The 283,112-nt window shown below is 39.4% G+C and overlaps 4 protein-coding genes and 1 long non-coding RNA gene across 9 annotated transcripts; 1 reads left to right on the forward strand and 4 right to left on the reverse strand.

Annotated features, from left to right (window-relative positions):
* Window positions 1-3,734: 3,734 nt before the first annotated feature.
* brinp1 (bone morphogenetic protein/retinoic acid inducible neural-specific 1) lies at window positions 3,735-140,944 on the reverse strand. Its single transcript, XM_040157712.1, has 8 exons — window positions 140,681-140,944; window positions 83,494-83,761; window positions 59,363-59,553; window positions 50,902-51,071; window positions 36,345-36,450; window positions 20,400-20,636; window positions 15,602-15,824; window positions 3,735-5,596 (listed from the first exon to the last, which is right to left on the reverse strand). The coding sequence occupies exons 2-8, from the start codon at window positions 83,709-83,711 to the stop codon at window positions 4,456-4,458; spliced, it is 2,286 nt and encodes a 761-aa protein (XP_040013646.1). The 5' UTR covers window positions 83,712-83,761; window positions 140,681-140,944; the 3' UTR covers window positions 3,735-4,455.
* Window positions 140,945-177,836: 36,892 nt separating this feature from the next.
* On the reverse strand, window positions 177,837-220,708 carry eng (endoglin). 3 transcript variants are annotated; one of them, XM_040157361.1, is made up of 14 exons: window positions 220,249-220,707; window positions 218,879-219,049; window positions 203,652-203,788; window positions 197,087-197,200; window positions 193,126-193,303; window positions 190,362-190,542; window positions 190,161-190,263; window positions 189,760-189,952; window positions 189,323-189,474; window positions 188,856-189,086; window positions 187,420-187,486; window positions 182,078-182,188; window positions 181,934-181,981; window positions 177,837-181,830 (listed from the first exon to the last, which is right to left on the reverse strand). In XM_040157361.1, the coding sequence occupies exons 2-14, from the start codon at window positions 218,934-218,936 to the stop codon at window positions 181,709-181,711; spliced, it is 1,695 nt and encodes a 564-aa protein (XP_040013295.1). In that variant the 5' UTR covers window positions 218,937-219,049; window positions 220,249-220,707; the 3' UTR covers window positions 177,837-181,708. The 3 variants fall into 3 exon arrangements, with proteins under 3 accessions (XP_040013295.1, XP_040013294.1, XP_040013296.1); XM_040157360.1 differs by having other exon boundaries at window positions 218,879-219,080; XM_040157362.1 differs by lacking the exon at window positions 218,879-219,049 and having other exon boundaries at window positions 220,249-220,708.
* LOC120806324 lies at window positions 220,303-223,704 on the forward strand. Its single transcript, XR_005709679.1, has 3 exons — window positions 220,303-220,414; window positions 222,616-222,707; window positions 223,494-223,704. It is a non-coding gene; the product is annotated as an uncharacterized LOC120806324 (long non-coding RNA).
* A 3,461-nt stretch (window positions 223,705-227,165) lies between these two features.
* On the reverse strand, window positions 227,166-233,584 carry ak1 (adenylate kinase 1). The gene is made up of 7 exons (XM_040156648.1): window positions 233,471-233,584; window positions 229,648-229,684; window positions 228,903-228,938; window positions 228,639-228,802; window positions 228,315-228,431; window positions 228,035-228,226; window positions 227,166-227,940 (listed from the first exon to the last, which is right to left on the reverse strand). The coding sequence occupies exons 2-7, from the start codon at window positions 229,652-229,654 to the stop codon at window positions 227,872-227,874; spliced, it is 585 nt and encodes a 194-aa protein (XP_040012582.1). The 5' UTR covers window positions 229,655-229,684; window positions 233,471-233,584; the 3' UTR covers window positions 227,166-227,871.
* An 883-nt stretch (window positions 233,585-234,467) lies between these two features.
* Window positions 234,468-263,807, reverse strand: gpsm1b (G protein signaling modulator 1b). 3 transcript variants are annotated; one of them, XM_040157369.1, is made up of 14 exons: window positions 263,746-263,807; window positions 251,254-251,475; window positions 250,050-250,185; window positions 249,532-249,674; window positions 247,593-247,716; window positions 246,026-246,141; window positions 245,561-245,716; window positions 245,355-245,463; window positions 245,132-245,246; window positions 243,002-243,072; window positions 242,714-242,884; window positions 236,940-237,102; window positions 236,626-236,831; window positions 234,468-236,478 (listed from the first exon to the last, which is right to left on the reverse strand). In XM_040157369.1, the coding sequence occupies exons 1-14, from the start codon at window positions 263,781-263,783 to the stop codon at window positions 236,278-236,280; spliced, it is 1,971 nt and encodes a 656-aa protein (XP_040013303.1). In that variant the 5' UTR covers window positions 263,784-263,807; the 3' UTR covers window positions 234,468-236,277. The 3 variants fall into 3 exon arrangements, with proteins under 3 accessions (XP_040013303.1, XP_040013301.1, XP_040013300.1); XM_040157367.1 differs by lacking the exon at window positions 263,746-263,807 and adding an exon at window positions 261,615-261,759; XM_040157366.1 differs by lacking the exon at window positions 263,746-263,807 and adding an exon at window positions 261,030-261,172.
* Between the last annotated feature and the right edge of the window lie 19,305 nt (window positions 263,808-283,112).

The raw sequence follows: 283,112 nt of genomic DNA on the forward strand, positions 1-283,112 counted from the left end.
ATAATAATAATAATAATAATAATAATAATAATAATAATAAGATGGTAACAATTCATTTGGATACTCCAGTGTTGATGCTGAACAACCAATTCCCCTATTTTCAGCATCTCTATTGATCACAGGATTGTGGCCAACTCGGGCTTGTTAGGCTTGGCATCAATATGTCAAAATTAGCTCGATATCGGCTTAAACAAATCTATTATGAGATACTGTTGGCACACAAATGTTACAGTGGTAATGTAATGGAATTTAACATATCTGCAAAATTGTAGAGCGCTACCATGTTACCAATAGCAAACCAATAAGCTCAAAATTCATAAATGAGCCTGATAAACTCCAACAAGACCACGGATCTTTGAAACAGCTAGCAGTTACAACTGTGTCTACCCCCCAGAGAAGCTGGTGTTTCCCAGGACAGCAACAAGAAGCAACTCTACACCCAAGCTACCATCTACACCCGGGCAGATACAGTAATCACGATACAGTACATTTTACTGCTATCCACCGGTCCAGACGCCCTCTTTTTTTACTGCTGCTGCTGCTTACTTCAGTGCATTGATGTCATACTTTGCACATTTGAAACAATAGCACTGCAGTGGTGACTGCTCGTTCTCTGAAAGCAACTTTAGGGATATTGAGCTATTTATCTGACAAAGACAACGACTAATGAAAGCACTGTTTACTTTGAGATTAATTTTAACTTAGAGTTGAGCCTGCCAAACTGAGCCTGAGTTGTCCTAAACTGGCCACCACATATGCGCTAACATATACACTGGAAATCAGTAAACTTTTTTTTTTGTAGACTACTGATTCAACTAAAGCTCATGAGATTTTGTAGTGATACATTATACTTTAGTTACTTAATAATTAAGTGACTAAGTTCTTATTTATAAAGCACCTCTCAAGCATTAAAAAAGCTTCACAAAAAGACTGACAACAGTAAAATAAACCATAAGGATAATCATCATCGAAAAAAGCCAGACATGATTCTGTTTGCCTACATCATGACAAGAATGTACATCTTGCGACAACTACTAAAGTTGTGATTGTGGATGCAGTGAATTTTGCAGCTGACAAAGTTACAGTGGCTTTCCTTTAAGTGTTTCCACACTTTGTTCTGTTGTACATTTATTAATTGTATTATTTAATTAGTAATTGTATATTTAATTGTAAATTGATAAAAATTGCAATTTTTCCCAACAATATAGAGTAATTAACCAATAATGACACAGTGTAAAAACATGTTTTTATAATCTTTTTGCAAAATTATTAAAAATCAAAAACCGAAATCTGTTTTTTACAAAAGTATTTAGACCCTCACTTCAGTGCCTTGTAGAACCCTCTTTAGCAGCAATTACAGCTTTGAGTGTTCTTGGGCAAGTCTCTACAAGCTTTGCACACGTGGATTTCAGTTTATCCCATCCCCCTGGCATGTCTTTTCAAACTCTGTCAGATTGGATGGGAAGCATCTCAACTGCCATATTCAGGTCTCTCCAGCACCCCTATAGCATGATGCTGCCACCACCATAATTCACCATTGAGGCAGTATTAGCCAGGTGATGAGCATTGCCTGGTGTTCTCCAGACACAGTGCTTGTAGTTCTGCCCAGAGGGTTAAATTTTTGTCTCATCAGTAGGGCTGTCATTTGCCTTATAATCAAATTGGCTTCCATTGAGCCACTCTACATTAAAGGCCTGATTGATGGAGTGCTGAGATGGCTTTCCTTCTGGCAGGTTTTCCCATCTCTGCAGAGGACTGCGGAAGCTGTGTTAGAGTTACCATTGGGTTCTTGGTCACCTCCCTGACCAAGCCCCTTCTTGCCTGGTTACTCATTTTGGCAAACTCTAGAAAGAGTCCCGGTGGTTTCAAACTTCTTCCATTTCACACTTCTTGAGGCCACTGTGCTCCTGGAAACACTCAAAGCTTAGAAATGGTTTTATTGTGGAGTTCTAAAGACAGCTCCTTGGAATTCATGGCTTGGGTTTTGTCCTGACATGCAGTGTGAATTGTCCAATCAATTCAATTTACCACAGGTAGACAACAATGAAGTTCATCTCAGGGGTAAGTAAAGCAAAAAGGATGCACCTGACCACATTTTGGACTGCCACAGCAAAAGGTCTGCATACTTTTGTTAATGAGAGGTTTCAGTTTTTGATTTTTAATACATTTACAAACAATTCTAAAAACATATTTGGTCTTTGCCATCATGGGTTATTGGATATAGATTGATGGGCAAAATGGAAATTTTATACATTTAAAATTAAATTACAACAAAATAAACATAAAAGTTAATGGGTCTGAATACTTTATTAAGCCACTGTACATCCCTAAGTTTTTGTTCCAAGGCCACTGCAATTTGTTGCGTCAATCATTGCCCTGACTTTGAACACTGTATTCAAGAGTTGTTGAATTGTTTCCAGTTTCATTGTTGTTCCCACCCACATTTACCTCACAACCCACCATGGTTGTCCCCAGATGTATTACATACTTCTGCTTACATTTAACCCCACAAGTAATCTTATCACAATGTAAAAGAACAACAATTACTTGAAAGTACACAAAATTAGTCAAAGACTACCAGGCAACCAAACGATAGCTACATCAAGAGACTAAGAGACATAAAAAAAAAGATGAAAAACTGGAAAGGTTTGCGTTTTTAGATGTTATTCTAAAAGCTTGCAACTGGGGTGGCAGCTTTTACACTGGGGTGAAGGTTTTTCGAGAGTTTGGGTGACACGATATATAATGTCGCCTCTTTTTTAAGTTCGACCCACGTATGGCCAGAACAGCTAGGCTGTACATCATGGGGGACCTTGCCTTTCTTGTTGTTAACAAACATGCAAATAATGGACTGGCCTACAAAAAGTCACTAGTAATAACAATGTTTCAGCATTGGATTACCCAAATAAAGTGTGACCAAAAATACATAGGTAGTGTTTCATATTTAAGTTTGATGGTTGAGAGCGTTAAACAATGTTGCACGTCCGATGATGTTTCCAGCAACATGCAAAAAATTGTTAAATTTCATATCTGGAAAGAAAAACAGACATTTTTACATGTGGGCATAAAAGCTTACAGATTAATCACTGCCAAAAATGTATTTTAAGCCTTAATATAACAATTTCTTCTTCTTTTTTTTCCCTGTGACACAATATCAAAGTTCAATGGCTTTCAACACAATTCTTATACAACATAATATGCCGCCTCTTGTCATTAGCCTTTTTGCTGTGCTCTTGTCTGAAATCAACTGAGAGAATTAAAAAAAAACTGACAAATGGAACATTTTTTTTCGGTGTTATGAAGTACTAAGTGAAACACGGATGAACTTTATGTCTTACTTATATCTACCTCAGGGAAGTGTATGGCTTTAAGTTGTCTTGCAAATGTGCCTGAACGATGAATGGTTACATTTTGCTCTTGGTGCTGAAAAGCTCCACAAATCAGCAGTCACAACATGTACATTTTGCAAAGCTGTACAAAATAGCATTGATTGTTAAATCTTCAGACCACAATATTGCACTCACGCACCAGGAGGTACTGCCTTGTGAAAAACACCGCTTGAATTTCAAACACGGGAAGAAGCGCTCCAAATGCAAGATTCAGCTTAGACTGGAGTCAATCTCAAATGACACATTCAATTAACGAACAGCAATAAGCATCAAGCCAAAAAAAGGTATGCACAGACTTGCACACGCGCACACTCAAGTACACACACATTCACCCACATATATATGTATATATAAACAGCTGGCTTTTGTTATTTGACATGACTATCCATTACTGCCCTGCTGTGTGCCTTATGTGTCAGAACAATGACAGAGTGCCTCATAACTCACAAAGAGCAATGCAGATTCACTGTGGGTTTGAAATGTAATAAAGAGTCTATAAGTAATGTGTTGACTACTTACTCACTAGGGCTATTTAATCCTTACAATGTATAAACATCTTTAATATTAAACTGTCCATTATGTCTGAAATATTTTGCACATTAGCTGAAATAAAAGGATATCTGTCTGCCCTTGTGTTATGTCATTATTCCTTTAAAAATGTTTTTTTTTTTTTTATCTCAGTAAAGAATGGCAGTTTCAGATATAACCTTTGATCCCTCAGAGTAAAATCAAGGCCTCTTTTTCACCAGTACATAGATTTAATATTTCTTTTTTTTCCTCTCTCTCTTTTAAATTCTTTTAGGGAATGACAGACATGCTGGGACAAATATGATACAGTCTTTATAATGGGTCCATTAATCTTCTTTATCTGCCTGAAATGCTTTTCATCACTGCCTTTTTCCTTTTTCTCTTTAAGAATTATGCTTACAAAGTTAATATTACATCAAAAGGCAGAAAAGGTCCAAAAATGAAAAAGAGAAAACAAAATTAAGATTAATATCCCCTTATAGTTCATTTGTTGGGTGTTTGTGTTTAGTTTGCTGTCCTTACGTTAACGTTATTATGTTCAACAGAGTTTAGCAGTCAGGTGATCTGATTGTTTTAGGATCTCTGTGCTGTACATGTCCAAGGCATGATTTACTCGAATCATCTCGCTGTTGTTGAGCTTGAGCCTATGCTTTAGCATACAAGAGAAGAGGTCCAGCTGGGGTTTGCCAGGTGCAGATGGAGGGGCTAGGCGGTTAATCCGATCCCTAATGTCAAGTAGCAGGAGCATAACAGATGAGGATGAGTAGAACTGAGTTCCTTGTGTGTACGACTGGTTAACCTGCTGCACAGCACTACGGAGCAGGTCGGCATTAAAGCGCAGGCTGTAGCCGAACACTTGGATATCAGATATTTTTATGTAGATCTGGCGCTTGTTAGGGTCTGCAAGATCCACTGGACCCTGTCCTGTGTCATTGCGTAGGCCAGTTGGGATCTTAGCACGGCTACGCAGGTAGATGTGCACAGTCTCAAAGAAGGTCTTCCACCGGTTGCCCAGCAGAAGAGTCCAGTTGAAGCACTGGGAGTTCTGCAGTCGTACTTTTTCCCAGCGTGGGTAACCATGTTCACCAAAGGGCATGCTCCAGCCTTCTGAGTGACTACCACTGAATGGGTTGACGTAAACAAAGAACATAGGGTCAATACTGCTGTTTCGCATCTGGCAGATCTTCATTGATAGACCAATTATCATGTGGAGATAGTCCATCCGGTTTTTGTTACTTTTGAGAGTTAAGGACATGCGCTTACGCCATCGAGGGTCAAAGAATGTCTCTAGGCGGATCTCATTACTGATGAAAGTAGTGTGAATGTATAGTCGTGAATCCATTTTCTGTAACAGGTATTTGAGTTCCAGGTCCTGAAAGTCCAGATCGGTTTCAAAGCTGATGAACTGCTCACTACGTTCTGAGTCCACATTCTGTGGCTCACAGCGACCACGGTACAACTTGTAGCCTTTGTTGCAGGAGCCACATTGTGAGATGTTGGCCAGGCTGCACATGGCACAGCTGTTGTTGCCACCTATGACACAAGGGATGGGTCGCTGGCACAGGGTGACACCTGTGTGGCACACGCATGTCCTTTGGCTCTCCAGGAAGGTCCCCCAGAACCCGTTCTCATTGCAGTAGAGGAAGGACTGAACCCTGTTGAGCCATTGCATCACAGACCTAAAAAGAAAAATATGGGATAGAAGCATTAACAGCAGTCTGATGGAAAGTTAAACACCTAATTTTACAATTACTTCTCGAAGTTGAAATTACCATGAGAACCATTTTTAGCCAATTTGCTACAAATTGTGTATGGAATACATTACTGATGAAAAAATTTTCCATAGCATACTGCGGTGTTTTTCTGCATTTTTTTTCCCAGAAGACCTTTGGTTTTCATTCATCCCTATGACAATGTGACGATCAACCTGCTGTGACAAATCTATCACTGTGGACATCATTTTTGGTTTTAATTGTGTTGAATTGTCTTTTAATTTTGAGTAAATGCACTGCCATACCACTCACAGGTGCAGTAGCATACAGTAACTGACAAAAATAAAAACCACCATGAAGTTATGTGGGGTGAATTACTGCAATGTACCTATGAAAAATAAGCTGAAAGTGTTAGCAGGTGGACTAAACCATATAAATGAATGGACACCTATGGCGGAAAGGCATAAAAAGATATTAAAAATGTGAAAAATCAATGAAATACTTTGGTAAATGGTGGTAGGGATGTATATATGAAAAACATCTAGTCAGGATACGGAATAGGATAATGTCTTCCCCTCAAGAGGGAGGAGTTGTGTTATTTCACTCAAGTGGAGAGCATTACTTGCTATTCTCATCTTGTCTCTTTATTTCCCCTAAGGCATCTTTTCTTGTCATCTTGACAGTACTGGAACTTCTTTTCTGACTATAGGAGGTGAATTATCAATTCTGATTGTTCAGAGAAGAGGGCTAGTCAAGGTTAGCTTGACATGTTAATGAACCTAAGCATTAACTATGATGGATGACATTATAATCTCAGCAGGGAGCCCCCAAGATATACCCAAAATGAGCCCAGAACAGATCATCTATAGAGGACAATGGAAGCACATTGTTTGATCCTGATAACTTTGGCTTCATACAAAGGATGGGATAAAGTGAGGTAGTGCTATAATTTCCATGATCCCATACTATCAAATCGTCTTCCAAATATTTAGGCTTTCAAGGTCTACATTTTCAATATTTTCAACACTGAAATATTGTGGCATCACAAGGGGATATCTAGTAAAGGGGTGCGACATTCCCATACAGAATTGGTTGCCACATCACAAAATGGCTGCCGGTGCACACGCTTCATCTCCCAAAATGCGTCACCACTCCGACAGGTGTGGGTGCTTAAGCCAACCAATTGAAGCATGACTTGGGAACTTGAGGGAAGAGAGAGCAAAGGAAGGAGCTAGGAGAACGGACTTTGACGAGACCACAGACATTCAGGAAAGTTAATATCTAAGAACTGCTGAACTGTAAGAAGACCCAGTTAAACAAGGGAAAACTATCATTTTATGTTGAGGAACATTTGCAACTCTGTTGAATGTTTAAAGAAGCCTCTTCTCCTCTGGGATGTTTTGACTTGGATGTTTGACTTTCAGTTTGATTGAAGAAAGTACCTTAGTTACCTGTTAATAACCAGTGAATAACCAGTTTACTAGAGAATCAAACTTTAACTTCTTTTGAACCTTCTATTTTGTGCGTGTTTTTTCAGTTATATTGCACTGCCCCACACTAGCCTGCCCTGGTGACCTCTTGTGACATTACATGATCAACTTGAAATTTTCCTTTATTCCCCCACACAAATCCCATTTACAATTCATAATGTCAAGACATTCAGTGGTCACTTAATGGCTGTAATCCAGGGCAGTCTGTTATTGTCAACTCTGATATTTCTTGATTCCTGTATTTTTTCATCCATAGTCCTCAAACTTTCTTCTTCTTACCTTTTTTCTCAAGTGTTTTGTTTGAAATTGTTTATACTGCCTATGTTACAGCAGTAGTTGCAGGGAGTCCAAATAAGTGCACAGAAAAAATAACAACAATAGCTTCTCTACTCTGAATAGTATCTCTTCTTTGGCAGGCCAGAAGGGTTCTTTGATTACTATTTTAAATCTTTGAAGATTTAGCTTTCTGGACAAACAATTCAGTTGTTTTAATAAATATTCAACTTTCTACAGACAAAGTAACCAAATGTAGATCTAGTGTTTCACCTACCTTTCGCAATTTAGCGCTGTATAAATCAGAGATTTTTGATAATAGTTAATCTGAAATTTAACAATCTGAAATGGTTTAAAATCACTAAAGTGAATCAATGCTCTAAAGCTGCAGAATTTAAATTATGCACTCTTTGAGAGGTTAAGTCTTTAAATACTTATATTTCCCTACAGGATAAAAAGCTTTGGAAGGGTTTGGAATATATAACAATAAGTATCAGCATAAGCTGAGACTCCGTAGTTTTTTCTGGAGGGATATTGCACAAACTAAGATTGCACGTAGCTCAACGGTAAGCACTGATAGGAGAGGGGAAAGGGGACAATCCTATCTGTTAAAGCAGCAGGGCAAAGTGACTAGAACTGATCCTATTAAACTATACTGAAGAATGATGGTGGGCATAGAGTAATTCCATTAAGACAATATATGTAGGAGAAAATCAAATACTTTGACAAGGACACAAGAAGACCTCCAAAATGACTGACCACACAGGTTGTTTGTCCCTACCATACAACCCATAGGAATGTCTCCCGAAATAACACCGCTATGGCGGGAGGCGTACCAGACCCTCGTTGCCATGGTTGCAATAATAAACACCTGTTTAAGCTTATCGAATGGTCATGGCTTGGTTATGCTTTGGCACAACTACTTGGTTAGGTTTAGACAAAAAAAACAAAACAAAACGGCTTTGTTCAGTTTAGGAAAAGATCAGGGTTTGGGTTAAAATAAGTATGTACTTCAAGTTAGAGGACCTTCGTTGTCATAGTCACTACAATAAACATGCAGTTAAGGTTGTGGAATGATCATGGTTAAAACAAACAATGATGACTATTGTTTTCAAATGGGAAGCAAACAATGGTCTCCTGTGTCAAAGTCCTGTGTTTTGTCAACTCATTCACCCCAACCTCCTCCTAATGTAGACTTTGTCACTCTATACCATGTCACATGAATTCCTCTGCTTTGTTTTTTACAGGAGGAAAGTCTCAGACAAAGATAAGTGCACAGTGAGTATACATATTATGTGTGTGTGTGTGTGTGTGTGTGTGTGTGTGTGTGTGTGTGTGTGTGTGTGTGTGTATATACACACAGACACACACAAACACCAATGAGCCACAACATTAAAACCAACCAGTTACCAGTTTTAATGTTTTGGCCGAATGGTGTATACATAGAGTATATACATAGAGTATATATATATATATATATATATGATAAATATATAATATCCTCCACGGGTAAACCAATATCAGCATCCAGTAAGCTCATTTGTCTGTACAATTCTGGGTCTAAACACATTTACTGTATCAGGGAGATACTTGCATGATTAATAGTTGGTGTAACACCACAATATCAAGTGCCACATTAATTACAGCAAGTAGAATAAAAGAGATTTAATCACCGAAGTTTGAGAATGATACTTAGTGCTGCATATTATGTGCAGCCTGGATAATTTAATGTACAGTGATAGGTTTTTCCAGGAACTCCTTTTGATGTATTGAACATCAGAAAAGGAAAAAAATCAATTCTTGATAGATTCTGAGGAACATATCTTTATATAAGAGGATTTAAATGTGTTATTCCTCTCCTATAGATGAAGTGTAATTTCTCTGATCTGGCTGCAGCCATCTCTTCAATTTAGTATGCTTGACTTTTGCCAACTCTCTCAATGGCAGAATTGATGTTTTGCATGAGTCACAAGGTTAGTTGTGTCCATGGACAAGAGAGAGATTGCATTTGGTCTAGAGAGGAAAATTTCACTTTACATTAAATCTTGCGTTGGGGAAACCGAATAGTGCTGACCTAATTTTAATATTTTGTGTGCAGTTTCTTGATTAAAAGTGTTGTGTAAGATATTATGTCTATGAGCGCATGCTTTGAGTGTCCTTTGAGTGAATTTTTTGTCTGTACATTTGTATTGTCAATATGGCATTTAACCTGCTCTGCAGTGGTTTTATCTGATAGAAAGTCCCTTGTCTTGGCTGTATACTTTGGTTTTTGTTGGACATGATATTTGTTTGCAACATGACATTGCAGACTGAGACAGAGCTTGTAAGCCTCTGTCTCATGCCAAAAGCATGATCATTGGAAACCCTTAAATATAAACTATCCTCAGACTTTCTCTTTGCCTAAAGTTTTCCTGATGTGCATTATTTTGTATTGTATTTTCTTGTACTCTTGCAGTAGGTCCATGTGATCTTTTCAACGCTGTTATCTAGTTCACTATCGCAGACTTGGTATATACCTTGTGTGGAGCTGCTATTTCTTGAGCTTGTTTACTTATGTGCACTACTGTGCTGATATCTGCTTTTGGCTCTTCCTGAGAGAGGAAATCTCCTGGTGCAAGCATCGTAGTTGTGATTTTATATCACTTTCCGTTGCAATGTTGCAGTTTGGTCCACAGTGTCTTCAGAGAGTTGGACGTATCATGTTGGCTTCCTCCAGCCTGTGTTTCCTGTCTATTCCAGCGTGAATATAAAAGGAGCAACCAAGTAGAGATGTGCCAGTATACTGGGTTTGCTACAGGATATACTGTGGTGAAACATTCGAGTAGTGACACAGCCAACAATATCTGTTAACGTTATTACTGTGATTATTGCTATTTTCAGGGGGCATTGTGAACACACCACAGCGCTCCTGCGTTCTTTTGCAGTTTTATTTCGATTGGCCACAACAGAGGCAGAGCAGCTACAGCAGGGCAAGCGAACCATCCTCCATGTATGTCTAGCTCTGAGCTCTGAGCTCTAGCTACTCTTGTGATTACTTGATATGCTTACATTAGCTAGTTGACCTGCCAAGTTAGCTTATGGGTGCTGAGTCGTAATATTCAGTGAGAGAGCGAGCATCCATTTTACATAACTGGCAAAAAGGAAACTCACTGTTTTGAGGTTGCGCACATTATATTCTTCCTCACAGGTGAGCTTCAGCAGCCTATGTTGGCAAAATATATGCATTTGACTTTTTGATTCTTTTACAGCTATTGACAACCAAAGGAAATCAGAATGCATATTGTGCTGGCCCATGCCCATGTGTGTGTTCATGCATGCATTGCTGTGTGTGTGTGTGTGTGTGTGTGTGTGTGTGTGTGTGTGTGTGTGTGTGTGTGTGTGTGTGTGTGTGTGTGTGTGTGTGTGTGTGTGTGTGTTCCTTTCGTAGGTGTCAGAGGAGCTTGATTGCGAGGCCCAGTCAGATCTGGAGCACCTGGGCCCAGTGTTATAAAAGGCGTAACCTTCAGCGTGGCTCTGGCCTCAGCCCTGCCTGCAACCTCTTTCTGTTTTGTTTGGCCCTTTGGTTTTTTTTCTACACCTTACAACACCTCTCACTACATTGTTCAGACTGATTCACATTTACACCACTGATGTAACTGACTCATACACCTCACATTCCAAACTATTTATTTCATTTTCTTTTCTAAATAATTTAATTTGCTGACATTTGCATGTCCATTCGGTTTTGTCATGGCCCACGGGCCAGGTTATGACAGTATGAAAACATGAACGGGTTCATTGTAAATAAAATCTAATAGACACAGACAATATTGTGCATTTGAAGTAATTTATAGTCAACTGTCAACCAGTATGGTTTTGTTTGATCCAATTGATAGTGTCCAATGAATTTGTTAGGTTTTATAAAAATGTAAGGCAGTCATTGTCGTTAGTATTTTTTCTATACCTCTAATTGTTGTACTTCAGGAAAGTTTATGATTATAATAATGATACCATTATACTGTGATTACTTGATTACGCCATTACATAATAATCATACCATGAAAATTTGATACCAGTACATCCCTACTTCTGAGTAACAAACCTTTGAAGGAACTTAACCATGTGTTTGTGAGTGTTTATTGAAAACTGTGAGCTGCACAGATTTGAAAACTAACGCATTGTGTATCTTTATATATAAGTGGATTTTAATATAAGAGATCAAACTTGCATATTAATTTTACACTATGTAACTTGCAAATATTACAAATGATCTGGTCAACCATAACACATCCAGTGTGTCACATGCACATGACACACTGGATGTCTAATTATTAAGGATATTTTAGAATACACACTTGTCAAATGTTTTTTTTTTTTTAAATAACCTTTTCCTCACTGAAAATAGCATGGGAAAAAGATTGGTTTCACAGGTGCCTTAAATATAAAACTGTTCCCGTTAGTTTTTTTATTGGCTATTCATTATTGCATTCGACACGGGGCCAGTCATAATGATCCTTCCTTTGAATTTATTTGCAATAACTGTTGAAATACCAGTCTGAAAACCTGAATATATTCTATCAAATAACTACCTCCTTTGGTAAGCTATTTGAGTGCACCAGGCAGCTAGTTTTATTTTTGCGTTATTTGTTTCCATATAAAGCAATGGCTTGTCTTAGATTTGCCATAGTAAATTAAATGAAAATACACTGGAATGGACGCTGTTTGTTTTCATAAATTCGAGCACACTCTGTGTTTGTAATGGGGTATCAAACAGCTCTCATAGCTCATTCCTATTTAGGAGCAAGGACAAGAAAAGAGGGAAAGAGAACATCAGAGAGGAGAATAGAGGCTGCCGCTGGAAGAAAACAGAAAAAGAAAGACCGACGGATTGGGCACGCAAATTTAAAAATGGTATTAACAATAATGTGAGATAGACCCATACCCTAGATGATTCCATGTGATATGATATTTATTGTACAAGACTAAATAGAAATATTTGGTCAGGATATATATAAGTAAAAGCTGTAAAAAAAAAAAAAAAAAGTAAAAATAATTATAGACATAAGTGTCCTGTCAAAATCAGTGTAAATTAGGGCAAAGTAATTCATCATGCGGAGGGTACATTCATATTTGTAAATATCCCTGACTTTGAACATGAATAATTGAAGCCAATGCATAGCCTGGATGCAAATGATTTGGCTGGGAGTGATGCTACTTCATATCTGTCATTATTAATCATCTAAACCAAAGACAAACTGCTATGTTCATTCTACTTGAAGCAAGCTGCAATAGCAAATCCAGTATAATTCAGCTATAAAGTTTCCACGCAGTTATTGCCGTGAATTTACGATGCTCGTAATGAATGGATGCCTTGTGGTGAAGTAAACCTAGAAAAACTGTAAGGTGATATGCAATTGTAATTATGGAAAGCCAACAATGCATCTGGCGCCTGTCTTTCATTAGCTGATGTAAATATGTTTGTTGACTGACCTTATTTAATATGCAATGGTGAAATGGCAACGTGATTTAAAACTTAAAATCTTTTTTGGATAAGATTAACTTGATAACACGAGTTTACATCACAATACTTGCACTCAGTAATAAGCAACTTCCCGTTGTTAAATTTTGCATCCATAATTTAATTAAATTAAAATGTAATAGTAGGATTTCCATAATATGGATGCCCTGTTATGGCTGCATCTAAAAAATAAAATGAAACTACACTCAAACTCTATTGAGAATGCATTATCCCTGAATGCATATTGCAGTACCTCAGTTGGTAACTATTTTTAAATTAGTTATACATATAATGCACATTTACTCACATTCATAATTATACCTGTGTGCAAGATAAACATGGTTTATTAGGTAGCTAGTAGTTGACTCAAATGAAATAACTCACAAACAAACATTTACTTGTGAGTCCAACCTCACCTCCATGACTGAAGTAGTTTTCTTAACTAGATTGCCTAGGCAACAAAGCTTAAGCAAAAGCTTTTCTTTTTCTCTTTCTTCGTATTGCCTTTCCAGAACATTGCAAAGGACTCCGTTAGCCACCTGCAGCATCATGGCACAGCCACAGCCCTCTTAGAAAGTTTCCGCCTTCTTAGAAAGTATCAAGTTCTAGTGTCCCCTCCTTGTATCTCATATAGGTATTTGCAGTCCAAAAACTGATACTACAGTTTTCTTATTGGCATTAATAAATCTGGAGGATGATTTAATCACCATCAGTACTCCATGATCTCTCTTATCTTGGTTACCTTTGCCCCCCTTGTCACACCAGTGTATTTCTCCCTCCACCCCTTAACAGATGTACTGCACTATCACAGAGTTTTCAGGGAACCTCTGAAGACAGCATGATTCTGAACGCTACCTAAAGTCTAAAATGTCAAGGTTAAAGCAAGCAAGACAGTACAGACTCTTAGGAACCATTTTGTTTCCCACTTGATGATCGGACACAGAGGTGTGTAATGTTAAAAACTGTGTGATGTCAGTGATGTAAGCCGTGATCCATGTGACCACTGGGGCTTTCACATACATAGTTTAGAGGATTTCCCCCAGTAGCGGAGCCTGGATGGTGTTAAAACCACTGGAGAAGTCAATGAACATGATTCTCACAGTGAATCTCCAAGCGGGAGTATGCACAGAGTAGCAGGTGGATGACAACGTCATCCTTCCCATTGTGGGCCTGATGTATGAACTGGAGGGGATCCAAATGGTCTCTCACAAGGGATCTGGTCTGCTGTCATTTAGAACCCTGGTGTGCCCATTTTTGGCCACTGGGGCCAGGCAAGATGTTTTTCACATCATCATCAGTACACTCGGCAGTCTCAGTGACAGGCTCAAGATGTGCTGGAAGGCCTCCCTGAGGTGGTTGGCACACACCTTGAAAACACTTGGGCTGATGCTTTATGGGCCTTCAGCTTTGCTTCAGTTCCCTCATCCTTTGATCAGCTGTTATAGGTTGAGGAGGAGAGGAGAAGTGAGGGTTGGCGTCCTGTGTTGATGAGTGATGTATGCATAACTGACTGATGACACGCATTGGGCAGACTCACAAATGAGTGACAAACACAACATTTAACATTGTAACTCTAAGAATACTGTTAAATATTGAACAAATTATCATTGGTTTTCACGACAAATTAACATAAGACATAACCGGGGGTTGATGAGTCTTGGGATGGTATTAAACAAAATTATATTCTGTACAATTTATACTCCTATGAAAAAATAACAGTTTATAAAGTAGTAGAAACATTTTTTTAGAACCCCTGTGTGAGCTATAGACCACTTATGCCTTTCTCATGCATGTATACAGAACGTACTTACATGCAGACAGAGGTGATGAAAACAAATAAGTCCTCCATCTGATGCAAAGCTGCCTCACACAAGCAAGCAAATAAACATGCTGCTCTTATTTCCAGTGCCATCAGGCGCCCTTGATGTGTACTCCATGGAAGAGGAAGCGCATACTGCGGCTCTTTGATAACACTTCAGAACCAACCTCTACCAGCTCTCACGCACAAATGTGGGTGTGCTCCTCCTTTTCTGTCAGTGACAATTGTCAACTGCTCATTCTCAGACCACTTAAATGAATATTTTACGGGTTCTGATTCCATTTATATGGTGGCATCCCCTTACATGGTATGGTTTTAGGGGTGTTTCATGTGGCAGCTGGGAACTTTACATATTTTGCATAGTGTTTTCTGATATTTGCTAGAGTGGATGGGGAAATTTGTGGCATTTCAGGCAGTGCTGACACCATGGTACATCTGCAGCAAGGCTCTTAAGCTGCAGCTGCAGTCGGTGGTGACAGATGTGTGCAATGACCTATCAAGAAAACTCCCAAAGCTACATTTTCTTTTCAGACTGCAATGTGAAATACAAGAGTGAGCAAGAGTGCTTTGGGCATGTGCAAGCCTCGGCACTAAGTTGATTTGATGGACAGACACAACAGAACCATAAGTTGAAATATATAATGGATGACATCCTTACTGTGCAAGCTTCAAGAAGTAACAATCAATATAAAGCCCCTACATCATCTCAGAGAAGACATTTCCCTGAAAGATATCACTCCTCTGTGTGATGCATTTTCACATTTGCTTTTCCAGCACTTGGAAAAGCAAATATCCAAAAATATATCCACCAAAAAAAAGCACCTTTGGTTTGTATTGCTCAGTAAATCCCCATCTAATTTCCGTCAGGGTGTGGAGGTCATATTTCTACCTACCTCTCCCTAGGCATCTGGTGGTTGGGGTTGTGGTGACAGCGGATGCTGAGGCCAAAGAGCTTGCGGGCGGTGCGGTGGATCTTGAGCCGCTGAATCTCCAGGGAACTCTGGAGGAGCCTGTAGCGGGCCTGCAGGTCCCAGTCACTGCCCCACAGGAGATGCACACTGCTGATGGGAAGGAAGTGAGTGGAAGGCAGCCTCTTCAGGAAGGACTTGAACTCATCTATATAACATAGAGAGATACAGTGAGAGAGCAGTTGCAAAACAGAAATACAAGGAGTGGGAGGAAAATGTGGTCGTGTGACGGAAAGAAATGAAAGATGAGTACAAGTGTGGAATTATTTTACTTGAATGCTTGGAAGCTGCTGAGTTAGGGAGAAGGGGTGATCAAGGAGCCTTCTTCCATTTGAGAATGTAACAGCACATGAATATTTTTGTATTGTACTTCTCAGTAAATATAATCAGAATAATAAAATCAGTTTTTAAGCAAGACTTGACCAGGGAGGTAAGTTACACTGGTTGGAAGTTGTTTAACTGAGATAGGGAAATAAAAAATGATATTACATGTAAAAAATATCTTACATGTGTACCCATGGGTGTGTTTAAAACAAATGCTAAGTGAGTAAAACGTGAGTGGGTTTATTCATTTACTTTTTCAACAATAATCTAGCTAAGCATCCTGTGTGGAATTACAAACAAGCAACAAGCAGCAGACTGTTTGCAGGACTCAGACTGGTGAGTGACAAAACTCTCTTGAATCTGTTGTATTTCTCAGAAGACTGAATACTGTCATCTAAAATTACTGTTTACTGTAATAAAAAGCAATGCAATTATACTAATCTGTTTTAAATTTGGTAGACACTAACAATACTGTAGTTGAGGCATTTTAACAGAGCAGAATAAACCTTCATTAACTGATATGTTTGGAAACATTTGAGTACTTTTTATTGTAACTTTCATGTGTGTTATTACTGTATAATCTAGCTGACTACTGTTTTGATCTGATCAATCACTAAATAAACTGTTACTGTAAAATTAATTAAAACTTGGTAGTCTTATATAGAAGTGTCTAAACATTTGGGCATACAGACGAGACACCGTTATAAGACAATTATTGCAAAGGAAGGTGCTTTCATGTGCGTTAATGTTTTCAGTTTATATAGTAGGCACTTAAAATTGTTGTCATGAGCAAATGCGATAATCCCTCAAAATTCAGCAATTCATCCCAAATTAAAAGTTTTACCTGTGGTTTACTGCAAATGGATCGTTTCAGAGGTACTCTATGCCCCTTCTCTAGAAACTAGAGAACCAAGCCTATATTTGTATATATTTTCAAATGTGGCTATGGTCAGTGAGCTCCCAGACTTCTGACTCATCTTCATCAAAGGTTGCTGTTGTATAATATGTTGTTGAGTGTCTGTGGTTTACTTTTTTGGGTTGCTTCTGCTGTAAGGATTTTTGAAGAGAAATGAGACCCTCAGTGCAGTAAACACCCTGTTAGTCTGTGCTCCCACACACTTATGGAAGAGCAACAAATTTGTTCTCTGCAGTGGTGATGATTTTCCTTGTGTTCATCTCGCTGCCTCTGATAATACTTGCTTGTCTCATCCCGAGACAACCCGTGGGCCCCGCTCCCTGACCCTTTTTTTTTTTTTCGCCATCAGCTCCAATTTTTAGTAACAATGCGGATGTAGATGCTACTAAAACTCCAATGGCAAATACACAAGGACAAGAAATCTTTTATTATGTGCGCTAATTAAATGAGTCATGACTTAGAGTAGCTCTTTATTATCTCTGAAGATAAATTTAAGCACATCATTAGAAATAATAGAATAAGCATTTCAATGTCTAAAATGTCTCCGTAGCAATGTCAGCGGTCAAATTTAAGACAACTCAAATGAGCCTGATATCAACATAACGGTCTCTACTCTGGGTCCAAATTTTGTCTCTATACGCTCATAGCTTAGGTGATGCACAGCTATACACTTATGACTAATAGTAATACACCTACTGTATAAACCCCCAGGGCTAAACAGTATTTGTTGTGGAGGAAACGATAACACAAATATTCTTGGAGAGAATGCGAAGCGTCTTCACACCCAGATCCACATATTCAAGACATCCAAAGACCTGTACAGTATGCCAGAACCCTCCCACAGACCTCTCCAAGACAGTTTAACAGCATTAACCACAGAGCTGAGAGCTCTTTTTCAGCCGCAGCCGAGAAATGTCAGAATTTCCCTCCACTCTCCTTCCAGGCATGTCAGCGCTCCCTTCCTTCTTTTCTTCAAAGAAGTCAGATTCCTTCTCCTCCCCTGTTTTGAACCTGCCATATTCCTCCACCCAGTTTTCAGAGGTGTCAGTTACCGCCCTCGCCTTTTCCCTAGAAAAGCTGGGTGTCTTCAGCACCCAATATTCAGAATTATTCCTGATGATTCCCTTACCAAAGAAATCCATTATAAAATCACTCCTCCATGCCAAGGTCAATAGTTGCCAAGTGCTTTCACACAAGCATCAAAGCAATCAAGGATCCCTTCCTTGACATAGATTCCACAGATTCCACATAGTGTCCTTGAATGACTCTTATCACAAATAACCCAGCACACCTTATCTAAAGAGTACAGGTCTCATAGGGTAAAGCAACTTTACCCCTTGTGCCATTAGATTTCAATTTGTTGGCTCTCAGACATATAATCACCAATGTTTCATCGTACCTAATTTTCCCAGGTCTTATAAATACCCCATATATTCGCCATTGAGATTTATGCCATAATTGTGCCAAACAAAGTGCCACATTTTAAAAAATGCGTGCAACATCCACAGAATCAGAAAAAAATGATATGCAACCAAATCAACTGAACTATCTAGTACTCTTTTATTAGCTGGTAGATTTTCCAAAGGATCATCAGAACATCCACCCATGGGACTCCCATTTGAAAGGAAGGAAAACAGGTGATTTGATTTATCCCGACTGATATTACCATCTCTCACTCCCAGATGGGAGTGAAAGATGGTAATATCAGTCGGGATAAATCAAATCACCTGTTTTCCTTCCTTTTAAAAGGCAACTGACTAGGCCAAAAGTTTCTCCCAAGAGGAAACAGGAGTCTTTGTGGGGGAGGTGCTGTACATAATTACCATGAGCAGAGGAAGTGTCTTGACAGGATGTGTCTCATTTGCTTAGCATTTTACTTCACTAATAGCAGTTACTTGCCCCAATCAGAACTGGTGTCAGATGATTTTTTTTTTTTTTTTCTCTGCATCAAGGGTTCATTTCAATGCTTATTTTGTCAACATTCTGTATGCTGCTTTGACATTACTGACATACCCCCAATTTTGGTGTAATCCTAGTGAGGCTGAGGGATACTAAGTAGGTTAAGGTGAGAAAAAAAAATGAAACTCCTGATAAAAATTTCCCTCTGCAGACATGCATAACACACGCACCATAAACAAAAAAGCAGTTAATGCCTGTTTGGTTAATCTACAGCATATCTCTCTGTAGTGATTAAGTACATGTTAAATCTATTATTATTGGACATTGCCCGTGTTTTAAGTTTTTGTGGTCACGTACAATGAATTAAACAGTACAGTATATTATATTCTGGGGTCTTTGAATCTGCTGTCCGGTACAGAAATCGAGGCAACTGTGCTGCCCTTTATTTAAACCAGAGACAAAGTATTCCAAGTTTGGCTAAATGTTCCACACAGGCCCTCTGACTCAGAGAGAGTTATCAATTTCTTTATTTCTTCTTTTGGTGGGTGTGTAAATTGCATTTTAGGCTGCAAAACAGTTATACATTGATATAAATCCTTTTTTGGCCTCTTTAAGCGTACTTCATTTTCAAGCACCTCTTCACAGATGTTCTGCACTCAGTGACCTCGATGACTCACATTAACTTTCTTCTACGGGACATAAATATATTTATCTGTTTCTGGCAGGTTTTTATTGGGGAACTTGTACATCGCATCAATAATACAAAAGAACATGGTGCCGTGCCATGTAAAAGGCAGGCACAGTTGTGCTCTTCACTGTTCCCAATATTCTACCTTCTCCTGTTGTTTTTGCATTTGCACTCAATGAACACAAAGAAATTTGTGTAGGAGAGAATACTACTTGCCATGACATTCAAGCATATGACATATGAAAGTTTTCTTATTATATGTCTTCTATAAATTCATTATGTACAACAAATCCCCAAATCTAAATAACAAAACAGGTTATTTTTGTCAGTGCATCCCAAAGATGGCCCAAATGAGTGCTTACTGATCTATTTCCCCCATGTAAAGCACTCACCATGATGGTTAAAGGAAATCAATGCTTCCCATTGGTCTGAGACAGGATGTGAACCCCCTTGTCTTTGGCGTTGGAATTACAAAGTTGCATTGTCTGCACATCCATGCAACTTGACACTCACATCTTGACTTTTTGCAGCACTATGAAATTTGCACACTGCTTTCTGCAGTGAACATAAGAAAGCTTTAGTTTATATTAATTATGTAGATCTGGCAGTGAGAAAGAAAGGTCTAAGCTGTCAAATTATGAAACATGCTTTTTTTATGGATCTTCATGAACAACTAAATTGTGAGACTATGAGATTAATTTAACTGCCTGAGCTCTCCATCTGTGCCTTTTAATAATATACTCTTCAGAATTAAGATTGCTACATATATCAGAATTTTTTTTTTTTTTTTTTAAAAACCTATTCATCTTGAATTTAAGCACAATATTGCTCCTCATATCACAGACTTTTTACATAACTATCATGGCAAATAAAAACTGGAGGGATTTCTGTCTTACCAGAGCTCTCAAAGTCTTTATAAGAGGCAGCCCATGACTCAGACATCCCCAGCAGGGTGCTCTCCATGATCTGGATGTCAGTGATGGGACAGTTGCATTGCGGATACTCCTCGGCGCACTGACAGATGCACTGGTTGTTACGGCACACGTACTCTCCCTCCCCATTGCACATAATGTAGCTCAGAGCTGACTGGACAAATTTCTCCTGCAGGTATTCTGGAAAAATGACCTGAAGACCTAAAACAGAGATAAATGGAAGGTTTTAGTCAAGCATAATACGTTTAAAAATTCTTCATAGAATATGATATGAAGAACAATTTTAGAAAAAATGCATTCCAGTCCTTCTTCAATTATTTTCATGTCAGGTATCAATGAAGCAATTGGACACAGAAGAAATCTGAAATTCGTAGCCTTCACGCTTTTAACGCTATTTCATGAAAGTGCACCAAACAATAAACTCTGCCTTTTTTTCTTTACTTTTACAAAAGCTCAAAACAAGATCCGATAAAAATGTATCTGAAAAATGTGCAGTATACCAAAAAGTACTCAGTGTGGTGAATAATTTTCCAATCATTTTGTAATTAAATGTACTGTATACTTGTGTTTAGAGTAAGAACACATACACAAACAGTATCTCTTTACAGATATATTAAAAACATACATGAGAAAAAGTTACCAGAATGGGAAAAGTGGCTGTGAAATTGGTGACTGCCCTTCCGAGATCGCTTTGTGTTATAAGCTCTCATTTGTTTTTCCTAAAAGATGTGCTTCAAAGCACAACTCCAGCTGTCTGTTCTGTGGCGCCTCACTCATGATGTGGCAACACATAGGCTAACAGTGATTGATGCCTGCTCTCTTGTGCTGTGTTGGTTTATTCAGCACAGAACTTGTTTCCCTTTTTGAGCATTTTCTTGCATGCGTGGATGTGTTTTACTGTGTTACAATTTGTATTCGCTTGTGGTTCGCTTACTCCACTTTGCAGCATTCTGCTAAATATACACTAATGGCAATAGCTGTATTTGTAATCTAGAGGCCAATTTGGGGCTGAAGCTGAAGGTACCTCTTCACTCTCACCCATGACAAGGTATTTATAATTTTTAGACTCAGAGACCCTCCCGTATCTCACCCAGGGGATCTCATGGAATTGAAGCTTGAAGAGCTAACAGTACAGGCTTTCTCTTTAGTCTCGGCCCGGGAAAATAAATCCCTAGCTCTACAAGCCACTGGATTGGAAAAGAACTAAATAGATTTTTTCCTTGTATGAAACAGCATCATGGCGAGGCAATATTTTTTAATAGGTTTACCTGAGCACAAACAGTGTTCCAGCAGAAAATATGCAACCAGGAACCAGAACATAACATGTTATTGAATGATGAATGATTGCATTATTTTTTCCACTCATGTATTATTTTCACCCAAAGGTGAAAATAGGAATCCATTTATGCAAAATCAACATAATGGTGCTGAAATGAAAGGAAAAGCAAGCACACATGGCACACATGAATCATTTTCAGGGTGTTGTCATGGAATCAAATGGTATTTCTTATTATGCGTGTGACAATTAATGCCTTCCCACAGCATACGCTAAATCGATAACTGTGGGTAAATTAAAAGCAAATGAAGGTTTTAATACAATATGTGCCAAGACTTAGCTCTGAAGCCAGAAGGTCAACTTCAAAGCCCACTGCCATGGTGACAGCCTTTGAGGAAAACTCAGACATACTGTGTTTGTGTAATTATCTGTGTATAATCATGATCTAAATTCAATTTATTGTAAAAGATGTTACTTCAGTTCACGTATGAGGCTACCACAAAGGAAAATTTTCACCTATGCATTTATGCTGCACAATAACACTCTCAACTGTGCAAATACTCCCGTGCTCTTTATAATAAACAGCCTTTCCTTGTAATGTCTACCTTTATTTGAATATCAGTCAGTTCCCTTCTCCTCTGCACCTCATCAGAACCACTGCCCATCAGTGATGAAGGGAACAGAAGGAGGGAGGGATGGAGGGATGGAGGGAGTAAAGGGGATGGCTGCATCATGTCTGACCACAAAAGAGTTGGGTTGCACAGGGCTTTTTCTCCATCAGGCCTGTCTGCGGCCCCCTGGATCCAATATTCATTTAGCTTGATGTATTCCTGGGCTTGAAACTTTAATGTGATTTGTGGGAGAATCCAGATGGCAAGTTCACGGATCAACGCTGCTCACTGACAGAGCTGGTGCCAGCGGCCGGATGCACAATAACACCGCGTGCCTTAGCCCTCCCTCTTTCCCTCTCCTGTCTAACCATACCTCATAACCCCAACCCTACCTTCAACACACACACATTTTCTTTTCTTGATATCAATGTGTTGGGGCTGGGAAATCTTCAGACAATGTTTCTGTCCCTTCTCATCCCGTGCATCTCTCTCTCTACCTCTTACTCTGTCTAGGTTCTCCGTACACATCTCGTCTGTCTTACTTCATTACACTCACTCCTACTCCTGCCACACTCATGCCCATGCCCCTTGACTCATCCTTTGACTCTCAGTCACTCCATCAATCACTCTCCTCATTCCTGTTTCTTCACCTCTTCTGCTCCCCTCTAAATTCTCCCACTGAGCACGTACTCAACTATTGGAAATGTGATGTCTTGTCCACCCACTCCAGTGTAGAAGTGATGTCATGCAATAAAAGTAAATCCGTCAACATTTGTTAGTGCGTTGGGGTATGAGTAAGAGAATTGGAGCCCTCGGGCCAAAAATGAAATGAGAAACTAATCAGAGTACAAACATTTATCTTTGTGACTTTCCCAGCTTTGCTGTGTTAGCGCGGTAACGTGAAAACACTGAGAATGATTGGACTATAAAGCTACAGTTCATATGGCTCTGATGCAGGTATTTGTTGAGGAAAACACTAGATATTGGAGGAGGGAGTTACACTTACCATCATTAGAGAGCTGCTGATGAAATGAAAGGTGCATATTGGAATTCCCGTGCAGCCATTTGATAACCGCCAACTTCATGCTCTGTCAGTGCACATAATTCCCTGCAACCCCTATGCCTGGCTTGCTCTAAATAAATAGCGCCTCAAAATGGCAGTTAATCTCACTGCATACATGAGAGGCTGATATATTTTCTTCACGTACGTTGGAGGATATAGGCCCTCAAACATTCCATGAATGCTAAAAACGGAGACTCTGCAACTGTGACTTTGCCTTTACATTATGTGTCTTTCTAGAGTGCTCTATTTTTACATGGTGATAGATGGAGAGTGTAGGCCACAACTGAGGCTTGTAACTGCCTTGGCAAGCAGTTGCCTGCTTATTGCAATGCCACGCTCCGCCTCATAAGTTACAGTTTCATTAAAGATTAATTGACCATTGTGTGGCCGCAATTTCGCAAAATAATCATTACTTAATCCACCGGTGCAATAAAGTGCATTACTTCAATGGGGGCATTAAATTACCATTGGAGGTTATCGTTGCAGCCATGGTACAAAACCAAAGACCTCTGAACTGGAAGATTGCCTGTTTCTCCCCAGTCCAGACCTGCCCAGTCTGCCCTGCTGATCCCTAGATACTTAATACAGCAGGGGCATATACTTTTAAGATTTGCTGCGTTGGCCCATTTCACATGAGCGCTCCTCTTCCACAACTATGAGGTAAAGGTGCAGCTAAAGTAGCTATTTATCCACTTTTCATTTTTTTGCATAAATCGCTTTAGGTCTCTGACAGTGTGTGTGTTGGGCCTGACAGAGAATAACGTGTTCCACTGGAGATATTCTCGGCTCTCAGAATATGTTAGCATTTTTTAAAGTTCTGAATGAGGTGTACTTAGCATTCAAATGGATAATATGTTGCTGTGTCTGTGCAGAGTAGATTATTGTAGATTATCATAAGTGTTATAAGCACTCTAGAAGGCAGCAGCTTGTGCTGTCAAACAGGACTGTCGACTAAAAATTTTGTATTGCAATCTTATTCAAGCATTTGTGTGTGGGATAATTATTTTCAAGTATTTAATCAATATTTTCATCTCAACTATCCTTTTGTTCCCTTACTGCAGCCCAATGAATGTTTATTTTTGTTTCTTCCTTGTTTTGGATTTTTACGGTACCTGAATATTTAGGCATGCATATATTTGAAAAAGCAAAACAACAGGGAAATAGAAAATCCCATTTCCTAGAACATATTAACGTACAAGTGCCTTCATATGCATATGTGATACACCCCGCTGTATCTGTGTGCAACAGAAAGACTTGCAGAACACAATGTGTTTCGCACAATATCTCTATATAGTCTTAGCTTTGAAGAAACCCCCTTATTCATATTGTTAACACAAAAAGCAAGCAAGGATGCAGGTGCAGTAATCATGGTAAAAGCATAAATTACATATGAAAATGGTCTTGACATTCAGGGCTTGCTGCTCCTGACTCTTGAAAAAAGGGAAGTGCTGATATTGCATGTTGAAGCAACTGCTGTATTGAGGAGGCCGGGCCGTCTGGAGAGGTAGATGAGCTCTCCATGGTGCTGAAATATTGCCAGTTGTGCTGCACACTGGACACAGACACACAAGTTGGGACAGAGTAAAACTAAGTCAGTGATTACTTTTCTTCCCCTTTCCCTGTGTGTAAGGTCACAGTAGAGTGAATACAATGTTGTATTTTATTTGTGGAATGATGCCTTCAAAAGGTTAGTCCAGGCACCTGGAATATATAAACTTTCTCTTGAATTCACAAGATACCCTCAAACACACTGGATAATAGGTGTGGTACAAAATATTGCTTCAGCATGTAATTAGAGTTGTGGTTGCTGTTGGCTACTCGCGCTCTTCAGTTGCACTGTTCAAGCTGTTCCGTCACGTGCCGCCATTGGTCCCTGCACAGCAGCAGCAGTAGGGCCCGGGCTGGTGAGATATCGTACTAGCGTTACACCTTCGTGGGTACGCGCACACACAGAAACACACTCGCTCATGTACGCGCACGCGTACACACCCTTTGCGCGCTCTTGCAGAAATCACATGTTTTACAAGAACCCTGGAGAGGAGGAGGAGAGATGTATGACAAGCTCTGACATTTCCATTTCAGCTATAAAAGACACAACTGCCCTCAAAGTGTCAAGATGTGCTGTACACACGTCTCAGATCAAAAGCCCAGATTTATCACAGCAATTACATCAAAAATCCCTAAATACAGAAATAAAGTTAATCTACTTGTATTGTAAAGCATATATTTGCTTTACGCTTTGTTAAAAAGAGACAATCTACTGATTCGCAAACAAACTGTTGTAGAGTAACCCAAAACTGAGAGCCAAACATTATTCAAGCTAGATCTTGTGGGGTTTCCTATTTAGTTATTTAAACATTCAAACTTATAAGAGGTTTTTGTGGTAACATGATACTCAAATTGTCAAATATAAGACACTGTATATCATCTTACTGGCACCATAGACACATAATAATTTTAACTGCCTCCCAGAATAAATACATTATAATGCATATGTATTACAGGTTTTGTGTCTGCTGTAAATGGTGTGTTTAGTGGTATATAGATTACACATTTTTAATATTGGCCTCATGGTACATTCAAGTATTATTAGTTATTATGACCATTTAATTGTGCTGTAACAGTCTTATGCATACGTCACAATACCCAAATGATGCATATACATTGACTTACTATAATCAATTATTTAAGTAATGCGTTACACAAGGTATGTGTTAAAACAGTTCATGCTGCTGAGATTTCAATACTGCAAGGGCCCTTCTACATACAAAGGAAGAATAAAGTAAAGAAACGCCCAATCAATTGATGAAACAGAGTCTGTCAGAGAGAGAAAAAAGACTAAGTGGAAAACGATAGCACTTGCAGAAACGGCAGCCTGCAGCTGGCAAGGGTGAGTGGGGGAAAAAGGAGATTTATGGTCATGCTGGCCCAAATGGAAACTCAGTCTTGATTGACCGCTTCCAATTGAAAGCTGACCTCCAGGTCAACATGGAAAGATTTCATCAGGTACTAGGGTTTCAGCATGTTGGAGAGAAGTGAAAAAAATGTGTGCAGCCATCCATCTTGAAAATGATCCAGCGTTATCAGCTCTCTGAGCAAAAAGGACGCATGTTTTCAAAAAGGCCCCTGTCCAACACAAGAGCCTGTCCGAGAGGTGGTTCAATACCTCAGACAACCAACGCGAGAAGTCATGGGGTATAGCCCAAGTTAGCCCAGGATTTCTAATTATCATCAAATAAATACAGGTTTTGTAGTGTGTCCAGGTTTGTATTTTTTTTTTTTTAAAAGAGAAACAGCCAAAAGGCCAGACTATGTTCCCTGTGTGTGTATAGAGAAAGATACAGAGCAAGAGAGAGAGCTGGGCCGGAGCGAAAGATGATAAAAAATACCTTTGTATGTTTATTGTTGATCGTCCAACATTTGCTCTCCATGTTTCGCATCAAAGATTTTTCTTCTGTAAACAATTTTCTCGTACCCAAAGACACTGTGTTTACTTCTATACTTTAGTCTTCAAATCAATTTTTCAACAAGTCTGTCATCTAAAACAACTTAATTGATTTGTATGTTTGTTTGTCTTCCCCATAATGTTTGCAGCTTTTTCCCTTGAAAAGAGGGACAGGCATCGAGCGACAGAGCAATGAGTATCTAATTCATCACTCTCCGCACGACTTGCCTACAGGGCCAGTTTAATTTATTTTCACTTCACCACTTTGAAAACTGTTGGCTCAGGCTATTCTAACATATTCATAAATCTTCCAAGATAGGCTCATGGCTCTTCCAAGATTTTCTCTTGAGGAAACTGGAGAAGGAGAAAAGAGAGAAAGCATGTGGAGGGGACTGAAAGAAGCAAATTAGTTTGCTTTTGTTTTGGTGCTAATTTACGACAGCCATATCGGAGGTGGTTGGGTCCTTGCAAGGTAATGGCTTGTGGATGTTCCAGGGCCTTTCATGTTTCTTTGGCCCAGTTAATATATGTAACCAATTTGCTATTTTCAATATACAAATTATGCAAACAATCTTCCAATCCTTTGCCTAATATACCACAAGCCTCTACTTTTTGCTATTTAAAAAAAATACCACCAATTTAAATAAAGTAATAAATGATAAATACTAACAGATGGCAGCAAATTAGGCTATGACAAAGAATATAAAAATAAAAATGAACTATACTCTATAATAAGAGTCTAAGCAAACGATTAAAATCCTGACAATTTAACTACCACATTCTAATTCCCTCTTTTATTTAGTTCTCACTCCTTAATAAGCTATTTTTACTTCTTGGTCCCAGTGGAGGTATAATGTGAGAATCCACCCAAAACCAATATCATTGGGTTTGTAAGTTTTTGCCTGGAGAGACGACAAACAAACAAAGAACGAATGAATGCAGGAGAACAAAAGTGTATTTAAATCCCAATTGTAGTAAAGCTAAATAGTACGGATCTTTCGTTCAGTTTGAACTTCAGAGAATAAACAAACCAGATTTCTTAAAAAAAATAGCTATGTTCCAATGGTTCACAGGATCCGTTGAAAATGTAAGAGTTGGTTCACATTTATGGCTTTTGCTACTGATGCAGGATTTGTCTTTGGTCTAGCTGATAATTTGGGACACAAAATAGGTCAACTATATCATGTTCACAGTCATGAGTGTGTGCAAGGTTATACTGTAATTTTTTGTTGGTCGACAGACAGGGTCATGATCAATAGGTTCCTCTTGCTTGTCCACAAATAGTCTGCTAATGGCACATTCTGATGCCCACTTATGCTGCAGTGGGCTGCCAGTAAAATGGTGCATATACAGTAGCAAGCGCTCAAATGCTAAACATGCCGAAATGTAAAACTGAAACCTCCACATTCATATTAAGTTGAAGCAATGGAAAGTTTCATGTCTGATAGATCAAAGCTTTGCTAAGTCATGCGTGAAATCTAATGTGAAAAAAATTGTTCCAGTGCCATCTTTAATTCTGATGATTGTTGGGGGGGGGGGGAGGAAAACGTAAAAAGCACAAGACGTTGGTTAATTTGCCAAACATTTTACAAAGCAAAACTGTGGGAGAGAAGAGGACTGAGTTTGGGCTTTGATAGGTAGCTCCCTTGATGTCATATTCCACTACAGCATTCTAATCTAAATCTAAGTGAAAGCAGAGGGAATATCCAGGGAGTGTCATATCCGCATTGTGTTATCTGTAGCTCACAGCCCCGCCAGCTCACAAAGAGCGGACCACAGGGGTGAGAAAGAGAGAAGAATAAAAACATTCCCTTTTTGAAAATTCGGTTATTTTGGAAAGACATCCAAAAGTGACTCGAGGAGAAATTTGACCACAACTAAATTTACTAGCTCGCCTATTTTCTTGCCTGTTAATTTAAACCAGAAGTCTGTCTCGGACCATTTGAAAGCTAATCTCACCAAACCAAATCATTCAAAAAGCAGAAAGAATATTTAGTTACAGGCTTGTGGTCAATTTCGTGTATATATTTTCCATCAAAGTTTCGCAGTTACATGTATGCCTCAAGGTAGATAAATTGCTGAGGTTGGGTGTGAAAAAAATAAAAGTGAGAAAGAAAAAGTCGTGATTAAAAGTTTAATTAGAAGAATGAAATAGAGTGGGTTTTCTATTACAGCATCCTTGTTGTAACTCACATGGTGCTGCATACTAATGTGATCCCCTTATTTAATTCATAAGCAATTAAAATAGCTGGTCTAGATTAAGATTTTTATAAGTTTATTCATTTCCAAGATGGATGGGGTGCAGTAGTATTATTACATATAGTAATACATACAAAGGGCTTTTGTTCAGTATTTGAAACTGGTCAAAGACAATCAGAAATCACATGTTTAGAGTGTAGACTTAGTGACATCATACTTTAGGGAGGGAAAATGCCAAGGCGCTATAAGAAAAAGACACACAAAATGTTTTGATTGATGGAGAGCAGAGTTAAAAACAGAGAAAGAAGAAAAATAGTGGTAGAAAATGAAAGAAAAAATGAAAATTAGAGGCAAATAATAGTCAAATGGGCTGAGTAAGGAATAGATAAAGCGATGTAGTAAAAAGCTTCCTGAAGAACAATTAAAGAAACACAAAACTGAGACAGAGCAATAATTTTGAAAATCCTGACAAAAAGGTCTCTACATGGCTCATTTTGGCTCGACAGAAATGACTCCAGTAGGGTGGGAGATCTCTAGAGCTCTTGCTCAAACACACACACACAAACACATACACACAGTATTCTGACATACCACCTGGTTCACACAAACAGAAAATATAGAAAAGGAGATGTGCATAAAACTGTATGTGATTCTGCATTTGCACCTGCTAAAATTCAAAACTTCTTCACAATCATTTCATTTCCTTACAGGTGGTGATTTAGACAGCTTGTCTCAAAAACACTTTCCCACCCAATCTCAGTTCAGACAGCAGAGGAAAATACATGTAGACAGAGGAGGCTACATTCAACTACCATAACAACCTGAATAATGGAAGTGAAATAAAATATCTTTATTTTTTAGTAGCCAGCGAATACTTTAGTTAGGATTAACTTCACAAAGAGGCCAGAGGCCTCCTTCAGTTCGAGAGCACACTGAAAAAGCCTCGGGCTGAAAGTTAAAACCTTTTTTGCTTCTTTATTTTCCTACGCTGATAAATGAGAAAATGAATTTTGAGACTTCAGGCCAATTTTGTGAGCACAGACCTTTTCTACATTATGTCAAAACTGGTTTGTTTAAACACACAGAAACAGAGGACAGAGATGCACCTTTATACTTTAGATGCAATCTTGTTATTTCAAGTTTTATGAATCAACATTTTCCTTCTCAGAAGCAAAAGCATAAATCATCTGGGTGCCATAGTGTCATAGTCCTGTGAAAACCATGTATCTCCAAAATGACAACTTTTCATGAGCTGAACTAAAACAGCCTTGTTTTTACACAATACAATATGCTTTAGTCAGTGGGAGAATTTCCACAAACCATAAAGGAATCCTTTTTATATGATAATGTTAAAAATGCCAGTTGTGGAGATACATGGTTTTCAAAATACAGTGAAGATATGTAGTGTGTAGCAAAGGTGATTCAAATCAGTGAGCTCACAGGGCAATCCAAGTGATCACGGAAATAGAGTTCAAAGAGAAGTTATTCATTTAAGACAGACCTCCAACTACCATATGCCCACGCTGTAGGAAGAAACAAATCCAAATTAAAAACAAACTAAGAGAGACTAAAAAGTAGAAAAACATTCAAATCAAGTCGTAATTCTGTTAAAGAATAGAGAGGAATGCATTAATGCATCTCACTCACAATAGCATACATAAAAGCAAGTGAAAAATCCAGTAAGTAGATGTATAGAAACAATTTAAAAGAAATCTTTGATCTTTTTTTAAAAATGTATCTTTAAATAATATATGTGCTGCTGGAACATATTTGTTTTGATTTTGTATTAATTTGCTTAGTTATTGCTCAATTTCAATTAATAGCTCCAGTTGTTTTTTTCTACATTGAGTTTTTTTACTGTGAAATCCACTGGATTTGAATTAGCTGGTTTCTAGCATGTGAACATTGGAAGCCTGTCTTGGCTATGAATAACCTCTCCATGGACTCGGTTTATGCATTCATGTTGACTGCCCTTTGAGGTCATTCATTTGAGGGACCTGTCCTATACACCACAGGTCCCTCAGAGGACATTTACGATTTTTTATCGTAAAAAAAAAAAACAAAAAAAACAAAAACATTTGTGCAGAAGAGTGAATAAATAAAGTGACTGCATCAGAGTTAAAACTAAGTAGCTCTCTCCTCTTATTACTTCTCAACCAAACCTATCAAGGCAGATGGCTGCCTATCCTGAGTCCAGTTCTATCAGAGGTTTCTTCCCGTTAGAATGGAGTTTTTCCTCTCCACTGTCACCAAGTGCTTGCTCATGTTGGGAACTGCTGAATTTCTCTCTATGATATTGTATGGTCTCAAGCTGACCTTACTCTGTGAAGTGCCTTGAGATAATGTATGAAATTATTTGGCACTATGTAAGTAAAATTGGACTGAATTGAATTGAATTTTGAAATAAATCATACTAGTGTGGACAGAGTAAACAGGTACATATAACCAGCGAGAAACATCTTCAGTGGCTTTGTTAAGACATGTCAAGGGTGTTCAATCTTTCTTTAGAGGTGCATCGACATTGGATTGAATCATTTTCTTTTTAGGCTTAACAAGATTTGTCTCAAAACATGTTGCATTCAGTAATAACTGTAAAATCTTAATTTCTAAACTAAAAAGTTGCATGGTGTGCATAATTTATAATAGATAGCGCTGCCAGTGATCTTCCGCATTATCCCCACTGTTTAAATGCCAAAACCTTGCATTTTAGCTAATTGTCTGGTAAAAGGTCAACAGGTGTTTAAAATGAGACACATGGTAGGTGTTCATTAGATGTTCTGAGAGCTGCTAGAGCTTATTAGAGCCGTCCTGGTCTCAGCCAGTGTCTTCTTCCCCCAGGGATAGTGCATCGTCATAAGACAATGCTGTCAAAGCTGTTATTTTTTTGGTACTGAATGTAAAGTCCAGTCAATGGATACACTAAATCTGTCAGGAAATGTAACTGTGCTTTGTTTCAATACAAAGTGATCAAGCTGCTTTAGGAAACCACAATGAGGTTCACAAGTTGTTCCAAATTTGCAATTTTCTATTTATGCAAATTTTGCACTCAGATAAAGTCTGTGAAGATTCTCACTCATCCAAGTCATGGTATTCTGTAACTGCCATGCAAAGGCAACTGGACTTGAAGTTCTTGAAGACGTTTCGCCTCTCATCCGAAAGGCTTCACATCACATGAAGAACTCCCAGGACTTTGCCAAGGTTGGAAAAGTAAAACTGGACTCAGATGAAACCATGGTATCCTATGATGTCACTTAACTTTTCACATGTATTCCTACCACAGAAGCAGTCAAAACAGTTAGGAAACAACTGCTACAGGACAGCACTTTACCCAACTAGCATTTCCAATTCAGTGAGGGTTTCTACAGACAGAAGCACAGCTTTGCCATGGGCTCACCGGTGTCACCAATAGTGGCTAATCTCTACATGGAAGAAGTAAAGAGCAGAGCCCTGACCTCTTTTCCAGGAGCTGCCCCCAGCCACTTGTTTAGGTATGTGGATGACACCTGGGTCAAAATCGAAACCCATGAAGTTGAATCCGTCACTGAACACATCAAAGCAGTGGAAAGCAAAATCAAGTTCAATCGTGAGGATATCAGTGGAAATAGTCTAGCTTTCTTGGATTGCGCGGTGCAAGCCTCAACGTCGAAGTATACTGGAAACCTACACACACAGATCAATACCTACTGTTTGACTCTCACCAGCCACTGGAGCACAAACTGGGGATCATCAGAAACCTACACCATCGGCCTCAGAATGTTCCCACAAGGTAAGAGGGGAAAGAGAAGGAACATAAACGCATCATGCACGTAGAACTTGTGGTTACCCCAACTAGGCCTTTGTCAAAACCACAAAAAGAGGCAGAGCAGACAGAGAAGAAAACTGCAATAAACGAAACAACATTGTCATTCCCTACATTGCTGGATTATCTGAAAAACTCAGGAAGATCTTCTACAAACATTAACATCTCTGTGTATTTCAAACCCAGTAACACTCGGCGGGCAAATACTTGTCCACCCTAAGGACAAAATACCCAGGCACAAGCAGAATAACGTAGTTTACGCAATCCAATGCAGTGAGGAATGCACAGACCTGTACATTGGAGAAACTAAACAACAGGAAAGATCAGGAGAATCTATTATCATACATACATTATCACTGGGTTATAGGGGGTTAGTTGGGGGCTGGCATCAGTCATGGCCAGTCACATCAGCTCTTCTCATTCTTTTAAAAGCAGTTTTCTTCCCAAAATGAGGACCTGGTGGGATCTCATTTTGGTGGTCCTCTGGTTATGGAGTGACTTGTCCTCTGGTTATGGAGTGACTTGTCCATCTCCACTTGCCCTTACATGAAAGCACACATGCTGGGGACTAAGGTGAAAAAAAAAGTTCTATCTGGCTACCTCACCAAATATTGCTTTTGTCAGTCATGTGCATTTTGTTTCTTACTATTTTCTTAAACTGATTTTTTGGATTTACACAAGATTGGTTAAATAAAATTGAAGAGGGAAAACATCACCAAGGGGTACACTTCCTTGTCCCCAATATCTTATAAAATACAGTAAACACAAGTTCTGGATATGCATACTCCAGTTAAGAAATTTATAATTTTTAGCATGGCAATTATTTGAGGATATTTCAAATTTACAGGGAAAGAGCACATAGGCTACCGTATAGCCAAATAAGCAAAGCACTGCATACTGCTCATGGTTGAGTGAGTTCCACAATTTATCTGCGTTCTTTAGTGTAGATTGCCATTAACAACTTGAATGTGACTTCATATGGACTGACACTTACTAAAAGGGTAGTGAGGAGGCATCAGTTTGGGGTAGGGCGCCGTAGCCCCTTTTTGTATCATTCTCTCTGATACTGAATCATTCAAACTCAATGTTCTGCTTCCTCTACTAATGTAATTGCTCCACCTTAGCCTCTGATACATTCTAGCCCCTTAGTATTTCCTTGTAACCACCCGAGATCTCATTAACAACCACCTCATATACCATAGCAATCACACAGAGCACCACAGCAACCACCCACCAACAAACTTATGACACCCCAACAACCAGCCTGAACAACAAGAAATTATACGTCAACTCCCTAGCAGCCACTTAGCACTCACCTAGCAATGCTATACCAGCCAACTATCAGTGCTCATACATTATGCTTATAAAGCAACCAGACTCAAAATTATTCAGCAAATGTATCAAACACTAGTCATAGAAAAATCTGTTTCTTTTGTTAAAAATAATTATATGCTTTACTTCTTTTATAAAATAATTTGCACAAACACCACACATACACCCTCCAATGTTTTATGACTGAACACTTTCAACAGCATGTCATTTTTGAGATTTCAAATGTTGTTAGATGCTGGGAGTACTGATAAACATATCAAAGCATAGAGCATCTCTGTGCTTCTCTGTCATCTGCTTGTGTTTGTTGGCACAGAGGAAAAATGGCCTATGGACATACCCTCATGCATTTTAATGTAAGTGCATATTTTTCAAAAAGAGAGGACCCTAATGATCAAGAATGAAAACCAATTGCTCTATAATGCACTTCCCAGTTGTTTCAGAAAAATAACACTATTCTGAAGGTGATTGAATTTCCTGGGAACAATATAAAAAATCCTAAGCATTAATCCTACCAATGTAGGACTCAATGCAAACCAGAGCTTGTGACCCAAGTGATTGAAAAGTTTAACTAACCTATGTCAATTTTATACAAACAGGACAATAAATTCTTTAAAAATGCTCAAGGCTGGCTTGATGTGAGAGGAGTATATGGTTCACTAAAAGGTAAAAGAATTCTAAATGTTGTGCTTGCATTTGTGTTAATGACAGAACGAAAACTGTAGGCTGAATTAAATGATTGGATCTCATTATAAATATACTACATTCTAGTAGCACTGCTTAAAAGCTCTCCATTGACTCCATGCCACTTCATGGGCTGTGTGAAGTGCCATCCCTTTGAAGTGCACTATGACTGTTGAAAAAGTTACAACATCAGCTGTCTTTCAAATTAAATGCAGAAACGATAATTACTCTTAAAAGAACGCATTAGCAGGAGAACTCTCAACAACTCTCCTTGCCCTTTGCCTGCACAATAACACATAAACACACAGAACCAATATAATTTGGCCTATAATACAAATCTCTAAGCCACAAACCAATCAGAAAAGCTTTTCCATTCTTTCGGGGTTATTATCAAGCCAAAAGAAAGAATCTCTCTCAGGCCTGTCATCTATCAATTGGGTGACAAAACAGTCTTCAAAGCACAAGGCTAATACATTGGGAGCATGACAATAAAGGTTTTCTAAAATCCTATAGAGTCCTTTGAGTTAGTAGCAGTGGAGAACTTAAAAGTGTTTCTTTGACAAACCACTTAATTCACTGATTTTGGAGGACGAGTAATGATCCCTTCAATGAGGAAAGGAAGAGGGTTAGTAGGGATTGGATTAAAAATATGCCTCCGTGATTCTCAAATAGGTTTTAATAACCTGCGTAAATTCAAATAAATCAAAGAACCAATCACTCTGTTCAAACGCTTGACCACAGTTACACAGTCTTTCATCATTCTTTTTCCCCTGGGTGACTGTCACTGCTAGCATTTCCTTCTCTAAGGCTAATTATTACATGTGTCAATGTGTAAGACAGAACTATTTTTGCTAAAAAAAGAACTTAACCACTAATGGGTAAAAGCTGCTATTTGAATCCACTGATGTATGATCCGTAAGTGAAATGCTAGTGGATTCATTTTGGAGTACGTGTACTAAAAGTGACTCGTCTATGTGTTGAACACATTCTTAAGATACATCCTGATGAACTACAAATAAATCAGACTTCGCCCCTTATATTGATAAGTGTAACAATGCCTTTGTATGCTGTTTGTAAGTGTCTTATTATACATTGTACTTGCATGGAGATTGCTAGTTTCTGCTTTCATGTCTGAATACTTTGCACACTTCATGCAACTGGTTTGAATTTAGGCCTGTCTTTGATCAGAGCTTTAAGAGGGACTTAAGTACACAATCACATTAGAACATGAGCAGACATCTATAACCACAGAGAATTGTATCACAATCCCCAGAGGGGACTACGAAGCAGATCCATCCCAGTCCCAGCCCCAATTAAAAAATGCATTGACATTTAATTTCTGAGAAGGCACAAACTGTTTCCCCGAGTCCACCTATGAGCATTTCATGTATGACTAAAGATGTCCTTTAATTTTAGAGGCCAAAATGGGGTTTGACCTTGCTGCCGTGTTATGTACATCACGGGGCAGCATATGGAAAATATTGATAGGCTGGGTTTGTTTACCTTGCAGATGAAGCTTGCTCTCAGGGCTCTGCAAAAGGATTGAGCTAACCGAGTCCAGATTGTCATAGCTGCTGCATCCCAGTGGCCCCGTCCGTGTCTCTGTCACCTGCAAGAGAATTAGGATTCAAATGAAAGACACATTTGAGAAGTGAGCAAATGCACTCATGGCATGTGTGTAGATGTGCGTGTGTGTGTGTGTGTGTGTGTGCGTTTCTGTGTGCATGTTGATGCAAATGTCTGCATGCACATTATGTGTGAAAAATTGCATATTTGTGTGTCAGTCTTCAGAGTATGTAGTATTTCTCTCTGTACTCTGTTTTGATGTATTCCTCTTACATTGCTTCACACAAGAAAACAAGCAAAGTTAGGGATCACAAGACCAACCAGCCATTAACAATGTCAGTTTTTTAACATCTGTTACTTATTGCTGTCTGTGGATAACATAACAGTTGTTGGGCAAGTCTCCAGTTTTGATTGACGTGGACCTTCACATGTACTAACTTCATGAGTTCATACTAGTATATTTAACACCCTGTGGCCCACAGACATTCTGCAGTGACAGAATGCATTGAGACAGGCTTTCACACATGAAATATGTTCTACCAGCCGTAATGGTTGATGCAATGCTCAAAAGAAGGCTTAATTGCATTTGAAGTAACACATTTACATATTACTTCTTTAAAGTAGCAGCTGGTGACATGCCTAACTTATTAAAAGGATGAATTCTTTTCTTTCCCCTTTCTTTTAAGGCTCTTTTGAAGGAAAAACCTTCATGGCCATTTTTCCTAAACCATGTCCTTGTTCTGTTCCAAAAAAAAGTACTGAGACTACAGCAGCGGTTCCTGTTGCCTACTCCAAAACTACTGTCAAAAGAAATAATGAAGCTATTCAGATGTGTAGAGGTTGCTTTAAAATACAGAGACTTGAAGAGGTTGCTCTTGAAAACAAAATGAGTAACATCTCTCCTCTTTTTTGTTGCTTTTGGTCATTAAATTGTTCCAGTTGTTTCTAATAGTACTTTTACAAGATTCCAAGGAGCCAAATGAGGTAGTGCTCAGCAAAGAACATCGAAGGAGATAAAAGATACATCTCATCAGAAACCTCAAGTGTCTTTTTTTTTTCTTGCAAGTCTTTGTTGAGCACAAATGCCTATACCAAGTAGCAGAGCTATAATTTAAACACGGCAGAAAATTGAGACAGTAATCAAATGTTACAATTGTTTGACAGATATTTTATTTATTTTTACGTTCAGAAATGAATATTGTGTTTATAATAGTAGAGAGATGTTCTAGGGATTTTCTGTCCCTAATGTGCCGACATAAAGCTCAGTCTGTATGAGCTACAGAATGTGACAAACACATCTCTGTCGCAGGGGATGGATGGAGTCTTTTCAGATAAACCCGCACTCCCTAATTAGTGACTTTTTTTGGCCACTTGGGGGCAGCAGTAACAAGCCGTGAACACAACGCTGACCTTTTTTGTTGATATGGTGAATTTGTTGGCAAACAGTTGCCTGTTGTCACCCTGTCGTTCACTTGGAATCACGTTTCTGGCCACCTGGTGAATGTGAGGCAATGTAACGTTTTTAGTCTCTACTAATGCCTAAGCAAAATGCCTGGCGCTTAAAACTGTTAAATGCTCCATTATGTTCATCAGCTTGTTGCTAACTTTGTCCGTGTGCCGTGCTGAGCAGACAGTCTATGGTGGTTTTGTCATAGCTTTTTCACAACAAAAACAGCTACTTGCTGCGGCTGATGTCTTGATCTCAACTGAACTGAGGTCTTGAGGAAGGGCTTCACATCTGTAGTCAGCCGACAAAACATCACATTGATGGATAAACAAAAAATACTAATTTGTCTGTGAGATGTCCATCACCTATGGTCTTAGTAACTTGTGCATTCCTCACTAGTGTGTATGTGCGCGTGTGTCTGTGATTGACAGTATGATATCATTTTTCCTGTCTTTAATGTTGATATTGCACCAGATGGTGGGCTGACAAGCAAGAAATGAGACAGATGTATATCTTACCCTTGGCATCAGGCTGTTGAGTGAAAAAAAAAAATAAAAAATAAGGGGAGATAGAAAGGGGCAGACTCTGTAGGTGAACTCTACAATCTTAGTATTCAGTGAATTCGCTCGAATAAATCTTGCCACATTAAGTGTAATCATGTTAGGACACATGAGAGTCACCTGACAGTGTTGTAAAATTATAGCTATATGTGTTCTTTAATTGACACAATATAGGATATTAAGGCTTCTAAGTTACTAATGTTTAATGAAATTGCATTCTTTTTAAGCAGTTCTTTGTACACGCAACTATCACTTTATGCATAATGAAACTGAATTTGAATCTGGCAAAACCTAAACCTGTTTTTAACAACTATTTACCTGGGTTAGACTGTTGAAATTGTTTACTAAATATAAATAAACTTCTCATTGCATTTTTCATCTACCTCGTCCACAATTTCCAAACGTGTTCCCTACTTTATGTCCTTCCCGCCACACAATGGACTTTGAAATGCACTTCATGGCCTTGCATAAAGTGCATGTGTAGACTGATTACATAGCTAAACTTTGCTATCACACTCTACCATCTTGATGGCCGCTGACACTGCTCTTTTTCCTCCCTTTTTGTTTTGCTTATCACTGAATGAATTACTTCTTTCAAAAGGTTGTGTTGCATGATCCATGGTGACTGAGCAAAGTGAATATCTGTCCTCTGTCGCCTACGGACATCTTCCCAGGTGGTAGAGCAGACAAATGGATGAGCTAGCTCTGGCATATTTACATTAGCAATTGCACACACATCCCACGCAATCTAATGTATGTGCATACACATGAGTGCAGCTTGCCACAGTTTACCATACAGTAATTTTTCTCCAAGAATTATTTTTTCAAATTGGGCGCAGACATACCAAGATTTACGGATTAGAGAGTGACCCTTGTAATCTGAATGACCTTAGTAGGGCAGTATGTAGCACTGAGGCTGTCTCTTTTTTTTCTCTCCAGCACGCACCATAAGATTGCTGCGCACCAGATTATGAAAATGGAGTATAACGTAATAAAAATACAAGGAGCAATCAAAGGACTGAAGTGGGCCGAAGGGGATTTAGAGGATTTGGATTATTAAGCAGAACACAACAGTGGAATCCCACTGGACCGGGACTGTATCACAGCCCACAGTCAGAAACCACAGTTCTGGAACATCCTCTCTAATTGTCATCTGTCATCAAGAAAATCATCTAACCAAGTAAATAAGAGATGATGCACATGAGATCCAAAGTTTCTTCTGTTTCTGTATTCTTTCTTTTGGCAACCAAATGTACATGTACTATTCCCCAAGACCCAAATGTTTGAAAACCACGTTTCTCCTGTCTGTGCAAACTTCTTTGTATTTCAAAATGCAAAATTCATCTCAGTGACATACATACAATGCAGCTGCAGTAAATCAGGCGTGTATAAGCAAATCTGTGTGTACCAGAATGTGTGTGTGTCTTTTTGTGTGTTGACTCAATTATATTGTTTATTTCTTTCTATATTAAAATTAATCATATATGAGCCTGCCTCTGTCAGTGACATGCATAATCGTTTGCTAAGTATGCCAGCCAAACATTGTGACCTTGAGCATATTTTACACGTATTGTTACATGTTTAACTCTCATGCCATGTACTCATTATCAATACCCTGAAGATAGGATAGAAAGGTTTGACACTTCATTTGATTGGAAGCGGCCTTGTTGACCTACTCTAATTAGGCAGCTGTAGCAAACAAAATACTGTATGTCCCATACACTGTATTTATCTTACAACTGATGCTAGCGCTGCCCATGTGTTTTTAGCCTATTCGCTTGTATGGTTGACCTCTCAAATGCACCCGCCTCTGATAAACCAATTAAACATCACCAATTAAAAATCACATTAGGATCTTGGAGCTTGACAATTCATAGTGTCTTAAACAGAAAGGGAACATGCAGTACTCGATGTGGAAGGCAAAGGTTGGCTCATGACGGAGAAAATGCAAGCTATTCTTACACTGAGCAATGTATATATTCTCACAGAGGGTAATTGCAAAACAGACTTAAATTATCATGTGAAATATCAGGGTTAATTGTCAGCTTCTTAGAACATTAGTTGTAAAGTAAATGTCAGATGACTTCCTCGTGCCTAATTAGAGTGATTGAGAATTAGGTCATTTTCATTCAAATGAAAGGTTGTTATCTATTTCTTCCTAACCATGTACAAATTAGGAAATGTTTCATCATTTACATGTTGCCATTTTAAGAGACTGCATGTGCACATATGCTTTATTCTGTATCTCCATGTATGAATTGAAAATATAGTAAACAGAGACATTACTAGCTCTGCAATAAATAACTTAGAATGTATGGAATAAAAAAAAGGACTGTCCATCCCCACAGACTTAATTGGTATTAACTTTTACATTAGTATTGCAGTCCTGTGAGAATGGAGATAGAGAAATGGCGTGCATTAAATATCACCCTTGGATTTGTTTCAACTGTTTCAGATGCACAATAAACCATTTTCCACCAAGTTCATTAAAATTATCACAGCATATGGAGCTCTCATTATTTCTATAATGCCTGTAACTTGTCTTGGGAGCAGTGTGTTCTCATTTCTGTTTTTCAAACCATACTGAGGGGGGTATATTCTCAGAAACCAAACTTCACGTTATACTGTGTCCCCAAGTTATGCTTCCACTTGAAAGACTGAGCAGAATAAGAAGGTGGTTTGAAGCTATGTGAGATAAGTAAAATACGATGGGTGAGTGGGACAGGGAAGAATACTGTAAGGTTGAACTGTCTTCATTACGTATTGCCTCTGCTGAGCCTTCCTAATCTGCCCATCACCTGCCATTCTCTTAATGACTTGCTATTTCTGGCCACACAGAAATGGAGAGATATGCTCCTCAGTAATTCTCCAAGCCTGGTAGTGGAAGATCTCTGAGGACATTTTATTTCTGCCCTGTTCATATCATATGACATGTGGCTACAGTGGTACTGCAAGACACATGAGAGGGACAATGCAACCATATTTGAGGAACACATGTAGCGGCACATATCTCTTGTATATCTAACGTTCCTTGTATGGATATGTAAATTAGCATTCTTTGGAATGAATGAAATTAAATGTGTCAAGTGTTAATGTCATTTTTAATGTGACTCATTTGTTTTAAGTGATACTGAGAATTATTAACTTTGGGGCATTTCTAATTATAACCGTGGCACTCTCAAATACGCAACTCAAGCAACACTGCATATAAAATCTGTCATGCTTGCTTGTGGCAAATGCAAATTAGATGTACACGGCTCCAAACTTGGCTACTGCAGACGACAAAAATCTGGGTCATTTTGTATACATGTTAAATTTCCCTTAGTTCACATGGGGCTCACATGACTGGACTGTGAAATGGGAAATAGGATAGTATGGTTGTGGCCGCCACACTACCACCACCCACAGCACTGTGGCATCGACAAGAAATATGTATATTGAACGCTGGTGTAAATCAGCCCAGAGTAACTGCGTGGATAGGTGACCTTGTGAGGGACGCAGTAAGCACACTCCGTGGTAGGAATGTATTGTTGCACACTTCATGCATGAATGAATATACAGTAGGCACGCCACAGTCAGATGCTCAGCCACATGCAAGCGCAGATACAGTCATGATAGCATGCGGGCAAGTGTACACACAGCCAATTCCTAATCGTACTTCTTCCTCCATAATCACACTTTTCCACAGGAAGACAGTCACTCGTAAAATTGACATTTTCTTTCCATTAAAACACTCCATTGGGTATCTTATTTTCATTCCTATTTTCATTTTCACTCCCTCCCCACTGGATTCAGCCACACGAAGACAAACAACCACATGTCATTTATTTCTATCAGCAAGGTATGATATTGTTCACAGTGGGAAGAAACCTCTGTTTGTATTGACTTTTTTTTGTTTTTTTTGTTTTAGAACTGAACTGACAAATAATATATGTGGAGAAATATGATCACGTCCCTATTATTAAAGGATTTATGTTTCCTGCAAAAGAATCACTAAAATGAAGATAGAGAGAAATATTATTGGTCTCTGAACTGTGCAGCCCAGTGGTTGTGGAGAGTTTGAAGATGATAATGAATACAGATTTTGGCACAAGAATGACTGAAATGTGATTTATGAACCATTAAAAATGGATAATACCTCTATGCTAAATGGCTTCTTTGATATTTTTTTCTGTTTAATAAAAGAGCTGCGATACATTCATGGAGATAAATGGTGTACAGCAGGATCCCCGTTATACTGTACAATCTCATTACATCGTAACCTCAGGCAAGTTTGTTCAGCACCGTGGGTCTGCTGTGTGCTTGTTTGTTTGTTTCTCTGACTGTATACATACTATATGCTTGCATGCTGTCATAACTGTACAGTATATGTGCATATTTTACACAAGGGAATGAAAGACAGACAAGGGCAGATATTATATTTATTTTACAGTCTTGTATCATCTATGATTGTGTTATTGGCCATTTTGTTATGTGTAAATTTGTTCTTTGCTTTTGTTTTAACCTTTATTTCGGTTTAGGTTTATTTTTCAGTGCACGAAGGGTGGCAACAAAAACATTTGTTTATGCTGTTGTATTTCAGGATAGGTGGGTCTCCGGTAAGTGACAAGACCGAGGTTCCGCTGAGGGTGCCGGCAGCACAGTGGGGATATGACTTGGTGTTGATAACATTCACGTGTAGCTAAGACCTCTTAAGCAGTGCAGAGGCTCAGGGAGACAGAAAGAGGTATCGAGGATAAAAGGTTTGATAAATTCAGCCAGCCACTATGTATGTAGTTTATCAGTCCACACGTTTCTTGGCAAGCAACCGGATCTAGTCTAAACAGAGGCCACACACACACACACACAAATATAGAGAAAACTATCACTTGCTGTTGCTGCATGATACTTTAGTTATTACTGATTATATTACCACTGAATTTTATTTAACAATGAAATCAGTGCTCCCTAGGGACCAATTTTACATGTAACCTTAATAACACTCTATAATGTGTGTTCAGTATTCCAACCACTGCCGCTTGCACAGCATGTGCAACCTGTAGGAGTCCAATAACAATCACAAAATTGTTTGTATTTCTCACTGATGAAAAGACAACTGCGTTTTTAATGAGAAGGATTTGCATTAGTGTCTGCACAGATGTCTGATGTCATCAAAGAATGATTGTTGTGTGTCCTGCTGGCTGCCCTGATGTTCACGTACTGTTCTGCAGCATCATTACTAGCCTGATAATGACACAGTTAATCAAATGATTGTTGCAAAAATTATACACAACGTAAACTGGGTTTCAACATACTGCATATACATATTCATATTTTAACTTAAATCATATAATGTTTCAAATGTAGAATCTGTGCAGTTGATTTCGATGTTAAATGGATCTCGTTTGGTATCAACAAACTATGCTAGACTTCAAATGTATTCATAAACCGGATTTCTATAACTACATGATTCAATGGGCAGTATTTTCAAAGGCACTCTGTGTGGGTGGACAGTGTGTGGTGACAGATTTTTGGTTTCAGATTTGCCATACTATTTGTGAATTTACCTAATCTTATATAAGCAACCAAACGAACAATGTTAAATTTCTACAGAGGAAGGTGACACGTTTGGTTATTATTTTTGTTTTGGTCCTAGGATTACTGCTATCCATAGGAAACGGTTCTATGATTGCAGGCGAAGAGCCAAACAAAAGTTGGCGGCGAACCATTTGGGACATTTTGTTGAAGGGAGGGGGCATACACCAGCTTGTCCCTGACATCTGCACAATATGCAGCCCTCTCCAAATTACAGCCTCTTTTCTCTTCAAAATTCAGATTGGAATATTGTAAAACTACCTTGCTCTATTTGCTAATGGATAGTCCCTGGGTAACAAGGGTTTAATCAACAAGATTTTCTGACCGCATTTGTTTGCTTGATATTGAAGTCTCCTCTGTTTAATCTTGTTGTAAGAAGAATCTTACACAGTACAATAGAAAGTAAAAAGCTATGAAAAGCCATTGGTTTGCAGGTGTATTTCCTAATTAAATGTAGTATATAACCATTTTAATTTGTAATTTTTTAATCCACTGTGTTTTATGTTTTCAAACAATGCTGTTTTCAGTGGACTCGGTATTATACCACTAGTATGTAACCTAAGAGAAGTAAGACCCTATCACTAAAAGCATAAATCTTGTTGGATCAGTAATTGTAATTTGTCTACAGATTAAAAGGTCTGACCAGTAATTTTGGAGGTGTTTGATAATCTAATTTTCAAAGTTACATTATTTAAAATATGACACAACATCTAGAATCTGTACCCTGATATTTGCCACAGGCTGCTCATTATCATGGCTATAAATCTATCTATGATTGAAAAAGAACATAAATGAATTTAGTGTCGGGAAGAAAAAAAGAATTCCAAATATTCAGCAGTTTTTTCATTGCACAAGTGGGTTTGCATGAGACCATCTGCATACATTTGCTTATTAATTTCTGGGCAAATAGTGGTACTGAACAACAGAGGACTCTTCTCTCTTTGATCCTTGGGGGATCAGGAAAACGAAAAGCAGAATATTGGCAGGGTACCATAAATACGGTACAATGCTTCCTTTAATTTATTTTGTTTTTCTTTGTCTTCTTCTTCTCATGATTATTATGTATCATTATTATTATTACAGTTGAAGTACTTACTGAAATGACAATACAATTGAATTAACTAGATATTTCTTCAGAATAATAAAAAAGTTATTCTAAATTGGTTGTATTTATGCGTTTGTTAACTCTATGTGTGCAAGATGCTATAAATAAAGTGGGTTAACGAATATAAACTGTTTGACAGCTGTTGAATGAGCTAATCATGAATTAATGAGTGAAATGATGAATGAATTAGACCTGACTTTCAACCTGCTTACTTGCAGACTGAGACTGTCTAAAACATTTCTGCCGTATTGACACGTGTTTTTCATCCTGATTGTAAGTTTGCACTCCATAGCAGGTCTCACTGCCACACTGAATCAATATTGAAGGAGCAAAGCCCTTGTTCTCTGTGTTTATAGATCCACGCCTTCTGCTGGACTTTGCTTCCTCTGCACATTTTGATCACTGTCTGTCTGCCGGCAACGTGACTGGAGAACTGCAATATGTGCTGCCTTTATCTATGGTCAAGAGATACAAGAAAACGGTTCACTCTTAGATGATTTTTGGTCATAGGTCTGAAGATCATGTACATTGTTAAAGAGTATAAGTAAATATTATTAGAATTAGTCAAATTAAATGAAACCACAAAGCTTCTGCTATTTTTCACTCTTTCAACATTCATTTCCGTGATATTTTTTGTTATTTAAATTCTCATGATGGTGCTGCCATCATGAGAATTTAAATAACATAATGATCAGTATAATGATCAGTATGTGCATCAATACAGCGCCTGTAATTTGAAGGATGTGATATTTATGTAAAGTGCTGCACAATTATGTATGCCTCTGTGTACCTTGAAATCATCTAGCACCAGGCTTTGAGAAAGCTTTGAGCACATCAAAATACGTAGTTACTTACAGGATATACGGATACAGCTCTCAAGGTTTAAGCAATTTAAATGTACAGAATGCAGGCGACAGGTTTTGGTTGTTTAGTTTGCTTTGTATCAATTAGTTTGTGGTAATTGGATTAAACACAAAATTTTAACGCTGGGCTCCTCTATAAGACAAGACCTTGAGATTGTATTATAATTTAATTTTGAGGCACTTATCATTGATTTTGTTAATCAAATTACCACAAAGCAATTACACACATGGAACCTGGAGCTTTTAGGGCCCACGGGGCAGTGGATTGTTTTGGCCAGTTGGTAATTATGCCTAAAACTATGCGTCATTACACACAGAAAACACAATATGTCCCAAAACGTGACTTCAGTTTTTCGTGAAGCACCATGATAGGTATCACCACTTGTACTTTACCAGCATGATTATGTGTTCTTAAGCTACCCTGTACAAAGTATGTTACCGGCGCACTGTAGCACCAAACAAAAAAAACACCATAAGTAGACAGCAATTCCCACTGTAAACTACTTACGTTATGTCCCATGCGTACACAGCCATGTTTGTTTCACCTGATAGATCAAACTTATTAAGCTTCTATATCCTGTTCGAAGAACAAGTCACATCTCTTGTGAGTTTCGAACAACTCGTTGCTGAGTCTCAGAGGATGCAATGTTTGATAGGTGAAAGGTATCGTGCATGTCTGCGTTCCCGTAAGCTAACTCACTAACTCGCTCAAACACCAATCCATTCACAGCCCTTTTCCAAACTCAGACAAAGCCTCACCTCTTGACATATGCTACAGGTCCATCAGTCTTGATCAGCAGATAAGCAGTTCGCTCGGCTTTGCAGTAACTTTCTGTGTGTGTGTGTGTGTGTGTGTGTGTGTGTGTGTGTGTGTGTGTGTGTGTGTGTGTGTGTGTGTGTGTGTGTGTGTGTGTGTGTGTGGATACTCTTTCCTATCAACACCTCCTGCCTTCCTTTCCTAAGAAACTGACTCAGCAGCCACTGTCAGGTCTGCTTAATTTTGCCATGGTTGACTTCCTGCTACCTGGAGTCTCATCTGCCAGAGCCCCTTAATCCACTTGTCATTCACAACAACAAAAAGCTAGGAAGGAGCTCCTTGAATGAAGACAGGGAGGTGGAGCATTGGTGGGTGTATGGGAGAGTTGGATTGGAGGGTTTTGTGCAGGTGCACAGGCAGAGGTGCGCGGCAGCAGCTGTGGTAGTTTTGGAGTTATTGTAATGAAATAAATCCATCGCAAGAATGAAAATGCATCAACCCTCCATAAAAAAACTAAAAACTTTTGATTAATACTAAACTAATGCAATTTAAGGATATAATGAAAAATACAAAGAGGATCGGTTTGAAAAAAAACAAAACAGAATACATCTTTAGACTGTCATAAAAGTGTATGTAATGTTAGTCTTTTACTTTAGTTTATTTTTTGTGTAAAAGGGTTGATTAACTCATATTGCACTTTATCATACTTTTTAACAGTCATATAAACTACAATCACAGTAACTTGTTCCCTGTGCCATCACTATCAAATTTAGTCAAAAACATTTAAGCAACGGTTCTGTTCTTAAACATCTATCTGCTTACTGCAAATAAAAATGCACTGGCGAGAAGGCCATTAGGCTTGCATCCCAGTAGCCTGGGATGAAGACACTGAAGGAAGACTGGCAGGAATGGGCAGTCCTGAGGATGTCTGGAGATGTAGGGAGGAGAGATACATTTAAATTAGTGTTCTTGGATATTTGTAGTCTGAAAAAAAAAAAAAAAAGCATGTGCGCAGACTTTTGTGTTGTTAGTTTGGTGCTGATTGTGCATGATTTGAATAAGCTAGCCATGATGGGTTAGAGTTCTGTGACTGTACTTTGTTTGATCTGAAAACATTTCTGTTGCTATAGGATGGCTATAGGAATTATATCTAGTGAAAATAAAACCTTCACGCAGCCTACACGCAGTTACAGATAAAATATTCGGAAATAAACCATTAATCTTGATCTCAAATGAGACTTAGTTGGTATTATTGCCAAATTCACATTAAAATTATATTTTGGATGCTGATGCTAATAGTCTACTATAAGTTAGAAAAAAAAGTATTCCTGCACCATCTCAGTCTAATCAGCTGTGTCAAATTACATAAAAAAGATTTTTAACTACATGTCAAAATGTTATTCAGCTCACAGATGAACACATTTAAAACATTTATTATTATTATTATTAAAACTGGACATCAGTTGATTAATTGTAGCTATACCCTTACAGATTTATAAATCTCAGTTACAATTTTGCAGCGCTACATGTGGAATTTATCTCCTAAGACAGTGGTTCAAATACCGTGGTCTGTAGGAACCCACGAGGGGTATCTCAAAATCTCCCAGGCTGAAGCTAGACTTGAGTATTAAAGTTCAGATAGTCTTCATAGTTATTTACAAGAGGTGATGCACCGATGCAGGGTGAGAGCCTATATGATCGTGAGACATTCCAATTTCTCTCTGGTGCAGCCCATTTTCACATCTGCAATCTGCTTTCTGCGAAAAACTGTGTGATTGCAGACCCATGGGAAACCGGAGCAGTCTAAATTATGATCACCAGGGCTTGAAATTAACACTAACTCACTCAGTGTTGGTAAAATTTGACTGTGACAGGTAACACAATTCTACCTGCAGTTTTGTGGGTGCTGTGAGGTTTTCAGACTCTGTCTCCATATAAACACAAAACTTTAGTGCAGAGGCTTCAACTGAGTGCTTTGATGTGTTTTCGCTTACCCACCCTTTCTCAAACAGAAAAAAATTAATGATTTCATTTTCCTGTGTCTTATTGTCCATTTCTCAATCTTTTATGTGCTTGTTAATGTAATCTATGGTACAGTGAAGGTCCAAAAGTGGTGATTACAACTCTTTTATCAACAGCACAATAGAAGTTTGCTTGTAGTCATGTGCACATCAGCACACTGTTGTGTTTCCAAATGTTAGAGAAAGGCATCATTCCCATTGTGTATGTAGTTTCTGTCACAATGTACCTGTAAATATATAGTTTCTGTGTATCTATTTCTTGTGATATATTTGCAATTTTTACTTGTTATTGAAAAATACATGGGTGTAATAATACTGAAAAATCCACTGACGCACTTCATAGTCAGTAATCAACGCTGAGTTGTTCAGGGTTATCCGTGCTCCTACAACTATACTGGGAACATAATAGAGGCAAGCAGTCCCTGCTGCTGAAATGCAAACATGTTAATCAAGCTGACATCCTCACCCAACAAAACATCCCAGAAGCAGTGCTGTGCACTCGGGTTTTCTCTAACTTTAGTTTTTCAGTTGTGGTGCATATATTGCCATGCAAACTAGGTGCATATGAGCAAGGTCATAGCAGACAAGTGGTGTTGTCCTGCCGGCCACAGGACAACACATGGCATCATAACGCTTATTGCTGCCAAACTGGTATGGGCCTGGTTCACCATTAGACACAATATGTGGGGCCTGAGTTATTCTGGCCATGCTTCATTTTAATACTTTGCTTTTCTTGCAATAAAGCTGTTTTAAGTGCTTCATTGGAGGGAGCATTAGATAAAATATGCAGAAAAAAAACTGCAGAAAAATTAATTACATTTCTGACATTACATTCACGAGACTGGATGCAATAATCAGCTGACAGATATACTTTGATCTATGTGTTAACATGTCATTTGATAATGTGATAATGAGCTTAACTCTAGTTTGCATGATTTAGTAAATTGAAAGAAATTTCTCTGAAGGAAGTAACACTGTTGTTCAATGCATTATCATTATCATTATTATTAATAATCAAGACAATCAGTTGAAAGAGAGTAATTTTGTGTCTTGTTAGTGGATATTCAATTTTATTTCTCTATATTTTCATATTTTAAAAATGCTGCTGAAAGACAATGAAAATACAACACAAGAAAAACCGAATCTAACCTTAATCCAAGTTGATACTGCCTCCCTCCTCCGACGTGAAGCAAGAATGAATACTTGGGCTAATTACTGAAACACGGTCACAAGGGAGGGATTTTCCAAAAACTCTGACCTATTTGGTTTTGCTTGATGTTATTTATATTCTACAATTGCTTTCCCCTAGCCCTCTCTCCTCAGTGTCCCTGGGTAAATGAGCATGTGAATGACCACAAATGGCAAGAAGTTGCAGGCAGAGGACTCACACTGCTCACAAATCCCATTATCTTTTTTTTTTTTTTTTTTTTTTGTCTGATGGCCCAAACACAAAGAGACTGACTTCAGCAGAAAAAAACAAGATTGGTCATTTGCTTAAATGAATAAATCAATCTATGTGCCCTCTTCCAGTTTCTTAATCTTCATGGTTAACTTACTTCCTGCGCCCCCCAGGGATAAAGTGTTTTGTTTTCTTTCTGTTTAAAACCATTCTCGTACGACCCTGACATATAATGAATATGGATACAGGAAATATTTGTTTAGAATCACAGAGACGCATGTATGTAGATGTATGTTTTACAGTCCTCATCTGCAATATTTTCAACACACCTGCTGTTCAATATGAGTACTTTGAGTTTGTGTATTAACACTTAACTTATGCTAATTTAAATTCACTGGGATGCACTTTCGTTGTATTTCTGTTTTCCAGTTTCATTTATTTGTAGCATACACCATCTGTCTCTGGAGAAAGTGAGGGGTTTATCTGATTGTCAAAACACATCATTTGTGTGGGTACATTATGTTTATGTTTTCCTGACAGGCAACCTAATAACACTTCTCTCTCATTAGCAAAGGTTGAAGTAGCACAGTATTGTAACAAAAATGATTAAGGAGGAAGGTTGGGTATTCAAAGAGTGTGACTTTGACACCAGAGACTGCTGTTTACACGATGTAATGTGAAAGTGATCTCTCCCTGACCTTAACCACAATCTTTTCATTGCACTAGAAAATATATGTATTTGTATGTGCCTGTTCAATATGCACCAACCTTGATGGCATTGGTGGAAATCTGGATCTCGTGCAGCTTCCTCATCGTACCGTCGCGGTCAATGAAGTATGACGAGGCCAGCTGATGAAGGGCTTCCACGTTCTGTGTAGCATTGGCAAGCTTCCTGTCCAGCTTGTTTTTGGCCAGGTACATAGTCAGTGCCTCCTCTCCTACAGGTAACACAAGGAAATGGAAATATTATTAGGATTATGCTCCAGGTGGTTGTTGACTTGGAAGTTTTGGGGGGGGGGGGGTGTGAAAGCAAGACATCGAAAACTGTCGATGTCTTCATATGTGAGAGTTTTCCAATTCAGGCTTATCTCAGATGCCAATGGAGCTCTAAACATAAAGAATAAGTCAGAGGTCTGAAAACGAAGGCAAGCAGTTTTAGCTTGAGAAACCAGATGCCCCAGTTTTCCAGGAACAGTCTCCATATTTGCTGCTTATCCCTGGCTGGCACCATCCCCAGAAATATGTCCCCGGATTTACCCCTATTGGGATGGCATTATTTCCAGGAGAGGTCCAGTGATATAGAATTTTTTTTACTCCAATACCACAGGAATTTTATCCTGTGTAGCACAAATATATCACATTCGCTATCTTTTTTCTCACATAGTGTAGCCAGGAAAAGACAAATAGATTATACACCAATAGAAAATAACATTACTGATTGCAGAGTTTTAATTAGTGCCAAGAAAATTAGAAAATAGGGATGAGCACAGGAGCTGTGCACCTGGTGTTATAACCATGTGGAGCCACTTAAGAAGGACTGTACCTGTTTATCTGTATTGTGGCACTGTTTGGCATGTTCCTGGATTACCACAGCTCAACAGATTTTTTTTTCTTTTCCACTGACTAAAATTACTCATTTGCATGGCTGAATCAAATTACTGACCCTGTCTGGTGACACAGACAATGCCTGGAGAAGTGTTAAATTATAACTTTCTTTTCTATTTCTTTCTCGTTTCGTACTTTAAATCACAGAAAAATACTTTAGACGTCAAACTGAGAGGTTGATCGATTCTCATCTGATCTTAAGAATTTGGCTGGAATTTTACTGACATAGCTATCTAACAGAATTAAGCGAAACACTCCCGATGTTGTCGTTGGTGGTTTTTCTGAGATGTAGCAAATGTAGACTAGGGTCGACCTGAAATGCTTTCTCATTTGCCGAGGTAGAGATAGATTTCCCACCTTTAACGAGAGGGGAATTACGCAACTACTGTGAATATAAAATCCATTATGCACACGCACACACACAAAAAAAGAAAAGAAAAAGTATCTCCAGTCTCTCTCCATAAACAGAGTCCTATTCCGAGACTTAAAATCTGGGAGGTGAGAACTGAAAAGCCCAAACCATGACCCTCATCTTATGTATGTTAAGTTTGAAAGTCCACAGGAAATAGAGGGAGGATCATACTGATACTGAACCAATGACCTTTCAGTAAGTGTCAGTAATGCAGACAAATTTGAACACTTAGAGCAGCAACGGGACCAAATATTTACAGAGCACCAGACAATCACTCAGATTTGCATGTCATATGTTTGTTGGTCGGCAAACTATATAGGCCTGAGCTGCTCATTCTCTACGCATCAAATTTCTTGCATTAATACGAGCAGAAACAGATGCAAAAAAGGCAAACACCAAAATAGAAGCTTTCCTTTGTCACATTACTGTTTAAATAGTAAACCATATGCCTTGAACTCATTGAAGAACATGTCACATATGTTCAAGTTCCCAGTGCTGTGAATGGTTTTGTGGCCCCAAGCGATGCACTGGAATTGGTCACTTAACTTGTGGTGACCGTGACTAGGGGTGGGTAGCAGTCAGGGCCAATGTCTCATGCCTGGTTAGAGTACAAGCACTGAGGGGACGAGGCCCCATTCTCTGACGCTGCCACGCTCTCTCTCCCTCGGGGGCTAGCAAAGTTACTTACACACACTTGACTTACACTACTGCACAAGAATAATGGTCCCACATTAAGCCCTGGATCTGCCCTTTTTTTTTTATCCCTATTGCAGCTTAGTGTGGCATAAAGAGGGTCTTCTGAACATAAATATTTTGTGGTTATTGCTACTGGTCACGCAAAATCGTTACCTCCATGGCTTTAAAAAAATCATTTGTATGCACCTTTCTGTAAGTAATACATGGTGGTACATTATTACAGGGCGCCTGACTGGCACTCTGCCAGAATTAATCAGCACAGTGTGTACTTGTCTGTCTATCTTTGTGAGAAACAGTTGAGCTTTATACCTTGGGAGTGAGGACATTTCGGGAAAGTGTGGACATTTTGGTCGTTCCTCAGTTTCCGACTGATCTTCAAAGGGCTGTTTGAGGGTTAGGGGTTGGTTTTGGGGTTAAGGGCAGCATTAGGTTTAGGTTAGGGTTAGGGTAAGGTTTACAGACTACACAAACAGATACAGTCAAGTTTATTAGAACCTATCCTGCTTCATTGTTTTATGCATTAAAGCTGTTTTCTTCTGGGAAATTTGGGGGGAACAGACCCTGTAATAATAATAACCTGTTGTTCAGCATTTACAATAATTGTATGTAGATATGACAAAAGTAAAAGAAAAAGATGTAGAGAGTGGTAGAACCCAGCTACAGTTAGGGAAACTAGAAACAGACTTGCTTCTTTTTGTTACAAAAAAATGAAAATGTGTAAAAAACATCATAAATATGTGGCCACATCCTAAACATGGCTGCTGTAATAATTACTTCTTGAAAACTGGTGGACAGACTTTCATAACCGGATACGCACAATACATTCAAATAAGCAGACGAATGAAATGAGCCAATTTTCTACTCAACTATAGTTTGTTCATGGTTTATGCAAGAGATATCTCAATACCAAACTATGCCCTGTGCTTTTTATGTTGGCAGCAGAACAACAACAGCTACAAACAACGTCCCAAGTATGATGCAGCAAAAGGTAGTAGTGTTGACAGACTGTGAGGTCTCTCACTACAACCAAGGGCACAGTCAGAGTTCTGCATATGAACTCTAGAATAGGCTTCAGTGACCACAAGTCATTTCAATAAACTACTTCTTCCCCTTCAGTGCTGAACGCGTTAGACTGTTGCACCGAAAAGGTGTCTAATCCAGTCATAGGTTGTGTATTCACTGGAGAGTAGGAGGGCAAATGAGTCTTCGGCGCTAAGATATAGTCCCTCCTACATGTGAAATCTTTAGCTTATCAATGTAACAAGAAAACAAAGTCACCATCTAGAAAGGTGTGTTGGTTTTTGTCTCTTCAAAATGAAAAGTGGAAACGATAAGAAATAAAATGCAACCGTCTGCAATTGAATGCAACCTATGACTGACAATAACCTCTTGTGTCACTGTTACACTGTGTATAGCAGTCACCATTATCCTGCACTTGTCACTTGTAGCCACAGTGAGTTTAGTTGGAGGTGTGTCTTGTTGGTCTCTGTAACCCTGTATGCAGGAGTATGCGCTTTAAAAGTGTAGTTTTTGTGAATTCAACTGCAGGTTTGTGCTCCTACTTTCCGATGTATTTTTCCATCCCTCCTCTCAACTCAAATGCTCCAGACCTTCTGTACAAACACCAACAGAATTCACTGTTTAACAGCCGTGCTCTCACTTGAAGTGGAAAACTGATTTCAAACATACGAGCAAGTGGAAATGACACGTGTGCTGAAATATGTCCCTCACGGCTTTTGTAAAATGCAAATCTGTCCTTCAAACTTTTTTTTCTCAAGAGCAACACCAGGGGCAATTATACCTTCCTCTAGCATTTATATATAGCCATGGTCGTGCAGTGACTCCGTTGCCATTCTAAAAGCCTTGGGCACATAGAAACGTTTGGATCTGTCAATAAACGTAAGTCTACAGTATTCTCAGTGGCTGCAGGCAAATCAGAGATGTTAAGCATCTGTGTCAAACTGTTTTGATGTGTTTTTCAGTTTCAGCTGCACAACTCAGTTAAATTCTGGAGCATCGATTCACAGTGGTGATGCCTTTTGTTGGGAAATCTGAGATGTATTTGTTCCGTTAAAGCTTCAAATCTCCCACACGCAGTGTGCACCCAAGATGCAGTCAGGTCATATGCTGCACTTCAAAATACACATCCCTTGAAGCCTCCTTTAAAACATCCATATATCTCAGGAGCTCAGCTTCAGGTGGTTCGAGGTAGTTAAAGTGTTCAGACAGGAGAAAAGCAGCCGGTAATTGATAATAACTTTTCAAAACATGTTCAGCCGTTCAGACGGTGTCAGTCAGCAGTGTTAAGAGAAATTAACCGACAATCTTCCTCTCTTAAATGCTTGTTAGAATGGAGCTCACCCTGACATTACTACAGTACCATACTTCTACACATTTACTAATTCCAAGAGCTGGAATTTGGAACCAACGTGGCCCAGTTTCCAAAGACAACTAAAGATAGGATCATGATCAGCTCCTAAAGCGTCCTGAGAAACCTGATTAATCTGTGAAAATGAAAACAACCACAGCACAGTTAGTGCACCGTTGTCTCAATGCATCCTGGGCCGGTACCTTGTAAAAAAAAAAAAAACAAACAAAAAAACAGGAAAACGGAAATGAAATATGTTAACCGTAACATCCAGTGAAGACTGACTCCATAAATCCAGACATAAGCAAAGGGTATTATCACAACCAGTTTTTCTTCTCCGAGCACTGTGTGTTGGCACCCAGGACTTCCAGACGCCACGGGTGCCATTGTTTTTGCCATGAAAAGACGCCAAAGGGCATTCAGATAAAAACAAATAAATAATAATGAAAGAGAGGGCACAGTATACAATGAGATAGAATGTAAGGTGGCTTTCATATTGATATGGTGCTTGCAAAATATGTCCATAAAGGTGAATACTCTACCATATATTTTTCAGTGATTATCAGCTCAGTCAGTAGAATTTCACTCAGTCAGGTAGTAACATGGCACTTGACATAGTAGATCACCCCAATAAAATGCAACTGGTAGCCTTACACAACCTATAGGCTCAGAGCAGAAAAAGAAGTACACACACCATTTACATGACAATGGTTATACACTGTAAGCATTTCTATTTAGTTCAGAGCAGGGAACCTTTAACGGGGCTCGTTAAACATGACCATTCAACTTTACGTTGCCTGGGAGAAGAAGAGTTCACTTCTTTCCTCTCAAGTGTATAATGACTCTCGAGACCACAAAGAGTAGGTGGCTAAAGAGAGAATTGGCCTCCTCTTCTTACTCTGTCACTAGACTGGTGTGCACACTTACTGGTTCATATAACTGTGTTCTTTAATGGGCAATCTCAAGATTGAGATAAGAGTGTAGTGGCCCATAACTTGAAACAAAATGGGCTCAAGGTGAAAGATAATATGGTGATAACTCAAAGGTTGAGAAGACGAGCCAGAGGTTAAAAAAAAAAAAAAATGAATGAAAGGAGAGAAATGTAAAGAGAAAGTGGAAAAATATATTGTGATGCAATACAATAAGACTAAGAAGGATGCTGTGGTTGAAAATGATGCTGTGATTGTTTCTGTGACTCTTTTTTTTTTTTTTTTTCAACTATTGTCCAATTTTAGCCACCTGATGCCTCTGTGGCTGTGGCATCCCTCCTAGCTTGGACACACTTAATTACATTTCACCTTCATATAATGTTTCAGCTGAATATTCTATCTCCAGTTTCCAAAACAAGTGTCGCAGCATTAATCACCTTAAAAAGCAGTATACATTTTATTGCAACTCTAACCCTTCAGACCTGATATTTCCTCTGCACGCTTTAGCAAAATCATTATAGCCTAGAGTTTGACATTAAGCGGACTGCAAGTTTTTAAAATGAAAGAAGTCTTCTACCAGACTTCTCTCTTCTGGTAAATACTTAAGCATCGATGGTTATAGTTTAAGTATCCGTGCTGGCATACAGAAAGATGTTTTCATTTGTTCTGCAATTACTAGACAAAAGGACTGGACAATACAGACTGGGTCTTTTCCAAGTCTTTTCTAAATACAAAGAATCTCCACAGAATTTATAGGTTTAATAGATGTTTGAAAAATTGAAACAAATATACCCATATTAAACCAGTTTAGCATGTGTTAAGATCCAAGCCCGTCTGTACACTGTTATATTAAGGAGAGGAAAAACATGACATGAAAAGTATGATGAATATTTCTCAAAGGCATTTGATTGTGAGATTAAAGCTACAAACATCATTTTAGAACAACTGGAGCAATTACTTGGCAATGTTTCATGCATAAAATTATATAATGCAGTGTTTGAGGAAAAGAGTGGATTATCTTACTAATTATATCTTTAAAATGCAATCGGCAAAGTAATCACAGTTAGCTGCCTTCATGCATCCCTCAGAGCTCGAGATAAGATAAGAGATTTGAGAGAAGCCATTTATATTTAGACTTGGACAGCAGCGGTGCTAAACTTTTATTTTGGGATGCACATCCAAAATACTGAAATCATCCATTGGATAAATGTATTCCTGTTTCAGCAGTGAGTTTTTTCAACTGGAAATTTAATGTAAGTTAAAAAATATATTTTCTTACAATTGTGGGATTTTTTGGGGCAGTTATTACTATTCTAATATTAATATTGCCAACAATAACAGCCTTGAAAAAAGCTTCATAAAATATCAACAATACTTTGTCAATACACATTTCTGTACATGCTACGGTGGTTTCTGAAAGGGCTGGTTCTCTAATACAGGTTATCTGAAAGGTGGTAAGTGTTTCTGTTATTGTTCTTTAATTAGACAGTGCTTGTAGATAAACCAGAGTAATACATACGATAATCATCCTCCCCGATTTACCTGAAAGGTCCATAGGTACAAGTACTTATGAAGATTATCTTCAGGTTTAATTTGGCATGTACAGAAAAATGTAATTACCAAATGTCTGACTGTAATGGCCTCGGGGTGTTGTGAATGATATTGGAGCTGTGTTGTTAGATTCTTGGGCATCCGTGGAGATGATTCAGAAGATGAATTTCTTCCTCATGAAGTTTCCTAGAATCAGCCTGGTAATATCACATTTGGTCCATCGTAGGGAAAAAGCACATTGTGTTGGTATAAATGTGGATTTTAAACACCGCTATGAGATTTGTTTCTTGACTTTCGACTGCCAGCATTTGGTCAGGAGCTAAAATACCTACCAACAATGTGCACAAAGTCACTGTTAACCTCAATGTGAGATGTTTATACAGTATGTGGATCAGGTGGCTTGGCCATCGTGTAACCTGAAGGTTCTGTGTCTGAATCTTGTTTCACACATTTAAAGAAATTCACCCACTTTTTTTTTCTTAAACTTGTTCTTCAGCAGAAAGTGAACCTTCCTTTCATTTAACTTCACTTTTAGTTGATTTCACTTAAAGATAATTTATTGTACTCCACACCAATTTAATTCCCACATGCATTACAAGAAAAACATCCATTCAAAGTCTGAGTTCTCTATATTTGGTGGACAGCTTCCAGCTGGCAGCTATAGCTTGCTTCCAAAATTTTGCAGAACGTGAGAATTCACATTATTTCTTTGATGTTACAGTATGTTTTGCATTTTCTCATATCATATGATCCCGCACATGTTCAGTGGGGATGAGTGGACTGAATGTGGATATCAGATAGCTCTGTCATAGCTTTTGTAGTTTGACCAAGTGCTAATTTTTATACTAGTCGTCAAAGTAATGGCTTGGAAATGGCTTCTCGTGTGGGCTTTTTTTTTCCCATTTGGCTTTGCTTTATGGCTGCAGATGCTGCTCTGTCTCAAAGATCCCTTATAAAATGGTTTAGTAAGTCTAGTAAGTCTCTTTCACCGAGGTCACTTTAAGATCACCCAAATCTTGCTTAGGTACAAATGTTTTTTGTTTATGAGATTTTCTCCAGTCTGCTTTGTCCCTCCCTCTTGCGATCTAGCTGCAGTTTTGCTGTGGGAGAGTTTTTAAGCACCTTGGAGAACAACTCGGCCCCAAACTGTTTCACTGAGCTGTTTTGACATTGTTGCAGACAGGCAGATGAATAATCCAAGATGCCATGGTGTTGCAGTCTCACAGTATAATCATATGGGGTCACTGAATTGTGATATTTATTTGTGCAAAAGAACAGATAAACATTTATTCATTAACTTGTTGAAAGGGATCTGTCATTATATACAGTCATAGTTGCATGTAATATCTGGGATTGATAATTATCAATTCAACGAAAAACAACCAGCTTTTTATCTATTTATGTTAATTATGTTTAATTAATAAAATTCAAATTAAACATTCATATCGAGAAATAGCAGTTTAGTCAGTTGTACAACTTTTAGATAGAAGTCCTATTTGAGGCCTAAGAAATTTATTTTCTGAAAGGAGCCTCCCCAACCTTGCCCATAAAGTAATTTCATTGACATGAAGCATGTAAGCAAACCCCAAACCATGTGTAAAAATCATTTAAAACAGTGTGTAAAAACTGTTAATCAAACGGGGGAGTGAGCAAATGAACCTCTCTTACCTCCCAGGGTGGCCGAGATGAGAATGTGGGTTCCATATTTCTTAATGATGGTGTCGATGAACTGCTGAGTAGTGGGTCTGCGGCCCAGCAAGCGCACGCTGCGCTGGAACTCAGGCATGAGTGGCACGGGGTTCCGGATCAGGTCCCTTCTCTCAATCGCTGTGTTCCTCACCTTCCAACGTGCAAATTCCCTGACAATCACAGGAAAAACAACTGCTCACACCAAAATGACTTTGTATATATACAACCACACATCAAACAATGATAGTAAAACAGTATTAATTACTGTTTGGCAAAACATTAATTAGCCAGACTCTTATCTCACCAAATGCATTTGTGGGAAAACAATGCACATCTGGTTGTGCACACTGTGGCCTAATCTGTCAGATGATTAAAATGATTTAAAAAAAAAAAAAAAAATACCAGAGTATTTTTAACAATTTACAAAGCTGATCTGATTTCTCATATCTCAAAAGTCACATCAAAGTTACTTTTATGACAGTAAAAAGTAATAGCAGACATCTTTAATGAGTCTGGTGATGAAGAAGCTTTATATTCCTTGTGTTCATTTATGCTGTATTCACCATGTTTTTTTGGATTGTAATTTGACCAGTGCCTTGTGATGATTGTACGGTCATTTTCTCTGTATTGTGCTCCGACCTGAATCCCAAGGAAGAAAATACAAAAACCAACAAGGAATCATATTAACAAATATTACAACTTGCTAAACTGCGCCTCATTCTACCCTTGTTGGTTTCCACTGCAGCTTAAGATATGCTTCACAGCATAGATGTTAAGGAGATCCGGCAAAATGTTTGCGTGGATGTTCCCGATGTCTGCTTTTGTACCCACCGAGACACACATCAAGAAATCATTTTCACAAACAGACATTACAGGCATCTCTGTTACTCTGAGGGTTACAGAAAAATCAAATAGCCCTGCCCTGCCGATAAAAACACCAGAATTTCTTGTGCTGTGTGAAATGCAAAAGAAGACATTGTTACGGAGTGAGAGGCCAATACCTAGCATATCCAGGCACTGGGAGTCAGTGATTAGGTATTCATGTAAGCAGGTTTCTTTATGTGGTGAATTGTTAGTATGGAGAGTTCCATACAAATTTAAATGTTGTTATTGTTATAACGTAAGGGGTACATGTAATTCAGTGTATTTGGTTTTTCTGGGAAATGCACAGCCCGAGAATTTCTGACGTATCGGTTCCTCTGAAGCATGCATAATGTTAATGCTAATTTAATCAGAAGATGGGATTCTGTCAAATGCAGACATGTTTCTGTTTCCACATGGACCTCTGCAGTTTTTCGACACTTCAAACACCACTATCAAACCTGTGTGTCTGTGCATGGATGTGTGATACATATGCTCACGCTCCCACCTAAAAGGTGCGAGTATGCAAACATACTGATGAACACATTCAGATGGCACGAGTGTAGACAAGTGTACGTTCTCCGCACTACTGACACGACTTCTTTTATAGACAGGGGGAAAGTTAATTTCCTAATTACTGACTGATAGTTTTAAAAGCATTTCCTCATAATTAGGTTTCCATTTAATTTAGATATATTTATTGCAGACTTTGATATATGAATTATGAGTCCAGTTAGAGTAAGAGTGTGACTTAAAGTGCAACAGACACTCCACCACATCATACACAAACAAAAGGTTTCATTGTCTCAATAATTCTACCTTAAAAGCCTGCTCTAATTGAAATCTGAGCCCTGTTCAATAAATGCATATAAATTCAAAATAACAATCAACCAACAGACGGATGCAGATAAAGATAAAATGCAAATACTCGCACACTCTCCACACTCCAAACCTAATATGTTTAAAAGATTTGAGCCGTTCTTTGAGCTCTTTGGATATTGTGTTTTAGTCCTACTAAAACACGTATTTAGATCATTCTTGAAGAAATCAAATGGAAGTTTGCTTGCTTTCCACTTAACTTCATGAAAAAAAATGGAACCATAACAATACAGCAAGGAGATTTAAAAGGGAAGCTTTCCTGTTCTCGTTATTGTCATAGAAAATAGAAGCCAATGCCTTTTTCAGACAGACTTGAGAGGTTTCTTTGTCAACAAGAAATCGTCCAAACCACTCCAAAGTTCTGACATAATTACTTGCAAAAAACAGATACTTTCAGGGCAATAATTACAGAATACACATAATGATAGTAGAAGCAATTGCACAGCCTCATGTTTAATTAAATTAACTTCCTGAATCAGTTGCAAAGTTTTTCTATTACACAGTTTTTTGTCACTCATACTGGTGGTAGGTGTCTATGCTCATACTAAGGAACTTTCAAAATTTGCAGAGACTCCTGCACACCATCTTTATTGCAGTCAAAAGATGCTATAGTAAGAGAGGCACTGTAGGAGTTAGTTCAGGCACGTAACATGCACACACTGATTGTAAAGGTTTCTTTAAGACACTATGACATACCCAACGGCACTATTGTCGCCCTATAAAAATGATTTTTTTTTTTTTTATTTTAAAAAGAAAGCAATGTGGATAAAAGCCACACTACAGTCCTTTAAAGCAGCTTCATCCAAAGCTTTCCTCTGAGTATTTTCCTCCCCAGCCCTCAAGTGCTCCTCAGAATGATTTAGCCTTGAATAGGTAGGTCCCCTCAAATTGACTGGTTACTTAGTTTCAATTCTCTGACATGCAGTCAGCGATACGTCAGTCTGCCTGAGCACAGACTGAAGGCAGCACTTTTTAATGCCCTATTCAGCACTCTATATTAGCATTTAAACTTTCATTCCTTTCTGCCAGTGGACTGTCACGTAATACACAACTTCAGCATTTCCAAGGTAATATCTTCACAGCTCCCTCAAAGGAGAGGGAAGTTTTCAAATTTAGAACTGCCAGAGAGCAGAAAGAGGTGAACATAAAGTGTGGGAATGAACGAATGAGTGCTTATAATTTGACAATACAGATTTTCACAACTGACAGGAGGATGTTTGCATTGCCTTTTTTCTTTACTTTCTAATCACATGTATCACAGAGTGATGTTTTCCAACCAGATCCGCTTTTGTGGCAGGTTTGTAGAACTCTTCCTTTTGAGAACTTTGCAAATCCTCAGCCTTGCAAAGACACAAGTTCTCATCTGGCACGACAAGGCTCACATCTCGTACTAGTACATGCTGATTTAACTTCCACTCCTGTTCCATGGCTTAGCTGCGTAAGAGGTACACGTTGTTGTGATTTCTGAATTCTGGAGCAAACATTCAAGCCAGAGGAACCAGAATTTCTCTCTTGTCATTCTCTGCCCGGCACCCACTGTGTCCTCCTCTGCTACTATCAATTCATTTTCATTGAATCCTCCTCATGGCTCCGTCACTGCCAATTATTATAAAAAACTTTATGTGGCAGCCATATGTACTTGGAACCTTCTGCCCCAGATTAGGCATGCCAACAGATGGAACCTGCGACATGATTCAGTGCTTTACTTCACAGCTCCAAGACCAATTTAATGACCTATCAGAGGAAGTTAAGAGGAGATAAATGGGATTGCAGCTGCATAGAAGGAAAATGGGAACATAGGTGATTATTGCTTCATGGTGTTCAAGTAACTCGTGTGGGAGGGTGGGTACATTACATTTGCCTGTGTGGAAGTGTCTGTGACCTACAGAAAATACAGGATACATGATATGGCTATGGAGAGCCATAAATAAATACTTTCATTTGTAAATACTTACTGTAAATGACACTGACAACCTTATATTTTTGCTGAAGCATTTGATGGTTAAGCCTTATGCGGCTGTATGTTGGTTGCTTATGCAAAGATAATGTACACTCCTTGATCCCACACATTCATGTACTCTAACAAGCAACATTTTGGCATTCTGAACAAAGAGTTTGCTCGATGATAGAGGATTTTTCTTTCTTTGAAGAATCTGCTAAAGTCGGTTAATCCCTCAGTGCCCTCTTTGAGACCACCATTTTATCTGATTCCCTTCCACTGTTTGTCTCAGCACAGTTTAATTGAGTAAACATGAACAGTGGTTTCTAGGAAATACATTATTGAAATCATACAGCCAGCTCCCTCATCTCACATAGATCGGAATGAGAATGTTTTTCACCAGAGATCATTTGCTCTAAAGAATGTAATGGTGGCTCTATCGTGGCCGCTTCTATTTTAGACTTTAATCACGAAAATTTATGAAGAACAGTAATGTTTGAGCTATCACTCTACACTTATTACTCACTGCCCTTTATGCATGGTGGCATGTAGGGCAGCGACCAAGGGCCGCCACTCCTGTCAATCACTCTACCTGACTCACTTCTTCCAGAGTAAAAATGCAAGACAGAGAGAATACATCGAGGCAAGCAGAGGAAACTCAAGGTAAGTCTCTCAAAGTCAACACCTGAGCAATAAAGCAAATAAAAGTAGCTTTGATTTACTTTGGATTTTTTGCATGAAATATTGAGAGGAATTGTGTACAGTGTCTTGTCAGTATGGTACTGTCTGTCCTTGTTAGAGCCAAATTACTGAGAACACTCATGAATATACTTGAAAGTCATCTTTTGAGGACCAACTGGATGCAAACTGCAATGTATAACTGAGATGGCAGAATGAAAACAAATTAAAAATTTAACAGAATGTATTAACACATTTCTGCCAGTGTCCCGGTTTTATTATTTTGGATTAACGGATGTTTACAAGGGGTGTAACGATTCATCCATTGCATCAATGCATCAACTGTAACTTATGCCAACTCAACTGCATCATTTTGCTAAAAGAAATAAAAAGGATGAATTACTCTGACTTCAGTAATGATCAGCTTGAAATGCTTTGAGCTAAACTATTTGCAGTTTCAGACATGATCATGCTCTCGACAGAAATTCAGCAAAATTTGAATTTTGCTGATAAACATAGAAGTTTTATTATTCATAAAATAATTTTATAATTTTCATGGAATCAAAGGTTTCTGACATTGTTAGGTTGAAATATTTTTTCTGCAATATACATTCAGTGTATACACATTCAGTAATTCTACTCTACTACCATTCTCCTGTAGCAGTTTGTTCATGGCAAGGGTCCGCCATTCCCACATTGGATTCAGATTGCCTAACTATGCACGAGGGATTCAAGGGGAAACAATGCACGTATGTATTCCAGTGTTGTTGTTCGTAATTTTATCTCACTGACATCCGCTTCACTGTTCACTCTCCTTACACTGTAACACAGCTGTATTATGTTACTGCTACTGCAATCTGGACAAATTTCCTACTGACGCTGGTTCACATTAAAAATGCAGTGTATTTGTCACTTAAGTAGGCGTTGACTGTGATCGTTGATCAAAAATGTGTCTACAGAAACAAGAAAACTGTCATTTTCTGTACTTTCTGTAAATCTTGCAGAGAGTAATGGAACAAATCAAAAGAGCCAGAGTGAACTGTTAGATGAAGAGTTGTAGGTGACAGGCTGCACATCTCCAACTCCTTAACTCCATTACTGTGCCCCTGCTCATGCCATGCACAGCAGGAAATCAGTTTGCAGCAGGTTTGTCTGGCAGCCCTGTGAACACAAACACTGACTTTAGTGGCACATTTGCTCTTCTGATGTATTTTTGACAAAGTGTCTTATGAAGGAGTATTCGCTGCCACCAGAAAGTCCGGGATCTGTGGTATTAAACCACACTAGTTGTCACCACATTCAACCATGTGTGACACCAAATCAACCAGGACTGAAATCTTAAGTATTATAACTTTAAGTCTAAAGTAAGGCCACACATAAAAAGAGCAGATGTGTACCAAATCACCAGCTTGTTTCATTGCCTGTTGGTGACTGTTTTCATTAGACACAATCTGCAGCAGATTTACTGTATGTTTAAATCCTTAAGGAGTACATTTAAATCCTATGTGACGATGTCACTCGGCGAAAGATCCACTCCCACACACAAACTCCCTGCTAGTAATGAAATGTTTGATAATTCTTTCTAAGAATCCCGAGTGTATAATATATCATACTGTATGTGCTTTCAAAGAGAAATACGGCATTGTATAAATCACTACAAATCTTTAAAGTGACAATGATGTCCTCCAATACTGTAGTTTCAATACTGTAGTTTCATTATAAATACGATCCTAATACTTTTGTATGTCAAGTATTATTTTGAAATACTGTATGATTACTTAAACAGTATTTACTTTACACATTATGTATGACTTATCAGGTGTTATGATATCATATTCTCTGTTACCATAAGGGATGGAAAGAGTGACTACGGCATGTCATAACGCCCTCCAGGCAGCGTGATGTCTGCTTCAATTAGAGTTGGCCCTGTATTGACATCCAGTAAATATTCCCTAAAGCTCTGACAGGGGCAGGAAATGACCATCATACAAGTGTGTCACCACAGGCACTTTGTTGATCCTGATGCTGGAGCCCAAATTTAAAAAGAGAAAAAAAAAAAAAAAAAAAAAACCTTGAGAGAGCATGACAGACATTCAAAGTGGAAGTGTGGCAGCGCAGCGCAAAGACAGGCAGAGCTTTGTTGAAAGAAAATCTCTAATTAATTGAGTGGGGAACTGACTCGGCAGGATGCGGAGACAACACATTCTCGGGCGCCTCATAAATGACATCAGAAAACAAAAGCGAGAGTGTCATTGAATTACAGAACTTGTCATACTTGGCTTCCTGTAACTCTTGTCCTCCTCTCATACTGTATCAAAGTCTTTACAGTCAAATACAGTACATATTCAGGAGGATGTGTTGTTCAGTTACAGCTTGACCTTTGACAGTCTGTGGGAAAAATATCTGACAAAAAGCCTGTGCCATCTTCTCTTCACTTGAAGCAAACAACAACCATTTATGATGAAACAACCCAAATAAAATTGTTACATCCAGCTATAAACATGTTAGTGTTATCGAAACACCCGCACTTTATTTGAAGCACACTAGATGCTCTCATAAAGGGCAACTGTGTGACACTTTATTTTACAAGGAAGATTTAAAGGATGCACCTGCTGTAGAAAAAAACAACACGAGGACAAAAAACGGGCCAAAATAAATCTTACATTATCTTACTTTTTTCTCTGGAGTCGAATTACTCTGTGCTCATCTCTTTCAGTGACTGCTTAGCAATGTGGTGCTTAATAATAAATCAGCATAGTTATTATAAAGCAGTGTTTGGTGGATATTTATTGTGCATTACCCTAAATTTACAGTACTTTAATTTGATCTTCTTCAAGTGCAAAAGATGTTACTTTAACTTTGACAGTACTTTTAACGCAAACACTTGTTAGTTGTATGACGTAATATTTAGTAAAAGTAACAGAAACGTTGCTATCGCTTGTGCCTCAACTTATAAAAGAGTCATGACTGAACACAGCTTATTGCACATCTTGGGCTTATAGTACTGAACGGAATCATGATTTTAAAAATTGTAAAAGAGAAAATAAACTTGCTCTTGAATCGGCTTCTCATCCTCTGTACATCCTGTACACTTGTAAGACTTATAATGACCCTTTTTTTCTCAGACTTTGTCAGAAAGGTGATGATACAAGTCTGTTGAAATTGAACAGTCTGATGGTTTATTATTAATTATAGATTAGTGTGATATGAAAGCCACACTCTAAAGATATAAAATTATAATCTGCGTAGAGCAAAGAATAACCTAAAAGGAAATTTCTTTATATTTAGGCTAAAAGTTTTATTTTATATATAAAGATACAATATTCATCATGCTGAAAGTGTCACTATACTCAAGGATACAATATTTATCCTGCTAAAGTCACACTGAATGTTTAATTTAGAGTTACAATATTTTGTAAACCCTGGTGTTCCATTGCCTCTGCTATAGAGTCCACTGAAAGCCTCCTGGTGCCTCCTTCAACTTCCTGGAGTCTTCCAGTTCTGCGTGCCAACTTTCAGACAGTACACGTCTCATATCTGGTGACTCAGTCAGCCAATATTCCCATGATACATGTTTGAATTTTTAAAAAAGGACTAAATGAGAGAAAAACTCCTGCTTGTACACTGGATGGTTGCCAGTCACTGTAGTGTACGAACATGGCCTTGCATGAAACTGAAACCTAATGTGTAGGCGAAGAGAAGAGTCAGTGGAATCGGCAGTGCAATCACTAACAGGATGCCCTCTATGACACGTTTTGTAAATGATACGTAGAAATAATTTTGTTTTTTTTAATGGACAGAGAGCAGAAATTAAAGAAGCTTTTACTAAACCAAATAAACACATCTATGTCTTTTAAATTTAACTGAAGAAATTGTGTTTCTGCTTCAAGAGTCCAGGTGTTTTCATGGTGCCTGTGAAATGCAAAACATCACTGAATAAGCTGCATTTGTTTGGTGCCACTGATGTGGTTTTGGAGAAGTGTCTGCTCCTTCTGATGCAAGAAGTAACAGACAGCATTGGTTTTCGTGCTTTGATGAAGGATGAACCTTTCATTTTTTTGTCATTTGTTCCACTGCTTGTTTGTTAGGGATGATTTGACTAATACTTCTGCTACTGGTTGAAAAGGATACAATACAACAACATCATTTTGAACTATCTACTTAAGTCAAACTCATTGTCACACAACAAAATACTTCTGAGGCTACCAGTCTATTTCCAACTGCCAATCAAAGGAGCAGAGAAATCAGATGCTGTCTACCTGATCCTCGCCTTAAAGTTTGTGTGCAGGGCAGTCAGTTTTGCATGTAAAACAGAAATACTCTCTGTGAGGGAGAATTGCGACACATGCATGTTTACTATTCTGCAAGGTCATTTACCAACTTCACATTTTCTGAATTTATAAAAGTATTTTTAACATAATATGTATAATGACACAGAAGCAGTGCTTCTGCTAATGGACCAATGCTCTGATTAGCATAGACATAATGATCAAAACAACCATTAAAAAACAAAGAAGAACAATGGAAATAGCAGTGATCTGCTCTTAGTGAAAGAAGACCATTGCATGGGCAGGTCTTTTTTTTAATTTTAGATTTTTAGCAAAATTAGGACTGGATGCTTACTCACAACAAGAGAGTTGTTTGTAGTGATCAGCTTATCGGCTCTTGTGTTGTATTCACTTGCTCATTCTTTCACCCTTTCACATTTTTATCAACTTTTTTAGAGTGGGAGCTTGAAGGACAGATGAGAAAGTCACCAAATCTGGCTCCAGGAGAGGTGGACATAATTCATGTGTTGTGGACAGTTTGACAATAAAGGTCTAAACTCTTGATTTATGCAACTTTTTGGGGTTTGGTAATACAGTGTGAGCCAATGACTCAGGTTAGAGACGGATTAACTTCACCATGATGATTTCATTTGTCTATGGCCATAATACTATCTTATTAAAATTAATTTGAAAATGATTTTACACATTGAGATTTTGCATTATGGCATCCTATATTATTTACAAAAGCCCAATAAACATTCCTGAGACATCATTGGTTGAATCTTTGCCACACTGTTCTTCATAGCGCCATGCTTAGCTGACTGATAGTGGTACATCATGAGGGTCTCAACAGAAAACGCTGGCAAGCTGCTAGGACTGGGGGAGACTTTGATCCAATAATGGTAATTCCCCAATGAATGACTTTGCGAAGCTATTTTGTCTTCCCACACAGTATTGACTTATTCCCTTTCATTGTGTACATGGTGTTCCCACACAGAAACAACACTGCATGATCTCATCTACTGGGATACGATATCTTTTTAGGAATGTAAGAAAAATGTGATTACATCTAGACCCCCATGTGGCACAGCAGGGTTTATGAATGTCCATATGTGTCCCATTTCAGAGGCTGCCTCCTTAGAAGAACAACTTGTCAAGGCTACCAACAAGAAGCTTCCATGATTTACATCTTACGGTAGCTTTTTCATTTGTCCCATTCATGTGATTTACCAGTGACCGATGAGCACCAGAGGGCAAACACCTGGTAAATAAAACTTAATTCAGGTTGTCCTCGACTTTATGAGGACAGACTGCACCATTACGAAATGGCATACTATTGATCCTGACACTAAGCACTGCAAAGGATACGCAGCTTGTAAATCTGGGCAAAAAAGTGTAATTTTTTGACTGAATTTGAGTTTTGGAAGGATGTAGCCCCTGAAATGGGACACAACTTCTGGGAGAGTCACACATGATTAACTCAATTTTTGTTTACAGGACCAGTGTGTAGGATTTAGCGGCATCCAGCAGTGAGGTTGCAGATTGCAACCAAATGTACCCTCACCCTTTCCTTTCCAAGCGTGTAGGAGAACCTACAGTGGCCTTCAGGTAACATAAAAACACAAAGGGCCCTCTCTAGAGCCAGTGTTTGGTTTGTCCTTACTGGGCTACTGTAGAAACATGGCAGTGCAACATGGCAGGCTCCGTAGAAGAAGAGCTGCTCCCTGTGTAGATATGAAAGGCTCCTTCTAACGAAAATATGATTCTTAGTTTCAGGTGATTATAGAGTAATGAAAACAATATTATGAAGATTATATTCCATTTCTGCCCATAGAACCCCCTAAATCCTACACACTGGTCCTTTAATTTTGTCTATCACTCAGTGTATGTCCCATCTTGCTGTGAGTGCGAATAAGTGGATAACATTAAAGTTTATATACTAGATATATTTAATATATAATACATGATGTTTAAGTATTGTGCTAAGTAAGTAGCCAGTAAACAGCACACAAGGCAAAATCCTTGTTTTGTGTAGATTCAGATTACTTTAACTCAGAGTAAATCTATATTATATGTAGCAGGTTCTTAATCTGATCATCAGAATTAATTACCATTTTGTTTTACTTGATTGTTTTGTTCCTAACCAGTCAGTAGCAAATGACATATAGGCACATATATTTTCATTTTCAGTTCACAATGAAGTTGCATAAATGGTTGCATGGAGCAGTTACCTTTTTTTTTTTTGTAAAGGTCAAAGAAATATGTGGAGTAAAGGACGGTTATTTCTATAAATCGACTTGCAACAGGGTGTACCTCTATGTCTATGTCATGCATGCTTCTCACCATTTTTCTGTCACCATTTTTTCATGGATTCAGCTGGATGGCTAGTTAGCTACACAGGACAATGACATAATCATTCTTAACCCCATCTCCATTATTAATTACAACGCCCTGATTGGTTCATTGTTTTTGTATTTATTTTTTCCAGCCAGTGAAAATAGCTGTCAGTGGGCAAAACATATTGCTAGACAAATCAGAGATGTGGGCGGTGATTCGAAGGTCTGGAACTACCATTTTCTACCACAGCAATTGTTTTATCTCACAGGGCATTGCTCAATCAGGGTATTGTTCTGAGCCAATGTGAAAATAGGGACCACTGCCATATCTGGACAGAAAATCATGGTTGAAAAGTTTGTCTTTCTGTCAATCAAAGTTCACTAAAGTTTGTAGCTCTGTGATTTGAATAAACAAGAGTAGACTGAACTATCTCAGAGCAATTGAGGAACTAGATTACTTTCATCCTTTATACTGCATTATATACTGCATGTTCATGTTCCTTGGAGGCCAGTAATAACAGTATTTCTTTGGGAAAGGCCACTATAATCTGAGTCCTAAGAACCCTTGTTCCTGTGCTGCCACAATATTACGCACCAGCTTGACTGAATGAGAGAAAAAAAAAATTAGGCCTTTCATGGCAATAAGGAGGCAAAGCACAGTAATAAATCAAACAGACAGAGATACAATTGAAATCCTGTATGAATTTCAGCCACCGAGAACCATTCAAAATATTATAGAATGAATCTTAATCCTATGCTCCAGTGCACAGTGAAGGACTGGGCAGAAAGAGGTGGGATGTTATTTTGGTTGGCCCAAGCTGTTTGCTTTTGCTTGTTTTATTTATTTTCACCTCAATTCTGGCATGGGCCAGATTTCTATACACAGCAGTGTAAATAGTGCAGGAAATCAGAAGGGCTATTTGGAAATTCTGTCATAGTGCTGATGAAAAAATAGTAGATAACATCAGCACAGAGGCCATGTAAAAATATCCAAGTGAATGTTCCCAGCTAATGGGTTTAGATAAAATTAGATGTGTGTGCAATAGTAAATCGTGTTAGATTCACTGTCAATGCCCCCACATGTCTATCAAAAGTTACAATGGTACTGTACATGCTGTCTAACAGAGATATTTGCATATTTTTCATCACGTACAGAAACATTCAATATCCTTATTTGCACTTTAAAAGTATGATCTCGTACAGAATGAGAATCTTATAAGTGATAGTCTTAAGGTTATAAGGGACTGCAAGTGGAAGCTATTTGACGAAACAGGAATGTAGGATATAATATAGTTTCTATTCCTGAATTATAGGTTCTTTTGACTGGCACAATACCGCCGAACCGAGCTGTCCCAGTGTGTAGCAAAAATGGCTTAACAACATCTTTCCAAGTTGTGACGTCATGCCTGATGCCTGCAGAGTCCATCTGTGTAAAATGGTGGCATTAGTCCGGTAATGACCATATTGTTCACATATTGGAAGATGCGAAGGAGGGACAAGCAGGGATGCAGAGAAAGAATCACTTGTGGAGGAAGGATTATGTCAAAGTAACTGCGATGTACAAGATCAACATGCAGAAATAGAAACACTGCCTTTAATCTGTCAGTGTGAGGGCTTAGTTTAGGCAGATTTTTTGATTTCTTCTGCTCATACGTTTGTATCAGCTGGCAAAACCCATTTTTAAAGTTTCCCTCTTGAAAAGTTTTATTGTTTTATTCAGTCAAGCTAGATGTAAGGTATAGAGCGATGAAAAGAATGAAATGAATCTGTGAATGAATTTTTTCTCTCCATTAACTGCACTGCTGTTGGTATAAAGCTTTTCTGAAAGTCTTTTTGCTGAGTCATCGTTATATTAAATTTTGCGTCTGCAGAAAATGGACTAATCCCATGGGAAATCCTCAATAGGGTCAAGTGAAGGCAAAGGGGAAATAAACAGCATAAATCTAAATTACTTACTACCATAATTACACAGTTAATAGAATAAAGTATGCTCAGTGGTAACACAGCACAAACTTAAAACTGAGTTAATCTTCAAATTGCTTTGTGTTGGAAATTCATATTATACTTCATCCACAAATGTTCAAGAACTTTTTGAACCACGATACCTAAAACGATTCTACAAACCTCATTTTCACTTGTAAGTATCGTAGTTATTAACCATTAATTGGAGAATATCAGCAAATGGAACGTGATTGCCTAAATGGAATATGACTGCTGGCATAATAGCTTTGTTAGTGCACTCTGTAATTGTGAGGAGGCAATGAAACGAAAATGGATCTAATCGAAAAAACAATCTCTTAATTTAGTTTAATCTCAAGAATTTGATGGGACATGGTGCCGGAAGCAGATGCATGGGTGAGTGACATGAGCATGTGTTTGAATTAAATTAACTGTGTAATGTTGTCAGCTGATGAATTAGTCTGACTGTGTGGGCAAGGATTGAATGGAAATTATCAAGAACCTAAACAACAAATAATGGAATGAGAGACTCTGACTTGCACTCCCATTGAAACCCAGAATGATATGGAACTTCCAAATAAGTTGAAAGTCTTGAAAGGGAGAGCATATGAATGAATGATCACCTTGAGAATATTGTTTACATTGCATTCAGAAAAGCCAGCGCAGTTCACAAGATTATTCCATCTATTCTCATATGCTTCTGGCTCACATGTAAAGTCACCTTCTGTGTCCTGTAATGAAATCAAAAACAATGCTCTCCCATTCTACATATCACGAAAAAACTACCAAAGTCAAAGCGTTCATGCAGTAAAAACATAGCACTGCTATTGTCAGTGCCTTAGATGCAGCATATTGTATATCATCCATTTGGTGCTGAACTCAGTTTACCCCGAAATAACTGTCAGTCATACCCCAAATAAAATAGTATTATGTTGATGATTTTCTATGTGCTGTATTTTCAGTGGGTATAATGACTAAAATAAAAACCAGCCCTGTCAATTTAATAATCCCCTTTATCTTTTTTATCTACAGGAAACAAAGGTTCTTACGCTTTCCTTACTTACTCTGAGTACTTACTCTAAGATATCTAAATGACATCTGCACAATCATGATACTAAAAATTGTATGCGGTTATGACATCAAATCAGAAAAACTCAAATTTGTTAAATATTGTTTGGCAGTCAGATATATGACAGACTTTGTTTTGTCAGCTTGTTGAGAATTGCAGTCGACTGTAAACTGTGAAGAGTCATGAGGCAAACACGGTGCTTGATTTCAGCGCCTTGGACAATGACAGTTTCCTAACAAAAAAGAAACCTGTGTTATTCAGGGGCACATTCTTTACAAGCTGTTTGCTGTATTTATGTATTGGAAAGAATTCACAATAAATAATAATAAATATTATTTATAAAAAAAATAAAAAAAATGATGCACCTTTCCAGTTTGAGATTTGCTGTGTGCCTAAAGTCACACATTCGCTGCTGTTTTCCATAGTCAAGCTCCATTTTTAAGTCAGTTTTCTTTTGATTAAATTAAACAATTATTCAAGAAAAAACATTTAAAAACTGAGATGTAATACAGAATTAAGAAATTCATCTAAAGTCTCCTTTCTGGCCTCCCATAGACACTTCTGGGCCTCAGTTGGTAAGAACATTTCCAGAATATCTTCTTGCATTTTGAATTAAACTTTAGCTGTTAGATATCATGTCAGAAGTGTTATAAAGGACACAGGCATGAACAAGTCAGTGATAATCTAGAATATAATTGCTGCTTCACTGCTTCAAGCCTGAAAATGAGAAACATGTCATTACTTGTTAAACCCACTTAACAGGCCGTTTCTGTGTGAGCCCCCAGAGATCAGAACAACCTTCGCGAAGACATCAGGCCAGCTAACTCTATGCCCTCCTTCTGAAACTCCCTTTATATATACTATGCACTTTTCACTTAAAGAAAAATTAAGTAATAAATCTTTTTTTTTTTTCAACCTGCATTACAATGGCATTGCTTTATTATCTCTCAGGAACCCACTAAACAGCCTGTTTTCATCAAGCACTCATGCTTCAGCCTCCCTACCAATTTATGTCTTTAAAGTGATTTCCACTGCGCCAGTTTGACCTGAAGATCCTTAAATGGCAAACATGCAGCCGATGTACGGTTTTTTTATTTCTCTGTAATTCTATTGCTCCATTAGCCAGTGAACAGAGAGTCAGAGAAAAGACAGAGAGAACTTGAGGGTATTTATAATATTTTCTGCCCCTCATGAATCTAAATGGGAGTGGACATTAGAACGTTACATACACTTTTCAATGTAATGGACTGCCTACAGCCTCAAAAATTACCATAGAGTTGAATCAACATTTGCTGACAGACTGAACTCTATAAGCTTCACAAAGATGGGATTTACTGAAGGGCTGTTGTATTGGTTCAAGTCTCCCCTATAAACCCGTAACTCAGTCCATGTTTGTTATTTTTGCGTTGTCAGTATTCAAACATCCATATTCGCTTCATGTCTTTGTTAATATGCTTCTTTCAGTCTATTGACAAGCTCCCAGAATTTTATTTATTGCTACTGCTACAGGGGGCAAAATCTGATTAACATTTTTAAAAGATGTCTGTAGTTAATATATTTAGGTGGGATAACCGCTGTTGAGTGGCAGCTTTATTACTGCAGACAGCTCATCAATTAACCACCCACCACAATAAATTTGCTTATATTAGATGACGGAAAATGTCTCTATTACTTTCAAACCCAGGCTATCTATATCTATCTAAAACCTATCTTGGGTCAATGTTACCCAAGCAAGACAAATTAAGAACGTTTAAAAAACTGAATGTAACATAAAGCTTAACACTACAAATGGCAATGGTGAAATTTCACTTACAGTTAACAGCCAATTGCAGATATTTTAATAACTATGACTTTATATTTCTAAAATGAACTATGTAGTTGATAAAAACATACATCAAATTTTCATGTATCCACTGGATCACAACACAGACTGGAAACTGCTAAACTAATGAGTTAGATAGCACATAAGAGCCCTACTGAACTTAACTTTGGACACGTGACCTCTCTGAATTCCTACAGCACAGGAGAGCCTGTCGTACGATGCATTTCTAACACAGCTAACATATCCAACATTTTCAGTGTTTTGCTGGAAGGGGACTGACTCAGATGTTCTGCAGGAGGCCTGGAAATAAACCTTTTTGTGTTTGTGTAGGTCACACAAAACACCAAAGCTGTGCGCTGACTGCAGGACAGAGGAGTAGGAGAGGAACGACACCTCCGCTGAGGTGTGTAAAAAAGATGCTGTGCACTGACTCTGGGGCTGGAACATGCTCCAAGCTTATATATTTTTAGATCTTTAAAGACTATGCTGGAAATTGCTTGTCTCTCATTTGTTTATGTGAGGAATTTGACCTTTAATTATTTGTGTGTGTTGGGGGCTTATTAACTTGCAAAAATTAAAAAAAAAAAAAAAAAAATCATTTAAAAATTAAGTCTGTTATTCACTTTCAAAAATTAAATTCTTCTAAATGACAAACATATTATTTTTTTATCATTATTATTATTATTATTATTATTATTAATCATTATTATTATTACTATTATTATTATTTGATCGGTTTTTGTTGCCCACTTAGTTTGGAAATTGAATACTGTTACAGTTTACTTACCTGTTTTTAGTGTTTTCTGTTCAGTTTGTTTCAGTTTGAGTTGGGACTTTTAAGTGTAACAAAAGTGTGACATACACAACGAACAACTTTGATTCTGATGAATATACCTGACCCTAAACCGGAACAAGGTCTAATCAGCTAAAATGACAAGACCCGTGTGGGCTGAAAACATCCCTAAACCTGAAATATGAACTGAAGAAAAGTCTAATTCACAGAGAAAGTACAATACACACCGTATACCGCAAGTAGAGTCCTTGGGCTCTACTTTTGTGGATTAAGTAAGTGCAGTCACAATCAGTATATGCACCTTTCTGATATTCTTTCTTATTTAGAAATGGCAATACGAGACATGGCTGCTCAAGCATCTTTTCTTCAGAGAACGAGAGAGACGTTGTATTGCCAGTCTCAAGGGAGAGTGGCACAGGCGTTCCACACAGTGAATTAGTCAGTACTTAACCCTGACAGTTTCTTTTAGCCTCCTGTTTCTCCTCTAATTACCATCCCTTCCTTGCCAGTAATTAAGTCATCCCACAACGGGGGCTTCTTACCACTAGGTTGGAGAAGGAAAGTGGCTTGGAGTCCCTCCCCATATCAGCCCCTGTTGATACTTCCAAACTTATACAGCTGAGACATGCACACGAACGGATCAGCAGCCAGTATCAGCACTTCTCCAGTGATTGGAACTGCAATGAAGCCCCAGGATAATAGTGTTGATTTTGTGTGTCTGTGCCCGTTTCCGTATGTGTCAAAGAAAACAATGAATTGAAAAGATATTAGAGTAAATTTTATTTCTTTGTGAAATAATTTTGTCATCCTGCAGTTTGATTAGATTTTTTATGTCTACCAGCTATGTCCATGATATTTATTTACAATACTTTGTAATCATTTCAATACAATATTTTTGTTTTCAGAAGAAAAATAAATGATCAGCTGGCGCCCATCAGTGGTGATGTTCAACTCGAGAGATTTTAGCTGTGCTGGAATTTCAGCTCGCCTGATTGGCTGAGGCAACTGCTCGAAATCCATGTGCTGGAAGTGGTTATCGCTTCAGTCAGCAAGTGGGAATTTACGTCTGCTGCCAGAGCATGAATTGACAGCCAGGATCCTGTTTTGGTGACACCATGTTAATCAGCCATCTGATTTACTCAATCACCTCGTAACAGCATCACCTAGAAATTGTGCAAAATATATTGATATTATATCGGCTCTGCTGCAAAAAAATATATATATATATATGTATGTGTGTGTGTGTGTGTGTGTGTGTGTGTGTGTGTATGTATGTTTCTGTTTTTTTTTGTTTTTTTCAGGTCAGAAAATACTTTTATGACCGTGCTGCGTTTAAGGGCTGGTGGGAAGACCTAACATCCTAAACCCCAAGTCGACTGCTAAAAAGCATTATGTACATGACGAAGAAACTATTTGTAATTAACTCCCTTTTTTCTTTAATTACTTACACTATTACTTACAATATTATGACGTAATACAAACTAAACTTTGGTATCATGTCATTGAAAATTGTGTCAGTCATATCATTGTGTTCTTTTTTTTAAGTACAGTTTTTGGGGAATTTTTTGCCTTTATTTAGCTAGCCAACAGTAGCGGACAAGAAAAGAGGGATGACTTTTAACACAGATCCCCCAGGCACATTCAGGTAGGGGATAATGCAATTACATGGTCAGCATCGTGAACCCCCAATCCACCAGGACGCCCTTTTATTGAGGTCTTCTCAGTTACAATATAATAGAACAGGGGCCATATGGCAGATTGAAGTTTAGCTTGTGTGAGATAATGTCAATGTCAAAGGTTGGTAGAAGATGAAATAATACTAAGCCATTTGCTTCCTCTTGTGAGTGGTTTTGTTATTATTCTAGTTGTATTGTAGCAAATGCCCCTATTGCTATTCCATATTTATCCTGACTCAACCATAATGTTCATCCTTAAGAGATTGTCTCTGTCTCCCTCTAACTGCTGAAAAATTAACAAAGAAATAAGTAATAAATAAATAAAATAATGCTGTGTCACCCACTGAGCATTGCTAGATAAGTAGAAGAAGGAATGGGAAAAAAAAAGTTAAATTGTACAAATTTTCTAGAATCCTTGTCTAATTGCTTTATGTAAGTGAAAACATTTTAACAGATGATAAACACGTTATTTCTAAGTACAGCTACTATAAGATGCAGAGAAGGCTTTAATAATAGATAGGTTTTGTTGTTTTTTGGACGTTAGAGAGAAGTGCACTTAGGTACGTGGTATTTGTGAGTCATCTGAACCCATCCAACACCTCAGTGATGTGTCTCGTCCTAACCTTGACTATGACCTCACTTCATGCGTACCTGTCTGACCCCCCATTTGTTGTTTTGACACTGAACTCACCGGACCCCCTTTTCTAAGCCTTTAGCACTTATATAAGTTTTCTTTATAACACACTTTTAGCACCTTCCTGTCTCACTGCCTAATGGCATCTCAGACCCCTCAATGTTTCGGTTTCTTTCTTCAGTTTGTTTCATCCCTCCTGACTTCCTGACTGCTGCTCTCCCTCTCTTCCTTTGGCTACAGCCTGCTGAATTAAACATTGCTGCAGCCTCTCTCAGCAAATCTGCCGACAACATCAGATCCGCCTTCCCTCGCTCTATCCAATTACAGATGGCTCATCCAGACTAATTCAAGACCTGAGTTGGACAAATGTTACACCTTGTTACTGTTTAAAACAAATGGGACCAAGATCGGGACCGACAGACAGATCCACACTGAGCACATGAGGAAAGTCGGTTTGTTTTTGTCATTGTTCGTTGTCCGTTACAGTATGTTACCATATTGCATCACTGCAACAGACAACACTGTGCTCATTACAAATTAAAAGAAAAATGAGACCAAAAAAAATTGAAATAAAAGGTGACGTGAGTCTTACGATGCAGGGCTATCTGTTTGATGAATGGTTTAAATTAGAGACTGAATAAAAGAAGTTGTTTGCACATGCAAATTAGAGCTGCACATTATTCATTCAAAGTTTAATGCTGATCAAGTGGTCTGTGGACTGATTATAGTTAGGAATAATTAATATCATGAAGGAAATGTTCAGCTAGAGGTATGCATAATGTTTTTGTATTAAATCCTGTCAAACTTTACATCAAACACTGGTTTGATATAGGACTGGAGCGAGGTGGAGGACGGAGGTCAATTTTGGATATCCATGCTATAAATATAAAATTACGACAGTGATTATAGATTCAACGGAAATACATGTTTCATGGTATTAAAGTTGAGTGGTACAGATCTAGTGCTTATTTTAAATCTCAAAGAAAGCATCTACAGGAATGGGATATGTCCTTACAGTGAAGACCAACTGGAAGCAAAGAAACTGCGCAACTGTGCCCCTGCCACTTTTTCGCTCATCTCTATGGGCTGGTCAACACGCAAAAGCCAGCTAGTGGCTTGCTCGTTAGCAAACACTGTGTAAATAAGCAGCCTACCGCGTTCTCCAACTATTTACGTGATGTGATGTGACAGCATGTAATGTACCAATTTTGTCATTGTTATTTTGTGCAGTTTTTCAGGAGCTTGCTATGACAATCGCCAAGAGGCTCTGTAACTTGAATTCTTACCTAACTAGCCATTAGCTTCACTAACCATGTTTATTTTTGAGTTGAGAAGTCAGTGTATGTAACGTAGTCATATAAAAAGCACCTTTCACTGCTGTATCGTCCTAACAGACCAAGATGGAATAAAGCGGGAAAGAAATGCAAATAGGCAGAGATAAACTCAGATATCAGTGAAGCTAATATAACACCCCTAGTTTTTGTATAACACAAAGTAGGATCTGTATCAGGTAGGAAGAGGTGATTGATGTGATATTTTTTTCTTTGAGCAGACATACAGCCATGTTGATAACACACAGTGGGGTCCAGAAGTGCGAGACCACTTTCCCATTCCCTACTTACAGAGCATACAACATATTGATGATTCTATCAGTCCTCTGCAAGCATGTATTCAACCAAGTCCAGAAATGGGTCCGCTTTTTGTTATTACCATGGACAACATGTTTTGTTTTGTTTTTATTTCATTTAGTATTATTTTTCCATAGGTAATTACAGGACTTTGTTCAGTTGGATAGATTTTGAAGTTCTGATGAGCCCGGGTTCAGTGACAAGAGTAGCTCTATCAACCCTCTCTATTCATTCCCTCCGCACGGCTTTTCAAAGTGTGATCAATCTGAGCTATGAATTTTCATAAATATTTTTATTCTAAATAACAATCCCTATCTCGCTTCTTTGATTACAGTGCAATGCTGATTTGAGGCCTTTAAAATGCATTAATGGCCACCAGATTTGCATTTATATTGGATTTTCACTCAGGCTCACAAGAACCTGAGATAGAGCTCTGCGAACAAAGACGAAACAGAGAACACGCATCATCTGAAACACATTCAACCCCCATAATAGAGTACAAGCGACAGAACGAGAGATGCTAGTGTGACCAAAACAGCCCATCGAATTTCCCCACTAACTGAAGCACACATTGATACACATTATTGAGCTGTAGCTCTGATACAAGAGCAATATGCAGGCAGCAGTGAGAAAGGCTTTCTTGTGACTGATGAATACCATACAGGAAATGTACACTCATGCATACAATAACAGGAAAGGGGGGAAAAAAGGAATTTAGTTTGAAGATTGCAATCAGCAGTGACACAGTACGGACAATCACTTATAGAAAACACACTCCAGTCATTTCTTTAAGAGACCTAAATCTAGAGGGAGAGGGTAATTGCCACCTTGTGGTGTGTCTTTACCCTTCAAGCGACAGTGACCTTTTCAGAGCAATAGACAAGAGGCTGGCACCTCCTAAATCTGTGTTTATCCTTCAAATTAGGCGCAGTGCCCATGTTATTAAAGATGGGGCAGATTTGTTTGTTGCTGATCAGGTTGGCATTGTCCACGCAGCGTGCCTCTGGGGTAATCTCTCTTGATAAGAGAACCCGAATGGAATGGATGCTTTGTCTCTCTGCAAATCTGATTCAACCACTTTCCACCACTAAATCGTCGAGGCAGAGAAACACCCTGGGGAAATTTACAAAGCGATTCAGTCCTCATTGCTGGTTAGAGTAGAGCGTGAGCTGGGCAATCATGTGCTGAGGAGGACTGAGGGTATGTATGATTTCATTCCAACCAAACACTGCACCAGCTGATGTCACTTACTTCCTCACCCTCTCTGGCTAAAGATGCACTAATCGCTGGAATTAACTGGTGGTCCATGTTGGGATGAAAATCCTTGGAAAACACTTTGTCCTTTGGTTGAACGTTTCACACGCTTTCACACCCTCAAATACTGTGTATGATTATTTACTAAATATGTATTCCGTGCTCAAAAGCATCTTGCATCCAGTCCACTAATACAGTCATACAGTACGCGGCACTGTTTATTGCAGTGTATACTGTATTATGTGTATACACACACACACACACACACACACACACACACACACACACACACACACACATATATATCTTCAAAATTAAAAGGACTTTATCAGACTTTACTTTGTCTGACGGGTCTGCAGATGTCTGACATCTGTGAATGTTGATTGTTAATTGTTGTCATTTAAATTTTAATGAGAAATACATCAATTTTTTCACACTCTTAAGACAAGATTTAATTGCCTAGTCATAAGGAAAAGGATATCTAGTAATGATGGGTGAAACTGACACCACTAATGGTCTTGTTAAAAGGGAGAAACAACAGGAGTCACCTGGGTCCAGCAGCACTCAACATCCAAACACACACACTCTATTTTAATAAATCACTGCGGCATCACAGACAGCACTCAACGGCTATACAGTGTGTATGGAAAGCGGCTTCAGAAGTTTTGCCTCTGAGATTCATGTCTCTGTGAAACAACCCACTCTGTCAAGTTACACATTATGCAAATGCATTGTTTACTGTTCATGTGACAATATCAAGGCACAAAAAACCAGTGGGGACTGGGGGCTGTGGCAAGTTACCAAGAGAGACCGCGGAGAAGGACAGAACAAACTCTGTGAACAAACTGCCAAAGGAATGTGGGTAATGACTCTCTTACTCTTTCTCACGCTTTCTACAGTTCTGAGTTAGCAACCTGCAGAGGGAAGCATGGAAAATCAAAGCACATCATTCTGAGAAAGAGGGTTTCTAGCCATCTAACTTCTGTACCTGCACCTCTGAGATGTGTGATGCAAAAGCAAAATATACGGTAGGAAATATAAACCATGCTGCAATTATAGAATGTCAAACTGTATTATTTGGTCGCAAGTACAGAAGAGAAGATAAACGTTGAGTACTGACAGAAATCAGTGATCAGCGGTTTCAAGGCAGAAGTATATGTAATGGTCCTAAAACGGTTTACGGCTGGGGTTGGCAAGAAAAGCTGAGAACTAATAGTATATGAAGTTGTCATTTTGTATTTGGATATGTGTGAAATTCAAAAGCAGGGGGACAGATGAATCAAATTACTCCTTAAATATAATTTATCCCTTTTAGCTTAATGTGACTTTATACATTTTAGGCCCTAAATCCTTTTTGTGATTAGTCATTTACACATCTTTTAATGTGTCATAATATGTGCCAAGAAATGCACATGCATGTCGTTTAATTAATACCAAGTCAAAAAAATTGTGGGTGTCCATATTATTTTGCAATTTCGCAAGGTGAAACAAATTTTTAACTAATAAATGTTCTCGTAAATGTGTTTTATGCAGCCGCTAAATGGTATTTTCTATCCACTGTTTTAAAGGGGAACTCCACCGATATTACACATCAGTTTACCGGTGAAAAAAAGTAAAAAATAACCTTGGGATGTCATCAGGGTTATCTAATTTATAGCAGGAAGTCTGTGACACAAACTGGGGGTGTATATTACAGTTTGAGGGACATGTGCATTCTGGCCAGGGAGGATCTAATGAAAAATGCAAACAAATTGCATTATGGCAAGTGCAGGATCCAGCATTTTTTGGGTCTTGACCCATACAAGGGAATAAAGGTCAGGATATATGCACCATGCAGCATTTTTTTTTCCTCTTTTTAAATCTGTCTCTACTTAAATCTCCCACCTTTTTGGAAGTACCATCTTTGCAAATGTATACATACATTAATAGTAAGATGTGAGGCAGCACTTCCCTAGCATATTAATACATGCAGATCAATACAAGTGTGCATATGTTTAGTTAATAAGATCCTATTTTTTTTCCATTGCGTGTCACTCAGTTTGGAGAAAATCAAATTTGTCCAAAAAAAGACTTGGAACTCGAGCCACAGCAAATGAGTGAGGAGAGGTTCCAGCAGAATACTTCATTAATATAAGAAAAAGAAGTTCACAGTGCCGAGAGTGGCTGGAACTATAGAAAATGCACACCTAATAGCTCAAAAATGTACACACTGCTGCTTTTTTCAACTAAAATCTGAAAATAGAAAACCCATTAAAACAGACAGTCTCTTAAAAAGCCTGTGTGGCATCAGTACACAGGCTGAAAGTGAACTCACCTATAAATTTTATATCTGGTCGTAAATCCTTGGCGGAATCTTTCCACAAAGGACAGATAGCTCCGAGAGTGGTGGAAAGGTCCACGGTCAGAGATGAGCCAGTCATATTGCTTGGTGACATGTTGCTCAGTGGCCAGTGGGTCTTGGCGGGAAGACTGAACTGTTATATGGTCCCATATAAACAGGAAGCAGATGACCTCAATAAACCTCCAGTTCATGCTTTTTTTTAAGCCGCTCTCTGTTCATTCTCGCTCCATTATGTGGAGACCTGATGGGAGAGAAAAGAAGAGGGAAAGAGGGAGGGAGACAGAGAAAAAGAGAGCCTGTTACATGACAAAGTCTATTTTAGTAGTACAAGAAAATGTCATAGAGTTAGGTTAATTGTGTTGTACTGAACAAATAAGATAGTGCCCTTGTCACCGTCACTTTACTGTGACATGATGTGTATTTATTTTCTGCTCTTTCTCAGATTGTTCACCCTTCATGCCTCCCTGGAGTTTTTTAGAAAGCCACACAGACTGTGCCTCTCCATACAAAGCTGTTGCCCTTCTGCAGATGAGCATGAAGTACATCCTTAGCTGTGCGGCTTTTTTTTTTTTTTTTTTTTTTTTAATCTAATTGGTGTCATGATAAATTCTGACAAGGTTAGAAGGCTGCTTTATGATATGTTATGACATCCAGCCACTAATGTGGAAGAACACCATCTCCCTTTACCCAGTGGTGTCAATTACTGCTGGAGGAAACTTTCAACTATTGACTTGCGACTTCATGAACTGTTAAAAATAATGTGCAACAAAATGTTTCCTTTTTCATAAAAAAAAAAACAAGACCTAACTTTGGAGGATTGTTGATACAATTGTAATATTGCACATAGCATTATAAAATGGCACTATAATACTAAACATGACCCATGACCCATACATTTAAGAAACTGGACACGCAGATCAGCAAAGTAGCAAAGTCTGTGGGAACACGTCACCTAAAAACAGATCTAAACAAGGCCAGATTTATGGTGTTTCTTTATTCAAAACATCATAGAGACAGCAGATAATATATACCTTTCCCTGCCTGGAATGGGTAACGTACATGTAACTCGGGGTAAAAATACGATAGTATGACTAATATTCTAATATATTAAACAGCACTACACTATTTCCTATTTATTTCTGTTTATAATAACCTTGCAGAAAAAGCCACAATTCCATTACACTGAAAGAAAAACACAATATTTAACATCACATCATCTTTGTTAATGGAAAAAAAACAACAACATTTCAAACAGAAGATTAAAATGACTGTGAACATTATATCAACTTGGCAGTGAAATTATGTCTCTTAGTTACTGATAAGGAAACGATCTTCATCAGTAATTGCATTTAAGAACTTTGGCCCCTGGCCGTGGAGCACGCAACAATGTGCTATCAAGTGCTAGTGCATGCAAAAATTCTTCCCCCTTTTTCATGGTTTATTAGACATAACACATCATAAAAGAGCAGAGAAAATTTAATGGGCCTAATCTTTTCCTGTTAAGTAGATGATGAAGTACTTGATTGCAAAAGTTAACATAATCACAGTGGCATTCTTATAGGCAGATTTTTTTTTGTCACATTATGGTTGGAATTAGTGTTTCAGTTTCAGTTTCTCATGACGCTTTAAATTAATTCAGTACGTTATTATTGAAACACTGCTTCACCTACTTGCCAAAAGACCAAGAACAATCTGGAATAATATCAATGCATCTACTTCTGTAAATACTTATAATTATGCTGCCATATTTGAATAATCAGTTCTTAAAAATGATTGTAATGGAATTTCCACTATCAGCTAAGAATACTGCATTTCAGCTTTAATTGCATATTTCACAGGCAGAAAACAAGTCTTCTTTTCCCCACATCAACCAGATCCTCAGTGGCAGTGACAAAATATGACAGCGTACTTAACAGGCCTGTTTTAAGCTAATTCTGTTAGACTAATTTGAGTTTGGCTGTCAAAATAAAACAATACATAATATGATAGAGTGGGACGATGCTGAGCAGGGAGTTGATAATGATATGCCTTTGTGCAACAGGGGGTGTGAGTGTTTGTGAATATTTATATGAAAACAAAGCACGTATGAACACGTGTCACTGAAAAAACATATCTAAAAAATAAAACCACCTTTTCATAATGGTTGCTTTATCAATTAATTTTTATACACCAGTAAATATTTGCTTAGAATTAAAACAAATAGCCACAAGCTGTAATTAGAGGGGTTCATGAACACTATGCCAATATTTGGTGAAGATGACACTTAAGAGGACAACAGCAACAGAACACGTCCTTTTATCCTTTGCATTTATAAACCTGAGTACATTTGCCCAAATCAAGATTTACTATACGTAGGCACCGGAAGTGAATGTGGCTCACTGACATACTGTACCTACGTTACTATGTAATTATGTGTGCATGTACGAATGCTATCATTCTCCATGTAAGAACTTAATATTGACCATTTTGAAAGTACAGTAGTGACACGAAGCAGTGGTTGGGTTAATTAATGATTAATAGTTAATTAATTTCAATGACGTACCTCACACAATGACTATAGAGTTTATCATAAAATCTTATTGAAATCCTTTGTAGGTATGATGTAATGAGTACTTAGAAGGTTGAATGTGGTTCTCTTTGTTCTCACCACCTATATATACAAAAGTGGTTTGCTTGATTATGTGAACATATTATTTATTTTTAATCAATCGCATTTTATAAATTAAATAAACCAAATGCAATAAGTCGAAATGGCCCTTGAGCATTTTATATAAATTTGTATTTAAAAATCCATTGTGAATTAGTGTCTGCATCTCTAGATTTTAAGGCGGCCCTTAGGAGTGAACCACCAACCAAACTTTGCAGGACAGGACCACTCACACTCGGTAAATGCACATTTTCGTCAAATTGAGATAAGCCAGCACACCTGATTTTGCCAGTTAATCGCAGGCCCCACCAACACCACTTTGGTAGTATATGGTTAAAAAAGACTAGGGTAGATATGTGTTTCACCAAATATGGCAGCATATTAAATTTATGTAAGGAGGTGCTACCAAACATTTTTGGACAATTTTTTAAATGGCAGGAACAAAATACATGTGTATTAAGACATGTTTGCCACACACACACACACACACACACACACACACACACACACACACACACACACACACACACGATTACATGCTGAACCTAAGTAAGAAAGATATTTAATATGTCCTCTTAATGATCCATCTACCATTAAAATCAGTTCTGCCTTTGACCCTGCCATTTCCACCACCTGAGGCGTTATTGCTGTCTGAAACCCTGAAACCTCTGCAGTGAGCACATTTACATTCATATGGCCACATGATGAGAGTAAATCCTCAGTGCATCTTTTTATAAGCCAAGTTTCTATTTATATATTAAGATCTGTCTATCTTGTACTGCCATGAAAAAATATTAATCTCATGCCAGATTTTCTGCTTGTTTGCTTTGTGAGTTTTGCATCTGAACATTATCCCACCTTAAACCAAAATTTATTGCTAGATAAAAGGGACTTTGATTGAACAAACAGCGATGACGAATACGGGACGTATATGAGTCATTTTGGTCACTTAGCTCTCATGATGACATGTATGTTGTCAGGTTTTTAATTATGCAAAATATTTTCTCAGTATTAAAAGATCCCGTATGTCTTGATAGTGAGAAAAGTTATTATAATAAAGAAAAAGGCCTTATATCGAGAAAAGATAACGGTGAAAAAGATAACGGCAAACGGTTTTTTGTGATTATAAAACATATCATTATTAGAAGAAAGGCTGATGGATTTATCAAAATGAATTAATTGCATACCCCCGTAACAATTTAATGACCCCACTCCACTGAATCAGTGCACACTGGCGCAAAACCCTGTCCACATGGGCTGGGTTGACGGACTTATGGGTATTTTGGGGGTTGGAGTCATTTGGTGCAGTGCACCAGCTACACAGACCAAATGGGCTGGGATTTGGAATCAGATACACTCTTATTCTTCCCTTTAAAAGATGCAGACTCTACGCCAGGCTGCTCTCAGTTTAAATATGGAAGCTATATATTGCAGTCAGGAGTATTTACCACACACAAAAAAAGTTTCTCTCAAGAATAAACTGATGTTCATGTACAAGAAGTGCTGACTCACGAAAACCGAATTTCCAACCCTGTAAATAAGCTCCTGAGGGCGGATGATGTTAAATTAGCTTGGGAGGAGATAACGCATTTGGTTAATAATTGTTGCCCAGGTCCTATGAGAACTGTTGTCCGATGCAGGAAACAGTTCAATGCCATCGCAAGGAGAGCCAAATAATTTGGCGGAGAACCCCGGGGACAGTTTAACAACTGGATGGGGGCCATCCACTATAGCCAGTCCCTCACTGGTACTGTGGATGTGACTGCCTCTGCAAGCCCAGCTCAAAGTAGAAAAGGTTTAAGGGGTTGGAGGTTGGAATTTAAAGATACACTTATAATCCCCAAAAACCCCAAAATCTCTACACGGTCTTGTTGATGTTTTGCGAGTAAATCTGGGGATTTAAGGTCACAATCTACAAAATCAGTTATAGCTTTAAGGTTAAACTAAAAAACTGTATATTGTCAAATATAACGATTAGGTTATAGTGACCAAACAGTCAATTGAATTCAAATAGTACCTGTTATTATTGAATACTGCTCACAAAGAGCAACGAAAATATTCTGCATGCGGTGTTTGATAAGTCAAACTTCAAATACAACAAAATTTTCTGCTTGTTTTGAAAACAATACACCCAATCCCTCTGTCACACATGAAGAGCTACAATAGCCAGTGTCACACCTAATACATCAAGGTCAGAGTAGGTTATTGAAGCAATGCTGGCACCCTGCTCATCCCTGATCTCCACTGAAGTGGATTTGATATGTTCAAAAAGGAAATGGATTCCTTGAGTGGAATGCTTAAGGCCAGCCTCAGTATGATGGAGGGAGTGATACTCACAGGACCTGGTTGCAATAAGAAAAAGGTACAATGGCTGAGTCTACAGAGAAAACACACAACATCTCCCAGGGGGTCTACCCAATCATCTCATGCCAAATTTGCTTTATATTATACGTATTACACCTTTCATCATAATACACGGTCACCCCAACCGAAACCTTAGGCACTAATTAAATGTCTTGACAACTCCACCCTAGTATTCAGGGCCTAAATTTACAGGGCTGGTTCAGTCACTCCCCTTTAATGTGTTAGTACTAACAAATGACACTTTTCACATTTCGAGGGTGCTTGTTTAATTAAGCAACAAAAAGTAATGCACCAAATATTGTGGACTCCACTCCTGTGTACTCTATAAATCAGGTATTTGTGCCCTGCTGTTGCATTAGATCATTACATTCGCCGATCCCAAATCTTATATGCCTCTCACAAATTTGCCTGGTGGTGTGACAAAAAATATCATTTATTTTCTGTTATTTGCAAATTAATAGTTTATTGGCAGAGTGGATTAGTGAAACAGAGAGAGGAAGAGACAGAGAGTGGATCACGTTTACCCTTGAATAAGCAGGGTAAAAAGGGGAGGATGTCTGCTTCAGGAAATCACAAGACAGGACAAGGGAGGCTTGTTTTCTCCATCCTCTTTTTAAACAGCCTTATTCATGCCACAACTCCTCCTCCATTCTGGTTCATTCAAGGGGATTCAATCTCCATTCTGGTCCCATCTCTAGCTTTGCCAATCAATTCCTCTCTCCCTTGTGTGGGGCCCTTAGTGTCCCTCTTTATTCTATAAAGTTCATAAGAATGGGGAGGCTTGTTCTCCTTATTTGTATTCTAAATCCCAGGGAAGCAAGAGATCAGGGAAGAATGAAGCCTTTTGCAAGGGGACAGGTAGACTTGAGGGAATCTGAGCAGATATACTGTATTTCTACACTATCCATCTACCCATTGCTTGTGCATGACACCTGGTCACCAATATGCAATATTTATTTTCTGCATTATTTGTCGATGGGACTGTGCGGATATAAGCAGATGGAGTTCTCTCTGAACTATTATCAGCATGACTGCCTCAGAGCCAATTCATTCTCAGTGATACAGGTATAATGCGCAGAGTGAAGCAAAACCTTTGACGTAAGGTTGCGGATGGCTGGCAGCCTAAAAATGAATTTTATTCTCCTCTGGGTTATTTTAACTTAGTTTATATTAATATGACCTCATTGGGACCAAAGGGTTATGTGAGACTGATGTAAGGGAATGACAGAATGATGAGAGCAAGAGCAGTGTTGCAACTAAATATACCAAACTGGTGTCATCTCACTTCTGAGAATTATTATTGCACAGCTCACAGCCATGTCTGAAAGGTGTGGTAATTGTCTGCCACTTGCAGTTGCTGGGAAGCAACAGAGGAATGGGAGGGACGGCCATGGCTAACTTCATTTGTACTGGATCCCCCCCCACACACACACCCTACCCCCTCACAGTCTCTCGCCTTGGTCCTGTTGTTTCTTTAAAAAGGACTGCAGTGGCACCCTGACCTTCAGAAAACATGGCTGAGCAAGCAACACTCTTGTTTGATAATTAAATTCTCTGGTTGGTCAGCAACCAATCAGCTCAGCTCGGGGATCAATGGCTGATTTTAAAGAGCAAACTAATTCACTAATGGTTAGAGTTATTCCAATTTACCTGGCTGCTGAATTATTGTGTCCAAATCTATTCTGGGAGGGGGAGGATCAATGCAAGCCGGGGAGAAGAGCGGCGGAGGGGAGCCGGTTGCATCTGTCATTTAAAGTGGTGCAAGGATTTGCTGTGAGGTTTATTTGATAGCTGCCCAGCTGAACACCAAGAATGTGGGGGCGGTTTATGAGATGGGTCTAAACAAGCACTCTCTCTGTCATAAAGCAAACTAATTAATAAGGTTTCAGACTAAGCATGAGAGCAAACACTGTGGATGGTAAAGGTAGAAGGTTACTGGGCATGTGATTTTGTTAAAAAAAAAAAAAAAAAGGACACTGGCCAGGAGGAATTAAACTTAGCATGAAATAAAAATGAAATTCATTCCCTTCGTGTGGGATTCTGCAGCAAGGGAAATAACATTGTGACACTTGAATTATTTCTTTTCCAGGCAGATTTTTTCCTTTCAATCCGTTATTTTAATATGTAGAGCTCATCTTTTCATTAATGTTGTGAAGGGGAAAGCTGAACTGATAATCAGTAACATATGTCTCTTAAACACATTAAGTGAAAAAGAGCATGGCTGTACTGATTTACTCCTATGTTCATCTCATTCCAGGAGAAGGTGTCCTGAGCTGATAGGAAAAACAGAAGCACTCTACCTCCTCAGCCAGCATCAGAGTCTTTCACCAAAGAGAATGAGATGCTAGCTAGCACCGGCACGCCATTTGTCAGCACATCCACCACTGCTGCTTTATGCTACTGTGCCTGTGTTACAGATGAAGATTGATCATTTGTCAACTCGCAAATTGGCTTTCAAGTGCTTTCTCTAATTACTCTGTGGTTTTATTGATGAGGAACCACTGACTGCTTTCCTTCGATTTACCTTGCTGGGCACAGTCTTTGTTTTGAATGTCATCTCTCACCTTTCTTTCGAAAGGCAATAGAAGGGCAAATAAAATGGGGCAAAATGCACCAACCTGGACAGATTTCGCATGCTACCTCTTGCTCTAATGTTCCACTGAAACAATGTAAGATTAAGGGTAAAAATGGCAGAGCGGATTCCACTCCCTTAGCTGGTCACACTCAAAATGCACCCAGAGGAGTCCCTGACATGAATCAAGCTGAATAGGAGTTGCTGGGAGGATGTAAATGACACTGTTCGCACAGCAGTTCCTCCTTGCTCATGCATGTAAATGTCAAGTGATGTTATCCACTGTATGGTTTCCACTGACTAGACCCAAAAGGTCTAGACCAAAGGAAGGGATGAACGGGGAGAAAAGGAATGTCTAAGAGGGAGTCTGAATGCATTTATCTCTTAGAGAGCGCATATAATACAAATGTCTGTAAGATAAGTGTAATATATATACACCCAAGGCACTGTCCTGCTTTTCTCTGAAGTGTTGTTTTGGCTCTTATTTGTTGCATTTTCAACTATGTAATCTGTGTATTTAGTACCTGCAGTGAAGCTCAAATATATATATTTTTTTCAACTGTAATTACCCGCAGAATTTAACAGAATATTCCCTGCCTCTTTCTCCCTTCTGTGACTAATCTGTCATAATTGCCTGTGCCTGTAACATTTTATTCAAATCTCACTATCAGTGCCATGAGGTTGGGTGCGATGAAGTGTTGTTGCGAGGCAACTGTGAGACTGCAATTGGATTGCAGAGCTGCATTTTATTTTAGAAAGACATATGTGAGAAAAGTATCACCTTATCAGGGTTAGGACTTGATTTACTCATCCTATTTCATTATCTGAGGTACAGGACTCTGGTAGGGAAAATTAATGTTGCTGCTTTTCCCATCCTGGATTTTATCAGCTTTTGCACAAGATGAAGCTTGAACAGAACAATGTGTTTCTCTCAAATTCATCCCTCCCCACTCGCACTCCTAACGACCGTCATACTTGAGCAATTTCTACCGCCAGATGTTTATATATCACAGGAAAAAAAAGTCTGCAGAGGAAAAGGGAAAGATAAAGGAAAATGTTTTGCCAGCACATTTCTGAGCGTTAATGCCGCTTCGCTTAACCTTTTTCATGACAACCTTACACTTTTACCGATTTTTAAAGAGGGGTTGGGGTGTGATGTGCGCGTGTGTGTGTGTGTGGGGGGGGGGTACATAGCAGCTGCTGACCTCTCAAGGGACTGGACCACTGGCATTATGTGGAGATAGGTTTTGTCCAGCTGCAGTGGGTTATTTTTGTTTGCCTTTGCTACCCACGTTTGCTCCCCGCACTCCGATGCCATTCCTGAATTTATTGACCTCATTTTCTTCCCAATTTGATGTTTACTTCCCTATTCAGCCTTTGAAGAATTGCTAATCACAAGAGTTTGGCAAGAGTTCCCCATCTGACCAACCGCCTTGCTCTTCAGTAACATAGGGAATGGGGTGTTAAAGTGATGGTCACTGCTCTTATTGTTCCTAATTCAAAGCCATAGATTTCTGATATGGAAGGAAAGCAGAGGAGCAAACACCGACTCACTGGGCTCCAAAAATCAGCAAAATCTGCAGAGACGCAGAGCAGATGGTGAAAAAAAAAAAAAGTGCTCCCATCTCAATTCCTTGCAGATTAAGCATTGCAAAGCTAAACTGCTCCGTATTACGTATGCTTCATGTCAACACTGTGCATGAATATCAGTATTCTAAGGATGTTTTGTTCAGTGCCAGGCTCATTCTCTCTCATAGTAAGAATGAACTTACTCTGTGTCATCGGGCATTTAGTGTCATCTCTTACCCTACAGTATGTCCTGTGCAATTTATTGTTGTAAAGGACATTAAAGCTTTTGTCCCACAAAGATTCATATAGAATACCTATATATTTATCTTTTTTATATTCAAAACTACTTTACATCTGTAAAATTTCATGAATTAAAAAAGAGTCTTGAAAGGTTGGGCTTTTTATTTGCTTGTAGCCCCCAGTTGAATCGGATGCATTTGCCAAACAGCCCTGGGAGCATTTTTGGTGATTACCCTATAGTGCAAAGGACAATGACAATTAAGTCCCAAAACAGATGGAAATAGTTCATTTGAACGTATTTAGAGAGTTTGTCACTGTCTAATTAAAGATTCAAATAGGATTAGCCAATATATCTGAAAAATACATCTCTGCAATCACGATTAAAAAAAATAAAAAAAATCATTACAGTTGTTTTTAACAACTGCGGTGGTACATTTTGTCATGTCATGACTTTCCCTGATTTCGACTGAGTGCTTCATATAAGGATAGTTTCTTTGTATCCTAGAGGAGAGACGTACTGAAAAGGGTACACCTTGGGGGGAGACGCTCTGTCATATAGTGTATACACAAGTACATTCCCATGCATTCACACAGTCAAACAGTGCATAGACACACATGCGCAAAGGCATCCTGAGCAAACATTTCCAGGCCTGATATGACTTAAAGGATTTTGAATTTTTGCTGAGAAAAGCTTCTTCTTTCCTGCACGGTATTTGGTCTCCTCTTCTTGGGAGGTTATCGTTTCGCCAAAAACGTGGCCTTGAGATGGTTTATAGCAGCCAACTCGTACCCATTCCCAATGTTAAGATCGAAAATAGAGTGCTCTTGACCTCTTACCTTTGAAAATTTTCCACTGCCACTGTTTTCTTCCCCTAAGCTGTCCTCTTTTTATGCCGTAGCTCAGAGGTTTTTGCCACAAGGCTAGCATTTTCATTTCCCACGCTCCAGCGTTTTTCTGGCCTCCTTCCTTACCAAGATGAAAGTAAACTGAGTCATAAGCCATGTAAAATGCATGTCCTTATACAGAGATTCAAGTCATCTGTGGGTATAAGCACCAAGTAATACGTCAGTGCATGATAGCAAAAAACAACATGCCTTTAGCTGTTTAATAATTTACAGGCCAATTTTTTCCAAACTTGCGCCTCGAGCCACGGAAGACCAGGGGTTTCTTTCTAACATCTTCTTCAAATTTTTGTCTACTCCAGACAGCAAATGTCTCTTTACCATTTAAATTTTAATGATACAATTTTTATAGGTAATCCTTCCTTTCCCTCGGATATAAAGCTCTTACTGACCCTCAATAGTTAATTAAATCAAAGCCACAATATGTCGAATTTTGACAATATCTTTTGTCTGCACCCCCAAGTGGTAGTGTCAAAAAAGACAGGTTTACATACCATCCACTGTGCAATTATTTACTTTACCTGTCCATATTAGAAAGTTCACGAAACTCTTTCTAAACTTTATCATTTCTGTGTAATATTCTTTCAAAATATTAGAAAAATGTTGGGGATTTTTTTTTTTTTTTTGAAAAACATGAAAGAAAAACAGATTGATGTGGATGGTCATGAGGGATGAGGGAAGGGAGGATTTCATGCAAACCAGGTCAGGGTAGGTAGGTTGGTGGTCTTTCATTTACTGATCTAAAAGATACACAGTTATAATGTGGCTATTATGAGGTGAACTACTGTGAAATAATACATGTATGCATAATAATGCATACATATACTGTATATATAAAGAAAATAAAATGGTGGCAAAAAATTGATATGCTCCCTAACATATTGCTATGCTACTTTTTAAAACATGAAACAGGGTGGGCATTGGATTTAAGTGTAAGTGCTGTAAATCCTTAATGAATGAGGCTGCTGTTTCAGAGCTACCTTTCAAGCAGGCAGAGGGTGTGAGTTTGATGTTCAAACAATGTATATTTAGTAGAGTATTCGCTAAATGTATTATAACCGACAAGTGGACGACATCAGAAATGGTTGTCAGCAAAAAAAACTGTAGTATTCCGACGCTCTCATATAATGCCATCATTCAATTTACAAACCGTTCTCAAGCAGTCAGAGTTAAATTTGTCAACAGAAAAATTGTTCTGATGGCAGGTTTATCTAGAGAGATCACAAGAGGAATTCTGTCACCTCCAAGGGCTTGCAAATTTTCCCCTCCAACCTTCTAATTTTATAGATTTTCTTTAGGTTGCCTGATTTTTTAAATCTATATTACTGATTTTCCAACAATGTAATTGTAGCTGTGAAGACTTTTCTGCCACCGAGGCCAGATGAGTCAACCTTTACATTTTCTATTTACACGGCCAGTTGCTGGATTTAACAGTCTAATTACTAATTACTGATTGAGATGTCAGTTAAGATTTTAAAATGCCAAGGTATATAGAGTGTTTCCTAATTTTCTGTTAATATTAAACATGAGTTTGTGTGGGTTTGCATATTCCTTAGTAGGCACAGGGTGGCCATCACATATCAAAGACTGATTTCTGTTGTTTTTTTTTTATGAAAGGAAACACGGAGAAAACTTACATCAGTTTAATATAAATATTATGCTGTTCAGAGAAAGTATGCCTAAGTGATGGTCCCAGTAGGAGAACCATCTTTTTTTTGGTTCTCCTCTGTGACAAGACTCTGGCTCGATGGAATCGTTTTTTCAGCAGGATATTTGTGTATGTCTGGCACAACTTTGGATAAAGGTGGCAAGATTGTTTTTTGTCAATGTGGCAAAAGAAATCCACTGAAGTCACTGAGAAGCAGTGAGACTCAGAAGCAGTTGAATGGGTTTAATAAAGAGTGCACTGATTAGTGATTAGCTCCCATTTGGGCAAGAGAGAAGTAGTGAATTTTCGGCTTACTTAACTGGATGATGAACTAAGGAGTTTGCATCTTGAATTTTAAACTGATAATTGATAATAATATATAAACATCTTGCGGTAGAAAAGGATAATGGACAGAGATGGGTATGAAAGGATGGAAGCCAAAAGAAGCGGCTTAGAAGGAGTAATGAATGAAATCGTAGCCTAGAGGTGAAAGAATTAAAAATGAAGTAGTCTTTCTTATTAAACTTTTGCTAAGCTCAACCGCAGACTGTCTAATGAACCATATGCACAAAAGAACATTGGAACAGCGCAGCAAAGTACGAGCACATTTTGTGGATCTCTCCTGAGCTCAATAATACATTGGCAGAATATAATCTGATGTCACTATCCCTTTCTCTTTTTAAATGTGATCTGTTCTCAGAACTGCTGTTCCTTGAATGTAGCCAGGCTTTTATCCAGCCAGAGGCTACTACCATTGCACTTTTTTTTCTGCTCACCACTGTGACTTGAATATGCCGCGTTGCCTCTTCTCTGTCCTACATAGGTGTCATGTTGGTGTGCTGAGTGCGCAAGTACACTGGAGAGGATACTGCTCGGGCTAGCTTCACCTGGACTGGTCTCTCCATAATTAAAGCTACCAACACCAGCTCTATCAGTAAGGCAGCACAGAGGTTTCTGGGGATAGCATACACGTGTTCGTGTATGCGTACTTGGGAACATGTGCCTGCATATGTAAATGCATACTAGTCCTTGTCCCCTAATATCAAACCAGTCATTATTCTAATGGGGGTGTTTTTTGTTTGTTTGTTTGTAAAATGGTGCAGTGAACTGTATGTTAATGTGGTTGAGTGAGCAGAGACACAGGGCAGAACAGGATCAATGAAACACATCATTTGCAATGTGTTATATTTTACAGAAGACTAAACATATACTGATAGCGAAATAGGTCATCAATGGTAAGATTAACTAACAGTATGGAAATTTGAACACACAATTCCTAATTGTTGCAACAGCAATTGCATTAGAATAATGATCATTATATCCCTTTAGCTGAACTATCTATTTTTCGACACTCAGTTACCAACTCCAGTTCTGAGGCCAGTTCCTCAGTTAAGGAGACTGTCCAGAGCTTTCATAATACCTATTCAGAATCAGAGGAAACAAGAGCATTTAGGCACAAACCCATGCAAACACAGAGAACATTGAAACTCCACACAAAGAGGACCAGGGCCGAAATTTGAAGCAGTCTTGTAATGCAACAGTGCTAACCACCATGCTGCAAAATGTATTTTCACCACACAGCAAATCTCTGCAAGCATCATATTAAACGAGGATGTAACTGACATCACAGCAGAATACCCACATCATTGTAGCCTTACATTCATAATTGATTTGTTGGGAATTAAACACAGCAGAACATGTTTGCAGTAAGTCACAGTATACAGTGGGTGATTAAATCATATATGAGATGCTTCTGTATTTACAGTGCGCACCGTGCATCTTCTCCCAGTCAGCACACCGTCAGCAGTTTGATTCAAACACAAATCTGACTGAAACACAAATCATTTCCCTGTATGGGCTCAGGCACGCTTGTCGGATTTTGTAGGGTTTTCATGCTAAAACAGCATTTCAGCTGTAACAAATAGGCCCACTGTGGGCAGAATTGGGATTCTTTATTCATAGTTCAAACACTTAGGATCTGTATGTGTCTGTCTTCTCTGTGTGAAGAACAACATATAGGCCTGATGGATATAATTTTGGCACTAGTTGATTTCATGTTACTGCAAAATTAGAAGACTGTTATTGGAGTGAGTTGCCAAGTTGGCACTGCATGCTGTTCAGAAAACAAATTATTCATGTTAAGAGACTCAATCAATGTGTATTTCCAATGCCCATGCTGCTCTGATAGAAGGAACCAAGTGTGGCACCAATTGAAGTGTTTCAGAATTAATCAAATTCGGAGTATTTTGATGTATTATTTATTGCATAAGGATTGACTTAGTGGGGGGTATCGAGTTACCCAATTAAAAACATAGAAAGAATGAACTGTATCTATTGGGCGTTGTGATTCTGGGTGGTGCATGTCGATGGAAAGACTGAGAAAGAAAAAGGACTTTTTTTTTTTAAACATCGATTTTCAGTCTTGTTTTTGCTGCCAGATATAGACTTGAACTCAAATCAAAAGACGCACTCGAATTCAACATATGGCCTCACTTGCATCTCCATCAGTTGATTTATGTTATCTGATACACAATCATCCCAAAGCATTATATAATTACCCCCGACATTTTCTTGATTGCGTTTTACTCAGTGAATATCGAGCCCAGAGGGAGCAGCATAAAGACCTGTTCTACTTTACAGCTGAATTTCACATCATTACAGTTGTTTTAGTTCATCTATAAAATCAAATTAGTTCACGTGTCCTCTGGCAAGTCTCCCTTCTTTTTTTCTTTTTTATAGAAAAGCTTACTGAAGATTCAGTGGATCCTCCCTTTAACCCCACTTCTGCACACAACCTCGAGTTTTGTAAACCAGCTCCAGAGATGTCCTCACTACTTCAACCTCCATCTCTTGTCGACCCCCTTCTCCCCTCCCTCTTGTATCCCCAAACTCACCATCTCTGCCACCCCGACTCCCTTAAAGGAGGCTCAGGATAGAGCCCCCCTCCAATCTCTCTCCACCTCTAATAGGCACTTTTTTGTGTTACATGATCACCGGGTGTCAGGATTAAAGAATGGCTACTGGGTCCCAGGGCAGACATAGATGGGAGACAGAGAAAATAGCACTCCATAATTACTGATAAATCGAGCACACGGCCCCCTCGCCTTCCACTTCCTCCCTGTCCACCTGGCCCTGATGTCAATTGCAGGGGCTGAGCAAGTTAAACCAGGAAAAAAGTTGACCACACCAGCCAGTTTTTTGCACTGCTGTTATTGCAGTTAGGTTCGGGCAATTCAGGGCCAATTGACTGACTTGGAGCTTTTATTCACCCTCTAATCGTCTCCTCTTCGGTGAGACTCACAGTACTAGACTCACATAAGGCAGCTGCAGCCAGTGCACAATGGCACAAGCTCACACTGCAGCAAAACTATACCATACTCCACAATCTATCTAACACAGGTAAACTGCCATTATAAAAATACAGTACAGCTCATGCTTCAGGCCCTGACAGGGTTATAACCTGAAGAGGATGATGGATGCACAACAGAGCAAGCACTCCTCTCTACTGAAAACTACACATGTGCAGTGTAAGGGACAGTGGCTGGCAACGGTGGTAAGGAATGGCCAGCTGGCTTGGTCTCCTCCCTCCACCAGGCAATCGCGATAGGTTGCCAGGCTGGAACTCACTGCCATTGATTATTCCCAACAGCCTTGATGGGAACCAAAGTGGAGGTGAATTGAGTCCAACAGTGCATGAAAGCCTCGGCTGCACTGAGACTGTTTTGGTCCATTCTGTCAGCAAGGAGAATTTGAATGTGTCTTTGAATCGGCAAGGAACCAGGCTGTGATGAGTCTCCGGGCATTACCATCACACACATTCTACCTATGAAATAACAGTGTTAATATAGTATGTGGTACATGTGCCACAAAATGTCTTCCTGGATGGTGTAGTTGAGCTAAACCAGGCCTAAATATGGGCCATATGTATGTATTGCATTAGCCTGATATTCAAACGGCATGGCCATCTCAATTTCTGCTTGGGAGGGGGGATTATTATGTTTTGTTTTGCCCTAACTGATCAGTTGTGAGTGACCTACCCACCCCAACAATGTCATTTTCAATCACTGCAGAAGCTGCACAACCTGTTCCTTGGCACATTTTTCATTTGATCCAATAGATATGTCAATTTAAGGATTTGCGTAAGTCAACTTATAACAACCGGTACAGCTGCATCAATCTTATCGATACTTGTTGCCATTTTGTGCCCATTTTTCTGTCACTATTTTTTTGTGAATTTTCATGGTAAAGCCAGCTACCTGGCTATATGGGTTGATGTCGCCTCCATTTTTAATCTCACGGAAAAAGCTCTGATTGGTCAATCGTTTCTCCAACCCACAGAAACAGATGTCATTGACCAGACCTCCAGATCTACATGGATCCAGAAATCTGGAACGAGGCTGGCACTGTATGTCTTTTGAACTTCTAAGTGCTCCAGGGTTCACCTATTATATTGTAGCTTGTGTGTTAACAAAATGCCATGGTGGACTAATCCTACACTGTTTAGCAGCATAAAACATGCAAACGGACACCTTTAACATCTTGAAATTAAGAACTAGCTCATGTAACTGACCTGAAAAATACTTACACTGGCAACTGAACTTAGAATTCAATATGAAGATGTCTCCCATTCTTGCACTGACCCTCTTCATTGCTATTGATTTTATGCCATGTGAAAAGCTATGCAATGGGTATGGGGAATATATGACACTGAAAAGAGCAGCAGCCATCTCCAAGCATATTTCCAGTTATAAACACTTTGACCTAAGTCTTAAGGACTTTCAGAGTCAGAGCAAATGATGAAATTTTAAACGAGGTGAGAAGATTTAAGAAATTACTTAAAACACCAGCAAAAATGTGTTTTGAATGTGGCACATAGTCCCCAGGACAATAAATTTTCCGAACTACGTTTTTCTTTTATTCATTTTAATCAGCACTTTATCTTTTTATATTAGTTCTCTGGCCGTAGTTCCCTCTCTACTTTTAAATATGCAATGTGTGATCCTCTTTTTCAGAAAACCATGCTGGCAGTTGACCTAAGCCTCTTTCCTGTAAACTATGAGCGCTTTTGTAGCTTGACCTTTTTAATCCAGGATTTTAAAAAAAGAAGAAAAAAACGTTCAATACAACACAGCTGGTATTTTTTATGGGTATATATAATAACATCTTGTTATTATATACAATGAGACTGAAGTTTTTCTCTACAGTGTTCCAAGATTGAGGAGTGATCTTTTATGGGGAATCGTCAGTATTGTAGGCTGTAGCTTTTCGGTAGATTTTTTCAGTTGAGTTGGTTGAAGGTACACAGCTCCATTTGCTTCAGTATCTTTCAGTCATAATCAGCCTGCTTGCTTCATCTTCAGTGGACATTACATATGGGATTAGGATGGTTCAGTTTTACTTCTTACTTTTTTGAGATGTGTAATTCCAGTTCAGTCTCTTTCAACTGAAAAATACTAAAAAAGAAGAAAAAAAAAAAAGCTTTTTAAATCTTAGATGATCTGGAAACACAAGAGCAGAAACTAAAAGAGCCAACCATCTTTGCATTTGTTGTTAGTTGAATAGTAATTCCATAATTTTACTGACTCTTTCCAAACCACGTACAGCTTTAATAACTTAAAGGCACAAATGACCTGTATCACAGGCAGAGGCCCTTGAGCTGGTCCCTTTTTTAAACATTCCAAATGTGCCTGCAAAACAACAGAATTTAGTTGTGGCTATTGAACCCATGTATATTGATGCTGTGTTTACATTCTATGCATGCATAGTTTAAATGTAATCATAAACACAGAATTTAAAACATTAACAACACATAAAGACTATTTAGAGGCCAGGCAATAACAGCAGAAATGGACGCCTCGAAGCAATTTCATTTTTTATTCATTAATCATATTCCACATCCTGAGGCAAATCTAGTTTATATTCAATAATGTACAGAACAATATTACAGCCTTCAGGTGAAAATTTGTCTTTAAAACACAAGAAGTTGTGAAAATCCAGCTACAGCAGTAACTCTACACAGGTCATTATAAAACTCAGTTAATGTTTTTTTCCTCATCATTCATGCACCAAATCAATTAAAAATAATAATAATATCTGCATGAATGATAAGTAGAAAATTAAGCTGGTCAAATTCAGGAACACAGGTTGAAGACATGATACAAGGTTATAAGAGTTACCATAGCAACAGACCTGAAAGCGATGTTAAATGATCACAGATGCGGATGGATCTCTAGTCAATCAATGTTTCTTAGGTTAGATGTGACAGGATGCAGTGCTTAGGCAGTGAAGCTAACCTACTAGGAATGCAAATGTACTAATGGTTCACCCACTGGGACACGTAGGATTGACATTAGTCAACATGAAGAAGCTGCGTTTAGAATTCCAATGAATATACAGGCCTGCCGTCATGACAGATTTTAAGCCTCAGTTTCAGCCTCAACTATGTTTATTTTGCATTACATTTTAGGGGCAACTAACAGCTACCTAGATTATGTTTTCCTTTCACAGTTTATTACCGTATTCTAATGCAAATGTGCACAAAACATTCACCGCCAGTGATTTTAGAAAATGGATCATTCAGTGCAAAAGCCAATCATGCAACTAAAGCATGGTTAATGTATGGTTCGGGAATAATGGATAGTAAAGTCAAACTACATGTTTAAAGTTAGAAAAGGAAATGAACATTTTTTAAACTTACTGTTTAACGCTGAGTACTGGTATGTGATGCATTTCAGTTCCTTGAATTTTGTGAAATAAACACATCTTAAAATGCAAGTGCCCCGTATGAAAAAGAAATAAAGTAAATATGGTTTAACTGACAAAAAGTGTAGTTCTAAAAATCTAGTACATCCACCCTGCCAGAGACTGAAAACCTTTTCAGACATGGAACACGTAGCATTACTGCCCTCATCTACCCGTTAAAGGGTGTCATTTAGACACAGGCAATATAACATAAATGTTCCTTACAACTTTACTTAGGCATAACAGGACTTATACAGAAAGTGCTACATGCTCGGGCGATATTTGGCACCTTGTGTAGTATCACCTCTGGAAAACAGTGGTGCATTGATAAGGTTATGATGTTAAGGGAGAGGAGAATTTTCTGCCCTTGTGACTTTTACGTAAAGGTCACACATAGGACTGACTTGTGCACCAAAATTACCATCACATTTATGTAAAGAGGTGCATGTATGAAAGGGGATGTATAATCTCAGTCATATGATTTCACAGATGTTTTATTGTTATGATCATAGTGTTCAAACAAAATCCAGTCTGTACTAAGGCAATATAAATTTACATAATTTGTAGCTGCAGCTTGCAATCAAAGTGTCAGGGTACATACTAACTTCACAATTAGATACCAAGTGAGGTCACAGATTGTTACTAATAGACCAAAATAAATCAGTACACATACAGTATGCTAATCCAATAGCATTTTTTTGCAATAAAGATATAATGATGAGAAGGCTTTGACTACACTCGACGGTATTTTTTCACTCGAATTTGAATTTTCAATTCTGATCAGTCATCTGCTGCTGCTGCCCTGAGCTGCAATATAGGTCACTGATGCTGAGAGCCACTGACATGAGCCAACAGTGCATTGACTCACCAGCATCACATTGGCCATAGGTCAGTCTATGAATCTCCTCTTTCTCCCAAATGACTGCTCCACTGCTTAATTTTTCAAAATTGGGACACACTGCATGTACTGAAAATAGCCGCTTCTCATCTCCTCCTGCCTCCACATGATAAGTCCCAGACTATTTGAAATGTTTTAGCAAATGTTCCTCTATTCTTATAGAATAATTGGGGGTACCTAAAATATTCCAGTAGGGAGTCACTTGGTAGTCAGCACTAGGAAGATTGCAAAAGATTAAAACCTTCTCTGTGAGAGGCCTAATTAAAATTTTTCAGAAAGATTATCCCATGATTGTTCAAATCTTAAAATATGGCTTTTTACACAGGCAGACATTTAGCTGACTCACAGAAATTAGTATTTTAGGCTTGTTTATAAACTATAACAGTACCCAGAATTTGACTAACCATAACTTAAACATTTTTTGAATCAATTCCTTTCAATTCCAAAATGAGTTTGCACTCAGAAATGCTATTATCAAAAAACATAACAATTCCAAAGGCTAAAAGGCAATCGCCAAAGATCTTGAAATGCCTGTTCGTACTGAACTGTAATCAAGAATTTGCACAGTCACTAAACGTTGCGAGGATGTGGCGCTAAAAAGAAACTCAATGAGAGAACTCTGCGAAGGGTGGTCCGGATTGCGGAAAAAACCCCAAGCAAGACATCTAAAGAGCTTCAGGCTGACCTGGAGTATCTGGAGTGGTGGTCTCAGCCCGTACCATACGCCACACATTAAACCAAGTAGGGCTCCATGGGCGAAGCCCATGCAGGACACCATTATTGAAAGAAAGGCACAAACAGGCAAGACTAATGTTTGCAGAAAACTTTCAGAGATAAGCCACAGTCTTCCTGGGATAATGTTCTATGAAAAGATGAAACCAGAATAGAGCTCTTTGGGAACGCAGTGCATCAGTGTGTTTATAAGTGACGAACTGAAGCCCATAAGGAAAAGAAAATCCTACTTACAGGAAAACATGGTGAAGGTTCAATCATGCTGTGGGGCTGCTTTTAAGGCATTGAATGTGTCAAAGAAATACTGAAATCAGAAGATATCATGGCATCTTAGAGCAAAATGTGTTACCCAGTGTCAGAATACTAGGTTTGAGGAGAAGGTCTTGGGTCTTTCAGCAGGACAACAACCCAAAGCACACATCCAGCAGCACAAAAGAATGGTTCAAAAGGAAAAGATGGACCAGTATGCAATTTTTGTTTTTATTAATTTAATTTCTTTTTTCAGTAACCTTGACCACGTTATTAAAATATGTTGATTATACAAATTTGGTTAATTTGCATTTACTTCTGAAGATATTCTAAATTCTGTAATTAAGATTCAGGGGTGCCAATAATTTCAACCAGAACTGTAAGGTAGACATCTAATAGAACTGACATCTTTTATATATTTTTATTGTAGTAACTTGCATAGCTTGTTTCACTTTTCAGTTGTTTGCTTGTTTGGACTAAATCAGTCGATAAATTAGCCGTCACTTATCTATTGTTTTCGATGTGTAGCTTGATGAAACTTTTGGCACAGTGGCAACTACCCATTAGTCCGCAAAAACTCTGAGCTATAACCAACTAGTTGGATATGTGCCACAGAAGTGATACGGAAGTTTGTACATCAGCTTTGTAAAAGCATGAGCATAGAAGCAAATCTTTCACACAAGCTGCCTAAAGTGGACTGTGTATGTATTAACGTGTTAAAAGAATGTGTTTGGATGTTGTGCGAATACTGATCATAATGGCTAAAAGTAGAAATTAAGGTAAAAGCAACTAGAGTTTTCTTTAACTTCTATATATGATGAGCTGTGCACATGATGAATGTTTACATGTAACTAATTTACAATGTTCACTGGCCAACGCTGGAAGTAATGCATGCATTCATATATTTTTTTGGGCCACTTGGGGGCAGCAGGATAAGCAAACAATGACTTGTGCCGCTCATCCACAACATTAAAAAAAAGTTACCGGTTTTAATGTTGTAGCTGAAAGATGTATATAAATATGTATGGTGGTGGAGAGCGCTGTCTAACATGTCTAACGCGCAGGAATTCAACTGGGTTGAGATCTGGTGACTGCAACATGTAACATACAGAAGACAGGTATGTCAACATAATATGCTGATATAGAACATAGTCCCTCGGAGCACTACATTCCCCCCAAAATGTGTTTATACCATGGCTACCCACAAAATTACCAAACAGATGCAGGTGGGGAAGAAAATCCCCACAACAAAACTGTGGTCACAACTGCATTTCATCTCCGTACAAATTGGGGTCATACAATATTTCACAAATGATTGGACTGTATTTTGTTTAAAATACCTTCGACACAACTTATAGGCTGGAGCGCATCAAATTATACTGCCGGAGGGAACATGAGAGGTAACAGTGAAGCAAATTAAGTTGAAGGTTCTATGTGTAATGCCAGCCAGCGCAGACCTCCATTGTACGGCGTGATGTGAAAGACCGTAGCAAACCAAAACATCTCTCTCCCTGTCCTACTTACAGTAACACGGGGCAGGAAATTCAAATAGATATACAACCAGCACTATCACCCTGCCAGCAAAGACCAACGCAGTGTCAAGAAAGATCAATCGCTGAAGTTATTACTGTGTTGTCAGACGCATCAAATTTTTAAGTAGTGATAAATGAGCTCCCAGGCAGTGCTACAGGTGTTAGGTTTGCAGATGCTCAATTTAGCACCACTTGTCTGTCCGGTTTATCTCCTCCTTGGCAAACACCAAATGTAGGGTCAGGATGCATAGTTTGCAGAGGAGTGTGAGTGTGTTAACCAAATATGCAAAGCCTGCTTTTGCACATTTGAAATTCAAAATTCTTCAAAAAAAAGTTCTTAGAGAGATTTTTTTTTTTTTATTTACCTGGCTTTCAGTCAGAAACCTTCAACAGCCACTGCTGATAAATACTAGTTAAAATATGCCAGTCATGCCAATATCATTTATGAGATCAGCTGATATTGTGATTTTTGTTCTGTCACCAATGCTAAACTCAAAACACACACAAAAAAATATTGCCAATTATAATTCAGTACAAAACTGTACAACTGCAGCTCCTGCAAATAAACTTAATATTTAATGATTTTTTTACGTAACATCACATCCAGGTTCATCAGCACACAGAAAGCAAGGCAGAGTGGGCTCTGCTTTCAGGAACTGAAGGTGCAGATATATATTTGTCTAATAAATAACAGATTGCTTTTAGCTCGCTAACTTTAGATGTGCATTTGTGATGTGTTTTTCTTGATTAGATCATAAAATTGTGCCTATGTTGACTCACAAACATTCAGACTGTCGTCCCCTGTTGTGAGGGAAGAAAGAGGGGGGATACAGGGACGAGAGCAAGGCCACTGCATTTAGAGGAAGAATTGTGTGTACTGAATCCCTAAATAGTTTATAACAATAAAATTGTCCCTGTTGTGATGATTTTCTGAGCCCACTTTCAGCTCCCCAGAGGTTTCATACTGTGCCAAAATTGTGTTGCTCCAGTAACAGACAAAGATGGTAAAGAGAAGTAGATCTAGCTATGAATTTCAAAACATTCTTTCACAAAACTGCAGTTGCCGTCTCAGACAACAAGTCAGTGTTTTCCTACAGTTGAATGTATGCACTGTACATAGAGTGCTTTCGGAAGAAGGTTGTTTTTTTTTTTAAAGGCCATTGTGAAAAACTAAAACAAATTTCCTTCTGGAATTGTTAATCAAGGCTTAACAGGGTTTAAATTTTATGGTGTGCCAGAGTGCAATTAACCACTTGTGTTCAGCTAACAACCCTTTGATTACGAGCCTTGGGGCTGAGATTTCTTTTTGAACATTATACTGTACGAGCATGGTTAGACCCATGTGGTCTTACGGGACTGAGACTAGCAGCACATAGGTCAGACAGCCCCTGGTGGAGGTCAAATGATTCAGCGGCCTTTCCAAAATATTGTGAGCTTGCCAGCATTTTTTTTTTTTTTTTTTTTTTGTGAGATTTTGTCACATGTCATTATGTGACCCTGTTGTTTGTTTCTGATAAAAACAGATTTTTTTTCAAATCTCTTGGGAGGGAGCCTTTTGGCCACTACAGCTGCAGCCAGCACCCACATAAAAAACAATGCCGTGCCAGTACAAAAATACAAAGAGAGAGACAGAGAAGAAGAGACAGCGCACGAGAGAGAGGGAGAGCTGGTGGGTTCTGCCAATACAAGACTAGTACTGTTCTGTATCCACCACAAAAACTGTCGGTAAATAATATCCTTATCTACACACAAGGGTGACAGAGGAGCACTTTGTGCATAGGGTAAGTGTGTGAATTCTATCATCCATTCCTTCTAACTATGGCGATGGGCGTTTATCTCCTCGCATTTTAAGAATCACAGTCACATGCTTTGCGGCCAATTCATCAGCAAATTGCACTGCCAAGGTCTGTAAGAGGCCCTCTGCTGCCGAAATTTCTCTTTTCAATCCCTGAAAGCATCATCAACATTGGGTCATCTAAAGCCATGACACAAATATAGTTTTAAGCCACTGCTGGCATTTTCATTTTGGCAATGTCATGCGGAGTGCTTTCCCCCTCAGAAAGTGATTACACGTTGCCAGCGTTTTTGCCATTGAAAAGGCCACCAGATTGAAGGAGGCATACTGAATCAGGCAGCTTTTTCTTCTGCAATTTCCACCGCAAGCGCAATTTTCCACACTGCACATTTGGAGAAGGCAGAACCATATCACATGGATGGATTGATTCGCTGTCAGTATAACATTAATTTCAAGCGGTAAAGTTTAACATACAGTTGAAATTGAGTGTGGAGGATTTTTCACTGTCGGCTGCTTCACACACTTTCTAGTCTAGCTCTTTGAAGGCTAAGCTAAATAATGTTTCAGTGGGCTTGAGGTCTCGCATTGTTCATTTTGGCATGTTCAAATTTTTTTTGAAATGAGGCAAATGTCTTGTACTCTACACCTGGCAATCACCAATGCGTAAAGTGTTTTTGTTTTTGTTTGTTTGTTTGTTTTTCTCGAGATATTTCTTAACTCTACTGGAATAGAGCTCATTAGGGCCGCTTTCAAAAGAAGGGGGGAAAAAATGACAAACAAAACCAGAACTGCAGTGGTAGTCATTGAAGTTCAGATAAATGCTTCCGGACCAATTTGAAACGGAAGCCGCTTCTCTAATTTCATAGAAGTTGGTATCAGTATCATACACAGTTATCTTGCTCTTAGCCATATAATGACACCGAGTGTAAAAGAGCATGAGCTCCCCTCGCAGTTAGTCAGTGGAACAGCAATCAAAGCAACTTGAGGGGAACACGGATCGACAACTTTGCTTCAATGGTGACACACACGCACGCACGCACGCGCACACACGCGCGCAACAAAACAAGCACGTACGTGCTTGCTTTCACGCACGCGCGCTCTCATGCGCTCAGAGCCAGGTACAAGACAGAGCAGCACGTACACATCAACAACGGATCCAGCTGACACTCCGCTTTCACAGAATCCATTGCATGGGGCAGTTCATCCATAACATGGGATCTGTGGGGGGGGGGGGGGGGGTGACAACAGGACGCATGACCGCAACTCATACCATATCCAACACCCAAGCTGGGACGACAGTCACTTTGAGTTAATGGGTAGTGCCGTTTCCGGGTTTGAATTGATCAACGTGGATGTAAAAAGCCGCGACTGGACTGCAAACAGAATTAGCTTGAGTACAAATATTGATGCCGACTGCACAGTGATGTGCAGGCCCGCTCACACACCTCCGCTCTGAATGTTGCCTCGGCAATGGCACTCACTGAAGCCGCGCGGCAGGTCTGCGTAACGTGCGAGCCCCGAATTCTGCCCGTTGTTTTCCCTGCCGGCGTCCAATGCTCCCCTCTATCCGCACTCCTGCAGCATCACCTGGGCAGGACGCCGTCTCACGCCGTGCCGGGAGAAATGTGTGCAGTCGAGCGCACATCACCGAGGGGACAACTCGCTTGGCGTAATGTTTGGAAGACTAACGTGTTCATAAGATGAGGAAAGGCTCGTGATATCATTTTTGTAATAGCCTCGGATCGCTCCGTCGACGTTAGGTCCGGGCGGAGCGTTAGAGGACGTGCAGACCGATTGTTTGTTGTTAGAGAAAGCTAAACAGTGAGAAAGAAAGAAAAGAAAAAAAAAAATCTCCATCCTGCAAAGGACACCACCGGCCACCTCAGTAACATGCTGACCACGCAACATCGCCATAATTGTGCCACAATATAGCCCTGCCTACCCAACCACTACCTCGTGGTCAGTGATAGACATATATTATATTATATATATTATATTATATTATATTATATATATATATACACACACACACACACACATATATACACACACATATATATATATATACATATATACACACAAACATATATAAGACACCTTCAAATTATCTTACAGGTCCCTGCCGCACTTACCTAAAACTGACTCTCCCCTCTTAGCTGTATTTGTGGTCCAAGATTTGTTAGTTCTCTAGCCAACAACTTCTGCTGGAGCATATGTATCCAGTGCTCATGCTGGTGGCTCAGTCGGTGATGTTGGATTGCGGATGATTTGGCAATCCTTTTCATGCTCGAGGGAAGAAAATCCTTCGTTTCGGCGCGGTCTCGGGCATTTGCGCACAGAGGAATAAAGTCATGAAGTCCGTCCAGAGGGAAAGGAGAGAAAGGAGCTCTGGATGTGAGATTTACGCCGACGTGTTTGAAACTGTTCTGCTCTCTTTTTTTTTTTTCCTCTCTCCTTCTCACCGTTAGGAGCCGTTCGCGGGCGGAGAGGTGTGGGATGGATATCTAGGAAGGGAGGCTGGGATGCACAGACTGAGGGCGAGAAAGGGGAGGTACAAAGAATACAGTCTCATATTGTAGAGGACGGCGATGGCAGACAGTAAGGGGTGGGTCTGGGCTGTGTGAGGCGGAAGGCGAGGGAACGGAGGATAAGAAGCCGCGTCGTGACTCTTCTTTGCTGATAGGTAAATATTTACACCAAGGCTATGGGCTGACCACCACAGAGGGCTTGGTCTTTAGTAACCAAGGGGGCAAAATTGGGGAAGATCTAACAGCTTAGGGGCAGATGGGCTATACGGTTGGGCAGGAATGAGATTCTGAGAAAACTGACAACACAACAAAGTGAGAAGGCGTTGAGTTGCTCGGAAGGGGCCACGCCGTGCCGTGTGAGGGCTGCGTGCTCTGCGTAAAATGCAGCGCGGCCGTATGACCGTGTTGATGGGAACTTGGGACGACTGGCCGCAGGACTCTGGCTTTTTCGAAAGTTCCCCGCACCGGAGGTTCTCCGTGGAGTGTTCCGCTGCACCTGGGAGTGAAACACCGGTGCTCGCCGCGTCCGTGGTGCTGAAGCTCAATGTGAGCGTGAGTATCCAGTGGGTGCTATCCCTGGTGCTGGAAATCGCAGGGCCCGCTGTGCCGATGTGCGGTTGGTCAGCGGCACGTGTGACAGGTGTACCGTCTGCTGCCGAATTCACCGAGGGCCATGCAGCACATGCACAACATAAATTCGCCTTAGCTCAACAGTAAAAGCTCCCGTATTGTTTCTTGGAATTTAGGGGGTTTCGCGAAACGATTAGGACTTCTACACACATTTCACATGGCGAGTTGTGAAGGCTGATTCTAATATTTTTAGTGTCTATGTTTTTTTAATTTGACTATTTTAGGCCGAAGACATAATATAAAACATAATACATAACTAAAAATACAAAAAATTTCTTAACCACAATTATATTTTTCGCATTGTAAGGAAGGCTTTGAAAAAAAAACATTACAGACAACCATGTAGGGAGAGAAAAATATGCAGAAAATGTATTTTAAGGGTTAAATTAATTCAGAAAAATGCGAGAAGAAAATAGTCAAATATGGGGGGTGGAATTGCACTGGGGGACTCCTGACCCCTGACATCAATATTTCTAAAACGCTGGCTACAGCCCGGACGACTGGGGCATCTTCACAACAGAGATTTACCAGAGTGTGTGTGTGTGTGTGTGTGTGTAACCTTTGTATGTAAAAAAAAAAATGAATAAGAGTGCACGCTGTCTCTTGCTATTAAATATTTACTTCAGTGTTAATGTAATAAAAATGACAAGGCGTGTGACAAATCCCCCTCAGGTAATTATGTATCCCTCTAAGTTAGTGTTTATACTTAATCTTATTACAACCTGCTCTTTCCTACGATACTAGACACTTAATAAACTATTTTCCACAGACTTTATGGCTGAACCTCAAGAAAATACATGGATGATTGCTCACTCAATATCAAGCTGGTAGTGTGGCAGGTGAAACCAAACCATTTTTGGTCAGGTTAACTAAGATTGTTTAAAATTTAAGGTTCCTCCTGGGCAGTTTTTCACCTACGAAGTTTCTAAAAACTGTGCTAGTTTGGAGGTATGATGCTAATTATGTGACACGAAACAGAATAACCTGATGAAAAATGCATGGGATTACATGTATTTAGGTTTAATTTAGTTGAACTCACCAACGTCTTTGTCACATTCAGGTTTGCCGCTCTTCCCAAACCTTAGAATAATTGGTTTCATAAATGCAATGCAGAGACATACTGCTGCATTGACTGATACGATAGAATATGATGAAAAGCACAGGCTGTATATTACACTTTTATACACCTCAACCCCTTATTTAATGTCACTATTATAGTTATCAAAGAAAACTAGCTAATTTCCCATCTAATGGTCCAACATTTGAAGAGGACATGTGACAGCACTTAAAAATCTTTGTTTTAGATCAAAGTCCACGCATGCAGAAGAGGTAACTTTTGAACACCACTTTTGACACCACTATATCCATTGCAGTCACATACAGCTTTGCAACTCACTAGCTCTCCAATGGTCCACTTGCAGTCAAGTGCTTGAAGCATCCACCAACAGGCAAAGAACCTGCCAGGCCCAGCACTGCAGCGAACTCAATGAGGCTAAATGGATAAATGGTGCCATTACAGAGTCATTAGCCTGGAAGTGGTGGTGACACGTGACAAGTTGCCTTTGCAATAGTAGACATATTATTCTCCAGGGATCATTAAAGTTGTTACATTCCATCCATTCAACTGGTCATAGAATTTAATTTGAAACTTTCCTTCCAACATCACGATATTCTGAATATATACATACATATACATACACATACATACATATATACATACATACACATACATATACATATATATACACACACACACACATACAAACATACATATACACATATACACATATACATACATATATACACATATACACATACAAACATACATATATACACACATATACATACATATATACACATATACACATATACATACATATATACACATATACACATATACATAGATACACACACATACATACACACACACATACATATATACACACACACACACACACACACATACATACACATACATATATACACACACACACACACACACACACATACATACACATACATATATACACACACACACACACACACACACATACATACATACATATATACACACACACACATACACACATATATATACATACACATACACAAATACATATACATACATACATATACATACACATACACAGATACATATACATACATACATATACATACACATACACAAATACATATACATACATACATATATATGTACATATATATATATACACACATGTATACGTATACTGTATGTCCAACAAGCCTTCATCAACACCAAAGAAAGCAAAGTCAGCATCATGTGGATTTTTAGGTATACAGCCTACTATGTGTTACTGCTGCGAGTGCAGAAATACTAGGGATAAAAACAGAGTTTTGCACCTCACTGTATGTACTGGTCATGAATGTCGTAGTGAAACATCAATACTACTGCAGTGGGTACACCTGTCTGATGAAATATGCACTGCTCTGTGTGTGTGTGTGTGTGTGAGTATGTGGTTGGGTAATGACAAGCAGAGTGTTGGAAGGATGCATATTTTAAATTTCCCCATCTCCAGAGGGGAAGTGTTGGTGAGGAACTGTTGGCAAACGAAAGAAGGGGGATTAAAAGAAAAGACAAACACACTGAGAAGACTGAAAAATTGGCAAGAAAGGAAGGTTTAAAAATTGTTTGAATTTATATGAATTATTGAATTATTTGAATGTTACTGGTACAATCAATATATCGTGCATTTCAAGACCACATTCTGAACAGGTAACTACAGATTACGTGCTCAAGATCTTCCATTTTGATCGCTTGTGTTTGTTGGTCGTTGGTGATGAAAAAGAACTGGAGAGGAAACAGACTTCCCTCGGTCTTCTAATGATAAAATGAAGTATTCTGTTGTTCTGATTCTACACCTTACAGACAGGTCAGTTCACTGACTGCGTGCCCCTGGCAGAGTCGACAGGCATCTGAAGGTCTTACCAGTGAATCTGGACCCAAATAAAACTTTTGGATTGTAACTGGAATAAGATAGCAAGTTTTTGTGTGATTTTTTGTTTGTTTGAATTTTTTTGTTCTGTATTTCCTGCTACAGCGTACAAATTTGCTCTCTAAAAATCTCTAGTTGGGGTGTAACCATTTAGGAATAATGTGTGAATGCTTCTAAGACAGATTTACAGGAGTTTTTCTCCTTTCCCCCACACTGCCAACATTCTGCCAAAATTACTCAATAGCCATTAGCGTATCAGCAGCTGTCAGTGGCATACTGAGCAGTTTCAAAACGTACCTGCAAATGTCAACACCGGTCTGTTTAGATGCTAAATAGTTTGCTCCTTATTCTTCCGTACCACTGTTTACAAACACTGTTCTAACTGGTGGATGAAAATAAAAAACTTCAGTTTAGAATTGGAAACAAACTGTACTTAATTCGGGGATATTCTGCCATGAATAACACCTCTATTCATAAATTTCATCATAACACACCAAGGTAGGATAAGAATCTTTCTGTTAGCTACACCTTATTAGCCCTTTAGGTGATTTTGCAAAACACACTAAGAACCTAATTTAAGGGCATCATTCCTTGTTGGAAGCCATGGGCTGAGTTGCCCATAAGACTGTTAGTGCTTGCCAGATTGACAGCCTATTAATGACCGATCTCCAAGGCTTAGGCCACAGAGATGTTTCTGCCCGGTGTTAGTACATGCAGAAGCTTGTCACATTGTACCCAGACCTCTCCCTGCCAGAGCTATGAAGGAGAAGACAGATGTCCAAATAGCCAGCAGGTCCATCAGTCATGAAGATTTTTTCTCTCGCAGGGCGAGGGAGGGAGGGTCAAGTGGGAGAAACATAGATGAGTGAAGATGACACCATTCCAGCCTCTCTGCTACTCTAATGAAAAACAAACTCATTCTCAGGAGGTTTTCTGAGCAATATGACAGTCAGCCAGTCAGATTAAAACATAAAGACAACAACTTTTAAAATCTTCAGTGTCATCCAAAAGACAATTCCTGAGTATTGGAGAAACAAACTTTTAAGTGTGAAAACATTTAAGCGTGCGGTGATGGTATAATTCAGTGTAGATTCATGCAATTAAAAAAAAGGACGAGGACAAGACTTTTTTTTTTTTGATTGCTAATATTAAAAGGAGATAGAGGAGAGGAAATACATTTAAAAGGTACAACCTATCCACAGATTGTGCTAAATACACGAATACAGTGTTAATTCAGCAGACACATAAGGGGCTGTACCCCCTGTGTACAATGTAGCATGGTTGAGCTATATAGCCATATATAGCTATAGCTACATAGCTATATATAGCATTTCTTGTTTCACATCCTTGTGAGACTGTTCAAGGTGTCACATTCACAGATACACACCGGTATCTGATTTAAACTGGAACTTGTTCTTTTGGTCCTTATGGATGTAATGATGTAGAGTTCTAATCTTAATGGCAATAGGCTTTATTTTAAATGCTTGTGTATTTCTTTTTGTCAAACTACATTGTTCTATCTTAGTACAGTAATCTCTGTATGTTGATAATTCCTTCATCAAGTGAAGAAAGCCCTACAGTGCATTAAGTTCTTCATGAAGGTGAATGTTGAAACAATGTTAAACTATCGATTTTAGACACATGCAGCTTTTATAGTAGAGAGATGGAAAAACTATCAACCCAAATCAGAACTAATGTTAATAGATACCTGTAAATTGGTTTTCCCACACAATGTGCTTAGTATCAACTTGTATATAAAAGATTAATATTGCTTTAGTGTAAGCACAATCACTCAGTGGTATAACAGGATCCATAAAATGTTGTGACAAAACCATATAAAAACTTGCTGTGACAAGACCTCAGGTGTGGAATACACAGAAAGTTTTAAGCTTAGTGACAAGGACCTTGAATGTTGTATATATTATGAATAGTGTTACAGATAATCGCACCACATGTGACAATGTTGCAGTCAGTATGTGGGTGGCCGCTCAGCATGCAGTTACCATATTTCTAATAGCCCATCTGGCACAAAAGCAAAGGACTGAGTACACTGTGGTTGCACACTGTGTCACAAAGTTTAGCAAAGCATTAAATTTAAAAAAAAAAAAAAAAAAACAAGTTTGAGAGCTTGTTTGAAAAAATCCTTAAATACTGGGTGAGATTAAACAATCTGCCAGTGCTTTTGTATGACTGTTACTTTCTTAACCGAGGAGAGTACTTGTCTGCTGGAGTGTTTCCTCTTAAGTTTTACTTTCACTTCACCATCAAAGTTGTATTGTCACATCCCCTTTTCTTTGGTACTCTCTGCTTAGAAGTTCATTTGTGAGGTAAGTTGAATGAAATGCAAAGGATAAATTATTACTATGGGTTGTATGTATGTGATGCCATTGGAAAAACAGGTCGGGTTTTAACCAGTGTCTTCATGTGGAAGCTACTGTATCTTCTCTTAATATAGTACTATGGTAGGTTTCATTCATATTCCCAACAGTATGAATTGTAATGACTACTTTTTGTTTATGACTAAAACCAATTCCCATCAGCCTCAGCTGTACTCTGTGTTTAACGCTAATTAGCCAATGCTAGCATGCCAACGTGCTAAACTAAGATGTGAACAGGGTAGACATTTACCTGTTGAAATTAAGCATGTTAGCATTGTCATTGTGACATTAGCATTTAGCTAAAAAAGGGAGAGATTTTATGGTGTTAGAAGGACGAGACGAGTTCATTGAATTATTCTTTTCCGGGATGATATAATGAAACTGCGAGCGAACTACGGGTAAACATTCATCAGAAAAAAAAAAATGTTGCTTGGTCCATCAAGCTATTTTCATTGCTTCATTTGAATTTGGATTAATTTTTGTTGCAATATGCATATCATTGGCTCATATAAAAAGAAGTGTTATTTTATTTATATATTTGGAAACATATTTAAACCTCGATAAATGATGTATGCAGTGCATAGTACTAAATTTTGTGTAATTTTTTTTATTTCTGTAAGAATGTATGTATGTATGTATCACCCCTATAAAGCACTCCTAAATGGTGTATAAATGTTCCATAGATAATGTCTGACAAACTATTGCATGTTTTTGCCATTATTCCAAAGGCCTTAACTGTTGACATTAAAAAAAAAAAAAGAAAAAGAAAAGAAAAATTCAGGCAATAATTATGTAAAGCCTTTTACAAAGTTCAAAAACGCATAGTAACTTAGGTGCATTTTAACTACTGTAAGAAGAAAATGTGCAGAACACTGACTAACAGCCAAACCAAGTCTGTACATCACAAATGCATTATTATGAGCACCCTACAGCAGATTATTAAAGGATAATTCAACTATGAATCACAGGGGACAGAAAATTGCTGCTGCACTGCTCTCTGTAGGTTGAAACTTTCAAACATGTAAGACCGCCGGCCCTAATCGGTGAAGTCACAGCAGGTATTTTGCTATTAAAAGATAATTATGTATTATAGAACAAGCAGTCATTACCTACTGTTAACCAAATTGTTAACCTGTTGTTCAGCTAAAAAGGTACATAATGTAGTGTGTAGTGTGTCCTGTTTACTGTTTAGTTTTAAATTTCAACAAATTATTATAAGATACTTAACAAATGCAAAAAAGACTGGTAGACAAAAGTTTTGAATACTATATATATTCAAATAGAATTCCCTATTCCCTATCTCTATCCAGGGACAATGTACATTTGGGTCTCTAAATATCTAATGTATGATATAATGGAAGACAGTAACCTTTAATCACGTGAAATCTCCAATAGAAATGTGGGCCAAATCGCAGAAGATTCTAACTCTTGTAACGGCCTACTATGGGGAGCTCTCTTTACTTTTATTGCTCTTGGTAAAACATGTTATTTTAACAACAACAGAAAGTAGGCCTTGTTTGTTTCTCGCTCCAGACAGAAGAAGAGAATAAACATATGCAATAGGATTACAATGGAAAAGAAAACAAAGCAGCCTTGAGAGCAGTTGTTCAGTCTAAATAATTACGCAGTGATTACGATGTGGCCAAAGGCTGTCTGATGGGCTCAGTGGCATGCTGTGGACTGGGCTGACGCTCTCCATTTGCAAAATATGCATTATTATAGCCAGCAGTGAAGAAATCTCATGCCTTCCACTTTCCCATTTTCCACTTGACAGCAACTCTTACTGTCCTTAGCATTCTCTTTCTCCCTCTATGTCTACACATCTCTCTTCATTCCTTCCCAGATCATATTTTCTTCTCTGCCTTTTTCATGTGTATACCCTCTCATCATTTATGTATTCCACATAGCACTGTGAAGACTTGCATTCCCCAGCTCTAGGCACTTTTTGAAGCATATTACACTTTTGATACTTTGTTTTCACATTTATTTAATCATTTCGAATTTTCATTTCATGCCCCGTTCTTGTTAAAACCCTGTATATTTTTTGTTTGCAGAGAGTCCTAGCTGCTCCATTGTACAATGACTGGTTTTGCTAATGAAGTGCTAATTTGAGCTGAGATGATATTTTAATCACCCAATTCAAAAAGGGAGCTTGGAGATTCCTGAGCCTTGCAGGAGTTTAGTACATTATTGAAGCTTTGGTCCCAGATATATTATAGTTTTCATAGATTTGCCAATCAAAGATATATATACAATTCCCTGTCTCTTTGCACCTGAGTATATTACAGAACACCACATACACCTGTGTCTCATTACGAATCACAGCATGAAGGTAAACATCAGAACTGTGCATTTAAGAAGAAAATTTAAAAGCACAGTGTGGACAGTGAAGAAATGAAACGTTACTGTATATGAGGCTGAAACCTCAGTAAATGAAAGGGAAAGAAAAAAAGAACAATATTGTTTGCAGGATTGAGTTCTGGGATCTGATAAAATACATTTCAGAGTGACAGAAGGTCAGTGAGAAGGTGGTTTCTGCAAGTTCAAAGCTTTGTACTTTGAACAACATAAAGAAAACACTGTCTGATTACTAAAGAGAGACTGGAAAACACTTTATAATGCATAGAGCCAGTCTGACACTGACTTGGGTAGGTGAGGGAACTCCTTCCAATTGACCAAAGCACTGTTAGTGGCATTATGCCTGAAACAAGGATGACGAAAAGGCCCAACTACAGGTGGAGTTGGGCAAGTGATTCTATGTCAAATTGATTAAAGCAATTAAAATAAATGGCAAAACAATATTCCAGGGCATTGCTTTACAGTGTAACATATTTAGCCTTTTGGCACTTTTAAATTTTTGACTTCATTTATGACTTGCTGGTGATGAAGGTGACACCAGTGTCATTGAGGAAGGTGCTGTAACGGAGTGTCTGTGTGTGCAGCAGCACAGGAAACCTATCTCACAGACTGCCAACAAATACTGTGGTCCACACTGCGGATTCTAACAGGTGCAGTGTTGAGAATGCTGGGGGGGAAAACAAAATAGGCTCTAGTGAGGCATCAAGACAAAAGCCATCTCCCTCTGGTCTGTTCAACTACAAAACAAGCTATATGCTTTGCATTGTAGTATGCCTGCTGTGTGGACTTAGGGTCTGTCACTTGAGTGTATTTTAAGTATTTGAATGAGGCTGGAAGATGGAACTGACCCCAGACATAAATAAACTGGTTGACTAAACTTTTTCCTAGTAAACCAGCTGTAAATTTTTATAGTAGCAGCAGGTCATCATATACGCCTACACCTTTAAGGTTCTCCCACTATTAAAAAAAAAAGAAATCAATCCATAATGTTTTGACCTCTGGCTTATACCAAGAGGTACTTGTAACTGGAAGGTCATTGGTTCGATCCCGAGACCGGCAGGAAATATACTGGCGGAGAAAGCGAAAGAGTATGAGTTACACGCCCCCCCCCATTACCCTGCGCAAGGACCTTAATCCCCAACAGATCAGATTGTGGTTTTAGTGGGCAGCTTCAAGGTGAGAATGTGTGTAAAGTAACTGTGTGAATACGAACAGGGTCTTCCTGAATATGCTAAAAGGAAAATAAAGTAATTACCTCCAGTTAATCTGATTTTGCGTGATTTTTTACTTTCTATTCGCAATGCTCGATAACGCTGTGTGAATGTGCAAATATCCAAAGCAGATGTCTGAAGGAGAAAGAGTTCAAACGTACCAGATAGCAAACGCCTTGTCATAAATACTGACATCTCATTGTGACAGCTGCAAACTCCTTAGTTCCTGTCTGCACCCCCTCGGCAAACACAGACAAACGCAAAGACACAGACAAACACACACACTAGGGCACACACAAGCACCCTTTTTGTGTCAACACAAGATTCTGAGTTGTGTTGAAAGCCTGTACAGTAGTAAGAGCGACACTCTATCTTCCAGGGAAAATACCGACTGCCACAAAGAGATGCCGGATTTGCTTTCTGCGACCTAATTGAGCCATACTCCTGGAGCTCACCGTGCCACGCATCTAGAAATATAGTGCAAAATTTAGTGCAGAATATAAACAGAGGATATTTGCATGATGATGAGTATGTTGTAAAGATGTTTGAATAGCATGGTAGAAAAGTGAAAATTGCAGTGTATGGTGACAAAAACCAGTTTCCCACAGTGCATGTTTCCTGTGTGAAATGTGTGAAGACAACAGAATTTACATTCTATTCAGAGACATGTGTGGCCATACCGATGTTCTTGTTACTTGACAATTTTTCACCTGATCCTTGTCTAATTTGATTAACTCACTCAACAGCGTCCAGCTCATCTCCTCCATCGAACCAATCGTGCTGGTAAGGGAGACTATGGCAACATCTTAAAGGTGAGTGATGTCCAGATGACAGCTCAATCTCATAAACAACTGGGATGGGCTCGAAGTTATTCAGCACGGTCGGTGTGGCTGCGAGTGGCCAAATCGCTCCATCACATGTGCCAATCTTCCTCTAGCTCTAATGTAATTAGTGTGGATCTCCACTGCTTGCTCTGGCCTTTTGTTGTTTAATAAACGCAATTAGATAAAATGAGGACCAGTAAGCTATGGCCTCACTAGTCTGAGAAGTCTGACAAGAAAGTCATTGTCATTAACAAAGTGGCTGAAAATGCACTCAGCTCACTTCTCCTTGAAGTGAGGTTAATCGTATGTACACACACACACACACACACACACACACACACACACACATACACGCACACAAATTTGAATGTTTCCATATGGTTGCCAGAAAATATGAATATACAATAAAATGTGTAACATAATTTTTCCATGCAGTCTAAAAATTCCTCATGCCATTCAATGCAGGACTTGCATTTTTGGACTTAATTTTATTTTTTGTTTTTTTTCTTCTTTATTTATTTTTTTGCATGTGTTTCCTCCTAGTGCTCGTTATTTGTTATCTAACGTGTCCTTTTATTGTTTTCTAATTGTGGACTTTTAAGAAAAATTAAATGTATATTAAATTTGCCTAATCATATCCCAGGTTTAGCATTTGGATCAGATGGAGGAGGTAAAATAGAAGATTTGTTGAAACATTGCAAGGCCCATTGAACACTTGGGCATCTACTTTGACAGGAATAAACAGTGCAATCAGCTGGGGGGCCCTTGAGCTAAAATCAGATGTGGGGTCAGTCCACAGCACCGAATCGGTTTCAAAGTAATAAGTGTTGTCAGCTGGTCCCTATTCAAACCAAGCTGAAAAATTATATTTTGTATGTGTGCTGTCCAATAGCATAACAGAGGTAAAGGAGGATTAGGAAAGCATTGTGATTTGAAAACACACACAAGTGGGAAGGAGGTTGTATAATTCAACTTATTACAGAATACACTATAAGCCCCTAGGTGGCAGTACACTCGACAACAAATAATAAAACATACAAATGCATCTGAGGAGGATAATCTGACTCAAACGGCTGCATGTGGTGAGGGAAAGTACAACTGAAAAGTGCTCCATTCAACTATTTGACTGTGCCAGATGTTGCCGAAACAACACCAGGTTTTCCGATTATAATGGTGGAGACAGACATGGAGCCATTTGAGGCTGTGTAAGGAAGACTATGTAAGCTGTTATGTCAAGCTGTAAAGGGGCATTTAGCTCCACGAGCAAAGTGAGTGAAAAGGTATATAATAAAGGTAATGATTATACAACAGATTCATTCATTTTTTAAATTTATCACCGTTTACATAAAGATGTGGGATTGACTCCAAGAGTTAGTCAAGTGGTATTAGAGTTATTGATGTATGTAGCACAATTAGTTACCTAATATATGAACCTGTTCACATAAGATGCTTTTCAGCAATAGGAAAGTAATGACCCTGAACCTGAACCAATGAGGGAACCTGAACATTTTGAGAACTTGTAAGACAAAGGAGGTCGGATCTGTATTTTACAAACCGGGAAAGATTGGATGAAAATGGGACAGCGGGACAGATGTTGTAATTTTATTTGTGTCCAAAATGTGCTCTCCATTGGTCTTCATTGTAAAATGTTTAAAAAGTCCTTGTTAGGGCTCCAATTTCAAAAAAAAAAAAAAATTAAGTTCGAATGAATTCTAACTTGCACCTAATTCATTCAAACTAATTTGAACGCAATCCGCCATATGTGGTATTGCACTGGACCCAGTTTAATTTGTATCGACATCTGTTAAATCTGTACGGTGTGATGCAACTGGGCCACATATCCTTGCATATAAATCCTGCTGTTATCAGTGCTTGCTATCTTACCGGTGATGGCCTTTTTAAGAGCTTCTGGCAAGAGTCCTGAGGATAAGTGCAGCGAAAAGTAAGGCAGCAAAAATCACAGTCAGAGTCGACGTTGCTCCACTTGTTTCCGGTGCCTCCGCTGCATCACTTGGGTGGCAAGCTAGCACGTGAGTCCTCAGATTTGTTATTGTTGTAGAGTAAAGCAGCGCTTTTTACAAAGTCAGTAAACGGCCTCATTTTCGTTGGTAATTTTGCCATCTACGGTAAAGAACCCAAAATACTTCGATACACTGCTTCTCAGGGGCTTCGGTGTTGCGATCATGCTTACTGATCAACGCGGCTTTTTTGCAACGTAAGTGTCCTCTTACGTTGTTATTGATTATCTTAGTTTACTGATAGGTCAATAGGACATAAAATGGGTCAAGCTGATAGTGAATTTCAAGAGCGCCCTTTGCTGGAACACAAGGCTAACTACTTCAAATGGTCTGATCTGCTTGTAGACCATAAAATGAACTTTCTACATTAATTTTAAATGTCAGCATAGCTCAGATCTTATAGCACAGTTGCTGTCATCAACATGTATTTTGTTAATTTTTTCAGACAATGTAGTCAAAATAAAATAGCACGTCTGCAGCAAGTACATGGTTAGATTTCTTGCTTCCTCCTTCTCGGTCTCTAGGTGTGTGTGTGTCTCTCTCTTGCTCTCTCTCAAATTACACACACATTTTAAGTCAACAATAACAGGCCTTTACAGTATATAACCTACATTCACAAGCGAATTTTAGGCTTCAGCTAGAGATGGAAGAGAAAAAAACCGGGACCGCACGTAGCTCATGTACCCAGTGGATATACGCACACACACATTAACCCACAGGCTAGAGTCAAACAGTAGCAGCAGGCATATGGGGAATGGAGATACAGGGTTTTGTCAGATTGCTCAACACACCTGTATCGATTGTGAGATGGCAAAGGGATCACAAATGGGTACAAGCATGGTACAGACAGAAGCGAAATAGTGGTTACTGCTATGTTGTTATGTTCGAGTACCTGGAACTTGATTTAGTACCTCCTCCTGAGGGGTGCCGAAATTTAAACTCCCAGAACTTGTGTACAAAGCGGGCAAGTGAAACAAAACAGACAAACAAAAGCAGAACCCAGGCCAATGAGTAAAAGTTCAGTTACGGGTCAGTAAGTTCTCATAGTGGAATGAGGTAGATTGCACAGAAGGGTCTACTATGAAGTCTGTACTCCACAGTAATTTACAAAACCATATGGCTAGGATTGGTACTTTGTAAAATCCATGGAAAACCATATGGGTAGGTAATGTATCTTTTTGTCTGTAAATGACTGCCAACACGGGTCTGTTATTTCCACCTGAATGACATTTTGCTTATGTGCATGTGCCAAATCCAGTGTGATACCGTACATTCAAAGCTGTTCCTGAGGATTAATTTGACTGGGTGGATAAACCTGACTGCACAGATAGCCAGCAGTGATGTTGAAGGGTAAACACTGTGTGAGGGATGAACTCAAAATGATCCCCAAGTATGATAGTAAAATTATATCCCATCAGAAATAATGCTATGCAGGATTAAGCTGGTAAAAAGTGTTATCCTTCAGTCTAACGCAAGCAGCGTTACATGATTAGCATTTGTATGATCTCTGTATTAATACCATTTATTTTCTCTCTCTTTTTTTAAATTTTCTACATATTCCACATATTTACTTATCCGTACTTATCCGGCTTTTGAACAATATGATCACATGCAATATAGGAAAACATGTCAAGAAACAAAATACCTTTAACTTAAACTTGGTAAACCTCTCAAATGGTATGTTGGAGAGCTATTCAGTCTGGCTTTAAAGAGACTAACACACCTACTGTAGCTGTGTTTGTATGACTGGAATCTAAGATCTGTTTGCAATGCTTTGTCTCAACACTAGTGAAGCTAGCTTGTCTGGTGAAACATTGTAACTCTCATTAAATTATACGGCAATGAAATCAAAGTGTGAGACCATCTCTTAGTTTGGAGTTCTTTAGTCTTTACATTTTTTTCCCTCAAAGCCAATTTGGATCCTTACTTGAGGTAAACACCTTTTTTTTTCTGTGATGTTCCTCAGGCATTGCACAATTTATAGCACTAACAAGCATAAATTACACTGGGGACTAGAAACCATTTGGCTCTCCATGAATTCCTGCTTTTGCAGTATTGAAAAGAGAGAATTGCAGAAGCATTTCCTTGGCCATTTTGCATTTTGAAAGGTAACACTCAAGGATGCCAACACCGTCAGCTTCAAAGGACTGGGAATGGTGAATTGTCTTATATGAGACAGATCATTTCAATTTTCAACAAATAATGTGCGTAACAAGAGTGATGGATAATTCTACATCTTCTGGAAGTCTTTCATGGGAGGACGCTTAGTCAGACTTAGCATTTAACCAATCCACTGGCAAGAAGATGAAGAAAGATGAGGCAGCACAACAAAACAGCAATAATGACAGAGTTGAAAAGTTGTAGTTTCAGTTTTTACACGGAAAGTTTGAAATTTACACAAAAAGAATTTCATGATTTTCCATACTGACAGTAAAAGATACTCGATAATAAATTTCATTTCAACCACATAACACAATCCCAATGATCGCTTTTTCAATAAAGATATAGCATATGAATTCATCAATGATTATGACTCAACGGGTTTGGCAAACATCTGATCCAGGTTTTCCTCATTTGCCCTGTGCATCTCTGCACAATGGTCAGTTTGATTGTCTATGTGCGATATTTTTGACACTTTGGACTTTGTACATCATTAAATATGTATTATTTGTTTAATTACAGGTTAATAAACTGATAAACAAATTCTATACATGAGGCAATATTCAAAGTCTGTACAGTAAACACTTACAGTACTCAGGGTGTACTGGCACGATATTTTACGATATACAAATTCTGACAATATGCACCACTGAGCTAAAAAATGGACTGTAATATCAACTGAATCTTATCAGTTAGCTGTGTGAGCTGTATGGCATGGAAGCAGAGCACCATGTGCTGTTTTGTTGAGCACTCGTGGCCCCTCTCAATCCAAAAAAAATGAACATATTGTAGATACCAAGGGAATTTTCTGCTTCCCTTGATTTGAGTGGCTCTTGAGTATTTTTTGTTCACAATCAGTCAATGGAGCTTCTCTGAATGGCATTTACTGTGACAAAAGCCATGAACTTCTACTGATTTTGCCTGATTTTGGTGAGGGGTGGTAGCTTGCTTTGCTTTGAGAGAAGCTTGTTACTAACACCACAAGACACCACACTCAGAAATGTCCAATTCCTTTACATAAAAGGAATTAATTTCATCATTTGTTCTCATTTTGTACTGAAACCTACTACATTTTTTTAGAAAACTATGAATGGTGAAACTGTTGGTACATTTTATCCAGTGAGGAGCAATAGAGAATTTTCATTCAGACTCTGGTTAAAGTCTCATGGTGCATTAAACACTGAAATACACTTAAATTCAATCCTTTTAACTCATTTTTCATCATCTCACTCACTAAAGTCTAAGCCAATATTTCCTCCTGGTTAGCCTTGCAGGTTTGCTTCCCACTTTCATCTCAGGTTATATGTAGTTATCCTTGTTAAAGCGCTCTATGGTTTATTACAAGACGCTTTTGTTACTGGTACTTAATGGACACATCTCTCAAATTATGATAATTGTATAAAGGCTTGGTTCGCAAGTCTTACAAGGAAAAACTTGATGCTGTCCCAAAAACAAATTAGGTTCATTTCCTAGAACTCTGTCAACACCATCAGCATCACCCTCCCACAGAGCATGATGTCTAGCCAGGTGGCAGAATCCTTCTCCAGTGTAATTTTGGATCTGGTCCTCATTTTCTGCATTAACAAGAAGCGTCAGGGAAGCAGCATTATGCTGTGGTACAACTACACTTGGTAATCACTCACCTATATGCAGTGTGTTGCTTAGCTTATACTTTAAGTTAGTACTAAAGTTGCAGTGAAGAGACTTGCTTTACACCGTGTCTAATGCCAACCTTTTCTATAGACACTGAACACGGTACCCCTCAAATCACCTGCAGCTGTCTATGACTACACTGTCCACCAGTTGCCCCCCCACCCTTGAATTTAGTGGCGGTAACAATCGATTTATATGATCCATTCTGCTCATATGCCTCACTGCAGAACCCGTCTTCATCATCCAAAGGTGCATGTTCTGGCTTTGTGTGTGACACATGAAACCCGGGGACCTCTGCAGAAATTGCTGCAGCATTGCACCATAACCACCGTCTCTATTTGAAGTGAGAAAATTACAGAGGTGATTTATGAGACAGCACAACTGTTGTTGCATTACTTGAATTAAATGTTGCATCACTTTGAAGCATCTTCATTTAAATCGCCATAGTGGGGGAATTTTTGCACCCAGTATGGCGATTCAGTGGCCGTCAGCCCTGCCGTTTGTCAACTGTCCTCTTCAAGGAGATCTTCAGCTGTTTATTCAACATCTTTGACATTATGCAGTGTATCATCACACATAGTATGCAACATAGGCCACAATTTACTCCATGGTACCAAATTTGAGGGACAATATTCTGGTCTGCTGTTCATAATGCAAAACTACATACATTATACAAAATATCCTCATTGTTAATGTAGATTGAATTTTGTAAAAAATTTCCTTTGTGAGCACTTGCAAGGTCCCTTCCCCCTTTGTGATTTCTCTATCTATCCCTAGCGATCACTGCCACTGAGTGTTTGTAGGTAATCATTATTTGTCTGTTTACCTGCTGGAAGACAATTTCCTTCTGGAACTCAACTACAGCATCCACAAATTGTTCCAACTGCAGAGCAGGAGTTGCACCGTTGCACCTGGCATGAAAACAGTGGACCAAAGCAGAGGACAGGCTGCCCAACATTATGGACGGCCAGCATGAATCCCTGGCATCCAGCTATGATTTCCAGAACTCCGGCGGTGGTACTGGTGTTTGACAAGACCACACTAAGGCTGGCCTGTTCAGGGAGTATAGGCCAGCGTGACTGAGGTTTCTCAAGAGAGAATAACCATGTTTTCTGTGTTGACAAATTTCCCAAAGGACCGATCTACTATAGCTTGGCCATCATTTCCTTTTTTAAAGTTTAATCATAGTACAGATAGAGCTAGATTGTATCTAAATTATGTAAATTCACTGACAATGAACACCTTATTAATACCAAAAGGTCACCGACAGTAATACACACTTGTAGCAGTAGAATAATAACTAACAACAAATCATCTAGATATGTTTTGGTGAAACAAAAAAATGAAACTGAAAACATGATAAAATGAAATGAAACTAGAATTGCACTCAGTAGAGCACATACCTCCGCCAAGGCCAATGTCAAACAACATACACCAGACTTCAGAGAAAAATTCAAATCTGAATCTGGCTCAACTTTCGCCAGAACACAATGCAACATCATCTGTCAAAAAACCTGTATACGCCAATCAGATACGTGCAAGTACACTTTCTTGGTAGTAGCTTGAACAGTGTATTCCTACTTACCTCGCTTACCTTGCAACAACAGATAAAATGATTACCGGCAGAGTAATTTTTCAGAGCAGTACAATCCTCCTCATAATAGTCCTTGCTGATAATATTATAAACTGGTATGCAGTGTTTCAATGTAAGCCTTCAAACTCACACATTTGTTTCTCAAACTGGACTTCTTGGATCATATTTCACTGTCTCATTGGTGACTGAAGCAACATATCCCCATTAACACAGCCCCTTTAATTTCCAGAGGCCCTGAAAACCTATTTTCTCAATCATCTCAATCTTCTTACTATGAGTAATGGATCCCTCATGAACCCACAGTTTTCATCCAAAGTTTCAACAGTTTGGGTTATTTCACATAAGAGAGCTCTGTGTTTTTGGTTTTATCAATGTTCTACTCACTGGTTAGAAGTAGGCGGGGCAACATTTAAGGATAAATGTGATGACATTTGTAAGGCACTGTCAACCCAGTCTGATAAAACCACACCCCCACAGTGATGATGAAGTACATAAAATGAGATTTAGAATGTGAATTAATGTTTTTCCATCAAAATTTTTACATAGTAGTAGTTCATTTATTCATGAGTATTTATTGTTAGTGGAGAAATCTGAATGCACATTAAGTGGTTCTGTGGTACTAGAACAAAGCCATGCTACTTCCATCTTTATTCTTGACTGATAATAGTCATTATTAGCACAACTGCAAGAGGTTCTTGTCAGGGAAACATAAACACAGGATGTTTTAAGGGTTTGAAGAAACAACCAATGTTGTCCTTTGAGGCGAGACATGCGTCTTAAAAAACAGTACACATGCATTTTTTTACTGATCAGTCACATTAAACTTAGTACCAGTGAGTGCAATAGTTTAGGTGAAACTTCTAAACTCACAGCTAAGCTAACCTTAACCAATCTTTATTTACAACCTGTGATTAATTCTCACATACAGATTAATTGGCTAGGGCGAGATGAAGGATTGACTGCCTGCTGTGTTGAGGACAATAAAGCCTCTCACCTCAGCATATTTGAATATTTGAAACACTTACTGTCGCAGTATTACCGTGATATTGAGAGACTATTTTCTACGTGTTGCATAAGCCCATTTGATAATTTGTTTGCATCTGTTTTTTTTTTCCCTCAAAACCCAATAAGACACAAAACTGAGCAGCAGTATCTGAATTTCACTGCCCACAGTAGATCCAGCGCTGCAGTATTAATTTGTTTAACTGCTCAATTAAAATGCATGTTCTGTTTTAGTTGCTGTGTTTGGAACCTACACAAACACGCACCGCTGTCTGGAAAAAAAAAAAAAAAAAAAAAACTGAATAAATAAAAAGGGAGAGAAAATGCAAATAGTCTGGGTGTTAGACAGTACAGAGCAAATCCGTCCTGCAGACTCTGCTTCAGGGATGCTTCGCAACAGTGGAAAAGACATGTTTGTGACTACAGCTGTGGAGGTTTTATGAGAATGTGAATGCCCGGGGGAAGAAAAGTCTGCTTCTTGTTGTCATTCCATGTGCGGATAGGTTTGGGTGGATGCATGACAGTGCAGGTATGTGTGCGCATGTCTGTCTCTGAATATGACAAGCATAAGGTAAAGTGTAAACATCTGGATGCAGGCAACGGGAATGAAGGTAAGTTGACAACTGTGAAAGCTCTGGCTATTCTGGCTAGGTATTCCCTTAAAAACTCAGGAGAGCACGGATGGTTTCAAGCCCAGTGCAGTAATGCATTTTCAAGAGAAGCATCCGTCATAAGCTCTATATCTCTCTGCGATGCGGCCCATTGAGCAACATCTCTGCACCACAGCCTGATCCATGGTCATTCCTCCCCTCTTTATGCCCCCCCCCCCCCCCCCACCTTTTCTCTACACCTGCCCCTCCAATCATGGATGAGCCTGGCTGATGGTTGAAGGCCAGTAACGAATGCATTACTCTTAGGGTCAGAGCCAGGGGAGTTTTGGCTGGTCAGATATCAGTCTCAAGTAATATAGTGTATCTTACAGCACATCAGCTTCGTGAAAATAAGAAGACCTTATAGTTGTTCATGGAAGATAGCAGATTTTAAAAACTGAAAGGTACTGTAAGTCACGGATCCACTGTGACATTTCATTATCCCTTTGAGAAATATCACAGTAATGAAAACACTTTTTCTTGATAGAATAACATGGCGGGCGTATTTTTATATTTCACATTTTAAATACATACACCTTATGCTTAGACTTAAGACCATATTCCTATTCTGCATAATTACCAGGCATACCCTTTAGATAATACTGAATGACCTTTAGCATACCGAGAAGCCTTACTCTCTGGGTAATCTAACCCATCAACATTAAAATCATTTACCAGGTGGGGGGCTGATAAAGCTTACCTAGCTTTGATGATACCACAAGGGCAGCAGCAATTTGCAGATACAAATCAGAAAATTATTTTGCATTAGCAATCATCCCTGGGTATTTGCAAATGCCTGGTGGGATGCAGAGGAAAAATATGATTATATGCCATTTTCTGCACTTCAGTCAGTTTTTAATTGAGGGAAAACTGGCATTTAATTAACAATTGACCAAAAGGAAATGAGTTTTATTGATTTGTTTTCTAAGGAACAACATTCATCTATGCATGTGCAGCTCACTAGTTCACTCCTTAGAGGGAACAGAGAGGGACTGAGTTGTTTATCAGCAAATATTGTAGCAAACCCTTTGAATTCTATGGTGAACATTCAATATGCCGACAGATGCCTTAAGGGAAGAGAATAAGTGTCCTGAATAATGGGTGAAATTACAAAAAATTTATATACTTAATATCTTGACATCTACTAGGAAAACAACATGTAGCAAATTCAAGTCCTGCTCTTATTGATGCATATAAATTTAATATTGAAATTCAGAGATGACTATCTGAAGGCTATTGCTTTTTATCATGTTTTATAAGAAAAAATTCAGTTATGTTATTTATCACTCGTTACATGTCCTCTGATGACTGCGAAATTTCAAATGATCTACCAATATGAAAAAAAACCCCATTGATTTTAACATTTTATGATTATAAACTGAAAGCGAAGCATGACCATGACCCATATGCTCTTAAATTTTAAACAAATTCCAAGATTATGTTGCTCTTGCTTTTCATAGTTAGTTTCAGATACAGAAACCACATCGGCAACAGTTATGAGGACTTAGGGTCATGCAGGTCCCGGTAAGCGTACTATATTTTGACAGTATTTTGAGAACCAGTTCATGCAGTCACAGCTATGATATGTTATGATGGGAATTAAGGTTTTTTGTTTGTTTTTTACCTGGAACTAAATGTGTGCATTTTAAGTAGGACTGAGGCAACCTAGCAACAGAGAAAGAGAGAAACAGAAATTGTTTGACTTGTTTGTTTGAAAACACTGTCTCCTCCATCAGGAACTTGTAGTTACATTTTACACATACATTTACACATATACATAGATACATACACACATACACATACACACACATACACATATACACATATACACACATATATACACATACACACATATACACATACACACATACGTATATATACACACGTGTATATACACACGTGTATATACACACGTATATATACACATATAGCAGCTGGATAGCTCAGTGGTTAATACTGCTGACTTTGGCGTTGGAGGTCGGGGGTTCAGGGCGGGGTAACACATATCCAGTGTGGTAGGCAAGGTCCTTGATGCTACTAGCCTACCTCAGTATGGGTGAAAATGCAAGTTCGAGAGTCACACCGGCTCAGACGTCGCCCGCTTCAGGGGAACCAGGACACCCTGATGAGAAATGGGCTACTGGAACAAGACATAGATGGAGCAGGGCAGAGAATAGGGATCTGTTGGAATGCTACTATACAAGTAACACCGATGAGAGGAGCTACATGCAGAGATTGTGGGATATATGGATGCTTCGAAACCCAACATCTAAGCTGACCAAGAAACAACTGCTAGCTCAGTGTTCCAACATTCAGCAAAGGGCAACTGCTATAACAACTAGAGATTGATGAGGTACAACGAACATGCTACGCCAAGGGGGAGCCAGAACGACAGGTCAGAGGGGAGATATCATCATCCACCCCGGAGCCAATTACCAAGGCTAAGTGACGAAGTACCCTCTGAAAGTCTGCTAGAGGATGTGAATGCAGAGCAACATACTATTCCTAATAGGACCGTAACGGAGAACCAATCAGCTGATATACGCCACAGCAACAGTGATCCTAGAGATGCTTGGCCATAAGCCACAAAGAGCATTACCCCCAATGGAGAAGGAGGCTGGAGGCCAAGATCAAGGCAACACGGAGAGAAGTTAGTCAATTATCAGAGGTAGCCACAGAAAGGTATGGGGACGAAAGGGATACCCAGGAAGTACAACAAGCTGCCTATACCTGAGGCACTGGAGACTGCCAAGCAAAGGATCACAGCTCTGGCTACTGAAGAGATACATAGGAGAAGAAGAAGCCTGGAGAAGGATGTTCTCCACCGAACCATCCAAAGTGTACTCTCAGTGGCAAGGTAATAACACGAGAACAGATCTTCCCAGGATCTGGGAGACTGGGAGACTGGAACAATGGGAGAAGGAGGCATCACATAACACCGATGCTCAGTGGCTAGTGGACCACAGCAATCTTCCAGAAAAAGATCCATTACAATGGCAGACATCCAAGAACGAGTGTCAGGTCAGGTATGATCCATACCTGGACATGATCCACACCTACTGGCTAAAGAAACTGACTGCACTCCATGAACGCCTGGCAGCACAAATGAACCAGCTGATGGATGGGACGCACCCAGAGTGGTTAACCCAAGGGCGGACAGTCCTGATCATGAAGGACCCCCAGAAGGGCACGATCGATCCAACGGTAGTTGGATCCCCGTTGTATGGGATTCTGTACAAGATGGAAGACATCATAGCAGCTAAAATGAATAGGCACATGGCCCAATACATGAGCAGGGCCCAGAAAGGCATTGGTAGTTGCTGAGTGCTAAGCACCAGCTACTGGTCGATAGAGCAGTCACCCAAGACTGCAAGACCAGGCAGACCAACCTGTGCACCGCCTGGATTAACTACAAGAAGGCCTATGACTCAATGCCACAAACATGGATACACTGGAATGCTTGGACATGTACAAAATCAACAGGACACTAAGAACCTTCATCAAGAACTCAATGGGGCTGTGGAAAACAACTCTGGAGGCCAACTCAAAGCCAATTGCACAAGTTACCATTAAGTGCGGCATATACCGAGGTGAAGCACTATCCCCGCTGCATAGGCCTGAACCCCCTCAGCCAGATGATCTCAAAGAGTAGCTACAACCATCAGTAAACTCCTCTACATGGATGACATCAAGCTGTATGCCAGGAATGAGCGAGAAATCAACTCACTGATCCACCTCACCAGGATCTAAAGCAACGACATCGGAATGTCATTCGGACTAGACAATTGTGGTTGGATGGTATTGAAGAGGGGGAAGATGATCAGAACGGAGGGTGTTGAACTACCAGAACGCAGCATTGCAGATGTTCAGGGCAGCTACAAATACCTTGGAAAAGGCTGGACTGAATGACAGCACAGAAGCACTAATCATGGCAGCACAAGAACAGGCACTCAAGACAGGATGAGACAGTTCAGCACATAGTAGCAGGGTGTAAGTATTATATACATATATAGATATATATATATATATATATATATATATATATATATATACATACATACACACACACACACACACACACACACACACACACACACACACACACACACACACACACACATTTATACATATACTCATATATACATATATTATCATATCATAGAACTTTACATTGCCTACTAGGTAAGAGCATTGTTTCAGAGAGTTGAGCACAAAACAGTGAACCAGTAAGTATCTGTAAGATTGTGAATGCAGAGGGCAAAGCTGAGACACAGATACACTGGGTGAAACAGCTGCAACTCCAACTGTGCTTTAACTTCTAGTGTAAATGAATAGATTTTTGATTGCTGTATTTCAACAAAAACACACACATGCTTCACAACTACTTGTTAGAGGGCTGCTGGTGGGTGGTAGGGATGGTTTATTCCAGATCTCCTCACTAGCAGAACTGTGTGGGTGGAGGAGCATGTCTGGACTATAAAAACAGTGCCAAGGTTGGAGCTAATAACACTGGGAAAACACATGGTAGCGACACACAAGTGCTCATGTACCTACACACACTCATGGGTACACAAATTGCCCCTCAACATACTCTATAAACAAACACACACACACACACACACACATTAGCTTGCACACATCTCTTGCCTGGTTCATGTTTGTCTGCTGGCAGGATGCCTGCCTTGAACAAGTGGACAAGAGCGTTTTCACCACCACCATCCACCCCAGATCTAATCATTACAGTCAAAATTAACTTACCATCCCGTGGCCCCAAACCTCCTGTTTATCCTCCCTTTAATTTCTTTCACCCCCTCTCTGTCTCTGCTCTGTCTAAAGTGCTTTGAGCTGCACTGAAGTAAAAGTTTCATGGACTAGAATAGGATAGAAGTGATAATAAACCTCTTCGTGCTTTTTCTCACTGTAATACTTTGGCCACATTACATGACATTAAGATGTTGTCTGTTACACAGGATTAAGTAAAAATGCCCAAAAGGACAGTGAGAGTAAATGCAGCACATTAAAAGTAAGTAAAAATTACTTATCCCTCATCTCTTTCTTGATGGGTTTTGAGCTTGTGTTGACTCCTGATTAGAGTGACAGAGAAGTTCTGACTTGGTTTCAAAGCAGCCTGTGTGTGCAGGGTGTTTGTGTGTGTGCAGGGTGCTTGTCTTTTATGTATGAGTGTGTGTGGTTGCATAAATGAGCAGTCCAGTCATTCATCATGGTTTCATTTCTCAGCTTCATGAATAATGTCAGTGTGTATGCATCTATTTGATGTCTCCCAGTATAGGACTGCAGTGCGGATAAGGAGATCTCTATTCATTGTAAATCAGAATTAATCAATTCAACTGAATCAATTCACTGCACCAAATGCCATGTATATTTTGTTAAACTGTGCATCTCACTAATATGGAAATTATCAAGCATGTATTTGAACACTTATTAATAAAGCAGGACGACTGTTGCCAAAAATTTGAATCTTCTTTACTCATACTCATGTAAGGGTAATGTGGCAGTGAAACTACTAAAAATGTGCATTTCAATTGAATTTTAAGTGAAGAATCTGAATAATTTTCACAGCAATGGAATAACAGTTGGATGTTAACAGTAATTTAACAATAAAACTGGCAAAAGGTGGATACAAAGCAAATCTTAGGCACATATAACATGTGGTGTAATATAAATATCTTTGAGATCCAGCCCACATATGGAACAAGTAATAAATATGACCTCCCAAATAAATAAAGCTTAAGTACCAGCATTCATTGTGGATTGCAAGAGTTATATATTGCCAGAAGTCTCACTTGTCTGAACATTTAAAAACATCTAACATGGCACCAATATGGCAATTTTATTTTACCACCCCTTGATAGCACTGAGCTCATTCCACCCAAGGCTAGTCAAATGTCAGCAGTATTGGAAACTGAACTCCCCATTTTCCCCTTAAACACAGGCGTTTGTCACCACTGAGAGTGGATAAAGATTGAAAGCATTTGAAAGAGGCAGGTTCCGTATGTCCTTAGTAAAGAACAATACCACAACTTTGACACATCTCTGGTTCACTGTGGACATCATTTGCTCAAAAAACTGAAAAAACAAGACAACCAGTGTCACTGTAATATCAGGTTAAAGAAACAACAGATGGATGACAGCCCTCAGCTATCTTCAATTTCCAGTTTTCCAGCATCATTGGGTTTGAAACCAAACAAAAGGGACAAAAAAGATGGATGGAGTTCAAGGATGTCTGACAGATGGACAGCAGAGATGAAGGGCTAGCCCCTAGCAGTTGTAATTAAATTGCATAATTGCACAGATAATCATTCAGTCTGCCTTCAAGTCAAAACACTCCATGACACACAGCAGAGAAGACTGTCATCTGCCTGCCTTATGCAAATGTCATTCTGCGAGAAATGTTTTAGTGGTGTCTGCAACCAATGAATCAAGACTTTACCAGAGTAGGGGCAGGCTACATTGTTAGACTGGTGGATGATACAGTCCCCATGGTTACCATTGCAGCTTTTCACCAGAGAAATACATCCACAATGCTCTGAAAGTTTATAACACTGTCTGTAACTCAGGGATAGTATTAGAGATCATAGACCATTATCAGCCTCTTAAAAATAATGGAGAGCAGTCAAGGAGTGTAAAAGCTGTTTTATAGACACTTTCTTTACAAGAAGACAAAACAGGCAAAACAGTTAAGGCTAGCCACTAAAAGACCAACAGTCTAAAAACACATGGAACTAACAGTTTAACATTTGCAGAGATGTCAAACAGAGATCCAAAACAAAGAAATATGGATTTGTTCACTGCAGTTGAATTTTTTAACAGTGCATAATACTTTGTTTACTTCACTTTGGTTCCCTTCTGATTCATCTGTAGATGCCAAGGCAGGTGCAAGCTGTCAAGGCAAGAGATGCAGTAAATCTTTATCTGAATTTGTAGTTTATGAAACAGACAGAGTGTCACAGTTGAAAAATCGGAACTAATGAGATTATTATTGATGATGTCCAAGAAGAAATGTGCGTGGTGGAGAATGATGTGGTGAGGTCATTAGCGCACTGGCTGCATCCAACCCAGAGGCTGCAGAATAACTGTGGATCGATCAAAGGCAATCCCTCTACCAAGATAACCTGGCAATGAACTCTTCAAATCTGCATATGATGTTATTTTTACAGTAATATTCTAGTGAGAAAAGACGATGGAGATGGTGACTATCCCTAAAGATGGAAAACTGACAGTAGGCAACTTTCTCAGTGTATTCTACTGTGCACTCCGGGCCATACCAGCTGCACTCACAGTACAGTTTTCGCCCTCATCTTTGTGATGGAGGCATCCGCTGAAACATTGAAGAAACTCGTTCTCAGCTCTTAAAAGCGTTTGGCTGAGAGCACTGCATCACATGTGGCTGAAAACACAGGGCTCATCTCATTCAGCTTGACTTCAAACAGGCACTCAAATACAAGTTAAAAGATGAATCGACATTTGATGAATATACAAACGCCCAGCAACACAACCTTAAGCTTTACTGATGCAGAGAGCGGAAACAAGTCCAGAGTAAGTTAAGGTTTCTTTTGTGTTTGTGTGTGTGTGTGTGTGTGTGTGTGTGTGTGTGTGTGTGTGTGTGTGTGTGTGTGTGTGTGTGTGTGTGTGTGTAAATGTTGTGTTTCCTGGTGCTTTGTTTAGTAATGTACATTCATATTAATTCGATTTTTCTGATGGTTTGGTAGTTTTTTTTTTTGCGTAGGATGTTTCTTGTTAATGGCATTATACCATGTCTCATTTGCAAGCGCACCTGTTGTGGTGACAAACTCTAGTCACTGTAGGCGTAAAATCTTTTTTCATTTCCTAAGGCCTCACTAGTCATCACTCAAAGTGAAAATGTTTGCTGTACAATTTGTTGTCTCATCAACCCAGGCTCTGTTGCCATCTCTGCCAGATGCTTTCTGTTGTGAGTCATGTCACATTTTTATTTCTTAATGACTTAAAACCTAAATTTGTCAGTCTTATTATCATTATGTCACTGTAACTTTAAGTTTCACTTGACTTTTAAACAGTCAGCGAATGTGATGAATAAGTACAATACAATGTTCCATTGCTTTTAACTCAATATTGAGGGAACACACTCCCCGGTCTATAACTTCTTAGCATCCTGTAAATTGTGCAGTGTTTGAACCAAAATTTATGCAGTGAACTGTTGGTATTCTTTCATAAATGCCTTCTAACAAGCACTGAATATGACATCAGTGACAATGGCCATACATCCTCTGTCTCGGTAAAGAAAAAGAAAGAAGTCAGAGACTCCCCAGAGGACACAATTAATGCCGAGACTTCAGACTAAGCATGTATCAGGATTAAAAAAAAAAAAAAAAGAGTGTTTTTGCCATGTATTGAAGGTAGACACACATCATAAAGCATAAGCTTTTAGTAGGTCTGTAACTTTCTCAATGCTCGTCTCTTACTTAGCTGCCTTTACTTATCCCATTTAAGATTTAGATTTTTGTTTTCATTTGATTAATTTAGGAGCCTCCTCTCTGTCAACAACATCAATACAGCTACCAAAGGAAATTAATAAAAGTAAAACTGTCTAATCAGTGTCCTCATCATTAAAACTGATGTAGCCCTTAAGAATGTCATTGGATATGTTCCAGTACAACTACAAATGATGTGCAATTGTGGGTACAGTGATTAAAGAGATTAGTCTACAAAGTAAAAATGAAAATAAGGCATCATTGGCATGCTATTCGTCTATAGCATATTTTTATTTTTATTTTTTGCAGCTATACAAGCTTTGGTTTTTGCAAATTTAGTACACTGGAAAACTCAGTCTTTTTTACAACATGTACACATAAATGTTGCTATTTTATGAATTCGATGCACCTAAGTGAGCTTTGAATTAATTTAGTTCTAAGAAGAGTACAAAATTGTTGACCTGTTTTGATAGATTCGCAATTACATGTACCATTATTTTCAATTATTATGGTCCAAACAGTAGTACATAATCTTTTTTTTATAGTCGATTGCAAGATCCATATAAGTCAGTATAGTATTTATACTGTTTACTGTTTATTGGCATTTAGGTTTGCCACACTTTTAACTACAATTTCCCGCATGTTTAACAACGATCTTTTCTTCAACTTTAGACATTATTGTTACAATGTATGTCATTCTAAGTTATAGGTAGTAATATCAGGGGATATACAGTTTTTATAAGACCAGGCAAGCCGGGTTTTCATTAGTTAACATCTTGAAGCCATGGGATAGGAAACCAAAGTTCAATGTGTCAGTCTCTTTTGCATATTATACAATATGAAACAAATTTCAAATCCAATCTTTCGCTTGCGTTAGAATATGAAGATCGGGTTTGCCCAGGAACTTTATTTAGCACTCTTTGTGAATACTACCAGTGGGCAACGGGCTGCAACATGAGTGAGCACTGACATGGGGTTATACTAATGATGCAATGCCTGAGGCATACTGACAGGTCTGCTGTAGGGGGCCGGGCCTGAACTCCAGGCCGCCGATGCTTACTGCTGACAGATATTGACTTCCAAAGCGAGGCCTTGTGTGGCTATGGTGATGATTACCATGTACTGCCTTGTTGACAAGTGGAGAATGTCAGGAATATTCAGAGGTTTGAAACCCCACACCATGACACTCTGAAGAAGTCTTACAGGGTAAATATGTCTTGGTTAGAAATTGGTCCCTTTCACCGATTTTATTTTTCCGGCGTCTACATGCAATGTCTGAATTATACATTCTCATTTTCTTGAGAGCTGACTGCGTGCACTCTGTTACCCTTTCTCTACTCATTTCTTTTCAACTCCCTTTTATGCTAAGTTTCACCCCTACAGTAGCTCTTTTATTTGTTCCTGCTTTCCTTGATTATCCAATTAGTCACCACCTCCTGGTCTGAATCACTCAGTTGGTAGGTCCAGCTTTTCGCACTCTTTTTAAACCACGTATGACAGATCAAATCTTACAGTAATTGCATAATTGCAGTCCAATATTGTAACAGGGTCCTCCTCCAGTATTAGCCATTATACTGAAGTGGATCAACTTTGTCTTCGAAAATTATGTTCATGAACAACTATCTAACACTTTGCCATGGCTTATACATTTATATGAATAGCTTGTTTTTACACGCAGCTATTATTCAAACCACTTTACAGTTTGCCTTTCATTTACTCATCCACATACACACCCACGGCAGCAAGCTACCATGCAAGGTGCCGGCCTAACAGTCTGGTTCAGTGTCTCGCTCAAAGACCCATGGACAGGAAGAGGAGGCCTGCAGCGTTAGCCTCTGAACCCTATCTACCTGCTGAGCCACAGCCACCCCAAATTTTTGGGACCCCAGATTACATTTATTTATTCACAAAACAATGAAACATACACTGAAAATATCCGTAAAGCATCCTATGTCAATTTTGCAGACATTCTGTTTGTCCACAGAGACCTGAGATAAATGCAGCACTTTTCAAAAAACATTAATGAGACCATTTTTGTGCTGGCCAAGACAAATATACAGCCGGATCACTTAATATGCCCAAACCTGGTTCAGAAAGCCATTGAGGCCAAGCTGCATGAGTTGTCATTGTATCAGTTTGACAATCTAAACCCAGGGTACCCATCAGAGATACATCTGACAAATAAGTGAAGTTAGCAGCAGAGTCAAATCCCCACAAGGGATTCCTTGGACCATAAATTTCATGAACCAGCATTTCATCCAGCCAACAGAAATACTCGCAAATATTCACTATATACCCCAGCAACGCACAAAATATGCAAACAAGATTTCGACTCAGATATTTCAAGCAGCTGGTAATTCATATAAGAACAAACGATAGGCAATATTATTTCCACAAAGCAATTCAGTTTTATGCTCAAGCACTCTCAATCACTCCACATTAGAATCTCCATAAAACTAAAACAATCAGTCAGAGAATTATCTCTCTCAAGGAAAAATAGTCTTTGCAACTCATTTTGTCTGGCGTGTACCATCAGGTATTCATGGAAGTTTGCACCTTACCTGTGAGCACAAAGTAGCACGAGTAAATGGACTAAATGGGGAGTCTAGTTGGATGAATGAATGGCTCTGTAACGTTACTCACTGAGACGGACATGCAGCCGCATGAATGACAGTATAAAGTGGCAGTTCATGTCATGTAACTTTTTTTTTTTTTTTAATCTATGTTGATTATATTCTTTGAAAACGGCAGCTACCTAACTGCAAGCACTTTCCACTGTAAGCCATTTTCTATTTTTTTAAAAAAAAAAATGACACACCTTCTTCCCGGAGGCACAACTCGGCGAAACCAGCACGTACAAACACCAGACACGTGTCGCTGGAATCACTGTGACTTACTCTTTGCGGTCACATTTTTCCCGGTGTCAGTACAGGGGGGAAAAAAAACATCATTAAATCCACTTCAAAGTCATACAAAAAATGAACTCCTTGTCTTGCCTCAAAACTATCGTTTCAGACGTTTTCTGCAGCGTAAAAGCGATCCAGGTCACTGATGCCGGTGCATCCATGGTTAAGGTTCCGGCAGAGAACCGCTAACAGCTAACGCAACATGCGCAAAACGTAAACAAAAAGCACAGCTCAGGTGTAGCCCACTGCCAGCTTCCTGTTTGCATCCCCCTTCAAGCGTGATGGGAAATGTAGGCTACAACCAAAACTCACATCTTCCCAAATGGAAGAAAAATAAAATAGATTAAAAAATCTGAATAAACATTGATATCAACAATTTTTGTTTCTTTGTTATTTAATTCAATAAAACCTTTTTTTTACGGTAATAGGCGAGTACCAGCACAGCAGTATGGTTCTTAAATCCCTAGACCACTGACATTGGCCTCTCCATTCAGACCTTCTGTGTCTTGAAAAATCTTTGACATAGTGAATATGCCATAAGTCTGTAAGTAAAGGAAGGGAAAACCCAATCATCTGTTGTCGCGACGGATCAAGTGACCAGGTCATTCTAAACAGTGTAAGGGTAAGAAGTCATTAACCAGAAGACACAGCAGCCACACATTTCACTTAACTGCACTGCATCTTATTTGCATTTCACATTTTATTCCACAAATAATGTAGCTACACGATGAAGGCAGGATTTAAGGGAAACAGGCGCCTCCTGCTGTGGGATTGCTCTTTATTTAATTCCAAAGGTGAAGTGAGAACTTTTGATAATCACTTCTTTCCCATACAGAATACACTTGGGGCCTCTCAACATTGATGCTTCCTTTACACCTTTGGAAAATAAATGGCTTCAAGTACTTCCAAAGTGACTGCTTTAATGTCAGTAATATTGTCTTTTTTTTCTCAGTTTAGTCATGAGGAGTTGTCATAATAAAGTCTATAGGGCTGCAAGTATAACAATTATTTTCATTATCAGCTAATATATTGTTATCTACTAATCTTTTGAAGATATTCTGAGTAATGTTAGTTAGTCCATGAAATGTGTTTTGTTGTGTTGGGGCCTCAGGAACTAAGTTTGACACGTTACTTAATGTGCCGAGTTACAGCCTCAACAAATATCAAAGCCCCAAAAATCCCTGTCATTGAGAGGTGATTGTTATCATCATGATAATATATGATCATATTTGAAGAGTATGAACATGTCACGATGCAGTTGTTATTCCACACAAATAGTTGTTATACTAACTTTTTTTGTCTCGGTACACCAATTTATTAATCCACCATTAGCAATAATTATAATATCACCCCTAATATCGCTGTCATTTTAACGTTTATTATAATTCTTTTCATTGAGGGTGGTCAGTATATTACACCTTTCAGCACCGTGCAATACAACTGAATATTCAACAGTACCACAAATTACAGTATCTAGAGTTGAATTACGGTAACACATCTCTGACAAATTCTCAACAAAAAAAAATGTATATAAGGTAATCAGCATAGCTAATGTATGGTATAATAGAGGATTCAGCTGCATGTATCCAGCAACCGGCTAACTCTATCTAGTAAACTGACAGCAAACTAATATTGTTATTTTTTTTAAGATAGAAAATCTACCTTCCCATCTACCTTCCCAGGTAAAAAAAAATACTCTGTTTTTCTGTAGATGGAATTTTGCCTGTCAGATTCCACTTACTTTCCTTTACAATTTGGCCTGCATAACAATAGACAGATAGTATAAATATACTTATTATGGGATGAACCTGCCCGGGATCACATGCCTCCGAAACGTATCCAGTGATAACAGGCTAGAGAAAATAATGGGATTTTTATGCAAAGGAGGGATGAAAGATATCTTTTCAGAGACGTACACAAAGGGTATTAAAAGATAAGAGGTCAGATACCGAAGCCAAATATCATATCCAGCAAAGCTCTCTAAGGAATCAGTCTGTGATCTGAGCCCCACTCCCAGATGAGGCTAAATGATACTTGAGGACCAATACTGGGGTGGTGAACCATGACGAAAGGTGCCCTACGTAACAGTTGTCACGAAAACACCAAGTGTTGTTACATAGGGGCGGTGTATTGACAACAAACAGTACAGTATGTTCTTTGTCACAGAAGTGTACAGAGTCTAAGCTTTGTAACTTTGGAATGCATAAGACATTTTTATACTTAAAGATGTATTTAGCCATAATAATGACAGTGACAACACAACTGCAGAGATGTAACTGAAACTTCAGTTATAAACATATCAAAAGAACAGTGAAAGGCCCAGTTCAGGATAAAAACACAGAGTATATAATCAGGAGTGATGGTAAAGGTCAGCTGTGGCAGAGATTCGATTACTCTGCAGGAAAACCTATAAAGTGGAACCAATGTACAGTACAGTATGTGGCTGCACTGCTCACTGTAGAGCAGCATGGTGTGACTTGAGTGGAGCAACAGCTCCAAATTTACTAGTGTAGTCAACCAAAGAAAATCTTGGTTGACTGAAATCGCACCTACTCTTCAACAAATGGATTGGTCGCGAGGGGGGAAAAAAATCGGCACGTTATCTGTAGATTACTTAAATCGGCCACAGTTCACTCTACCTTGTACCTTCATTAGCCTAAATTAATTATAAAAATACATAAAAAGCTGTATTTTCAGTTTAACATGAATTATTTTATACCGAAATGATAACAGACTCAGAGCACAACAACTACTGAGGAATATACACTCAAAGTCTCAAGCGTTAAACACAAAAGTTGATGCATCATCCTCATGCAGACAAGTGAGCCTTCTATTTTTCGATGATACGCTCTGTTGGTTGTTGAGCTGTGATATGCACACTGCTGTGTGCAAAGGTTACGCCCAACCTTTTGGTCATCCTTTTTAACAAAATGCAGCCACACCGACGTCTTCTTTGACATGGTTACAATTGGTTTGGAGCCAACTCAGAGCAAACGTTCAGTAAACGTTGAATAAATTAGACCTAGCAGTTTCCATTTGGTTGGAAAAAGTTAAAAGTTCTGAAAACAGGGGGTGTGTTCAAAACACCCCAATTTTCACAGATAGTCTGTCCTTCCCACCGTCGCAGTAAATAATGGATTAATCCTGGAAGGCTATTGATGTAGCGCTTTTCTCCTCATGAAAGTAACGCTGGCAACTGTCTGACCACTAAGAATTACGTCAGACGAGAGCGATTCAACCAACCAATCGACCAGTCGACTGGGAGACTATAGCCTTAAAATTTACACAACAAAACTCAGTTTTTCTTTCCAGTTCTCACTTCAGAGAGAATCTAGTGTCTAGCATCTCGGCCCACCTCAGGGATTACAGCAGTGTGCAGTCAAAGTAAACAAGTGCATTGTAGCATCTTAGATCCCAGACAGACAGACAGATACTGTGGACAGGAAGGAAGAAAGGAAGGGCAGTAGGAAGTTAGATAGGTAGATAGATAGACAGGTACTGTAGAGAGGAAGGAAGGAAGAAAGGAAGGATGGTAGGTAGTTAGGTAGACAGACAGACAGACAGACAGATAAATAGATAGATAGTGCATGTGAGAATCTAGTACATATTTCTGAAGCCAGTTATGCTGTCACAACATTGATTAATCTTGGAGTTGGTGTGTGACAAAGTGAGGACCTGAAACAACTGATAAAAGTCCTTTATAAATCTGAGTGAAAATGGCTGTGTGAGACTGTCACACTTACAATTTAATATCTGAAACTCAACACAAAATAAAGAAATTTTGAAGGGTGAATACAGAACTGTATGTGGGACACAGGCGGCAGATAGGAAGAAGTGACAGATAATCGTCTTGCAAAAGAGACTGAGTAGACACATTTATCTTGAGTTCATAAATAAATAAAAGTAGTGGCTGAAATGAAAGAAGCAGCAAGGTTCTCGACCTGTTGTGCACAGCAGTGACAAAAATGACATTCTCAGTTCCTGATTAGTCTTTGCTACAACTGAAGGTAGGACAAAAACCTCATCATTGAGATTGGTTGCTTGAGAAACATATGCAAGGCCTTTATGATCATATCATTTCTCTGCAGTCCTGATCTGGAGCTTTGTCACGTCTCACCAGTATGCCCCGATATTATCACCTACCACTGCTTTAGGACAATACACAACAGTGCAGATTAGCAGAGTTAGAAAAAAATTCCAATTAATCAGGAGTTTAGTGGGAAAGAGTTTCAATTTAATCTCCCAAAGGAGGAGGCTTCATGTACCTCATTGAAGCATGTCAGAGTTCAGGGGTTTAAGGGATTGTGGCACAGGCTTACCGCGTCTGGACAGGGACAGTTATTGAGTGCACTCGTCCTTGGGGTCGGACAAGGGCTTACGTGCTAGTGACGAGAGTGACAATGGCAGTTGTCCCTGATTGTGTCCTATAGTGTTTGGTTTTGCAAAGGAAATGAAAGGGAACAAAGTGAGGGAAGGAAGAGTATGGAAGACGCATTCACCTAATGCTGAAATGATTAGCAGTCATTGAATTCAGTTAGTCAATTAATCAGAAAGTCAGTAGACAGAAAATGAATGGAGAAAAAAATTTGGTGAATTAAGTAATCGTTTTACTCATTTGTTAAAGTAAAAATGGCAAACAGGCCCTTCGGTTTCAGTTGTCCTCAGGCGTGAGAATTTGCTGCTTTTCTCTGTTTTATATTATTGTTAAACGAATATATTATTTTATTTTATTTTATTTTTTTGGTTTGCTGTTTGGTCAAAAGAAGAAATCTCAATAATTCACCTCAGATGTGGGAAATTACGATGTGGATCTTATACTATTTTAAACTTTTTTTTTTTAAAGTCACTAACTATATTGTTTCTATTGTTCTATCCTTGTTAAGCTGAGAGTCATCTACATTCTTGGAACTGAGTCAAATATTTTCTCATTTCTTTCTTCGGGTGGTTTGTACTCAGCGGTGTGTCAAGTCTGTGGCCAAATTCCTCTGCCAGAAAAGGGTGGCTTGCCCTCAACTCACTGCCCTGGGAATGAGTTGTAGTCCCACATGAGGAATTTAAGTATCTCAAGGTCTTGCTCACCTGTAACATTGATCGATAGAAGACCTTATTTTTGCCATGCAGTCAGCAAACAAATGCTTGGCTGCACTCCTGCTTATGGTGATTAAGATACAACATTCATACATATTTTTGTCATTAAATGCTCACAATCTTCACCACATTATCCACTTTTGCTCTGTGACTGTGAAGGACACAGCTCTGAATATTTGTTAACTTGTGTTATCAGAATTCTACTCGTGTCAGTCCATCAGGTTAATTAATTCAAGGGTTATGAAAGGGCTCTCTCCATATGTTCACCCGCAGAAGCAAATGTAACCAAATATGGTTCAGATTGCACTCCTGCTGTTGAATGTAGCAAATCAAAATGTGACATTAGGCACAGAGTCAGTTATAACAGAACTGACCCTTGCACTTTCACTTTTACCTATACTGTTGATATAACTTTGTTTTACTTTTACTGTATATTCAGTGGGTTCTGAATGTTCATGCTCTAATATGCTACGATGTACCTACGTGTAACATGTTCTTCCAGTTATAGTAGCCTGAAAAAAAAAGTGATCTCCTTCCAGAAAACTATTGATAATTAACAACAATGTATAGTCCCTGTGCATGGTGAAGAAATTCACTATCATCATTGTGTTGGGTCAGACAAATAGCATACTAGCTTGTTCTTGCTGATATCAGCCGTAAACCTAGATAACTCAGGCCCTCTCTCTTCTACCTTGTTTCTCATCTCGTACACTTCATTAGGTGGTACTCTGCACAGACGTTTAGGTTCAATTGTTGAACCTGTATGTCCATGCTCTTCCAGCCACATGAACTTGTAGTTGATTATATAAGTTCTACAGATTCGCAATTGAAATTCCTCTTTGTACTTTTCTGCAATTCAGTGTTTCACTTCATTGCCTGTCTCCTCTTACCATTGTCCTTTTGCTTTAGTCTCTTTCTTTTACTTTTGAGACTGATAAATTTGACTGAGACATTTTTTTAACTTGGTTGCACACGCTCAATTAGTCGCCAGTAAAAGTAATTAGTAACAGACATTGTATTTCCTCTTACGTGATTGCAACTCTGGCTAAAAATCTTTAAATAGTATCTTTTTATGCTTTCCTTTGCACCATCATAGTATTACTTAATCACACTGTTACTTAACCATGCAGTCAAACGGTAAATGTCTCTGGACAACATCCATACATTCATCTCCCATACCTGTGCAGGATTGAGAGGGTCTGAGACTATCCCAGAAAGTATTAGAAAGGCCTGGACAAGTCACAAGTCTAAAACAGGCCCAACACATATAGATTTACAAAAGCATTCATGCTTGTTTACTTCCGGTATGTGTTTGTTGCTCACACATGTACAGCTCATATGAGCATTACTGTGCTGCAGGCTTAAATGGAGCTGAGGGTGTAGAAATTACCAGTATAAATGCATGCACATATAGACATTTTTTGGTGTAATTTCTGTGTCTGTGTTTGAAAACCTGAAGCGCGTTGCTCCTTGGGGATCTGCATTTTCAGGTAAGGGAATTTTGCTGGCTCTGCAGAAGGCGCACAGTCATGATTGAGTGGTTTTCCGTGGATCAATAATCCTGGACTATGCAGTATCAAGGACAACAACAGATTCCTTGATCTCCGTCACCCTTCTCCAACACCTGCACCAAGCCTTTCATTGGGAAGACAGGGTCCTATGGTTAAATGACAGACACGATGCACGGTCACGATTAAGCACTACACCCAGACAGCCGAGGCAACACTGGTAAAACAAGTTCTCATTAGTCACCCATTCCCTATTCCGCTATCTTGCCTGGAGCTACTCTCACTGCACATGCTTGGAATATATTCACACCTCACATACACACCCATGCAGATGTTCAAACAAGTTCAAATTCTCATTCATAAATATATTTGAATTATATTTGATTTTATTTTAATGGCATGTTTGATGAGACTCCTGGACATCTCCTGAATAATTACACTGTATCACATTAATACTTTTTGCTTTGGTGTAGCCTTTAGCTGATCTTCCTGACTGGCTAACTGGCTGGTTGGGATGGATTTTATGCAAGCAGCGTGGGAGGTTTACATATTATCAAACTGCCTTCGTGGCCTGCAGTTCATCTGCTAGCTTGTTTATCTGTTTATCCCTTGCCATTACTGTAATTAGGTCTTTGTACTGGGAGTCACAGTAGTCGTAACAAGAGCTCCAGAACAGCATGTGAAGACAGAATGATGGTAAATAGGACAAAAGCAAAATGGACTATGTGTACAGCGCACTCTCTGAAGAGAAATAAGTCAGGGCCCTGGCAGCAGTGAATGCTGTAATTGCTCCCTTCAAAGAGCCCCTGCCTTGCCAGGACACAATGGAATGACCTTTTTGTGATTGCAAACCTCTATTAGTGGTGAACCATAGTGGTCAAAGCCATGGCCTTCTCCTTTATACTGTCCCATGGTGTTGTCATTCTAATTATGTAATTCAAGTGTTTTTACAGCATTGCCATTTCCTCATTTATTTTAAGGGGTAGAAATCTATGTTATTTTAATTGAGACAAAACTCAAAATTTTGTTTTGTTTCTTGCTGTCCATGCTGTGTCCTTATATGAATCATGGTGGATAAGAACACATTCCCCAGCCATCAGCTCGGATAGTCACCATCTGGCTTTTCTTTGAAAGAGTGACAGTTTTCAACAGTTTTTCTTTGAATTACTAATTTGCTTCGGCAGTCCTTCCATTACGTAAGGGTCCACAGGAAATGCAATTTTAATGCATAACTGCAGCATGTACTACGTGTTTGGTGGCATTCACATGAGTTATTGTCTGAGGTCTAATTTTAACTCCCTAATTAATGAACCAATCCACAAATGTACTTTACTGGCAGATAATGAGGCTTACAATAAACATACTGAGTAAGTTTCTTCATTGTAATTTTTTTCATCTGTAGAAGTAACAGCACAAAGATACGGGACCTGAGCAATACCCAGGTCAAGGAGAATATGCTAATAGAGTGTGTTGCTTATTAACAAGGGCCAGTTACAGTAAGTAATTATATCATAAAAACAATCACAAGTCATCCTAATGTAACACAGAAAATACCTACGTTATTATTAATCGCTTTGATAAGGGATAGAACATGCAACAGACAGCACTTCAGCAAGGTTAAGACGGTGTTACTCATTCATTCTCACCATTCATTTTCCAAGCCAGGGAAAGCATTCAAGAGCCAATATGTTAAGAGTGTTGAGCTATTAAGTTTTCCAACATGCTTTGGACCACACTGAACACCAGATGGCACCTTCAAAAACTGCTATGACAGGGTGCAATTAACTGAGGTAGACGTGGAGAGAAAAGCTGAAAACTGTAATTAATAAGGCAGACCAAGCAATATTTCGCAAGAAGACCTTATGTCTCAGTTCAGGTGCTACCTGCCTCAAACTCCAAGTTTCAAGACTGACTTCGTCATAACAGGTCAACAAGACTGTTTCAAAGGCTTCTCCTTATGCAACAGAGAAATGCAGCCTTTTAGTGCCAAAATCTGAAGGACACACAAACTGTTTCGTTCACAGGCCTCAGTGTTCCAAATCCATTCCTCACTGGTCCTTTTTTACACATAAATTTTTATCGGACACTCATTCAATAGGATATGGCATGCAACTGTAAAACTGACAACACAAGCTAACACGACAGATGGATCTAAGTAGTAGTAATAATGGTAACCCAAGCTATGCCAATAAGCTCTTCCATGTGGTGAAAAATTATTAAATCATCCCTGACTACAATGAGGCAAGCTGGGATGGAAGCCCCCTGTCCCTCAGTAGTGGTAGAGACTATGAAGCAATGTTATGTGCCCTAACTGGCAGTTTCCCTCATATAAAACTGTGTCAATACAGGATGTAATACTCTAAGTAAATGTATTTATAACCTGCTGGGGATCACCCCTTGAATTGCATGTTATGTGTGTGTGATTATTGTCTTGATTTACAAGCCGTCACCAAGTTACACACAAAAAAATCAGACTCTAAAATATCCTGATACACACTGGTCAGCGAACACTGCTCTTAGTTCCCACAAAACTGTCTGTCTGATAGCCAAAGCATCACAACAGTATTAAAATCTAAGACTGTCCTCCCATAAAAAACAACCCCATGGGTCATTTGTGCAGGCAGGTTATTACGACCCATAGTTACATTTTACTGTTAATTACATCTGGCAAATGCCCCAGAACAACATTATTACATTCAAGTGCCAAAGCCCTCTAGCGGGCGACGTAATTATGATGGAAGCAAAGGAGGAAGTCAGGTGACGTTGTTATATAGCAACAAAGTCTGCATTGGGAGGTGGTCGGAGTGGTGTATTTATTACTGTAATCATGACAATGAACTATACCTAACGAAGTATTTATTTTGACCCAAACCATGATCTTTCACTACACCTAGCTAAGTTGTTTTTATGCCTAAACCTAAGCAAACCTTTGCCACAGCATTGTCACATAATAAAAGGGTTAGTTATTTACCTTCCGACAATGATTTTAAGCAGTTTATCGGTGGCATGTCACCTGCCATTGTAAGGTTGCTATTTAAGGAAATGCTCCTATGGGTCAAATGAGAGGATAGGGACAAACAACCCATATGGTTGTTTAGGTTGGAAGACTCCCTGTAAAATCCAGGGCTTTGACAATATCTGTTTTATCTGACATAGGATGAGGAGCTGAGACTCTTCTTAGTAAATCTTGATTTTCACTTCTTTCTTCTTACGTCTAAAGCTGGAAACCAAGTGCTCCCTGACAATTTGTAACACAATACATACTTTAAACCTCACTGGATTAGAAAAGATTTAGCAGCTTATTAGGGTGCACTAAGCGTAACTTGCACAGGTCAGTTGATTTCTTTGTTGGGGAGGGGAGGTTTCCAGCAGGAGTACAACATGCCTTCTGAAACTCAATCAGCCCGGTCAGCCAAGATCAGATCAGCCCAGTTCAATTTCCACGATTTGAATGGGTACCAGATAGAGAGAGTGTGTTACATACTCTCTTTTTTGTGCTAGAAAGGATGTTCTCAGGGCTTTCAACATTTCCCTGTTCCATCCGCCACTTCTATGGGTTGTGTAGTTTTTCCAAACATAATCAACTCCTCCTTAGCTCCTCTTACAAATACTAATGTCTGTCTGTGGACACAGTAGTGACCCACCTGTATGTATCAACACATCCAGGCAGCATAATGTTCCAGAGTCAGTGAGGAAGATACGTCTAAAGAAAGGTAGAAATTACAATTAATGATCCGCATCAAAATGAACCATGAGTACTTACAGAAACAAGAGATTAAGGCCTTGCATGGTCTTCAGAGGCCCCAGACTTTAATACTACTGAATATCTGTGGTCATATTTCAAACATGCAGTGCATAAAAAAGACCTAGGATTATTTCTGAACTTGCAACATTCTGCAGGGGAAGATGAAGAAGAAAATCCTGAAGCAACAATGGATAGTTGGCAACAAAAAACTACAAGACTGTATTTTCTGACATAGCAGGGGTTTCTAGGTATACTGTGTTCAATAACTGTTCACTGAAGAGGTTGAATTAACTTCTTTTCACTTAGAAAATCTACAAAAGCGACGAATCATACCATTTGTCCAAGGAGGCCAAACTTTAATAAAAATAATTTTTATCCTGGGCTCCTGCATACCTAGATTTGTATTGTGTCCGCGTTCTTTGTATGCCTTCCTTTATGCCACTGCTCCTTATGTGTACACAGTGCATTATACATCAGTGGATTTACTCCAAATAGCATAGCTCCCCCCTACTGCCAGTCACCCCCTCTATTTTCTGCATGTTACGTGAGTAGCATTGATATAATATCCCCAGACACTACCCTCAGTTTCTTATTCAGGAGGTATAGGGCCTCTAAGTAGCCATCCATCAGAAAATCAGTGCCCCTAAACCAGTTCTAATTGTGCTCAGACTCTCTGGTGGCCACTGCCAATGCTGCATCAGATTAAGTGTGTATGACCAACCCATTAAATTCCCATCCAGTGTGCTGTGAGTGCTGTAGCATCAGTGAACGTGAATGTCGTCTGTTTTCAGCCCTTCATCCCTACTTTGTGTCTTTCACTCCTTTGCATTTTCACTAACTTTGTTAGTCTCCCCACTCTAACTTTTTCTCTATCCCCCTTTTTTTCCTGCAGCTTGGATCTTGGATACATGAAAGCAGGGCAGCTAGCCAGTCCTAGCCACGCTGCAGGACATGCTTGTTTGTCATGGATGCCTTTCAATGGGCAAGAAGAAGACAGCAGACAGTGTTGCTCTGGGCAACACAGCCCTCCTTGGGTAACGTGGCTTGAGTCACTGGGTACATCTGTCCTAATGTCTGTCATAAGTGCTTTCAAGTGCCATTAGAGACACCCATGGCTATGCTGCTAGATTAATCAGGTTTACCATTTATTTATTTAATGACATTTATTTAATGTTAATATCGCTTAATGGAACTTTAATTACACCTCTCCTCCAAGAGTCATTCTTAATGTGTATGAGGTTGTAGCTATCTTCCTCTCATTCTCTTCATACCTTGATGTCTTTTTTTGACAGTCACTTTGCCCTGCTTTCCTTCACTTCTTTGCATCCCACAATCCATTACCTCTCTCTTTCTTGATCCCTCCAGCAATATTCCACATCTTTGTAACTCTCACTTTGCTTCTTTTAACCCTCTCTTTCCCTATCTAAACCTAAGATTACACAAAATACATGGTCTAAGCTTCTTTGGATGGTATAATGTAAATAAAGATATATATAAAGAGCCTGACTACAGTGTTGGGCCACCATGAGCCAGCAGCTTCAGTGCCCCTTTTGCCATAGATTCTACAAGTCTACAAAACAGTTTAATTCTTTCATTGGTGTTCAGTTGGGTTTTCAGTCACCCTTTGTGCCCCATATAGAAGCAGCTGCATTCATTATATTTCTCCACTCATTTTCTCTTCTTTTTCCTTTGTCAGATGAAAGTAAAAACATGAATGAAAAAGCAATAATGAGCCTTGTCTTGCTGTTTGATACCCATCTGTTTCTCAACATGTTAGAAAACACTGCACAACCAGCACATTTTACTTGTCACAAGCTTTAGTCTTGCTGACTCTTTAAAATGTAAATCAAGAGCTTGATTTGGGAAGGTACGGAAATGAATGAAGAGACAGAAAATGTAAAGGAAGTATTGTATTCTACTAAACTTTGATAAATCTCTGGTTTAAGGTGCTTTTAGGTATAAAGATTTCCCCTGGGAAAAATGCCCCCGAAACCCCTTAGCCACGAAACACCTATGATGAGGTCTTTGGTGCTCCATGCATTTAGCTATCAGTATTTAAGCCCAAAGCTTTACTTTGTCACAGAGCCATCACATGAACCCAGACATCCTTTTCTATAGCTCCTTCTTCTAAATTCTACTGTCGGATCTCAGTGCTCCTATGCAATCTTTCCAGCAGGTGCCATGCATGCGCTGACATGCCCTCACTCAATATTTCCTGGAAATTTTGTAAGATAAATTAATCCATATCAAACCTCTTCCCGCCTTTGTCATTGTAGAGCAACAGTGACTTGACTCCGAGGTCCCTCCAAATCACTGGTGTCTTCACCCTTTGGTTGTTGCAAAATGGGCAATTACATTTCTGCCTTAAATAGTGCATAATTACATCAAAATATTAGTATGATCAAACCTGCATAAGTATGGTCTCTTAAGTATCTAATGTAATGAAAACCAAGAGCTACCCAGTTATTTGTCAGTTCAATTGCACAAATTATGTAGGAAAACATTACACATTGGATAAATTCATTAAGTATGTCTATGTTAATCATTTGTATGCACTGTGGTCTCTATGCCATTTGTAATTTTGTGTGTGTGTGCTGGACTGGAAAGAAATACAGTGCGTAGGAAAGAGCAGCTTCAGTAAAGTATCATTTCAAGTATAGACGTGGGATACTGTATAAGGCATCTATGTATACAAGTACACAAACATTGTTGCTTGTAAGTGGTTTGATGCGCCTGAGAGTAAGCCCAAACTATCCCAATTTGTTTGCTCAGCTATATCCAGTGAATACATTAGACAAAAGATGAGAATGCAAATCTGGAGTCAACTGAAAAACCTTTCATACCGACCTCGGAATCCAAACAAACAAGACATTTTCTGAAGTACTGCATGGTCAACATCACAAGAAGAGATGTCAGGAATAAAGCAGTGGGTACTGTGATTCTTTATTAACCTGTTATAAAATACATGAGAATGGATGCCCAGGTTGTGCTGTAAACAGAAGAAACCTCTTACCCAAGGTGGGAACTCAGTCCTTCGAAAACCATTTCTCAGCATTATCGATTCATCCCCTGCTTGGTGAACTGAATTACATTCGATCCAGTTTGGTTTCCCACCTTTTTCCTTTGCAGGACAGCAGACTTATGTACATGATGTTACAATTGAAGTATACCCGGGAATGACAGGAGAACAGGGTAGAAGAAGATAGAGAGAGGCACAGAGCAAAAAACTGAATCATGGATATATTTGCTGCCAATTTGTATTTTTATACAACCTCGTCAAATAGAAAAAAAATCATCTGTGATTTAAATTAGCATAACTCTGCTGAGGTACAAACTGTGAACACATAATAAACTACAGCACATCAGCGGTTATTTTTTTTAGCCATTGCAGCTGCATGCCTCACTTGTAGTACAGCAACAGACCCTGGTGTCAAACATTGAGGGTTGTCCTTGGTCGTCATCCACTGTATGACAGAGGGTTGTCTTGGTAACCTTTAAATTTGAGACATTCCTGATTGGAAAAGAAGCTCTTTGGCATCCAGTTTCTCAGTCAAACAGGTTGCACATGTAACCAGCAATTGTCGAAATATGCCAGTTAGCACATTGAGTCTACTTTCACATTGAACCTAGTTCCTTGTATCCTAATCACACTTCAGCATTGCTGCTAGGAGAGCCCAACTGTATTATAATGATGTGTTGACACTCCTGCCACATTTCCCTCTTTTCCAGCAGAACACATCTGGTAAAGCCAGGGGCTGCCGACAGGACAGCAGGCTTATTAATGATTACCTTCAGCAGGTGTCCCATCGTACTGTATCCTCTGACCTTTCCCTCTGAAGAAAACAGTCGATGGACTGCAGCAGCGCCCAGTCAGATGCCCTTCCTTCTCCTCCTTATGCCCCGTCAACCATGCTAGAAAGCCAAACAGGCTCAAGCAAGGAGGGAAAGAACTGAGTGTCGCTTTCGAAGCCTTCTTCATTTTACTATGAGTTTTAAAAGTTGACAGTTTGTCTATTTGAAGTGCATTGTTACTTTCTGGGAAAAAAACAGGCTGTTGTTGATATAATTCTGAGAGAGCTTTTGTTTTTCTCTAAATCTTTTTTCGTCTTCCTTGTTTTTTCATATCCTTCCCTGCAGAGGTGCTATACTTTATGTCCTACAATTATGCACCGATATGGGTCAACATATGCCTGGTATGAAAACTCAGAATTGATTACATATCTTGACAAGCTCTCCAGCTATGCCATTATCAAATATTGCCTAGAATCCCTAAGCAGTGCTTAAGGGAGACTGAATAAATTCACCCTTCATTTTTTAAGACAGTCAAATGGGCTAGCTATCCCCACATCACCTCAATTTTATGCTGACAAAAACAAATTAGTGACAGGTCTTAACGATGCCTCATCTGTTTTGTAACTGTATGAAAAGTGAGGTGCTACTATATCACTGCAACACCCTAGTTCCCCACTGAAGAGCTTCGCATTACCCCAAGAGTTTTTCTTTTTTCATTTCTTGTGCTGTGTCTTCAGAAGAGATATCACGGGGTGCCACTAGGGCCTATGCCACTTCGGTCTTTGCTCCTTTTTGAAGCTCCTGACAGGCTATATAGCTTGAATCTTCCTTCTGGGAAACCAGCAGGACATTCATCAGATAGAGACCCTTTAAAGGGTTCCTGTGGTTAGAGATCAGAGAGAGAGCAGAGGCTCCTATTAGTGTTTCCATTTCACTCAGAGTCCATCTGAGCTGAGGGTAATTAAAGTCCTGAATTAAAAGGATTATTCTTGTCTTGCTAATTAATCTTTATTCAATATGATTTCTGCATTGTATTATGATTACCTTAAAAACTCTATTTTATCCAAAATAAGCAAATTAAGGTCATGTAATTCTTTGTAGATCCTCAACTCACTTCCTGATATCAAGCATTTCTGTATTACAGAATAGGCCTTTTTTTTCTCCCAAGGCAGGTGTTTTGGCGCGACATAGCAGGAATTAATGACATTGGACATAGACTAGAGGCCTTGTTAATATTATTAGCTACATCTGTGCTTTTCTTGCTATTAGGTTCAAAATGGCTTCTTTGAAAAGGTCTAGTTTGTGAAAAGCCCTTCTCATATTCTTACCTTTAATGTTTTGGAAGTCAGTCAGCTACAGTAAATTTGTGCATTTTAATTAAACTAATTTAAAAGCATGCTGACAAATGCATCTCTCTCTCTCCCTCTCTCTCTCTTTATATATATATGTATATATATATATATATATATATATATATATATATTATCTTTTTAAACTATATTTATATATGTATATAGTGAAAAATTGTACTCAACTATATATAATTGAGTACCATTTTAGCATTATGTGTCACGTTAATACAGGTCTGACAATATTAGGTAACATTATAGATGTACTAGGCCAGACAGTTTTTTTTTATTTTTTTCCTAATATATTGTTGGATCAGTGGTAGCAACTATTATAAAAACTATCTAATGTGACAAGTGTCAAACACAGGATTACTGCACTGGAAAAGATAAACGGTGCTGACAATTAGACCCACACCAACACTGATCGAAGGACACTTACTTCTGTATTTACTTAACACCACCACAAGCTATGGTCTCATACTTTACCAGCTCTGAACCAACATCTCCCCGACAAAGCATCAACCACAAGTTGAACATTTTAAGTGACTTAAGTGGAGAATTAACGAAAAAAAACCTGAATAAATGAGTGCATAAACATAACAAATGCAGATGCTACACAGGTGCACTGCATGGTACAATTAAGCATTTAACATCCAAACACACGCTGTGGTATGTTCAAAAATGCTGGGCAGGCCGAGTTGATTCTCAGTTTGTATCAAGATGGCAACAGGAAAAGATCTAAGGGACTTTGAAAGAGGGTTTGGAGCACGGATGGCAGGTTCAACTGGCTAGTGTTTCGATAGGAACAGTGACTAAAGTGACATCTGGTTTTAAGATCTATGGAAAAGACATCAGTAAATAGGGTAGGAAATTGTGGTCGGCGCATTTGATGACTGAAATGATGTGCATAACTCTCCTTCAGGTGACTGACACTGTCAATGCACGATGTGCTCAGAGTGTGTCAGCAAGAACAATTACATACAGAAGGATGTTATAGTAGGGTTGCAGTAGATAAACCCCTCATTACAAAAATGAGTTCAGTTTAGAGTTGCAAAAACCAGCGACATGGTCAGATGAGTCATTCTTCACCATACTCTCAACAAGGGGATGAGTGCCTGTGTGGCGTACACCAAGAGAATGGTACAGGCCTGAATGCTCAGGTGGGGATCAGGTGGCTTTGTTATGCTGTGGTGGACATTTTGCTGGCATGGTTTGGGTCCACTTGTCCCCTTAGAGGGAAGGGTCAATGCAAATCGATATAAATTTGTTCTGAGTGATCACCTTTATCCTGTTATGAAACATTTGTATCCTGACGGGAGCGGTCTCTTCCAGGGTGACAACGTCCCCATCCGTAGGGAATGAGGGGTCACTGAATGGTTTGGTGAGTATGAAAATGATGGGAATCATATGCTATGACCTTCGCACTCACCAGATCGATTGAATACCTATGGGAGATTTTGGATTGACGTGTCCGACAGTGCTCTTCACAACCATCATCGAAACACCAAATGGGGGAATATCTTTTGGAAGAAAGGAGTTCATCCCTCCAACAGAGTTCCAGACACTTGTAGAATCAATGCCAAGGCACACTGAAGGTGTTCTAGCAGCAAGTGGTGGCCCGACACCTTACTAAAAAACTCTGTTGTTTTTTCCTTTAATTTGTCACCCATCTGTATGTGCATCACTGTCCTGAGGGAGTCCACACTGAGCCAATTAGGACTAAATCTGATTTCACTAAAAGGCTCTATCATTTAGGAGGTCTTTTAGGGAGCAAGCACTGAGATGCATTACCACTGGGGGATTGTCTGCATTCATTTTCACAGCAGTTAGCACATTCTGCTTCAGCTCTTAAGCAAATCTCTTACTGCCTCATGTTTACTAGAGGCAGCCAGCAGATACTGACAGATAGGTCTAAAGTCAGAACATCATGTGCTTAATACAATATACAAAGGGGTGGACAAAATCATAAGCACAACTCCCAATATAAAAGAATAGGCCTAAAACAGATTTGGAGCTTAAATGGCGAGAGTTGTTAACCTAATAGAAATGTTGTATGTTACAGCTTTAAATGGTGAGTCCCAACAGCATGAAGTACTGCATTCCTCTGTAATTATTCCACTGTACACATCAGTGTTAATTCAGTGGGAATTTTTGATGAAGATGCAGCACACAGAGTGTTATTTATACAATGCAGGGAAAATAAATAGTGTGAGGGTTGGGTTAGAGGCTGAGATGGTGGAAGGGTAATCGATTGTGTTCTAGACTGGCAACAAAGGTTTGGATCCCATTTCGTGCCAAAAGTCAGCATTAGCCTTTTTTATTATTATTTACCCATGACCTCGATCTTTCCCTAACATTAACCGAGTTGCTTAAATAGCATAACCTTAACCATACCTTTAAGCTGTGGCTCTTTCCGTCCTTAGCACTGCAAATATGGTTTCAGAAGCATGTTTTGGCAACAGGTTGGTCCAATGAGATTCTGCTTCCTCAGAAAATCCTCTAAATATTTAATAGCTTTGCTAATCTTTCTGATAAATGTAACCATTAATTAAAAAGTAGAAAATACACTTTTGAAAAAAAACGTTTGCTTTGATCTGAAAGGCAGCGCATTAATACACATTGTAGTGCCTAAATCAACCAGTTACAATTGTACAGCCAGTGTCGTGGTAAAGGACAGTGGTAGTAGTAACTTTAGCATGCAACATAAAGTAAATGTTGGTAAAAGTTGTTTTGAACCCAGGATCTGTTGGTGGGGTGGCAGCTGATGTAACAACAGAGCTACAGCATCTGTCAGGGAAACTTTTTTGCACAAGCTCAAGGTTTTCTGATGATAGTCCTCTAAAATCAGAGAGTTGCCTCAAGTCAACCGACTTCAATTATTAGGAGTGTGATTTAGTGATATAGCGAGGAGGGATTTCAGAAGCATCTTTATCAACCAACAGAAAAGTTATCCAAACTTTGAAACACCCACAGAGCTTTTTAAAATGAGGCAGCAGCATTAACCACTGACCTGACATGTCTCCCAGGCAAACTGACCTGTACAAGCACACACACTTTCCTGAGGAGAAGCCTAATTATCCAAATGCCAGACACATGTGTGGGATGGATTGTCTTTTAAAAGCAAAAAGGTTTAAGAAAAAAGTGGAAAATTAAAGCCTTCATTCAGAGAATATATAACTATTAATATAAATATAACTTGGTCGTTCTTTTTTTTTTTTTTAGATTTTACACTGTGAGTGGCAACAGGAGTAGCTGACTATTACACAGTATTTAAATTAAGTCAGAATCTTTAAGTTAAAAAAAAGGAGAAGGTGAAGAAAGGTTCAGCCTTCATTTGTTTGCCAGTCCTCTACTCATCAATTCAGCATTAATGTTCTGAAATTCTAACTCCTGTGGGTTAGGTTTTTATATACCAAGAGGAAGGAGACTTGTGGGAACACTTAGATGTATAATTTGTGTGTGAAATGTGAAAACTGTGGGCAGTTTTTTTTTTTTTCTATTTTGCAAGTCTCAAATACTATATCTTCACACTATGTTCCTACACTCTAGCCTTCCACAGACTTTAACAAAACATTCAACAAGTAAATATCTCAACAACTAAAGCAGTTATTAAAAATCTTGCATAAAAGCACACGAAATGCCCTCAAGAAGCTGAGTTTTTCAAAGAAAGTACTTGGGAATAGTTTGAAATTGATTTCTAAGGAACCAAGAAGAGAATCGTAGAATATGAACGTGCTGTACTGGAGCAAACAAAATAATTATTGCTATTGCAACTTCCACCGGTAAACAACCTGCCACATTATTCATGTCGGGAGAGTAATAGAACTTGTAAATCATCACCTATTAAGATAAATGAGATCATCTGTGAAAAGTTTTATTATTTTTAGTATGTAACTCTTGCTTAATGGGTTCTACTTGCAAAAACAATTACCTGTTTAAGCGCAAATGCATCAGTTTGATTGAGCGCTGCCTGGAATGACAGCCTGACATGAAGTCATTCTGACAGCACCCCACTGCAATCTATTGGATGAAAGCGTGCATATCAATCACCCACTATGTTGTGATTTCATATTTTAACAACCTTTTCACACATTTGCAGTGGTATCTTCATCTACAACATGCTTGCTTGCTTTAAATTCTTTTGACCAGTAGGCACATGCACCAGAAACAATGTGAAACAAACCTGTTCTCGATGCAATTTACTCATTAGAGTTCAAATCCCTACTATTTAGAGGAGCGGCCCATTTAAATATTAAATTATATTTAATATTTATTTATATAATTATAATTTTACTGCATTTTTGCTGCATTTAATCTAAGCTGATAAAAGCTTAAAATTGAATAGATGCAAAATAACTCACATAAACTTTGTTTATTCATAACCCCAATGTCCATTCTTTTACAAGTTGGTTCAAATAATGGTAGATTTTCAAATTACAATTACTACTGCATCCACCACTATCTGAAAAATAAAACATAAAAATTTCATGTTGCCAGTAGGTGGTGCTATGACTACGGCTGAATATTGGCATGTAGATGCCTTCAGCCTGAGACTCTAATCAAACATGTGAAGTTTGGGACAAATTTAACAACGTATATTTGAGTAACAGCAACTTCACGTTTCATGGCGAAACATTGATGTTTGCCACGCCCCCATGGGAATGACTTTTGATGAAAATTCCCAGTCTTCACAATAAAGCCTCATCAAGGTCTTGAGGATTTTCTGACCATGTTTGAGGTGGATTTGGTCAACAGGCTAGGAGGAGTACATCAAAGTATAAAACACGTCATTTCCTGTTACTAGTAGGTGGCGCTATGACTATATCTGAATATTGGCATGTAGATGTCTTTATGTTGGGAGTCTTATCATACATGTGAAGTTTGGGGCAGATTGGACAATGTATATTTGAGTTAAAACAACTTCTGATTCATGGTGAAACATGCCGCCATGGACTCACTGTTCGAAGAAAATTCAAAAGCTACGCAATTTAGCACCGCAAAGGTCTTTAGATCACACTGACCGGATGAAGTCAATCTAAACAAATTCTCTACCAGTGGTTTGTGAAAGTACAACTCCTGTAAATGGCAAAAACTGTTCCAAAATTGCATAGTAGATTCAAAATGGCTGACTTTTCTGCTGGGTTAAGGGTATTCCGAGAGGCTTTTTTGTAAGTCTTTGGATATTACATGTGCGTACTGAATTTTGTACATGTAGTTGAAATACGTACAGGGCTACTACGTTCAATTTTGTAGGGGGCGCTATCTAGCCATTTTGCCACACCCATAAAACATGCAAGACACATAAAACATGTAAATTTCACCACGTCATTTAATGAGTTTCCGAGCACCTTTAGCCCCTCAAAAATGCAATTCATTTGTCCTTAAAATAATAATAATAATAAAAGTAGCAGTTTCAATAGGGTCCTCGCACCAGTCAGTGGATAAAATCCACACTTGCAGTGAACCTGATAGTTTCAGTGAGGCCTCTGACTATGCTATGATTTTGGTTAATGGCAGCAAAGTTATCCATTCTCTTCTAAAACAACTCAACACAGACATATTTTCCTATACTTCCGCAGAGCTTATTTTGACTTGTTAAGGGTTTGAGACTGTTGCTGCAAGGTCTTTGCAATCTACGAGAAATACCCTGACTTCTTTTTGACCTTCAGGAAAATTGTTGGGGTGACTGTCACGTTTATGCTACAAACAGTTATCCAAATTGATTTGGATTTGCAAAAAGGCCACAATGTCAATATGTATCAGCTATATTAAGAGGGTGAATTTATACAAACATTTTGAGGGTCACAATGAAAAAGAATCAATATGATTTTTTAAATTGTGAAACAAGAAAAGATATCTTCTCGTATCAGGAGCTGGGAGCCCAGGTATAGAGAAGAGACTAGCAAAGGAGTCAATTTCACTGTTATCTCATAGGATGATCTCTCAACAACACAGTATCAGCTATTACTAATTCAAGGCCTCTGTGAACAGGAAATTTAAAACATGATTCATTGTTGTATCTCCAGTAATATTTTATGACTTGCAGAACCAACGCAGCCGTATGTTAATGCCTACAAAAAAAAAATTTAACTCAGAGTGAAGTGTGCAGAACTTCCACTTGCTTTCCAAGTATCTATCTCAAAGATTTTTTCGTGGAGCTATTTTGGTGGATCTGATGACACTTGTAGTGTGTGATGGTCACATCAAAATTTACACTTTCATCTGAAACAAAATATAGTGTTGACAAAGGGGGTAGCAATATGCCTTGCAGCATCTAGTCCGCCTGGGGATTCATTAGGTGCAGGAGACGAACACGTTTGTACAGCAGACACCCCCGACAATCCAGTCAGTGGTAGATCGTCCTGCTTCTTATACTCTTCAGCTACTGTCTCATTAGCCATTAGCGTAGTCTCCACCAGTGCCTCTCTTATGTATTTGACGGAGTTGTGTATTTCTGTACAGACCATTCCCTATTGGTGCATCAAATTTACATATTTGCTGGAACCCAACCAACAACTAACAACTAACTTGGATCCAACAAATAGCATTTACAGTAGAGAAAGCACTTACAGACCTCCAATCCTGCATTAGCCTGAATACATGCAAATTACCGTAGAAAAGAGTCGTAGAAATATAAGGTTGAAAGATATACAATATATTAATATCTTTTACATGTATTGTTATATTTATACATTTACCTGTATAAATGGGGATGTTTACTGGTAAATACATAGAGTAGTATGAAAAACTGTAGGATTTCAAAGAGACCCAGTGATTCAGCTGAATAACTGCTCTGTTGGATGGCATTCTTCATTCTATTTTTCAGTCACATACACTCACACACTCTCCTATCAACTTCTTGGAGGCAGCTGGTTTCGGGGCCACAGAGAGATTTCCTCTGACTGAATTTTTAAGACTTTCTTTAAGGATTTGCCAACTTCTAACATGACGTTCTGTGACAGCATATTTCTTGGCCAGACCATATCTGTGTTGAAGACATCGAGAGACACTTTCTGCTTCTTGGGAATTCTAGATAAAGCATTTTGGAGCCTCAGTTTCTTATGAAACACAGGCTGAAAACCTTGCTTTTCTGCCATCTAGCAGCTGAAATTGTCAAAACATGCCAGATCTAATGTACAACTTTGCAATTCGACATTAGTACTTGGTATGGTCAAAAGTGTTGAAGTTTTCCATGCATAGAGATGAAGGTTACAATAATTTTTGGCATAATAATGTAATTTCTCATACTCCTTTAAAAATGGCCCTTCTATTTGTGAAAGATCAACGGAGAAGGCATCAGCAAAATGGAGGAGGAGGATGGAGCTAGATCTTTTGGTTTGGTTGACTTAGAGAAGCTTGTGCTTGAAGACCTGGACGCTTGCCAGAACCTTAGAATGAGGCCTGAATTATGCCCTCATATTTTATTACCTCTTGATGAGCAGGCCTGTGGTGCCATTAATCAAATACGACATGGCAGACACATCCTCTTAAGCCTGGGCTCAGGCTCAGCTCCATCTTCTATCCCTCATAGGCACCGACCTCCACTCTGCATTATACATTTGGAATTACTCTGCAGAAATGCAAAGTAATTTCTGCATTAAATTATTTCTCAAGTTCGTCCATTAATATGGCCAAGGCCAAGCATGGCAATCAATGCCTTGGCACGTCAACAAGCAAGATTTTTGCTTGCTATATTCCTTGTTAGTGTTGAAAGCTACACAAAGGCGGAACTGAGAGCCATATAATTCCATTTAGTATAAAAGAAGAAACTATTAATTCAGCAGCCTTTTACAAGAATAATCCTATGCAGCTATACAGTTGCAGAAGATGAATATTTCTTTTTCTAAAGGAAAGGAAGGACATAAAAAAGTAAAACGAATTTCTGTGAATGCCTTGCCATTGCCTTACCTGAACTCAACAAGAAAGGTCAACCTGTCCAAGATGGTGAAGCATGGCCACCTTATATCCCATCCAACACACCTTTTTATATACAACCATCGGCCTTCATTGGTCAACTTATCATACATATAAATCCGATCTTAAAATTGACATTTATGTCCAAAAGATGTTTTTCTTTTCCACATTTTCATCATATATCATCTACAACATCAGTCACAGTGCTCATGTAGCAAAATGACCATTACACAGTGAGTTTCTCTGCTGCCTTAGCTCTTTCCAATATATCTTGCTGACCTCCATATAGTGGCATCTCATTAAAGAACCCCATTCTTTTCTTTTACAATCCAGCACTCATGATTGTATTGAAATTCCTCGTTAGATTTTTAGATTAGAACTGGTAACATCCCATGATACTCGACATGTCAAAAAGTAAAAAGGCATTTGCCACCCATTTGGCATGTGAAAAAATGTTTATATAGCCTTTTAAAGACAACCACATTATCCTAATTTAAGTTGCAAGGACTAAGTCAGAGCTGGTGACAAAGGAAATAATGAGAAGCCCTGATGAGAGGAACTAGTGACAGAGAATCTGTTGCAACAGGTGTTGCCTGTCCACATGATTTCATAAAACCAGTGTGGTTGTGGCAGACCAAGTGGGACATGTAACACTCTTTTTGAGTTGCCAGGCTCTATCACTTTTTGGTTGATTTGTTTGATTTCTCCAGTGCCTCAACATGCTTTGTTAGACTAGAGTTCTACAAAGGCAATCTGGCATGCTGACTACGGCTGAAAGCCATCCATGAGGGGAGGACCGTGTTGTCAAGATGAATAGTCATGGAACAGTCACTCAGTTGTCGACTAGTTCGGACCTTCATTACATTCCCCATTTCTCTCATTTAGTCCAACTCAGGGGGATGCAAAAATGTTTGAATACCTTCCTTCCCAAGTGCTGTGGTTTAACATAAATGAATATAGACTAATTTATCCTAAAAGTCCACTCAACACACATTGATTTTGCTGCTGCAAATGTCTGCATGAACCTCAGCCTAGGACACATATTTTATGTTCTCATTTCATGGGAAAAATTATTTTAAAAAATACTTTTGATTCAAATTGTAAATGAACACATACTAGGTGTGTTTTTTCAGAGACCTAATACAATGTACCCAAGTGCAACATACGAACTGCAAATATACAAATCAATAGTGAAATATTAATATAAATATTGTTTTTATTATTGTGTTTTGTTTTGTTTTTTGTCATCATGGAAATAAACACAGGGCCTACACTTATCCTTCATATCAGCACTAATGATGTCAAATTTTCTTAGGCATGAATTTAAAATCAGCTTGATCTCAGTCTAGCAGGATAGACATCAAAAGAAAACCATCTCCTATTCCACCCTCAACCCTCATGAAGACATGGGAAGTTTGTCTTGATCTATGATAAACTTGGTCTATAAGAATTTATCTGTACTGTATATTCTGATCCAGGCCACCTCTTCTAAAAAGTAATTGTCTCCATGTGGGCTCAGACAACATAACACCTAAATTATGCTCTATTTTCTACACTACCTGTGGAGCACTTGTGTATTTGTTTGTTGAGATGGGAGAGACATTTAAATATGAAGAAATGCTATGTTGTTGCTGTTCGTATTGTGGACGCAAGCAATCACCATCTTTAAAAAAATCAGTATGAAGCAAGCATAAGTTCCAGACAGTGTTTTTGGTCACTAGAGTATTCACGGTCGGCATTACTGGCTGGTTGCTGGGTGGTTGCCAGGGGGCTGATGTGCCCAGGAGGTAGAGCGGGTCGTCCACTAACCGGTAGGTCGGTGGTTCGATCCACGGCTCCTCCAGTCCGCATGTCGAAGTGTCCTTGGGGAAGTTACTGAACCCCGAATTGGCCCTGGTCTCACTGTGTGTGTGTGTAACTGTGCGCTATACAAAAGAATGCTGTATGAATGTGTGTGTGAACATGGCAGGAGTGTAAAGCACTTTGAGTGGTCGATAAGACTAGAAAAGCGCTATAAAGGTGCAGTCTATTTGCTATGGTGTTCCGTCATGTTTGTGGAGCGTTACCAGATAGTTGCTAGGGTATGTGGGATAGTTACCATGGTATTCTAGGAGGTTATCAGTGAGTATTACATGGCTGTTTGGGTGTACTATGTGTTTCCAGTAGTCACAGTAGTATCAAAAGCAGCAGACTGGGTCAAAAAGTATAACTTGGATCATCGAGATTTTTACAAAGTGAGAGACAGTAGCTTAAGATATTGCTAAAATGATCTATACAAAGTCTATCCAATTATGGGAGTCAGAGTAGTTGAAAATGTCTGTGTCTCTGCATCCAACTAAGGTTTTTAGGTGTAGGTTAAATTGGGAGGGAAATAGGTTTAATGGCATGTTCGCCATCTTAGTTTGAGAGTTAGTATGCTAAGATTTGCTAATTAGCACTGAACACAAAGTACAGCTGAGGGTGATGTGGATGTCACTAGTTTTGCAGGGGTTTGGTCATAGGCTAAAGTATTGGTTAAAGCTGAATGTTTTACCTGATGATAACCCTAGAGGAAAATTTAAGGGATCACTTAATTTAAATTTTTCGTGTGGGCAACGTGCACGTCTGCACCAAATTTAATGGCATTGCTTCACAAGCTGCAGTAGTAAACCTGGTATATACAGTAAATGTTTATGTGTGTTTTTGGTTTTTTTTTCCACATAATATGACCCTTTATAATTTGTGTATCTAAGCACAAAAGTATTTTGTGTTTGTCTATTTATTATACAAATCATTTTTAAAATATTCCTATTTTGTTTTCAGGTTTTTTCTAATGTCCTAGCTGAAATGAGGATATGAGGATGTTATAGCTGTACAGGAAGCAGCAGGCAGGCGGTGTTGTTGTCCCCCTCTCCTCGTCAGTGAGTGTTTCTCAAGTTTCACATACACTTATACTTTTTGTTTAAGCTTTGTACATTTTGTCCACAAAACTGTGTTCCTTATCCTGTGAATTTCCTGACCTGAGTCCTGATCTGATGTGTTTGTTTTTCCACGGCTTTCAGTCAGTTCTAAAGTTATGTCTTTTTCCATTGTTGTGTCCTGATTCTGAGTGGATATAAACCTTTGTTTATGTTTGGATCACAGACTGTGACTTTAAATGCAGTCAGAGAGCACTGCGGCGGAGTTGAATAGTTGTGAATGTGTGACATGATGGATGCCTGCAGCCAGTGTTGTGGAAAACGTGATTCCACTTCCCACCTAATGGACTGGCAAGCTATCCCCTAGACTGCTAGCGTTCCTAAATAAAGGCCCAAACATTTGGCCAATCTGACAACACTGCTGACATCAAACTAAAGCTTTACCATCTATCCTCTGGTATGGTCCAACAAACACTTTCGGCATGTTGTGTAACAAAAATTATAATCTATAATGTTTGTGTGTGTGTGTGTGTGTGTGTGTGTGTGTGTGTGTGTGTGTGTGTGTGTGTGTGTGTGTGTGTGTGTGTGTGCGTGTGCGTGCGTGTGTGTTTGTGCGTGAGTTTCAGAACGTGTATAAAGCATATAGTAATGTAATAACCTTTGGGATGCATTTAAGTCTGAATCTGGCAAAGCAACAGAATCTTGCTCCAGTTATTCAGTGGTTGAAAACAAAAATGACAGCAAACGCAGTATCAAGTCTTCTCTCTGTCTGAGGATGGTAACATCATAAAGCCTTAAGCTTCAAACAGAGCCGCATTTCAAATCTTATCTCTATGCAGTGAGCGTTAAACAAGCATACATGAACACATGGACGCAGAGAGGAAAAACATCGACAGAGAGACAGTCTGACAAAACACCATGCTGCTTCTAACCTTTTCTTAAAGCTTTGCAACCCTGGGTATTTAGGCATCACAAACATAGAAGAGAGCAGTGGGCAAACAGAGAGGCTGCCCTGGTCTGACCTCGCTAGAAATGGGATGACTTTGATATTCCCTGGGCACATGACACAAGGCACTCAGATTAAAAGCCTTTTATTCACCATGACCTTTCCCTTGCCGTTTTTCCTCAGAGAAATCTTCGCTCCTTCTACTGCCATCACAGTGACAGGCCATCCCCACCAAAACAAAAGGCCAAGTGCTAGGGTGACACAAAGTCAATACGGGCAACTTGTTCGCGTTTGAACACATCACACCATAACCTCTGTGTTATTGTTGTTTATGTACCAAATTTACAGAGAGGGAGAGAATGCAACCTCAGATGGGAGATGTGATTAATTACCATTGTTCAGTGCCTTATGCATTCCCAACAAAATGTTAATTAACTGTCAAATTGTTGAAGTAGTACATTTTGTGTGTTATTTTTCACCAACCCCTTTTAACACTTAAAATTTGCATTTTCAGTCTTTTGTTTCTTGGTTTTCTTTTATAATTAACATTAAACAACAGCTACTCTATCATCCAGTGTTCTGTAGTTGACAAGACTCACTCTGACACATACCTGATTGGGTTCCAGCCCTCATCTTTGTCCCAAACATTGGTCATTATCACCTGCCCTATGTCGACGTGACCTCTCACCCTCAATAAGTCATGTCTGTGGGTGGACATGGACCTGATGAATTCTTTAATCGTATATTTTGACACTTTATGGTGCCACTACACCTCCCCATGAGGTTTTTGACAGCCCACCTATGTCAAAGGTTTATAAGCAGTGTAGTTGCTCAATGCCACACAGAAATACAAAAAATATATAACAGTTAGGAAGCACGTGTAGAATATTATGCGTCCCCTTTTTAGGTTGATGGATTAAAACAAAAACTTAACTAAATTGCTCGATAAAGCTATAACAGATGCTGGAAAGGACAGAAGCTGAACTGTGGCACTGTATTTATTGGTATTTAATCACAGTCTTTAGTTTCCATATTTAAGGCACTCACTGGGGGACCCTATCTTTAGGGCGACTAGATTTCCAACCTAAACAACCATATAACCTACCCTTGGATACGACCCATAAGGGGTTTTTATGCAGCACATGTATTAAGGCCCTTCTCGTCATGTTAACAATAATAAACACGCTGCTAAGGTTGTGGAAGGGTTTCGAGTTGGTTGAGTTTAGGCACAAAAACTACCCGGTTAGGTTTAGGAAAAGATCGTCGTTTGGGTTAAAATAAGTAGTTCCTTAAGGTAACAGGATTTTTGTTGTCACGGTTACAATTAAATGAAAAGAAAGAAAGAGGATGAAAGATTGGGAAACAATCAACACATAAACACACATGTCCTGTGTTTTGTCGACCGAGCCATCCACCCCAACCTCCTCCTAACATGGACTATGTCTCTATATGTAGGCTACGACACTTCCTCCTTTAGTAATAACTACGGCGACTAGAGTTTGCCTAACAACAAAACGTAACTATGGGTCATAATGAGCTGCACAGATGACCAGGGTATACCAGCAGAAATCTAAGGGTGCTAAATCATTTAAAAAGAAAGGGGAAAATGAAAAGAAATCAAGATAGACATAAGAAACCTCCAGTCTTGTTTAATCACATTGTCACAAATTAAGTAATGTTTTGACAGTTCTCTTCATATAAAAGTAACTGAAATCCAACTTACTTATGGCATCAGATGAAAAATCATAACCCGACACAATAACTATGCCTTTTGTGGGGGGAAAAAAACACATGGTGTAATGCATCATTTGCTCTGTTTTTACTTGCATTATTTATGAGTAAATCCCATCAAGTGGGTTTGCACTTGAGTGGCACCTCATAGATTTGGAGCTGTGCTTATTCTCACTTTGCAACCCAAAATAACTGCTTTGACCCAGCTCTGTACACACCCAGAACACATTGATTGTAGCAAACATGTCACACATTAATGCACATAACGACAAGTGACAAGTGTTTCTACAATGCACTTAAATTATAAAATGTACATAGTTAAGTGGTTTTGGTACCTATATTGTCCCTTCACTTAGTACCACAAGAGAATTTCATCTTTCAGTCCCCAGGATTAAAAGTGATTCGATCCAATGTCAATGCAAGATTGTCTGAAAATGTTGCTTTTAGTAGGCAAATTTCATTGAGACTTCAGTTCACTGACAGAAAACTTCAATGCAATAGTTAATTTTCATTTTATAGTCTAATCTGCATTTCACTGGCATTAGAGCTTATTATGAGCAACCTTGCTGTAATACATACGGTGAAATGCCTCACCAGGACTTAAAAGCTAAATATTAGTAACAAATAACAACTACAAATGCACTCACAAGCACACATAAAACCATCATCTCTCTCTTTCGCCAACAAACACACAAACACACACACACACACACACAGACACACACACGCTTCCTCTCTCTTTGGTGTACAGATAAAACATGGAATATAATCATAATAATTTGATTTGAACGCACATTAACATGTATGTTGTTCCCTTAAATTCATTACGGCTGTGCTTTTGGCTGGAGGCTTTGTTTGTCATTGTCCAATTGGTCCGTACCACCCGCTAGTAACTTTATCTCTCAGTCCAGCTTTCCAGCCACCATAGCCAATTCCTCTCTCCCTCCACCCACCAAAACTGTCCTCTTTGCACAAGGCCCCCTCATTCATTCTAATTAAGCCAACTGAAACTAAAGAGCAGAAGCTTTGTTTACAAGGGGCTAGCTGCGCTCAGCATTCTGTGCACGGAGGCACTTGTCTTTCCAGCCAGTCAGGGGTTTATCTAGAGCTACACTTACTGCTTGCACTAATTAACATTTGTGTTTTCCTTTCCACTTATTTCCATATCTGCCACTGTGTGTCTGGGTTGGCTTCACAGAAGAATTTATCAATCACATTTAAGCTATAACTAACACGGGCTGTTTCAGCACCGCAAAAACATGGGCATTCACTCAGTTTTGAGAGAGCAAATTCTGATGCAATAACATCATCATCGGCGAGGAAAAAAGTCATGCCAGACAAGGTCAATAGTAATTTTGGTCATTATAAACAGAATAACATTGTTATTTTGCTGTGGAAAAAAATAAATATATTAAAGGCTGCTGGGCAAGTTAAAAGGAAACATCAAATCCTAAAAATCTCCTTGACAACTTCACAATGTTGATAAGTTGTCAGACACCCAACAGCATGGCACAATGCATTCTGTGCCACATACGTTGATTAAGTAAAGACTTTGCAAAGGGTAATGAAAACACAGAGTGTTGCGACTGCTATTGAAAAGTGCGACAAGTGGATGTAGTGCAATTCACAGTGTTAAATAGGTCGTACGACATCAAATAGTTTACAGGGATAAAAAAGTTAGCTAGATGTTGTGCTGAAATAACTTGTTGATCCTTTGTAGTGTGCTACATCGACGCCGACCATGGTGAGCCGGCTGTATGACTGAACAGTATAAGTACTGTGTTCCTATCCGGGTACATATATTCCATGTTACTTGTTATATCATTTTGGATGTGTTACTTTGCCAGCTGTGATTGTGCTACGTCCGAGCCGACCATCCCTCATTCCTCCACCCAACACAACACAATGCAGAGTCAAGGGGTAGCTTAACTACCCAGTTTCAGTGGTGTCTGGCTGAGATTAGTTACATCAAGTCACACGTGACAAGCGGAAGAACCACCTTTGAACAGTACACTTTGTAAGTCTGGCACCTTGCTCTGTCACTTGTCAGCAAAAGTGGTAAACATGAAAAGTGGTCCCTGGGAGACCAGCATTAGCAGTTAAAGGAGAGAGCAACAGGATGAAAAAATTATAATCTGTTGTGGCAGTTAGCAGAAGTCCAACCTAGAAAATAAAAAAGCCAATACCTGCATTTAGCTGAGGCCAATTACACATCAGCTGGATCACCAGGCAAGAAGCTCAAGAAGAAAATTCCCAGTACCCTCTGTATTACTCCAACAGTCGATTTTTGAAGGAAAGACATTACTCTTTTAAAACACTGAAAACAAAGGTGGGTTGTGGTGGGGTAAGGTTGTGGAGCAGCAGGATTTGATTTTCTTATCCTGGCAATGCAGTACAACAATGTAGACAAAAACTATAAAACTTTTCTATAACATCTACAGAGTGCTAATGTAAAAGCAAGCTTACAGCCAGCTAATGTTAATCCAGGCAGCCCGCAAGCTACTAAACCCTGCTCCAGCCCTTACGGTCCTTACAACAGCGACAGTTTCTTACATTATTTTATTACAAATTTCCTAATGAAGCAAATGCAAAAAAGCTAAAATTAACTACAGACTAGGTAAGTGATTAGTTTTGCCTCAGTAGGTACTAAATTATACTGCATCTTCTTTTCCTCCTTTCGAAAAAATTCACTGCAAATTGTTCCCTGTCTAAGAGACAGCGCCCTTCACCCAACAGTCCGGCTTTTGCTCTGTCACATGAGCACGTTTGTCAGAACAATAGACATACCTTTATGGCAGTTTAAAATGCATCGCTTCAGGCACTGCTTTTGGATATCTCATTTGAACGAACGTGAAACATTCAACTGGAGCACCTATTACAATCTGGTAATTGTAGATGAGAGACAAGCACAGAGATGAAGCCGCCCCAGGAGTGGGACCAGTCGTCCGATTCTGTCCAGTTGAGGCTGTTCAAGGCTCTATTAGGGATCTCCCTGGGAGGCGCCCTTTGGAGGTGTTCTTAGAACAACTGAGGAGACCATGGGGAAATCTCAGGACCTGCTGGGCTGTTTACTTACTCCTTAGCTGGTTTGGAAACAATTGTGGATCCCCAGTTGGGTGACTGGATGGATTAACATCTGTACTGGACCTGCTGGTTAAGAAATTATACACCACAACGATAACAGCATGCATAAAATACATAAAAGGGGTTTATGTGTATTTTGCTGAGTAATTATCCTCTCACAATTTACAACTACAACCATATCCATTCCAAAAAAGCTCTTGCAACTTGACCAAAACAAGGTATCCATCAGAGAGGGGAAGTGTATTTTCCTAAATACCAAGAATGTCCTGGCCTACCTGGTTTGCGTCTGTTTTACCATCTAGTGTGCACCCTGTTCATTTTGATGCGAGGGATGCTAGCCCAAAAAATCAAAAAGCAAACAGGCAAGAAAAGCATCCTCCTGCTGCTTATGAGATTCACATCTCTTGATCGATAATAATAATTTTTTTTATTTCTAAAAACTGAAATGCATAATGTTCAATCATGACAAATGAGAAAACTTACAAATCTATGTAATGTTGACCAAAATTTTTGTTGATTAGATATAATAGTACAGGTCCTCTTTGTTGTTACCACATTACAGCAAATGTCTAGCCTGCAAAAAGTGTTGTGTTTTTTTTTTGTAACACATGCAGTTATTATGCTAATTGTAGCCGGGATAGTTTTACAAAATGACAGATGTTTGAGTTACTTGCATTCAGGAGAGAAAGGAATGGAGCAAAAGGAGCAAAAAGAAAAGAATAAAATGGATGTTAAATCAGCTCTGAGGTGTTTGGGCCACACATCAGCTCCCAGGTGTCTGCATTTTGAACGAATGGGATTTGCCTTCAGCACACAACACTGCCTATAAGTTACGGGATTATCCTGGTCCAGGCTGTGGATACTTAGTGAGGTGTGGACAAGTATATGGGTGCTTCTGAGAGAGTGAACGTCGGAGTGTGGGTGAGAGATGGGAAGAGAGGCTGAGTCTGTACACCATCTCGGAACATGTAAACAACCTTGTTTGCTGCATAGCGCCTCAGGGTGTGAAAGTCTCAGGGAGAGGCGGCTCACTCCGAGTACCTTCAGTTATGCTCATATGTAGCTTCCTGAATTCCACATGCCCTCGAGGCTTTATAGGCTTCATGTAAGGATCAGTCCCAGATTTGTTGACCTGATTCAAAGAAAGGTATTTAAATATACTGTATGTACATGATAATGTGAAATGCAGGCATTTTGTACAAATATGAATATGCAGTTCAAAAGAGACCTTACTGTGGAAATGTTTATGTGTGGTGGCCAGAAATGTATTTTGTAAAAGTAACCCCATGATGTTACATTCCAAGTTTTCATTGCTTCCACACTGCATTGCTTTATTACATTTTTTTTTTCTTTTTTTTACTGATTTCTGTCAATTATTTCTCAGCAAATTTGCTTGGGACTTTGCTTTACAATGAGGCTCATTGTCTTCTTCTTTTAGTAGGCAATACAATCTGTGGATTCGGAGAAAAAGAAAAAATATAGCACCATCTGGTGGTGGTCAGCAGTAATCCACTTACCAGAGTAATTAGATGTAATGGGACGTTTCCCTGCAGCCACTCATTATGCAGTGTTACCAGCAAATCTAACACTATAATGAACGCTATAGTGGAATAGTTTATCTTTTTAATTTCATCATAGTCACTGGTCAACTCTACACAATTGACAGTGTGTTTAGTACTTATGCAGTGCTGCAGGACATATGATTAAACACATGACCTTTATACAACAATAGGTACATTGTTATACAAAGAAAATGTTGGCTCCCATTTTCTCCCATTCCCATGTTCTTACTTTTGAATGAGAGGTTGAAACAGAGAAATGTATTTGTAAGTGTCAACTGGTTAAATAATGAATAGTGGATTTTGTGAAATTAATAACAATTAATGTATTTAAGCTGGAAATTAACCCCCAAATCAATAGACATCCAATCAAGGGGGCAATACAGTTCTTATTACTGTATTCTCTCATTTTAATCAACAATCAGATCATTCAAAGTTGTCTCAAGAGACGGCAGTCATCTCTTGTCCTCATTCTTCTACAGTATGTAGGAAGTTATTTTTGCAGTGCAGGCTATGGAATAAAACCACACCTTTGCTTCCATTCACCTCCTACTCAATATTCACACCAGCTCAGCTTGCTCGATTCCCTTTTCTTTTCCAGTCTCTCGCTCTCTGCACCGTGAAGCCGTGGCCATTTTAGATGTTGCCGTATGGTTAGTTAAAGCTGAAATCTGTAAACCTGTGTGTGCTGTCACCACCCATGGGATCAAAAAGTAATTCAAATAATGGTGGAATTACAAAAAAGAAGATGGCAGACCATCAAGATGTAATGTGATCTCACTGGCCTCTGTTTGACAAATTCATGTAATTAATATGTGATTATAACAAATGGCAAGTACAAGTTATATTACTGTTCACACAATGTGCAGAAGGCATATGAACAGTATAGCTCTGCCCCAATCCCCCAATACAAAAATAATTCTAAAGGGTTTTGAGTAATGTGTTTACATAGAAAAAGTAACAAAATTAAGTGTACTCAAAGAGCTATGTATTGTAAGTAAGTAAGTTGCTTGATGTTTGCATAGGAAATGAAAAAGCTCCCAAAAGAAAAAAGAAATATATATAAAATTTGCTATTGGTCTGTTGCTTAATACTGATGTGTACTTCCCTTGAGAGCCTAGTAGCACACTGTGGTGTATATGGTTAGGAAGCAACTCCTTGGCAACAATAACACAATGCACTTTTTTTTCCCTTTTTCTTGTGGAGATATATCTATTTATCAAATTCGGTTCACAAAGACAAGCAGTTTTTAGGGAAAAAAATGAAGAAAAGAGCCCACAGCTCAATGCAATACTGACCTCTGTTTCTTTATTCACATACAGTATAAACACAGAACCTATGACGCCATTGTGCCTAATTTTTATAGAACAGATCTGCGAGGACTGGTTTTGTGCACAGATAATACACTTCAGCAGGCACAAGTTTGCAGGAAAAAAACACATTTGTCCTGAGACGTAAACAACCTGAAACGGCAAGCAAGCACACGCACACACACACACACACATACAGGCACACGCTCAAACAGACATGTCACCCAATGTATCCTGCAAGGCCAACTGGTTCCATGTTCATATTTGGAGATGGTGCAGTCTATAAACATGTATTGTGTGCCTTGGCTCCAGTCCTGAAAAACATGATTGAATTTGTATAAAAAAAAGGAAGACTTGAAACCTCAGGAAAAGCCATAGATATTGAAAAACACCGTTATTTTCATCATTTCGTCCAACAATAAAGGTTATACATGACTCATAACATAAATGTATTATGATATTTTCGATTCTTCAAGCTCATTGTGTTTCAGGTCAGTCATAAGTCAAGCTCTGCGGAATCAGATGAAGGATATAATAAGACATAAAGACAGAATTTTCTGCATTATCATATGATAAAATAATAATAAACACATAATTTGACCGGAAAGAAAAGTTGCCACTTTCAGTTTTAAACAACTAGTCCGCAAGAAAATATCCGAAAAAATCATGACACGCACAAATACCTTCAAAGTATCCAGTGGTGGTATATAACAGGTACATTGTTATATACTTATATACATGTACTTGAGTACAATTATGAGGTACCTATGCTTGAGTATTTGCATTTTGTATGGGACTTTATACTTGTCCACTACATTTCGGAAGTATTGTACTTTTTACTCGATTACATCGATTTAACGGCTGCAGTTAATTACTTTGCAGATGACGATATTATATACAAACCTATGATAATCTTATAATATACAGCGCATAGCTATAGGTTAATCTTCCCAACTGTATATAAATTCAGATTAGCTCCACTTCAACCAGTTGCAACATAAAATGCTGCTTAAACGTCAATCCATCACTAATAACAATAATAATCCAATAATATAATGTGTAGCTAATAATAGAACCAGATGGTGGCATTTTTCTGTATAATACTTCTGCTTTTAATGCTTTTAGTACATTTTACTGTTATACTTATTCCCTTTTACTTAGGTAACATTTTGAGTTCAGAACTTTTACCTGTAATGTACTAATTTTGAATTCAGAACTTTTACCTGTAATGTAGTAATTTTACATTGTGGTATTGCGACTTTTACCAAAGCAAATGATCTGAATGCTCTTTCCACCGCTGATGAAAACTGACTACAAGCTGACGCTGTGTGAAAAATTCTGCAGTCTATGATTTCTTATATAGGTGAGGTAATGATTTCTTGATAAGTTAATGCAGGCATATAGCACATACGAACATTTTAATCATTATTTTTGATTTCAAGGAAAATCTAATTTTTTAGAATTGAAAGTCAGTCAGAAACACTTGTGATCCAGGTTTTAATCGTGTCTCCTGTAGGGTGGGCTGAACGCTGAAAGCGTGACACACCATTCGGATCTGGATTCAATGTACGTCAAACTTTGGTAAACTGCGACGTCTCATTATTAGTCATCATGCCAAACCGTACATGTCCACCACTTGGGTTGAATAGTAACTTTGGAGTGAGCGGTGCTCTCTGTTGCTAATATTATGAAAAGTCTCTTTCCAATGCCAGTGCTAATGTAGAAGTGTCAGATCAAATCAGGAACAGAGTTAAGAGAAGAAGCTCCCACCTATTTCAGACGCAGCCAGTCATCAGTCACAGCAGTTGTCGCAGACGAGTCAACGATTGGGCCTGATCACTACCTGTGGCACGCTCAACAATATTTCTATCAAACCCTCAGACGAAAACAACTTAAACACGGTATAATTTTCATTTTTCCTACTTTTTCCACTATTATTATTAATAAGTTCTGGAGTGAGTAGCATTTCTGTCTCTTTATCCAGTGTCAGTGTTCTGCTGCTTTATTCGTACTGTGATATTGCTTGTCCTGAGAGATCCTGGGTATGCTGGGAGTTGTTTTTTTCCAGCACTACTAATGCTCTCGGTTTATTCACCACAATATCACAAGGCTGTAATAAACCAGAAAACACAAAGAAGAGGGTTTGTCATATTCACTTTATTAAGATAATTCCAGACAAAAGAAATATTTCTTCAGAGACAATATAAAAATACATGACATCAGTTGAATAGTATCTCAACAAATGGACCCATTTTAAATGGTAAAAGGCTGCCCACTCTAGCACAAAAATAACACTGCATTTTATACTTTATAAAATCAAAGCAGACATTCTGACGTGTTGTTCAGGCTTCAGATTTTTTGGTAAGAATTCAGAACTTGGACATTGTTAAAAGACTGGAGGAAGAATCCATTAACGTAGGCATAGTTTCCATTGTACACCTACACGCAAATGCACAAACACACGCACTCACGTACACACGCGCACACACACACACACACACACACAGAAATCCGGTACATATACTATGTATATGCACGCACATATTTGGTTAATTGCGTAGAGTGTCAGAGGAGGAGGAAGCTGTGGTCAGAGGTAAGGAAGGGATCTGCAGGGCTAACAAGTGAAATAACTGACAGCCTTTGTGATTTTACTGTCAGTGTGAGACACTGGGACTGGTTTAACACGGGTATACCTGAACCCTGACTTTTGAAAAAAGAAAAAAAAAAAAGAAGAAGAAGAATACGTCTAATATTGCAGCTATTTTCTAAAATTAAAACTCGAAAAACTGCCAGTGTTCCATAATCAACTGGGATGCTACTTTGTGGTGAGACGTTCTGTCTTTCAGAATTCAGAACGCACTTCCCCATCACACCCACCGAAGACAGTTCAATGAACACAATACAATGTCAGGATGTCAGTATCAGCAGAGATACGCCGTGTTTTTGGGAATCTTACGGTCAGGGCAAAAAGTCAAACAGGGGTAGAGCCATCAAACCAAACGTACTGTCTGTGACATGAAACGTGACACGCGCTGTCCGTGACTACAGTGTGGTCTCAGACTTTTGGACCCCATGAGAATGAGAAAGAAAGATTACAATACAGAACAAATCTTGTGCATTTGATAAGTGCCTTGATTAGAAATTGTCCCAGTTCTTCAAATACATAAAAGAATGAAGCAGGTTACGAAAATGGTTCAAAGTAAGAATTTCATACAACACCTAAAAGAAAACACAGTTAAAAAAAAAAAAAAAAAACTACATATAGACATTACATACAAGTTAATCTCATCATATTGCACAAATACTCAAGTGGCAATTTGTACTGGCCCTCTTTGTTCTGTCTCTGCACAAACACACAAAGAAAATCAGGCATGCAAAGTTAAACGTAAATGCACGCACACGCTGAGCGAGAGAGTAAGGGGGGGTAAGCTACATAGCTCGAACACATACAATGAAGAGACATTTTACAAATGTTGTTGGTTTGGAAAACACTCAGCATTTTTGAGATTAGGTTTGAAGGTGAATAAATTATTTTAACAATCCAATAAGAAGGTGAGTAACTATTTGGAATGTGTATAGGCATCAGTAACAGTAAATTCAGTGTATCAAATGTATATGAATGGTGAAGTTTTAACATGACAATTTTGGTGCTTTTGTCAAGGCTATGTCCTGTAGATACAACCGGATTTTTTTTGAAAGGTTGCCTGGTTACCTACAAGACTTGACGTGTGATGGGAGTATTGTTTGAGAGGTAAAACAGGGGCGATAAAAATATAAAATACATTTACATTTGTACACTGAAACAAATAGTGGGTTCACAGATCAGCCGTCGTTCTACAGTTGTACCCCTCGTGGGAGTCTCTGTCATGCATCTGTGCAGCTCCTGTCTAGCATTAGCACTGCAGCAGCTGATGCAGCCTCTCACGTGTGGTAAGCAGAGGTTAATAATTTTACCTCCAAACTCGTCTCTCTCAAATGACAATTTCCATATCATTACAAAAGTGCTGTGACAGCTGATTAGATTAGAATTTTTAGAGTAGTCTTCATGGGGTTAAAGTACAACTTACTGATTAATGTATTGTTGCAAACAGAACATACAAAATGTGTTATTATACTATTGTTACTAGTGATTATACTATTGAATCCGAATGAGCTGTATTCAGAGCTGGTGACTTATATGTGTTGTTAACGTTTAAAGGTTAGAGAAAAGTGGGGTGAGTTTAAACTCACTCACCATTTGCCAGGTTTCATCTGGGTTCAGATTTTAGGGACTGAGGTTTGTCAATATACCAAGCTTATTCATTTAAGACAAATATTTACCTTAAATTGCACAGATTCCACTTCCTTCTGCATATGATATAATACTAATTAAATATCTAATTCATTATAGAATATAACAGCCTGCTGTTTGTACCTGTACTTCTCTATGAGTCCAGTCACATCGAGATTGCAACCTGTAGCCAGAATGGCTTGTTTGTCAAAGCAAAAAGCTCTGAATGGGCTGGTGATCCATAACATCCATTAGAGGTCTAAAAATTCTTTCCCTTCTTTGCTCTCATCTCCAATCGCAAGACAGAGCAAAACATTAGTGGCTGGCTACTGAATGAAAAGACACTGAACATAAACAAGCAGGTTGTACAGTCTATACATGCTTAATGTCAAGTCTTGATCTTAAAATAAGGGAAGAGTATTGGTTTATACACCATGAACAGCTGCATTTTAGTGCACGAGATGATAATTAAATCGGCCTGAAAACACTCAAGTGCAATACATGAAGGTCTCTTTGTGAGTAGGTTTTCGTGTATGTTGACACAGGCATGAATTTTATAGTGGCAACAAATTTTCAGGCAGTGGTGATGGACTTGTTATGAATTCTGATGAGAATAGTTACCGTGCAAAGGAAAAGTACTTGAATACCACGTCCAGACAGACTATTTTAGGGAAACTCCACCCTGTGGGCGCAGCTGCAGGAATCCATATAGGACTGTGAGTCCTGAAAACTGATGCGCAGACATTACCCAGCTCTGAATACAGCCGTACATCTCTGCATGCGGTACTGTATGTTACAAGAGTGATTATTTCTGAGCTCACATAAATAAAAGCCCTTTTCTTAATGGTTCACAATTTACACTGATTACACCGATTCGATAGCACGAAAATGGCACCATAACATTGTTTCGTGAGCTACAAATGACCCAGTGGGTCAGCTATAAGATTCACCTAAAGTGACACAGAATAATAAGAAATGAAAAAGGCAGAAAGTAAGATTAATTCACCAGAGAAATCTAGTGTTAAGTTTAAACTTAGCTCCAGACTTCTAAATAATAGGAGGTAGCTGTTAACCATTGACCTCGAACTCCAATTAAGACAAATACCCCTTGAAGTGAGCATTTCATTGACTGGTTTGAGATCCTTACATGTTGAGCTTTTCAGTCCCCGAGGTGTTGTTGATAACTTTTTGGAATGACCTAGCCAAAAGCCCTTCGTATTTTTGTAGCTTAGATGTGAATGCAAAACAGCTTTTCATCTGTTCTTCAAAGTTAATCTTTTGACTGGTTTGTGTCCTGACTGACTATTATTGTGCTGCCACCACACAAGCACAGTTCATTGAAAGGAATTTAGTGAATTTCCTGTTAGCTCTTGGGGGATATGGTTTGTTTTTCCTGTTGCTGGGAGCCAATTTATTTTTTTTTCTCTTTCCCTCTAACTTCCTGTCTAGGAGCTTGACTTTACAGAGGGGCTACAAAGGTAAGCATCAGAAGCCATTGATTAGACTTCTGTTATCCGTCACCCAGGCCCCCCGCCTCCCACCCACCATTACAAACTCCCAGATCACATCCATTTCAGGCTTGGTGTGTCAAAGACGTGGGTTGTGCTTCTTTAATCAGAAGTTAAAGGGGACAGGGAGGGGAGAAAATGCTTTTTAAGCATTATTAAAGAAAACAAAAGCACAAAACCCATATAGGTGACTTTGAAGGGAGTTGGTGGCCCTGCTGGTGGTGGAGATTACAGTAATCTCATGCCATGCTGCTGGTTGGTGTGCTTTGGGTGCTTCCAATGCTAGCGTTGGCACTGCTGTTCTCAGAGGGGGACGGGTTGGTAGAAACTGGTTGTCGTTTTGCTCCTGAGCAGGGACATCCTGGAGAAAGAGGAGAAAAAAAATCCAGTAAGAACATGATAATGAGTAAAGAACTGATGACAAGAAAAGAAAAGAAAAGAAAAGAAAAGAAAAACATCCTTACCGGGAAGATTTGCAGCAGTTGAACTCATGTCCAGTCCAGTTGGGTATCCTGAATTAAGCAGAATGAGACAACTTCAAATCCAGACAAATATGAATTCAGAAGTGTATTTAACCACAGACACCACATTGTTAGCCATACATGTACCTGTTTTAATTTTGATAAACCACAGTGCTCCAATTAGTAATACTCCAATCAGGAACCCTCCAAATGCAATGCCCAGAACACCACGTAGGCCAAAGTCAAAGCATTGTGGGGCTGAAACATACACATAAAAAAACAATGTATACAAGCTTCAGTTAAACAACAGCAATTGGCAACAACCACAAGTCAAAACTGACGGTTACTGCTAATGACAACACAGTATGAAAATTTATTTGCAGAGACTTGAAATGTTCTTGATATAAAGTAGCTTGTCAATCACAGCGAACATTCTGATACTGTTTTGTGTTTTGTCGATGTGACAGTGTTGTCGTATGGTGATCCAGCTGCAAGTTGTTGATGCAAGACAGCTGACATACTGTATTATGGTATATTACAAATATTTATTACAAAGATATAAGGTGGAATATGTTTTGCCCAGGTAACAGAAAACAGATTTCAGAAACCCAATCAAATTAGCTAATTTCTCTAGAAAACCGTTGCAGACGAGCTTTAACTCAAATTCAGGATGTAGGAACTTCTTTGAATTAATCAATAAATGTGTGTTTTAAAAATAGTCCCCGCTTTCAACTATCTACCTTTATATTGACAATGAATTTTTAATGAAATTATCAAAGAGACGACTAAATGTTCAATGTGAGGGACAGTTAGCAGTTTCATGTCTCTACAGCTTGGTTTTCTTACTTGCACTGGCTGAAACCAACAGGTGCCTCAACAGTTAATTTAAAGATTTCTGGAACAGATGTCTAACAGTAATGTAAAATACATGTGATTTGTACAAGCTACGGTACACGAATGCTTCCCTCCTGTCTCCTAGTTACCATCAGGATACATGCAAGCCCATGCAGAAAATACAACAGTCACTACTTTGGCAGTGTGACCTCACCATAACAGAAATAAAAAGAGGAAATTTGTACTCTACAATTTCCTGTTTTCTAATTTAATGATACAGATTTCAATTTACAATCAATTTTGGCATTGGTGATGGTCAAGCTCTGTGTTGGCTTACCCTACAAAATGTGTTTCTCTGTTAACAATCTTAGTAGAAAAACATAAAACTCAAGACTCAGCTGCAATAAAAAAAAAATCACTTTCACCTCATAAAAATCGAGACAAAGCAGCCCTAAAAAAGTAAGAGAAAAGGCAAAACACGTGATCAAGCGTCTGATGTAGAACAATACTGTGGCAAAGACATACTGTATTAGCCTGGAGAGGCATGCCCACAATTTTGCTTCACTCATTGTGGTCTGGCAAAGTCATGAACAGATGGCCTGAGACTGTAATAATTTCAAGAAGACAGTTTCCCATTCACTCAGACATCACCTTAAACAATGAAACTACTCAATGGGCACTTATTGATCTCTGCTACCAATTTTCAGGCACAAAATAAACATGCTAGACGTTCTTAAATCTTTGACCAGGCTACACTGGCTGTTAATTTGTTTCCAGACTTAAATTTTGTACCAAAATCTGAACTTGAGGGGCTACAGACACAGCTTTGTCTGACAACTCGCAGGTAAGCAGTCCGAAGTCCCCGCCAGAGCATAAGCAGTGTCTGCATGCTAGGTTTTGCATATCCGGAGAAACAGTGTGCAAACACATGTTTTCTCCCTCTCCCTTTCCTCTGGTACCTGTAGAGATCCTCCCACAAGCCTCCACAACATTTGGAAAAAACTAATCATCACCTTTGCACGAGTTTCTCTCACCTGCCTCTGTTGCCTCCTGCCTCCTGGTGGAATGTGCTAGGCTAAGTACTATACTGGGCTTCGACAATACAGCTCTCCTTTCCTGAAGTACATTAAAGACCGAACATGAAGGACAGCAGACAGCGGGTTTGTTTTGTGGCAACTTGCCATCACTCCGTGCATCATGTACATTTGAATAACTGATGTGTAATGTAACATTGCAAAATTCAGGCTCATCCTGTCCTAATAAGATGCAGAAAAACTAGTCCGTGCTTTCGTCACTTCTAGGCTGGATTATCGCAACTCCTTATTATCAGGCTATCCCAACAAATCTTTAAGTACTCTCCAGCTGATCCAGAATGCTGCAGCGCGAGTAATGACAGGATCTAAGAAATGAGATCACATTTCTCCCATATTAGCCCTGTAAAATCCAGAATAGAATTTAAAATCCTCCTCCTCACCTACAAAGCCCTTAATGGTCAGGCACCATCCTATCTTAAAGAGCTCACAGTACCCTATTACCCCAGTAGAACACTGCGCTCCAAGAACGCAGGCTTACTTGAGGTTCCCAGTTTCCCCAAAAGTAGAAAGGGAGGCAGAGCCTTCAGTTATCAGGCTCCTCTCCTGTGGAACCATCTTCCAGTTTGGGTCCTGGAGGGAGACACCTTCTCAACATTTAAGAGTAGGCTTAAAACCTTCCTCTATGATAAAGCTTACAGTTAAGACTGGCTCGGGCTTGGCTTGAACCACCCCCTAGTTATGCTGCTATAGGCCTAGACTGCTGGGGGACTTCCCATGATGCACCAAGCTACTCTCTCCTCCTCTCACTCTCCATCCAGACGCATTCATATCCCATCAATGCTCGTTACTAATTTGACCTCTTCTCTCTCCAGTAGCTTTGTCCTTTCTCATCTCTCTCATCTCTCCTCCTGTTGCTTTCTGCAGGTATTTCTGCCCCTGGTGCTGCAGAGTCTGGATCTGTGACTGCAAACAACCTACTGCCCCCATGATCCTTCTCAACACCCGCTGCTTAAATTATTATGATGATCATTATTATTATATTTAGTGTTATTTGTATTATTATTCACCTTATTTTTATAATCATTAGTTTTATTATTAGTCTCATTATCATTTTACATCTTTATGTGGTACCTGTACTGTGCTATGTTCTCTTTCCTCCCTTCTGCCCCCCCTTTCCCTCTCAACCCAGCTGGTCGAGGCAGACAGCCGCCCACCATGAGTCGGATTCTGTTCAAGGTTTCTACCTGTTAAAAGGGAGTTTTTCCTCACCGCTGTCGCCAAGTGCTTGCTCATGGGGGAATGTTGGGTCTCTGTAAATGTCACTACAAAGAGTAAGGTCTACACCTGCTCTATATGAAAAGTTCTCTGAAATAACCTCTGTTATGATTTGACGTTATATAAATAAAATTAAATTGAAATTCAATTGAATTACTGTGCAACTGAATTGTGGTGCAACTTCCTCTGCAGTGAGCCTAGATAAAATCACTTCATGCTAATGTCAGAACATACACCAATTAAAGTGAACTGTATAGACAAAAACTAAGTACAAAGTGTGATATTGTACATGTAACTCCAAAGGGGTTCATTCAATTTTTTTAAATTAAAATGATTATTATTTAATATTAAATTACATTAAAGATTATTATGCGTATTTGATTAAAAAAAATAGAAAATATCAACTGAATAAACATCACCCAGAGCACTGGAATAGTGACATCTTGTGGGCACTTGAACTGACTGCATCCCAGACAGTCCACCCAGTTTGTTGATTTGTCAGTGAGGAACATTCCTTGACCCTGAATGGGCCAGGAACATCACAGCAGTTCGAGCAGGCTTTCTCTTGAGACTTTTTTTTTTTCTGTAATCAGCTGCTTTGTTAGTTTGTATCAGTGAGGCTTTGACAGCAAAGCTGAATAAACAGGGGCAGGAAGCAGAAGCTCCAGTGCAGGTGGAGAGGAGGAGACAGGCAGCAGGCCTGTGCTGTGACTCCCTGGAGTCCTCTGTATGAAAACTACCAAACAGGAAGGACTGCTGAATGGAGCACTCAGTCCTGCCCAGTGAAGGATTGCACCAGAATGCAGTCTGCTAGTCCTGCTGATATAACCCTTGTATCTCTGACACGGGCTAATGAATGGAGCCACATAAACAGACCTACCAAACTAGCATGTTCCTTCACAACTACTTACATTCCTGTATTTCAGTCGCTCCAGAAAAACATTTCTAATTACATAAATTCAAGCCAAACGGCAAAGAGAAGGGAAAACAGGACATAGGAAAGCATGGATGAGTAGTTTAGTCAGCTTCCTCTCCACATACACTGCAACAATGAGACACCAGCTTTTATATTTCTCTTTTAGAACAAAATGGAGAAAAAAAGGAAGTTTAAAATATAAGCAAATCATTTATCAGTTTCAAAAGGAAGTCTGACAATCTCCAGGTGTTCCCTGATTTAATCAACATCTACTGTCTTGTGTCATTTTGCTTTTAAATGGAGTCTGAATTTTCCCAGAAATTAATCATCAGTCTTGAGACTCTCTTTGTAAAGAGGCATCTTTCCTTGTTTGAGTCAACTGTGCTGAATGGTCTGACAATAGCAGCAGGCCCAGTGGCTATGTTTGGACAGCAACACAGTCATACCACCTTGGAAACACAAAGGACTTCACCTCCCTCCCCTGAGGGCCATTACTTCTGATTGTGGCCACAAGGTCAGCCTGCAGACCTTCCTAAAGGACGAGGCCCTGCCCCGCAACCCCTTGCTGGCTTCACTACATATCCTGAGTTCACTGCTATGACAACCGCCAGCACAACATTTGCTGTGCACTGAAAGCAACAATAGGAATGAAAATTATAGCAGCAAGCAGCAATACACTGATGGAGCACCAGACTAACAATTAAGTCCTGAAGGCAAAAAAAGGTAATTTAAAAGTTTTTGTTTTTCTTCTGAGAGTTCAGAGAGTTTACTGTTAGAGAAATAAATATGGAACATTCATCTTCATAGTAAGGGTTTGTTAAAAAATGAAACTTTTAAACTCAAGGCCACCATCAAAACAACATTATGTGGACCGTTTTGGAGAGTGGACCTTTCTGCATTTGTTGAGTTTTTTGCATGTGAAAGCAGTTTCAAAAGGTTTTTTGTTTGTTAGATTATGTAAAAAAAAAAAACCCAAAAAAACAAAAAACTGGTTAATTACACAATCAGGATCAAGAAACAAACGGAAAAAAGGATCACACACTTTATAGTGTTGCAAATGTTTCTGTTTAGCTATTGTGAAAATTCTTGCTCTACTAAACTAAAAAATTATAAAGTATTTATATTATAATTCATACAAGAAAATCACTGAGAAGGAAGAAAAAATTAGATAAAGCAAGGAAATTTGGAACAAATAATATCCCTCCACATGTCCTACTGCCTCCTACCACTATGAAATGTTATGTCATTTTAGTAAGTAAGAGTAAATTAGATTAAATATTTTGTTTTGTTAACAAAGAGCCTATGATAAAACTGCTTAAGAACAACTTAAGATCAAATCTGGCCCAATGTGGGTTAAAGTATTATCTGCTTCAAAGTGGCAAACTCAAAAAATTAATTGATCCATATTTTGGAGTTTAAACTGAACTCACTTGGTGGTTTCAGACACGGCTGGGTAACCTCCAGATTCCTCTTCACTCTTCCTCCATCTCCACATTTCTAGTGAGGGGGTAAGGACAACTTATCAACAACAAGAGAACAACGAATCAACGAACCCAAAAGGTCACAATGTCAAAAGTTCCTAAACTGCATTTAAGCTTCAGTATATTGATCATGCTGGAGATGAAGAGAGGCCTCCATCGACAACAAAGCGCCAGTGGCATGAGAAAGTTCGGGTATCCCTGGTCGAAATTTCTGTTACTGTGAATAGTCAAACGAGTAAAAGATTAGCTGATGTCCAAAAGGCACAAAGTTATATATGACACATTTCTATTTTAAGCAAGATTACTTTTTATTTCCATCTTTTACAGTCTCAAAATAACAAAAAGGAAAACGTCCCGAAACGAAAGTTTGGGCACCCTGCATGATCAGTACTTAGTAACACCCCCTTTGACAAGTATCACAGCTTGTAAATGCTTTATGAAGACGCTAAGCGTCTTTCAGCTCTTGTCTGAGGGATTTTCGCCCACTCTTCCTTAGAAAAAGCTTCCAGTTCTGTGAGTTTTTTGGGCTGTCTTTGCATGCACTGCTCTTTTGAGGTCTATCTACAGATTTTCGATGATGTTTAGGTCAGGGGGTCTGTAAGGGCCTTGGCAAAACCTTCTGCTTTGCACCTCGTGAGGTCATCAATATTGGATTTTGAGGTATGTGCAGGATCATTATCCTGATGTAGAAGCCACTTTCTTTTCATTTTCAGCTTTTTTACAGGCAGTGTAATGATGGTGAAAATTCTCTGGTATTTAATTGATCCATCCATCCCTCTACCAGTGAAATGTTCCCCGTGCCACTGACTGCAACACGAGCCCAGAGCATGATCAATCCACCCCCATGCTTAACAGCTGGAGTGGTGTACTTTTCATGAAATTCTGCACCCTTTTTTCTCCCAACATATCATTGCTCATTGCAGCCAAAAAGTTCTATTTTAACTTCATCAGTCCACAGGACTTTTTTTCCAAAATGCATGAGGCTTGTTTAGATTTTCCTTTACAAAACTTCTGACGCTGCGTTTTGTGGTGAGGATGAAACAAAGGTTTTCTACTGATGACTCTTCCATGAAAGTCATACTTATTGCCCGTGTCACTGCAAAGTAGAAGAGTGCACCACCACTACAGAGTCTGCTAAATCTTCCTGACGGTCTTTTAAAGTCAAACGGGGGTTTTGATTTGCCTTTCTAGCAATCCTAAACACGCTAAAGCTCAATACAAAATGATGTAGACCACCAAAGGGAAATTCTAATATAGGTTATGTTTTCTTAATGCATATTTAAACAGCTTTACTAATTTCAATGTAATATTTTACTCATAAATAAAAGCATTTTCATTTGACATGGTTTTGTGTGCTATGTCAAAAATAGTTGATGAATTCCTACCTCACTGTAGCAGAGTTTGACAGAGCATTCCAGGTCCCATGTGGTGGTCGTCAGCTCTTGGAGCTGGTCTAAGGAGAAGCTGAGTCGGGTGCTGTTGGAGCAAGAATTTGAGGAGCAGGCCTCTAGAATGAAGGGCAGCTCTTTCACTACGGGGCACGAGCCCTTGGAGCGCACAAAGCAGCTGATCACCTTGATGGTCAAGACAATATCCCCTAAAGTGTGCCCTGAAATCTACAGGAGACAGAGGATGGGATAAGGGATAAAATAAACTGCTATAGAATGGTAAAAGCACAAGAATCTGTTAAATCAGTTAAGTGTGGTGAAGCACTACATGCTAGAGTAAAACTGCAGTAAAATGATTTGAAATGTTTCGTACAGACTAACCAATAAAACTTTCATATATATTATGTATATTATGTACACTACATTTAGCGTTAAATACAGCTAAGAGGGTAAAGATTTCTTACCTCTGCATAAATTCTCTTGTCACTCTGTACTTTGGTGTTAGGGTCCAAGGGAGAACGGTAGTCTGGGGAGGTGTACAGCTGCATCAACAGAGGCATCTGATGAGGGGCATTAGTTGTAATGGTAATGACTGGGTCTGGTACTATTTCTGTAGCTGAGAGAGAAACGGAAACAAAAAATATACCATATTCATCAGTTTTATCACGGTTAATGTGCTTTTTTGTCTTAAAGAAACCCTCAAAAGTGCCATACAAATCGCAGCACAGCACACTGTGTATGTACAATAATACATTTCATGTGATGATGGTGATGATGATGGTGAATATTACTTTTACTATTATTATAGCAGTCATTATCCCCCTGATTTGTGATCTCACCGCTGGCATTATGTAACATGTATTTCGTTGGGTCTATAAATGTTTACCGTTTATTGTCTTACCTGAAGGGTCATTTTTTACAAGGACCAGTAAAATTGTAGAGTCCGCTGGTCTGAGTTCAGTATAGCTGGTAAAAGTACTGACTTTAAAAATATCCAAAGCCTTCCTTTGCACATCGTCTGCATTGTCACTGGTCAGTGTATATGAAGGCGGGATTCTGTGTGTGATGGTGGGCAGCAGGATGTCATTGTTAGACTGTAGAAAGAGAAGGCGAGTTCAGATAAATCAGTAGTGATGTAGAGACTGTGTTGTTCAAGTATTATTATGTGTAAGCAATCTGTTGACTTTGTGGAGTGGAGTCTTTGTCCTCTGAATAAATCCTGTCTCACGCGTGGTTGTGGTACAATAAATATGATAAATCTATGAGCTTTAATTACTGGAGTGTGTCCATGTGTAAACTTACACCAAACTGGGTGTATTGCGGATTGAGGACAATCCATGTGGTGCCCTGAGGACCTCTCAGGAACACCCTGATCTTCTTTGTGTCCACGCGAAGTGATACATTGCTGGAATATGGAGAATCAAAAATTACGTGAGAATGTTTGCCAACAAGGAAAGCAAATGAATACATAAGATGCTATGTCTTGTGAATCTCAAGGTTTACCAAATGCTGGCATTCTCTGGGATGTTTATGATGTGAAGCTCAGCTTCATCACCAGGGTTCTGCTGCTGCGGGGAGCAAGATGTGAACGAAGACGCCAAAGGGATTTTTTCTATCTTCATAAAGTGCTTCTCTGTTGCATCTTCATTTTTAAGTATGCAGTTGCGAGAGCCAGGCTTGGTTCCTGTAAAACCACAAATATTAATTTTCCATCACTGTTCAGTCATTGTTTGTAACACAAAATGACATGGCAGTGGAATTTATAAGTAAAAAATGATTTCCGCATGCATAATCCCATTTATTAAAGAAAACAACAGCTCCATAAAATGGACTACTAGCACTTTTGTTTTAATACTTAGTTGTGGCAGTGGCATAATGGCTACAATAACCAATAAGCAATTATAGCCTGTTATTTAAATTAATTTAACAGGGTAGTTTCACTGAGACGTATGCTCTTAGAGACTATTTCTGTTAAATGAACTGACATTTCAGTTTACAGTGTTTTACTTGGTGGCCATTGCTGGGGAGTCTTAGTCCAGTCCGCAACAGGAGACCAAACTGAGAGGGCAGACACATTAGCACCTTGCCTTTCTGTCTGTGGAAGATATTCCCGGAGTAGTGTCATGGGAGAACACTATGTTCAGCCTTTGACCAAATAATGGTGATGGACTGTTCACAGCTGCACCCTGGTGCAATGCTCAAACACCTACACACATTTTGTTTCAAAACACTATGCTTGAAGTGGGGGTGATTAAAGTTCCCCGCAGCACCTCATATACCCTCACCACACCGATAACCAAATACACAGAGCAGTGTTTAAATACCCAACGGAATATTTGAGCCATATTTGAGAAGTAGTGGTACTGGAGTGGTTTGAGAAAATCAGAGTATATTGCAACCAAGTTGAATCCATGCTGACCGCGACTGCGCCCTTTGCACAACAGAAACTACCAGCTTTTAGCAACTGTCTTTCAGGCCAATATGGGCTGAGTAATTTGGATGCAGTATCCCTCCAAGCTACTTCTAGTTAATACAAGTCCTGACTGGCTTTTAGCTGGACAACTAGAATTTAAAAGTAGCTCCCTTAAAACTGATTAAAACTCCTCTTTTGCACTAGCAATAGCATGGCATGAATTTCAAATCACAGACATTCAAAAAACCTGAGGGACAGGTACATATTTTCTACTCTGCTACTCGGTAAGCCTTCAACTGGGCGACACTGCACAAGTCTGTGCAATTACTTGTGTAGTAATTGCACAGACTTTTTGAAACGCACAGCCTCCGCAAGTTCACCTAACACCCCAATACTGCCCAAGAGATACAACAAAATAGCGATGTAAACTGTTCTCCTGCTTGAATAATTTTAATGCACGTGTGGACTGTGAGTTAAAATCTAAAACTAAGTTTGGCTGGAAAACAAAACGCATTTAAAATGAGAAAAGAGCAATATGCCACTGGCAGGCAGCCAACCCATCACCTACAGTAAGTCCCTGTAATTGATAGACCTGGAGAAGAACAGACAATCATAAAGAGAGAGATTAAAACTAAATTCCTCCAAAACACTGTGCAAAACACTGGACATAAAAGCAGCCACCACTATTCCAGCATCGCCACCGTTCACTCCTATCTTAACCCATGTCACACCTCTGCTTTGGCTCAAACCGCCATAAGGAGGCTTTGTTAGGAAATAATTGTGCTTGCATTGAGCCTCCTGCTGCTACTGCTGCTGGCAAAAATAGCCAATAATATCCTTATGTCCAGCCTTTGCTCACTTTAATTCAAGGTGTTTTTGTGCCTCAATCTTCAGCATTTTTGGCCATTTGTCAATGGCTTGTCTTTCCAAATTTTCTTGTCATATGCAATGATGTCTTGTCAGCACTGGTAGTATTGAGCTGAGTCCCCAGCTCGTTATTTTTCTCAAGCTAAGGATTTGCACTGATTACATGAGTTTTCAACACATGGCAAGCTTGTCAATGTCCACTCTGTAAATGCTCATCATCTGATCCTGCATACTGTGAGTTATAAGTTTTCTGGTTTGAAATAAAAAGTTCAAAGCAACATATTTGATTTCTTTTTATTTATTTAACTCTATGTGTGTATCTGTTGTGAAAAATCTGTCCACGGTACACATTAAGAAGCAATGTATAACGAGTGTGCTTTTGAGGTCCTCGGGCTTGTTTTTTCCTACAAACTGACTTGAAAACAGTAGAAATAAGTGTGTTGATGACATACAGTAATAGAAGTGCTTTCTGTGAAAATTAAAATGTAAAAATCAAAAAAGAGAAGTGGCATATGCAGGCACTGAAAAACACAATGTGGTCCCCTTTTATATACACTTAAGAGAGGGTTAGTGATGAATTTTATCAAGAGCTCTGGAAACAACCCTGCATCTTTGATTACTGTACTGCAGGCTCACTGTAGAGTTATGTAAGCTGGAGATGTATGTTTTGCCGGCTGTAATTACTTTCTCTCTTCAGCACCAAAAATATTGTTTTAAACCAAACAAAAATGCAGATAGCATATTCCAGATAAACATCACGGGTGATAAATCTGAGAAACTTCTGGGCAGGAAGAAAGTCCTTTACAGTATTGCGATGATTTGACGGACTATAATGCTGTTTCACATGCATGCTCATTTCATATGTATGCCATGTTACCAGATCTTGCAATTGACTCCCTCCAAACTGGCAAATAATGCCCACAAATTAATTAGGAAAAACCCCTAATGTTAATTAAATATCAACGAGGTTATATAAGTAATTCTCACCTGTTGTTCCTGTGGATGAGATTGCTCTCAGATTTCGGACTGTGGTGAATGAAGTCACACCACCAAACGTCTGTCTTGCCCACTTGACTAGCTCCTCATCTTGAGTGGGGAAGTCTTGCTTGTGGACATTGTTGTGATGTTGATTACCGTGTAGGACAATTGTGGAGTTATTGTTCAACTGGAAAGTAGAGCCCAAGTCATGTCAATTAGTTTCATTACAGGCAATGCAACAGTTCCTAAAGGCATGAGTCTGTCTATTACCCATTTCTGCAATAACACAGAACTGACTGAGTCAGCTTTATGTTTATTTATATTTACCTCATATCTGCTCAGATTTTGTCATATCAAACTTGTTTGCCCATCGCTTTCATTCTCCTCTAGTTCTTTTTCTAACCCTCCACCCAACTCTCCCTCTATTCTCTTAGCAGGGTCCTGTTAAAAAGAAATGTTTATTATGGTTAAGTGTCCACGAGTCCAGTTGCACAACCCTGTTGGAGCCAAGGTCTTTCCTTTGCTTCCTGAGTGGGGCCAGGAAATGGGCCCTTTTTTAGCTTCGTGCGTCACCGCAGTCGGCTGGAATCTGGCTCCATACAAGGTATAAATATATATATACATCTATCCCATAGACTAGACACTGCTGTTTCCTCGTCTGGACCAATGGGAAATAATGGAGTTTACATTAAGCTTTGCATGAATAAGAAGGCAGGGGAAGGCGTTAGGAATAGAGGAGTGAGTACTGTCTACAGTAGGCTTCTAGCCTGTTAGACCAAAAATAAAAAAAGCACTCATAAATAACAATTCAGTGTTGCAGTTTTATTTTGGGCTCAACCTTCAGTGGATTTTAATCTACTCTGATTTGTCGTTCTCTTCTTATGCAGTCCAAAGGCTGAAGAGGAAAATAAAATGTTGCACAAGTAGTGCACCTCTTAATTTTGTAGACACTGGCATTTACACTCAAGAGCCGCTCATTTTCTGTTTTACAGAACAGAAAAGTGAGAACATCCACCACAAATGGTTTTCAGAAATCTCTTATTTCAGGTGAAATTTTTGAGCTTTAAAATGTGCACCACATGTACAGTGTGATGCATCTTTACTGGATTCTGACTCAACAAACTATTCAGCCTTCCTTGTCTGTGAAAATAAGTAGGGCGGTGGTGTGCTGAGTAATTTTAGAAAGGACTGTTTTTTTTCATCCTGTTAGTGTTTATCAAGCGTGTTTAAATAATGAAAATCACTCTCCTGACCTGCCTAGTGTGTATAACTATTTGTATGTTTGTTTTTGTCCTTGCGTCACAAAGTGAGACCAAAAAAAAGGTGAAAGCCAAGTAAGCCTGAGGGAGTCATTGGTCTTTCTACATGAATATTTGATTGATATGGGATCAAAAATAGCGTGAAGGGAAACGGCAAAAATAAAAGAAGGAAAGCCAGTCTTGAGAGACAGGGGAAGGCGCGAAAAGCAGGAAGAACAGGGGAAATAACAATCGTAATCATTCTGATGATTAGGGTAGAATTTAAGTCAGATTGGTCTCTGTGAAATCTCTGGAAAAATGGTTTGATATTCTGCAGGCCCAGAGTAAAGTTCAAGGAACTCAAAGGTGTTTTAAGTGAAAACAGCATCTTTATCTACTGCAGATTACAGCAAGTTCTGATGATACTTGGTTCCCATCAGCCTGTCCTGGGATTGATTCATGAGTTCCAGATGCTGGGCTCCATCTTTTCACCTGATCATTAACATTAGATTCTTTCAAAGAAGGTTATCTATTTAATGGTTGTAAGTATATTATAAGTGAGTGCTGTATACTATACTGATACTATACTAACATGTGCTCATTTTGTAACAAACTGTTACATAATATCCTGAAAACAGTATGAAGACTGACAAGACTTTATGGGTGAAAATATTGCTGTCCCCAAGTGTTTTTTAAAACAACACTGTGCACTCAGGTCAGCTATGGGAGGCCAGCAAGAGCTGTGATTGTGACACTGAGCCAAGCTGTCAAGTTGGTGACCAACTTTCGCAGACGCTGCACAGATGATGTTCCTCTTACACTGCAATCTGCAGTAAAACACTATTATCCCCCAGTGATACTGCTCATCCCATGAAAACATCCTGTGGTCGCAGGCAATGTTGTCCAGGCTCTTGACAGGACATGATACAGGAGGTGGTATCACACTGCTGTCAACATATCAGCAACTGATGACGTTCCTGTAAATATTTCATCATTGTGATTGGTCACCTGTGATTTTATTTTATTTATTCACGTATTTTTTATGTGTTAGCCTGTTAACTATGTCTACAAATAATTTACAATACAGCTGACCATTTTTCAAGCATATCATAGCTTTTTAACACACGTTTCGCCTGTCTTCCAGTGGTTTCAATTCACGTCAATATGAAAGTACAGTGACACATACTGGGTGATCAGCAGAGTTAACATTAGTTCATCTTTAGTTTTGTGTCAGCATGAAATTATTTTTTTTGGGTTGAAGCAGTTGAAAAGGTACCATTGTAAGAACGACTTCCAAGTGATGCATTCATGTTCAAACGTGGAAGAGGAGCATCAAGCTAAAACGTTGTAATAGAGACGATGTGAATTTGATAGCTTCTTCTACTCCGAGTGTTCCCTAGACTCTTTCAAACAGTTCACTGTAAATGTTTAAAAGCACAATGATAATGTAAGGTTGTGGAACGAAATGAAGATGATAAAATCTTCACTATCATTCTTCCTTCCTCAAGGAAGTTTTAAATCTCATTTTAACTTCAATTCTATGATATGAACTGACACCAGTGACTGCAAAGAAGGTAAGAGAAACACAATCAAGAGAAGTGCTCCAGTAATTTGTACAAAACCTAAACTCTGACAGGGGAAATAGCAAAAGAGGTTGAACCTGCTTACTTCACGGACTGATAAGCTTTGGCAAATGCTCAGCAGTGATGTAACCTATTTGTAGTTGGGATAAAACTGGTTTCTTTAACAAATGGAGATGCTTAATGGTTTAACTATTCAAAGTCCTGACCAAACTGAAACTAATCAATGTTAGGTGATGATCACAAACAGATTTAGAATTAATACTACAGTTTAGGCAGTCTCACTTATGCAAACACATAAGTTATTTTTAATATAATTTCGTGTTTAAGACAGGCTATTTAGTGGATTGTTTCAATAACAGTATCTTTGTGTTTGATTCACGTTAGGTTAATCACCAAGGCCAATTTAAATTAAAAAAACAGTTTGACAAACCACAGTAACCAGTAACTGTGACCACCAGTGCTACATTTTTGTCCTCATAACATTATTATTCCTCTATTTCATTAAACACTCAAGCAACTGAATAAAAGTTGTTTTGCGGCCCCTTAGATTTAATTCACATATTCATTTAATCTGAGAAGTGTGTAAAAGTCAAAATCTTAAAAGTCTTTGGAACATTAATTTTAAGGCCAATGGCATCAGCCCCTCTCATTGCTGGCCACTTTAAAACTTCTCTTACCGATTTTATAGTGTGGATGATTAAAACACACACAAACAAAAAAAAAAACAAAAAAAAAAAAAACTGCCTCATACAGAACAGCCGATATCTATGAAAAAACAACTTAGTTCACTGTCTCTCTAAACAGGCCCAAAGAACTGCACAGCTGTGGCAGTTTGACTGTTTGCAACCAGCTGGCACTGGACACATTACTGAAAAAATAACCACTTATAATGGTGTCCCTACAACCTTTTAATTTTTCGTGATTAGTTAATATTTGTTAAACAACCTTGTGTATCAACAGCAAACTGCAATGTAATGGAGTGATGGATACATGGGAAAAAGAGTGACCAATGAGCTGAAGTTAGTGGTAAAATGCATGACCAGTATTTTATTTCCCTTCCCGAAATGTACCCATCCCGCACCCGGAAAAGTACTAGGTTTGAGCACAGCCTGAATGTTAATATAGAAAGACAAAGAGACTTTTACTCACATAAATGTTAACATCTGCGCTGATGTTGTATAGACCATAAACTGTGTCTGGCGATGTGAGGATAAGGTTCATGGGCTTGGCATTGGTCATCTCGAGAGAGAACATCTTGTCATCCTGAGAGGAAAATAATTGTGTTACTTGAAATCTTACCTCACATCAGGACAAAAATTGCAATTGGCATGTTGTCAGTCAGTTACCCACACACATGTATTGTATTCATATTAAGTTTACATATTTACAGTGTCACTCATCTAGCTGCAGACTCAATGCTGCTTAAATTAGCACCTTCTATTCTTGTGTGAAAGCGGAATAGTTTGGAGTTTATGACTGTGTTGTATGCAGAGACGGTTCAGCAGTGGTGTAAATCTCCAGGTGGAAAACTGGGACTGATTAGGAAGACAAAAAAAATCAAAGTGGCACAACAATTCACTCACACTACAAAGCCATCCATATGGGAGCCACTGTGCTGTCGATAATGAGTTTTTTGGTAAGTGTACCATGCTGAGTGTATGCTGTGTTATACAAACGAAGCAATAAAATTAAAAAAAAAAAAAAAAAAAAAATTGTGAACTTTATGCTTGATGCTCCTATAAGTGTTAATTGTGCTATCATATGGCACAGTGCAAGGATAACGATCTGTGCAATCTTGTCAACTGGAAACACAATAGCTATCATGAATCCTGCCTTTATGACAGGCTCCATTAAAATGTAATATTTTGCTGAGATTCATACTTTACTGCTAAGATTAAAAATTAAAAACATCATAAATATGTGAATTAGGCATTTTATAAAGTGTGACAAAAAAAATTGTGAGATCTAAGCCATATATATAACAAACTAATGCAGAGTTAACAAAGTAACAGTAAGTATTTTGACTTTTATGCACAGAATCACAATGTACCAGTATCCTGACTTCAAGTTACTATTTGTTTTCTATGTAAAAGATACAGTTATTCCCCAATATGCAAGCGTCCCCATCTGGCATGGTGTATCATTAAATGAAGAGACCTCAAGTTGACACTGCAGAGAGACATTTTGCTTGCAGCACCAAGTTTAAAAATAGTTCCAACTGCAGTTTAATTCTGTACAAGTCTGATTCCTTTTCTACCCTATTGCAAAAATCAGTGGGGGATATGACAATTATCCTTGTTTTTGCAACTATGAAATGTCAACACATGCATCTCATCCAGAAAAAGCAGTGCCTGTCTTTTGAGGAGGGTTTGGAGATAGGCAGGAAGGAAGCTGTCTTTGCTGTCTGTCTCGTTTGACACAGACTTTAATGAGGTCACGCAGCATGGTTCTATTATCAAGTAGCACAAACGTTCACTTACACTTCTACGTAGCACACAACAAGATAAAAAAAAGTCAAAAGAAAATCAAAAGATATCAAAATTAATGATTTATCTGATGTGCAATGAGCTGCTTTTTTAAATTTTATTTAAGCTTTATGTCTTTATCATATTAAAACTATGGGAAACAGTGTTACAATACTCTCGAGTAATGACAAAAATATGAGTAAAAACAGTACAATCACACTATGACATTAAAAAAAATAATACTGATAATAAGAATTTGGAGAAGCCTATTGTGTCACTTAGAGTTTTTTCAGATATAGTATTTCTATTATCATTTTATGTATTTTTTATAACTTGCAACCCAGTGTACTGCCACATATGACAGATCCTGATGGTATTTACTGCGTATACTGTACATAAAACTCCATTAACATCATTTAACACATAATGTAATACCTCATTAACCATACTTTCAGGTTAACCCAGGGTTAGATTCCATAATCACCAGCACAGTCACTCCAGGAATCAGCCTGAATTACCATTCTCCATATGTGCGCTGGGTAAAGCTCGTACAGTTTATCTTTATGGATGTAAGTGGTGGTGAGTAAATCTTTTCACAGTGGAATAATAAGTCTGAATTTAGAGACTTTTTTTTTTTTTTCAAGACAGACTTAATTCCAATAAATCCTAGATCTAATTACTTTGACTTCTGCAATAGCCCCAAGATAATTGGGTTTAGAAAAGTGAAAGAGTCATGGATTTGAAATCAGTTCAATTTTATGACTCAATGCATTAGAAATGAATGAACAGCTTTAAAATAGCTTGGAAATATCTCTCCAGAGTGAGACTTTTGCGGAAATCTAACATTCATATATACACATTTCTGCTTTCATCCATCATGCCTTTTAACAAATACTCTTTCTATTATTTTTGAAGTCTTTCAGAGCACAGCCTGTTTGGGAGACAATGAGCTTCCTGGGAAAATAGTATGAATTCCTAATATTAAATTAATTTACTTGCTACCTGATGTTGCCAGAGCATTATCCGAGAGAATTGTGACGAGCTCAGGCCTGAGATTTTAAAATTTTCAGACTGGTACAGAACAAATTAGGTGTAAGGAGACCGTCCACAAATTGCATATGAGCAAAACACAGATGCATTTGCAAGAGAAGCGCACACGCAGAGTGCAATGGACAGACGGATCTATCATCTCACACACACACACACACACACACACACACACACACACACACACACACACACACACACACACACACACACACACACACACACACACACACACACACCATAATCATCAGAATGTTGTACAAGGAGGGTTTTGCATAATGGCTGCTGCACCTCATAAATGTCTTCAGTCCCCTTATTTTCAAAAATTGGTCAAAGGGGGCAACCGCAATTGTAGGTGAGAAGATAGTGACATTTGTTACAGAACATAAAAATGATAATAACTGCCAGGAGATCCAAAGGGGAATGTGATGTCTAAAGCCGCAGCATATTCAAGTATTGTGCTCTGTCTATCATAATAACGTAACACTCTTATCCGTTCTCTTGTTTGATGCAAAAATTGACTCCTGCATTCATTAGTCTGGTTATTTTAAATTCCCGTGACAGAGCTAAAGAAAATACAAAAACTTGGAAAGAGAAGGAGTGTAGAATGATATCACAAAATAAACATGATAATATAGGTTTTTCGGGGGAAGGACTAATGGACTGGCAGACTAAAGTTGTCTGGGACATTGGGAACGATGACCAAGAAATATTAGATAATGCTGCATATGTTTCCATTTGTCTGTGCCTATGCATGTATAATGTGTGTGATACTGTGTGGATGTGGCAAAGGGAGCTGCAGGTAATCACATTTTGATAAGATAGTTGCTTTCCATCTTCAGTGCAGAGCATTTATATAAAAATAACCTGAGACTCCATGTCTCACAGGCAGAGTCTGAGAGTCTCAGAGACATTGAATTGTAGAAACAGAAGGTCTTCCGAAAAAGACTTCTTTGTTTTTACCTGAATCGTGTTGCATGTACATACAGTAAATGAATGAATGGCATTTCCTACAGAGTTCATTGTGCTTCAGACAGATATAACTCATTGGGGTTTTTCTAATATACTCCTCTAATGAACTTCACATTGTCTCTCTGTCTAGTTTCCCTCCCTTCATACGTTTGTGACTTTCATTCTTTAATTTTGAACTCTGAATCATGACTGTTGCTGACCCTGATCACTCACCTTTGCTACTTTTGTTCCTGTGCTTTCAAGATACAATCGTTTTCCTTTTCAGACTTTTTTTTTTTTCTCAAGAGCATTTTCTTTCAGGGCCTTCGCTGATGCAGTTTCCAGTTATTCTTTTGGCTCTCTCCCTTAACTTGAATTGGCTCCGTTGGTCTAGTCTCGGACTTGCGCCAAGACCCTGACTACCCAAGCCACTGTGTGACATCAATGGGCCGTTTACAAGCTGCTCCTCCTTATGAATTCTCCTGGCCTGTGCAGCCCCTTGATGCTCCCTCTATAATTCTCTGAGTGGTCAAACTGTAAGAGTCAACTTTCTCTGGCAGGTTGTAAATCAGTATGAAAACAAAGGGATGAGAAAGAAGGTGATAAGAAAATTTAAAGGACAAATGGGACATCAGAGGCAAACCTCCCATCTGACTGGGCAGTTTGGCAAGGGACGACAATGTTCCCCTTTGTCTGTGTTTACAAGAAAAATCTGTTCTAAACAGACAGTCAAGAGCAGATAAGAGGTATGTGCTAAGAGATCTTATGTCCACTTTCTTCTGTCATTTGATAAAACATCTATTCATCGTCCCACAGGAGAACCGGATAAGCTAACTCTGCACAACATCCACTGCATCACACAGATCCCAAGTCAAATTCCTCTTGTGAACTCCCACAAACCCCACACCAATTTATACTATCCTGAAAGACACCTCGCACCATTCCTTCTATAAACTTTTTTGGCACTGAAACGTGTCTTTACTCTTTCTCCCACACAGCGTAATGCATCTGGTTTTACTCTTCAGGCCTAATAAGATGACTGAGAGGAGCAATTCCCTCCTAATATGCTTTAAATCTGTTTTGTCATCAAACAGCCTTTTCTTCTGATTTCCAGTCCATTAAATATGCTGTAAAATTTCAGTTCATTAAAAGAGTCCAAACACTTGGCAAAAGATCTCAGTAACATTTATGCCAGTAAGCCAGTCTCTGAGGCAATGACAATCATCTACTTGCACAATGTTTGTGCACTTACTTAAAACAAAACTCAGTAATGAAACAAACGTCTTACAAACCTTGGTATCTAAGATTCAGATATGTTAATGTGTCTTTGCGTAAAATAAAACCTAGACTTCAGTATCTTAAAATATCAAATTCAAAATAATTAATTCTGTGAGAAAAGTACTCTGCTGTATAAGTCATCTTATCTTACTGGTGAAGGTTTCCCTTAAGAGAAAAATTCTGACAGTCTCTCTTAAGCTTTCCTAAGCAACTTGAGGAAAGGACGTTTTATTAATTTTATAGAAGGGATGGATTCAGGCAGGCACTGTATGGCACCATCCTGTGATGGGGTCTTAGCTAGAGTGCACATAGCACATGTGCTTTGCCCCTCATAATCACCACCAAATGAGGAAGAACAATCAACAGAGTGAAAAATATAAAAAGACAATAAATAAACAGCAGATGCTTAACACAAGTTATGTGAAAGTATTAAATAAAGAACTCTAAGTAAGAGCAAAACGAAGAAGCAAACAAACAGACTACACTGATAAAGAAATGACTAATGTGAGCTGACCAATGAAGGACAGTGAAAAATGGAGTCTGGCACAGCAATAACAACACATAGATTAAAAGTTTTCTGGAGTCACTTTTTGGTGTCATCCCCTAAAGCTAAAAGTTTTAAGATCAAAATGACCCAACACACTATCTGCTATTATTGGTGTATGTGTGTGTGTGTTTGTTTATCTGAAACAGGAATTCTTAAAACACACAGCCAACCTTGTAGAACTGGGTTGTTATAAAAGCTTGTTTAATGTAGAAAAAGAAAAAAGAAAGAAAGAAAAAGAAAAAGAAAGCCTGTCTTTCTGTTATGTCCGGCATCTGTTAATGGTTAGATGGTTATGTGGCTGATAAAAATTGAACATGGGCTGTGTTCACATTTTTTAGTGTGGGAAGAAAGTGTGGGCTTATTTAATTCAGGGTCAGGGTTAGAGTTCGTACAACAGTATTAAATGTACAACATTATACAACAGTATATAACCTAAATGAAGCTAAATGTATATCAACTAAATCACATTATATATATATGTCAGTTGGTCCATTCTTCCATCTTGCCTCTTCTGTCTTTACTTCATCTGATTAATCTGAGCCAGATTAAAACCAGTCACTGTGTATTAATGTTGTGGCTGGTTGGTGTATATCTATAGAGAGGAGAGCTATCAGTCAATCTCTGCCAAGTCTACCACGTTGTCTTAGCATTAAGCATTTATTCTGTTCTGCCTGTCCCTGTTCTGCTGACTCTATGCCTATCTTAAATGAATAGTTCAATTTTTTGATAGCTGCACCTATTTGCTTCACCACAGCATTAAGACGGGAGTCAGGGGAAAACAGCAAACCTGGCTCTTTCCATTATGAAAAAATATGCCTATCAGTGCCCCTAAAACTGACTAATTAACATAGTGTATGTTGTTTGTTTAACCCCTACATAGACAGAAATGTAAAGTAGCACAGAGTTTCGTGCTGGAAGAACTTCTGAACTTTGTGACCTTGTGTTGACCACATTGTACAACAAGGCTTGGGAAGTTTTAAAACTGCATTTTTTTAAGAGATGTTTCGTCTCTCTTGCACAGGTCGTCCTCCAAAGTTGGCTTTGCTATATTTTAATGCAGTGCGAAATTGCATACAATCTGGCAGAGCCTCCAAATGTGTAAATAAAAGTAAAATTAAATTCAGCATTGTGCTCCAAACTGCTCCATCCCATGTTTGTAACAGTGAGGGATATATGTCATTAACAGAAAGGTGTGAAATGCACACATGTGCCGTGCATAGACTGGCACACTACTTCTTTCTTTTTTGGCGTGACTTCACTTGACATCTTGTACTGTCAGATGAAAATACACAAGTTAAGTAAGTAGTAAGCACTGGCAGAGTATCTTGCATGTTATTCTCTGTCAAGCAGATTTTTCACTTGTTCACATTTACATAATAAGCACCGGTTGGTTAGCATCTAATTTGTATAACCTTGACATGCTTACCGTGGTGGCAAAGTTAAGGATATGGACCTCTGCCTTGTCCTCTGTGACGAAGCTGGTCCAGCAGCCAATTAGCATCTCTCTCACGTGGAACCATGGGCTGTCATTAACCTTTTTTGGATCACAGGTCTGACTTGAGGCTAAAAGAAATCAAGTACAAATGGTTAAGCACTGTCAGCAGCATACAATCAAGTTACAGTAAATAATTGCTTGCCTCCAGCATTAATACAAAACGTTTTGCATTATCAAGTCTAATGTGTCAAATGCCAAGTAGTGCAAGATTAAGGCCTTCATCCATAACAATCCTGCCATATTTGGACATGAACAGCACATGAATGAAGACCTTCAGTGTGAAAGCCAAAAAGCCATAATTTAACGGACAGATAAATCCAACAATGTTACAGATGCATTGTCTAAAAGGGGCTAAATTTGTTATTAGTCATTATGAAAGTTTTTCCCTGGTTTCAGAGTATGGATGTTAAATGTGTGGGTAGGACTACATTGTTTAAAACGGATCTGCTGGTTCGCGTTTATCAGACGTGTCAGGATACTGGGCTGCAGTCATCCATCAAGCCTGCTCACTCTGCTCTCTGCTATGAGCCTGCTGTTTAACCTGGGATCTGTGTCTCAGGAGGCTGAATTAATCGAGCCAAGGCTGTGCGGCCATGGATGAGGTTGGGTATAAATGCCTGGTGTTTGACCTGGGTTATGCGTGTGTGTTCTACTGTGTTAGATTACAGTGAGTATGCGTGTGTACGTGCTCACTTTAACCTGCCTGAAGTTATTGTCAGGGACAAAATATTCACCGGCAAACTTCCACTTTCCTCAAGAAGAAAAGTGGAGACAGAATAAAGAGGCTCACATGTCTTTTCAACTCAATGAAAAACCTCTTTCCTGGCCTATCTCCCACCTTTTGCTGATTAAAGATGGAAGACTCTGCCCGAGGCATTATAAAAGTCCTTTGGCATTGCAGTCTTTTTTTGCATTCATAGTCTCAAATCAGGATTTACTCCTGAGGATGAAGCCTTAAAGCCACCCATCTTCACGATGAAATAGGCTCTCATGAGATCAGTCAGAACTACTCTGTCCTGTGCCTAATCACTAGATGAGCATATCTACACTAAGATGGATATAAGCAATATATGCCTGAGCATCCACCGTGCATGCTTCGATCAGCCCCAACAGTTGGTGCTGAACCATATAAGTGAGCAAGTGTGATAGCATAACAGAAACAACTAATTTAGTAAGCAAATGCTGCATGACATACCGCTCCACTGACTTTTATGATGTATTTGGTCTGTTTACCCAGCAGGCCACAATCCCTCAGAGAGGGGATATGTGGAGTAAAGCAAGTGAGATGAGAAAGAAATAGGAATAGAGAGGAAATGGTTAATGCAAAGTTTGGAAGGTCAACAGGATGTGCCTTATTTAGAAGCAGCACTAATCAAAGACCTTGGTTGAGGCAAAGTCATCACTCGCGGTGGAGGAGAATGGACAGAGGCAGAGATAAAATATGTTAGAAAGTGATGAATGCAAAAGAGAGGGAGCTAGAACATGTTACATAATAAGCTCTCTTTCGTTTTTTTTTTCCCCACAATAAAACTGCATTGGTATTATGCACTCTTAGTAATTTGTTCAATTCATCTACTTGTTCATATAGTCAGTGACCCACTATATCCCTGATGGAAAGAGAGCTGCTTTTAATTTGATCACAGGTATGCAATTACTAGAATTAGTTTGTCAGATGCTGCTCATTGATGAACAGTTTGGTAACGATGCATCTTTTGTTTGTGTCCCATGAAAATACATTTTACCACGGCCCTTTAGTAGCATTTTACGGTCAAATTAAGGACACATTTGGCACTATTTGGGGATGGGGGGGGGGGGGTCTTCTGAGACCACAGCTTTTTTTTTTTTGCAAATTAAGATGGAGAGCCATGTTCCTTTGCCATCTCTCTTTCCCTGCCTCACCCCAGAGGTCAAGGCTGGTTTCCTGTTATTCTGGCTCTCTGTGTTAATGTCTGTTGCTCAATATCCACATCCATAAAGTTATTTCTCTCTCGTTCCGCTGTGACAGAGTCAACAGCCCATGACTGTCGCCCGGGAGGTCTTGGTATAAATCACACTGACTGCGTAAGACTGTGCGTGTGTGTGTGTGTACATGCATGTGTCACTAGTCTCCTTTTTACGATTCACCATAGGATATGAAGAACATTCATTTTGCCCCCTTGACCCCGGAAATGCCAATGGCCTCGCTAAGCGGTTTGCTGGTAAATGAGGTATAGAAGAACCATTCCATTCCCTGTCCTCTTTATCTACTTATATCAGTCCCCTCCATTTCCTATTCCATGAGAAGACATGTTTATGGATGTTGGTGATTTCCATTTAGATGTTAGGTATTAGGAGGAGATGCAAAAAAGAAAGCATTAGTGAATTAGAGAGGACAGAAAATGGGCTCAATTCATGGAAAGTGCATATAATCAGATTTGATCTTAAAGTTTTCTTTCGTTCTTAATGCAAAATCAATGTCAGTAGTTAAAGATGTCATATTAAATAGGTATTAGTGAATTTGTATGCCTGAATAGACTACTGCTAATTACCATATTAGCAACTCTATATGGCCAAATTAAAAGACTTAATAGGCACTTTTATTTAACTGAAAACATATTAAACATATTATAGCAAACTAATCAATGGCATATAAATGAAGGTCAACAAGCGTGCAGCCAAAATCAATAATGGCCGACTTACTGTTAGCGAATCAGCCTTTGGAGAAAGCTCATTTTTTTGGACCGTGCCAATACCTGGGAGTGATGAATAACTTACAGTATGATGCAATTTAAAAATGCCCTCAGTTTCAAAGTGCGTCATAGTTTTTGTCTGGAGCAAAAAAAAACGATAAAAAACAAAAAATGCAGTCTGGTCCTTTTACATCTCCAAGATCTATCTGCTCTAGTTTTCCTAACCTCCAGGGCATTCCAGAAGAAGATAGGAGACTGGCTGACCAAATCACAGACATCCGTTTTCCGCATGTGTTCAATTATGCATAGTACCACTAAGCCAGCACCACTACCGTGGCCATATTAGGACATCTCAGGATCAGCTTTACATTAACTATGTTCTACTTACATCAGTCTATAGGCCTACTTTGTTAAGTTCAGCTCAACATGCTGCCTGTCATCAGGTTGCTGTACATCGTCAGTTTCAGTTGTACTTCTTTAACTTCTTTAACTTTAACTTCCATCTGCCAGTTTAAGCTGTAGGTAGGCCAGTTTAGGTAAAACTTGTACTTTATGCAAATACGTTACAATGCTAACATTATCATGTTAGCAAAGGTGTGAACTACACACGGTAGAATCTGAAGTACAGTTGCGTCTGATGGATGTTGTGTGGGAGCTAAGCCCCACAAAGTAGAGCTTAGACTGATAAAGCAGGGTCCCAGATGTATGTAATATATTATTATTGTTGTATTAATTACAGCCATTATAAATTTTCATCATATAATACTGAACAGTCAACTAAAAGATTGATATACTGCAGCTAGCCTGACCCACAACATCCCAGTAATGGACTGTCTATGTGTGCAACCAAATGTTATCGCCATTGTTTCAATATTTAAATTAAAACACTCTGTAAAGATTTAATTAATTGAAGATGCCAACCTGAACCTTCTAAATGAAGTTTTACTCTCCAGGAGGGACCCATGTAATTATGTAGAGTGTACCATAGCTGAACTGAGGCCAGTGGCTGAGCTTGGGCATTACTGGAGACCTGAGGTGATTTATCATTATTAGGGATCAAAGTGGCCCTACAAAGTGCTGACAACCTGTATTTCTCATTCTTCTTCTGCTTTTCATCAAAATAGTTTGAACTAAAAAGCTACAAGTCCCTGACAGGAACTGTTGTGACCTTCTCACCAGCATGTTAAACTTAAGCAATGGTGAAACACAGACGACTCGCTGACTGTCTAATCCTTACAAAATTTGATTACAAATGTTAAGCAGTGTTTATGAATGCAAAGCAGAACATGTACATTTGAAAGTTGGGTGGATCAAATGACATTATATGGTTACAAATGCTCTAGTAAATTTGTTTTTATTTTATTTTTTTAATGCAGCCGCCCATGGAGGCATTAGCTAGGCCAAAAAGGGAGTGTGGGTTATGTGAGCAGTGCACTCAGAGCCCCATCCCACAAGCATTACATTATGCTAACAACCCATAATCCAACTTCAGGGTAGCATTCCCCACATTGTTATACACTATGTTAACATTATGGTGATAAGAAAAAATGTGTTTCAATCCATCCTATAGAGCAAACCGGAATTAGTTGTCTCTTAGTGGGGGTGGAGAGAAAGTGAAGAGCTGCAAGTAGAAACCTAGAGTGGCTGGGAGTGGAGTGATGACAGAACGCCTTAAGTGATTAGATGAAATTGTTGTCGCTCCATTCCATTTACATACTCAGAAGCACAGTAGAAAAACAAAATAAGTTTTGAAAGTTTCTAAACTATAAACAGTGGGGTCCAGAAGTCTGAGACCACTTTCCAAGACGAATGGGAAAGTGGCCTCAGACTTTTGGACCCAACTGTATCTCACCAATTGTTCTCATCCTGCTATGGTCTGTCATTTGGTCATCAATCTTGTGTCGTAAAGTGCATTTTAGTACAAATGCTGGCTCCTGGCTGTCCATAACTGCACAAAAAGCAGAAGTACATATAGAGGCAGAGTTCATTTTTGGTTGCTGTATATTTGATGATATCACTTCTTGTTTTAGACAAAAAGTGTCAGCATCTCATTGGTCAGCAGAAAAAAAAATGACCTTAACTAAATTTAAATTTGACAGAGCTCAGGTAAAAGGGGTAATAACCAGAAACCTACCAACAGCAAATTACTTCATGGAAAAAGGGCATTTTTTTTTAATAAGCTTATTAAAAAGTCAAGTAGTACTAGAATATTTGATTAAGATAAATGTCTTCTTGAATTAACAGATTTTTTGCTGTGATTCACCGAGGTTATGTTTCCCCTATTAATGGTCTTTTTCTATAATTACAGTGATTTGTGAAGCTCTCATACATTCCATTTTAGGACGAGCATTGTTGTTAGTGTTACTGCCAGTGCTGTTTATGTTAGTGAGCTACCAGTAAATTAGCCTCTCAAGAGCTACCTGCCTGTCTCTAACACTGTTGCTTCAACTATAACTGCCTATGCAGTACTGACAGGCAGTGGCGAGCCCTTGAATTTAAAGTTTCTCTCACACCTTAACTAAACGTTGATTTAGATTCAAGGGATTGAGTACATGCACCCCAATAACTAGCTGCCTTTCCACTCACCTCAGGCTAGCGAGCACTCAGGCTTGATTTCATGCCCTGGCTTTCATGCCCTCCCTCATTGTCAGTCACTGTGAAAAGAGCATCAGCTACTTGCCTTGAGTTTAGAGGCAAAATGAAGACTTGCAGAACTTGCAGCTGGAGAGCATGGCTGCATTTCAAAGAGAGAGAGAGAGAGAGGAAAGAAAAAACAGGAGGGGGAAACCCTGACAGCAGACAACGTCAAGACCAACTGTCTCCCTTGGTCCCTCGGGGTAGAGTAAACTGTTTGTGTCCAGGGTCGGGCGACGGAGTCATGATGGGGAAGGGGGAGGGAGGGGTCAGCGCCCCTATCAGAGCTAGTCGGGAGAGGGAAAGGGGAGCTTCAAGGCTGGCTCAAGTTTCTCTCTTGACTCCGCACACACACACATATACACACACCTATTGTCCCAGAGTTTCCGCAACTGCAGATTGAGGCCTGACCATCCACAGGAAGGTAAACAAGCTCTTATCAGTGCTCTGCAGGGGCCTGCACTGTCCCCTGGCCTCTCACCCCTGCGTACTAAACATAACACACTCCATAAAACACACAACCTTCCTGACCATCTCACCTCCCTCCCCTAAGCCCAGAAATTCTATCCAAAAAAAATTGCTGATTAGTCTTGTCAGTTTAATGGCTTAACATTTTTTGTGTGCTTGCCTGTGTGCCAAGTCCTGCTTCCAGTGTTTGCTGGAGAGGAACTGAGGATGTGATAGAAGGTCTGGAGACAGCCTGTCTTCACACTAGCTCTGTTTACACCTCTGGGAGTCATTCGTCCGTCGTCTCATCGTTGTCAGAAGCTGGCTGAACAACAAGTCCAACAGTGGCGTATGGAAGGTCTATGGCTCACTTCTTCCGTTGTTCACTCACTCACTTTTTGCCCTGTCTGCTGCTAGTCACTAGCCATTCTATATTATTTGATGCAGAATAAGTTGATTGCATGGCTTGTGGTTCTTTGTAAGCTAGTCACATCTGCAGGCATGAAAAATATATCCTCATTTTTATGTTGATGCTCATATATATCCTCAGTTGATCTATAAATTCCAGACACCATCAGTTACTAGGTGTAGTGCATCCTATCCATTCATTTATGTGGTTAGATTTTCCCCCAGTACACTGGAAGAGCTCCAGCAAAACAAAATTAATCATCTGAGTGTTAATTGGTGGATGGACAGACTAATTTAGGAAGTTTCATTCTAACTGCGTGCAACCAAAGCAGACTGAGGCGTTAAAGATTCATTGCACAATGGTTGCTCCCAATCATTCAAGATTGATGTAGCTTTTCACAACATGTATGCTTCATGTAGAACCAACAGAGATTAGCTCGTCTTTCATGACTGATTTTCGCCAGTGAATATTCACACATTCTGAGCTGAAGGCTCTGATATTGTTTTAACATATTTAAAGAGAATGAAGTCAAAGGTGCAATCCATGATCCAAGTGTAAACGAAAGGGAAAATATACAGGACTGGAGAGGCTATCACTCCCTAACTGACAGACAGCTCTTTCAATACTCACAAACCAAAAGGACCAAATATTATATTCTGATGCTGTTAAACTTTGTTGACACCAGTAAAAGAAGCCTATTTTCTATTCTGATCAGCTGAGAAATACTAAATGTATATTTTCTCTTTATATACGTAAAGATACATTTAAATTTATACGGTCACAAAAGAAAACTTTAAGAACATAAAGGTTTTTGAATTACTTCAGAGAGAGCTATGAGACGGCTTCACATTTATGGCTTCATTTTCACAATTTAACTAATGGGAGTGTCTGGAGTAGGGAGAGTTGTTTGACAAGTGTAACTTTATTCCCTCGCTCATATGTGAAAAGATTATTAAGTGTCCTGAGTTTGACTGGTGGATTTGTTATAGTTACAGAATATGAGTAATTAAAATAATCTGTTCACATATTCTGCTTTCTGACATATCACAGAAATATGAACAAATGAATAATCCACCGTCCTGGGAGGATTCTCTCATCACATCAAACATACTCACATACACACATACTCCACACACAAACAAAGTCAGACATCACAGAGATTTCAGCTCTCTAAATACAGATTGACTGGTGTGGCACCTGAATCAACAGGAAAACTACCCACCCAGTGCTTGAATCAAGAGGCTATGAAATTATAAAGCACTCAAATACACACTGCACATTGTCCAGCACTGACCACTTTAGAAACCAGGGTAGTCTATGCAGTCGGATAGTATGTTCTCTTAAGAAAAAATGCCATGTACTTAGTACAAAAAAAATGGATTAACATTCTCTAAATCCTATTTGAGGTAAATATGCATTCCATAACTGTTTTTTGTTGGAATTTCCTTCATGCCAAGAGAAATGTCCAAAGCAAAGGCTTTTCGTTTGTCATGAAGCATTTTAGAATATTTTAGCTGGGCACATTTTGTTCACGAGTATTGAGCCAAGGAAGATTAAAGGACTGATTCTGCCCTACATAATAGTACTGTCATTAATTATAACCACTAGTGAATAAAGTTTTAGTGAAATGAAGACATATGATGTAGAATACTTTCATGTTTTGCAAGAGATCTCGAGCACTCCCAGGAGTTTCTTTAACCTACTTTGAGCACCTTTGACTTGAAGTCATAGGTGAGTCAGTGGATCCATTTTCCCTCCAAATTCTTACCTAATATATAGGTACACTTCTTGTGTTTGTGCAGATCCCAGCGTTGACCATGGGCAGACAGACCTAAAGATAAGGAGTACATAATGCCATGCCTTATCTGCGCAGACAGCAGGCATGTTGACATGGGCACAAGTGGTCGCCATGCTGACGAGGCGTTTATCTCGCCCACTACTAATGAGCCATTCAGTACTCATGCAAATGCATAATGACTAGCTTTGGGCCGTAGGGCGCAAGACCTTATAGTCACACAGTGATGGTGTTTAGCAGAAATTCAGACAAGATTCAGCAAAAGGCCGGTATCTGAAATCTATATGATGAACAGTGACAATATACTAAACTCTTCCTGTACTTAAATGATTAAAAATCCAGATGGTTGTTTGCACTGGAGATGATAATTAAACCAATGCTGGTGTGTCATTTCGGGTATACCATAAGAGGGACCCAATTATGTAACACAGAGGTAATGGCCAGGCACCATATACAGTATGTAAGTGTTCGTGCTTTCAATCTTTTCAGATTTTAAACCAAAAGTACTTTTTCTTTTGTTTGTTTTCTGCATTAGGAAACTTATTTAACACAATGTACAGAGAACAGGGTCCTCTCCTGGCTACAACAGCCTAAAATAGGTTTCCGGTAATAGAAAGAGAAAAGAAATGGGGAGATAAGGTAAAAGAGCTGCTGAGTCTGCTGTAGTGCTTCCCAAGTAATAGAACAATAATAATGCTAAAACTACTGATTGCAGAACTAATTGTTTTCATCTAATTTTCACCTGCTTTTATTATACAAAACAAATACTGATAAATTCTGGGATTATTTTTCAAATTTAAAACAATGAGATTCTCAAATAAAACCTGAAATAAGACTTAGATTACATGCCAAATTCTTTTTTTTTCTTTTAGGATAGCACAGATATCTTCATTTATATGCTACATTGCACACTAAAACCATCTTGATAACCAATCAAGTGTGAACTAGTGAAAATCATGTGGGAACAAACAGAAGAGAGGAACATAGCTTTAGTGAGGCTCCCTCGCACTCAATTCTGTATTCAAACAGAGGAAAAGCAAGGCAGTCAGAAATGGATTGTTATTTGGGAGGGGCATAACACTGAAGGAGATTGAAATCGGTCTGAGCCAGCGACAAGTGGTCGCGTCTCCCTGCCACCCAGTCTGACTGCAGGCAGAGCTGGCTCACTACAGTAAAACAGGGGAAGTGGACTGTTTTGACTCTAAACGCCATTTTTAACATGACGTTTTTTCTTATTCATTCTTCTTTTTTTTTTTTTTTTGCTTTTGGCTTATTCTACTACAGCATGACTTCTGAGAAACCCTTGTCATCTCTTTCCATTTCTTTACTTTTTAAATCCTCGGCATCCCATTTCAACAAATTCCTCTCTTTTTTTTGGCCTTTTTTTTGGTATTTTTCTTACTTTCTCTTTTATCTAATTATTCATAGCCTTGTATTTTCACTTTGTATAACTTATGATTTAACTCCCAGTCTTTATCTCTGTCTTGTCCTTTTTCCTGTCTCTCTGTTTCTTTAATCCCCTATTTACCTCTCTTTCCCCACATCTCCCTTCTGAACCACTTATCTGCTCTTTGACAGTCACAAAAATTTGACCCCCCACTCCCTCACTGTCTCCATGAATCAGTCTTTATGAATTCTGTTATCTCTGTTTGTCTGTCTGTCTGTCTCGCTCTCTTTCCCTCTTTGATATCCATTTTAAGACAGCCCTCCCTCCTCCTCCAGCTGCTCGCTAATCACTTTTGTACTTTTCCTTCAGCCCGTGGAGGGAGACTCTGGGGTAGGCAGAAATGAAGCAGGAGGTCTGGCAGTTAACATCGTGATGCCTGGTTCCCACTGGGAAAGTTGTTGCAGCAGGGGGCATATTCAACGCTACTTCCCTGCCAGGAAATGCCAGGCAGACAGTGGATAAAATCACTAAATACAAAGACTTCAGTCAGACGCATAGATAATTATTTATGTGTCCTACTGCTACAGTCGGCTTAAGTGGTAGTGATTATTATGCTTGCCATTGTAAATTGGTCTGGAAATAAAAATTAGAAAATCTTCTCCAAAGGAGGTGCCTTACAACTTTAGCATATTTATTATTTAGAATTGGCCAAAAATTTTAGCCTATGCTAAATTTTAGCACTTGTTGCCCAGTGCTAAAATAGCGTCTAAAAGACGCTTTTGAGTACCATTATGGGAAATGTTGGCATTTTTGGAGCTTGGCCCATACTATGGTCGTACACATACATTCTTTAGTTTGTATGTGCCGAAAGTGTTCTTATTTTCTTTTTTTTCCAAATGTTTAGCTGGTATGGATGACTAGAACAATGGACATCCCTGCAGAAATCAAGAGGAGGGCACACAGAGGATGCAGAGGAGGAATAAAATAACTAGAGAATAGAGCAGGGTTCAGACAACAGACACTGATGGAGAATCAGAAATATAAGCCGTATCTTCCTATTATCATGGGCAACATAAGATCACTGGACAACAAGATGGACGAGCCAGTGGCAGTAGTGATGAAATTAATGGGACTTCCGTGAGTGTAGTGATATGTGTTTCACAGAGACATTGCTACAGGAAGATACTCTGGATTTCATCATTACCATCGACGGTTTTCAGATGGTTCGGGCTGACAGGAATAAATTTAAGAGCAGAAAAAGGCAGCAGGCTTGCCGCTTTTATTAACAAAAAATGGTGCCACCTTGGTCACATTACTTTAAAGGAACAATCCTGCAGCCCAGACATGTAACTGTGAGCTGCGGGGCTACATCCATACTATATACACAAGGAATTTTCACACAACATCTTGCCCCCCACCCACCCGGACGTCATCCACTCTGTTACCACAAGACTCTGTTGCCGTGAAACTCCAGACTCTGCACCCCAGTGCTTTCTTTATGATCTCTAGGGAATTCAATCAAATGCAACTGGACAAGACTCTCCCCACAATCACTCAGTTTGTGGACTGCGCTACTAGAGGAGACAGGACCCTGAATCTGTTGTGTTCCAATGTTTAATAGGCCTACAACACCATCGCTCTCCCCTTGGGAGATCAGACCACAACCTGGTCCACCTTCAGCCCAAGTACAGACCACTGGTCATGCGTCTACCGACCCCCATCAAGGACTGACTGTTTGACCGAATACATCAACTTCTGTGTGGTTACCTTTGTTCCGGTCAAAACTGTCCAATGTTTTCCCAACAACAAGTCCTGGCTTACCAAAGACATCAAAGCACTCTTGAACAAGAAGAAGAGGGTGTTCAGGTCAGGGGACAGGGAGGCATTAAAGAGGGTCCAGAAATAGCTGTCAGTGAATATCAGAGAAGGCGAGGAGGCCTATTGGAGGAAGCTTGAGCAGAAGCTGTGGCAGAATGACACCAGGGAGGTCTGGAGAGGTTCTTAGGACCGTCACTGGTTACAAACCCAGCAGTCAGAAGGTAGATGGGAACATCAACAGAGCCAACAAGCTGAACTGTTTCTTCCATATGTTCAACGTGCAGCCTCACATTGACCACTTTGATCAAAACCACCCAGTGACAACGACATCTCCCACCTGCTGACCATCTCTGCTGACCAGGTCAATAGGGTGCTGAGTAAACACCACCAGGATGATGCTCATCTGAGGTCTTGGATCATGGACTACCTTACTGGATGTCTTCAGCATGTGCACCTCAGAACTGTGTGTCAGACACACTTGTGAGCAGTACTGGCGCTCCATAGGGGACTGCCGTGTCCCCTTTTCTCTTTACCCTGTACACCTTGGACTTCAGGTACGACACGGACACCTGCAACCTACAGAAGTTCTCCAAAGACTCTGCAGTTCTTGTTTGCATCAGCGGGGGGAGATTAACAATAGAGTAACGTCCAAACAAAAAATGAAAACAGGCAATACAGTTCGTAGCCTGTGAGAAAAGGCAAGTCTTTAGCATGTTTTATTAAAAAGGAATAACTCGGCTGATCTAACATAAAGAAAAAACAAAATCCACTACTGCAAAGGCTTCACCGCCTGTATGATCGAAGCACAAACAAATACCCCCAGTTAAATGACTAAAGGGATTTAGACGAATTGTGGTACCAGAGGTGCTTAGAGATAAACCCATAGACCGGACCAACCAAGGCCTTTAAAACAAACACCAAAATTTTAGACACAATTAATCACACAGGGAGGCAGCCTAGTGAAACTAAGACGGGTGCAATGTTGTCTGTTTTATTGGAGCTTGACAGAAGTCTGTTCAGAGATTATGGTTAAGCTGCAAACAAGAAAGAGAGGCCGGGCTGATCCTAACATATAGGGAATTTTAATAATCAAGCTGCAAGGTGAAAGCAGGGATGATCTTTTATAGTTTTGAAAGACATAGACAGTGGTTGATTTTATAAATAATCTAAAGCTGTTGAAAACAGAGAGATCACAGAGATCACAACAGAATGTATCTATTTTTCTTCAAATTTCAAGGTACGATTATGTATTTGAGCTGTGTCTGGGTTCTTTTGCCTCCAGCTCAAGAAAGGCAGAGTGAAAGTCAGCACTGTTGCTAAAGAACTGGAGTCTGGTGGGTTTAACAAGATAAGCACAGTTTTACTCCGATTTAGCCATCAATCATTTCAGACCAACTATAGAGTCTTTACATTTCGATATAAATAATATTAGAAAAAACTCAACAGGGTATTCATAAGCCAGTGGGAACATTTAGAATTAAGCAACAGTCTTTACATATCATATTAATGACTTACTGTTACAAAGTCACGAAACTTACTGTTATGTAAGTAATGTGATTAGTTTTAAAAACTACATAACACCATTTAATCTACTAATAGCCAAGCCATCATACTGCATCTGTCTGAAGATAAATAAATACACAACAACAGAACATGGGTCATGGAGTGTTTTGGGTTACTTTAACTGTAATTTAGCTTAATAGCTACTGTACAAACCACTCAAACCATCCTGATATCGAGGAGCTGAAAGAGGGTCAAATATATAAAAAGTTTAAATAAATCTAAAGTAAGACTGAGTTCAAGTAAAAACACAATAGACCATGCCTACAATTGGCAGAGAGTATCATGGGATTTGTTGCAGGCTATTTTTGATTTACTTGTACTTTTTCTGTGTTAACTTCTTCTTTTGAGGAACTTTCACATTGTGTCTGCTAACGCAGTGACTTGCAGCTGAGATGGATGTTACTAAAAAAAAACAGTCTTTAAATGTGAACACTGAAAACATGGGTGCTGTATTTTTTTAACAGTTCCTTATTCAGTCTGGGAATGTGTAAATTTGATTTCATATAGAGTGTACGGTCAGCCTTAGTGTGTCACACCTGATGTTTGTGCTTCATTTGTTCAACAACAACACAGTACTAAGCCCAGGAAACAATGTCAGAGACAATAACAAATTACTATGACTATACTGGACTATGTAATGATGAATAAACAATAAGGGAGATAGACAGACACCAATGTTTTGATTAATGCTTCAAAATTCAGTACACAGGGTCAGAGTACCCTTCTGTCTAAGAACAGTGTCACAGCTCCCTCCGGATCTTCTCCTAAAGCGGCTGTAGCAGATGCAAAAATAAGAGGAAAAAGGACATTCTTGGAACCTCTTTCAAGAAAGAAAAAAGTGATAGCAAGTACAGGACTATGTGTCACAGAGGCAATTAGAGCTCCACCAGCAGACAGCGAGACTGATCCCCTGCGGAGGAAGCTACAGGAGGTCAACTCTCCGCAGGTCTGCCAGTTGGGCAAAAAATACCTCTGTATCCCTGCCACCAGCACCCCTGCTGAGAGGGTGTTTAGCACTTGTGGCAATATTGTGATTTGTCATACAGTAGGTCAGCACTGAAGCCAGATTCAGTGAACAGGCTTGTTTTTCTGGCACATAACCTTAACAGTGATGTATTCTTGCCAGGGCCACTTTGCCTTATTTAAGAAGCAAGTTGGAAATGCCAGTTTATTTTTCTGGTGTATGTTTATAAACCCAGAGTATGATAAAGGTTATTTGGCACTGAAGTGTTTGGTTCACCTTCAAGTGTACAATGGAAAAAATAATGCATACAGGCTTATTTTGCTGACAGTTAATATTAAAACTATATTACATAATGGCAGAGTGCATTATGCTTATACATTTTTGCATCATGTTATATATTTTTTAAATAGTTTTTCATGTTACAATTTAGAACTCTCAGGTAGTGGGCACAGAAAAATCTAAAACTATAACATATTAAAGTAAAACCACCAGACCATAGGGTTGAATAGACCAGTTCATCTCTAACAGATTGAAAACTATATTTTCTACCTGGAAAAAACAATATTTGTAACTACAAGTGCCTGACATAATGCAATTTTGATATTGATATTTTTAAACCAAATCACTAGATCTGGATCATTATATTGAAGATATTTGCACTAAAGGGACAAATCGTCAAATAATAAGCTATTTAGCATTGTTTTATTAATTGAAATCCATGTGGCCACCCCAAACGCCAGATTGCTGCAAGGAGGTGAGACCCAAACACCCCAAAGCAGCAGTGCAGGGGACTGGTAAGAGCATGAGGTCGGATTATAGCCTGAGGGCATAGAGAGGGTTTCAGATCCCTCTGCCACCTTGTAGGGATTACAGGTTTGAATTTGATATGGATGGTCAAAGGCAGCCACTGGAGGGGGTGTTGCAGGGGGGGGCCAACAGGGGAGGATCACATCAAATGTATGACCTCCCCACATGTTTTTTCTTGTTTCTTGTGCCTGGACTGTCCCTATAGAAGATATTCTTCTATCACTAAAACCTGAAAAATTACACAGACACCCAGGGTGACTCAGTGGTTCACATGGTTCATATTTATCTACCTATTCTAATAAAATATTATATACTACAAGAGTTGTTGTAAAGATAAACCATCATTCAAGCCAAGAGACCCCACAACAACTATTTTGCACATACCCTCTGTCTACAGACCAGCTGTAAAATCTTGATTTTGGATCCAATAATAAACACAAGAGCAAATACTGCTCTTTTATGTCTTGAGTCTTGAGAATGAAATGACGTCAGAACACAGGACAGGACAAGATAAATATCTGCCTTTGAACTCTAGGTCGACAGAAATATGCCCTGTAGGACTGTCCAAGGTTGTAAACTTTTAAATAAATGCATGTTTTAGCATGAAAACCCAGTAATATAAAACCTAAATATTGAAAATACTGGATATCAGTTGGTAAGCTTACCAGGGGCTGCAGCAGTGATGCACAGAAGCAGGGCAAACCGCGCCAAGTGACCTTCCATGACTGTTAACTTTAAGTTTCAGGTGTTGGTAGAAGGTGAGTCTGGGTCTCTGGGGCGTGAGGGTGCTTGGGAAGCGGCTGAAGTGTCCTTGTCTAGCAGCAGAGCAGCAATGACTGTGGCAGCGGAAGAGCAGACGATTCCAGTCTTTAAAGGTCGAAAGGTCAGGAAAAAAGAAGCAGGGAATCAATGAGGAGATGTGATGGTTGATAAGAATGTGACTCACTCAAGCCAATCTCATGCATGTCACCCTCATACTCAGCGTACAATGTCAAACCAAGTATTGCATGCAAATCCATCTACTATTATCCAAAACCGTGTCATTAAAAATCTTATGACACAAATATTTTCTATGATGCCGATTACGCGCACATATTGCCATAACTATTGATAACTAACATGAATATTGACAGTGCAGTTTACCCCTTGTAAGGTATCTGATTAAATTTTAGCTCCATGCATCAAAATAACTGAGAACACACAAGGGACATGGGTCCTTCACACAACCTGACAGTGAGGGAAATGTTGCTTAAATGTCTTTAATGTTGCTTAAATGTCAGTGGGATGGCAGGACTTTCTCCCTGAGGCAATCCCACAGCATTTCCCCTCCGTCCTCCCTGTGCACAATGACGGGTCTGAACCCAAGGGGTTATCTGCTGGTCACTAACTTCTGACCGGCTGTTTCAGGAAGCACTATGACACGGCTTTCTTTAAATAATATCACAATGCCGACATCAGATAAGAAGGAGACTGCTCTTGTTATATGATTCATATAGGGGGGGAGGAAGAGCCTGTGTAAACTGTTTACGCGCTTCCAAAGGAAAACAAAAAGAAAAAAGTCACGTTATTTCCCTGGACCTCTTACTATACGCGAAAAGTGTCTTTACCTAGCAACATGGTGTACTTTGGAAGTAAATAAAATAGGCTTAACGGGTGAAAAGCAATGGCCTCCATTGATTAACATTGATAAGTTATACATAATTTCATTAATGAGGCGAAATAGTAGACTAAAATGAACAGTGAAGGCGCCTTACAGACGGCTGTCAGCCTCCCTTGGCCATCGTCCCCTCGTCTGCACGGCTCTTGTAATTAGCACTTTCTAGCTAACGGCGGTCATTTCATAACAGGCGTAAAACGGACCGGCCGAGGGTCGAGGACTGAGTGTGGCTAACTCGCTGCCCTGTGGGCTGTCAGGGGAAATAAAACAGACCACACAAGGCACTATAAACGTTCTTTAAAACAAAAAATGTATACTACTGATAATAATAATGCTAAATTAAAAAAAAAAAAACCAAAACAAAGTCACGAAACTTACTTTTAAGGTAGGGTGTGTGTCTTTAATAAGGCAGGCTTGATAATCCACAGGCGAGGATGTGGCTGAGCTCAGCGATGTAGCGATGTCAGGACTTTCCAAACTTTTTGTGCCGCCTGGGCGGTGCAGATTTACTTTAGCACCCCTCCCACCGGATTCCTCTTTCTTAGTAAGTGCTGCCCCTGTCATGCATTGTCTTATCTGGTCGGCGCAGAGTCTATTAAAAAATAGGCTGCGTGTAAATCTCCGCTCTCCCGAACGACAGCCTTTTACTAGACGTGCGTTTCTGTCACCGTTTTGCCCTCACGTCCGCAGAAAAAAAAAGGCACCTATTGTCTGCGCCGTAGGTCCGGCAGCTCACATTGACGAGATAAGATGCCGCAATAACCCAGATCCCGATCGGGTAATTGTAAGAACACTATCGCTGAGTTAACGAGGAAAAAACTCTAAAGGCTAATGGAGCAGGAACGAGGACGTTGCGGGAAACTTGACTTGAGAGTCATCAGGTTTCCAAGGGGGTCTTCATTATCACAAGTGTTTCACTGATAGTTGTCTAATGCTAGGTCAGAAAAAAAAAAAGAAAAAGGAAACCGTTAATAGCTGACTCGGCGTGCTGAATCTTCCAAAATGTGAACAAATGCAGGCAAAAAAAAAAAAACAAAACAAAAAAGGTTCAGTTTGTAGACAACAGTGTAACTCACTGAATCCATGCCAACATTATAATTCCTGTTTCTTGCAAAAGTCTTCCAAAATACTTGGTCGTAAACAAAAAACAAAGAAATTTAAAAAAATCAATATATCGACATAGGATAGACACACACAAAAAAAGTATCCACACTACTCTGTGACATTAATATTTCCCAATGATCTTGTGTGAGATAGTTTTCTCCTAAGAAGTGAATGTTAATTAATGGAATTTGGGGTTGCTGGTTTTTAATCTAATTTAACCTTTTTACATTGCCTAAGCTAAGATAAACGTGTCATGACTGTGGGATTATACATATTTAACTGACAAAGGTGTGTGATTATTATTTACCTCTTGGCAAGAAAGCAGATAAGCGAATTTCCTAAAATTACCTATTATCTTCCATTAGTATTTAAACCATTAGTAAGAAGTATATCACTATGTGAGCCTTGTCTTGTGTAATGTTAGGACATGGTTAGATTAGAAAAAGGAGAAAACAAATGTCTTATATTTAATATTACGATTAAAATCGATGCACAGAATAATGATAATGAAATCTATAATAATTTCTCCGGGTTTTACATTCACATTTTGCATTGAATGTAAAAATGTTTTACAAAAACATGACTAATTGTTGTACTTTCCAAAGTGGACTAACCTTGGGATTTATAGAAAGAGGGTGGATTGAAAAAAAAAAAAAAAAAAACACAGGGCTTTACCAGAAAGGATACGGATTTTGTGAAAGCAGGTCATGAGTAATGACAGTTTCATCTGGCATCTGAATGTTTCCAACAGAACCTCAGTCACATATATTAGTAATATCCTAACATTGCTGACATAAAAGTGTTGTTAGATTCCTTTTAATCCTTATGCACAGAATGATGGAAAGCCAGAATCTTACGTGTAAAATAGACAACTGTCGTAAGGCTACAATTAATACAAAAAAAAAAAAAAAAAATGCCCCAGAAAATAAACAATACACACTGTGAGAGAGATGCTCTCAAGGAAACAAATACATTCCAGAGACCTGTTTCAGTTATAGGCCATACTTTATCTAAATTCCACACCGTAGTTCCCCCGGAGCAATTTCGGTCCTTACAGTGAAGGGTGAAGCCGGTTTTAGGAGGACACTTCAAGAGAAATGCCACCTCTTTAAAGAACCGGTATCGCACATGAGGACAGTTTAGTCAGTGGCTTTGAACGCCCGTCAGACTAAAACCATGAAAGCCTCTGAATTTATGATGCCACAGTTTGCATTCTTTTCTGTGGGATTTTTGTTGCGGCCCTTTTCTGTTCTCTATCTGTATCGCCATTATCAGTTAAAATGCATTTTAACGTGTGGTTAGAATGTGATTGCGATGTGGAACACCACATATGTACAATAATATATGAAAGCATAGCGCACACCATACAAAAAGACACAATCGTGCGTATGTGATCGCAGAACCCCTACCAGCTTTTTATCTGCATTACACATGCGAGACGTGCTACGCAGCACAGTCCAACACGTGTCTGCCTTTGTTGTGTTACAAATTAATTGACAACAGCGTTGATGCTGATGAGAACAGCAAGCTAAATAGGCCCGTTGAAATTATTGTCTTATGCTGCCATCTCTTGTGTTGCAACCTGACAACAAGTTTCAGATGTTGACTTGAATGTTTTTCCTCTCATTTACATATCTCCAGACAGGTCTTTAATCAAGTCTAAGCTGCCCGAAGCTGATTCCATGTTTTCATCATGCATCACTGTGAATGCCTGAATTTTTGCCCATTCTACGGTATGTACTTTAATTTTCTAGTTTTTTAACATCTACCTGTTCACATATGGTCACCACACTCAAATATAATCTACTATAGTAATGTGAAAGGGAGTTTTTGTTTCCTTCAAGGAGGCAATTTCAATATAATTACAGTGCTATTATGGAAATTATTCACCTATTGTCAGTTAAAGGTTAGTGCTGTATTTTATGGTCTGTACTTAGGAAATTGATGAACGATTTAAGAAAACTAGTATGTTCGTTTTAACGAAAATTATTTACCTGTTTTCAGTGAGCTTCAGTTATTTTTATGCACACAATTTTCTGTTAACAGCCCCACAATGCATTGCATTTTATAGATGTAAAAATTATACTTGTGTGACCGTACATCTGTCACTGATGACACAATATGGCGATGATTCATAAATGCCGGACATCTTGATTTATTGCTCGCTAAAAAAAATGAACCATTAAGTGTCTGTTAAACTGGGAGTAATAAATGAGTGAACGAAGTAGTGCTTTCAGACATAGCACTAAAAACTGATTGTAAGTTTGACGTTTGAAACGGGAAAATGAACGACATGTCAATAGGTCTTTTTTACTGCAGGCATTTTGATTTGTCAGAGTATGAAAAGCACAGATGTTACATATGAAATTAAACCACTGCAGAAGAAGATGGCACGAGATAACATTAGAGCACTCCTAACAAAGGAGCTCTAGTCAGGCTTCAATCAATGGTAAACCTTGTGGAAAATGTGATGGACATATGGCATTTACTGTGTGTTTATCGCCTGTATTGATTTGAAGAACGCTGCAGTCCGTATATGCCCGCACAGCCCTGAGAGGAGGTCTCGTCAACCAAAATAAGTAAAAAACACTTCTGTGGGTGTACCGTGGCTGCGTGGACCAACCGTGGAGAGACAAACACAATTACAAAAAAGACATGTATTTGTTTGGGACTCACTGGAGGTTACTAGTGTTATGTGTTGTGAACTGTACAATCTGCCCAGCAGCCCCTCACTAGGAGCACAGGGAGACTTAGAAATTAGATTTATTTCAATGTATTTATTTTTTTAATCTTTCATATTATATTTTGTATCTACATATTAAAGAATGTTTTGTGTTTAATTGTTGGTGAATTTGTTTAACCCGAATTAACCTAACAATGAAAAAAAAAAGCAAAAGCTTCTCTGGAAGGAAAAGCGTTTGTCTTTGGCTGCTGCACCACTACCATTTTGTGAGGAAAAATAGACTGGAAAAAGAGTAGACACAACATCCTTCTGTACAGAACAGACGCAGAGGAGTCATCAACCCATCAAATCAACTCTCCGCACAGAGGAAAAAAGACATATATTGAAGACTGGACTTCAACAATGCTACAAAAGCATTTAGAATAATTACAAAACTGCTGTAGCAAACAAAATTATACAAATAGCAACTATGTCTGTCTCTCTCTGTTTCCTTTTCTCTCTGCTTTGGGTTTAAATGTGCGTCATGTGGTGTAAGCCTTATAGCAACACTGGTACACAACAGGAGAGCAGAAACAAACTCTTTCCTCTTTCACTCTCAATTCAATGACAAAAGCCAGTGAAGCATTTCAGTTTAGTCTAGTCCTGATATTTAAAAAAAAAAAAAAAAAAAGTTGAAAGAAATGTCCGAAGTGAAGCGTATCTCCTTCCTTTGCCAAATATAGGATTTATGATTCAGGAAAATACTATACCTACACATCACACAAACGATAATACCCACTTTAAATCATTTCAATCTTAGGGAATAACTCACAGGCACAAGATACTCGAAAAAAAATGATTTATCTGTCTCAATCATTTTAAATTGAGCTTCATCTGCGTTAGGACTTTGGGCACGGGCCTATTCTAGTTACTCCGTGACTGCAGATCACAACTGCTTAATGACTAATTGCACCAACTGACATGTGAGAGTGCTAAAAACCCACATTGCATTAATCACAGTTATTCAAAGAGCCTTGTTTTCCTAGACTAGTTGATATTCTGCCTATTCACTGTGAACTTGCCATAACCTCCTTCCTTCCTACATTAACAGAGAAATGCTCATGGGATACGACACTAAGTAGAGACGGTTTTACACAACTTGCATTCTCTGTTACTTAAACGACTGCAATCCTCTAGTAGTTTGCACGGCTTGGATTTTAATAGCCGAGGCATATGTCACAGTTGGCATTCATTTAAGGTACTCCATCACATCTGTGGCTGGCCAAAGGACACTGCTACAGTGGCACTCTCCTTCAGTGGCTTTCATTTTTATTAGAGCCTACCCCCAACTCTACATCCCCACCCATGAGTAGTGTTTCAATAACAGGAAACAATCGGCCATCGTCTTTCATCACAGGTTGACGCTGGTTCCCGCACGGTGCCACTGGGTCTCTGTGGTGCCAGCCAGCCAGCCTGCCGCAGTCCGTAGCAGAGGAGAGAGAGAGAATAAAGAGTATGCGCCAGCTTACTTGTTTCCTTATCGTCCTCCAAGGGGGATCTGACGCATGGCCTTACAGCAGTAATATCCGAGACTGATACGAAATGAACAAAGCCTGTTAGCCTTACACAGTCATTTAATGTACGTCTACAATCCCATAAGGCAGCTAACTGACAAGGCCCTCGTTATAGGAACATGTTTTCTGAAAAATCATATTCACTCTTGAATGTAATTCAGGGTTTTTTTGCTGGAAGTGCCGTTAGGATTCAGTTAAGCGAGTGGCCCTGGTTAACTTCATGTTGGAGTCACAGAGCCACATGTAATTGTCTGGCACATTCTGAAATGGGGTTATTTTCTCAGCAAGCTGGCCATGTCTAAAGCTGTGAGGGTTCCTGTATCCACTGTGGAAGGACGCCAGACGATCTCCATGAGAGACTGCGTGTCCGGGCTATGTTTATTCATGGACACTTCACATAGGGTACTACTTTTTTTTTTTCTGACAGCAGAAACAAAAGTAATATGTATGAATGCATATATTCCGCTTCAGTATGTCTGTGACAAGCTTTGATTTTTTTTTTTGTGTGTGTGTTTTGAGCTGCCACGTGCCACGGTAGGTTTTCCATTCGATTCACTTTTCTATTACCGGCCTTAATGATAAATGACCGTTTTTCCACATAGGTGATACCAAACTGATATGTGATATTAACAGCTGCTTTCACACTACTCTCCTTGTAATTATGTCAGACTCTGCAGCCGCAGTAGGACACACAATTGTATAGGGTACACACAATTTTAAGGTTCATCTTATCCGCCTCGGTGGAAGCCGTACACAGGTGGTTACGTTTGCAGATTTGCAGTTTGGTCATTAAGCCTATTTCAGGGCTTCAACCATTACTTCTGCAGGTGGGGGGAAAGTTAGTTATTTTGTTGACATTCCTCTGCATGTGATGAATGAATGCATGCTCCTCACTTGATTGAACACAGATTTTTGTATTTTTTTTACAATTTAGTTATCCAGCGGTCAATAATTCCTTTACGAAATGTTTGTGTACTGATCATATAGGGATTTTAAAAAATGTGTATGTTATGCAATTCCTTTAATGTAGGGTTTTGATTTGATCATAAAGACCAGATGCCTGGGTTCACAAGGGCTGAGATGAGAATTGATTTTATTTTATTTTACTTTATTTTTCAGTACTACCACCAGGGGGCTTCTGAAGGCAGAAAATGTTCAAATCCTACACATAGCGGATTTAAATAATCTGATCAAATATTCTTTACTTGGTCCTTGAACTTAATTCATAATAGGTTATTTTACGCTCTAGGTTATTTTACGTTCTAGGTTATTTCCCAGAACTGGAGCACACAGTGACACATGGACTCTCTCCCCCACACTCCCCGTCCTTTTCATTCTCCCTCTGTTGTACGTGATAAATTCCACAGCCCCCTCCTATATTCACCTTTGTTTTGTGCCTTTATTAGATAAGAGCAGCATTCCTAGCATTCAAGCAGCATCCTCGATGACTTTATGAAAGTGCTTACAACAGACGCCTTTTCTTGCCTGACTTTCCGACGGACACATCCTGTCCCCCTTCAGAGGCCATTTTCCTCTTCCTCATCCCTACAGCGCAGAGTCATGATCAGAGCTCTCCTTGGAGGGTAGTCCGGATACCTGTTGCAGTGTTTGCTTGGCCAGCTTGAAGTGTGTGTGTGTGTGTGTGTGTGTGTGTGTGTGTGTGCATTTTTGTGTGAGGAAGGTGAGAGGTAAAGGAAGACCTGTTGATCATCATGGACTCCAAGGAAAAGTTATAATAACAGTAATGAACTATGGCTGTAGCAGCATGTCCTGTATCCTGTTGTGTCTACATGCTTTCTGAAAAGCAAAGCGTTTCCTTTTTCAACTTTAAAGCGCTCTTTTTGTGTGTGTTGGGGTTACAGTATGTGTTTGTTCAGGGTTATTCACAATGTTAGTCTGTGTACTATTAACCAGTACTAATAGTCAGTAGATTGCAGGTCACTAGAAAGTGTTTATTTTAAATATTCAGACACAGTCACCACTAATAAATTAATTACAAATTTTGTTTTTTTTTTTAAACTTTAATTTCTTCCTTCTGTTTTTCTTTTTCTCACATATACCACTTTATAGACACCCATGTTAAATGTGTACATCTTGATGAAAAACTAGAAGGTTTCTGTTATAAATGGATTAATGGAAACGAAAGTTGTCCACAGCGGATCATCTCTGCCATTCTTCAACGGCACAGTCACAAAGCAGTCTAAACCTTTGTTCCATGATTTCTGGACTCTATATATGACAGGGTTAAAGAGGGGAAAAAAAGATAATGTAAAGTGCAAGTTTGCCCCAGAGTGAGCATGGTGTCTTAAAGGTTAGAAGACGGCTGACACCTCCTGTATATTTTGCCTTTTGAGATGCAACGTGGATACATATTAGGCATAGAATGGAGGCAAGACTTGTATGGAGAAACAAATGGATTTTCTAGGTGCTGCCTTAAACGGATTAATTGTTGTGTGAGTTTAAAACTGTAGATTCTTATTGCTGGATTAGAAGTGGAGTTAAGGCATCTTTGATCCTTACTGGCCTTCAGTTTGTTTGTTTTTTAACCAAACTGTGTGGGAACATGTTTTTGTTCATGTTTAGTCCTCATGAAATTGACGCTGAGAAAAATAAAAATATAAACCCGCAAAAACCAGACACGGCTCATCTAGTTCTGTTGTTTTACTTCAGCGCATCAATGGCCTTGGACACTTGGCTGAAGACTTCATCCACTGGCAGCTCAGAGTCAATCTAGGCAAGGCAACACGAAACCATATGTAAGAATACATGTCAGATTTCACACATTTGGTCTTCCAGCGTTCACCAGTGTAGCAGTCATACTCACCTTCCTCACAATCCCACGGCCCTCATAAAAGGCGATGACCGGCTCAGTGGCCTTGTAATACAAATCCAGACGCTTCTTGATGGTCTCCTCATTATCGTCAGAACGGCCGCTGGTCTCACCACGCTTCAAAAGCCTCTTGACCATGGTCTCTGCCTTTGCATCAATGTACAGCAGCAGGCATGGTTTGCCGATCTGGGATCAGGGACAGTTTACTCATTTAAGCTTGTTTCCAATGTCGCAGGCGTGAATTATAGACCCCAAATCTCGCGCCCTCTCCTACCTTCTTCTCAAACTCCTCGCCCTGCTTCACCTCACGGGGGTAGCCATCAATAAGGAAGCCCTTGGAGACATCAGCCTTGGCGATCATGGCGTCCTTAATCATGTCTAAGACTGTGTCCTGCAAGCCGCAGCAAATATTATGACCAACCCTCACAATGATATAGCACTTCAGATAGAAAATAACTTATAGTTTTATTTTAATCTCATCTGTGCACACAATTTGTTCGGTACTGCAATTCCCCTTTACTTATTTGTACAAGTAGCAAAAGATAGAAACAATACTTTTTGGAAAATGATTAAATTAAACTGTAGGTCCCTCTCTTACCAGGGGCACAAGCTCTCCCTTCTGCATGATGGCCTGGAGCTTCTTGCCCCTCTCAGAACCAGAAGCCACCTCAGCACGGAGCAGATCCCCAGATGACAGGTGGGTGTAGCCATACTTTGCAACCACCTTCTCACACTGGGTGCCCTTTCCGGAGCCAGGCCCACCTGAGACAGACAGCATCAGTATAGCATGACGGAGACAGCTCTTGGTGGTTAAACGTATTGCTGCTAAAAATGAGACAAAATTGGGGCCGAGTGTACTCACCCACAACAAAGATGATCTTGGCATCTTTAATTTTGTCTGAAATAAGCATGTACAAAAAAGGTTGAGTCCAAATGTGTGAGTGGGTCAGTCTCTCTTCTAACCAAAACTTAAATTCATGAGTAAAGGATTTTTGAAACGAACCATCTCGACGGTGAAATGTGGAATCAGTGGTACACGTACTTCCCATTTTTATAGCGAACAATGTCACCCGGTCCACTGACTGTGTTCGCCTTAGTGTACGTTTGTGCTATTACTCAAACAGTGTTGCCATGGCAACTGTTGTCACCTAAGAATGTTACGTAGCCAAGTATGACTGTTCACAGGAAACTGCAAGAAAGGTCTGAGTTTTGAACCTAACAAATTTGCAGAAAATGAGAAGAAAAGATCGAATTTGGACTAGTTTTTTAACAATATTGAATTAACTACCTTAATAATATTGCATTTTGTGTGAATATTGTATCATAATAATGTGTTGTTAGTTAAATGTGATATGACAACAATTTACTTCTCAGTGAAAATACTTTTTTAAGTGCAGTTTCTTCAAGTGTAAAATGTAAGACGTCCACTGTATTCTCAAAAATCACCAAAAGAGGGCAGTAGAGTCTGAGAAAACACAGCAACCTTGCCTCTGCATCGTTTTTAAACCAAAAGACTAACAATAAAAACACAAACGAACATTTTCCACATCATTGAATCATCATTAATAAAGCATTTACAATCTTACTGGAACATATGTGTTATTTACCTGCCATTTTGTGATGTCAGATGAGTGCTTCCTTCAACTAAAAGACAGAAAAGGACACAGAAATGTGAATAAATTCACCACAGCAGATAATTTGACAGCAGCATAATCTCAGTAGGTCACACGTTTTTTAGGTAGTCCATTAATGTACAGTAAACTGACGCGCTCTGGTGTGTGAAAAGTGGACAACAAGTGTCTGGACAAGGCTCCATTTTGAAGGTCTATTTCGGGAGTAGGCTCTTTTTTCAAGGTCATATAATCATTTGCATACTAGTTGTATCTATCCAGAGAATCAGTACTGCTGTATTTAAAACGCTCTTTATTTCTGAACACTGTGAAACACTAAATTTTATGTAGCACTATAACACTATCTACTGTTACCGAGAAACACACCTGTGTGGCAGGAGCCTGCTCTTCCTGGCCTGGGTGACCGTCAGTCGCAGACTTTCTGACCCATAGACACATAAACGCATCGGCAGACGTAGCAGTATTGCTTTTACATTATGTCTCAACACTGATAACATTTTGGCAGCAACCCCACTGGAAACCCTTCACTAACAATTCAACAATTTTTTTTTTTTTTTTTTTCCTCCGGTGATGTTAAAGCTATTTAAAATACATTTTGAAAGACAACGAGATCCTGTGACTTCCTGGAGATTTGGCCGACCTGTGGAAGAACAGAAAGGCAGTAGACGCTTCCGGCGCCAATTTAGAATAAGACCGATTCAACTCCCTCAACATTCGATTGGCACAGGAATGCCTTTTAGGTGTGTATTAATAGTATTGAATATATCTAATGAAGACAACAGCCACAGTTTCCTTTTTAAAATTCTCTGAGCTGAATTAGAAAAAGAAAAGAGAAGGATGAGGAAGGAGGTTCGATGTGTCATTGGGGGATGTTTACATCGATATCTTTAAGTAGCGGCTTTCCTGTGTCATGTGCTCGGGTTGAAAATGAGTGTGTTTAAAAGAACTAACTTCAAATAACTTTTAGATTTGGCAGCTGTCGTCTGTGCCAAAGGAACCGCCCGGGTTTGCATTTTCCATTGACTACAGGGGAATTCTCTACAGGCCAAATGCCATATAGACCATCTTACAGCGACTTTCACCTTTCCACAGAGTTGTGCATACTCCAGTTTTGGCCATTGTATTTGCTTGTCACTAGGTTGCTTACATCACACACACGTGTGTGCTAATCCACTAGCCTGAGGAGTTGCTGTTCTGAATTTTGTGAAACCATATTTGTCACAAGAGGAAAACAGCTGCTTTCTTAGGTCACATGATGAGCACGAAAAATTATAATCAAAAAATATATTTGTAGCCACAGTACGGAGCATTTTGTGTAACAAGACTTGAATTTGACCCTGTGAGAGTGTGGCTGTTGGCACACTGGCACACACCTGCTATGCAAACTAATCTATAACAATAGTGACAGATATAGAATATCTGAAAGTAGAATATTAGAAAGGTGATATAATATATTGACGGTTGATAAATTAAAGGAAAAACCTGAACAAATGAGTGGCGAAACAGAACTAATGCAGACGCTTCCCCGCAGGTGCACTGCATGGTACAATTAAGCATTTAACATCCAAACACACGCTGTGGTATGTTCAAAAATGCTGGGCAGGCCCAGTTGATTCTCAGTTTGTATCAAGGTGGCAACAGGAAAAGATCTGAGGGACTTTGAAAGAGGGTTAATGTTGGGGCACGGATGGCAGGAGCTTCAGTCACAGAGACGGTTCAACTGGCTCGTGTTTCACTAGGAACAGTGACTAAATTGACATTTGCATTTGGATCTGTGGGAAAGACATCGGTAAATAGGGTCGGAGATTGGGGTCGACTGAATACATTTGATGATCGTGATGTCAGTGCATTAGACAAAGAAAGAAAAAAAAAAAACACTGAATGAGGGAATATCTTTTGGAAGAAAGGTGTTTATCCCTCTAGCAGATTTCCAGAGACTTGTAGGATCAATGCCAAGGTGCACTGAAGCTGCTCTGGCGGCACGTGGTGGCCCGACACCTTACTAAAACACACTACGGTGGTTTTTCCTTTAATTTGTCATCTGTACTGTATGTTTCTCTGTAGCTATACTACGGCAAAGGAAAACAAATAAATAATAGTTGTATTGTATATGTCCCATATGAAAGATTTTTATATGTCTAGAGCTAGCACGTGTTCCCTGGTTTACCATAAACATAAACTTTAGCAGAGTGGACACAAAAGCTGCAAATGCTACCAGCTCGTTCTCTGATTCTCACTGGCAATACTCCTCAGTACTGGTGGTGCTGCTTCTCAGGTTTCATGTCGGTGGCCCTTAACTCTGTGGTCCGTGTAAATGTCACTTGGAGACTCCTATCTGAGTCAGCACAGAGCCGGTTTGGGAATACCACTCTGGCCTATTATGGTTCCATCTCCTGTGTCCCTTGCTTCTATGGCATGTCAGACATGCTCTGGTTCTAATATGGTGCCAACAGCATTTCATGGCTCTCTGTGCGGGACTGCTGCATGGAATTGTGGAAGGGAATCTATATGCAGTGAAACGCAGCGTGGCGTAGCATGTCCCTACAGAGGCTGTATCAGTACTGGAGATGTGGCAAGATGTTTGAACAAGATTTTGTCATGTGTGGACAGGGCCGTCTGGATTTTGTACTAGGACCGGACCCATATTGTTTCCCTTAAAATGCATGAATCTCTTACAACCAAAAAAATAACGTAACACCATGAAAGCGAGTGCGCTGTTAATACAGAATGTAAGACTACTTTAGAGAAACTGATGGAGAGACATTCAAACGTGATTTTTTTAAATTCTGTCTTTGAAATGAAACATAGAGATATTGGCTTCACCACGGCCTCCACCCCAATGATAGTCCAACTCGCCTTCCCCACTCTCATGTCTTATTACCGTTTTTTAACATGCAGCCCAGCTAAAAAAAGATCCAGTCAGTCTGCAGCTGTTAAGGGATAGTGTATCAACCATTCTCTAAAAAGCACATGGGGATGAAGCTTTCACTCACTGCCCCTCGAAGCAACAGGAGTGAAAACAAAGTACCGAGTACATAATCTATCTGTACATTCTCTCTGTATACTGTTGGTTACTTAGGCACTCTGCAATCTAATTGGGCGTACTGCCCCTTTAAGGGAGAACAGGGGACCCTTTGACGTCAGTGCAGTGAGAGATATTCCATGTTGTTTGTGAAAGGATGGAGCGAGATGAATTCAGTGTTTGCTGTGGCTGTTGTGGACGTGTTTATGTTCTAATCTGCGGGCTTTGAAGAATCAATAGCACTCAGCCACTAGTCAGCCGTTAATGACCATTACCGTGGCTAAAAGCATGGCAGTGGAATTAAGAGGCAAGAGCACCTTGCACGAAAATGCCCTTTAATGGGTGCATGTGGAGGAGAGTGTTTAAACGTTACTAGAGTGGAGGCGAACCATCTGCAATGAAATGCCAAAACCAAATGTCGGACGATAGAAATAACAATCAGTGATAGATTATTTTGGTGTAAAGCGGTTATGTCATCTATTGAGTGTCATCCCTGTGCAACACACACAAGCTGCATACCTTTGCACTGTACAGAAAAAGCCTGATCTTCTGATAGTGTCAACCATTTTAAACAGTATAACTAACCAAAGTTGGTCAAGAAACCAGTTGACAGTTTACCATTACAGTCTTCTGTTAATTCTCCCTCCCCATTCAATCAAACAGCCCTGCCCACTCTGTCTGCCCACACTCTTTCTCTCAGACATCTCTCTATTCTTCACTCTCTCTGCCATTTCCTGCCTGCTCTTCCTCTATGGAGCCTTTGTCCTCTGTACTGACCTCTCTGTCGCGCTGTGGCTCTAGATCCCAGTGCAAGGGGCTGCTGTCCCTGGATCCCCGTGTGTGTGTGTGTCTGCACAGGTCCTGCTGCACGGCAGCCCTCCCTCCCCCATGCTATGCCTTTTTATAGCTCAGCTGAGCCTGCCCAGCTTGCATTGCATTCTGGGTAAGAAGGAGGAAGAACAGGCAAGGAGAGTGAGGGAGGGAGAGTAATGATGAATGACAGGAAGGAGAAGGGGTGAAATTAGAGGCAGAGGCAGAGGAGGGGAGGGCTGTGGCAGAATGTTAGACAGTAAGTTTTAGTTCAGGTCATTGGGTAATGAATGCCTGCATATGAGTGTATCCCGGCAGCTTCCTTTTAAATCTAAAATGTTGTCCTTTACTTATTATTCGATGAGAAGTGTGTACATGGTGATCATAGAGACCGTATTCATCAGGATGTAAGATAAAAACGGACGATAACCTGCTAGCAGCAGATGACTTGGAAGAGCTTGGAGCCATGAAAGCTAGCGGTGATGTATTGTACAACGTCTCACCCAGCCGAATATTGGAAACTGGAAATATGTAATGGGTGGGAGCAGGTGTCATCATATTGGAGAAAATTGCCACATTTGCAAAAGGAAACTAGAAGCTGAATAAATATCTTTGTGTTTTAATGAATTCTTTACATTCCTACTCAATCTCGGTTATGCAAACGAACTGGAAGTTAACCAACGAGTTTGTTTAGCCCTTTGTGCTTTGTTCCCCTGCAGATTGGGCTTGAGATATCCAACCCATTGAAAGTGTTCTCAGCAGATCTAGGACCTATTTTCTAATGTACTTAATTGGATGAAATTCGGTGCCATAGAGGTAAGTGTTACTCATGTAATTTTCCTAAGCTTAAAAAGAGGAATTTATGTGTTCAAACTTGACAAAAGCTACCCTACTGCCTTTTTTTTTTTTTTTTTTTTTTTTTAGCCAAAACTAAACAAAAACAGAGCCCAAAGAAACATCTGAAACATTTTATTAAAAGCATGAAGGGACACATTCATGTCCTCAAATGAAACATAAATACAAAATATATTTATATGTACAAATTATGGCAGAGACAAATAGAAGCGTACCTGGTACTTTCTAATAATGTTAATTCACAAAAAACATAAAAAGGAAAAATTTACTTGTAGCTCCCAATTTGTTGTTTATCAAAGAGAGATGAATCAAACATAACCAATACGAACCTGGTACATGATGCACCCTGGGTCTGAACTCAGTATCTCTACAGTTCGTATAAGGTTTGAGGTACAAAAATGAGGTAAGCACTACTTTTGAATAAAAAGCAAGCCCATAGGTAAGATCAAATATGTTTTGCTATGTGCAGCAAAACATCTCAAACTCTAAGCCAATTAAAATTTCCTTTCTGCAGTTTTTTTTTACCTGTCTTGCTTTCATAGCAACAAATGGATAAAAATGCACAATTGGCTCAAACCTCATTTCGACTGTTCTTTTGCAAAAATCTCCACATTTATGGTACAAGTTAGCAAAACTTTGCTGCTGAAGCCAGAGGAAAGTTCTCACAGTTGTCATACTTGGAACAGAATATCATAAGTACAGTGTGGTCAAACAATTATTCAAGAGGGGAATGCCTTTTATCCCCAACTGACTGCACTCTGTATTTCACAGAGGTAATACAACATTTTGACCACAGGGAGGCACTACACAGCACAATGACCCAGAACTCAATTTTGTTCACGGTATTGGATTCTTCAAAAATATGAAGCATCCGTCTTACCCATCTGCTTCTATTTCTATGTTAGTTAATAATAATGGCAGTAAGCATTAGTCTGTTATCAGATGTTCGGAACAGTAATGGCAGCAGATAGCATCACTTTACAAGCCAAGCAGAAACATCAACTAGAACTTGAATAATCACACAACTCTAATCTTGAATTTTTAAAATAAGCAGCTATTTCACATCATTTCCTCAGTAAACTCGGTTACTGCATACTGTGTGAAGAGACTGATGCATTTTATAAATGCATAAATGCACATAAATAGCATTTGTGCGGAAAATCATATGTCAACCAGTCCGTAAATTTAAATGAATCTTTCTCTGTCAGCACAAATGACGTGTGGTTCTCAATCAGCAGAGCGTTTGAAGTGACCAGCGCAGTTTGTTTAAAACTGGAAGGCCATCCCTAATACTGTTACGGATCAAATAACACCAGTTCTCTAATAGCGGTGGGAACCACAAAAATGGATTGATAAAAGCACCGTTGATCAGAGTATAACTGAACTGACACGCTTTGTTGAAAATGATCAGATTTCAGCTCAAGATTTCAGTGCAGATCTATAAAATCTCTTATATTTTCATTAACTCTGTTTCTATCATTCAGTCTTTGTGATTTCCACGATTCACGCGGTACGTCTCCACATTAAATCATCAATATTACACTGTATACCCATCATGTGCTTCTAAAAACCAAGTCTGACACCAGGGAATACAATCTTGAGTCTGAAAAAATGCTGATTAAGGCATTAGATTGAGTATATATTTCGTGTTTGTCACCCCAAACTTATATCCTCTTCTTCCCCACACCACCCACCTTATATTCTGCTTGTTTTCCTGTTATATTTACACACGTCTAGAACACCATACATTGAGCAACATTTGACAGGGCACCACCTATTGCACATGGAATTTGTCTTGTTACTAAAACTCGTGTTAGTTCAGCCTTTAGTGCTGTTTTTAAATGTTGAGGCATCCTTCTTTCATTTCTCCTGCTTTTAATTTCTTTGACATGAAGTAGTGCAGTATTATTCACCAAGTCCTAGCTGGAAAATCCACCAGGTGGCTCTGGATCAGTGGCCTGAGGGCTGTCCTGGTCCTCCGTGGGCAGCTGGACGCGCTGCTCGTCCATACGCTTGGCCTGCACCCTCTGGATTAGACTGAAAAAGTCTTCATCAGGCACTGTGGGGGCATGGGGGCCGGCTTCTGGTGGGGAGCACCGCTGGTCATCAATCCTGGAGGACTGCAGTTAGAAAGATGAATACATTTAGAGAGTGAAGGCAAAAAACTCCCTTTATTACCAATACAACCAAAGTCTATAAGACTAATAATTAAGAGTCTAAGAGGATTAAACCCTTGAGTTCCTGTCATACGAGAACTGTGGCCTTACTTGGCACTTGATAAGCATGTTGAAGAAGTCATCACTGGGTTCTTGATGATCTCCCTCACCCACCAGGTGTCCCAGGTTGTTATGGGTAATCCTCAGGCCTGGAAGGTTACCAACATTAACCCGCTGGTCATCAAGACGCCGGCTCTGAGAGCTAGCAATCAAATCAAACAGCTCCTCGGTCTGGGGGGAAGTGGTAATTGCAGGATCTGAGAGAAGAGAGAAGAGCCCGGTGAACGCAATTTGGAATCTCAAAGTTCTTAAAAAGAAGTTCAGATGTATGTAAAATAGCTTATAAAGATCTAAACTCGACCCACCTATCATCTCGTTCAGGGACGGCATGGAGTTCGCAGCACCTTCTCCATTGTCTCCGTTCTGTGGCTCATCAAGATGGCAGCGCTGGTCATCCATGCGGCTGCTCTGGAACTTGCTGAGGAGGTCAAAGAAGCAGTCCTCATCGGAGGGGTCACGGCCCAGCTTCTGAAACAAAAATGACATGTTAGTTAAAAAAAACTCTCATTCTTGTTCCCTCTAACATCTGGAAATCCTCTCATTTGTCTATTTACTTTTACTTGATTTCCTTGTAACTTTTGGGTGACCAAATATTCTCTAATAATACAGATACTGCCCCATTTGCAAGCAAGTCTCTGTTCCACTTTCCTCCATTCGTCAATGCATTTTTACATATCGGCTTTTATTTCCCTCTTTCTGAAAAGCTGAGACATGACACTTTGGTTTGTCGCACTCTGCAGTACAAGCCAATCCCAACTGAATTGTTTCAAGTTCATGAAAGAGAATGTCGTTCACCTAGTTTTTACTGGACTACCTGATTATGTTGAACTGTGCCTAGATCTAAGAAACATAACCTGCAGGTGAAATAATTAAACTCAATGCCATTATGAGATGCATAATGAGGATTTTCAAGACGGCCAGCTCGTGTAAGAGGAAAATAATCTGATTATTTTCTAACTCACACGGGATGGCCTTCCTGGTGAGACTACCTTGGCCTAGATACTGAAGGTGGGACCATATCGTAAATGTCGTTTAAAAATGAACAACCCATTCACACTGAAGTAAAATAGCTCACGTAGTGGTAACCTGCAAAATGCGATGGAGATTTCAACAGATAAAGCTGTGGCTGCCACAGACTGCTTTTGAGGCACTCACATTACGTATGTTGATCAGTTATAACTAAATATGATAGAATATTCATATATATGGTGTCAATTTGTATTAGCTGTGTTAGTCGTTTGTTACATTTTTTTTGTTTTATTTCAATCATTTCAACCTAATAAGTTAAAAAGCGACACTTTAAAGTTATTTTAAAATGTCATCATTGGTTTGAAATTTCACACATGAGCAGCGGAATTGTTGTACGCCAGCTGTCGGTCAGATGAAAGCGCTGGAAATGAGTGTGTGACTCCAATCAATGATCAGCTGATCAATGATTCAATCACTGAAAAGCCCAGCACCCTGACAATGCTCCGACAGTGCTTCGTCCATTGTTTGTTTTCAGGTAACACCAAGAAGTGCTGTCTCGCTCAGAGTCACAGTCTAAACTTTGCAACTTAAGTGGATAATTTATGTCAAATGTTTTATCTAAATATAGCTGCAAAAACAATGAACAAGCAAAGCAGATATGGAATTAATTATGTTTGACGGGTGCTACTGAAAGATTCCATAAATCAAGCTGCAGTGTTATGATGCTGAGCGAGAGCTAATATACTGGACAACAGCAAAAAAAGTGTTGTGCACAACAACGTTGAGCCAAAATAAAAATTAAGCTACTGGCTCACTGAAAAATTATCCGAGAACAGACAAAAGTGCCAACGAAGGAATTTAGATCAGATAAAAGCAAAAAAAAAATAGAATATAAAAACAAGTTCCCAGCTGTATCTTGAGATAAAATAAAATACTAAAATAGTAGGCTGAGTTATACTTTCCCTATCTTATCCTACAAATAAAAAACTCTAATAAAAACTGGAACATGAACTGTTGCAAAGAGAGGAGTTAAAATGTCCATAATAAGCTGTGGCCAGAACCTTTAAAATGATAATTTATTAAATCATGAAATTATTTTTTTCAACTAGTTAAAGTAAAGCTAGCTATGCTTAAATTGCTACAAAATACCAAACGATCTACATATTAATAACAACTATAATATCATATCACTATAATAATATTAATAATTTTGGTTTGTAATTTTGTCAAAATTATTTAAAAACAATTATGCTACAATATCACAGGATAGTTCACAGTGACATATTATAAAATAGTGCCATTGTTTTGTAGTGGATGATGTTTATGTGACACCTTTGACACCAACTACTGGATAAAGTTAAAACCACTTTGCCTTACGGCAAGATATGAAGTAGGTCAGAGTCAGCAGACATCTGATTTCAGTCAGCTCTATTCTGGGAATCCTTTCCTTTTTACTGCAACGTTTGTATTATAAAATCCCACCATGGTTCAACAAACATACGCAAGTTTCACTATTGACAGAAAGAGTGAAATATCTACCGGTACAGTGCAAACACACAAATTGCAAATACACACTTCCTTGTGTCAGAAATCTGAAGGGAAAAAAGGTTAGTGACCTCTGGTACCCTTTGAAACATGTTGTTATTCAAGCTTTAAAACATAAATGAAGCATCTTACCAGCGGCACTTCTTCTTTGTCCTCTATCTATCCTACTCTCTCATTCCTCTCTGAGCTCTGTCCACTAGCCTCACTCACACCTCCTTCTCCCCTACTTTCACCCACCACTTTACATCACTCTCTCGCCCTCTGCTCTCCTGCTGTACTCAACTCCCTCCCTCCAATTTCCTCTCCTCGTGTATCCCTCTATTTCAGCCTTCTATTAATCTCTACCATCCCCTCCCTCCTCCTCCTCTCTCTCTCTCTCTCTCACTCTCTCCCTCTGTGGTTCTCCTGCGGACCATTTTTGTCCTGTTCACTCACTGTGGGAAAACAACTCATTACGGGATGCGGGGGGAGGGGGGCGACCCTGTGGGGAGGGTAGCGGTTCTGCGATCAAGGTCACATTATCCGGAGACAGGGAGAGCTGGGGGTTGGGGGGGGGGGGGAAGGGGGTGTAAAGATGGGTACAGCTATGAGTAAACTGCATGCCAAAGCATTGGCAGCCAGCAGAGATCAGCTACCCGGAAATGACAAGAACCACCAATGCCAGCACTCAATTCTTCAAAAACTCACATAACAAAGCTGTATAATATACCGTTCATAACCAAAGATTGTTTTACTAGCATTCACATTAAAAAGCCCTCCGTGCGACTGTTTTTTACTTGCTTGAATCAGCAGTGACTTATAGTAGTTTCTGTCCTGTGTCTTTGGCCCCATGGTCTCTGTGTGGATCTCCTCACCCTCTCCCCTTTCTGTATTGTCCAATTAATCAAGTAGGCCAAAGGGACAGAACAAGTGAGATAGGTACACGTGATGACAATGAGAGAAAGAAAGTTGTTTGTGTGTGTGTGTGTGTGTGTGTGTGTGTGTGTGTGTGTGTGTGTGTGTGTGTTGGGGCGGGTGGATGGAGGGAAATAAAGACTCATGTAGCTTTTCCCAGATTATATCACCATGGTGTTTTCTAACCTGTTGTGTTTTTAGATGAGGTATTAATTACAGGTGAAGAATGGAGGAAAATCACATCACATCCAGATTTAATCATCAGTTAATCACTTTTTTTCCTTAATCACCGTTTGCTCAGCCCCTGTCCCAAAAAGCAACTCACCAATTATAGCTTTTTCCTTATCATACTTAAAATGCTAGGACTCACTACTTCTACACTGCAATACAAGAACAATGCTGTTACTTTATTTCCATGTTTTCCACGTGTATCATCATCTGATGAGGATTTTGACTTTTTGGCTGGAACAGGCAGCTTTAGCCTCAGTCTTTTAGCATTATATAATTTATGTAGCCATCCTGTTAATATTTATGACACTTTTTACAGAGTTTTCATTTTAAAACAAGTCAGCTGGAAACCGTGAAAAGTCAACCTGGAGATGGCATTTTAAAGCAACTCTTTTGGGCTAACGTTAGCGTAATCGGCTAGCTTACAGCTGGTAAAATCTGCTAGCCAAGGCTGTCATTTCAGCCCACAAAACCAACTGCCACTGGCAATAAACATGAGAATTCTGCTATTGTCTACATCTGTCTTAATTCAAGAATCATTTTTTTTTTCAAATTACTAAGAATTTCGAGTAAATTGTGCTGATGAAGGCCATGTAATATGGGTGAAAGCTCCAGAACAGGTGAGTAAGTAGGCCCTGAGTTGAGAATGTTTCATCAAATGCTGTTTCCAAGGACAAGAATGAACTGTCTAGTTCAACTTTTAAGACAACATGGATACGGGAGCTAACTCCATCTACTCAAGAAGACCGTGTGATACAGTCCAAAGCTTCTCAAAATCCCAATAAGTGGTCCTTGATTTGAAACTTTATTGACAACTATACTGCATGTTATTAAATCCACAGAACAGTTCAAACATGATCTTAACAGGTTCATGGGAAATAACACTGCTTTGAATCTGATCTTAATTATGACAATCAAACTTCATCATCATTTGACGGTTCCACAAAGTTGGTGCCCTATTTATTTTCTAACTGCCCCTGAAGATACAGTACATCCTCATGATATCACGAGGTGGATTCCTCTCTAATTTATAACTTTAGGAAAGAGCAGCCACACAAGTTCACAGACACACAAGTGGGTGTACGAGATTGGCAGATTTGAAAAAGGGTGTGCTTCAGTGTCATCGGGATTACCAACATTTAGTTTTGGATGCTATTTCCAGTACCTTGTGATGAACTATCATCATGCAGCCCAGTAATTGTCTTTCTTTTCTAGGATGTCAGCCTCCAGATTACAACAATTAGCATTGTCACAGACACAAGGCGTGATTAGGTGCTGTGGGGACCCTGAATTTTAGGGATACAACAGCTGTGAAACTGCATCTTAATGAAGAATCTAGTTCACAGCAAATGGACCACTGTTGGTATTTAATGAGAAGATACCTTTACACTGTAGCTGACATCTTACATCATACCGTATAACCTCATGGGAAATTAAAGGAATGTTCCCAATTTAATCTCCCTTCTATGTAAAGCAGAAGCCCTGACGACATGTTGGACAGGGGATGAAGTACAGAAAAAGTACAAAACTGAATTCAGTGATCAGATCCTCTTGATGCTTTTTGTGAGAAAAATTAAACCCATCTTTTCTCAAGTGGGCTCTCAGTGACTGAATTAAAAAGCTGGCTTATTTTAGATTTAAGTTGATTATGAACTAGAGTGTATTATTCTTACATATTATGGGAGGCTACATATATGTTATATATGCAGCCTCCCATAATATGTAATCTGAGCAATTTTTTTCTATTGTCAGCAAAAGACAATAGAAATAGAAAAGACTTTTTCTTCTATTGTCAGCAAAAGAAAAAAAATTGAGAGGAAAATACTAACATTTTAAGTCTTTATCAACTAACGTTGTAATGACAAAAATCTTAAAACTAAGGAGTGTTTGAATGTTCATACTTGATTTACTGTTAATTGGACACTGTGTATTGAGTCCAGTATACAGTATGTAGTGTAGGAAAGTGCAAAACTTACATTTTATAATCACAGCTTCAGTTATTATACATTAATTCCACATTTAAATGATACGGTAAAACCTTTTCAAAATAGAATAATATGCAATAGCTCATGTGCCTGAAATGTTAATAATTACAAGGCTAAAGCCCAAAATAGATGTTTACATGACTATAAAACCGTCAACTTGGTTATTCTTTGTCAAACCTTTAAAGCAATACTTGGACATTCTGGGTCATGTGCTTACTCGCTGTTTTACCAACAGCTAATGAGGAGACTGATACCCCCTTCTCCTATATGTACGGTAAATATGAAGCTACTGTGAGGCGCCGGTTAGCTTAGCTTAGCATAAAGACTGGAAACCGGGGGGAAAACAGCTAGCGTGGCCCTGTCCTGAGGTAAGCTTATACCCGACGCCACTTGAGTAACATAGTGGCACACTGGATCGGAGTAAGAGCTAAAACGGCCGTGAGGATAAAGCCACTCACTGGCACTGGAGGCGGGACTTGCACCGTGATGTCATCAGCATCTACAGGAGAGTCCAACCACGGCCTTTCATCTGATGACTGACTGTCGGGATAGCCTTTCCTCTTACCAGGCTGTGACAGCTGACTCTTGGATCTCCTGGGTATACTTTCCAAGTCTTGGTTCTCACCATTCTGCAGTAAAAGAACATATTGTTTTTGAGGGGTTGATGGCTGTTTGGGGAGAGTTGTGGGGATCACATTTACAGGCACATTTCTCCCTGGGGTCTCGTACTGAAATGTGAGAAACACCTTATCTGAAGAGAACTTCCACAGCTCTACGCTGTCCATGCTGTTTCTCTTGGTGAATTTGGGTCTTGCTCCTATAGAAAAAAAAATAGATAGGTAAAAAAACATAACATCACAGAATCTCTCATACAGTTTACTCTAAAATCGTTTCATAAGCTGATTCAAGCGCGAGAGGCACTCTCTGTTTGTCTTTTTTTTGCAGCACCCTGTAATGTCAGTGTTGGTCCCATGATGTTCGCTGTGGCTATGAGGTTTAGGCAGACAACTGAGCAAACAGTCTGATTAAGCATCCGTCTGCCAGCTCTGCACCAGAGAGGGAAATGTAGGACATGGGTGTGAGTTTCTGCCTGTAGAAGGATTCCTGAGAGCGAAACATCAAAGAAAAGCCAGGCTGATTGTATAGATAGAGTCTGTACAGTTCCTCTGTGATTCAATATATGAGTTTTGAAATCTTCTCAATTATGTGAGTTGGTGGGTCTTTTGAGGGAAATCTACAATTATCAACTTTATGATTTGAGGATAATGTTGAAAACAGACTTCACCTTCATGAGGCCGGAGGTAAAACGAGAATCTTCACCTTGCCCCAAAAATATACACATCCCCTTGCTCTCGCTCACATTTAGTTCAGACATAACACAGACACTGTTTATCTATCTGTCTCACCTTAAGTTAGTTTTACATTTAATATGGCCACCTTGTGTACACATACAGCATGCCGAGCTCTCTCAAGCCCACACATGCTATTTTTGTCGAACACAGAAGTTAGAAGACCAGAATGTACAATTTTAAAATGGATTAAAAGTCTATTATCTGTAGTTCTGAGGTGATTCATAAACCCCATTTACTAAACCACTTGGTAAAAACTCTATACAATTTTTTTCACAATTTCCTAGAGATCGATGGTCATTATTTTTTGTTCCCATTTCATTAAGGTGGGAGGGCAAGTACAGCTCCAAGATAACTTCCCCTAACCAGAGTTGGCAGAGTGCAAACAAACAGGTCCCTTATTCAAATACACATTCAAACATACACACAAATTCACACACAGACTTGGGCTTTTTCATCTGCCGCACCCTTTCCGTTGCCGTGATTAAGGAAACTGATTGACTTGCTTACATGACGTGCAAGAAATCCAGTTAAAGAACTGCATGTAAAACACTGATGGAGAGGACAAAATTGTCATTATTTCATTCCACAGTTAGAGAGACTGCCATATGACTCTTGTGTTTGTTTGCTTCTTTTACAAATCTAAGGTTGTATATGAATTACAACGTTTTATATTATGCAAAATCTACAGCTGAATAAATCGTACGGAGAAGCACAGACCTATCAATCTTCAATCTAAAGTAAACCTAAAATCAGTGGACCTTTGACGCTGAATGTGATCAGCTTCAAGTGTTTTGTACAAGCTAAATTATTACCATATAAGGATCTAAACATTAGGCGTCTTAATATAATCCCACTTTACGATGGTTAAAGAGCTAATTCTCACATTGTTTTGAGATGATAACCAATATACCTGATAAAAAGATCTGATATTAATTTGTATTTAAAAGCACTTCACAATGTGCAATAATTGTGTTATACTAAAGAGCAAAGACCTCAACTCTTAGACTGGTATTTGTAAATTAATATATGTAAGTTAAACTGACATTGCCTGTCTGCATGTGTCATTATCTGAACAACTATAATTAGTGGGAACGGTAACAATGTCATGTTTAAATGACAAAGCAAAGATAAGTGGTATCAAGTGTCATTCCATTAGCAACATTCATTGGGAGTATATGACAAACATATGGTAAATTAAAGCCTCTCTTAAATCAAACTCTCTCACTCTGTAAATTTGTGTATGCATATGTATATATACTTTTGCTTAAAGGAAAAGTTCAACATTTTTAGAAATATGCTTATTTGCTTTCTCGCTGAAACTTAGACGAGGATAAGATCAACACCACTCTCATGTCTGTCCATTAAACATGAAGCTACAGCCAGCAGTCCGCTAGCTCAGCATAAAGACTGGAAACAGCTGGCCTGGCTCCGTCCAAAGGTAACAAAATCTGCCAGCGCCTCCAAAGCTCACCAATAAAACGCTAATATCTCATCCAAAAAGGTAGAAAGAACTTTAAGTGTAACCTTGCATCTCAAACTCTGAACTGCAAGGGGAAAGGTCACTCTCATTGACCCCCAGAGCCTCCATCAGCTGCTCCACATTCATTCTGGCTGTCAGCTCCCCATTTCTGTCTCCAATCTGAGGAAGAGATAGAGAGACGGAGACGAGGAGGCAAAAAAATTAGGTAAAATGCAAGAAGACTTTGGGTTTTTTTTTAGAATTACTGAATTTGTGAAAATGTCTCACTTCTTTAGAGATGTCCAGGTGCTTCCGGGCATAGTGGAGAGCTTGTTTGTGGTTCCCTAAAGACACGTATGCATTTCCCAGACTCCAGCAAGCACGGCCCTCGCCAACCCTGTTGAGGCATGAGCATGCACGCAAATTTGAAAAACTATTCCTCAGCTCACGCATGTTTGTGTGTCTCCATTAGACATTGCTCATGCTCATTCTACCTATCGGTCAGCTCCTGGGCAATGTACAGGTGTTTCAGGTGGTAGTCTATCGCCCTCTCATACTGCTGCAAAAGAGTGTAGGTGTTTCCCAGACTGTAACAGGCCTGAGCCTCCATCACCTGGTCCCTCAGCTGCCTGGATAGCTGCAAAGTTTTTCTAGAGAAAGAGAAACAGAGGAATGAAGAAGGCGAGTAAAGGAAAAAATGAAGATCCAGAGGGTAACAAATGGAGAAGGTTTTGTTGTGTGCAATAGGGTGGATGAATGAAGACAATTATTACAAGAAAAAAATGAAATAGCTGAAAAAACTATTCTCATAGTATTTTCTTTTTTGTATTTTAAGAGTTCATGTCATGCATTTGTTTTTTTTCATATTCAATTCGTACTTCAGTCACATTTTCACCTTCTCAGAAACTGGTTCACTTCATCTTCCCTCCACTAGATGTCAGACTGCCTTCTTTTCTCACCTGTAGTAGTCCGTGGCCGTGTTGAACTGGCCCAGGAATATCAGGGCATTGCCAAGGTTACTGTAGGCTCGTCGTTCGGCTGCTTTGTCCCCAAATTCTTTGGCAATGGATAATCGCTGTGAATGACAGAGCAGCAAGGTCAAGTCAAACCAAAATAACAAAATACATTCATTCTTCTTCTTAATTTGAGCAGATAAGTTCTACCAAATTCTCATGTCATTTTACCTTTCTTAGGCATTTTTTGACTCACTGTACAAGGAGAGGCTGTTACACAAGGTCAAGTTGCAAGCTCTGTTGGGCACATTATTTCATGACCAGAGGTGCTGCTGCAGCAGCGGCGCATCAAATCAGCTCCTCTGATTCCCTTTATAAGCAGTGTGCTCCCCTGCATGGTACAATGATAGATTTGTGATGGGGAGGAGAGGAGAGACTGGCTTCTCCCACGAGGAAACAATAGGTTTGCAATGGAGAGTGACAGGAAACATGGGGGGAAGCGGGCCTGAAGCCATACTTACCACTGATTCACCAAGAAACCAATTTCCTCCTTTTTTTTCCCCTCAATGTGAGGCTATCAACCTCTGCACACTGTGTGTTGGTGCAGCCCGCGACGGATAATGACCCACTTAAAAACTCACGGAGGTGAAGTTTGCCCGCGAAAAAGCTGGCGGGGGTAGCAGCACTAGCTATCTTACATTAGCACTGCACAAGAAAACAACACACATTTTGATCAAACACTATATTGCAATTACCCTCTATCCCTGTCCTTGGCAAATCAGACAATTATACAAACATGGATTCAGTAAAAATGATGGCACACAATACTTTCTGAATGAGAGATCAGTTCCCCCTTCTCTCTCAAACTGATTGTGCATTAGCGAGTCTTGCTATTTTGCATGTAAAATTTTAGCCCGACTTAAGTCTGTGCAAGGCAAAGTAGGCAAGATCTTTTCTCAGCGTGGAGCGAACGCATACAGCCTGCTTCTTCCCTGAAATGAACGGCAGTCCATTCTGACTGCACCTATAAGGTTAAAGCTCAACAGGACACTGTCGGCAGTTGAGTTTCGATGTTTGAACACAAACTAAATAACCACTCGTTATTTAGTGGTAACAAGCGGTTATCACTAGATCAAATTTTGTCCTGTGGAAAAAATCCCTTGCCGCAGGGTTTAGACAAGACAAGCTAAAGATATATAAAAAAAAATTTAAAAAAAAACAAAAATATGATAATGTGTTTTAGTTTAGGTACATATAATATTATTGTGTGATGAATTTGTGAAATGAGACAATTTTAGTCATTTTTTGATTAAAAAAATAATGCACTGAGTCCCTTGATTTGTGACTCCATTCGAGAACATTTTCCCCACAATCTGGTTCAGACTTATCATGGCCAGCCACAAAGTCACTGAACAGCTGCAAGGCGAACGACCTGGTGTGACAAGCAAAGTTACGGTGCCGATCTGCTGGTGCAAGGTCACTGCTCTGTTATGGCACAACATCAGGGCTGATATCACGCGTGTGCCCTGCGGCGGTATGAATACGATGCTGGTAAACATTCTGGATCTCTCACCTGACGGTGGAACTTGATGGCTTCAACAAAGTTTCCCAGCAGATAGTGGGTGTTGCCCAGGTTCCCGTAGGCTCTCCCCTGAGCAGCTCGGTCTCCGAGTTCTTTGACCAGACACAAGTTCATCCTGCAGTGGAGAGTACACACCAGTTTAGCAGCGGTTCGTAAATGACGCTTAGGCAGATTGTTAGTACGTATGTTAAATATTTTCATCATTGTACTTGTCCGTCCAGTAAGCAATTTATTTTAATCAATTCATAAATGCAGGCATCGTAGAGCAACTGAATATACTAAAAGTCTAAAATATATTTCTAAATATTGGTGTAAAATAATACCATATGTTCATGATAGGATATGTTACAACACACAAAAAGCTTACTGGTTTTTGGTTCTTGTTAATTTATTTTTTGGGGAGTTTTTTTTGCACATGATCATAGAAAATAATTATTCCTATATGTATATTGTATTGAGCTATAAATCATTTCTATTGTCTTTGACAGTTTCTACTCCTGGTGGTAGCTCCATTATTTCAAAACGGGCTAAAAAAAAAAAAGCTGCTATTTTTCAGCACCACCCTCCTTCACATTCATGGAGCCGCACACATTCCCGCCAGTAAATTGCCTTTTTCCAAAGGGTTTTGGATTAATTTGGATTATTTTAGACTATTTTTCACGGATCTACACACAAACCACACAATCAAAGTATATTATGTCTGAAAACCGGAAAATGTTTTTCTTATTTCCTGATATGTTGGGCTTCAATATGTTCACTCAGTAAGATTTTACTTTCTTTGCAAAGGCACTCGCTAAATTGACACTAAGTACGGTCAGTCTCTTTTAAATGTCCTTTGGAGTCCACATGTTGACCAATTAAACTGACTTTGCTCAGTTGATTGATTTAGAAAGAAATGTTTCCAGTTCCACTAGATAAACTTGCATGCCAGAGCACTCTACTATGAAGTTTAAAGATCTGTACAAAGATTTCAGATAATAGCATGGAGATATATTATGCGAATTATATTTCTTAAGAGTGAGCACATTTTTTTTACAAAAGCTGGTTCACCGACCAGACTGAGCAACCCAATGACAAATCTGCCAAGACTGCAGTTCTGTGGCAACAAGAGAAGATCTTATCAAAAGAGTAGCAATCTGTTCAGTATGTCACAAAAACGGGCTATGAAGCAGATTAGCCTGAGGGAACCACTTTTACCAGCGGCACATATGAGCCTGGAGTTTACCAGAAGGCATATGAAACACCATGAGTAGAGGGGTAAGTTATTCTATGGTCCGATGAAAATAAATTGAAATCACCAGCAAGAATCTAAAGTGATATTCTGTCGAGAACTGATACAACTTATAATCAATTCTCACAGCATCCCGGCTGTAAAGTGTGATATTGGCGACACGCTGCAGAGTTGTTTTTAAGTATCACGGAAGGAGAAGATGAATAAGGGAACATTCAAGTAAATGTTGTTCTGCAAATGGGCGTGCAAGATCTTAGAATTGGACGGTTCGTTTGGATCAAACACACACACACATATTCTTAAAAAGGGTTGTGAAACTGTCAAAGAGCGGTGCTGACAAAGCTGGGAACTAAACATTAAAAAAAAAAAAAGAGCATATGTGCGGGTAAAAAAAAAACTCAAATCCAGATGTGCTAGGCAGGTACAGATGTATTCCAGAACAGCTGAAGTTGTAATAACTACCACAGGTAGTCAAAGTAGGGCTCAAAGTCCCAATTCATACCAATTTAAGTGATATTTCTGTGTATACTTTTTGGAAAACCAAAAAGTAACAATATTGTCGCGTTTTCGGCATTAAAACAATGCTGACACCACAAAATGCAGTATAACTCTCTTGCCTGTGCTACTACTTTAATTGTGATTTTCCGTGGTATACGTGCACCTGTTGTGTGTGTTCTTTACACTGTCAACTATACATACTCGTAAAAGCCAGTGGCTCTCTGCAGTGTTTCTCTGACATCAGGAGGCAGGTCCCCTGGTTCCTGGGTGCAGCCCCATAGCTGCTGTTTGCCCTTCGCGTGAAACACATTCCCTATGTTATACAGTGCTCTGGCCTCTCCAACCTAGAGCCAGAAATTAAATAGATACGGAACAGAGAGGTTAAAAAAGCGTCAACAAGGATGCAAAAAGTGTGTGTGTATTTATCAAGAATAAAGATTCAGATTTTATTTCTTTGATTTATTTTGTGTGTGTGTGTGTGTGCGCGTGTGTGTGCATCTTCTTCTTTGGACATAGAAAATAAAGTAACGAATGCAAGCATTTATACTAAATGGTAGTAATGACATTAATTTTACAAAGGTTCTGTGGGACAGTTGTGATGTTGCCTAAGGAGCAGATAAACATACAGGCAGCAAAGGGTCTCAGTATATTGTTGCTTTTTGAGGACTTTTAAGGATACTATTGAAATTAAAAAAAAAAAAAAGAAACATGCATGTTACCTTGTCACCCTGCTCTTGAGAAATTTCCAGATGTCTTTGACAGCACACAACAGCTTCGTCAAAGCGCCCCAACACTTTTAATGTGTTACCGAGGTTTCCACTGGCTTTTCCTTCTCCAATTCTGTCTCCTATTGTTCTGAGAAAGCAAAGAAAGACATTTGTTGGTGTTAAGTCATAGGAGCAAAAACTACAGTTTTTCTATGTTAATGTTGATTTAGTTAAACAATAGCCATTGAGGTACTGTAAAAATATTTAATTGAGAGATGCCGTATAGTATATTTTTAATTGGTTGCTTACTTCCCTGGCATCAGGTCCCAGTGGCCCTGGTGAGACTGTAATGTAACAAGGTAAATCTCCCCAGGGTCTTTAATCACTTCCCTGCTGACGTACCAGCTGCATTCACTGCAGGGGTCAGATTACTCATACAAACTAACTATCCAGCTGGTAGCTGCTGACCTGTTACTATATGAAAGTCCCCTCACTTTTTCTTGGAATTTTCATTGTCAGACTAAATGTCAATATTATAAAATCCCTACTGGTCTTTATGCATCTGACAAAGTAAACAAAAATCTTTTGGAGAAGAATCATTGGCCAAAAATGATTAATCAGAACACAACTAAGAAATTCCTTTTGAACGGAAACGCAATCAGGCTTCAGAGATGGCCACAGCAGAATTTCCCCATATTCATTAGTTATAAATTGTATTGTTTCAATCCGCTGCAGTCATTGATGTATCAAAAACATTTAAAACAGTGATTTCTTTTGTTTTTTCTGTCAGCTGTGCAGACTGCCTTCAATTTCAACCAGATGAAAACCCCTATGACAGTTCCTAACTATCAATATGAAATCTGGTCAACCTCACAAGAACACCTTCAGGTTAATCGTTGGGTTAATCACAATTTATATTAATTCTATTTGACTATTTAAGAGTTCACTGAATATGAAGATGAGACTTCAATCTGTTTTCGTGCCTGTGTGCCACTTTTTGTATGGGTTTCATCTCCTTTGGAATGCTGGGATATATAAATGCATGCTTTTCTCTGTGGCTGGGAACTGTGATTTGTCAAAAATACTGTTGAGGGTGAACAAACAGGAGATGGGGTTTTTCCTAAAACTTTCTGATAGGTCAATACCGGTACTGGCAACTTGAGACCATCGTTTACTATGCAGGAGGTAGCAGCTAATGAAGGAATGCAGAGCTCACCTGGCCAAGGTAAGGTCATGTTTGTGGTACTCCAGGGCTTTGCCATACTCCTTGAGGTAGAAGTAGGCATTTCCCAGCTGGCTATAGATGGCACTGAGGGTCTTCAGGTCTTCTGTGCCGACCTGTACGGCTGCCTCAAAAAACGCTGTGCCCCCTTTAAAGTCTCCAGCCTTGCACAGCCGCTCGCCTTCCAAGGCCAACTCCAGGCAAGAGGCCTCCATCCTAAATGTTGCACGCACAGGTTTGCACATACATACAGAAAAATACAGAAAAAAACGGCATTAACATATGAGCACATCAGAAAATGGACAATGTACAGTAATATGGCCCCTTGCTACAGTGGCAGTGCAACTTCTTCTCACGGTGAGGAGCAAAGTGGCAACATCACCATGACAACAAGTAGTCTGTAGCCATATCTGTGGACTGTTGCCTGAGCAACTGAGTCTAAGCTCTGAGATGAGCACTGTGAAAAGGTGTTGCACTTTTTAACTCATTATTGTTCATACCAGCCTGTTTTTAAGAGTCGGACTTATCAAGACGCAGAGTTTTCTTGCATTATCATTCGGCTATATCAAACCGCCTTGCCGCACTTTTTGAGTGTAAGAGAGACTAAAAGTAACCTCACATGTATAGTAATGCTTTCTTTTTTTTTTAAGTACAGTAAGTCATTTGACAAGATTGTTCAAAGTTCACGTGGCCACTGAAAAAAAAAAAAAAAAAAAAAAAAAAAATTCAGCAAATCAGTGATGTTGGTCAGTCCTGTGACAACAGTCAATGATCCGTGCAGTGTTTCTCTGCTCACCAACCCTGCTAATCTGACATAATAGAAGCCACACGTTCCAGAAATAACCATCAAAAGCTAAGTAGAGAGGAGCCTTCCCAGCACTTCTACAAAGCCTTGGCAACTGCTGGATCAATGACGCTGACTCAGAGAATGTAAAAGAGAGTCTATTGTCTATGGACAAGTTCCTTATTTTTAGTGGGACATTTTTCAAATTTTAAAAAGGTATTTGATGGAACTTAGTTTTTAATCTTTTGAAAAGTAATACATCCCAGATTCACTGTATAATCCAGGATAAACTAAAGACCAGCCAATCTGGTTGCAGCTCCAAATTCCAGATAAGGTACTAAAATCTAGAGTTAAGCAAGGATTATCCTTGAATCTAATCAGTTTTAGAAAAGGCACCATTAAAAAAAAGGTACAGCATAGAGATGCATGTCATGATGACTTTGAAGTCAGGTGTAAATGTATATGCAAATGTACCTCTGTCTCCCTGCTTGCCAAAAACTCGACTGTAATTACAATGGTAGGCCTTTTTTAATTTAACTGGTCCATTGTAACTGGTAATTAACAGTAATTTACATTACTAACGTGATCTTCTGATCAAATTTTCTTAGCTTGTCCTGATCTAGAATCAGGTGTGGCTCACCATGGTCATTTGGTTCGCTCAACCAAGCAACAAAATGAACTCAGAACTGGTCCTTTTCAGTGTTCTGCCAGTACCTGTGTTTTTGCTTGGTTCGTGTTTTGTCCACATACACCTGTAGCTCCAAGTATAAAGGCCTTAGCATGGCCTGAGGTCGGGGTCCACGGTGGACAAGTCTACACACTGCTCTCTCTGCCCCAGTCAGAGGGCAAGGCTCAGATGCCATGAGGGTAAAGGTTCACAAGCGCTAGCTATGTCAAAAACTCTGGGAAATGAGCAAACATGGAGATGACAGTTCATTCAAGAAGTACGTTTAGTGTTATCAGCTGGCATAACTCATCCAGATGAAATTTCATGCAATCAAAATATGTCCATACAAACTCCATATTGTCCAATGAATAACTAAACTAGAATCCACGATGTCAGCAACGTTGCTGCAAACCTGGACACATTCCAGCTGGAAGTTCTACACAGTCCGAGACCAGCCAAGAATCACATCTGCTTTTCAAGTCCTCGAGGACGTTCCAAAAACTGAATGGTGGACTCTTTACTCCAGAAGCCGAGACAGTCAGGAGGGAATTAGAAAAATTCCATGAAAGAGCAGTTCCGGTTACAGATGTATTTCTTAGCAAAAACATGCTGATTAAAAGTCTAAAGAGGGCATGTTTCACTCATCCGAGTGGATTTAATCAAAAGTTTGAGATGTCTGTTGCTGTTATGTCATTCGGTTCCTACTATCCCCAACAGAAATGTGTTCTCTCTTTTGATCCTCTTCAACCTGTCCTCAACTGTGACAGAGAGATCCATTGTTGTGCCTTGCCATTATGAGCCACAATGTAAAAGAGGGATTGTACGATGTAGGGAACATTCTTGGTGAGAGCACGGTGGAGAGTCTGTCACAGCGAAGCGAGCGCAATACCTCTAAGCTTGACCAATGCCCCAATGAGAGACAGAGAGGAAGGGTGGGAGAGAGAGAGGCAGGGAGAGAGAGAGAGAGAGAGAGAGAGAGAATTGCTAATCCAGCAACCAGCCACTACTTGGAAGAGACCACACAGGACACTGAGTGGCCCAGGCTAATCCATCTATCTGCTGACACCAGCAGAAACATTATTAGGTCACCTGCCAGGACAAATAAGATTGTGAGTGAAGAGACGGTAAGGCTATAAATAACAGGACCGCACTTGTACACACATTTTCAATTAGTTTAATTAAAATCAAACTCATTTGAAGATGGGAACTCTTCATTTACGTTAATGTTATTTGTCTGTTTTTCTTGGTAAAAACCCTTAAATGTTGTATTTTGATTCTAATGCCTTACACAACATATAATTTAGTAAGTGCACATAATTTAACATTCTCAGATAAATATCCAAATTTGGAAACAAAACGTACATAATGTTTAACATAATTACCAAGTACAGTTTTTTCACTTCCAAATAATGAAAAATTCCAATTAAGTGGTTAACATCTTGCATGATTCTTCACTGAGCCAGTGGGTTACTGAAAAGATTAACTTGGCTTTAGCTGGTTGGATCCACAAATTCTATACACCGATCAGTATACTTTAATCTCCATTACATTAAAAACCTGACTCTCACACTTCCGATAACTTCTGTCCTTTATTTCCATACAGCCAACAATAATGTTGTATGTGCAAAATGCACTCAAAAATTGGTGAGCATAAGGTCATGGAAACGTCATACATGTACCGACAAGCTTGACATAGGAGTAACTATTAACAATAACAAATTATATTGGGATTTTATTTATTTTTGCTTAGAATCAGTCCAGTGTGTTTTTGTTTTGTTTTTTGTTGCACACACAGGAATTTGACCTCTGCATTTAATCCATCCATGAGCAGTGAACACATACTCACACTAGGAGCAGTGAGCGCACACACACACACACACACACGCACACACACACACACACACACGCATGCACAGCAGTCGACGGCCACAGCTGCAGCACCTGGGGAGCAGTTGGGGGTTTATGTGCCTTGCTCAAGGGCACTTCATCCGTGGATGTCGAGGGAGGTGAAAGCACTGATCATTCAAAACCCCCCCGTCCACATTTTTTTTCCCCTGCTGCTCCAGGGAATCGAACTGCTGCCCCCTATTTGCCAGTTGTTAGACATGTCCTTGTGTCAGTTAGTTTTGTTGACAGTACCCCCATCTCCTTCCACTCTGTCACACACGCTACAGGCACAAAGATGTGTCTCAATACACGAGTTACCCCTATGACCACACTAGGACTTTTTCACAGCAGACATTTTGCCTTGTCTTTACCAGAAAAAGCACAGGTGTTCATAATAGCATTAACAACGGCTCAGTAAGCCAGGACCCTGAAACTGAAGCAGCTGAATGGAATTCAGCCGTCACTATCAACTTTTAATATCAACACGTATGCTTTTCTTTCTGGTCTTCTGTGAAAAGGGCTTATGACCCCTTCAAAACCACATCCTGATCCAACAGGCTGAGATGATAGCTAGACTGTACCGTACCCTCTTTGATCTGACAAGAAAATTGTTGTATAACTCACCACGGGAGTTTCCATCAAAGGGTCTTTTCTTTCCTTTGTTGCTTATATCTCTCTCTCTCCGTGTGGACTATGCGGGAAGAAAGAAAAAAAAAAAAAAAAAAAAAAAAATCACCTGTCCCTATATGGACTTTTATTTTCTGTTATTGATATATATTGTGAGATAGTACATTTTCTGAGTAATCAGTTGAGAAAATGTTAATGGATTAAATAATAAGATAGAAATGTCTGTTGTTGGCTTTTTAGTCGAATTCAAAATAATCACATTTAATACCTCCTAAGTAAAAGTACTTCATCACACTGTAGAAAATCATAATCATAATAATTAAAGTTCAATATTGCCATATAAAAGTCCAGCTCATTAAAGTGCAACATTGCCCACAATCTCACAGTATATACTGTCATATCCCCACACTCTCCCGGTCTTCACTGGTACTATATTATCAGTCTGAACAAACATTTAAATACATGAAGTTATAGAAGTACTACACAAGCTCAGTTTTAACTAGTGGCTCTTTTTGGGGCAAGAATAAACATCTGAAACATTCAGTTTCCACATTCCCTTTATTCCAAAAGGTGAAATGAATTGACCAAACTGCCTTCCTTGTTCATAACAAATGAATCTTGCCGTTGTCGGAGAGACATACCCAAGCCCTGGGGCAAAAGTACTCCCGACATCTTTTCGAAGGGCTCGCGGTAACAAACGAAAGTCATCACTCTGGAAAAGTGGGCAGAGCTGCTTACCGTTGTAGATAACAGTCAATGAAAATGTGCAAGGTCATATCCTTGGCATTAAACAAACAGACTCAACAGCAGCAACTACGTCTGCAACAGTTGACGTTTTTAATGGAGGAAACGCCCCAGCTCTGAAATCCCTCAGCAGGAATGAATAGCGAGAAGAAAGGGTGTAGGTAGAATACAAAAAGAAGGAGAGGAAATCTTTCGATCTGACAGCAAGGCTCAAGGAGGTAGGGTAGAAACCTGGCATTTTTCCAGTCAACTGTGGATGCTGAGGCTTTGCAAAGACACCAACGCAGTGTCTTCGTGGAAGCAGCTGAGGCAGGTTGCTACCGAGGCGTTGTTACAGAGGAAGGACAGAAGATGAGGAGGAGAACATAGGGACACTGAATCCAGCTGCAGATGGTGATGGGGCCTCTGTAAACCATCACTGAACTGTAAGACCCTGGTCTTTAAAACAGTTTGTGGAAAATGGGTGTAACCTAAAGAAGGCCTGGCAACATGGTTAAAAAAAAAAACTTTTTTACCTGCTGTAAAGTAACAGGCCAATATATCATCACTCATCTTGATCAAAGTCAGTAAACGAAAAGTAGCTAGCTTGAGGGTTAACTGACAGACAGAAAGAAGGATATAAGCATGAGGAAAAAAAGGCATTTATGGACATGTAAGAAAAAACGCAAAGAGACAACAAATCAAAGACAAGGAAGGGATAAGTCTCCATCCAATGATTTTCACAAAGTGACTTTCATTCTCGCCGTCTCTGTGGAAGGTGGAAGAACGGATCTGTGCAGTGCAGTCTGCCTCTCTCTCCTCTGATTACCACTCTAATTGGTCTGTTTGGGAGACACTCATCCCATAATAGGCCGCCTGCGGTCTAAGAGAAACAGTCTCCCAGTGCCGCTACCATGGTAGCACAGAGTACATGTAACACATTGGACAGGTTTCAGTGCGTACGTTGGGGAGGTCAAAGAGAGGTTTGTGTGTAAGCTCAACTATGCCGTGTCTCAGGTTTGTCCCTTCAGTGGAAAAAAAAGTATAATGTGAACAATGAGCCTTCGTCACGTCACGAATCACAATGTATAAATTGTTTGTATAAAATTGGGAAGATTATGCTCTTCTGGTATAAAAAGCTTTCACTGTAAAAGACAACTGAAAGAAAAAGACAAACATTAGGTTAGGGTTAGGTTTCGGCGGCTCAAAGTTTTCCTAAGTAAGTTTAGGGAACAGACCAGTAACGGATAACCATTTAGCTGAACATAACGTATGAACAGAAAACCCCCGGTATCATGTTTCAGATTTTCAGAATTAGTAGTGAAAAGAATCCTCTGTGAAAAATGTCGAACAATGGGCTAGTGCTGCAATGCTGCAATGTACACCTCCTACCTGCTGTATCACCTCTTCCATTAAGTGTTTTTTTTTAGTAAAAACTCCATTAAGACCACACTCTTACCGTGACTTTGCAACAGCCTTGACTAATATTCGAGCAATTAACAGTAGTTCCACCAGTCTGAAAGAAACGTATTCCTGGTCCGGGTTGATTTAACAAACCTTTATGTGATCAAAACTGTCCCTCAAGCAAAACATACCCATGACCAGAACCGCACAAACCCCAAATCAGCATTAGTCTCTGGTTTGTGTTTCCAACTGTACTTGATACTTGAGCCTCTGCACGATAAATCTACTGTCACTCTGATCCCTCACTTTAACCACTGCGTAACAAGCTCTTCCTCAAACTGCATCCGCATGTTTGGTTTTTTTTTAATTAGTGTGACGTATCCACCTGATAAAGTATATGTACACAATGTATATACAAAAAACAGTAACCTTGCTTACTGTCAGATATAGTTAGAGGAAGCAGGATAATCTATAGAGTCACATAATCTATAATGAATAGTACAATTTTGAAGTGTAATCAATGGTCAGATATGGAACTGCAAACCTCGATATGAGATCTGACCCAATACCTGATGGATTTTCTTTCTTTTTTTTTTAAATTCTAAGTAAAAATAAGCCAAATTTTCTTTTACCTTTTTTACTGGGAGCTCTACTGTTCCCATGAGTCTTGGCTTAGCTAAGACACTCTGCGCTCAGAGTGGTAATCCAGCCATAATTACAGAGTGCCACGGCTAGTTGTCAGGGAAACCATAGAGAAACTCTCTAGGAATGTTTTTCCTCTTGCAGTGCATGTCTCTTTCAGTTAGAGCAGAGCTTTCCCCTTCTTTCTTCTTTTGTCCGATTCTCTTGTAAAACTGCTTTTTTTTTTTTAATTCTCCATGATTCTGTTTCTCTCAACTCTTAACCCTGCTGTCAGAGGTGCTATTAATGGGGCAGCAACATCTAACACGGTCCCCTAGAAAATACTAAGAGAAAATAAAAAAATTTCCACGAGTGTAATATTTCCAGAGCTCTGTAGTTTAAAAGTGTGACTGCGAGATTTAAAGTGGATGTACACGATGGAGGTTCACTGCAGCATTTGGCTCAAAAATATTGTCAATTTAAACTGAAATTTGGTTTTAAAACATTTCAGTTCTGAATAAAAAAATGTCTGTATTCTTTTCATGAGCACTCATATCTGAGATCAGTGATCAAGTCTCTGTGAATAACGTGACAGGATCAAATAGCACGCCCATTTCCAACACCAGGCATTTATCATTTCACAATCAGGTGACATTTAAGGACACCGCCTTTTGATTGTCAGAAATGTTCTGTAGAAACATTCTGTGGATGATTTAAGACTGGGTCACACATAATGTGTAAATAAGGAAGTTAAATTGTTTTGCTTTTTATATAGATTATAGATTAAGATTATATAAATCTAACCAAGGTTTCAGTACAGTGAGTATCATTTAATTTAATCGGACCGGTTACCAGAACTAATGTAAGTAGATATAAGTTTTAAAACACAATTTTCAGGGCCGCTTCTATCCATAACCAGACACCGTTTTCATTTTGGCAATATCCAATAAATAGAATGAATGTCTGGGAACAAAAGGTGTAACAAAATTTAAGCATTTTAGACAGACAGTCAGATAGATAGATAGAAGAATAATTATTTATTGTCCCACAGATAATCTATCCACAACCCTCATTGTAGAAAGGTCATGTATTGCCTTTATCTGTCTGTAAAATACAACAATAGCAATCACAGAGGGCAGATCTGGCCGTATGATCATAACCGGCACTGTGACTCACTCTTGTGTATTTATCTTTGTGTGTGTTTATTTGTATATGTTTGAGTGTGTGCGTGTGTGTGTGTGTGTGTGTGTGTGTGTGGGAGCGTGTGTGTGTTTGTCAGGGTCATGACAACCCTTCAGGGCTTTTGAATGTCACTTCACAACTCAACTGTTATTAACATTCCCAGCAGCCCGCTCTGTGTCACAGACACTGGGCTTCAAATGCAGCGGGAGAGGGGTAAGGGGGGCGGGGGGTGTCACAGTGGTGTCACAGTGGTGTCACGTGTCACATGGTTTTACTCAAAAACACGGAGGCAAAGACGGTTCTGTTAAATGTTTGTTAGTTTAATGATGGCTAAGTTTCCAGCATAGTAAATGTGTTTGCTCGAAGTACATCCCACAATCATAACTAGTCTATGTCCCCCACAAATGAAGCAGCGAGTTGTTAACTTATACTGTATCACTTCGATCCGACTTGTAGCCTTTCTCTGAAATCATTCCTTTCGGAAAGGTTACCGTGCAGTTATTCGTTACACTATTTCCCTAAGTTTTGCATAATCCGTCAGTGGTAGATCTGATTTACTCTGCTTGACTAAATGCAACTGTAATCTCCATGATGTCAAAACAACAAAGTAGTGACGTTTCCTTCTCACAAGTTTTACCAAAACCTGATCAGTTGTGTCTAAAATATGGAGACCGGTGAGACTGACCCACGGGCATGGTATGTGCACGTTAATGAGTAGATCTGAAACAATTAGTCGATCGATCACTTAGTCATCTGACTAACTAAAACTTTTCAAACTTTTTCGACAGTAGAGTAATTGTGTCAAATTTTGCTTTCAGCTTCTCAAAAGTGAGAATTTGATGCCTTGCTTTGTCGTATATGATGGCAAACTGACCGTCTTTGGGTTTTGGACTCTTGGTCGAATAAAACAATATGTCATCTGAATATGTCATAACGGGCATTATCACCATTTTCTGAGAGTCTATAGGTTAATTGAGGGTTAATTGAGAAAATATCAATAATGAAAATAATAACAGTTGCAGGTCTAGTATTAAGAAGTATAAAAATATAGTACTGATTTTCATCAGTTTTCTATGTTTTGTCAAAACTGAGTAACCATAGTGTATCTCAAGCTATTGCATAATGGACACACTATTGATAATACTCAGTTGGGACTGGCTTTGACATGCAGGTACAAGTTCAAGTTAAAACTATTCCATAACATATAGGTAGAGAGAAAATAGAGATAGTGGGGAGACAAAGAAAAGACAGAAGATTTGCAAATAAGAGGGTACGTGGATATCACATATACACCCAGTATGCAAACATGGCGTAAAAGTGGTAACCTTTCTGGCCCACAGAGCCTGTGCATCTGCCTTCATGTACTACCCAAGTGATCTCCTGACACACACGGAGTGTTTTTACACCCACATTGCAGGTTTAAAACCAGAGCCTTGTCCACGGTCAAGTGTGTCCAACCTGCAGACAGACTCTCTCCCTCTCTCTCTCTGCTTTATTCCTCCTACGTCCACATCTTATGAGGCTCCTCTCAGTCTGTACATTCCAGCCGCAGCAGCTCAATGACCCGAGCCAGGAATGAGGCTTGGATCTGCGCTTTGGCCGCGACTATGGCTGGGTCTTGGGCTTTAAATCACTGAGGGCTGGCTGGTCATGTTCCCCCTGCCTGGCTCCTCCTTAGTAAGCAATGCCCTGAGCTGGCAGCCTCTGCTACTCTCCCTCCTTTCTCTCCATTCAGCCGCTCCCTTTTCTCTTTTTCCTGACAAACACCCCCCCCACACACACCCCCACCCACACACACACACACACAGACAGACACACACACACACACACACACACACCGGACGTTTTTGTCGATGTACCCCCTGGGGTTCTTACCTTGAGTGCAGCCTCTTGCTGGCCAGATCCTGGTCCACGCCGTTCGCAGCGGACCGAGCCATTGAACCGCTGCTTATCTGCCGGCCTCCTAGCTCGCTTCCTCCCGCTATGAGGCCCCTTCACAATGATTTCCTCCGGAGGCAGCTACCCTTTTCCTCCCTCCCTCCCTCCCTCCCTCCCACTCTCTCTCTCTCTGCTTTATTCCTCCTACGTCCACATCTTATGAGGCTCCTCTCAGTCTGTACATTCCAGCCGCAGCAGCTCAATGACCCGAGCCAGGAATGAGGCTTGGATCTGCGCTTTGGCCGCGACTATGGCTGGGTCTTGGGCTTTAAATCACTGAGGGCTGGCTGGTCATGTTCCCCCTGCCTGGCTCCTCCTTAGTAAGCAATGCCCTGAGCTGGCAGCCTCTGCTACTCTCCCTCCTTTCTCTCCATTCAGCCGCTCCCTTTTCTCTTTTTCCTGACAAACACCCCCCACACACACACACACCCCCACCCACACACACACACACACACAGACACAGACACACACACACACACACACACCGGACGTTTTTGTCGATGTACCCCCTGGGGTTCTTACCTTGAGTGCAGCCTCTTGCTGGCCAGATCCTGGTCCACGCCGTTCGCAGCGGACCGAGCCATTGAACCGCTGCTTATCTGCCGGCCTCCTAGCTCGCTTCCTCCCGCTATGAGGCCCCTTCACAATGATTTCCTCCGGAGGCAGCTACCCTTTTCCTCCCTCCCTCCCTCCCTCCCTCTCTCTCTCTCTCTCTCTCGCTCGCTCTCTCGTCCTTTGCGTCTCCCCCCTTTTCCCTCCCTCGCCTCTTCCCCCATTCGCCACAGCAATGGCAGCTGCTGAGGAAGTGAGGCGGTGCTCGAGTACACCACGGAGACCCACGGCCCCGCCCCCCCCCCCGGGCGTCGCGTCACGGGCCGGGGAGTTGCTTATGTGTGGGATCGTTGAATGTTGCCGCCACGGGCGAGGTGCGCCCTTCACACTCGTCAACGCGCTCCGTGCGTGGACAGTCAGGCGTCGGTGTCTTGCCGTCGGTGCCAAACCTCGTGTCTCTCTCTCTCTCTATCTCTCCCTCTCTCTCTCTCTCTCCGTCTGCCTCGCGCCGCGTTTCACCTGCACCCGGCGGTGACGTCACGGCGCGTCAGCTGCGACGTCACCGCGGCAAGCCCGGGGCGTGAAACCACTCGGGGTCAAACCAAAAAAAAACAAACAAGTGCTTGGGGGGGGGGTGTTAGTTACTCTTCGTGGGTTTTATTTACACGCTGTGCGACGAGACAGATACAATTAAAACACTGAAACACCCCCCCCCCCCAAGCTCCTTGTTCCTCATTAGTTCCTCCCAGACATTACAGGGTGTTTTTCATTTTACATTGGGAGTTTGAAGCTCAGTCATTTGATCTGGTAACCTCTCATCGGGGCTGTAGCCAGGATGAGTCCAATCAATCCCCCATAATACGAAGTTATTTGGATTTTCCCATGCTACATTTTACCAACTGATACTAAATTATGTCTTAAAGTCTTCCCCGTGCTGCCATTACATTCTGGTGGGAAATTACGGAATCCTTTACTCTGTAATTTATTCAACGGCCTAAACACAGTCCCATCTAAATCTGAAAAAAAAAAAAAAAATGCCGCAATCGGCCTGTAAAATAACCTCACCCCGGGCCTCTAAATCCCACAGATTCCCAGTAAAAATACAGAAGACATGACTTCATTGTGCTCAGTGGTAACTGTGGCTCTGCCCACACTTATGATTCGCTCACTAGAAGGTTGAATGATGGTGTTATTATTTTTAAGCGTTTGAGAACCCGGTTTCCGATCTAAAGTGCTTTTCAACTGCCTTTAAATATTCATGACAAAAACGACCCATCAATCAAAGTTAGGGTTCGGGGGGGAAAGATTGTAATTTATCAAGGGCTCAGCACTCCAAAACTCGGCTAATCTGCGTCAAAGGGGGCTGTGAGGGTTTGGTTTGATCAGGTTTGATTCACAGTGCTGGCAGCGTTCACAAACGGCTCCGCGGCTATCATCACACTTTGACTGCTAAATCCTGATTGGTGCGTGGAAACCAGTGAGAAGAGCAAAGGCCAAAAATACTAAAAACGTAAATCTGCCATGTGACAAACTGTTCTAGCCTCGGCATGCAATTGTCAGACCCCATCACCTATGATGAGAAGCTGATGGCCAAATTTGATTTCAGGGCCTTTGAAACGAGATGTGACTGTGTCGCCAGTACCGTTAGACCCAGCGAGAGTCAACCGACCTGCCAGTCTGTGCAGCTTTCACCCACTTTGCGCCCGATGTTGGGCAAGCTGCTCCCAGCTCACTGGCACAAACCAGCTGCGCTGTAAAACCACCTGGGGGTCAGTTGTATAACAAGTCAAAGACAAAGAAGTCTCCTACCTCCCTCTCCCCTTCTCCTGCATCCGGGCTACTTTGCTTACCCTGCTGCCACGGTGACCTGGACCAGGATGAGCAACAACAAAAAAAAAAAATGGATGGACAGATGACATGGGAGACGTAGACGATTCTCTTATAAATTTCTGAATTCACTAGGTGATCATTGGGTTCACACTTAACAGGTGGTGAGAAAGAGGAGTCCAAGTGATGCTGTTGATGTGTAAGTTACAGTATATCAAGCTAACGTATCCAGCCACACATACTCTATATGCTGGCCTAGCATTTTGCACTGTACCTCCTTTGATATATCATCACTGCTGTCATCGGCCACATTAGCAGAGTAATTTGTTCCCAAACTGCGAGCACCGCAGCTTCCCACTCGCCTGACAATCCCGAACTCTCCCATAAAACGCCTCCAGCTGCCTGCACCTGCATCTCGTGGACTCGTTACCTTGTCACCCAGATCTGCGTCGCACCACCTTCCCAGGTCTATGGCAGTCTTCCTTACGGCTGTTGGTGGGTAAATCATCAGCGATGCAGAGCCCTGGGACAAACCTTTCCCCTCACATAGAGTTGTTTCATTCCTGTCCTATCACGGTCTATATTCTCATTCGGTTTATTTAGTTGCCATTTCATACGAGGTGCTGTAGTTCTTATGCTGGGCACGTTGCAGTCTTCCCCTGGCGCCCCTTCACCCCAACCCCTGCCGATGCCCTGACAACTACACACTGCCATATTTTTGGATCTCAAGATGCTGCCCCAGCTTTATGCTGCAAGTGTTTTGTGAAACACATCTGAATATCTTAAGCGTATGTTCTAGGTTCATAACACAATGAAGTACTATCAGAAAGGTAACAAAAATGTCACATAGAGAGTAGACTATATAATGTGTCAGTTGGGGAAAAAAACAATATCTGGTTCTGATTCGGGTCCATTCCTCTGTCATAGAGGAAATGGAGGGGCTTTTCTGTGCCATCTAGAGCAGCTGGTCAGGCAAGGTCCTCATAATTCTTAAATGTGGTGGTGGTGCTGCTGCTGCTCCCCAGGCAGACATGCAGCCTCTCTCCCGGGGCTCTGGCTACCTATCCTGAACATCTGCTGCCTGGAATTTAATACATTAAAACAAGTAGCGCTTTGGAAAAGGTAGCAGTGATAGGAGATGTTCTGTGAAATAGTAAAATCATAAATTTGGTCTCATCTTATGTTTTCTTATGTTTCTGTCTCATATCTTTTGTTTTGTTTTTTCAGAGACGCACCGAGTGAGCATGCAATGCCGTTCCCAATAATCTTTCATTTGTTTGAAATCTTTTACTACCTCACAGTTACCTGCATGTTAATCGGAGATTGATCCATTCTTTTTTAAACTGTTTATCTCACTCCAATTGAATATTAATCTACATTTTTGTATAACATTTCCATATGAATTTACGTGATAAAAAAATACGACTTCCGATGGATAGTATATAATTAAATGATCAGCATGTTATAAAATGTGTTAGCCATGTTGTTTTTGTTTTGTATAATTATATCCCACCAGTGTCCTATCAGTGAGCTTTTGGAAAGACTGAGTTGCGCACATAAAGAGGTCTCTGCAGTACCTGAGGTCCACCATAGGATGGCAGCAATGCACTGGTGAATGACAGGGCACTAAATCTGTTTCCCCCCATGCTGGAGCATCACGGAGACACAGGGGGGACACATGAGAGGAACTGCAGGACGTCCTGTAGTTCCTTTCGTGTATTCACAGTAATCTGAACACCCAACAATAAAATACAGTTCAATAGGAATGCGAAAATACTGCCTTTACGATTCCTATAGTGTTGGGTTTTTCTCGAGGCTGATTTTTTTTCATGATGTCTTTTTAAATAACATATAAAATCAGCATTAAATTAAGCCTGTTTGTCTGTTATTTAGGCAACATAAGTTTGAAAAGATTCCGTGTCCAAAATGACAGTGTGGTCATGGCTCTACTGGAACAATCTGCGTGAAGACATTATACCTACAATCGTGTTTTGTTTTTTTTTTAAATGATTTTTGGCTTTTAGTTAATAACTTTTTATTACTTATTCTCATTGTGTTTTGTGTCATTAAATTACAGCTGCCTTTGTGCAATTGTTCCCTTTCGTGAATTCTTAAGACTAGACATATTCCAGTATTATATCTTTTTTCCATTACTGCTCTGTGGCATTGGTCTGTTGCTGTATTCATTTGAAATAAAATGTTCAAAAACTGGACCAGTGCTGGCACACATAAGCATGGATGCATACGCAGTAACAAGTACGTTTAAGGACGTAAAAGGGTTTTTCTGTCACTTTGAGATACAGCACACATCCAGTGGCTGTGCAGTTATGCTCCCAGCTGTTGTGCTGTGATGTTGGCAATCCTGTTGTTTTGGTTGCAGAGTATCAGGTTTTATGGCTTTTCAGTGCCGTGCTCCATAATGCTCCTCTTCTATCGCACTAATATGCTGATACCAACATGACAACGTATGATGAGATTCAGATATGTGAAAACGCTGTTAATGTATAAAGACAGACATCCACACAATTCAGAACCCCTTCACCCGCCACAACAGGAAATCAAGTGTTCCTTAATAAATATAGGATAAGACAGAATAAATATTAAATTTGTCTGATTAGCTTAAAGGATCATCGGCTGTCAGTGATTGTAGATTTCTGTGAATTTTATAATTTGGTGCAAGAAAATCATGAAAGAAACAGCCGGTGTTCTTTTAAAACATATACATATATATGTCGTCATGTAAGTGTATGTGTATATATATGTGTGTGTGTGTGTGTGTGTGTGTGTGTGTGTGTGTGTGTGTGTGTGTGTGTGTGTGTGTGTGTGTGTGTGTGTGTGCATGTATGTCTATGTGTGTGTATATATATATATATATATATATATATATATATGTATGTATATGTATATACATATATGTATATATGTATGTATATATATGTATGTATATATATATATACATATATATGTATATTTATGTATGTATACATAAAAAAATATATGAAAATATTGATGATTTGGTATTATTTTACTATTTACAGTACCATTTTGTGTGTGTATATATTACCTAAATTAATGTCACTTTACTGTTACATCAGATTTCTTTATTATTCAGAACTCCTCGTTTAACTGAGGGTAATGAGAAAAATATTCCTAGATGACAAAGGACCAGCCACTAATCTTCAGAGAATGTTTATAGTGTATTTGTTTTTGTCTGATATTATGTCATTGCCTTAGGAACCACTCATTTTAATGAAATGCCATTTGTGCATTCAGAATAATAAGCCCCACCAGGCAGCCACTTTATACTTCTAAATTCTGTTTTTTTTTTATCTTCTTCTCTCCCTTGCTTTATATTTTGTTGTGTTTTGTGGCTTAATCTTTCAGCTATATATCAGTTGGATCTTCTGTAAAGGCAGAAAAGGCAAAGGCTCATTACAGACAACAAGGAGCAACAAAAGCGAAATGAGATTGCGGTAAGCTGATTTCAGATTTAAACTCAGCAACTCAAATTTGTTTCTCTTTTATGAGCCAGCCCATTTTACAAAAACAAAACCATCTGCCTTCATATATTGGGTAGGTTGTACTCTTCCATCGCTGTTCATAAAAGCAAAATACATAACGGATTAAGTTCGTCAGTGACAGGAAATCACAGTGGTCACATCTATTTGGTCCAAAGAAAACAAGTCATGTAATGTAAAGCAACATCAAAGAAGGCTGTGTTTGTGTCTTCCGTCCTGCCCAATGTGAGGGTCGGTCTTGGGGTCAGCCTTCCATTTTTCAGAGTCCCACCTTGCACTTACCAGCCGCTCACTCTCCAGTAAAAACAGGAAAAATATGTATGTTGCATAATCCTCTTGAGTGAAATTGACCGTGAAAGGTTTGAAATAAAATACTGCCTGGCCACCTGGTAATTTAAAGGATAGACATTCTTTCAGAATATTGGTAATTGCTGCACTAAGAACGACACCCACTGTGCCTTGGAAATTAATGTGTCGGTGGTATGTTGGTTTGACTTGTTTTGGATAAATCACCAGGATTTTAGACACTTGGTTGTGTGTGCGTAGCCTGTGGCAGCATTTGTGGGATTTGTTATCATTAGAAACACATCGCTGATATTGTATGAGCATGTATAGGGATTAATTTGTGCCAGAAAGCTTCTGTAGCTGCCAGCTTTTATATCCCTGCCAATGAAGAAGATATTAGAGGTAGATTTTACGAGAGACAGGTGTACTAAATAGGGGAAAATGTACCTTGCTGAGTTACAGGTTTTATATTATTGGTCGCAAAAGAGACAAAGGATGCATTTAGTGAGACTATTGTTTGCCTGCTGGGAAAATGTAGTTGGAAAAAATGAAGATGACTCTGCGGAAACAATAATGGAATCTTTTTAATTTTGTTTTGCTTGACTATATCCAGTTACAACAGCAAATTCTTTCTGAAAATATTTTTGGCTTGGAATCTGAATTCTGTTCCTCAGATCCCCAAGTACATATTTGTGGGGCACAGAGTAATGATTCCGGGCAGATAGATGGAAACTTCCAGCAATGTAGTCTGCTTCCACTGCTTATTAGTGGTGGGAAAGACTGAAACATAAAATGCACATAAAAGGCTCCAGTTCCCCATTTCAAAGGGACGATTCCCCATAAGGACGATATCGGGAATCTTCCTGAGTTTGCACAAACGTCAGCATCAGCATCAAATGGGACCTCCTGTGTCTTCACTTGTAAATGCTGTGTGTTTTCTGTTGCAGCTTTTTGGTTTTTCCCAGAGCAATAGAAAATTTCTGCTGTCAGCTTTTGACAAGCCTACAGTATGTGTATTAAAGGATGAACTGAAGGTCCAAACATGAGATATATGTCAGGAAAAACTGTTTTTGTTTTTTTTTTGTATAAAATACTTAAAGTGCATGTTCTGTAACAAAATCATTGCTCAAGAATTATAACATCTTGCACTTGCAAACGTAGCTGTTCAGCTGCAGTTGACAACATGGCCTCCGCAGTTCCTGAAAAATGTCAAAATTGTACTGATGGTATTTCAACATTTAACTTCATGATGTAATGTGTGTATGCCACTTGCAAAAGATCTGGCATACCAAGAAAAACAATTGAGGTTCAGTACAAACGACGGTGGGAAAGCTACATGAGCTGAGTTCCATATGTAGCATACAAATGAGGTTGATAACAGTATAACACTATGTCAGTCACAAATGTAGTAGATCAGGAGACAAGTTAGAAAAAGAATTAGCTTTTTTTTTTTAATAAATATTGTGAGATAAGTAGACACAGGGTCTTCCAGACAGACCGTAGGTAATAGCAGGGTTAAACAGAAATAAATACAAGATGAAAGCCGATTGTGAACAGGGAAAACGACATCTATGGTTGCATGCTGTTAAAAAATACCTACATAATTTGTCTCTTCCCCTCCAGACCAGTATCCAAGTGCAATATATAGCTTATTTTAACGGTACACACTGACAGAATATAATTAATTGTATTATAGTCACAGTAGGGGTCAAGTAGGCCCCTCAAAATGTACAGACTGCTAAATATGTAAAGCTTGGGCTTATAATAGACTAAGCCTGTTTGAAACACTTGACCTCTCATGTGAGGCAGTCTGAAGATTACCTTCAATCTGTGCCCTCACTGATTTAATCAGTGGGATTTACATTTTTCCAAAGACATGCATGTAAACTTTGTAACTTTATAGTGATTATCAGATTTTTTTTTTAATTGTCATTTTATTTTTTGCATTCCATATCTTTGAAACCATGTGCCAATGTAGTCAGTTTTCTATTGAATTTGTCGGGATTAAATAAAGTAGCAGATATGCTGTAAATGCAGTTTATTTTAGATTAAGGCTATCATCTTAATTAAAAAAAAATATTTTATTCAAATAATTAAGCAACAGCAATATACCACCAGAGGGAAGACAGGGTACCCAAAGGAGTGTTCATTATTCACATATTGCACTATGTCGTGTCAAAATATACAACATTAACAATCAAAATAAGATATAAGTTCATGATTTTTGGCAGGCAGTGACATCAATGATACAATATCACTTAATAAATCAAGTTGGAGCTTATGCTTAATCATATGATATGTAACATATGTTCATGAACTGCAAAATTACCTTTTGAACGTCTGATGAGTCCATTACAACAGTGTCTTTTCTCTTATAGTGTTGTTTCTCTTGGAAGTACGATTACCTATCAAAAATCTGGGGCTTTCTGATTTTTGAAAGCGAGACAACAGGCCTATTTAGCTCATTGCATTACACTGCATCAAAATCTGCCCATTTTCTGTGCTGTTTGGTACTAATGATAAAGCAATCTTTCAACAAAGCTAAGTAATGACAGTGGACTGGAGGGAAGGAGAAAACAATTTGCGTAATGGAGAAATCAGACCTAATCTTGCCCAGAACTCAGGCCTAGGAGCTGCGGGAGAAGATGAAGGGAGGGAGGGAAGGGGAACAGCAATGGATGAGCCTTTAAATCTGTGAGTCCACCGAGAGCTGATGTGTCTTAGCCCTATCCTTAAACCTCTTTGAATGCATGTTACCTTGCAGCAATCCCCAAGACAGTGCTTTGGCCTCCAGCAATCCCCCTGGCGTAGAAGTATAGTTTGCCTCTATTTCCCATAATGTTATGCAGGCATGTTTCTGTCATTTCCAGCAAATCATGTAACTGGCTGCTGCTCTTTACAATGAACATCACATTTACTGTGTGCATAAATTGCTGTGAATACAGATTGGATTACAGTTGTAAGATGACACACCATATAAATATCTTAAATTTTACTCTAAATTACACATGCATTGTTGTACTGTCTATACGGCTATACAGTATGTTATATATTGTAACCTCAACGTGTATGGGTAGATTTTCTCCTGACAACCAAGGGGTGGCAGTGTTGTTTACTCCTCTCCGGCAGGAGTTCACTCAAGATGGACAACTATTATAGATATGTGTAAAGGATGAGCATACAGTACATAAACACCTTGCAGACAGTAGAGAAATGGTTGCATTAAAGTAAGTCTAGAACCAATGCTCACATTCCCATGTATACATTGAGACTGTTTTTTGTATATATACGTAATTGTTCCTCTTGTCCTTATTGGCCTTAAAAAAAATTCCTTTCCATTGTGATTCTAATGTAAGGGATAAAGGACAAAATCAACAGTGTCTGTTCTTTGCTAAAAACACATTTTAAATTTCAACTGAAAGGGATATGAGGCTTCTGCAGTCCGCATTAGTCCCCAGAGAGTCTTGTGGTGGAGGTATAGGGACACAAACGTTCACATTACATGCTGAAGTGGTCCAACTTTGATATTTTTGCCTTCAAGTTGACTCAGATCTGATTTTTTCAAGAAAGTGTTAACAAACCAAAGCTGATTTTTTTTTCATATCAGATCCGGGCCACTTGCATAGGTGTTTTGTTTATGATTTGACTTTCGCACCAATGACATTATTGTTGTTATTCTTGTACCTATGTGCCTCGCATTTCAGTTAAATCTGCGTATGCGTGGCAGTTAGGATCTCAAAGGTCCGCACACCAGTGCTGGATACACGTCACTTATAAATATGAATGTGAACGATCAACGCAAAAAGATCAGATCTGACTCAAAAAACCAGAATGGAGTATTAAGGCCTGTAATGTGAACATGTGAACCAGAGGAAACTTTGCACTAGTGAGACTGTAACTTTGTACAATCTCCACTTGATATTTATTATGCAGGTTGCTAAAGCCTCATATTAGCTTTGTCTGAACTAATGAATATGTTTTTGCACAGGACAATAATGGGGACTTTGTCCAGCATTTCACATTTTTTCATGGCCAGAATAGACAGAAGGAACTATTACAGCAACTAAAAACTGTTTTGTTGTACATATGGGCATGTGAGTGTTGTTGTATGACAGACTGGAAAAAAATATGACCCTATCCTTTAAGCAGCAAATCGGAAAGATTTAATGTTAACACCTTAAAATTTTTAAGTTCATGTAATTGCATGCTAATCCATTGCTCTGAAACTGAAATGGAGTTGCCATATGCAGTAACATACACGTATTAATTTCTGATTGATGATTGCTTGAATGATAAAAAATACACCAATGTTTAACATTTTAAGAAAGTTGTCCCCATTCCTGTTCATTAAATTGATCACTTTATTTCAACTGCAAACTTTTAAAGGAAGGATGGCTTTAAAAGTGTATTTTTGTCACCACTATGCACATGTTTATGGCAGTAATTTATTCATCAGTACTGGGCAAGGCGACATGCCGGTAGTTAAACCTTTAATTATGATAACTGCTGTCAACAAGAGTTTCCATGGAGACAGTTTCTGTCGCTAAATATACTGCAACACTCCTCAAATTGACCAAGCTACTTAAAAGTTGGAATTTCATGTGTCTCTCCACAGCATGTTGTGGAAGTTATGGATCAAACAAATTTTTAAAAATAAAGGCATTATACAGCGTGTTACTGATCATTTGTACAAGCTGCCAGGTTGCTGAAAACTGCAAATGGGCATGAGATTTCTAAAATTATTGATTTGTGTTCACAGCTAATGCTCAGCCCCTCCTGCCATACTGAGAACAGGGTGTTATCTCCCCTTAAGCCTCTGTACACTCAAAGAAAGTTATTATCCAATCAGAAGAAACACCGAATACACACATTAGAATGGAGCTGATCCGTTTTCCCTTCCAGTAGCCAAGGCAGAAACTAAGAGTTGACTGCTAAAGAACAGTTAAGGAGGGTATGAAAAAAAACAAGTACTGCAGTGTGTGTGTGCGTGTGTATGTTCCTAGGCGTTATGCTAGCATCTGCCAGCATATGCTAACCTGATTTTCAGGTTAGCATCTGGGTGTGTCTGTACGCCAGTTTGTCGCATGTGTGTCTATACTGTACTGTATATCATCTGTCCATGTGTCCGTCAGTGTGTACGTGCGTGTCCCAGTGTGTGTTTCCTACTGTCTGTCTGTCTGGCAGCGTCATAATGCTGAGCTTCGTGAAGCCTCTTGCCTCTCTGTTGTGGCTCCTTGTTCTTGGCCTACTTTGGGAGAGGTGAATTGAGGGCAACTCGAGTCTATGGGTAAGGGGATTAGGTCTCCAAACACGCTCCTCTCCAGTTTGGGATTTTGCCTCGATACCAGACACTTAAAGTCTGCCAGGGATTAAGATAAAGAGAGAAGTAAGAGCGGCGTGTATTGTGGTTGCGTGGGTAGATGTTTTCAACAACAAAAAAAGGAAGAGGAGGGGCGGGTGATGGTTAATAAAAAAAATAAGATGCATGGTGTATTAGATCATATTAGATATGATCTAATACACTATGCAGCATTTGTTGACCTATTTGCCTGTGGCTCGTGCCAGGATGCCGGTCAGTATGTTTTCAAGGGATAAGACTCAATAATGGAGAGGCTGTTCTTTTTTATTTCCTTTGTATTAGTGGATGATCTCTTCTCAATTCAATGGTTTAATTAGGAAATGGCTCAATATTATTACTCTCACAGTTTCCTGATTTAGCAAACAAAAGTCTTTGCATAACATTTGCACAGGAGCATCCATTGTTAAGAGGCATCCCGAAAAGAATCATGGTCAATCTGACATGAAGGCCAAGCTTACAAAGTGGGCATATTTGCCACTGCTCCACTGACTGCCTCAATTTTCAATCTTCTTGTAAAAAAGACCATCATCTGCATAAAATGACATTTTTTAGATCCAAGGTTTGCTGGAATACTGTAATATCCACAAAGAATCTAAGGCACAACAACAGGTAAATCAAGAAAAAATAAAGCTACCAATTAACGGGTATTTTGCGCTGAGAACAAAGTGGCACATCCTCCGAAGTATTTATCAGATAGAATATTAAGAGCATCAGGTCAAGGTATTACTCGTCCCTGAACTTTTTATGTGGCTTTCAGGAGTCTTCATTAGAGTCTGTCTTTTCCTTTGTCTTGACAGAGTGGCGGGGGGGGGGGGGGGGGGTGTTCCTCCACCCCTCCACACCACGTCTGGAGGCTCCTCCTGGGTAAGAGGCCGCTGCTCCATCACGCTCCTCCAAGAAAGTGGGTCATGAGTCTGAGACTGTGGGATTACCGACCATCAGGCAGGCGTGTGCCAGGCCGCCTCTTATCCGTAATGTTTACACCCCCCCAACTAGTCCCTTCGGTGGAAAAGAAAGCCAAAAAAACACATGCCCTCCACCACCCAACCCGCGGGTACACAAACATTCATCTTCAACCATAAGCTTGTTAGTCTAAGACAATTCAGAACTGATGCCCAATGCACATATGGTCATCTCACAAAGAGGAGAACAAACAAAAGTGATGTAGTGATTGAGGAAAAAGTACATTATGTTGCAACTGTTCAACTTCTTAAAAGTCATGGCAATGCATATTCACAACAATATTACTAAAAAAACAACTGTTGGCATGTCACCCTAGGATGTGGGATCTGTACAATGTTCTCGATGAATAATTTACTGAATCCCAGCTGGCTCAGCAATAATGACAACTAATAGGGACAGAATGATAAATGCTAGCTTTTAAACAGCTGACCCTCATGATACTAATGGCAGGCTGGTTGTCTGGTATGTTCTGACATGGAGTATGATTAATCAGCAAATAAATTACTAATAATAAATACATTCATTTTGCAGCAGAATGCTTACATCCATCATGAGAGGTCACTGTTGCCATGTACAGTCTCTAATCAGTGTCCCTCTCTCTACTTTCCATGTAGTGATGGCGAAGGAAAGGGATACATCAGTGGTAGAGAGTGTAGGCTTTGAAAGGTGGATACAAAGTAAATGCTTGGGAAGGAAAGATGGGTGAGGGTGTTAGGGGTTTAGAATTAAGTAAAAATTAAAAGGACCATAATTATAGTTTGTTGTGTTTCATGCCGCATTAGATGGAACAATAACTCATCTGCTCATCTTATTGTTTTGGTCCATATTGGGCGGCTGGAGAGAGAGAGAGAGAGAGAGAGAGAGAGAGAGAGAGAGAAAGAGGCAGGACAGAGTTTTCAATTAAAGTTCTATTATAACCACCCACGGCTACACATGACCTCCTGAAAAATCCAAACACAATATTAAATTTAGCCCTGGTGTCTCATTCAACGGATTGAGAATTTTTGTCACAGAAAAGAAGCAGTTTTCTTGTTAGGTCTTATAAAGGTATAGACATACATAAAATAAAAATATGTATCTACATACATATACCTTATATACATGGTACCATACAAAAAGATACGAGACAGTAAGATGGTTTTGTTGACTTGTGATTGTCTTAACAACACCAGACCTTCCTCCATCTGATCAAATGAACTTTAATTATAAACATTTCAAATCTTAATATTAAGCACACTAACAGGATTTCTAATGATCCTGAACAAACTTCTTCTGTAAATAAAAACCTTTTAATCACACACCAAAAAATAGAAGCTATTAAAAGTTGCGCTGATTTGAATTAGCCATATTTTATTCATTTAGCTAGTTAACTACACTGTATTTCCCAAAACCTGTTGTAACTCTTTGGGGCCTTTAAGGTTTCAATGTTAAATAATGTACAGCTTTGTCTGCATTACACTTCCAAGTCTTGACAGTGGAGTGGAATAGAATTCTGGATGGAAAATACTGAATATTGTGCATGAATGCTGAAAAGTCTTTTATGGATTTATTTATTGTCCTAAGAGTATCATCCAATGTAAATGCTGAGTCTAGTGGAAATAGTCTATAAAAAACCCACTAAGTGTGTAATTTATGCTTATTTTTGCCATAAGTTTGTTATTCTAAGACAAATCAGAACTGACGCTCAATGCAAACACAGTCATGTCACAAAGAGGAGAACAAACAAAAGTGACCGAGTGATTGAGGAAAAAGTATATCATATTGCCTGGTTGCATGGTCATCTCACGTCTCTTTAATTGTAGACTTTAAATTCCCGTTCCCGGAGAAAAAAATTAGGAAATAACCCCAGTGTCACTGAGGGACACTAAGGAAATCATCACCTAACTGTACGGTATGTCAATAAAGACAGCTGGGTAGGTATGTGGAACTATTTACTTCTCTATTTGTGTTTGCTGAGGATTGTGTTAGCTGGCCTTTTTAACAACAGCAGAATCCAACAAGATAAAAACTGGAATGAAGAAAATGTAGTTAGCACAGACATGTATAAATGAAAAATTAAGAATGCTGCAGCAATTGTCATATATTTGATTTTTTCAAAAGATCTACCCTAGAGTCTTGGCCATAGACAACCTCCTTAGCTGCACAGATGCCTCTTTTTCATTAAAATGGATCCACAAGCAACCCAATAAAGATATCCTATCAAGGTTACCAAAGCTGGTTAGGCCTACACAACTTAATTCAAACCAATCTATAGGTGTAAAGCTCGAATCACCAGTAAGCACTTTAGATTTTCTTATTTTCTCTAGTTTTTCTACCCAAATATACCACCTACAGACCAGATAGACCCCACAGTAGGCCAACATCTGTAATGACAAGCGCCGCTTGAAAGGTTTGAACTCTGACCTCCCAGGCATTATATCTGCCTCTAGGGTGGCTTATCATCACTCTGAAAAGCTGATATTTCCCACCCTGGACAAAGACGGGTAAAACACACCACCGGGTAAAACATAACCAGTCGGGTCCCCAGACGGTGCGTCGGAACTGGCTAACAGCATCCCCCATATAAATGGATGGACAGTTGTTGGCCTTCATTGTCTGAGCATGAAACTAGGGACACATGTTGGGTGGTAAAAGTGTCAAGGCCTGACTGAAGAGCCATTGTACTGGTTTCCAGTGGTAGCAGTCAGGCTTTGTTCGCTGTGTTGTTCATCATTAGCATATCAATATTCAAAGGGGCTGATGCTGGACAGAGGTGGCAGCCTTTTCAGCCTAGAGTAGACCCTCATGCACAAATAATGAAACCTACATTCAACCCTTAAGGGCCAGCTGTTGAGTTAAGCCCATAATTGATAAGAAGTGTGATGAATCATATCTGATCTAAAAGCAGTTCTGAGTTTGAAACACAGCTGGGACCATTTGTCCATTTTCTCTTTTTGCTTTAAATATCCAAAGATCATTTCAAATGTCTTACAGTGCACATGAAACACTTTTGACCCACTTCTCCAGTTCTCTTGGAGTGAATAACAAAGGGCTAAATGGTGCTACCCATTCAACCCCACAGCACCCCTCCAGCATACATCCCTCCCCTTCTTCAGCTCAAGCCAGCTGACCCCAAGACTGGCAGGCCAGGAGACAGTTAGCCCCGTGTGTTATTGTGTGTGTGTGTGTGTGTGTGTGTGTGTGTGTGTGTGTGTTTGAGGGGCAAAGCCACCAGAGAGTGTCGGTTACTCCGAAGGCCAAGCGGAAAAGCGGTTGGGCAGTTTAGCCAGCTGCTGAGAGAGCGAGCCACGGCCGGCCTGGTCAGTGAAACCTTGCCAGATGGAGCCATTTCAAAACAAAGAGAGCTGCTCGCTATGGTTGAAAAACTAGAGGCTGGTAGCTCAAGGGACGCGGAGGGTGGACCTTGATCTACAGTAAAGGGGTTGTAGTTGGGGTTTGTAATATCTATAAATACTCTTTGGATGAGGAACTCAGTCGTACTGAACTTTTGGTTTCCACTTTAGTAGAACACCTTTGTTGACTTGTCTCTCAAGCTAAGACTGATCAAGACCGAACTGAACAGCAATAAATAACTTTTCCTTTGTCCTCGTATTGTTTTGCACATTCATTGACGTCATACCGCTGCCATCTTTGGCATCCTCTTGCCAACTTTTTTTTTCCTCTTTCTCTCTCTCTTTTGCACAAATTTACTCTCTGACTCGTTCTCCCCAGACAGCAACAGGCCGAGGTGTCCTGGGACTACTCCGCTTAGGAGTAACCAAGCCTGTGTAATGAGGCGTGTGATTGCCCCCCCCCTCCTGGACAAGGCCAGTCTTTGGAGGACATGATTGATCATGACAGAAGCACAATGGGAGCCTGGTGTCAGAGGGGTGGCATGGCCGCACATGGACCCCCCCATGAGAAGACTTAGTCGTCCAGCTCAGCTGTGCATAAGCAGTCATACACAGACCTACACAAGCACGTAAAATGGCATGTTCAGACAAAGCGAGAGAATGTGCATGTAAAAGCACATGCATACAAGTCAACGCATCGAGAGGCAGTCAGACTACAAATTCTAAAAAAAAAAAATCTCATCAAATTTCCGAAATCTCCTTTGAGAGACAGCCAGTAGACTAAAGGAGCATATTCTCCAAATGTTTCATTCCTCTACTGGTATTTTTGCCATTAAGTAAAGGCCTTTAATGGTAATTATTTTGTCTTTTAGAAAACTGTGCACACTTCACACTTGTATTTGCTGATTTAGCTGAATGCTAAGCCGGACATTTCTTTGCAAATCACTGTCAAAGCAAAATCGGTCAAAAGAATTTGGTTAAATTTTATTGAAAAAAAGAGATACATTAATAGAAACTTTTTTTTCCAGTAATAATTCTGGACTTTTTTCTTCTATGTTTTCATCAGACAGTATACTGTATACTAAAAGTTCACACAAATGTTTCATTTTCGTTTACACCCACAAGAAAAAAAAAAGGGGTAAAAGTGCATGTCTTTGCTCCAACTAAAATCATTTCAGTATAAAAATACAAACATAAGCTAAGCCCATTCTCTGTCTTACATGAAACACGGCAGATCTCAGTAAAGATTTGTATTCCTAAAACTATTCCATTCTCAAGTGTCCCCACTTGAAGGACAGCTGAGGTTTCATACGCAGCATACCATTTGTTCTTTTGAAGTCACCCGCATCCACAGAGCACTTGTGAGCCTATTGAAGCTGCTCATATTCAAGGTCAAAAATCAAGTTGTAATAGGTGCAACAGGCCGAGGTTTTATGGAGGACCATTAATGGTTGATTGCGGCCGCTTTCTCAAGTAGGACCCAGGTGTATGGACACTTTACCAATTTTCTGGGATGATGCTCTACATTTTACAGAGGATGAAGAAAACAGGATAAAAGCCGCGGCATGTTTTAGGGGTTTGGCTTATCATAATATTCATGCAGGAGAGCCGAGCAAAACAAGATTTTTATAGAAGAAAAAAAGTGGCCACAGAAAAGTGGTGGTAACAGCTTCACCTTTCATACAATTTCAAACATACAGTGGTGATATAAGCAATAATTTTGTGATTGTAATTTATAAAAAAAATAAATACAGGAAAATGATTCACTCATGATGCCTCATAGATCATTAATTCATGTTGCACCATGCACAGTGTTACAACAGCCTGGCAAAGACAATCCAGGAACACACTCTTCTCACAGTGGATGAGAGGACAAGGAAAGCAGTCCTGTTGTTGTGCTCGGAGCCTAAGCTCTTTTGATGCCGCGTTGGCTTTAGGATGCCAGTGACTGTGTACAGCTCCTTCCAGATTTACAAACAGTTCTCCCTTAATCTGCACAAAGATCCACACTGGCTTGTTGACCGGAGATTACTGCCCACAAAAACAAAACAAAAACAAAAAAAACTTGCTTCTTATCCATGAAAACAACCATCCACTGGACATTGTTTTTAAAATATTGGCATCATTTGAATGTGTAGTGGAATTGCTGCCTGGGGGGGGGGGTGGCGGGGTTGCCAAGTAGGAGAGGTGCAAGGAAAAGGTGGTTGATTTCCTTCCAAGTTTGGGAAGCTAATTGCCCTGGGTGGACTAATGAAGAGCATAGGTCTAATTGGCTTACGCCACTTGTGGGCTGGCGTGCTGGGCGAGCAAAATCGAATCAAAGCTGTAGGACCACGTCGGAGTAGTTTCGTGCATTGTGGTGGTAATTGGCACCGCGTCAGAGGCGTGGGGGGCATGGCACTCAGCCAAACAGCCCGCGGGCTCTGCGCAGGCGCGTGCCTGAGCGGAAATTTTGACGGGGAAACGTAAATTAGCGACAGACATTATTCATGGGGGGGAAAAAAAAAAAAAAAAAAAAAAAAGAAAAGAAAGGGTGTCACCAATGAATTACATTTAGCTCTGTGCGTTTTGAGATTCAAACATTTTTTTCTACTTACAACTATTCACCTTAATCGTTGTCTCCCTTTACGATCGCACGTTTTTTTTTCTCCATCTAGGTCCTGAAAAAAATCAGCTGATGAGAAAAACTTCATCGCTGTTTTTTCCTCCGAACTTGTGTATTTTAATATACAAGTTTAATTTTTTTTCCCAATGGCTGTAAACTAATGTCAACGGCGAGGACGTGCTTGCATTCGGGTGCACCTTTTTCTTTTCTTTTCTTTTTTTTTTTCGGTCTAGCCTCAACCGAAACCCCACACAAGCTAAGGTAACGGCACGCACGCTCCATCCACTTGTGTCATTAATGCGATGCGGTCTGCGTTAATCCAAACAAAGGAGAGACGCAGCGATGGAAACGCATGACAACAATGTCCCGAGCGGTGCCCAATTGCCCCATTGTGCGCCCTGAAAGACAGACACGTGCAAAGCAACACGGATAACGAGGGAGAGGGGAGGGCAAGTGTGTGTGTGTGTGTGTGTGTGTGTGTGTACGCGCGCTTTAAGATAGCCACGGGGGACACAGGAGCAGCACACACGCCTCCAGACTGTTTAGAGAAACTCGCCCCCCCCCCCCTTTCAGCACCCTGGACAGAGGCAGCGCTGAGCGCCGTTTACTTCTAGCTGAAGTGAAGCGAAGGGTCGCGAGGCTGCCGGGCTCCCAGTCGGGTCGGGTGACGCTGCTGATGGTCAGACACTCTTCCCGCTGTCTCCACCTCGCCTCGAGCCCATCGACGCGGAATCGACCAGCCACTTGATGAATATTCAAAGTTGCCGTCCTCGGCGGTTGACGAAAGGAGGCTGCTTTTCCAACGTTTTTTTTCAGAAACCAGGCTGCCATCGAACACAGCTCAACTCACTCTTGGGAGGATAAGTCGCCAGAAAGAGCGCGGGTTTGAATCCGTCCTCCAAACTCGGTGACTTGTTAGGCTCTATATTTATTTACTTATTATCACTATTAGACCACAGGCGCGCGTCTTTCGGAGCTGTTTCACGCCTCCGTGGGAACATCCAAAAATGTTGCTCGAGCACCCGGGGTCAAGTTGCCAAAGCACCGGGAATTTCTCTCGGTACACTTCAGGCCAAGGTAAGCACCCGGTTTTACGACTTTTACTGTGCATCGTAATTTGGTTTTGGGAGGAGAGCTTCCCATCGACTGGCAGGGGGAGCGCTGAGCTTTAATTGATGCCCCGGGGTCCGCGAGTGGGTCGCAATTAGGCGTGAAATAGAGGGGAAGGCTGCGAAACCGGCGCAGCAGGTCGGGAGGTGGGTTTCTTTTTTTTTTTTTTTTTTGTTGTTCGGCCGGGTGCGACTCTGACAAGCGTGAAACGGGCGTTGTAAAGTGCGAAAAGGGACCAGACTCCTGAAAAGGTGCCGCGGTCTGGGTACGCCCCACCGGGACATGCACGGTCGAGGCTGCAGGTTTAAAAGTTGCAGGGAAACCGCCTGTCATTCGGCCCGCGTTGATGTATTCAGGCTGTTTCGGAGGCGCTTCTTTTGCGCCGTGTGTGGGAGACGTTATGAATCTGTAATGAGCCCTCATTGTTAGAGAGTCGCGCGAACAGATGTTATGCGCGTGCTGTCATCTCACACCGCCGCCCGCGGTCGTCCCGGGAGCGCGGGGTGCGGGTGCGGGGCGAGCCGCCGGGCCCGCCGTGGCGACGGCAGCCGCCCGGACACTGGACGACAGGCCGCAGGCGGGCGCGGAGCTGCTCCCAGCCGCCGTCCGCCGCGACACGAGATGCTCAACAGGTGTCACGTTCCTGCCCTGACAGGTGGGGCACCTGAGGTTGCTCGTGAAAGCTGATAATGGAGTCTGAAATAGTGCTCCCATTCTAAGTTTCCCATTTACAGCCATATTATGGATTTGTATAAATACTGAGTGGCGTCCAAAGAGGGGAAATTGCTTATTTAAATTGTTTGTTTGGCCTGTTTCTGGAATAAGCTTGCGCGTTGATCTGGGAAGTCGGCATTCATTGTGTCCGAGGCTGAGGTCACTTCACACAAAACTACATTTACATTTTATTTTATTTTAAACAAATGGTGTGTGTGTGGGGGAGCTAAAGGGGGGATTGGATTATATTAGATCAAATCAGATCACGGTTTCAACCCAATGTACAAATTCAAGTTGAAGAAAAAAAAAAAAGAAAATCCAACGAAAAACGTGAATTTCTTTGATCATCCCTGCGACTCTCCCTAACGGACTGACCATTACTCTGATAGTCATTTTATCGCTTTGTTGTCACATTACTGTCGGCCTCGGCCCCTCAAATGTAAGCGATCAATAGGACATAAAAAATTATTACAAAGCTGGGACGTAAGAGGGGCACCCGTGAACCCCACGCCTTTCTCCAAAACGCCTTTCATATACTTCTGAAATACAGGAAAATAGGACATTGATTTCAGATTCATCAGCGGCCCGGGCGGCGGTGGCACTAACAGTGATTTCCCCAGGCGCTCTTTTGTGCCAAAGATCAGTGTCAATAAAATTCATTGGGGTGTTGGCCCGATCAACATGTTATTGAACAGCCAATCTCTCCCCTAAATAAACACTTGTCTTTGAGTCCTCAGCACGCGCGAGATGATGATGTCGTGTGTGCGTGTGTGTGTGTGTGTGCGTGTGTGTGTGTGTGTGTGTGTGTGAGAGATGTTTAAAATCACTTATTTAAGATCTGATCAGATAAAAAGCCTACAGGCACACTATATTAAATATATTAAATCTAAAAAATGCATTGCTGTTTTTCGTACTGCCACGAATAATAATAATAACAATAATAAATAAAAACAACAACAGTGATATTTTTAGCGTCGAACGAGTGTGAAAATACTTGCACGTGGTTGTAAAATAGAGCAATTGCGTAAGAAAAAGAATTGAAGGGCCGACGCTACTTTCATTTTCCAAATACACACGATGAATAAATAAAACCGATCACAGAAAAAGCCCAGGGCTAAGGTCTAAACGAGACTGCGGTGTTTCCTCAGGGCCCAGTCTTCGCTTTACGCGTGGCGGTACTGAATCCTGAATCAAGAATGGATCGTCAAGGCGAATCCTCGCGAGAAAAATACTCCAGACGATTTACCCGATGAACCAGCAACACCACGGTGTCCAGTTTTCCGGAGGTTTTGGGGCTGTAGATCTAGTTTCTGTTGCTCCCCTTCAGTCTAATTTCCGCATGGGCATCATCAACATCTGCCTGGTAATGTCCTTCCCAGACGCGTGGTTCGTTGGCCTTCTAACTCGAGACAATTTTACCTCCTTTCTAAGTAAAGCAATATAGAAACTGTTATATCTGGAGAAACCGTACAATCGGTTGCGTAATATTTGCCATGCTCGTTTTTTTTTTCTTTGTTTTTTTTTTAAAGCAACAGATCGTGTGTCTCTCTCCCACAAAAAATCGTGATAATTTTTTCTTTCCCTTTTATGAACGAGGTCAGCCAAAAAGTGAAACTGCCATCATATTGTTCAATGCAATGGCGGGACTACTCACAGAAAAATAAACCACCATAGGATGAAGTCATTTCAGAGTTGGAGAAAAGTGGATTCGAAATGGAGAAGGTGAAGGAACTGAACTGTTTTCCATCTTTTCCA

Source organism: Xiphias gladius, chromosome 20 (genome assembly GCF_016859285.1).
Source record: "Xiphias gladius isolate SHS-SW01 ecotype Sanya breed wild chromosome 20, ASM1685928v1, whole genome shotgun sequence".
Lineage (NCBI taxonomy): Eukaryota > Metazoa > Chordata > Actinopteri > Istiophoriformes > Xiphiidae > Xiphias > Xiphias gladius.

What these genes read in the sequence shown, in the direction of transcription:
- ak1 (XM_040156648.1), bottom strand. An exon ending in AGGGAGAGCTTGTGCCCCTG is followed by an intron (nt 228,432 to 228,638) that starts GTAAGAGAGGGA and finishes TGCGGCTTGCAG; the next exon opens with GACACAGTCTTAGACATGAT. An exon ending in GCGAGGAGTTTGAGAAGAAG is followed by an intron (nt 228,227 to 228,314) that starts GTAGGAGAGGGC and finishes CCCTGATCCCAG; the next exon opens with ATCGGCAAACCATGCCTGCT.
- gpsm1b (XM_040157367.1), bottom strand. Translation starts at nt 261,676, where the DNA reads ATGGCTCGGTCCGCTGCGAACGGCGTGGACCAGGATCTGGCCAGCAAG. An exon ending in CCATCAAGTTCCACCGTCAG is followed by an intron (nt 246,142 to 247,592) that starts GTGAGAGATCCA and finishes TGTCATTCACAG; the next exon opens with CGATTATCCATTGCCAAAGA. An exon ending in TTCAGAGTTTGAGATGCAAG is followed by an intron (nt 243,073 to 245,131) that starts GTTACACTTAAA and finishes TTTTTTCTATAG; the next exon opens with GAGCAAGACCCAAATTCACC.
- brinp1 (XM_040157712.1), bottom strand. Translation starts at nt 83,711, where the DNA reads ATGAACTGGAGGTTTATTGAGGTCATCTGCTTCCTGTTTATATGGGAC. An exon ending in TTTCCACCAATGCCATCAAG is followed by an intron (nt 36,451 to 50,901) that starts GTTGGTGCATAT and finishes ATTCTCTTGCAG; the next exon opens with GTGACAGAGACACGGACGGG. An exon ending in GAGCAAGCTTCATCTGCAAG is followed by an intron (nt 20,637 to 36,344) that starts GTAAACAAACCC and finishes TCTCTGTTTTAG; the next exon opens with GTCTTCAGGTCATTTTTCCA.
- eng (XM_040157361.1), bottom strand. Translation starts at nt 218,936, where the DNA reads ATGGAAGGTCACTTGGCGCGGTTTGCCCTGCTTCTGTGCATCACTGCT. An exon ending in GCGCAGATGTTAACATTTAT is followed by an intron (nt 193,304 to 197,086) that starts GTGAGTAAAAGT and finishes TCTACTTTCCAG; the next exon opens with TTGAACAATAACTCCACAAT. An exon ending in ACAAGAGAATTTATGCAGAG is followed by an intron (nt 189,087 to 189,322) that starts GTAAGAAATCTT and finishes TGTCTCCTGTAG; the next exon opens with ATTTCAGGGCACACTTTAGG.